Source organism: Nannobrachium achirus (genome assembly GCF_963921795.1).
Source record: "Nannobrachium achirus genome assembly, chromosome: 1".
Lineage (NCBI taxonomy): Eukaryota > Metazoa > Chordata > Actinopteri > Myctophiformes > Myctophidae > Nannobrachium > Nannobrachium achirus.
The window spans coordinates 11,417,553-11,705,910 of NC_137810.1; the positions used below are offsets into that span (position 1 = coordinate 11,417,553).

The following is a 288,358-nucleotide window of genomic DNA, read 5'->3' on the forward strand; positions in this document are numbered from 1 at the left end:
TCTGCCCTTTCATCAGCACTAATCCCTTCTCAATCCCCTGGCAGGCCAGGGCCAGAATAAGCCTGAGACTGGTCCTGCCTCGGAGACTACCTTTACTGCCAAGATCGGGATTGGAGCACCGGGCCACGTCGTGTTTAGCCTCACCTGTGACCTCCGTGCAGCCCTCATGTGGCCAGCCAGTGACTAAAGCGTGGCAGTAATCTTGAGCACTACTGATACTTACCTGTAGCTGGCTCACTAACAATGCTAATTTAGAGCGCTTTGAAAGAAGAAACTGTTTTGGTGGGAAGAGAGCTGACTGGGGAGCTACTGTGCGACTCCCCCCGCATCCATCCCACCTCAGGAATCCAGACAGCTGCCGGCTCTCTGCTGTTACTGACCAAACGCTCACATTGGTGTGACATTTTCTAATATCCCATGGACGTGCCTGCAAGAGCTGCCTTGTCTCCTTGGCCAACTAGCTTTGCGCAAGCTGTCACATGACAGGCGATACTGACAAATTGTATGTACTGTAGCCGTCTCGCAGTAAAGAGAATGGATTATTTTCTAAAATGTTGCGCCGTTTATTATGTGCCACCGGTCACGGTAGTGTTGGAGGGTAAAGATTTTATCGGCATTTAGATGTTTGGTGTTCATTTCTGGACATCTAAAAAGAAGCCTTTGTCCTGACAAGGCAAGGAAGGACAACTTTAAATGAACTTCAATAAAGTTAAATTAGTAAATACTGTGGAGTATGGATTATGTCTGTTATGTCTAAAATGATTTAAACTGGTCTATGATGACATCTCTGGCAAAAAAAAAAGGAAAGACATCTTGGATGGCTCTTCATTTGAAACATTTTTAATTAACACGTTCACATGCAAAATATTGCAGGTAAAGGTCGGCAGCTGGTTGTTGCAACTAGAAACAACAGGTGTACATTATTATTTACAATTGGCTACATCTCATATTTCTCAAGTACAGACGGCATAGAAGGACAGACAGCCATCAGCAAGACCTACAGACCAAGAGAGAGCGCAAGTCTGGAGAGAGAGTGCACTTGAAGGTTATGTAGTATGCTTCATTTATAACTCCACTGCACAAGGAATTATAAGCTCAAGCTTAAAGGAACACTTCACCACGTCTTTCAACCGGTTCTTCATATAATTGGTCCCCATTAATGCTCATAAAATGGCACAATTTCTTATTTGCTCTGTGTCTCAGGCTGTCTGTGGACTATTCCAAAACATCCTCGCCTTGAGGAGATTCCAATCTAATGGAAACTACATCCTTTCTTTTCCTGGAAAGTTATCACGCTGAAATGGAAGCCATTGTTCTTGTATCAGCGAATAATAAAACTGTCGGTAGGCACATTTTCAAACAATCCACAGTCGACCTCAGAGCCGCAAAATGATACCGTCTCACTGTGAGCATTAGTGAGAACCCATATATGGAGATGATGTTTAAAAACAGCAACATGTTCCTTTAAGCCCCGGGGGCCCCCAGGCTCCTTGCATGAGCCTCCTCAACTTGAATCTAAAGTGCTAAATACTGCTCCCTTGCCCACAACGTTGCTGTCATCATAAATGTCTCCCATGTCTTTAATAGTAACACTTTAGTTTTTCTCATCATGGACATAAACAGATGCAAGCCCTGCCAGTCTTTTTTTCTTAGGTTCGTTAATAAAACAGGCAAATGGCGGGCAAATTTCTCATCAACAGACATATTGTCCCATGGACATTTTCACAGTTTCCAATGTGTACAGTATTTCACAGCCAGGAGGTAACTGCAAAAAATCTGCTGTCAGTTATATGGGGAATTCTATTTTCAAGCTACACCAAAATGAGCCATATAGCACAGAATAGCTGGTATGAGCATCACAGAGGGAGACATGATAGTATTAGCATGACTGGGCAGTGATCTTGGCACATGTCCAAATACGGGGTTCTCTGGACACACAACAATGGCTCTTTGAGGCAAATTTGTAAATGAGTAGGTTCCAGACACAGGCTTTCGTCTACATCAGATTGTGGAAACAGATTTTGTGACAGAGTGCAACGCAGAATGTTGTGTCCCCCCTTTTCTTACTAGAGTATATGACCCAGTGTCCATACAACTGGCTGGGGCTTGCATAACTAGATGGATTTCACTACAGACAATTGGGCCTTTCACCCAACCCGGCAACGCCGCAATTCACACTTGATCTTAACGTACAGACATATACGTAGGCTTCCTTCCTTGGGAGCCTTTAGTACTGTACAGAATGTTCCAAGGAGAAAATCCGACAGACAGAACACATTACATCCTCCGGTTCAGTGGTTCTCAAAGGTTTTCATGTCATGGACCTCCAAATATATATACAGTATATATCTTTTGGGCCTCGGACACCCAATTGAGAACATTTTGTTCCAGGGACACCCCATACAAGATTTGTGTTAATGTTTCTAAATCTAAATGTAAAAGAAAATAGCGTATCTTTTAGCTCACAATGTGTCACATCGCAATGTTTTCTGAGCTTGTATATCGGCTCATTTCAAATAGCCAATGTATATATGGTTAAAATGATTAAACATATTTTGTGTTAAACTCATTTAGCTGGGACCCCCTCAAGGAGCCCCCCCCCCCGACTTGAGAACCACTGCTCCAGTTCAATAGGAACAAGTGGTTCATTTTATTTTTAAATCAGAAATCTTTTTTTCCCTTAAATCCACAGACCGCTCAGCTGAGCTAAAGTGCTTGCATTCCTCTCCTATAGTGCACAGCTGGAACAGATATTATACAGGTCCCAGGAAAGGCCAGCGTGAGCGTCAAATCGCCTGCTACAATTTACAGTTGAATGGGAGCTCAAGGGAACAAGAGAGGAAAAAGTAAGAAAGATACCAGCTCTGGAAAAAGTTAAAGAGACCAACATGTTCTTAAATCGGCATCTCCATGTTTGACACACATTCCATTCCTGTGCCTGTTGAATTCCAACACAAGCACACATCGTTCTATTCAAACAGCCACGTCACCTTATTTCAACCTGTCTTCATATCATTAGTCTCACTAATGCTCATTATATGATGGTACTGTACCATTTCTGTCTACTCACCCCATGTCTCAGAGGAGGGCTGTGGACCGTCTAGAAACCTGCCTTTCCAGTAAGAGAAAAGTGTTTCTATTAGCTTGGAATCCCTATAGATCAGTGGTTCCCAAACCTTGTGACCCAAAAGAGAAAATATGACATTTGCCCAGGACCCAAACTATAGCAGATCTACAAGCTCACGAGTTGCTTCTCGCCGCGATGAGCTTCTATAGATCGGCTATTTTCACTACTTCTTAACGTATTTGTTTTCTAATTCATGGAATTTCTTAGATTTCTTTTCATTCATTCATGAAATGACTTGGTAAAATCATTGAATTTCGTTTTATAATTCATGAAAATGTTTGCATGTTTGCACAAAAAATTAAGGGACCCATAAAAATGCCTCCGTGACCCACAAATGGGTCCCGGCCCAGTGTTTGGGAAACTATAGATGTCATTGGTAGGGGGGTTTCTGAACTGTCTACCGCCCACCAATGAGACAGAGTGAAGAGATGGAAATTGTGTCATTTTATAATGAGAATTAGTGACTATTGTGAGGACTAATTATATGGAGATAAGGTTGAAAATGGATCCTTTAATGAGGTACTGATTGGTTGACCAGTATAAAAACCAATGCTGTGGTTATCACCATCCTATTGCAAGAACCAGATGGATGAAAAAAAAAAAAAAAGAAAAAAACCCCCACTAGTATTAGACACTAGTAGTAAACATTAAGTATTGTGTCATCTTAAATGTATATGCAGAGGTCTGAATTAAAACACTTATTTTGAGCTGTTGTCATGTTTTGCCAATAGATAGAATTTGGGAGAAATGTCAGTATACTTTATAGATAATCAAAAAACATTTTTTTTGACTCAAACACATACATACCAAACCAGATAAATTGATAATTTTGCAGTAGACAATTGTTGTTTTGGCCAGGGCTGTATATTGTTGCTATCAGGCAGAAACCTTGTATCTCCATATCGAAACGTTTTTTCTTTTTTTCTTTTTTTACACTTTTCCTAAATGAAAGCCCTACTTCATCATACTAGTGTCACATGTTTAATGTGAAACTTTTCAGTTCAAGACCCAAAAGAGAGATATTGGACGTTTGCCCGGGACCCAAACTAGTGAAAATAGCAGATCTACAAGTGCATAAAAATCAGTTTGACCCGCCATTTGTGGGTCACGGACTGATTTGTTTTGCGCTTGTAGATCCAGTTTGGGAAACAGTGCTATAATGCACCCTGTGAGGATTGTCTAAGGATGTGCCACACAGAGTGAGTAAACTGCTGCGAGGTCAGCTCAAATTCAATAACTGCTGCTTTCTATAATAGCTCTCAGCAACCTGTGGAGCGCTGCAAATCAATGGGTTGGAAAATGACTGACCTCAGCACACTGTTGTGGAAAGTGTTGGGATGGAAACTAGTGCAGTGACTGGCACCTCGCTGCTGTCGGGTGGAAGGAACCCTTGCACGTCCAAAACCGGTCCTTTTTTTATTATCATTTTAACTCCTCAGTTACTGCCAATTAAATATGCCCTCGAGTGGCATTATTGCCAGAAAATCTCCATAGACTCCCATGTAATTTATAGTGCACAGATCATGCACCATGTTTGTGCAGGCTGTTCACAGCTTTCAAACAAAAAAATCAGATTGGAAATCCGTTCAGGCATTCTTGAGAAAATAGCCATTATGTTTTCTTCAGATGTAAACAAACATGGCTGCCATGTTTGAAAGATGGGGTTGCATGGGGGGTGGAACATGCAAAATCGCGATTGAAATCATGTTTACTAGATTTAATGGGGTCCAAAAAATTTTTTTTTTTAAAAAAATATATATATATTAAAAAAAAAAAGTTTTTTTTTTTGGTTTTTTTTCTAAGTAAAAGTCGCTTGGCAGGGAAGTCCATAGTGAGAAAGTTGATCTAAAAGTTGTTTGGCACTGTATGAGTTAAAATAGCTAAATTAGCCGATCCATGCACAAGCTTGTGGATCTGCCATTTTCACTACTTTTGTGAGCAACTCTTGTATGATCAATTAGGGCATTAATTTAGTGAAGATTTAGTGAACAACAAAACATACGTTGAAAGGTTTGTGCCTGACCGCAACGATTTGTAATCTTTAATTCATTATCTTTTTTTTTACATAAAGCATGGGCGAACAACTTTGGTTTTGGTAGTCCCTCTATACATGCCATCTTTGATTATATAAGCAGGAGCTATGTAACATTTAGACCTGTGGTTCTCAACCTTTTTACACCAAGTACCACCCCAGAAATATCTGTCTCTCCATGTAGCACCATAATAACTGATGTTAAAATACAGGTGCGTAGTAGACCTATCCCATCCTATTCAGCTATGCACAAGCCAATCATTTGGACCAACTCCGCCGGTCATCATATTATTGGCTATTGGAATGCAACAAAAACAACTACTCCTTTAACTCCTGTAGTTGTCACACAATGCCGCAGACACTGAGACATACATTGAGACATACTGTACATTGAGACAGACATTGAGAACCTTTTTCAGCCAAGTGCTTGGTCAGATATTTCACTCCGCTTTTGTCTTTTTTCTTCTTTTTTGGGAGACTCCTCTGTGTACCACCAGAGGGGGGGGGGGTCCTCTGTGTACCACCAGAGGGGGGGTCAAGTACCACCAATGGTACATGTACCACAGGTTGAGAATCACTGATTTAGACAATAATGCCCGATTTACAGTTGCGTTCCATGTCACCTGAAAACAGCTAATCTACAAGCTCACAACATGCAACGTGTTGTGAGCTTGTTAGACTGGCCATTTTCAGTGCGCAACCAACCATAAATCAACTTAAATACATATAGAAAAAAGGCTACATCTTGGGAGTTGCATTCCGTTTTGTTTTTAGAAGCAGTATGTCAATTGCCATTTGTGCCATTAGGAAGATCACATGTTCCCCTTATTAATTACCGAAGAGCAATTTTAGAGGAAGTGTTTGGGTTACTTGTATCAAGGCTATGGGGAAGTTGCTTCAGTCGTAAAAAGTGTATACAGACAGAGAATGTGCATGTTAAGAGATACATTTCAAGGACACTTTCATTTCCCCATGTTTGCTTAGATACAGAACATAAAAACTTAAACAAAATAATTCACATTTTCCTCTAACCTTTAAAAGACAGATGTACTAAAAACAAAAACATTGTGACATGTATCGATTCCTTAAAAGTGGAAATGAAAAATTAGGCTACACAATTGGCCATAATTGTATAAAACCACTGACATGGTTCCATTTTACACTTGCTTTTAACTAATAAGTTGTGAAAGTTGGGAGAAGTGGGATTTCCTTTTTTTTTTTTAGGTATCACTGTACACCCAAGAGATAGCGTAGTTGAATATATGTGCCAACACCTTTCCAAACCAAAAAACATACCTAAGTGCAAATGTAAAATACTCCCCAAGTCACAGTTATATTTTAAAGACTAGCACATACAGTACACAGGATATAGACATTGATTTGGTAATTTGCCAATTGCTTATAACTGAGACAGACTCAACAAGCCCTGTACTGTCAGGCAGGGAAGCACGTCCGAATTCCCATAAATGATGTTAGAAGTCTGTTTTTATTTACTGTGGAGTTTTAATCATGAGCTTGTCAGGTGAAAACGTATTCACTGTTGGGTTTGGTCTGGTGATTGGGTTTGTGTGCATCTCTACACTGTGCCGTTTGCACGCAAGGCCCTTTTGAAAGCAATCCAACTGGTGAAAGCATGTGGTTTATGCCAACTGCTTGATTTAGGCTCAATGAATGCATTCATCTGTTAAATATACTTTCAGAGTGGGATATTGCACTGGGTTTGGTCTAGTGGCCTTTAATTTGAAATGTATCTATGCACCTCTCATGAATAAGGATACATTTAGCAGTTTATAAGAAATTTGGATTGCCGTTAAATGGTCACAGAACTGGAGATAACTGGCTGAGCGTTATGCCGATGTTGTCATCAGCACAGGTGGCCATGTCACATTTATTGCGCGATAAGGTTAGTTCCATAGCATAAATCAAAGACATGCAACAAAGGCTAGAGACGGGTTCCCTGTAACATGAACACTATTTGTAATTGTTGAGATGAACGCAGGCGATTCTAAATCTTACTAAAACAAAAGTGTGCATTGTATTTACATGCTTGCATTCTTAACCCACATTCATTCATTCATTCCAGATTGTGATGGTAATTAAGAGGGGCCAAACATTCACAATCCACCCCCTTCCCTCTGCAGCCTACAGATTCTCCACTACACACATGCTTTTGTTTGAGTGCAACAGAGTCTTCAGCACAAACATCCACCCAGCCTTGGTCAGCCTGCTTCCTCAAGGCGTGTGGTACAAGGTGACGAATTCATGTTCTTCACACAGACGTGTATGGACTAGAGCCCGACCCACACATGGGCCATTATTTGACGTTTTTGATGACATCCGTATCAGCAATCATGCAGATAATGTGTCCAGATTTGTATCCACTTTCAACCTGGTGTCACCGTTTTGGGAATGACAACTTTGTGTTTGCTTTAATTTATTTGCTTACATACACCATATAAGTTCAATGTTCTCAAATAGAAACTTTGATCAAATCTTAAGTTTTAGTCCAAAAATATTAGTCAAAAAATATCTGTGGTGGTCTAGGACTCGAGATCGGATCCCAAAATCTGGCCTCAGTCGGGCTCTAGTAGGAAGAGATTGCAAGGTTCTTAATACTGGGGTATGGTTTGCGAGGGATTTCTAATGAGCTTGAGCATCTCAGCAGTCACCCATTATGCTGTGATGACAGAATCATCACACACTGTGACAAGCACACTGAACCGCGCGCACGGTCTCACATTGCACTTCTTTCGAACAACTTGAGCACACAAAATATGGCATATTCAAAAGTGCAGCGATTGCATGTCCTGTGAAAGGTAGATTGTCCCTAAATCCTGCATAACGACTCGCCCTCCCGTTTATATAAGGGAGGGGGAGGAGAAAAAAGTAAACAAACATCGGTAAAATCACAGTATAACAGCATGGAGTCTTACGCCTGATTTGTACTTGTCTGCGCGCCGTGTCGCGCACCCAAATTAATAGGCGATCTACAAGCTCACGCGATCTTGCGGACCGGCTATTTTGAGAGAGCGACACCGGTGCACAGCATAAGTTTAAATCACCCTTTCCCCCTTTTTGGAGGGGGCTATAGGCGACGCATGTCTCCTGGATCCTCGGCTCCAGCTCTAAGGGTGATGGTCATGAAATGCTCCTTCCTTCCGCTTCTCGGGGCCCCTAAAAGCGCGGAGTCGACCCGAACCCTCCAGCACTCGTCCCGTCCCGTCCCCTCCCGTCTCGTTCCCGTCTCCGCTCTCCACGAAAGGACCGTACTCTCTGCCCGCAGGAGTGAGGTGTGCGCAGGGTCCAAGGCGAGGAGGCGGGTTGTTTCGGTTTCTCGGATCTGGGGGGGGGGGGGGGTTTAGTGAAGGCAATGGCACATGAGTGAGAGGGGAGGGAGGGGGGTGGAGCGGGTGTCGTACGGTCAGATGTGGTCCTCGATGGGGAAGACGAGGCGCGTGCCGCGGCTCAGCAGCTCCTGCTCGCGGGAGTCGAGCTCGCGCTCCAGCGCCTCCTCCGAGGTGCTGGCGCTCCTCTTCCCGTTGGTGCTCCAGGCCGAGCCGCCCCCGGCCGCGTCCGCCCCGTTGGCCGTGATGGCCGTGTCGCCGTACGTCAGCGTCAGGTCGCCATCGCTGAGGATCAGGTCAGAGTCGTCGTGGTCCGGCAGCTGCTCGTGGCTCTGAAAAGACACCACACGTGGCAGGAGAACATGAAAGGGAAGCTCTACGCCGGTGATCTACAGGGAAGATCTACGGTGAGCTAGCCGGTTAAAAAATATGTTCAGGCGATTCAGATAGAATAATGGAGTGAAACGAAATGAACATTCAGGCTGAGTGTCAGGCTAACGTTGAGCTTACATATCAGCCATTTTCAAATTGCTGATGAAAAAGTGGTTAAGAGTTAACTCATTCGGCTGGGGACCTCCAGGAACTGCCTCGAGGACCCCTAGGGGTCCCTGGACCCCACTTTGAGAACTACTGCCTTAGGGTTCACCCACTATTGATTTACAGAAACAAGAGGGACGAAGGGAGACCTCTGTTTAAGTGTTCTGTGTAGCAGAGATGTGAGTGAAACATACAGTATCTGACGATGCTCTATTAAGACTGTAGGATTAGCACTGCAGTGCAAAGCTGCAGTCAACAACTCAACGTACATTCAAACATATAAATGACCCACGCACAGCAGAAGCATGACTATGTTCCTCTCCCAAGACTGGCTATGAATGGGATTTACACACAGTCACCCCGAGAATGAAAAGATACTCAATTTGAGTATTTGGACATGGTCAGGGACGTGCTGGGCCCCTGATTCAGCCCGAGAAAAAGAGTTGTAGAGGCCCTCATTGCGTGCTATAGAGAGAGATCTCTCTCTATAGTGCTGCTGCTACTCAAAGATTTGCCATTTCAGATCACGACAAGTGACAAGCCAGTGGGCCAATTACTGTACATGAGTTATATTTCGTCGTTGTCGGGTGGGAACCTTGTATGTCCAAAACCGTTTGTTTTGTATTTATCATTTTAAAAATGATTTAAACTAGTGAAAACAGCCGATCTACAAGGACACAACGCCTCGCACCGCGAGGCGTTGTGTGCTTGTAGATCTGCTGTTTTCACTACTTTTGTGCAACAGCCTTGTATGATGAAGCAGGGCTTTGCTTTGCGAAAAAATGTATACATTTGTTGGCCGCCCAGTCCCCCAAAACGGAACGGAGGTCGACATTTTATTTTTATTTTTTTCCTAATGGCCGGCCTGGATCGGCCAGGAATGAACCGGCCGTTCAGGAGTTGTCCCGCTTTTCCCAATGGCCAGCACGTCCCTGGACATGGTATAAACAGTTTAAATGGCCGAACAGGCTGTCACAGCTCTAATTAAGTTTGAACAGCGGGGAATCGATCCTATAGGCAGCTTGTGTCCTCAGGGAAGGAGATGAGTTGACTGGATGAGTTTGTGCTGGGTCACCAGCAGGATTATTACTCTGACAAACGGATCAAACGGAATAATCCTGATTACATAACCCGAGCCACCCCAACATTTATCCCAGAGGAAAAAAACTGTAAATTCTACCTAAATCCATCAGGCCTTGTAATGAGATGAAAAGGCAATGTTTTTTTTTTTTGCTTGTTTGTTTTTTTATACGATAATGGATGCAGAGACTGAACCGTTTAAAGGTGTTACGCAACCAAGCATGGGAATTATTCATGATGTTGCCTTTATTAAGCATCTCTCTGAACTAATTCTGTCCGAGACAAATGTTGAGACTAAAAAAAACTTGAATCACCGTCCACACATTTCAATCTGTCGCATTCTCTCAATTCTCTCCAATTGGTGACACGGAACATTGGATTGTCCCCATTACATGAACAATCGACTACATTTGTGGCTTTCCGGATAACAGTCCTATGTTGACAGTCAAATATTGGCCCACACATTATTGTAGTGACAGATGAGCACAAAATGAGAGTAGGAAACATTTGGAGAGACAGAGAGGTCTAATTGCACAGAGAAGACTTGCCAAATGTATGAAAATAGATTTATTTGCATTATAAATGTCAACATAAAATCTCTTCGCCGAAAACAGGCGATCTACAAGCTCACAATACGTTGTGTTACGATGCGTTGACAGCTTGTAGATTGGCTAGATTTGCTGAACGTTCTGACATGCCCAATGCCCATTGCCCAGGACAGGGATGCTCGGGTTCATGTGGTTAAGGAATGCCATGCGCTCATCGTCGCTTTGTGAAAGGCCAGCACGCCGGCTAAAAGTGAGACGATGAACTTGGGACAACTCAGTGTTTCCGAGTTTCAAACTGAATAGGAAAATCTGCCAGCGAGAATCCATGTGTGACCTTCCAGTCAATGGGGTGTTTTCTGCGTCGAAGACTTTAGGACACGAGAGTTTTCTTTTTCTTTTCAAGCGGTCAGCGTTGCGGCGAGGTTGAATGAGTCTTTTGTACAGTCTAGATGGGGGGGAAAAACTGCTGTTTTCCCTTTGTACATTCATTCATCAGCAGACTTGGAAATACTTATGTTACAACTCTACTGAATGAAATGGTGATGTTAACCCATTTAGGCCTAGAATTATTGAATGCTTTAACCAGTGAAAAATAGCAGATATACAAGCTCACGCTTGTAGATCTGCTATTTTTTTTAAAGTCATGAAAATGTGTGCAAATCTTGGAATATATGTATTTTGAAAGCGAACGTTTGTAACTCAAATTTTGCTTCTGGGGGGTCCCTGGAACTAAATATTTTGAGATGCGGGTCCGTGGCCAAATAAATATAATTTTGGGGCTCCTTCACATGAAAAGGTTTTGAGAACCACTGACATAGTAGTCTCTCAAGAACAGACTGAGCTCCAGTTAAGTGAAAAGTACCTTTTCTTTGACGATGGCTGGCCAGATTGCTGACATAGAAACATAGGTTTTTCAAAAAAAACCTTAGAAGAAGGATTCAAAAGACACTTATAGAATCGGGTAAAAATTCTAATTTTCACGATTTTTCAAAAATAGCAGATCTACAAGCTCGCAGCGCGCTGTGAGCTTGTATATCTGCTGTTTTTCAATAGTTAAAGCATAAAATAATGATACACAAAATGTGTACCCGTTCTAAATGGGTTTTAAAGAGCATTTTGTTGCCATTGGACAGAAACCTTGCATCTCCATTTTTCAACTTTTCAGACATTTCTTCTGTAAATGAATGCCCTACTTTGCTGTATAACAGTGTCATACAAAAGTATGACAAACTGTGAGCTTGTTAAATCTGTCCGTGGGTTTCATAAATATTTAACCAATGAAAAGTCTCAACAAGAGCTTGTGGCTAAATAATAACTACGTCGCATCCATTGGAACACAGGTTCTTTTTTTCCCCCCATTTCTTTAAAACAAACAGTTTTGTACATACAAGGTTTCTACCAGACAGACAGTGACCATTTGCAATTATGTAAAAGTGGGCTTGAGGCTGAAACCACTTCCAAGGGGAAACACAGCTTAATTATGCATCAGACAGTACAATGTACTGTTATGGTAAAAAGAAAAAGAAAATAGGCAATTTTCTAGTAATTTCCCCACTATCTTGATCTAACCTCAGCTGCACTGTAGCTTGGAAAAACATACAATGTGACCAATCATTCATTACTTGTGATCCCAAATTCATCTCCTCTTCTAGCTGAGGCAAAACATTTTTCTCCACGGTTGGTTGAGTCGCTAAACTAGGGCAACGCCATTCTACTTTTCTCTACTTTTGTCCCATTTCTGCTAGTGGCTTCCGCTGTACGAAGACTTCAGACACACAACTTCTTGGCAGGCAGGTCGGTCAAAGGCCATTCTCTAAATGAAATGGTGTGTAGCTGCAGAGGGGGAACCCAAAACCTAATCAGCTCAGGAGGACAAGGTGCAAGCAGGCTTCGTGCAGGAAGAGCTTCATGTGCATAATCAAATATGCAACTTCCTTTAACCCTTCTTTCACATATTCGAGTGTCTGTGTGTGTGTGTGTGTGTGTGTGTGTGTGTGTGTGTGTGTAGATCCATCTAAAAACATAGAATATTGTGTAAAAGTGAAAGTGCATTTCTTAACATTCATATATTTCTTTATTTCTTGAAATTCTAGATACACTACAACTACACATTCAGTGAATTATTCCAATGTCCCTGCAAATATGGCAGAATTTGAGAAGCAGACATTGTTAGGACAATTTCTTGGTCCTTACAAGAGAAATGGTTATTTTATATGTAAAAGGAAAAAAAAGGATTCTGGGATTTTAGGCTTACAATTTGGAAGAATTCCTGTTAGGATTATGATGAGGCATTTAAAGGTTAGCGTTATGGTTGATTTATCATTGGCTGAGTGCCAGTGTCATGCACTGAAAAGAGCATATCTACACACTACAGGCTCACAATGCATCACAGTGCTGGGAGCCTGCTGTTATTTGTGGCTAAAGGGCCATGTATAAAAATTGGCAAGAATTTGTCAAAATGGCATTCATGAAATCGGCGTCCTATTCGTTCGCAAGTACAGCAACACTAGCAATGGTGTGTGTGCTAACAGTACTGACCTCATAGGCCTGGGGGCTGGTCAGACAGTGTGTGTGCTAACAGTACTGACCTCATAGGCCTGGGGGCTGGTCAGACAGTGTGTGTGTGCTAACAGTACTGACCTCATAGGCCTGGGGGCTGGTCAGACAGCGGGCCAGAGGTCCACAGCAGGCGGGCAGGGTGGTGGTGAGGGGTGGTCCACTGTGCGTCAGGATGGGCATCAGGTAGCTTGGTGTGTGTGTTAAGGAGACCACTCCCCAGTGGTGGAAAAAAGGTACTCAAACGTTATATATATATATATATATTTCTTTTTTATCCCAGGGTTCTTTTTGTAACCCATTTTTCACCCAGTGCCTTATTGCCTAAGCTGTAATCCTGGGCTCTGCTCTCCTTCTGCCAACCTGGGGAGGGCCCCGAACTGAGCTCATGCGGCGTGATCTAGCCGTTTCTTATCACCTGACAGGGGGGAGCTTCCCCGGTTGGACATGGCGCGCGGAAGGAACACATTATTCCAACCAGTTCCATTCCCTTCCATCAGGCGCCCCGGCTGGCCAGGGGGAGGCATTATAGAGACCAGGATTACTGCATGTTTTTGTGAGGGTATCTACCCTAGGAGACACGGAGGAGAGAACACGCTCCCAACACCCACAGCGTCCCCCGGCGGGAATCGAACCCAGGACGTTCTAGCTGTGAGGCTCTACCTACTGCGCCACCGTGCCCCTCTAGTACTCAAATGTTTTACTTAAGTAAAAGTATCAATACTGCAATGCTGAAATGTTACAAGTAAAAGTCTGGAATTCAAAATGTACTTGAGTAAAAGTACAAAAGTATTGGTATCAAAATATTAAAAGTACCTAAAGTAAAAGTATTCTATTATACAGAATGTCCCATTCCAAGTTTTCAAGTTTATATATAAAGGGCTGAAGTGGTTAATGTATGTTCTGTAATAATAATCAACATCTACAAAGTAACTAGCAACTAAAGTGTTCAAATAAATGTAGTGGTGTAGAAGTAAAAGTATTGGAAATTGGAAATACTCAAGTAAAGTAGTATAATACTTAATAAATGTACTTAGTTACTTTACACCACTGCTACTCCCCAATTAATGTACAGCGTACTCCAACAACCAGGATTTGGGAAAGACATCTAGGTAAGAAATAGCTACATTTTGTGCATTTAATTGACCAATGTTGTTCATAAAATAGAGGGATGTGAGAGAGTCAACCCATAACATGACCTGACTAGCTGTAAAGTCATATTTCTATCTTAGTTGAAATTACATCATTTTGTACTTTTTTCAGTTGAAAATACATCATGTTCGTCATTCAACGAAGCATAAATTTGTCTCAAGTCCCCTAAAGCAGAGGGCTGGAAGGCTTGCTTGAGGAAACACTATAAATAGTGCAGCATCATCACCATTTGCTGGGAACTCACAAAAGCAAAAATGGGAACTTAGCTAAGCATGATTTTGGCCTCAATAGTACATTACAGTCAGTCAGCCATTCTATTAGGGGGGGAAGCCTAATACAAATGACCAGGTTAATGGGACCATTACGTAGGAAGGCAGTCTGCACTGTGTCAGAATGTACATTACATAATGTCCAAACTAAAACCAAAACAGCAGCAGCAGCAGCCAAACTCACAACACACAAGGTATAAAAAGCAACTGTTATCCCTTCACTCTTTTCTGCGGCTGCCCGGGACAAAGTAAACCCAACCCACACTTCAACCCACTCCTCACCATGGAGAAGAGTCCCCGTGGGGAACGAAGCACAGCTGTCTCCTTAAATCAGCCAGAAAAACCAGCACCTGGGGAGGCAATGCTGTAGTTGTGTGCAGGGGCGTCACAAGGGGTAGGAAAGTGGGACTGAGTTACTAGGGCCCAATGTGGTGGAGGGGCCTTAATTATTTCATACTTTTTAGCTATTGAAAATAGCAGGTATACAAGCTCGCAGCGCGGCACCGAGTGCCGCGCTGCGAGCTTGTAGATCTGCTATTTTTGAAAAGTCATGAAAATGTGTGCAATTCTTTGATTATATGTATTTTTTAAGCGAACATTTGTAACTCAAATTTTGCTTCTGGGTGGTCCCTGGAACTAAATATTTTGAGATGGGGGTCCGTGGCCAAATACATACCATTTTGGGGGTCCTTCACATGAAAAGGTTTGAGCTCCACTGACATAGAAACATAGGTTTTTCAAAAAAAAACTCGAAATATTCAAAGATTTTCATGATTTTTCAAAAATAGCAGATCTACAAGCTCGCAGCGCGTATATCTGCTATTTTTCAATAGTTAAAGCACAGGGGCCCCGCAGTGAATCCTTGTACCCAGGGCCCAGAATTTGGTGCGACGCCCCTGGTTGTGTGCTGAAAGCAGTACAGGGGAAGTGGGCGGACGGACCGCAGGTTACAGTACATGTGACTTGCCCTTTGTGTCAACCAAAACACAGCTGCTTTTAACATCTGCCATAAAGTCCAGGGGTTCCCAAACTACTCCATGTCAAGGACCCCCAAAATTAATGTATGCTGCACCAGGAGGGACCCCCCCTGTACAAGATTTGTGTAGTTGGAATGTTTCGGAAAACATTCCAAATTGTTCACATTTCATTCAAGATTTGTTTTGAAAATAGCAGATCTACAAGCACAGAATATGACGTTTGAGAATGGCTGCTATCGAGTACGTTGTGCACCTTGGACTGTATATTCAACATGAACAGACCCCCCCCCCCCCCCCCCCCAATATACTAGACTGGAAATAAACGATGAACATAAAACCAAGAAATGTTCTGCCCTGATCCTCAGAAAATCCTCCCTTGTTGACAATGGGAAACTGAGATCGTTACACAGATGCATGGAGGTTTCTTGATACAGGAACTGGTTGCATTGGACCCATAAACCAGTGGTTCTCAAAATAGAGTCCAGTGACCCCCATGGCCAGTGGCGTGTTCTAGATTTCTTTTCAGGGCATACTATAATCTACGATCCGCGGCCATTCCTGTGGCCAGCGCATACGCCAGTGCATAATGCCTATCAGATACGCTACTTTGAAAGGTTCACGAGGGCAGACGCTATTCTTTTTTTTTCTCACAACATATGGCGTAGACCCCCGTATCAGGTAGAACACAGCACTGCCCATGGCCCTATATCAGTTATTTTCAGAACATCTTGACATTCTTTGAAAATGTTAACACCACAGTGGCACAGTCTTTTCAGATGGGGATCCGCGGCCAAATTAAAACATTCATTTAGGGGTCCTTGCCATGAAAGAGTTTGAGAACCACTAGCTTAATTAAAGTGAAATGTGAAAAGCGCTGCCCTAAACGAGGCAGAACTTAAGAAGGATACTTGTGATCGAAGGTGTACCACAACCTGAACAGCCAGGCACTCTCCTGCTTGGTTTTACTTTGGCCTTCGGCCTGCGGTCCATCCTAAACAAACAAACACACACAGAGAGACGTATTAAGTCATTATATCAGTGTCAATTCAAACAGTGGTGTCTACATCAAAACAGTATTCCACCCAGATGGAAGCCAGAGGAAGCAAGCAGTGTTTTGCAGTACAATGACCCCTGTTGAGCTAACGGACCACCCAGTGTCGCAGGCGTCACGGTTAACGACTTTTCCGGCGGTGTAAATATAACAGGGCAGGGAGGAATGATAAGACAAGGTGCTGGCAAGAGTAAAGCCCTCAACAAAGCCCTAAACAACAGTTATTAAGGCCTCTACAGTAGCTTATACCCCCCACTCCCTTCCTCCCAGCAGCAGTGACGTCTGAACCCTGCTTTAATTCGTAGTGGCTTTCAGTACAGCAGCCAGCTACACTGGGCCATGGCAGTGGTTCCCAACCTTTCCTGAATCGGGGCCTCGTTTGAAAATCTCAAAAGCATTCTCAAAGTTTTCTGCGCTAGGGCATTCACCAAATATTAGAATATTCGAATATCAAAGTCACTATTCGACGTTGTTCACCGAAGTCGAATATTCGCTTAAAAAAAAAAAAGAAATTGTCAATGCCCCTGGTGGATGAATTTGTTAATGCTCTATACCAGGGGTTCTCAAACCATTTTAGGCTGTGACCCCCAAAATAAACATATTTGAACTGGGGACCCCCACCCTGACAAGCACTCAGAATTGTAGGTATTACATTTAATGTGACTCGGTTCCGCAGATAAATATTGTGAAAATAGCAGATCTACATGCTGATGTAGATGGGCTTCTTTCACTATGTTCGTCTCTTGCTTACTTAATATTTGACAGTTTGGACAGTCCTGTCGAATATTCGACTATTCAAATACTTTGAGGTCGAATAATTCGAATATACTAAAAATCACTATTCGTGAATGCCCTATTCTGCGCATGTTTTATTTTAACGATCAAATCGATTGTGATCCGCCTTGGAACAATGGAACCAACGTAGCACAATGAAAGCTCTTTTTTTTTTCAGGTCAAAGATTCTTTACATTCGTTTTTAAATATTAATGCTATCATTAAAATCGTAAGTGTTTTTTTGCCAGGTACTTGGGGGTGCACTTGCAATATCCTCACGGCCCACAGGTGGTGAATCAGTGCACTGGGTCAGGGGTCACCAGGGGGGAGAGAGTGTCACGCAGAACTCAGCAGGGTCAACTGTACTCGACATGCAAATATCTTGGGATCCACATGGGGACTGTGTGGCTCCAATGTGGAACTCAAGACTTCTGTGATGCATCTATGATGTATGACAGTGGTTCTCAACCTTTTCAGGCCGCGACCCCCCAAATAATCATATTTTAACCGGGGACCCCAGCACATTGAAGAGCACTACATCTTGTATAACACGGTTCTATTGTGAAAATAGCAGATCTACATTCACATGTGAGCAAGTGGCTATTTTCCCAATATTTGAGAATTTGGCCAATGTTTCATTTGTAATTTTAGATATTAAAAGTGGACCCCCCCAAAATCATTTGGGGAACCACAGGTTGAGAAACACTGCTGTATGACTCCATATCTGGACAAGGTTTCAGCCCAATCAGAGCTGCGACCGCGGTTTTCCCAGGGACCCCGAGCGCAACGGTGGGGGCCGATGGGCAAGGAGGGTAGCGAGCTTGACGTATTTATTAGAAGTATTCCATAGGAAAAGGTACCGTTTCATGACAGTAAACTAATATTATTGATTCACTTGATTAATGTGTAATATGTACACGTTAGGAAGCATATTTGGAAAAGTAAACATATATCATGTATTTTAGGAATAGCTTTGTATGCTACTCGGCTTTCCATTTTGAAAAATGCCTAGATGGGGAACCCGCCCCGGATATAAAATGATGAGAGGCACTCTTCCCGATTCGTAAGAGACTCGTCGCCAATTGCAAGATATGTAAAAGTTATTTGGGGACATGATGATAATAACCCCTTCTTCCCACTACTAGACTAGGATTTATATTGTCTGTGTTATTGTTTACAACCACAATTATTCACGTGTGGCAAGATCGCGGTTCCACTTGTTTTACTGGTAGGCTAGTGTAGGCCTAGAAGCCTTTTCAGAAGTAAATTTAATGTTTTCCTTTATCGGATGTGATGTAGGGAGCTCCCCACCTTCCTTGCCCATCGGCCCCCACCGTTGCGCTCAGGGTCCCTGGGAAAGAAGAAAAGCCTGGGAAAAGCCCCCAGTAACTGTGGTCCAGCCAATCACAAGCCCCCAGTAACTGTGGTCCAGCCAATCACAAGCCACGGTCGTCAAGGCATCGTTGTGAGCTTGTAGATCAGCTATTTTCTATGTGCGTGTTTTTTTCCTAGGATGACAAAGGGAAAACCACCCTGTTTCATCCTAGGAAAATATCGCGCCATCGTACAACATCTAATTGTAATTTTGCGCATATAAAATGTAGCCTTTCAGATATGTTATTTTACATCAATATTGTTTATGTGAGCCCCTTTGACTTCCACTGATAAGATTTAATATTTCAAAAAGTATAATACATACAGTAGGTGAGACAAAGTGGAGTAGAGGTACTGGCAGAAATTTGGTGCTGAATGACACACACACAGATCCTCTTCTATATCAGGGGTTTTCAAAGTGGGTGACGGGGCACCCTGGGGTGCCGCGACGGCAGTCCAGGGGTGCCGCGAGATCATTTGATAATATTTGGAATTTATTTGGACACTTGAAAAAATATTTAGTATCATTTTAAACTTGAAGTACAAAGTTATTTTCAGTCAGTTCTAACCAAAATGGCTATTATCTCAACGTTTTCCTCGCAACATTATCACAAAAATGTCGTCACTGTCGGGCAGAAACCTCGTATCTCCAAGTTTCAAATGTGTATGTCTTTTGGTAAAGCAAAGCCCAGCTTCATCATACAAGACTGTCGCACAAAACTAGTGAAAACAGCCGATCTACAAGCACACAACGCCTCAGAGATGCATCCTCTTATCAGGCTCCCAGATTATTGTTTAAACATCGTTTGACCTAGGCCTGAGTACAGTATGTGTACTCAGTGTTTGCACAGGCATCCACACTGCCTGACAGGAACTCTTGGCATCTGACTCCTAACATTCATACACTCTCAGTTAAATTAACGATGCGATGCGTTGTGTGCTTGTAGATCTGCTGTTTTCACTAGTTTAGTACATTTTATAGATGATAAATACAAAACGAACGGTTTTGGACATACAAGGTTTCCACCCGACAACAACGATATGCTATAAATATAAGGTGCTGGGAGTGAAAATTATAATGTAGGGGTGCCTCGGATTAAAAACATATTTATGGGGTGCCCCGAGACAAAAAAGTTTGTGAACCCCTGACATAGGTGAGACAAAGTGGAGTAGAGGTACTGGCAGACATGTGGTGCTGAATGATACACACACACAGATCCTCGTCTATACGACTCGTCTCAGAGGAGCCACGCCGTATAAAAGAATTCCGGTTTTTCGGGGGAAGTATTATATCCCATTAGATGACTGTAATTGAAAGAATTGCTAGGCAGGCGGATAATTATAGTTTATAGAAGAGTAGGGTTTGAAGCTGTTCTGCTTCCAGCAGTCTGACTCAGCTCATTCACTTCCACTTTTTCACAGCGCACTGAGCTACCATGTTATGTACGTCAGTCTGGCCTCGTTAGCTGTGTCCCACTGACCAGGATCACAGTGGCTTGGATTAACCACTATAACCATAGCATCTAGGCTTGGATTAACCACTATAACCATAGCATCTAGGCTTGGATTAACCACTATAACCATAGCATCTAGGCTTGGATTAACCACTATAACCGTAGCATCTAGGCTTGGATTAACCCCTATAACCATAGCATCCAGGCTTTGATTAACCACTATAACCATAGCATCTAGGCTTGGATTAACCACTATAACCACTATAACCATAGCATCTAGGCTTGGATTAACCACAATAACCGTAGCATCTAGGCTTGGATTAACCACTATAACCGTAGCATCTAGGCTTGGATTAACCACTATAACCATAGCATCTAGGCTTGGATTAACCACTATAACCATAGCATCTAGGCTTGGATTAACCACTATAACCGTAGCATCTAGGCTTGGATAAACCACTATAACCGTAGCATCTAGGCTTGGATTAACCCATATAACCATAGCATCCAGGCTTGGATTAACCACTATAACCATAGCATCTAGGCTTGGATTAACCACTATAACCACTATAACCATAGCATCTAGGCTTGGATTAACCACAATAACCGTAGCATCTAGGCTTGGATTAACCACTATAACCGTAGCATCTAGGCTTGGATTAACCACTATAACCGTAGCATCTAGGCTTGGATTAACCACTATAACCGTAGCATCTAGGCTTGGATTAACCACTATAACCGTAGCATCTAGGCTTGGATTAACCACTATAACCATAGCATCTAGGCTTGGATTAACCACTATAACCATAGCATCTAGGCTTGGATTAACCACTATAACCATAGCATCTAGGCTTGGATTAATCACTATAACCATAGCATCTAGGCTTGGATTAACCACTATAACCATAGCATCTAGGCTTGGATTAACCACTATAACCGTAGGATCTAGGCTTGGATTAACCACTATAACCATAGCATCTAGGCTTGGATTAACCACTATAACCATAGCATCTAGGCTTGGATTAACCACTATAACCATAGCATCTAGGCTTGGATTAACCACTATAACCGTAGGATCTAGGCTTGGATTAACCACTATAACCATAGCATCTAGGCTTGGATTAACCACTATAACCGTAGGATCTAGGCTTGGATTAACCACTATAACCGTAGGATCTAGGCTTGGATTAACCACTATAACCATAGCATCTAGGCTTGGATTAACCACTATAACCATAGCATCTAGGCTTGGATTAACCACTATAACCATAGCATCTAGGCTTGGATTAACCACTATAACCATAGCATCTAGGCTTGGATTAACCACTATAACCATAGCATCTAGGCTTGGATTAACCACTATAACCGTAGCATCTAGGCTTGCATTAACCACTATAACCGTAGCATCTAGAGCAGGGGAGGGCAACTTTGATGATGGAGAGGGCCACTATATTTTCACACCCACTCCAGAGGGCCACAATGCATATTATAGTCAAAAATAGCAAAAATAGCCAATCTACGACCTCAAAACGCGTTGCATTGCGACACATTTTGAGCTTGTAGATCTGCTATTTTTGCTATTAAATATTTGAATTGGAATCCTAAATAGTTTTTCGCTATTCTTGAATTGGAATCCTGAAAAGTATTGCTTTTTTTATTGGAATCCTAAATTATGTTTTGCTATTCTTGAATTGGAATCCTGAAAAGTGATTTTTTTTATTTAATTTCAAAGACATGTATGTGTGCTATGTTAACTTTATGAACTTATAAATACAAATACATAGGACATGAAAAAGACTAGTACTAGTCATTAAGCTACTGAAGACTGAAGTAATGAAAGGGGGTCATGTTTGCAATCGTAACAGCTGAAATCAATAATATATTATTATAGTATTCCGATATTAACCTGAGGGCCGCATTAAGTGAAGGTGGGGGCCGCATGTGGCCGCCAGTTGCCCATGTATGATCTAGGGCTAACATTCAGCAAAAAAATAGAAGATCTACAATATGCTCACGGCTAAGATATTTATTGTAGGTCCGAAAAAAGGAGGGGGGCCTAGTATAGATCCCTTGGGAATGTGTTTGTTCATCTAAAGTATTAGGTTCAAGTGGCTGGGGTACAGTATGTACTCTAAGGGGAAGTCCTCACCGATTGCAGGACCTGGAAGTTGTCTCCAGACTGATGCAGGTCTTGATCTGGGTCGACTCCAACCCTGTGACAGAGAGAAGAGTGATAAGTGGCTCAGAGCGTGAGTGGAAAGAGGGAGAGTTGTGCTTCCCGTTTTGCATTTGTGAATCAGAGGGCAAAGATAGTAGACAGAGCAAAAGCAGGATGTTCAAAAATACACATACAGTATGTCCGTAAAGACACCGCATGTCATCACATTAATCAAAGCCACGCATTACACGAAGACAATTGAACATGGAAATGTTTCAAGTGTTTGTCACTGATTCACTCGTGAGATTTCACTTTGGAACAAAGTGGGCTTAAAATGTACTTACAGAGACAACCATTTCCATGACTGACTCCTGACTTCCCTCTTGGTATCTTTTCCCTTACAGATGGATTAACATGAACATAATCTGCTTTAAATGGTCACACCACACTTTCTGTCGTTTCTGTCGGGTTTAAACCTCTTTAACTTTTCAGGATTTAAATAAAAGAAATGGCCAAAGTTAAAGATAAACAAGCTCTAAACGCATCGCTGCGGGGGTCTACAGATTTTCATCGATTTCATAAACCTGTTTGACAGCACTGTCATCAGTCTGTCAGATTTGTGTTGATGTGTTTTTCTTTCAGACTTTTAACCACTTAAATCGTCGTTACTTACTAAACTTGACCTTTCACTCTGTACTTGGTCTGCTCTTTTTTTTACCCCTACACCAAACCTATTTGACAAAAATAGCCGATCTACAAGCTCTCAACGCCTCGCTGAGAGCTTGTAGATCGGCTATTTTTGGCTAAAGTTCTCCTCAGAATTGGGATGCGAGGGTTCAAGTTGTTAATTTCAAAAGAATGATCCTATCACACAAAGATGTCACGGCCCCCTGTAGTAACTCTGAGGACCCCCTGTTGAAGACCCCTGACGTAGGGCATTCATTTAGGAAAAAAGAGAATAGAATATGGGGATGGGAGGTTTCTGCCCGACAGCAACGAGAAGTTCTTGAAAGGTTCATTCTGAGCGATGGTAAGTGGAGTCTAATGTTGAAACTAGGGGTGTAACGATATAGTAACTGTATCGAAATATCGTTTTTAACTAAAAAGATCGAAGTATATCGAAATGAAAACAGCTAAAATCAAATCGAATCGTTTTATTTTGTATCGTATCGAATCGGCAGTGCAAAGAATCGATTGTATCGATACTACCTACTTGTGCATTGTATTTAGTATTTTTAAGAAGAAAAAATGAAGAGGAGGGGTTTCATTACTTTTCCTTTCCATTTAGCTACACTGGTCTATCGATAAATGTGTGTAATCTCTGGGTTCATGTCAAGGTGCAGGTTTGTCAATATACAATGTCCATGTATTTGGCAGATAATCACTGTGTTTACTTATTTATATCCATAATAATACATGTTTCCCTTAAAAACCTGCACTATCCACACCTTTCATACAGATTTAATTTATTTTCTAAATAGTTACTATATCGATGTTAAATCATTAAATCGAATCGTATCTATCGCCATGCATGAACCAATATCGTCCATGTATCGTATCGTCAACCATGTATCGTGATATGTATCGAATCGCTATTAAAATGTATCGTTACACCCCTAGTTGAAACAAGTCTGCCTGGACACAAGCCAAAGTTAATGTGTTATCTACCTTGGTTATATTTGAAACCTGAAGGCAAAATTGGCACTATGGATGATTTAGAATCATGGGTTCCCAAACCTTTCTGCTCGAGACACAAACGTTTAATTTGGTAATTCCCCCCGGACCCCCTGGGACCTAAACGTAGAAAATGCATTATAAACGTACCACTAAAGCCATCTACAAACTCATGTGTTGCGATGCAAGTTGCAACGCATTTTGAGCTTGTAGATCTAATTTCACTACTCCTTAAAAGTTCTTTTTTTTTACTTTTTAATTTTACATTTCTGATGTTCTTTTGAAAGATATTTGACTTGGGGTTAGGGTTAAGGTATTTACTCGATAACAAATGTATTGAGTACCCGGTATCAATAAGCTTTGGGCTTATCAAGCTTGTTATCGAGCATTGTGGCCCATGACATCATGTTTAAACAATCAAGACAAGAGGCGATCAAGAAATGATCTACTATTCATAATATAAAGCCATTTAACACGTATGCACACTAATGAATGATTGTTTTAATGATAATATTTGTTACTTTTGTCAATTGTCATCAATTGTCACGTCCAGGGCAGGAATTTCATGGAGGCCTTGAAGGCCATGGTCGTCGTTGCCCCTCAGTTTGGCCTTGTGCCCCTCAAACCAATGGCATGACCTGAGGCCACAGTGGCCTTAATGCCCCAGCTGACTGTAGCCCTTTCTCCTCTGTCTCCGTCTTGTCAATATCTTGTCTTTCCCCAGAGTCCCCATCTTTAATCCAATCCAGTGACTTTGATTGGTGCAGGGCTGAGCTTCAATCAGATTGTAAATACCATAATTTATCTATTTCACTGCAAATTAGGTTATCATCCCTAACCCTTAAATTCAACAAATTCTTTCAATGGACTAAAATCATGTTTTATTTGATGGCCTTCCTGCCCTCAAAAAAAGTACAACACCAAAGGCCAAGTGGCCTTGCCCCTAAAATGACAACATTCCAGGCCTGCTCATGTCTTTCCACAAGGTATTAGAAAACGCTCAATAGTGGGCTCGATAAAAGCCCGGCTCAATAAGCAGGATCGATAAGGTGCTCATTATCAATAGAAATTAACAAGCTCCATCCCTATTGCCGAACCTGTGTTAACTGGTACAACATGCATGTTGTTTACAGTTATCTCTAGTCTGTGTGCTCATACAGTTAAACTATCACTTCTGAATGGATAAGCCACAAAAAAAAACTGAAAGAGCCTCTTTGTAAAGATGAATGACACACACACACACACACACACACACACACACGCACGCGCCCACACCCACACACACACACACACACACACACACACACACACACACACACACACACACACACACACACACACACACACACACACACACACACACACACACACACCTTAAGCATCAAAATATACATCATATATATACAGCATAATAGTAAAACTAAATTGTATGAAATGGGGCTTAAGAGATCATGTACGTTAATAATAGAAATTACTAATGGTAATCTAAACCTGCAAAGTAACTAGTAACTTAAGTTTTCAATTATTTTTACCCCCAAATAGTGGGATGCCTCTGAGAAGGAGAAGCGTATAAAAGTCCTGAACATTTTTAAACAGTCAAATAAAGGTTGCACTTTAGGCACAGTATTTGAGTAAAGGTACTTTCCACCACTGCTTATTAGAGACACTGAGGAGCTGTAAGAAGGCCTCCACCAAAAGATTCCTCTGCATGCCTTGCAGAGGTTACAGAAGAGGGGGAGAGAAAGGGAAGTGTGGGGCCCCCTTCACAGAACCTCAGGGGGGGGGGTGTAGCTCGGGAGGTCAGCGACCTGGGAAAACAAAGACGTTGCAAAGCATGCTGGGGCCTGGGGGGGGATGTGTGCTCAGGAAGGATTTGGAAGGAACGAGCCAAGATTTAAGGCTCAAGGCACGACAGACTGCAGGGAGAGAGACACATCACTGATTGGGAGCCTGGGGTGGAACTTAAGCTTAAGTTTACTCACAAATAAAAGACTGTAGTATTAACCACGTTCAAACCACTGGTCCGTATTTGGGGGCATGTCATTATTAGGGCATTCACCAAATATTCAAATATCAATGTCACTATTCGACGTTGTTCACCGAAGTCGAATATTCACTTTTATTTTATTTGTATTGTTTTCTCTTAAAAAAAAAGACATAGTTTATAAAGCGTGGCTAGATAGGAAGTCATAAGAATGAGTTGTCAATGGCTCTGGTGGATGAATTTGTAAATGCTCTATACCAGGGGTTCTCAAACCTTTTTAGGCTGTGACCCCCAAAATAAACATATTTGAACTTGGGACCCCCACCCTGACAAGCACTTTGAATTGTAGGTATTACATTTAATGTGACTCGGTTCCACAGATAAATATTGTGAAAATAGCAGATCTACATGCTCGCAACGCGAGGCGTTGTGAGCATGTAGATCAGCGATTTTCACAATGTTCGCCTCTTGCTTACTTAATATTTGACAGTTTGGCCAGTCCTGTCGAATATTCGACTATTCGAATACTTTGAGGCCGGATAATTAGAATACTAAAAATCACTATTCGTGAATGCCCTAGTCATTATAGGCCAGAAAACTTTCAAATCACCTAAAAGATTTTTTAAATATCTTCAAAAATAGCAGATCTACAAGCAGTCAACACGCTAATTTCATATACATTAGGCCACGGACCCCATAACTCTGACAGTGTACAAATGGAACCAAATGGACACGTAAGGATCCATTTGGTTCCATTTGTACGGTTACAAATCTGTAAGTTTCCATTTGAATCTGAACTACCATTAATTTGGCCAGGGACCCCCTGGAACCCCTTCAAGCCCCCACTGAAAAAAACAGGGAAATCCTGCTAAGGCAAACGCCGATAAGGCAAACAAACGCTGATAAGGCAAACTAATCACATTGCAAGCGGCGCCTGGGTCTCCTACCGTAGTGATGAATAAAGAATTTTGAGCAATACAATAGTTATATGTCACAGTTATTATATGTCACAGTTATTGTCCACGACATTGCAAGCGGCGCGAAGGCCAGCGGACCTTGGTCCTGCTCTTCGCGCCCGAGCACCGCAGGCGCGAGTGCCCGCGAAGAGCCGGCCAGGGCTGCGCGGCCGGCGGAGCGCCGTGCGAGTTACGAAGCCGTGGTGAATGCAATCGTGGATTCCAAAAAAATACTGGGTTAATAGATCCCACAAGAGAGCCTAAGCGCATGTTGTGCACAGAAACATCCTGAGTGTTATTAGCTCAACTCAAAGAGTGCAAAAATGGATTGTTATGGTAAATATTTAGCCTTAAAGGTTTAAAGCTTTTTATGAACACCCTGAACAGTTTTGAATTTGCTTCATTCAATATTTAGATATTTGATGTAAATGTTACCAGGCTCTCCTCCTCCAGGGCCTCTCTCATACACACCCATTTTAACTTCAATCTCCATTTTAACCTTGATAAATTAATCAAAAACACCCATTATTTTTCTGGTGACTCATACTACCCTCCTAATATGTGAGCAGGCCGTGCTTTTTTTTTTATAACTTTTTTCATTTATTCTTAACTCATTGAGTGCCTATCCCGAATATGTTCGGGATATATTATCGCATACCAGAGTGCCTATCCCGAACATGTTCGGGATATTAAATTCTTTTTTTTTTTTTTTTTTTTTCTTTTTTTTTTGGACCCCATCAAATCTAGTGAACATGATTTCAATCGCGATTTTGCATGTTCCACCCCCATACAACCCCATCTAACATACAGGGCAGCCATGTTTGTTTACATAACATGTAAAACATAATGGCGATTATCTCAAGAATGCCTGAACGGATTTCCAATCGGATTTTTTTGTTTGAAAGCTGTGAACAAACTGCACAAATCCACTTCAATGCAATCCAGGATTGCATTGGATTTTTTAGAGCTCATTCTTCTCTGTTTTTTTCCCATGCATGAGGTGTGCAAGGTTTAATCATGGCTAAGTTGACGAAAATAAGGCTTCTAAAATGCTTGGTAACCAATAGCTAACTTCAAGCTAACTTCATCCTCTTCCTGTACATGCACAAAGGAAAGTGTTCAGGCAAGTCATGGCTGCAGGGCTTCTGCATATACCAGCATATCTCTATGGGATTTTCTATGGCCACTGGGCGCCCTCTAGTGGTGAACGGGGTGGCACTCAAAGAGTTAATAATTATTTGGAAAATTGAAAAAAATTAAATACAATACAAAATATTAAAAATAAATGAAAAACGTTATAAAAAAGCACCACCTGCTCACGTATTAGGAGGACAGTATGAGTCACCAGAAAAAATAATGGTTGTTTTTAAGGAATCTATCATGGTTAAAATGGAGTTTGAAGTTACAATGGGTGTGTATGGGGCCCTCCTAAATATTGAATCAAGCTAATTAAAAACTGTTCAGGGTGTTCATAAAAGCCTGATTAAACGATTAAAATGACCAAAGGTTTTTTTGAAAGTGAAATATCCCTTTAAGATAATCTCTCTATCTCTACGAAAGTATCATGAATGAGCTCACAGATTTTTTTCTTGTTTTCTTCTTTTCCTTGCATGCTTAATATCACCTCAGGGACGTGCTGGGCCCCTGATTCAGCCCGGGAAAAAGAGTTGGAGAGGCAGAGATCACAGAGAGAGATCTCGTTCTATAGCACTGCTGCTACTCAAAGATTTGCCATTTCAGATCATGACAAGTGACATTAGACATGACAAGTGACGAGTTATATTTCTTCGTTGTCGGGTGGAAACCTTGTATGTCCAAAACCGTTTGTTTTGTATTTATAATTTTAAAATTGATTCAAGCACACAACACCTCGCACCGCGAGGCGTTGTGTGCTTGTAGATCTGCTGTTTTCACTACTTTTGTGCAACGGCCTTGTATGATGAAGCAGGGCTTTGCTTTGCGAAAAGATTTATACATTTGAAACTTGGAGATACAAGGTTTCTGCCCGACAGTGACGATTTACTTTGTTGGCCGCCCAGCCCTCAAAATAGAACGAAGGCCGACATTTTATTTTAAATTTTTTCCTAATAGCCGGCCGTTCCCAATGGCCAGCACGTCCCTGTATCACCTCACCGCTCCTGCCTCCTGCCTGTGCCTTTCAACTGCGTTGGTTCACACTGCGGTGTTGAGCACGCCTTCCCAGCACACAGTGTGAGATTTGTTCCTCGCACCACTGTGTGAAAACCAGAGCGACAGCACAGTCCCCCAAACAAACACAAAAGGAGTGACAGCCTGGGCTGTCACACCAATCCTCCACACCGGCCCCCACTCGGCCACCAGGCGGCTTGAAGGAGGACTCCAATGTGTTATGCTAACTAGTCCACACACTTCCACACAGTCTACCAGGGACGTGCTGGGCCCCTGATTCAGCCCGGGAAAAAGAGTTGGAGAGGCCCTGGAAACCTTGTATGTCCAAAACCGTTTGTTTTGTATTTATCATTTTAAAAGTGATTTAAACTAGTGAAAACAGCCGATCTACAAGCACACAACGCTTGTAGATCTGCTGTTTTCACTACTTTTGTGCAACGGCCTTGTATGATGAAGCAGTGACAATTTACTTTGTTGGCCGCCCAGCCCCCAAAATGGAACGAAGGCCGACATTTTATTTTTAATATTTTTTCCTAATGGCCAGCCTGGACCGGGCAGGAATGAACCGGCCGTTCGGGAGTTTTCCCGCTTTTCCCAATGGCCAGCACGTCCCTGCTACTACTGTACCTGGACAGAACCAGAGCTATGGAGAGAGAGTGTTACAACTTTGAGTTATATGTCTGTTGTAAACAAAGAATATTCATGCAGTGATGTCATTACGTGCGCATCCCGCATCAAAAACTCATTCAAGTCGCCCAGGGACTCATTCATGTCATGGTTCTGGGGTCCCGGGGATGCGCCTCCATTGGAGTCCATGTTAAAATAATTTACCGGGTCGCGGTAAAAGAAAAACATTTTAAAATTCCACAGACACCACCATTGTTCATGGGTGAAAGCATCCTACTTTACCCTACGTTAATACAAATAAAATCCACGTAGAAAGTCTTAAACAGGCGATAGAAACGTCAATGTTTTGATTCCACCGACGTCAGACGCCATTTTGCGTGCCCAAATTCATTAGGGGCACATCAAACATATAATTTTCCAAATGTCTGTCTGTCTGAGTGTCTGTCTGAGTGAGTGTCTGAGTGAGTGTCTGTCACAGCGTTTCTCCTCAGTGGCTGGAGCAATTGATCTGAAATCGCATCACCATTAGCATATGAACACACCTAACATAACTGTGAAGCCCGTTTGTCACTTTCACAAATCATATGCTGTATATTAGCATTTTTATGGTGTATCTATATCTATTCTGCATCTAGCTTGAGGCATATCTATTCTGCATCTAGCATGAGGCAACATGTTTAACCAGCTCTGTGTGTGTGTGTGTGTGTGTGTGTGTGTGTGTGTGTGTGTGTGTGTGTGTGTGTGTGTGTGTGTGTGTGTGTGTGTGGTTCTGCATCTAGCTTGAGGCATATCTATTCTGCATCTAGCATGAGGCAACATGTTTAACCAGCTGTGTGTGTGTGTGTGTGTGTGTGTGTGTGTGTGTGTGTGTGTGTGTGTGTGTGTGTGTGTGTGTGTGTGTCTAGCATGAGGCAACATGTTTAACCAGCTCTGTGTGTGTGTGTGTGTGTGTGTGTGTGTGTGTGTGTGTGTGTGTGTGTGTGTGTGCGTGCGTGCGTGCGGGTGGGCAGGGGGGGGGGGGGGGGTCTGTTGTCTGGCCCTGTAACAGATTTTGTCCAAAAATCATGCAGATCGGTACACAGTGTCTCTGTAGCCATTAAACGAAACGGGTATTTCTTACATTGATGCTCCTACATATTATCATGCAAGCACCAGTTAAAGTTACTTTCCATCCCTCATATACTGTATGCACAGTGCACATCCCATAATCCACACACTGCACATCATTTCAGAGCTCATATCTTTGAACGGGTAAGGACTAGTGTTTTAGTAGTTTTAGTAGTTCTAAGATCAAACATTAGCCAAATTGTAAAATAAATATAAGAAATAGGCAAACATTTTGAAAATAGCCGATCTACAAGCTCACAGCTCTCGAAAACATTGTATTGAGGACTCATAAAACTTTTCTGGGACCCATTTGAATGACCACCTGTGGGTCCCGGGACCCATTACATTGAAAACCTAGTAACATCACTGTTCATGTGATATCGTCTATGTGAGACGTAAACCTTGGCACGTCCAAACCCGTTACTTCTCGGGAAATGGAGAATTTTCAGTGGATTCCTATATAGTTAGTTATCCATCCATCCATCCATCTTCAACCGCTTATCTGGAATCGGGTCGTGGGGGTAACAGTATTTCCAGTCTTCCCTTTCCAGAGCAACGCTAAAAACTAAAAACCAGTCCAGGGGTGCCGCGAGATCATTTGATAATATTTGGAATTTATTTGGACACTTGAAAAAATATTTAGTATCATTTTAAACTTGAAGTACAAACGTATTTTCAGTTCTAACCAAAATGGCTATTATCTCAACGTTTTCCTCGTAACATAATCACTAAAATATCGTCACTGTCCGGCAGAAACCTCGTATCTCCAAGTTTCAAATGTGTACGTCTTTTGGTAAAGCATGGCCCTGCTTCAGCATACAAGACTGTCGCGCAAAACTAGTGAAAACAGCAGATCTACAAGCACTCGCGATGCGAGGCGTTGTGTGCTTGCAGATCTGCTGTTTTCACTAGTTTAGTACATTTTATAGATGATAAATACAAAACAAACGGTTTTGGACATACAAGGTTTCCACCCGACAACGACGGTATGCTATAAATATAAGGTGCTGGGACTGAAAATTAAAATGTAGGGGTGCCTAGGATTAAAAAAAATGTATGGGGTGCCCTGAGACAAAAAAGTTTGGGAACCCCTGTCCAAGGGGATCTGAAGCGTACCCAGGCCAGTGTGTGGAGATAATCCCTCCATCTGGTCCTTGGTCTGCCAGCTCCAGTGGGACGTGCAGCGAGGACCTCCCCAGGGAGACGCTCGAAGAGGCATCCATACTTGCAAATAATGTAAATAACTATATTGTACATCTAGTAGTACAATGTAGTTATTATTTATTCTTGTTAATACTTTCCGTGAGTTGAATGTGGAGGTGGGGACCGGAATAGGCATGGGTATAATATTGTTAATACTTTTCGTTGGCTCAATATTTATAAAACCCATTAGACACACTTTCAGACTTTACTCAAAAAAGAATAACTATTTGTCTTTGCAAAGGAAATATTAGCACATCCACATTGCTCAGATGCCAGTGCGTTGGACAGTATGATGAGAAATCCTGCACACAGAGTGTCATTAGGGCTGTCACGATGTGACATTTTATATGACGATTAATTGTCACTCAAATAATTGGCGATTAACGATTTAATTGTGTTTTTGACGTTGATAATTACATTTCTGTTTGGCTTTTAGGCTTTGAAGTTACACATGGTAGATATGACACATAAGCTAAATATACAAAGAAATTACGGACATATTTGACAACTTACTATTTAAAAAAGAACATCGCGACGCGTTGTGAGCTTGTAGATCTGCTATTTCCACTATTTTTGACATTATTATGTCGATTGTGACGATTATGAAAAATAATCACGATTATGTAAAATAATCACGATTAGACAATTATGTAATAATTGTGACAGCCCTAAGCGTCATAAACCTTTGATGAAGGTCCAGCATTCGATGCTGCTGAGCAAAGAGCAGTGTTTCGCAGAGATTCCGTAGACAAGACAGTTTGGGAAATACGGCATTTCATTTTGAAACATGAAATACACATCTTTGCCGAGACCACCGGAAACCATTTCCCCATTATGAGCACAAGCTGCCCCGTTTATCCAACACCAGAGACGCAGCCATGCAGGCCAGCTGAGAAGCAGTGAGAGCGACACCACACAGCAACCACAGTCTTCCCCCCGCCGCCACCACACACAGCACACAAAGAGTTGAGCCCACAACGTTCACACATACAGCACCTGATGTACCGCCTCTGGCCGTCCTGCCGTGTCGTCCCCAACGCTGTCATGTGAGAAAGAAGTACTCTCAGTGGATACAGGCAGCACAAAGTGGACGAACCGATGAATTGAGTACCACGGACCACAATGGAAACGAGCCCCAAAGTCATCCTTTTAGCATAGCTAAACAATCTTGTCAATCAATCAAACCAGTCGACTCGAGCAGAGTCATTATAGGTAGAATGACAGAGAAGTACTCTCGGTCTTAAAGGTATAACTCACAGGTTACAACAGGTCCACATGGGTTAAAGGACAACTCCACCCTAAATCACTTCTAGGCTCATTTTCCTACTTATATTGATCCAAAAATACTGTCCATGGGGTCTATTACTATTAGGCACAAATGCCTCTGTTGTCCAGTTTCCCCAGCAGAACCCAGCAGCTCTTATAGCATAGAGTGGAGCCTTCTATCGCTTTTACACTATTTGTTACGGTAAAAAGTGATTTCTTTTTTTCATGAACGTGTTACTATGAGGTTGTCCCACACAAGCCACCAAAATCTCATAAATCATGTTTTGGGGTGAGCATTCGGCACAACTGCCAATCAAAGTGACTGTACTGGCCAATCACTGGGCACCTTTCTTTTCTGGGACTTAACACAAAAACACATAAAAGCATAACATCTGTTTGGCAGAGTGTGATGGCTTTTGTGGGACAACCAAGGCATGGATATGTTTGTAATGACAACTAGTAACACATTCATGAAAAATAAAAACACTTTTGACCTCAACAAATTGTGTAAAAGCGATAGGCTTATAGCTTCCACTCTATGCTATGAGAGGTGCTGGGTTCTGCTGTGGAAACTGGACAACAGGGGCATTTCTGCCTAATAGACCTAGAAGTGATTTAGGGCGGAGTTGTCCTTTAAGGTCTACTCTAGCTTACACAGTGGCAGAGGACTACAAAAACCACAGTGGATTTCATCCTCACTAGAAGTAGCTTCTCATACAGACAGCGGTTGTTACAATAAGATTGCGTGCGTCGCCATGCAAAACAGAGCTTTGGCTGTGCAGGCTCAACTGTCATCCACGACAGGCTGCAGATGGAGATTACACGACTTAGTGTACACTAGTAGGCAGCCCTAAGTGCAAAATTCATTTCTTTTTTTCTTTTACCAAATAACAAAGCCAAACAGCTCTCCTTTTAACCCAACTCATGTGAGACACATTTCGAACGAACAACCAGACAGAATTATCCAACAGAAATGGTTATGGACCAAAGCAAAGCCTTTGTAGGCCGCTCACACAAAGCACTACAACTATTAAATATATAGTTCTTGAAATTGCATGAAAGTGAAAGTGGATGGCAGAGTCCACACCAAACCTATAACGTCTGTTGAGGTTATAGTGGCGCCCAAAGGGTGCATACCTCATTGTAGGGAGGGGGTAAAGGGTAGATTTAATGGTGGAGTGAAGAGTGTTAGCAGATTAATCGGTTCAGGAAGGCCACTCCACAGTTACAAACAGTAATCGGTACAGGCCTCGACGCTCTGTTTAGGGGACGTGCACTGAGCCTTGGCTCTAGCAGGGACACACTCTGCAGATGTTCTGGGATGAGTTGGAACAGCTGGAGGACTGTGGCACTCTCACAACGCCAATGGAAATACAGAAGTCATATTTACACAGACACACAAACTATCGTGGCCGTAAAAATGAGGACACAAAGCTTGGAATGTAATCTTTTTATGGCTTTGTCCCCCCCCTTTTTCCCCCTGCAGAATTCCCCTCCCCATCACAAATTTGGGAGGATTTGGGTCTTATGGGGATTAACAAGCTCTTCCCTGCAGCAGTGTGATAGCCTGCTGTAGTGCAGCACGAAGCCGGCGGGCGGAGCCCACTGTTTACCTGCGCTGGCAGACAGCGCAGGGCTGACAATACGTGGGGACAGGCTTGCTCCCGACAAGAGACGTATCAAAAAGAAAACACTGAACAGCAGCGCCTGCAAATCAGGCACGTACACACATAGACATGAAAGGGGGCTTGAGCCCCTGCCCTTTTATCCGTCTGTTAAAAAGTGCCCTCTCGCTCTATTTGGCAAGAAAGGCTATTCTCAAACTTTGGATACATGAAGACACTCGTACACTGGACGATTGGTATAGAGAGGTGTTGGGTGTGATACCGTTGGAAAAACGGACTTATACTCTTCGTGATAACTTGGAAGTGTTTATAAGGGTATGGCAGCCAGTCTTACAAGCAGTGGACCCCTTAGGGCTGAGCTTCGGTGTACCCTAAAAATGACTCTGGTTACCTACAATATCCATCATGTCAAACCGGTGGCGTGTTTATTGTTTTTTGTCTGTCCTTTATTGTATTTTAATTGTAATGTCTTTTTCAGTACTTGCTATTGTCTTGTTGTGTGGTTTACAATGTTATATTAAAAAAGGGGGTTCCACATATAGTGTACTAATGTATCTACCGTAAGCTACTGTAACAGAACCTCAATAAACAAATATATATAAAAAGTGCCTTCTCCATGCTAGTGATCTTGAGTGTGGATCACTAGCATCCTTTAAGATCGCCCTGAAAAACCACTTGCAGGCAGCAGCCGTTCGCAACTGGTAAAAACAAACATAGCCCAGCCCTACCCTCCCCTTTCTTTGTATTTACCTACTTACTGTATGTTTTTGAGCGGTGGTTACACCGTCTCCTATACGTGGCCGTGTGTGTATGCGTGTGTGTGTGCGTGTGTGTCTGTATGTAGCCTGCAGGCCTGCAGTACCTTTTATGACCACACATGTTAAGGGAGGGGCGCTGTTGTTCAGGCAAAACAAAATGTGTGTCACCTCATGTCCATATATGGTCATTTCAGTCCAGAATGAACAGGTTTTATCTGTCCCGTACGTCCAGAATATGTGTGTAGTGTCCGTCCCGGTCTGATGATTGGATACTTTGAGGATTGGTCAAGCTTCACATGACAATTCGGCCCTCCAGATAAAAACATTCATTCATTCATTCAGAATAAAGAATGTATCTATGTGTTCCAGAGTTCATAACTCTAAAAGTTCACCGCTTCACTTCGAACCGAGGTTTGATTTTTACTATGGCGAAAGAAATGCAAATGCTCTCTTTCCATGCCATACCTGAAGGCAGCATTCAAGAGAATTGCCTTGTCCAAACTCTCCTAAACTTGAACGCATCATCTTATGTTGAAAGAATTGTCCTCTCTGTGTAGAAATCCATGCCGTACACCACATCTCTAGTATTGCCCTTTTTATGCTTAGTTTAGTGTGGCATCAAGTACCGAAAATAGCCGACCTCCAAGCTCACACATGAACATAAAATGTCAGAAATTATGATATTGCAATTCACACCAAGGATTTCATCAGCATTACTGATGAACACGACTTGACATCCGAGTGCCACGCCCCACACAGTCTCGTTGCCATGACGACAGGCTCACAGGGAGATTGGCAACCCTCTCAAAGGGCAGACACTAGACAGACTGCTGTTCACGCTGAGATAGCGTTACTCGTATCGGTGTTGTCAGGCAAAAACCTCGCCAAATTGTTCAGCTTCTTTATGGTTTTTTCGTAATTTAATGCCCTGCTTCAGAGGTCTTCCAAAGTTTTTCAGGCCAAGGATCCCTTAGATCAGTGGTTCTGTTGTGAAAATATCCGTTCTACATCCTCACAACGCCTCACAACGCGAGGCATTGTGAGCATGTAGATTGGCTATTTTCACAATTTCTGCGTCTAATATTTGACAATTTGGCCAACGTTATTTTTTTGTCATTGCGACCGTCAGATCGCAGTTACTCTCAAAACCTCCATCGGCTGTCTGTCAGTCAGTCAGTCAGTCAGTCAGTCAGTCAGTCAGTCAGTCAGTCAGTCAGTCAGTCCGTCAGTCCATCACGTCACACTTTTCCCCCACTCATATCTCCGCCACCGTTGCTCCTATCCATGCCAAACTTTGCACACACACTCCTTGGCTGCAAAACCACAACCTCCACCCCTCATTTCTCACATGCCCCTCTTCTAGCGCCACCTGTCTACTGCGGAGTGAGAAAACAATGTTGCACATTAAGTTAATCATCCCCCCCTGGGGTCCTGACCCACAGGTTGAGAACCACTGCCTTAGCTGAGAGAGAGAGCCAATGACCCTGGACCCGACCCGGACCCCTACATACTATGCATACTGCATACAATTGAGCTGCATTGTGTTTCTTTGTCTTTTGAGAAAGCCTTTCATGCAACTTGATAAGGTTTTCAAAGCTAACTTGCCATATTTAGCCGATTGTCTCATCAGTGTCTGTTGGCAGATTTGAGACCATTTGAGACTAAAAATAAAATAAAAATGTTCCCATCACACAAATATTTGGCAGCTCCCCTGTAGTATCTGAGGACCCCCTAGGGGTGCCTCACTCCCTGTTGAAGACAGGGAGTCAGACACAAAAGTAGCTAAAATAACCGATCAACAAGCTCACAACCTGCTGAGAAGTGACATGTCGTGGGCTGTAGATCTGCTATCTTTTTATGTGAAAGTTAAAGTGGCTATGTCTGTTTTGGACGTACAAGCTTTCCACCCGACATGGAGGATATTAAACTGAGCTCTTTGTCATGGCCAGCTGGCTGTCATACACATTATGAGCCCCTAATCCGCTTTATGTTAAGGCTACTCTGCATGCAGGTACATACCATTTTAATGACTTCTATTAATAGTGATAGTGAATACACATGGTCATTATAATCAGATTCAGAATGGCTTTTGTTTTCCACCCAAAAAGGACATGATCTTGTTAAACAGCTACTACTGCAGCAGCAGTGTTGACTGACTCGTCTATGAACTGGTGTATCACCTCTGGCTTAATGATCTCGCTTTCAAGTGCTGCCATGCATGCAACGCTGACTGGAGAAGGCAAAGCAGTTCCCATAGTGACAGATGGAGGGAGACAATTAGCAAATATAATTGGATACTGTGGGAAACAGCAGAGGAGATCTCTTGCCCCATCTCCTGGATGCCAGACACCAGAAATCTAATTCATTCTAATGAGAACATAAGTACTGTAGGTGAATTGCCACCCATCATCCATGCAGGCTATAGGGCCGCGACTACAGAGCCCATGGTGAAAATGTTAATAAACAGTGTTAACTTTAAGAATAGTGAAACATATTAGGGCATTCACGAATAGTGATTTTTAGTATTCGAATTATTCGACCTCAAAGTATTCGATTAGTCGAATATTCGACAGGACTGGCCAAACTGTCAAATATTTAGTAAGCAAGAGACGAACATAGTGAAAATAGTAGATCGGCTGTGTAGATCGGCATGTAGATCTGCTATGTTCACAATATTTATCTGCGGAACCGAGTCACATTAAATGTAATACCTGCAATTCCAAGTGCTTGTCAGGGTGGCGGTCCCCAGTTAAAATATGTTTATTTTGGGGGTCACGGGCCTAAAAAAGGTTTAGTTGAGAACCGTTGACAACTCATTCTTATGATTTCCTATCTAGCCAAGCTTTATAAATTATATATTTTTAAAAGAGGGAAAAAAAAAGAAAAAAGCGAATATTCGAATTTCGAATATTTGGTGAATGCCCTAAAACATGGCACTGGTCTATGCCAAGCCCCCAGAACCCAGGGCTAGATTTGAAGCAGCCCTGATGGTGGCCAAAGTTGGAACTGTAGCCTAAAAGCGCATTTTGGCCCCGCCCCCTCCACTCCAGACAGGAGAGGAGAGCAGCGTGACGTCATTTTGGAACCACGCTGGTTCCAATTTCCCCCAGAATGCACCTGGATTAGCTACATGCTAGCACGTAGCCGTTGCTTCAAAACGCCACTGAGCACTTGCATTGAAATGATAGTGGGGGCGGGGCTCGTCCGCTCTCTATTTTATATATACTCTACTATGGTCTATGCCCACTTGTAAGTTCAGATTGATTGGTCAATCCACAGAGGAGAAAATGGATGAGGATTGGACAGACAGACAAACACACTTCTGTTCATTTTATAGAAGGATAGTAAGACAGGATGTCCTGGTGTGTTTAGTGCCATCCTCTTCCTGTCCTATCTCAGCTCTGCTGTCAAAGATAAAACGCTCCTAAAATAATAATACAAATGTTCTTTCAGTCATACATTTTAGACAGTAAGACTCCCTAATTGGGAGATAAGCGACCGCCACGTCGCATACACAGACTTTAGAAGGCAGTCATAGCCAATCAGGAGGGAATATGGGAAATGGGACAGACCCATGTCGATGACATGACTTCAGAGATACTGTGCACCGCTTTGTGTGATTTTAGGCCAAAATCTGTATGAGCAGTGTCCAAAAATGTGAAGAGTGACCCACAGGTTGAGAACCACTGCCTTAGCTGAGAGAGAGAGCCAATGACCCTGGACCCCTACATACTACATACAATTGAGCTGCATTGTGTTTCTTTGTCTTTTGAGAAGAGTGAGAAATCAGGGGCGGAGGTTGTGATTTGCCATCCAAGGAGTGTGTGTGCAAAGTTTAGCATTAATAGGGCCAATGGTTGCAGAGATAAGAGTAGGGGCAAAAGTGTGACGTGACGTGACATTATGTGACTTGACGGACGGACAGACAGACAGACTGACTGACTGACAGACAGACACACAGCCGGTGGAGCTTTTCATAGTAACTTGCGACCTGACTGTCGCAAACAAAATGTTTTCTTTTCAAAGGTCCACACCGTCACCTCAAAATGTTTTCTTTTCAAAGGTCCACACCGTGTGTCTCTCTCTCTCTCTCTCTCTCTCTCTCTCTATGACGTAAGTTGCATCAACAAGTCTGGTGAACCGTACCGAACGTGCCATTAGCAAAGTAGGAGGACAGGTCACCTGATGTGGAGCCATGACAGCATGGGCGTGGTTCCTCCCCCAAACACCCAGACGGTGGAGAAGACGATGAGCAGTGTGGTGGTGAACATCATCTGACGGGCGTAGGTCGCTGTGTCCCGGATAGACAGGGCGAACGCCATCGCCCCGCGAAGCCCTAAACAATGTCAAATACACACACAGGTTTGATATAACACATGTGCAATACAATAGCACTCAAGTCAAGTAAAAAAGAAAAGAGTAATTATCGTCTCAAGCCTCATTATGTCCAAAACTGTTACTTTTCAGGATTCAAATTCAAAAACAGCAAAAGCAGGTCTACAAGCTTTCCAGCCTGTGGATCTGCTACTGCTAAGGCTGTCACGATTATGACATTTTACATGACGATTAATTGTCACTCAAATAATTGCGATTAACGATTTAAGCTTTTAGGCTTTGAAGTTGCACGTGGCAGATATGAAACATAACCAAAATACACAAAGAAATTGACAACTTTATAATTAAAAAAAGAACATTGATAGTGGAAATAGCCGATCTACAAGCTCACAACGCGTCGCGATGCGACGCGTTGTGAGCTTGTAGATCTGCTATTTCCACAATTTTTTACTAAAAAAAAATATCTGAAAAATTTTCAACATGGAAACGATTATGACAATTATGAAAAATAATCCCGATTATGTCAAATAATCGCGATTAGACGATGATGTAATAATTGTGACAGCCCTAGCTACTGCTGATACTTTTGTGTGATGCTGTACGCTGTAGTATGATCAAAGAGGGCATTCATTTGCGAGAAAATTTAAATATGGAGATAAGCGCTTTCTGCCCGGCAGCAACAATATATTGTCAGGTATGTACAAGGCTGTGTTCACACAGGCAGATATAAAAGATACAAAGCGACACAGCATCTGTTGCCGAAGTGTTGATCAACACTCTCATTGACGTCAAGAGTCTGATGAGCGAGAAGCAAGAGAAATATCCAGGAAGATATAAAGCACAGAACTAGCTGATGGAAATAATCAGTCCCCCTCCCTCCTCCCCAATTACAAGCAGGACTTGTGTGGAGAGAAGGTGAGTGGAAACAGTTAAACAACATTTGGTCGTTTTGTAGCTTTGCTGCTGCAGTTGAAGACAGCTCAGCTTGGACTCTAGCCTAGTAGATTTTGTAGCAACAACAAACGGTGGGTGTTGCTTTTTAGGAGGCAGCATCAGAGTTAAAAAGCCCAGCTAGCAACCCTTCTGTGCTGCTACTTACACCAAACTGGACATTGGGCTCAGTTAGGTTTCATGGACCATTAAATTAGAATGTTGGCCTAATGGTGGCGCTAATCTTGGAAAGAAGTGTGCGGATGAACCTGTGTCGTTTGAGACATTATCACTTTTGCAAATGAGAAATGCTTTTAAGAGCAGTTATTTGTGGTGCAGATTTTTTGTTACTATGTTTGCTAGAAGAAAGACCATCCTCCGAGGTTCATGAAGATACAAAGACAATTCTTGCGACAAGTTTTTGTTAGTTTGAAGATATTTGGGGCGTGGTGGATGGATGTCGATCAGCCAAATGACAGCTATTAATTAAGAAGGGTTATTTAAAGTAAACATATTTATTTGAACGTTTTGTCATGCCACGAAAATAGCTCTCAGCGGGAGGTGCTGGGAGCTTGTAGAACAGCTATTTTCGGTGCTACAAACTGTACAAAATATAAATCGGGGGTTAGAATGCCATTGCTAGCAAGGATAAAGGACAAGAACATTATACACAGCAGATGAGAGGAACCTTTCATAGATACAGTACATAAATACAACAGACTGTGAATGGATACTTCTGTCCTCGTACCTGCAAACATCATCATGTGTTGGAAGTTGCCTTTGATCTTGTTCCTGCGGCCCAGGTTGAGGAGGAAGGACAGGGGGTAGATGTTGCACGCTCTCCCAATAAAGATGGCAATCTGTCAGGCGGTGCCGAGTCAAGGAGAGGAACTCATCGTCATGGAGCGTTCTGGGGTTTATGTGCGCAAGAGCCCTTTTTGGTTTATTGGTTCTAAATCAGGGGTCTTCAACGTTTTCAGGCCAAGGACCACTTAGTTGAGAGAGAGATGAAGCAGGGACCCCCACAACCCGTTCATAGATTCCATATAGTTTCATTGTTTGACAGCACAATCATCAGTGTTATTTTGGATTCATGTAAATTTATGTTTTCAGATATTTAACCACTTGAGCCGTCAATACTTAATAAAGTTGACCTTTCACTCTGTACTTAGTCTGTTCTTTTTCCCCTCTACACCAAACCTCTTTGCCAAAATTAGCTGATCTACAAGTAGATTGGCTATTTTTGGCTAAAGTTCTTAGAATAAGGACACTAGGGTACAAGCAAAGAAGGAAAAAGTTTCTATCACACAAAGATTTGGAGGACCCCCTAGGACCCCCTATGGGTGCCGGACCCCCTATTGAAGACTCTTGTTCTAAATATCTGTGTTGATGCAATTTCTGTACATTTCCCAGCCTGACTATTAGTCACAGAGAGCAAGGATTCATGTAGGGGAATAAAGAGTTAAGAGGACCTTGCAGTCCAGGAGGTCAACACGATGTAAACTGATATATCAACGATATGACTACTAAAGGGGAATAAACTACCAGTACAGTACAAGTTTTTACATTGGTTGAATATGGTTCAAATCAAAAACAGAATGTGTTCTAGTGCATTAGAAGGATACAAAAGCCCCCAAGATGAAGATCGGGCTGAAAATGTGATTCTGAAAGGTAAACAGCGCCAAGCCCATGTAGGAGAAGATGAAATTCTCAGCTAGGAAGTGCAGGACCTCAAACAGCTGCAGATGAAAAAGAAGTAAAGATTAAACAGACAATACAGCATGATGTCTCGGATCATTTCAAGTGTGTTGTGAAATGTGTGGCGCACAATCAGACAAATAAAGTAAACCCTCCGGAGAGACGAGTGTTCCAAGTATATTTCTGTTCTGTACTGTCTAGACTCTGGAGGGCCAACGTTTGAAAATTAATTGATGCAAGTTCAACCAGAGACTTGTTTGCTCCCTTCTCTTTCAAGTGTGGGGATTGCAGAGTTACTAATTCATATTGCATCTCTAAATAAAACCACTGCCTGAGACTCCTCGTCATCTATTCTCTCAGAAGCTTTAAAAAGAAACAAGGCTTCAGTGTTCTTTCCCCCGGCTGTTGGTCTCCCTGGGTCCTCAAATCATTACTGAGCTCACAGATAGGAACAGAAACAAAGTCAACAAAGTCTCGCTTCTTCTTTTGTTTAAGCACAGAGGTCAACTCATGTAAAAGTAACCATGTACATTTAGTAACTTAGTACTTGAAGGTACTTTGACTTTACTTGATACTTCTACTCCACTAAATCTCAGAGGCAATTTTTCTTTTTACTCTACTACAGTTATTTGAAAGCTTTAGTTACCAACTAGTTACTTGGCAGACCGATTTTTATAAGAAATTATCCATAACCCCTTAAATCTTATTTTGTACTTTGTACTGTCTGTTCAAAATTAGCTCACAATGTGTCGCACTGCGATGCGTTGTGATCAGATATTCTCCAATACTTTAACAAATTTGGAAACATGTTAGTAAACACTTTTACTTTGTACTGCAAGTATATCCTGATGCCAATACTTTTTGTACTTCTACTTAAGTCAACTTTTGAATACAGGCCTTTTACGTGCAACAGAGTATTTTCATATTGTGGTATTGATTTTTTTTACTTAAGTAAAGACAATCTGAGTACTTCTTCCACCACCACTGACAGACGACGAGTGCCTTCCAGGATACACCAGCCACTACACTTCTATTTGAAGTTGAACTTGTGAAACCAGTGTCTGTTAAACGTGTGCCTCTGTATTGGGTACCACCCATATCTCGCACAGAAGTCTGTGGGTTATCCGAGCTGTTTAAAAAAACACCCCCCAACTGTATGGATGTTGTCCACATACATACAGCCCTGATTGAGGTCACACCAAACTGATTATTGAACCATCTGACTATTCTGGCAGATTCTGGCTACTGGCTCATTTCAGATTTAACACATTTTACCACTGAATGGTTTGGCGCCTCAGTACTTCTCTGACCTTTTACATGTTTGTACTCCTTCGAGAGCATTGTGATCCACAGACCAGTTGAAACTTGTCGTTCCAAAGATGACAAAATGTCGCAAATGTCCCAATGTCGTCCCAAAAACCAGCGGTGACCGAGCCTTTTCAGTGGCAGCCAACCCAACCCTAACCCTATATATCTTAGCTTATATAGTGTGTTTATTATTAGATTCATTGTGCAGCACTTTGTTAACCATGTGTGTGAAACATGTACAGTAAATAAAGTGGGTTGGATCGGACTGCCTATTGGCACCAGAGCCACAAAAACGGTCCAAGGCTTGAGCTAAGAGGAGCAGTGGAGAAAACAGCTGAACGCACCTGCTTGGTGCGTTTGGTGGACTCCTCAGAGAGATTGTTGTAGGTGTAGTGAGCCTGTGTGATCCCACAGAACAGAACCGCCACCACACCTGCAAAAGAAACACAAAGGTTGCAACAGATGGAGAACAATGTCAACTATTATCATGATCAAAACACCGACAACAACGTTCATGACCTGCTGATGTGACACAGCGCAACTGAAGATTAAACTAAAACGCTGAACCAATTTGTGACTTTGCTGCGAGGTAAGGGTTAATAAATAATCTAAAAGTCTAGGCTGGCCTTGGTACACCATGATATAAACAGCTGCAGATAATCACATTAATAATGGCTGTGTTAGAGTTAAACGTTATTAGCAGCTGTGGGAAAGAACAGTTCCTGAGCCATGTTGCTAACCTGCTGGTGAATGCTAACCTGGTGAATGTTAACCTGATCGGACCAACGGGAGGTCGAACCAATGCTCAGTCCACCCAAACTGTAGGTCAGATGCCCATCTCCTGTTTCCATAACGTGATAATATACAAATACATCTCCTGATAATGATGCTAGAATGTCCAGGGGACTTACCCCCAATCCAACTATTGATGCTGAGTGCCATGCAGGGAAGCATTTAGTCAGAGAATATTAATAAAATCTGGGAATAAATTCCTTACCAAGAAATGTCTTCACCAATGTGTTTGTAAAGGTGTCTAGTAACAAAGTTTGAAATTCAAAATCCCTAGGGGATTGTTTTGACAGCTGCTGAAAGCTTGGGTCCCATTCACTTACTATACAGAATACTACAGGAAAAGAATACCCTCCAAAAATCTGCTTTAAGTAGCTTGTGAGGGGTCAAGCTCTCCTTTAACTTGTTAATCCTCACATTATGTTGCTGCACATCTGGAACACTTTGCATCCAAATCCCTGTCATGAGCATACTGGGGTTCCTTTGACCCTGGCGTCATTATTTCGGGCATGTCGATATGGACATAGATTCTCAAAAAGTAAGAGGGTAAGAGGGTGCTGTTGAGACTAGCCTGGGGGGGGGGGGCGACAGAATTCATAGATCTAGAACACATAGAATTCATAGATATAGAACACAGAATATGTACAGTACAGTACAGTTAGGTACAGTAGAGTACAGTAAACCACCGCTCAGTTCACACGGGTGTGATTTTTAACACATAGGGTGCCCAGGATTATTTAACATTTCATCGGCAGGTGCCCATGGCAACTGGCCATTTTAGCTTCTTTTGAAGGCCTGGCAAAAAACTAATCACAGTGAATGTAATCCGAGTGTGTCCTGTTTATTTTCACGATAGTATTTTTCTTTCAGTCAGGACAGTTTTCTAACAATCACGGGCATCAGTGCTTTTGTAACGGCCGGTAGAGAAGGCCGCGTTTTAAACATGAAGGTGATTTAAAAGTTAGATTAGAAGAAAAATGCACATTTGTGCAGCAGCGTTACACTGATGTGAATGAGGGAGACAGACTTCCCGGTTATGTGATCTCGCGCTGCATTTCGGGAAATGGAGTGTTTTTCGTCACCGCGGTAGCTTTGTACAGTAGCTACAGATGAATATAGTTTACTGTATGACGCGTCAATGGGCACAGGAAGACTTTTTCCATTATTTTATACATTAAAAAAAAGCAAATCTAAGAAAAAAAGATATGCCATTTTCTGCCCACACCCGGGCGAACGTCTAATTTCTCTTTTGGGTCTTGAGCTAAAACGTTTGGGAACCCCTGCTTTAATACTCACTCTTTGGAAACCCCTGCTTTAATTCTCTCTCTCTTTGGGAACCCCTGCTTTAATCTCTCTCTCTCTCTCTCTCTCTCTCTCTCTCTCTCTCTCTCTCTCTCTCTCTCTCTCTCTCTCTCCTCTCTCTCTCTCTCTCTCTCTCTCTCTCTCTCTCTCTCCTCTCTCTCTCTCTCTCTCTCTCTCTCTCTCTCTCTCTCTCTCTCTCTCTCTCTCTCTCTCTCTCTCTCTCTCTCTCTCTCTGGTCTGGTCTAGCTGCTGTCTCTCTCTCTCTCTCTCTCTCTCTCTGGTCTAGCTGCTGAACTGACCTGTGAACCCACAGGCCTCGGCCAGCAGGAAGGTGCTCCAGGACATGAGGAAGAAGAGAGCCGTCTCCAGCAGGGGGAAGCAGTGCAACTTGGTGAACTTGGTCACGTGGGAGAAGAGTTAAAGAGCAAAGAAGTCTTCTGATGGTTAAGCCTGTCACAATTACTACATAGTCGTCTAATCGCAATAATTTGACATATTCGCAATTGTTTTGTCATAATCGTCATAATCGTTTCCATGTTGAAAAATATATTTCATTATACTTTCAAAAATAGTGGAATCGCGACGTGTTGTGAGCTACAATTTCTTTGTATATTTAGGTTATGTGTCATATCTGCCATGTGCAACTTCAAATCCTAAAAGCCAAACAAATGTAATTGTCAATGACAAAAACACAATTAAATTGCTAATCGCAATTAAACATACAGTATCTGAGGGGTCAGCAGTTGCTCTTGATCTTGGAACCATCTGCTATTATGTGGCTGTGATCCAGCATGACAAAGATATCTCAGTTGTTCTCAAAACGTTTAATTTCAAGGACCCCCAGTTTGGTATGTGTTAGTAGGAATGGAACCAGATTTGGTTCAATTTTTACGTGCTCAGAGTTACAGATCTGTAAGGGTCCAAGTTGGTTCGCAGCTATCCATCATTTACCTGGGGACCCCACACTTTGAGAACCACTAGCATAGATTAAATCATTGCCAATGCCAATACATAAACTGACAGAACAATTAAATGAAATAAAGCCTACCCCCTAGCTTACATCTAAATAGGTATATAGGTCAATAACAATAATGTTTACTTGAACACTATAAGTCTATAATTTTAAATGTCTTGGCTAAAGGTACACAAGGTACAGAACAGTACAGTTACAGTTACATTGAACTATAAAAATAAATGCTTCATTCGTATCAACTATTTAAAATAATTGACGTCACAGGTCAATGTCATTGACATACTGTAGCAGGGTGACTAGATATTACACGCAAAATTGTACGTTTTCAGCCCTACAACATCGTCTCAATCTTTGCTAATAACTATTATTGCGTTACTCCTGTTCCTAAATACAGGGGGAAGAAAACATGACAAAAACACAAGTTCACATTCAATTTCACAGCTAATCTAGGAACCAGTGATTTCATGTCAAAGCACGGTTCACAGAAGGATATGAGTGCGGTGACAACGCCGGTGACGGCACCCATGGCGAAGGAGCCGCTGAAAATGCCCAGGAAAATACCCACGGATTTGAAAAAAGCCGCGGCGTCAAACATGTGCGTGTTGGTGCCACTGGGCTGGTACGCCATGATAGACCTGTAGAGCACAAACAAACAAAAAGCATACTCAATACCCAGTAGAACAGTGGTTCTCAACCTTTTCAGGCCGCGAACCCCAAAATAATCATATTTTAACTGGGGATCCTGATGAGCATTAAGAGTTGATTACATTTTGTATAACATGGTTCCATTGTGAAAATAGCAGATCTACATGCTCACATTTCCACCTCTAATATTTGACTATTTGGCCAACGTTTAATTTGTCATTTTAGAGATATTAAAAAGTCCTTAAATTGTCACTTTAGAAATGTGAGCATGTAGATCGGCTATTTTCACAATTTCCGCCTCTAATATTTGACAAGTTGGCCAACGTTTAATTTGTCATTTTAGAGATATTAAAAAGTCATTAAATTGTTACTTTAGAAATGTGCAGTTGCCCTCTATACTTTTGTTTGTTTACTGTTGAGTGAGAAAACTACGTTGCACATAAGTTAATCATCTGGCGACCCCCCCTGGGGGTCCCGACCCACAGATTGAGAACCACTGCAGTAGGGGACAGTAAGAAAATACATTTGCTGTACTTAATTAAAAGAAAATAATACTTAGCTTTCACTCCACTACATAATATTTCAAAGACAAGACAGTCCTTTTACTACATTCTTACACAACATTCCTGGGTAGGGGGAAAAAAGTATATTATGAATGAACCACTTAAGCCCCATTTTTACTTTGACTGAAGTACTGGGGTTGAATACTTTGTCCACCACTATCAATACCACAAGTGTCAGCAAAATATGAATTAATCTCCTACTTGATTTATGAACTAACAAATGTCCAGTAGGGGGTGCCAGAATACTACTTTTCACAAGACCCAGATGGGAAACCTTTGTGACAGCATGCTGCTGTGTAACTGCCAGTGAGGGAACTCAGATTATACAAACTAGCCTTTACCCGTTCAAAGATATGAGCTCCAAAATGATGTGCAGGGTGTGGGTTATGGGATGTGCACTGCATACAGTATATGAGGGATGGAAAGTAACTTTAACTGGTGCTTGCATGATAATATGTAGGAGCATCAATGTAAGAAATACCCGTTTCGTTTAATGGCTTTAAAAGTACCTCACAGTCGTACTTAACTACACTTGTCTTTGTTTTTTTGTTTTTTTCCCTCTTATCTATCTTTTCTTACGTCTCTGTAACTTTGTAAATAACTGTATACTGCTGTGCTTCTACTGGACAACTGAATTTCCCCCTTGGGATAATAAAGGTATCTATCTATCTATCTAACGTATGAGTAGAGGCATTTTGTAACTTTGTAACTCACTGCTCTGCTCCGTCTCACACCTGGGTGCAGAATTTGAGCATCACAGGGGAAAAGACGTGAGAGATACATGGAAATACTCCCAAAGACACAGAGGTTTCTCTTTATGAATGTAGAGACTTCATGGCGGAGTGTATGACAATAGTACAAGTTCAAGTCTATTACCATTTGTCACATGTACAATTACACAACACACAACGTTAAATGCATGGCAGCATGCAACCTGTGACCTGTGTACTGTCATTATTGGTGGGCAGGTACTCTTCTCCTGCACCACCCGAGCGTAGGCCTGTCACAATTATTACATAATCGTCTAATAGCAATTGTTTGAGATAACCGCAATTATTTTGGCATAATAGTCTCCATTTTGGAAAATGTTCATACATTTTCAAATATAAAGAAAAGGCTGAAATAGCTGATCTACAAGCTTACAATGCGTTTGTAGCTCAGCTATTTTTGCTCTTCTATTTAAAAACATTTGGGTACGTTCTGAAATGTTCAATGACAGAAACAACAGTGATGGTGCAATATAGAAATACTCTGTTACAAGTAAAAGTCTGGAATTCAAAATGTACTTGAATAAAAGTACAAATGTTTGAAAATAGCTACAAATCTAAAGCTCACAACGTGTCGCATTAATGTGAGCTTGTAGATCGGCTATTTTCAAATAGCCTTAGGAATAAAATAGGGCTAACGTGGTTAATGTATGTTTTAAAATATTATAATTTATATCTGAAAAGTAACTAAAGCTTTCAAATAAATTGCAGTGGAGTAAAATACAATATTTGGATCCGAGATGTAGTGGATTAAAAGTATTGGTAATTGGAAATACTTAAGTACAAATACCTCAACATTTTACTTAAGTACAGTACTTGAGTAATATCCTTAGTTGCTTTTCACCACTGAGAAACACAATTGGTCAAATGTCCTAATCGTGACAGCCCTACCCGAGCGCAGACACAAGGTTTCTGCCCGACGGCGAAGATAAACTAGTGTGTGTATGACTGAAATGGTAACACACATACACCGATGGCGGAGGAAACCATGCAAGGCACCAATCTGCTCACTGGGAGCAACTAGGGGTTCAGAGTCTTGCCCAAGGACTCTTCGACACTAACTCTGTTGGAGCCCGGGATCGAGCTGGGAACCCTTCGGGAACCCTGTGTTCTTTTTTTTTTTTATATATAATTTTTATCCCACAATTTTGCAACCCATTTTTTCACCCAGTGCCAATTGCCTATGCAATCCTGGGCTCTGCTCTCCCTCTGCACCTAGGGAGACAACAGACTGACCTCATGCTTCCTTCTATGCATGAGGAGTCCAAGTTGTTTCTTTTCAGAGACTTCCCTGGTTTGGACGTAGCGCGTGGAAGGAACACGTTATTCCAACCAGTTCCTTTCCTCTCCATCAGGCACCCCGGCTGGCCAGGGGGAGGCATTATTGAGACCAGGATTACGAGCATGTTTTTGTGAGGGTATCAACCCTAGGAGACTCTGGGAGAACATGCAAACTCCACACAGAAAGGCCCTATCGCCAACCCCACCTAGGGTGTGGGCGGCGGCGCTGATGCCGCGGAGGGTGGAACACGCCGCCAGTGCCCACAGCGTCCCCCGGCGGGAATCAAACCCTCTGTGTTCTAATGACGGTGTCTCTACCCCTGAGCCACTGCCTCCCCGACCGAATGATGCAGCAGAGCTGGGACTTACGAGGAGAGCACAATGGCGACGGCGTCGTTCAGGACGCTCTCTCCAAACAGCAGAGCGTACAGGTCCACGTCAGCATGGAGCTCATGGAAGATGGCCAGCACCGTCACTACAATGACACACGTACAGGACATTTACAGTAGCTGCTGGACTCACACCTATCATTCATGTAAGCAAAGATGCGTTTTCTAGCTCGACTTTGAGCAGGAGGAAGCCGTTTATGTTCAAAACGGTTTGCCTTTCAGGAAAATGTAAAGAATAACCTACAGCTCCATTCTCTGATATAGTTGTTTAGTCACAGGCATGTGTTAATACTTTTCGTTGGTTAAATATTCATAACATCCACAGACACACTTAACCACTTTCAACCTGCTTTCCCGACATGTCACGGTCAAGATATTCCAAAAACAACAAAAATAGCTGATCTACAACCTCATGTGTGGCATGCGTTGTGAGCATTTCATTACTTTTGCATGACACATACAACAAAGTATAGAACTATTATAGTATATAGTATTAGATTTTTATTTTATTTATTCATGTTATTACTTGCATGCATCCGCGACCCACACATGAGTCCCGACCCAGTGTTTGGGAACCAGTGGACTAGTGTACCATACCTGGGTCTGTGGCAGAGATGAACCAGTGGACTATAGTGTACCATACCTGGGTCTGTGGCAGAGATATAATATAGTGTACCATACCTGGGTCTGTGGCAGAGTGGACTAGTGGACTATAGTGTACCATACCTGGGTCTGTGGCAGAGATATAATATAGTGTACCATACCTGGGTCTGTGGCAGAGATATAATATAGTGTACCATACCTGGGTCTGTGGCAGAGATATAATATAGTGTACCATACCTGGGTCTGTGGCAGAGATATAATATAGTGTACCATACCTGGGTCTGTGGCAGAGATATAATATAGTGTACCATACCTGGGTCTGTGGCAGATATATAATATAGTGTACCATACCTGGGTCTGTGGCAGAGATATAATATAGTGTACCATACCTGGGTCTGTGGCAGAGATGACTGCACCAAAGAAGAGGCAATCTGTGTAGTAGAACTTGTCATTCAGCTGCCCTACCAGCTGCATGAGCTTCACCACGCCATACATCAGGTTTCTGAGAACAGAGTTCAGAATAAACTAGATTATAATCCGATCATGACATTTTACTTAATGATTAATTGTCCTACACATAATTGTGATTAGCCTTGTGTTTTAGGCTTTTTAAACATACGTGGCAGATATAACAAATAACTTAAATATACAAATAAATGACTGACCAATGGAGAAAACAAGCATCATATTTAATAATGTTATACTTTCAAAAATGATTAGATCTTTTCAGACGGACAGATAATATTTTAGTTTTGATTTATTTTTTCAAAATGATTCCACATTTTCACAGTTTTTCTCAAGATTTGACAAAATATTTAAAAAGTAGCTGAAATATAAAATAGGATTAACAAAGTTAAAACAGTTCCCCCCCTGGAACCCCCCCAAGGACCACTGGGGGTCCCCGGACCCCATTTTGAGAACAAGTATCATAGACACAGCACTGACTCACCCAATAACAAAACATGAGATGGCAGTCCCAAGGAAAGCATATGTTATGATGGAGCCCAGATTCCTGAAGAAGTGTCTCTGGAATAAGAAGCAAAGAGCGGGTTTTGTGAGACCACTGTACTACAGAACCCCTAGACTCCACTGTGGTGGGCAAGTATTTGAAGAATCACACCCAATGTGAAGTGAGCGGTGGTCGTGCTTGCATAACGTCTTCGGACAAGGATTTGAGTCTAGGATGTACAGGCTGTGCTACACACACACGTTTTGCTATGGCAAAACGCTGAGGAAAAAGGCTACAGACACACGATGATGACATCACTAGACAAACATGATGCTACGTACACACATTTTGCTATGGCAAAACGCTGAGGAAAAAGGCTACAGACACACGCACAGCCACTCTATGGAGCGGTTTACCACCGCTCAAAAATCATCATTGTCAGCTCCCTAGTCTGTAGTTTGAACAGCTTAGTCAGTAAAGTGTCTGCCTGTTAGTCTGAAGGCCACCAGTTCAAGCCTTCTCTCCTACAGCAGTGTTTCTCAACCTTTTTTCTGCATGGGCACACCTTTCATGTCCCAAGAATCCATGGGCACACCAACTGTTTTCACTAGTTTAAATCATTTTTTAAATGATAAATACAATACTGGCTTTTCAAGCTGTTTCAAGGGGCACACTTGACCCTTCTCAGGGGCACACCAAAGGTCCCCAGGCCCAGGCACAGTGGTTGAGAAACACTGTCCTACAGGCTTCATTTAGATTCCATCGCACTATACGTTGTTTATCTACTAGCTTAGCTCGGCTGTGTTTAGCCATTAGCTTACTATGCCTAACTCTAACCCTAACCCTAACCTTAACCTCTGTAAAGCTATGCCTAACCCTAACCCTAAACCTAACCCTAACCTCCGTGGAGTGAGGCGCTATCATTCCTGCCGACGCTACGTTGTCGTTGTCTTTGTTGTGGATCAAAGCGACCGCTTGTTCTGCCCCGCGCCGCACGACGAGCGTTCCTGTTCTCGATTTCACTGAAACTAAAAAAAAAACGTGACATATATTTTTTTTTTGTTAGCCAATATTTTGAGGAGACTTCGTTGTCCCATCGATTTCCGATGGAGACCCAAATGACTCAAGGCTCCATGGGGTGAGTAATCGATAGGGAAAAAAACATTGTGGTTCCTTTAAAGGGGAATACCACTCATTTTCCCAAAAACCCAAAATGGAACCAGTTCATTTGAAAGCTTGTCTAAAGCTGCTTCACTCCTCTTGCATTATTTATGATTCACAAATGATGTAAGCTAACGGATGTAAATTGTCATGAAGACTTAATAGCAACTTATTGTCGAGCAGAGTGACTGTCTCTCAAAGCATGCTTTAAAACTCAAACATATGAATCCTCAGGCAGCTTGATGCTAGTTGTAAAACAAACAAGGATTCATGAATGGCAACGCCCAAACACTCTTCTGATCAGCTCAGTAGCTGAAGTCCTCCTCCTCCTCTCTAGATGTTGGATTCTCCCAAACAGACAGAAACTCTTATCTTGTTTTTAGAGATGGGATTTATGGTTCTTTGAAGTGAGCCGGATCTGTGGGATCCGTTCCTTTCAAAGAGCCGTTCAAAAGACTGGCTCATTTGAGTTACTAGTTACTTTGTAGATTTTGATTATAATTACAAATAACTTCAACCCTATATACATGTATTTCGGACATATATAGGTACAAACCGCAACGCGACGCATTGTGAACTTGTAGATCAGCTATTTTCAAATGATTTTTTTTTTTACATTTTATTCATTGGAAAACCTGTGAAACAGGACATTCTGCATAATGAATACTTTCTACTATTGGTACTTTGTACTTTAAGTACATTTTGTTAAGTACATTTTGATACCAATACTTTTGTACTTTTACTCAAGTATATAAATATTCCAAACTTCTACTTGTGGCAGAGTATTTCTACATTGATTGCAGTATTGATATTTTTTTTTTACTTAAGTAAATCATTTGAGTACTTTTCCCCACCACTGTTCATTTACAAAAGGAACGGCTCCCTACTGTGAACCGAATCATATCGTTCATTTCAAAGAGCCGTTCAAAAGACTCGATTCGTTCGCAAACGTCACTCCTCTACTTGTTTTCCATGGGAAATGTGCCTCTTACAGAGCAAACAATTAACTTCCTGACAAAAACTACTGTAATGTCCTCACAACTCACTCTTGAGTAAAGCTGGTCGCACACTGCTGCGTTTTTTCGCTGCGAAATGCGTTTTCCTGGGCAAGGAGAGAGAGAGAGAGAGAGATAGAGAGAGCAAGGGACCCATACAGTGGTCCGAAAATAAATACGAAACGGGCGGCAGTGTGCAAACGTGATTGGCATAACGTGAGGTTGATTTTTTTATTTACATGCTCAGAGATTCGCTCCTATATTCAGCCAAAAATACGCAGCAGTGTGCAACGACCTTTAGGCACTATGTTTTTGGGTACATTGGGGAAACACCAAGACAAAAACAGCAGTTAAAACTGCTTCGTATGGGGTCACAATTATTACATAAACGTCTAATCGCAATTATTTGATATAATCGCAATATTTTGTCATAATCGTCATAATCGTGAATGTTGAAAAATGTTCATACATTTACAAACATTTTAAGAATCGGCTATTTCCACTACCAATGTTATATTTTAAGTAGAAAGTTGTCAAATATGTCAGTAATTTCTTTGCATATTTAGGTTATGCATATTGCATATTTATGCAACTTCAAAGCCTAAAAGCCGAACAGAAATGTAATTATCAACGACAAAAACACAATTAAATCGTTAATCGCAATTATTTGACTGACAATTAATCGTCATGTAAAATGTCATATCGTGACAGCCCTATATGGGGTGTGGGCGGGGGGGGGGGGTTGGCTCGCGGGGCCAGATCGACTCCTCCACCCCCTCTGCCGGTGGAGGAGTCTGAGCAACGCCAGACTAGGCACATACCACATTATGGGCTCTAATGGCTGTCGCGGGTTAGAATCCCGATCCCGACGACCTTTGCTGCGTGTCATTCCCTGTCCCTCTCTCCTCTACCTGTTTTCTGTCTCGTTCTACTCAATATAAACGGTCATAAAGAATAAAATTCACGGCCGCGTGAAGTGGTGAGCGGTGTTCACATCACACTTGAAAATACTGTTCCCGAAGAATACCTACCGGTATTTATATTATATATTGTGATGTCAGGTGAAGCTTGACCAATCCTCAAATCCACAGAATATTGTATTATATTGTTCAATCAGAAAAAGGAACTGAAATTTTATGGAGAAATCAAATACTTATTTTCTCCACATGGACATACTGTACGCACAAAGTCACATATTGGAGTGGCTACAGTACAGCTCAAAAAATAAATGCTTACACTCTTCAAACCACTTCAACCCTATACGTAGCTGACGAGGGTCCCCCAGGGGCCTAGACTTGGCTCCTTCCTTTTTTATCCTCTACACCAAATCTCTTCAACGAAAACAGACAAATACAAGCTCAGGTCGGTTTCTCCAAAATAGGGACGCTCGTATGGTGGTTTATTTCTTTGGCAGCTGCATCTTCCAAAACGGATACCAGCTTTTCACATATCATTAACCTCCGTCGCTTCTTTGCTGGCGTAATGGTCACTTGAAGTTCATATAGCCCAAACAAAGTTTGGAGCCATGGACAGGACAGCTGCATTTAATCAAGGTTAGTATATGCTGACTCTCTCTCTCTCTCTAAAAAAAACAAAACAATGACAAGGTTTTGAAACAATTCCCAGAGCAGCAGACCATTTCCTGATTCTCGTTTCCTGAGACCTTGTGTTTGACTCAGCAAATTACAAGGAAAGCACCTAACAAGTTGTTTTTTGGGGGAAACTCATCAGTATTATACAATGCAGGGATGTATCAGAGGATATTTTACTAGTTGACCAGGGGTCTACTCAGGGACGTGCTGGTCCCCTGATTCAGCCCGGGAAAAAGAGTTGGAGAGGCCCTCATTGCGTGCTATAGAGAGAGAATCTCTCTCTATAGCACTGCTTCTACTCAAAGATTTGCCATTTCAGATCATGACAAGTGACAAGCCAGTGGGCCAATTACTGTACATGAGTTATATTTGTTGTCGGGTGGAAACCTTGTATGTCCAAAACCGTTTGTTTTGTATTTATCATTTAAAAAATGATTAGCTGATCTACAAGCACACAACGCTTCGCGGTGCGAGGCGTTGTGTGCTTGTAGATCTGCTGTTTTCACTACTTTTGTGCGACAGCCTTGTATGATGAAGCAGGGCTTTGCTTTGCGCAAAAAATCTACAAATTTGAAACTTACAAGGTTTCTGCCCGACAGTAATCTCTCGAGACAGCCTCAGAGAACGCTACGACAGACCGATAGGTGTCGCCCTTTCTTCTTTGACGATGGGTTCCCAGATTGGCCCGACAGTGACGATTTACTTTGTTGGCCGCCCAGCCCCCAAAATGGAACGATGGCCGACATTTTATTCTTATTTTTTTCCTAATGGCCAGCCTGGACAGGCTGGGAATGAACCGGCTGTTCGGGAGTTCTCCCGCTTTTCCCAATGGCCAGCACGTCCCTGGGTCTACTCTACACTTTTATCAGACCTGGTGAAGATGGTCAACTCAACACTTGTTTTCCACTGGGAGATAAGACACAGTGTGCAGACTTCCATTCCTCTTCTAATATAATGTTTCCCAATATTTTTCATGATGTTTGTTGGGAATGATCAGCAGGCTGTCCTGTAGATATAATTCACTTTTAAGGTCTTAAAAAGCCAAAGGTCAAGGTCACAAACAAGTAGATTAAGTAGATAAACTATCGATTATATTCTTAGCAATAATATCGATGACTTTTTCTATTGATCAAAAATAATCGAGTAGGTCGTTTCTTAAACATTTGTTTTATTTACAAACTATCAACGACATCGGAACTTTTTTTTTTTTGCCCCATTTTATAACTTGATGCGATGCGACGTGTTTTGACCTTCTAGATCTGCTACTTTTTCCCCTCATAGTGTGGTATGCTATGTCCAAAATACAGCTCCTGTAGGATTTTTGTGCCAAAATTGATTTTTCTGCAGATTTTGGTTCTATAGGGTCCAAACTATCAGAAAATGACGGGGGTCAAATTTTCCGACCCCTCCCTCATTTCCTGGGGGCGGGTCACTTCAGTTTTGGCCCTATTTGGCTATGTATTCCCAATTTCCCATAGTATTTTTTGCTAAAATTGATTTGTTTGCTGTTTTGGCTTCTATAGGGACCCAACTATCAGAAAATTACGGGGGTCACATTTTCAGACCCCTCCCTCATTTCCTGGGGGCGGGTCACTTCAGTTTTGGCCCTATTCGGCTATGTATTCCCAATTTCCCATAGTATTTTTTGCTAAAATTGATTTGTTTGCTGTTTTGGCTTCTATAGAGACCAAACTATCAGAAAATTACGGGGGTCACATTTTCAGACCCCTCCCTCATTTCCTGGGGCCGGGTCACTTCAGTTTTGGCCCTATTCAGCTATGCATTCCCAATTTCCCATAGGATTTTTTTGCAAAAATTGTTTTGTTTGCTGTTTTGGCTTCCATAGGGAACAAACTATCAGAAAATAACGGGGTTGAAATTTTCAGACCCCGCCCTCATTTCCTGGGGGCGGGTCACAGTTTTGTCCCTATTCAGCTATGCATTCCAATTTCCCATAGGATTTTTCTTTTGCTAAAATTGTTTTGTTTGCTTTTTAGGCTTCTATGGGGACCAAACTATCAGAAAATGACAGGGTTCAAATTTTCATACCCATCCCCCATTTCCTGAGGCGGAGGCGGGGTTTCAGTTTTGGCCCTATTCGGCTCTATATTCCCATAGATTTTTTTTCTTCTTTTCTGTTTTGGCTTCTTTAGGGACCAAACTGTCAGAAAATGAGGGGGTTCACATGTTGCATGCAATTGAAGATGCCAGGGCAGAGCCCCTGTAGGAAGATCTTCCATGTGTCCCATAGCATGATCTGACGGAGGACGATTATTCTATCAAAGTTCTTATTGTTGATGCCATGGGTTTGCTTCAGAACATGAAAAAGACAAAAAAGCGGTCAGATCTTCAGGATGCATTCAACAAACGCATCATAACGATGATGGCTGGCTATGTTGAGGGTCAAGTTGTCTTTGATAGGTAATATTAGGTATATGGATCAGTCGAAAAACACAAAGTCTTCATCCAGAGATGAAGCTCACTATGTCCATCAAGGAACTCCTGACTGTGTGATCAACCAAGGAGAAGTTGACATGTGTTAGGCCAGGGACTGCTTGAGTATTTCTCAAGGGACAGTTCTTTCAAGCTCGTTGTCATATAATGATACCTTCATCAAGGGACATGATTTTGAGGAGGTGCACACATTGAAGAGGCTGCTGACACCAATCTCCAATTGCCCTGAGCCCTGAGCTTCCACCAATTGAAGAGAATTGGTGGAATTCAGAGAGTTTAGGGTATGTTCCAGTCAGGTGTCTTGCCCTCCCTGCTCCAAAGGCAATACTTGAGCTCATCACATGTGGGTGCAAAGCAGGTTGCAAGGGACAGTCAGTCTCTGCAAGTGCTATGGCACTGGACTGGAGACTTTGCCAACAGTATAAAGGCCCATTCTCACTGGGCCAGATTAACAGATAAATAAATATCTTTCTCCATTCAAGTGGATGGTAAGACACAGATAAAAAAATATCTGTGACAGATATTTTCTTTTATCTGTATCTTACCATCCACTTGAATGGAGAAAGATATTTTTGTATCTGTTTATCTGGCCCAGTGGGAATGAGCCTTAAGGGAGGACATAGATAACAGTGATCATGAATAGATCCTGTATTTGACTAGAATAATAACAGGTCAGAAGTATACATGCTACCCCATCCTCCTCACTTGAACTGTTCCTACCTAAACTATTGAATATCCTCAGAATATACTGTGAAGTTGTGTATAAAGTACTGTAAAGTACTCCCCCCAGGATATGAGGGAGGGGTCTGAAAATTGGAACCCTGTCATTTTGTGATAGTTTGGTCCCTATAGAAGCCAAAACAACAAAAGATAAAATATATTTTAGCAAAACAATCCTATTGGAGATTGGGAAAACATAGCCGAATAGGGCCAAAACTGAAGTGACCCGCCCCCAGGAAATGAGGGAGGGGTCTGAAAATTTGACCCCCATTATTTTCTGATAGTTTGGTCCCTATAGAAGCCAAAACAGCAAACAAATCATTTTTTTTGCAGAAAACTCCTCTGGGAAACTGGGAAAACATAGCTGAATAGGGCCAAAACTGAAGTGACCCTCCTCCAGGAAATGAGGGAGGGGTCTGAAAATTTAACCCCCATCATTTTCTGATAGTTTTGTCCCTATAGAAGCCAAAACAGCAAAAAAAATCTATTTGGCAAAAGAATCCTTTGGGAAATTGGGAAAACAAGGCCGAATAGGGCCAAAACTGAAGTGACCCGCCCCCAAGGAAATGAGGGAGGGGTCTGAAAATTTTACCCCCGTCATTTTCTGATAGTTTGGTCCCTATAGAAGCCAAAACAGCAAAAAAAGCCATTTGGGCAAAAAAATCCTATGGGAAATTGGGAAAACAAGGCCGAAAAGGGCCAAAACTGAAGTGACCCGCCCCCAGGAAATGAGGGAGGGGTCTGAAAATTTGACCCCCGTCATTTTCTGATAGTTTGGTCCCTATAGAAGCCAAAACAGCAAAAAAATCAATTTTGGCAAAAAAATCCTACAGGAATACATAGCATACCGCACTATCACTTTAATTTAAAGATCAGTGGGCTGCCACGAAGTAGGGATGCACCGAAAGGAAATTTCTTGGCCGAAAACCGAATACCGAATTCTTAATTATATATACTTTTTTATTTTTTTCTAACCATTGCTGTCATGGCTGTGTTGTAGAGCTACATGATTATGGCAAAAAGTAGAAGGGTCCATATTGAGTTATTTAAAACATATATTTATTTATAGTTTAGAATTATTTATTTACTATTGTGTAGTAAATTTGTAATAAAAGACATATTATGTCTCAAAATATTAACATGCCATATAGTTGAATTATTGCATAATAAAGAAATATCGATGTAATTATTGTTATTAAAATGTATATATTTGAATATCCTATACATTATTCGGTTGTATTCGGTAATATTCGGTATTTGGTATTCGGTACTATTCGGTAATAATTATTCGGCTGTAAAATCAAACCGAACCGAAACCGAATATGCGTTTTTTGGCACTATTCGGCCGAATATTTTCGGTGGCCGAATATTCGGTGCATCCCTGCCACGAAGAGATACAATTTCTGTGGACAGGGTAAAAGGCGAAGGTCACAGACAGTCAAGATAAGTAGTAGAAGAAATGTTGTGGATAGAGTTCTCAGTTGGAGGTCAGACAGAGCTTAAAAGGGCTTAGAAATGCCTGTTGGGTTGACCAGGCTAGGGTTGAGCATTTATACTAACTGGCCAGGTTGGGCAGGGACCTGCAGAGAATGTTAGAGAGGCAGGGGCTGGCATTTCCAAAAGAGTCTTTTGGTGGAAGAGCCTAAAATAGCAGACCTCCAAGCTCACAACACGTCACAGGCTATTTTCGGTGTGTGAAACCACACTGAACTAAGCATAACAATACTGGAGATGTGGTGTAATGGCATGGATTTCTACACAGGAGAGGGCAATTCTTTCAACATAAGGTGCTGCATTCAATTTCAGGAGAGTTTTGACAAGGCAATTCTATTGAATGCTGCCTTCAGGTATGGCATGGAAAGAGGGCATTTGAATTTCTTTCAGCTTAATGAAAACTGCATTCATGGTCTGGGGAGGGCTCTTTTTATAGACGGGTAAAGGGCCATTTATAGTTACGTATGCTTGATTTTGTGTACGTTTTTGGGTGAGAGAGTACGTACGGTAAATCCGTCTACATGCAAAGTTCCTCTACGTTATTTACGTGCCGACCCGCTCTCCGCTCCAATTCTGCTCCCGTTGGGGCCGCGCGCCACATGGAGGTGGTTCTGCACAGCACACACGCGTAAAAAGTAAAACCGAAGCATTTAGCCAAAATATGTATAACCACAGATTTTTTTTTACCCGCCGTGATGTTTGGTATAGGTGGCAACAGTCAGGACCACTGGTTCTGATGTCTGTCGCAACGTTATCGGTAAATGCAACTCCGCGAGGGTACAATTTTAACCACATGGATGCGGACCCGGTTAACAAAACACCCGTACACACCCGCTCTATATTGAACATAATTCCCAAGTAAAATGAGCCGCTGTCATTTGTCCGGCCGTATGGCATGGAACTCTGGGTGTCACTGTGAATGTTATGTGCTCTTTGTATTACAATTATTTAATATTTTTGTGTTGTGTCAATGTCAGGTATTTTGTTTGTTTTCTGTACGGTGTTGTATTCTTTTCTTTTTATTTTCATGTCTTGTCTGTAAGTAGTCTTTTTATTGCCAAGTGAATGTTGTTCTGTTTTTTTTCGTCAAAAAAAATAAATAAATAAACATAATGTTTAAAAAAAAAAAAAAAAATGAGCCGCTGAGCTAAATCGTGTGAGGAGTCGAGGCGTCCTCTTCAAGTGGTTGTGTAACAACATTCCTTTTTTCCAGTTTCTTGATAAAATATATTTATATTGGGACACACAGAGCTGTCATAGAGCAGAGTTAAAGTCATTTTCATCACTACTGCGCCTATGTTTGACAACGGTGGTCGTGGGTACTTCTTGCTACGGATACATCTTGTACGTTCAGTCCGCCCAGTTGGGTGCTGTCCGTAAGGGTCCGTATACAGAGCTAAATCATCGTACTGGGAGTCAGACCGGCTCAAACGGAGGAGAGTTCTCTCCCCCTCCGTTGCTTGTGTATTCCTGCGGTCATTATGTACTACTATGCATGGTACTTAAAAGGGCAGGGGCTCAAGCCCCCATTCATGTCTATGTGTGCACGTGCCTGCTAACTGGCCAGGTTGGGTAGAGGTTGGGCTGTGCAAAAAACTAAAAACCAACAACAAGCGCAGAGTTAATAGTTTGAGTAGACAGACAAGTTCTAAAACTCACAACAACTCTATGTAAATGTAAGCTACCTGAGGGTTTGCCATTTATCAACTGCTAAAAGAACAGGTGTCTTGCATGAAAAGTTAATTATATATTCAATTCAAACTTTATTCAAGACACTCACAGGTGTAAAAATAACATTTAACTTTGAACAAACAAAAGATAGAAAATAACTGCAGGATAGTGGCATTCTATTCCATATACAAATGGACTGCATTTATATAGCGCATTCCTCCTAAGTGCCTTACAATGGATTTCACATTCACACACACATTCACACACCGACGATGGAGGACACTATGCACCAACCTGCTCATTGGAGCAGTTTGTGGTTTAGTGTCTTGCTCAAGAACACTTCAAAACACAGCCAGGAGGAGCTGGGGATTTAACCGGGAACCTTCCTATTCCATTACGGCCGCTATACCTCATGACTGAGTCACTGTTGCCTTGTGATGTCCGAGCCTAAAAAAGGATATGACTAACTATTCTCTATGTTGCTCTCTCTCTCTCACCCTGTTTTCGATGTTATTTGAGCTGCCTCCTACATAAAATGTTCTGACAACAACTGAGTTTCGGGCTCAGTATTGTATGTGATTATGATCAGGCTTGGTTCGGGCACGGGCACTCGGTTTGGTACAGGTTTTAATTTCCAGGGGCATTGATAAGTCTACTCACTGGCACTGTTGTTTAATACTGTTCCATAGTAGTCTACTCCCATTTGACACTTTCTTTTGTAAGATTCTGTGTATAGCAGTAGCTGTAAACATCCCTTGCATAAGTTATCTTTATTTGAATTATAAATGTATGTAAACACAGTAGACTGCAGCAATATTACTAAACACTGAGATGAGTTCCAGCAGGTGTCATGGAATGATGGTGACAGAAATGACACCTGACACCACATGACACGATTGTGATCAAATAGCCTACAACCAGTGTAAACCACTTGACTATTGGAATTATAAACAACCTTTAATAAGCTTGTGCTGCAGCAAAGCGCTGTACCTTTTCCCACCCACTGCACTGTGACTCCATCTATTACTGCATAATGAAGAAGCTTGAGAATTGCTTACTCACCAAACCATGACATTAGATGTCACATGGGGGCTGTGATGCATCTCATTTTTTTCCCATTATTTCAGAAACAAGAAGCTCAAGACCGTAAAGCGTACAGTATGAGGGTTCACAATCCAAAATTCTGGAGCAGTCACACAATAAAATACATATATTTTTAGAGTAGCCAATAATGTAGTATAATAATGTAATGTGTACGTAGTGTAGTGCTCAACATCAGCAAGAGTACACATGTCACCAAAAAGAATCTGTGTGCTTGAATATTAAGGGTGAGCGATAAAATAAAAGCCAGGAGAATTAGACTTGCAGGACACTGCCAAAGACACCAGGAGCTGCCAGCCAGTAAACTGGTGCTGTGGGAACCAACACATGGGCACCGGTCACGAGGACGTCCCACACTAACATATGTGGATGTACTCAAGAAAGACGCATGAGGGGCGCCTGGTGGCCTACTGGTCTAAAACGCATACCATATAGGCATTGATGCCTGGCGGCGTCGCCGGTTCGATTCCCGATCCGGACGACCTTTGCCGCATGTCTCTCCCCATCTCTCCCACCGTTTCCTGTCAGTCTACTGTACTATCCAATAAAGGCATAAAAAAGCCCAAAAACAAATCTTTAAAAAAAAAAGAAAGACGCATGAGCACAAAGCACCAACGAGCTGGCCAGATGTATGGAGAACCGGGATGACTGGAAGCGACGATGGAAGGCTGGTCTGAGGACGACCTAGAGAGAATACGTTTTACCACTTTATCTCCCAAATATAGTCGTTATGCCAATGAAATCCTCCCACTGTCACTGCTGCTGTATCCTACTGGCTAACCTACTACGGAGCCAGTGAGGAGCCCCCACTGGAAGGACATGCTGACATAGCACCTCGTCCGACTCCTTTCACCCAACACTCTGTGCTGACAAGTTCCACCCTCGCTTACTAAACAAGAGTGACCTGGAGGTGTGCATGGTTGAGCAGCACTGCTCATTGACCAACTTCATCTTTGACTGCTGAATTGCAACATACCGTATATCAGATACTTATTGACGTTTTCGGGCCGAGTAGGGCGTAAAATGTATGCCAATTAGTAAGGCCAGACGGGGCCTTGGGCTGGCCCAGTTAGGGCACAGTTAGGGCCCAGTTACTGGGCCCAGTTACTGGGCCCAGTTAGGGCCAGGCCTTAATTTCTGGGCCCGTTGAAAACGCAGAGCTGGTTGAGTCTTCATTGTGTCAGAGGAGCATGAGGTGTGACAGACAGACGGACAGACATGAGCTGGAGGTTTTCATACTAAATAGCGACTTATGGTTTCAACAATTACATACTGTACACAGAGCCATGTGTATTACATATTACATAGGCTACTGTACATTACAATCATTCATTAATTGCTTCACATGGCTCAATTAAGGAACCATGCAGAAGAAACTGGACATGTCAGCGCCAGACGTTTTAATATGTGCCAACCTCCTCACGAGAGGAAGCAAAGCCATCTGGTCTAGACTTCACCTCAAAGGGGCTATTTAGTTTCAGTAAACACTGGATGTCCCCACAGCCTGGCCAATGAGAGCTCTCCTAAGCGGACCATCTGTCCAATGAAACAGCAGTTTGTGGCAGCAGCTACAGTATGTCCTCCTGGACCCCTCTATGCACTGCCACGATCAAATTACCATGCATTCTATTAACCCCTTGTTATCAAATAAAATGTACTCAGTAGAATGGCTTACTCTTTCCATTGTCCAAATGTCCCAGCAGCAACAGACACATGGTACTTGAACTACCATGTGAACTAAACTCATTTAATGGATAATAAAAAATAAGTGATAATCTATTTTAACATATAGCGGATTTATTTTTTCTTCTTCAAAAACCTTTTTATAGCAGATCTACAAGGACACAATGAATTGCAACACATTGTGAGCTAGTAGGTCTGCTATTCTCACTATTTTTGTGCGACACCGTTGCATGACAACATAAAACAAATAGGGCTTACCGTACTTTATTATAGAAAAATATATTTAAAACCATTTTGGTCAATTCGTTAATATATAAAAGATGCAACAAATGATCTGAAAAACGTAGTTCCCGAATATCCGATGAATCAAAGAAGTTAGCGATAGAACAATCACTCAAATAATAATCGATAGTTGCCCTATAACATTTCATGTTATGGTTCACCTTTTTCAGACTGTATCCAGCATGGAAGATGATGGGAGGCAGCAATATGTTGAAGAAGACCTCTGGGTCAAATGTAACCTGTGGGGAAGAGAAGGAAAGATAAAGCATATCGTTGCTGTCGGGTGGAAACCTCATATTTAGGCTGTAGCTGAAAAGGTTATGATTATGAAAAACTGACAATAATAATACATCAGACTCATGGTACCCAAAGTCGGCATTCTAAAACCTGACTGCGTGTCGTGAACTTGTAGATCAGTTATGTTCAAATGGCCAAAGTATAAAATACGGCTTAAAGCTGCAATCTGCGACTTTCATGTCCTACCAGGATTTCAAACCCAGTATAAAAGCTGACATTTTCGAGGCACAGCTTGTTTGGCAAAGCAAGATATTTCCCTTTCATGCAATGATAACTATCAACCAGTAGTGGTCCTAGTCCCCAACCATTAACCAAAGAACCACCTCCACCCACCGCAGTTGTTTTAGTTACATTTCATTTATAAACATACTCCTTACGTTAAAATATTTTACTCACTGAGAAGCTATGGATTGCAGCGGTTAAAAGAAAAGCTCAATCGAGGCGTAAACCTGTCCACCACCACAGAAACGTAACATGCCGCCCTTTATAATATAATTAAATATTCAAACATCTTTTTTCACAGTATCAAAGATTGTATGGTCATGATTCATCAGGATATAGGATAATAGTTTTCTATCTTTCTATGGGAAAAATGTATGGCATATGTTTTTGTGGCACCAGTAAACCATGCCCACTGCTGCTATGCCCTATAATCCATCCACCTCAGGTATACAAAACAATATTGTCGTTGTTGGGTGGAAACCTTGTATGTCCAAAACTGTTCGTTTTGTATTGATCGTTTTAGAAATGATCTAAACCAGTGAAAATAGCCGATCTACAAGCACTTGTGTGCTTGTAGATCTGCTATTTTCACTAGTTTTGTACGACAATCTTGTATGGTGAAGAAGGGCTTTACTTTGCGGGGGGGAAAAAACGTACAAATTTGAAACTAATAGGAGATACGAGGTTTCTGCCCGACAGAGATATATAAAAAACTAGAAAATATTGTTCCTTCGAAACAATTGTAGGCTCGCTTCAAGCCAGAAAACAATGGCTATAAAAGTACAAAATGTTCAGGCGAGCCCACAATAAATCCCTGTTTACCTTTCGCAGCATGTCATTCTGTTCCACATTGTGGATCTCGCGAGAGTTGATCTCTCCTTTGAGTGTGTACTCAAAGAACTTGCCGCTGACGTTGAGCAGCAGGGTGCTGGTGGGGCCTCCCTTCAGAGCGCAGCTCGGGGGGGTCTTGTGGTGGTAGCTGGTGGCTGGGATGCCGTAGCGCAGGATCACTCCTACTAACAAACCTGAGGAGGGGAGAGGAGGGAAGACAGGGGTCAACAAGGCCCACATGCATTACTTATGCACTTATGCCCAGGGACGTGCTGGCCATTGGGAAAAGCGGGACAACTCCCGAACGGCCGGTTCATCCGGGCCTGTCCAGGCCGGCCATTAGGAAAAAAATAAAAAATAAAATGTCGGCCGTTGTTCCATTTTGGGGGCTGGGCGGCCAACAAAGTAAATCGCTTCATCATACAAGGCCATTGCACAAAAGTAGTGAAAACAGCAGATCTACAAGCACACAACGCCTCGCGGTGCGAGGCGTTGTGTGCTTGTAGATCGGCTGTTTTCACTAGTTTAAATCATTTTTAAAATGATAAATACAAAACAAACGGTTTTGGACATACAAGGTTTAGACCCGACAACGATGAAATATAACTCATGTACAATAATTGGCCCACTGGCTTGTCACTTGTCATGATCTGAAATGGCAAATCTTTGAGCAGCAGCAGCGCTATAGAGAGATCGCGCAATGAGGGCCTCTCCAACACTTTTTCCCGGGCTGAATCAGGGGCCCAGCACGTCCCTGCTTATGCCCTAATATACCAGGGGTCTTCAACAGGCCAAGGACCCCTTAGTTGAGAGATGAAGCAGGGACCCCCCACAACCTTTTCATAGATTCCATATCGTTTCATTGTTTGACAGCACAATCATCTGTGTATTTTGGATTCATGTCAATTTGTGTTTTCAGATATTTAACCACTTGAACTGTCAATACTTAACTTGACATTTCACTCTGTACTTAGTCTGTTCTTTTTTCCCCTCTACACCAAACACCTTTGCCGAAAATAGCCGATCTACAAGCTCAATGCGAGGCGTTTGTGAGCTTGTAGATCTGCTATTTTTGGCTAAAGTTCTCAGAATATAGACACTAGGATTCACCTGGTTAATATAAAAAAGGAGAAAAAGGTTTCTATCACACAAAGATTTGGAGGACCCCCTGTATTAGTAACTCTGAGGACCCCCTAGGGGTCCCGGACCACCTGTTGAAGACCCCTGCTATATACACTTTCTTGTATGACGAACAGGGAAGAAACGATGTTCTATAAATTCACAACACGCTGCATTGCAACATGTTGTGAGCTTTTAGATCAGTAAATAAGGCTGAGAGTGGCTTATGCTCAAAGAGCATTGAAATGGCATCATTTGCACATTCTTGGAATTCTGCATTTTGTCAATTTCTCAGTCCTAGTTCAGTTCCAGATATCTAAAAACCCATACACACTCTGTTGCTCTTGGAGAATGTTCCTTCATCTTATTTGACTACTAATCTACTTTATTTCACTACTCTCCCGCACATGGCATACTTGTTCTCTGAACTGTAATACATCAAATTGAAAGGGAGAATGTCACAAATTACACTAAATTCAACTGAGTGTGGCAGTGTTTTCCACATGGGTTTGCCGTCCAAAACAAGAGATTCCAGTAGGGATGCAACCAATATCGATGGTTAAAATATACATTTGGCCAATAGCTGCTTCTAAAAGGTTTTTTGTCCATTGTTTTTTTATGTTATTCATTCCCCCCTTGTGCCAGGGAAACAAACAAAAAAGTAATTATAAAAAAATACCGCTTTCCTTCATCATACTATCTATTAATAAGCACAAACTCAATCATATAGGTCAGGGGTCTTCAACGTTTTCGAGAGAGAGATGAATCAGGGACCCCCACAACCCATAGATTCCATATAGTTTCATTGTTTGACGGCACAATCATCAGTGCATTTTGGTTTCATGTCAATTTGTGTTTTCAGATATTTTACCACTTGAACCGTCCATACATAATACATTTGGCCTTTCACTTTGTACTTAGTCTGCTCTTTTTCTCCTCTACACCAAAGCTCTTTGCCAAAAATAGCCGATCTACAAGCACACAACGCCTCGCAGCGCGAGGCGTTGTGAGCTTGTAGATCTGCTATTTTTGGCTAAAGTTCTCAGAATATGGACGCTAGGGTTCAAGTGGTTAATATCCACGAGTTTCCTACGCCCCATAGTGCATTGCGCAAACGTCTGCATCGATCTTCCGCCGCCGATTTACAAGCTCACAACGGGTTGCATCTGCGACGCGACGTGAGCTTGTATGTCTGCTGTTAAACCCGGAAGTTTGGTCCTGATAGTCTCCAGTAAACTCCCGCGGAAACTTGTGGATAAAAAAGGAGAAAAAAAAGCTTCTATCACACAAAGATTTGGAGGACCCCCTGTAGTAACTGTGAGGACCCCCTAGGGGTCCCGGACCCCCTGTTGAAGACCCTTGATATAGGTTAATAAACAACAGATTAACATCGGCCACTGGCATCATGGCATGGGTGAAAGTCGTCTTATCATTCTGCACACACACTGTTGGAAGTCAACAAGGTTCAAGCAGGCACTCCAGCACAGAGAATGTTAGGGGAAGGTAGAGAGAATTTGGGAAATGAAGAAGCAGCTTGAACAGGAGCCGTAGCCAACAGGGAGAGAGATGATGCAGGGCCGTTCCAGCACATAAATCCTCTGCTAAGGCAGTTGTCATCAGCATGAGAGATGGGGTAAAGCTGCCAGCAATGCATTCGCTGTTAGTGTTAGTACCACTAGGTTAACTGCAGAGCGCACACGCACACACACACACACACACACACACACACACACACACACACACACACACACACACACACACACACACACACACACACACACACAGGGGTGTCACAAGGGGGGGGGGGGGGGGGGACTGTGTTACTAGGGCCCCAATCTGGCTAGCCATCGTCAAGGAAAAGTTCTGTCGCTCTTTTCACTTTTGCAGCAATGCAGAAGTCTGTAACCGAGAGACTACTATAGGGCCCAAGGTGGTGGGACCTTAATTATTGTATACTGCTATTGAAAAATAGCAGATATGCAAGCTCACAGCATGGCACCGAGTGCCACGCTGCAAGCTTGTAGATCTGCTATTTTATTAAAGTCGTGAAAACGCTGTGTGCAAATCTTTGAATATATGAATAGGGGGGTCCCTGGAACTAAATATTTTTAGATGGGGGTCCGTGGCCAAATACATATAAAAACATAAACACAGGTTTTTCAAAAAAAACCTTAGAAGGATTTGAAATATTTAAAAATAGCAGATCTACAAGCTCCGAGCTTGTAGATCTGCTATTCTTCAATAGTTAAAGCACAAAATAATGCGTAATAATGCTTTCCCAGTTCCCCCTATATGAAGAACATTCATGGGGGGCCCGCAGTGAATCCTTGTACCCAGGGCCCAGAATGTGGTGCGACACCCCTGCACACACACACACACTGGGGATGAGTGTCTGCAGTGTGTGTGTTACGCACACCAAATTAATCCTGTGGCAAGGTGGTTTCCACTTTGCCAGGCAGAACCGTCGCACCAGGCAGGCAGTGACGCAGCTCCACAAAACCAAGGCAAACAGTGGGACTGACCCCAACACAGGTTCAAAGTTCTTTCACCTCAAACTCAGTACTGTTGACAAATATCTCTGAAAAGGTTTCGACCATCAAATACATTTGGAGATTTCAAATGTAACATAGATGTCAGTGTGTATGATGTGAGAATATAGTCTACAAAAAAGATATGATCACAAGATCAGCCAACATTAAGGCAGCAAAAGAAAACGTGTTCATAATTACGGACTACATTATAATAAGTGTAATAATAATAATAATAAAGTAAGTGAATGATATAAAAGCTGAAACATTTCATGCACTAAGGAGCATGGCATGAGCCTCTGTGGATACCAAAAACAACTTTTGCCTGAAACCTGTCCCGTTTTACCCTGTATAGGGACATTCCAGGAAGGAAAAGGAAAGCAAGCCTGCCATCAGAATTCCCAGGTCACTAAGTGTGACAGCGATGGGGAGGAATGGGATGATACTGATAAAATGTGAAAATATGTAATAGAGAAATCAGATGTAGCGTTGGTGAATCTGTTTGGCTATAGCGTAACTCTTAGCGCCTTATATACACGATTGTTTAAGCGAGAAGCAAAAGATAAGTTGGGTTCTTCTGTGCTCACTGGTGAGTGGATATGAGATGACAGATCATAGCAATGGCCCCCAGTGTGTTGTTATGTTTTATGGTGTTGGCAGGGCACAGCTTGGGTCTGGTCTGGTGCATTTTTATTCTTTAGACCTGACACTGCTAGAGAGAATTATGCCTCCAACCAAAGAATAAGACTATAAGACAAGAGATAATGTACTATTTGCTGTTCTTTGTGTGGGTGGACTCAGGCACTCAGTCTTATAGCAAACAATCATGCATAGATAGATAGATAGATAGATAGATAGATAGATAGAACACTTAATTTGTATTTGCTAGATAGATAGATAGATAGCTAGATAGATAGATATAACACTTAATTTGTATTTGCTAGATAGATAGATAGATAGATAGATAGATAGATATAACACTTAATTTGTATTTGCTAGATAGATAGATAGATAGATAGATAGAACACTTAATTTGTATTTGCTAGATAGATAGATAGATAGATAGATATAACACTTAATTTGTATTTGCTAGATAGATAGATAGATAGATAGATAGATAGATAGATAGATAGATAAACTTAATTTGTATTTTCTAAGTCTGAATTCAATTTGGCCACATAACTGTCTGTCATAGGCAACAGTGCATTCCCAAATCGCACGTTTGACATTGTCAGTGTGCCAGCCATTTAAATGGATTTATATTGTGATTAAATGAAACACTACTGGCATGTCAAAGCATCTTTACTAACAAACAAATGGCAGTGCAATTGTTAGGTTTAGGTTCCCGTCGCCTCTGTGCAGACTCAGAGCCACTTGAAAGAATGAATCACGCATGCATAATAATACCGTGCTGCTACATAGTGTGCTATACTGATAGTGGGGGATGTGATGATAAGCCTCGATCGTCTCACTACAGTCTTTCTCACCATAGATCATCGCCAGTCCCGTCTCGTGTAGGAAACGGACCCGTCTGTGCTTGAAGAGCCATATCGTGAGAATCGTGAGGGTCAGCAGTAAAATGAATGTCAGTAAATTAACGCTGTCCTGGCGGTGACTTTCCTCCGCTTCTTTCTCGGTCGCCAGTTCCCCCATTCCGTCGTCCTGCGCGTCCATGGTGGACACCATCGCGTTCAGCAGGAGAACCAGAAAGGGCAACATCTTGTTCGTGTCCACCACGGCCGCACGGAGTCCGCGGACCCCCCGCCGATGCAAAGAAGCGTCCATGGTGGTGCAGGATGGATGCTGACAGACACAGTGGTCCTCCTCTCTCCCTCTATGCCATGTCACTGCAGCGCCAAGGTAGACAGATGACTGCAAAACTATTCGCCAACAAAAATCCTAGACCAGTGTGTAGTTCAACCTTTTAAAGGTACAGCGCGTACCAAATGCATGAGGACGCGCGTCACTGCGAGCTTGCACTGCCCCCCTGGAACAAGTAGTAACCGCAGACACCATGAGAGCAGTGGCGTCAGTTCAGAAAAAAAGCTAAGGTATGGCAACATGACTGGTGTCATGTTGCCATACAGGCATGATACATTTATTTTAAGAAGTACATTTAATTTTTAATCCCCCGTTTCTACGGTTTCTTGGGCTGGATATGGCAGCCTGGAACAGTTGTTCAAGTGCAGCTAAACTTGGCATGTGTTAGTAAATGTGCCACAATTAACAGTAATGAATTGCACCTGTGCAGCTGACCTGCGGAACCTGGGAATATACCATTTTGTCAAGATGGGGAGAATACTTGTGGAGAATATTATTATAATACCTTGTTCAAGTGACCATTTTGTAAAATTTGGCATTTCTAGTTATTTTACTGTAATTTAACAACATAATAACCAGCACAGATAGACAAAGAGACATTCATGGATTTATATTTAAAAGTAACTTTTATTTTCCCCCCTGGACCCAGAGTATGGCAGCTGCATACCCCTGCCATACCCAATAGACGCCCCTGCATCAGAGGTGGACAGAGTAGCAGTAAGGCCTGAAAGTCATAGCAGTGGCCAGTGGGCATGGTTTAACTGGTGCCACGAAAAAATCAGCAATTCATTTTTCACCATAGACAAAAATAATTATATCAATTATTTTAAGCCTAGAATCACCATCCAGGATCCTGGTGAATTATGACCAGACAATGAAACCTTTGTTTCTGATGTGAAAAGTATCATATAATAAAATATTCAAATATTTGTTTTCACAGAATTAAAGGTTTTATGGTCATCATGATTCACCGGGATCATGGATGGCTTGATTCTAGGCTTTAAATAATTGATATAAACATTTTTGTAAATCTCTATGGGAAAAATGAATGGCAGATTGTTTTAGTGGCACCAGTAAACCATGCCCACTGCTATGCCCTGGCCTATAGGTCAAATATTACTCAATTATACAACAAGTGAAAGTTCCATGCTTTTAAAAAACACCCAAATATTCAAATTATAAAGTAGACTATAGGCCTATACGTTTTCTTTCTTTCTTTAATGCTGTATTTCTGTAGGCTATAAACAATACTATTTAAAAAAGACTATATTTCACCCCCAAATTCAATGATTTTCCAGAAGTTATCCAATAATATAGTAGCCAAGTGAAACTAGCACTAGCAGATCTACAAGCCCACAATGTATTGCATTCTTAGCGTGAAGTACATGGTTATACATTAATAATGTAGCCTATATAATTGTTCCCATGTAGAAAGCCTGGTGGGCGAGGTTAGTTCCCATGTAGCAGAGTCAAAAGTCCAATAATGGCCTTTGAAATGTAGTGGAGTGAACTGTGAAAGTCATGAGAATCAAAACATTTATAGGTTTCAGATACTCAAATTGTTTACTTAAGTAGCCTATATACTTTACTCAAGTAGGCCTATTAGGCTACAGTTATACTGTCCACCACTGGACAGTGACACCATAATGTCTCTGATGTGTTGGAGCCTTTGGTTGAATTCTCCAACATTCAAAAGACTGCTCCGGTCAAAACAAAGCTCCCTTGATGCAAAGTCATCATTTTTGCAGGAAAGCCGTCAGGAATAAAATAAAGTTGAACTCAGGTTTCTTTGCTGAGATGCAAATAAGATCCTGCCTGCTTGCTCTGGGGAGACATTAATTTTGACCTTCAGGTCAACATTTGTGTCAAACCAGAAACAGGATTGTGTCAGAGGTTGTGTGTGTCCAACCAAGACACAGGATCTAATGTCTCAGTAGAAGAGCAGGGAGACCAAATACAACCACCCCAGACTATAGCGAATATCATGGCACGAAACCACCCCAATTGTATAAGTTATATTGTATTAACATGCTCTACCATGCAGATTGGAGATAACTGAGCCCATTCCAAGCAGTTACAGTAGCCTACTCTGTCCATTTCTTGGATTGATGTGATTGCGACCGTCAGGTCGCATTTACTACCAAAACCTCCACCGGCTGTCCGTCTGTGAGTGAGTGAGTGAGTGAGTGAGTGAGTCAGTCACACTTTTGGCCTGCTCATATCTCCACAACCGTTGCCCCCATCCATGCCAAATTTTGCACACACACTCCTTACCTGCCAAACTACAACCTCCAAGGACCCCCGCAGCCCCAGGGACCCCCAGGTCCCTGGGGGACCCCCAGGTGTCACACGTCACACGTCACACTTTTGCCCTGCTCATATCTCCACAACCGTTGCCCCCATCCATGCCACATTTTGCACACACACTCCTTACCTGCCAAACTACAACCTCCAAGGACCCCCGGAGCTCCAGGGACCCCCAGCTCCCTGGGGGACCCCCAAGTGTAAAAAATGACCAAATGTGCAAAAATGACCAAATTACCACCCCAACGGGGCTGCTCACGGGGAATTCCCGGGGACCACCCACTCCTGGTGCTCCAGAACGGATGCAAAAGTGGTGACGCCCCCAGTGGAGGACCCCCTCCACTGCAGCTCACATAAAATGCCGTAACTCGGGCTAGGAGCATCCGGGAGACCCGGGGCCGGTACCTATTTGTCCGCCAAGGCAACGCGGACACCCCACCCCTCATTTGTCACATGGCCCTCTTCTAGCACCACCATGACGCCGATTCTTGCAAAACACATTTGTGGACACTGCTCCTACACGTTTTCTGCCCACATAAACGCAACCATGTCACAGCTAACCCCACACTTTCTCTGCCAACCTAAACTATACCTTGCCCACACAACTAGGAAGCAATGGCAGTTACAGCCCTCTTTGTGTATACATGTGACCTGACGGTCGCTTATCTCCCGATTAGGGAGTCTTACTGGTATTTAGTCAGTTTTATCTGGAGGTGTTTATTCAAACCCTGCAGGATTCACCTGGGTGTGAGAACAGAGAGGTGAGGGATAATCTCTCAATTCAGTTTCCCATTGCTTATCGCCACAATACATGGTTTCTTTTGGCTTATTATTATTATCATTATTAGTCTACCATTATTATAGACCTAGTAATGATAATAATAATTGTACACATTACAATTGGTCAACTTCAGGTTTATTATCTCAAGTTTACTGGTGTAAAAGAGTTGGTGAAATAAATGTTAGTACATTATGCTCCCAACATTTTTTGCAGTTTAAAAACAATATTCATAAGAATAGAAGACCGAGAAGCACAGTCAGTCAGACACAGGACACTATGTCGAAGGAGCATGCGGTAAAAATAGAAATAAAAAATAATATGAACGTCACTTGTGCAAGTAGAGACAACATTTAGCAGCATATATGTAAGTGAATCCATAGTGATGGTGCCAGCCTTGCAGCAAGTTATTATGAGTAGGCTATAGGTTGAGTAAGTGTTTCCTTTTTGATGGAAAATCCCAGCTTTTGAAGTATCAGATTGTTAGGTGCTTTTCAATGGTGTATTTAATATGTGATGGTGAGGCCACACAATTCTCACAGGGCATACATTGACAACTGAGGATTAGCCTACCTAATTTTAGCATGGCTTAGTAGTGTGTAAAGTTGTTAGCTAATCTCTTGTTTGCCATGGTTATAGTATTACTGGTTTGACGTGCATAATATTAAAATAATTCCAACTGTATCTAGACAGGGATGTGCCTTACAAGTTGAATTGGAAGCATAGGCAATAATATTGTAAAACATTTCGGTATTAAGTGAGAAATGTAATACCAAATGCACTAGAAATGCTATTTTATTTGTGTCTACTTCTGCAATGAAAGTAACAACCACAGTTTTTACAGGAAACCCCCCACAGAAAATGCAAGTGAAAGTAAATTTGCAATTGTGTCCTTAATGTAAAACTTTAGTGTGACTTAGCTGCCCACCGCCTTCTTTATTCTGTTGTACAAGATTCCAACAGTAGATTAGATTTCCAACAGTAGATTAGATTCCAACAGTAGATTAGATTTCCAACAGTAGATTAGATTCCAACAGTAGATTGTGTGTTTGTTTTAATAACATGGAAAGCAGAAGAGGCCTAACATTAAGGAATGAAACTTCATACTTTAATGATACATAGTCATAGTTACAATTATACTTAAGGATACTTAAATAATTAAATATAATACTTGAGACTACAAAGCCTACTGCATATTGAACTGCCTGTTTAAGGCAAGATCCTAAACCTAATTACATAACATCCATTGTTTTATTATTATTGTATTTTTCATTGTATATATTTATTATATTATTATTTCAGTTTTTGCACTAATATAGCCTATTTTGCGTTACAATGTTAGCACAATTGTGCTCCATCAGTGAAAGTCCCACTCCCATATCGGATACAAGAAGAGTAGGCTCCAAGAAAGAGTGTGGCACCTCAATGTAAAAGTTGCTATTTTGTCCAAAATGTTAAAAAATTTAATATTTGAAAGATGGTCTACTCTAAGACATGTAAAGTAGCCCATATATGATGTGAAGATGCACGGTACATCATTATCAGACCTACATTTACCCTTCAACTTCTTATGCCCAAAATGATTGGATGTAGCCAATATACAGTATGGGTTTAGCTTTTTGTTGCAATTGAAGAAATAATATTAGACCTTCAAGATAGGGTAAGTGATTTTACTTATGTTTTGGTTTTCATGTAGGTGACAGGCAGGGGCCTTCCTCCAATCATGATCAATTGTGGCAGGCCGCGTTATTTGGAATTGCACATGAGTTCTGGGCAACCCCGCCCATGGAAGCTTTTGATTGGCTGAACTGGCGCTAGGGAGCGCTCCTTTTTGTCCGCTTGGACCGCACGGAGGTGCGAGGTGAATAGAATGCGTTTATCGTGGGCTTGCCCAGGCCGTAAGGCCTGGGCATAAATATAGCGATTGCATTCACCACGGCTTCGTAACTCGCGCGGCCGGCGGAGCGCCGCGCGGGCACTCGCGCCTGCGGTGCTCGGGCGCGAAGAGCAGGACCAAGGTCCGCTGGCCTTCGCGCCGCTTGCAATGTCGTGGACAATAATCAAACGGCTCCGCCCAGAACTCATGTGCAATTCCAAATTAAGCGTAAGGCCCGCCCCCCACTTGACCATGATTGGAGGAAGGCCCCACTCTATCCTGATTGGAGGAAAACTTGTCACCCAACAATTCTTGAAGCTGATTTTTCCTCCTCACAGGGGATAAGGCTGATTCTGAAGACCAAATATGGACCAAACACTCTAGTAACTAAAATACTATCAGAACATAGACCCTTTTTGTTATTATTTGAATTAAATGAAATCACCTAGGCTACCTTTAAGTCGCCCGGAGCTCTTCTATGCATGTCCCACTGGGGGCAGCAGACCCCCTGCCAGACCAACGATCAGATGGAGTGATTACATCTCTGTTAAATAAATTATTAACTAAGTTAAATAAATATGGATATGGATAAATCCATAACCAAAATAAGACAGAGACGAGCCAAAGGACTATATCTTAGATTGTTGTATTTTGGAGAGAGCAGACAAGGAAGACAAACAGTGAGCATACCATCCTAGTGGCAGCTTAATTCTCTCTTCCAAAGATGGAAGTTAACATACAGTATAAGGAATACAGTATATGACAGTAAGATCGTGGGACTCGTTCCCATATCATAACAAGAAGACAGAGACACAGTATAACCAAAACATGATCTTGTAGTCAGGGTAACCACAGTCACCATGACCTGTAATCCACTAGCCTGAACTTACAGTACAACCAAAACATGGTCTCCTATACTGTACGTTCAGACAGTAGTTCATAATAATAACCTTATAGTCATATGAGCCTCACACAAATCATACAATTATGTATCATAATTCATATCTATCAATCTCCACACTAGCCTGGGAAAGCCTGGGATCCAGGGGCCCTCCCTATGTTCCCCAGGTTCTATGTTCCCCAGGTTCTATGTTCCCCAGGTTCTATGTTCCACAGGTTCTATGTTACCTATCCACCCTCCCCACAAAAAAGATCTATGTCTCCTGCTCAACCAAAAAAAGGATCTACTGTATGTTCCCCACAAAAAAAAGAAAAAAAGGGGGGAAAAAAGTATGTTCCCAACTCAAATGCAGGAAATGGTGGGACATCTGGGCACTAAGAACATGCAGGCAATCCTAATTTAGGTGCCCAGTTGCCCATGCAGGTGCCCAGATGTCTCCACCCCTATAAGTGCCCACTCATCTAGGTGCCCACTCGTCCAAATGCCAGATGTTCAGGTGCCCACTCGTCCAGATGCCCAGTCATAACTTCTCCCCAAACATAATTTCTCCCCATTATTGTGTGTTTTGAGTTATTAATAATTAGAAATTCATTTTTCCTGCCTTTTTGGATGAGTGGGGAACATATAGAACCTTTTTTAAGTTGAGCGGAGAACATAGAACCTTTTTTTGTAGGGGTAAGTGGGGAACATAGAACTTGGGGGATGTAGGACCTTTTTTGCGTAAGTGGGGAACATAGAATCTGGGGGACATAGGACCTTTTTTGGGTAAGTGGGGTGGGGAACATATAGAACCTGGGGGACATAGAACCTGGGGAACATAGAACCTTGGGAACATAGAACCTGGGGGACATAGAACCTGGGGAACATATAACCTGGGGAACATAGGTACGGTCCCGAGATCCCAGTGAATAATGTTGCTCAGGATAGGGAACACTGGAAATCTCTGTTGGAACTGATACCCCTGCAGTGCGACCCGATTCCTGATAAGCGGTTGAAGATGGATGGATGGATGGAATTGTCTAATCATGAATACTTTACTTTATTAACATGTTAGATTGCCAATTTTATATCGAGGTGCCCACTCTTCCTTATAGTTCCCACTCTAATAGCCGGGGAGCCACTGGGCCAAAATGAGAGAGGACCTGTGATGTCATGACATACTCCAAATTGTTGTTTGTCCTATCAATTTGGTCAATAAGGTACACAGAATGAGAGGCCTGCTCTGCCGGAAATCCTGCGAAAAAAAGTTTCCCATTGACTTCACTATACTGGAAAAAAACACACCCCAGTAAACACTAGCCGTCATTTAGCCCAATGGTTATGTTTAGCCCTCATTTGAACCGTCTATCGTCAGTCTGTCTATAGACCGATTGTAGCTGATTACATTTAATCCATTATTCCATACTTGTTGATTAAAAAAACAGCTTTAATATCCACACCTGGTTTTCAAATATTGGACTAAAGTAATTTTAAGAGCCAATTTCACTATATAGTCTAGTTGAGTTGTAGCCGTCATCTGAACGCTTCCATGTAACGATAGATCACCGTTTAGGACAAACGTGTGTTAGACCATCTTTTTTTTTAAATACATTTTTATCAAGTTGTTCATTATCAGATATGCTAACAGTATCTCATCCCGGTTCTACCTTAATAGTTGTAGTTTAATTGCATCCACTGAGCATTGCACATCTTTTAGGCGTCTCGACGTGCTGGGCAATACCTAAAAGTGTAATAAATAATGGCATAATGCCGTGGTACTGCTCATGACAGCATACTATTCTCTGAGTTACATAATTAATTCTGACACCAACAGACAAACACACAAGACTGCAGCCACATCCCCACCCCCAGCATACGATAATGATTAAATAAAATCGTTTTATAGCTATCCATCAATATAAAGTTAGTTTGTGTTGTCAAACAAAATGCACCGACGTAAAACGAACAGCGGGAGGCGATAACTACTAATAGCTGCTGGACACATGTAAGTTACACGTGTTGCCGTGGTGTAGCGGTAGCGCGCAGGTCTCATCGTCAGAAGGTCCCGAGTTCGAACCCCGTCGACTCCCTGTGTCAAATAATAACAGTGCAAGAATCCATTACAAATACGATCAGCTGCGATGGTTCAGGTAGCATACGGCTCTCAGAACCAAGGAATAGTGATTTTAAACCCTGCTGGCTGCCATCATTTTCACTACATTTTCACTACTTTCGGCGGCCGCTAGGGGCCGCTAAAGGCGTTTAAATGACGGTGATGTATAGCCGGTGAAAAAACTTTAAAATTTAAACTCGTCACAGACCGGATCTAGCTAGACGCCCGGTTACGGCGAAGACGTCATTTGAACGTGTTTTAACCCCCAAATTGCTTAGTGGGACCAAAAAAAGTAGCATGTGAGGGGTCAAACTAAGGGTTCTTCATGATTCTGAATCCATTGCAAGCATTTGTTTTGCATGAAAAACATTCCTTGGGCTAGATTTCAGCCTCTCAAACCTGTGAAAAGTGATGAGTCATCACTTTTCACCGTTATTTTGGTCCGTTTTCTAGCCCAAGGAAGGTTTTTCATGCAAAACAAATGCTTGCAATGGATTCAGAATCATCAAGAATCCCTAGTTTGACCCCTCACATGCTACTTAAAGCATATTTTTTTTGGTGTGTTTCTTTCCTTTATATTGAAGTCGATGGAGTGAATATACAAATGGCCATAACTTTTTTTCGCAGGATTTCCGGCAGAGCAGGCCTCTCATTCTGTGGACCTTGATGACCAAATTAATAGAAAAAACTAAAATTAAAAGTATGTCATGACATCACAGGTAACATCCTATTCTTTGAGCTTTTGGGCCTGTGGCTCCCCGGCTATAATCATCCCATCAATATTTAAACGGGTCTTGCAAATATCCGAGGGTCACCCTGAATGCACCACATGCCCACGCCTCTTGATCAGCGTCGCGCTGTTCTGATTGGCCAGCCACACAGCGCTACAAAGTATCGATTGGCCAGGAGGAAACGGGAAGCTCCGCTCCGCATGCACGCGTGCTGTACGTGCGCGTATCGACGTCTCGACGACAGCTTGAGGGGCAGGGCAGAGACCGATCCGATCCGAGAGAGGAACCATCCAGCCTCGTAAATTAAAAGAGCAAACACCGAAATCGTACGAGGAAGACTCTCGATTGATCTCCACATTTAAATCTGGCATAAGTCGTTTTTTTCCCCCACCACACCTGAGGTGACAATGGGTTGCTTCTTCTCAAAGAAATCCAGGAGGAAACTGGACGAAAAGGAGGATCCCATCACTAGCACTACTCCCACAACAACGACTGTTGCTGGTGACACTCCAAACACTGTTCCCCTGGGCAATAACACCTCGGAGGAGCCACCCAAACAGTACAGCTGGGACAAGCGAGAGAAGGTAAATAAACGCCTAATTTAGTACTCTGAACGGTGGCGCTTGAGGCGATTGAGGGAGGAGGGGTAGGTAAACTAAAGGTGATCAAACATCGACATGAAAGGGATCACATCACTGCCATTGTTAACCACTTGAACCACAGCATCCATGTTCTGAGGGGAGCATTCCCAAGAAATATTATATAGCAGAACTACTGCTGTGAGAGCTTGATATTTTGGTGTAGCGTAGAAGGAAACAAGAGCAGACCAAGTGTCAACTAAAGGTCAGTTTCATTAAGTCTAAAAGGTTTAACGTTACATGACCATTCTAATAACATCCAGTGCTTCCGCTTTGAGGTTTTACTGTGCTCTGGTTCATATCTATACTGTAGGTGTGGAAGTAATAAATACATAACCCTCGGCTACACCTATTTATTTTAAAGGACTCTTTTGGACACCAATCTAGTTCATTTGGACACCAATCTAGTCTGAGAGGATGTAGTGTAGTGTACATATTAAATGTGTAGGCCTACACCAAAATTTCGTTCCATTTGAACACTTTAAGGTCTACAGATCTGTAGGTTCCCTTTAGTTTAGAACTATCAATAATTAGCTCAAACCTGCCCAAAGATATGTGGATATTAACATCAGCGTCATTTGAATATTGACTGGAAAAAGGCCAGCTAATGTGTAGCAGAGTGCATAGTGGTGCTCTGTTCAGGAGGTGGTTCTCAAACCGAGATTTTAAGCTGCAAGAATAATGTGAGCTAACTTGTTATGAACAATCAGGGTCAGGCATGGTGTTCGAATGGAAGGACCACCAACTCATGCATGTACACTTCAGGTTCACTTCCCCCTTTGTCCATGGATAGAGCTCATTATAGGATTAACGCCCCTACACGACAACCCTGTATTGCATGCTCTTCTTGGCTCCTTCAAGTGCTGCACGCATTCTATGAATTCCTAATTCGTCATTGCAAAGTTACAACCAGAAAGGCAGACAGACCTGAATCAAGCTCACATAAACACCCTATATTCAGTAAAGCCAGACCGGAGACTCTTGTTCCTTCGAATACCAAATCTCTTCGCCAGAAATAGCAGATCTACAAGGCTCACAATGTGACACGTGGTAGTGAGCTTGCAGTTCTGTATTTTGGGGCGAATAAGTGAACATCTGGACTTCAGTTGTCTTGACAACCTCCAATCACAAGGCTTTTTTTGCTGATTTGTCTCTAGAGAAGTTATTTAAAAACTTCCGTTTCCTATTTTCATAGGGACATTGCAATGAATAAAACCCAAATAAATGAATACATTTTCTCTGTTCAGGTGGATCCGAAGGACTACATGCTGACGGGTATCAAAGATGCCACTGTGGGTCGCTTGCCCGGCAAACTCAACGGGCAACAGTTTGTCATCCAAGACTGTGAGAACTGTAACATCTTCGTGCTCGACCACGCCGCCACGATCACAATCGACGACTGCGTCAACTGCCGCATCGTTCTGGGCCCCGCGAAGGGCAGCGTGTTTTTCAGGGACTGCAAGGACATCAAGTGCGTGGTGGCCTGTCAGCAGTTCCGCACGCGGGACTGTAAGAAGATGGAGGTGTTCCTGTGCTGTGCCACCCAGCCCATCATCGAGTCGTCTACTGGCATGAAGTTTGGCTGCTTCCAGTACTACTACCCCGAGCTGGCGTTCCACTTCAAGGACGCCGGGCTCAGCATATTCAACAATAACTGGAGCAACATTCACGACTTCACCCCCGTCTCTGGGGAGACTAACTGGAGTCTGCTGCCAGAGTCGGCCGTGGTTCTGGAACACGTGCCGGCCCCGGACCCCGAGTCGGAATTCAAGTCTGTGCGAATCTCGGCTGACGCCGCACGCAGCATTGTGCCTTTGACAAAGGGAGGGAGGCGCAAAGACAGCGACGAGTCCTGTTTGTTTGTGTTCTTTGCTGGGGACTACACGACGGCAAACGCCCGCAAACTGATTGATGAGGTGAGGAGGAGGAGGAGGAGGGGAGACTAGCAGTGAGACGCTGAGACCTTAAAACAGTGTTTCTCAACCACTGTGCCTGGGGACCTTTGGTGTGCCCCTGAGAAGGGTCAAGTGTGCCCCTTGAAACTGCTTGAAAGCCAGTATTGTATTTATCATTTTAAAAATGATTTAAACTAGTGAAAACAGCCGATCTACAAGCACACAACGCCTCGCTGTGCGAGGCGTTGTGTGCGCTTGTAGATCGGCTGTTTTATGATGAAGCAGGGCTTTACTTTGCTAAGAAACGTACAAATTTGAAACTTAAAAATACAAGGTTTCTTCCCGACAGTGACGATATTAACACCCCCGTATTATGTTGCCCATGGATTATTGGGACCTGAAAAGTGTGCCCATGCAGAAAAAAGGTTGAGAAACACTGCCTTAATCGATGCAGGGTTGCTGCTTTTGGCCTTTGGTTGAATTATGGATGAATAGCAGACAGGGATTTATTATTATTCTTTTATTCATTAGTCTTTTAGGAGTGTAAAAAACAGATCAAGTTTAACTCCATAGGTCTGTGGTTCTCAAAGTGAGGGGGAGGGGACCCCCAGGGATCCTTTAAGTAAGGGGTTCCAGGGGGTCCCCAGCGAAGTGACGAGCATCAAAATAACCACTTTAACCCTATTTTATACTTTGGTTATTTTTGAATAGCCAATCTACAAGCTGACAAACACACACAGTTTATTGTCAGCTTGTACAGTACATCTGCTATTTCTGATTTTTAACACAAGTCGTCTCTTATGGAGGTCCTTGGCACAGAATCCTTTTAAGATGGGGGTTCGCGTACAAATACTGTACATATCCATTTGGGGGGTCCTTGCCCTTGACATGAAAATGTTTGAGAGTCACTGAACTACAGTAGGTGACACATTATCATCAGATCAACATGAGCAACACCCTCAGTGTGTTTGGATGAGTAAACACTGCCTACACGACACACGTACCTCCCTTGGGCCTGAGTTGTTGAGTCACCTTCCTGTGTGCTCTGTGACGTCTTTCCTTTGTGGTCAGCATAATACTGTCTGGTTTCTCCTGTCGCGTACCTGGACAGGAGAAACCTGACCGTGAAAAGCAAAAGCAAATTAAAATCAAACGTGAAAACATCAGAGAAGGAGGTGTAATGGAATAACAAGCATGACATAAAAATACAATTTGAAATTGTAGGTCATAGATGGAAACAGAGGTGTCATAACTTATTTATAATGACTTACACTTTAATATAAGTTGGCCAATTATATTTTATTACTGTCCTATGGCTAAAATACAAAACTTTCATTAGTCTAAAATGTTTTCTTGACCATTCAGCAATTTTGAGAACTGTTGTGGAAGTCGAATGCTATATTTCTTTCAGGATTAATTCTAAGAACCGAAGGTCGCACACTGAAAATAGTATTTACAGCTCAGATTTACAGATTTTTCACCACCATGGATGTGATGTTCCTGGTTGGCAGTATTCCTCTGACTATGTGCAAGTTTGATTAATACACTCATGGCAGCCATTCAGCAAACAAATATTATATTATGTTCCTCTTCCCCTTAGTGGTGCCACAGGGTACTCAGGCTGAGCTGGTGAAATAAAAACAATAAAAACCAGTGTTCTAGAACTTCTAGTGGACCCATCTTTTTAGGGTCCATCAATTACTCTGCTGAATACATTGAAGTTTACAGCCCTCAAACTTAAGAGTTTAAAAGCCCCACAAGCCAATTAAGCCCTATACTTCATCATACGACAGACAGAGTGGAAATAACTGATCTACATCTCAGCTATGTAAGCTTGTAAAACAAACAAGTTGGTAGGGTGTACATAGGAGCACGGCTGTTCCATACACCCAACCAGATCAAAGTAGTCTGACTGAAACCCAGCTGCCTGACTGACATTGCCAACCAAAATAGACAAATGAAGCGCCGTCACTGCGCGATGGTCATCTCCTCATTTGCACATCAACATCTACCAGATGAACAGTACGTTTTCTGTGGGGAAAATGCTGCTGCTCCCTGACCCTTCTCCTACTCAACTGTACACAGATTGGCTCAAACCTGACAGATTACAGACAATGTTTTCAGCCAGCCATTGATAGGGTGTATTTTAAGCTTTACAGCCTGCACTTTCGGTGACAGGGTTAAAATGTTATTGATTGATTGATTGATTGAAGACTTTATTAGAAGTTTGCATAGAAAAAGGTACAGTTTCATGACGGTACAGTTCACTGGTAGAAGGTCAACTAAAAGGAGATCCTAGGAAAGCACTTGACTTATTTACACAGGAAACCATTGAAGTATCATCTCATATAGCATTGAATGACAGACGGATAGAACACAGTACTATCCAGTAGATATAGTAAAAAAGGGTTAGGGTTAGAAGAAAAATGAAATAAACAGTGCAAAAAATATATACAGTAGGTCAATACAAAGAAGGGTCAGGGGAGGCTGGGCTAGGTTTGTTACTGCCAGTTGCGAATGGCTGCTGCCTGCTGCGATTTTAAAGGATGCTACTGTAGGTAACCACACTCCTTTAAGGCCTTCGGTAGGGCGTTCCACATTTTGGTTGTATAGCAGAAGAACGAGTTTGACCCTTTGTTTGTTTTATTTGATGAATTGACTGCAATTGATCACTTAATAATCTAACGTTAAAATTGTTAAAACCCCTGCTGCAATATTGGTGCTTTGAAAACTGGCACGTTTGGCTCTAAAGTGAAATGTCAAATAGTAGCCTATGGTTTACCTACTTCTGTGATATGAAATTCACCTTGAGAGATTTCATATTGCAACTGTTTTGTTCAATGTGGATTAACGAGCTCTAGGAAAAAGCACTGTTCACATGTATGGCAGTAGCTAAATAATGCAGTCACTCACAATATTCCGTCAGTAGTCTAGTTCAAGTCAAGGGTGAGATGCCATGGGCTCGCGTGGGCTCGGCGAGCCCACACTTATTTTGCTGCGCGCACGCGCGCCTCATATGCACACACTAAACACACACTTAACAATAAAAACAGCGTGCACGCATGACGTCATGAATTTAGAGGACCCACACTTCTAAAATCCATATCACCACTGGTTCAAGTTAACTTGATCACAATCCTGTCTACCTAAACATACCAGTGAATAGGGAACTAGGGAAATACTTTTGCAGTGAACTGGTATTTGGTTGCACTAGTTTCTGCTGATCATGTGCTACTGCTTTCAAATATCCAAATGTGAGTCAGCCAGGAATTCCTGCAGTTTAATTTTCTTTGGATCACCGTGAAAAGTGGATGCCAAGCAAGCTGGTTTTGGTGTTGCTAAACATTCCACTACTTGGCTGTGCTGTCATGAAAACATTCCAGTTATGTTTCAGTTGACAAGATTTGCATTATTACTCTCATTAGAAGTACTGTTGGAGTCCAGTCGCAAGTCTTGCTACTACTGTATCGGGCCGGTACACAAGTTCTTGCTCAAAAATCTGTGTGTGTGTGTGTGTGTGTGCGTGCGTATGTGTTGATGATTTGCATTGATTCTGGTTTATATGACTTCATTTAATTTTGTTCATTTTACACAGGTAGTCCCAAAGGGGTTTGTGTTGATCCAGACAAAGGAGGTCTCCATGCGACCCGAAGATGTGAAGCGAGTGTTCCAGGGTACTGCTGAAGATCTTGTGGAATGGGCCTCTAAAGGTATTTATTGATTGTTGTTTCTTCTTTCTCTATGTGAGTGTGAATGCAGGATAACGTGTACGTGTAACCTTTTTTGATTGTTAAATAAATGTCTCATTGTCAAAGGCCCAGTCATTGCCCTAGAGCTGAGTGGAGATGGAGTTGTAGATGCCTGTAAGAACCTTGCCACTGAAGTGTTCAGCGGAACCAAGGTAATACACTGTAAAAGTTTTGATATCTCTCGTATAACTTTGCTCTTGATGGTTGCTCTGTTGGACTGAGCAAAATGTTCTGCATTTCTTGGCAGGTGTTTGTTTCCGAGAACAAAAATACATCTTCTCGAGATGTGGACAACTTCTTCAACTTCGCTGACATGCAGATGGGCTTGTAATTCACAAGCCCACGGAGCCAAGAGAATCAAAATGAAATTGCACATCAGATTATGGATCAGATTTTTGAAACCCAGCTGAAAGCCATTTGGTTTGGATTGAATATAAGCTGTGTTTGATTACTTCCCTCCTTTCTTCTCTGTCTTGAAATCTGTTGGAAGGGGAAACAATAATGACCTTCTTAAACAATGCCTTTTTAAAAGGGTTTTGATAACAATTGAAATGCTGAGGTTAGCTGTCCGTTTACAAAGATTAGTGTAGAAATAAGTTCCTCTTTCCTCCTTAAAGGGCCTTAGTGGTGTCATTATGTATCATTGTCCATTTACAACATCTAGATTCATGTAAATCTAAATATTACAATCAATTGCTGTCTTTTTTTCTTTTTTAAACCGTGTACATTTTCTCCTCACAAAATGCCATTCACTGCCATTCATGTTGAAAATGTTGGAAAAATTGATTATTTCAAGTGCTGCATTTCTAACAAAACCTTTGTCTTCTTGAAGAGGACTCTCAATCTTAAGCGTGGATTTCAGCCAACATCCACTCCACAATTTTGAGCAAGCTTAAACATGCTAGAGATATAAAAAATAGATTTGGGGAAAGGTATAGATTTATGTAAAATATGGGTCCGGAATTGTATATATACTGTAGACAATGACACATAGTGACACAAGTACAGACCCTTAGCACAAAGAATTACATATGTTGCTGTAAACCACTGTACACATGATAGTTATGATCAGTGCTGTGAAGTGTGAATATTTATATATTTGCTATGAATGGATTTGATCATTCTATTGCTTTTATCATATGAATGTAGACTTTTGCTGTAAAAGTAGTTGCTGATAACTCTGAAGCTTTGTTTTTCTTTCTTTGCTTTCTTTTGTCCTGTATTGCGAGCACAAGAATATTTAATATACACATCTTTATTTCTTCTTCCAAGGATTTATTGTATGTCTGGTTTAGATCATTGTAATTCTGTGAATTTATGTCCGTTCTCAATTATTCTGCAGTGGATCGTTACATGTTCGTTAATGCAGTAGCTGTTTGAACAATTGGACAAACATTTGATTGTAAAAAGTTGCTTCACGGTACCTTGTTTGTTCACGTTTACATAGTATTGTACTTATTAAATATGAATATGGCTGGGATTATAATTTAGGGTAATTAATGTAACCAGAGTTTTATTTTGTAATATATGCTTTGTTTTATACTCTCAACTGAACTGGTTTTGTATAGGAAACGATCAAGTGTTCTAAAAAATAATTTGTAGTAAAAGTGTACATTGTGACTTCATTGTTTCTGTTCTTGTTCTTCCAACACTCCATTTATTGCCAATGTGTATTCTCCAAGCTTCTGCATATTTAACAATCCCAGTTATTAATAATTAACATGAGCGAGAGCCGAGAGGGATTTTTAAATGTAAGTTTATTTGAGGTTCCTCTATATGATTATGGTGTTTATTATGTGTGAGATGCCTGTAGTAGTACTAGTGCATCAGCAAGCCATTAACACTGAAACATCTGAAATACCATGGCAAGTTCACTGTAGCATGCACAACACATACAATACAAGTTTGTCAAGAAGCTCTTGTTACTAGATAACTAGATGGGCTATACTGGTAAATCAATGTCATTCATGTAGGCTGATTGCCTCCTGGCGCAGAATCTATCTACTTTAGATTGTTGTACATACATTCCTTTCTTGAAGCATCCTCATATAACCAATTACTGGTGTTAGCATCACACTGTTCGATGAGGGTGTGCTGTGTATGCATGCATTGTTGATTCTCAAACCTTTTCATTTCAAGTACCAACAGTTTAATAGTATATGTATTAGGCTACGGGCCCCCGTAACTCTGTAACTATACATTTGGTTCCATTTGTACACTACATTCTCAGAGTTAACAGGCATTTAGTGATGGACCCCGGCTGGCCTGGAAGTTTGAACCCCCATATGGACCCCACTTTTTGAGCGGTGGTCACAACGCTCCTATACGTGGCCGTGTGTGTGGGTATGTATGTCTGTCTGTCTCCGTGTCCGTAGCCTGCAGTAACCTTTTCTGACCACACATGTTAAGGGAGGGGCGCTGTTGCACACACACACACACACCACCGCTCAGTTCACACGAGTGTGATTTTTACTAAAGCACAAGCAGACTGCCAATCTGTGATGACACCATATAGAGCCATAGACTGTAAAATATAGGCTGACACCCAGTCAGAATTCTGTGAATAAATTGTATTTGTATTTATTAATATGAATTGTTTATACAAAGTTATTTTTGCAATAATGTATAGTTTATTACAAAGTACTAAATTCCAGGTGATTGATTGAATACTTTATTAGCAGTTTGCATAGGAAACGGTACAGGCCAGTACAGTTCACTGATAACAAGGTCAAAATGATGCTGTTTGGATCTAGAGTTAAATCATTTTTAATGATCATTTATTCCAAGTCGCCGCCGATCAACGTGCAACGAAATCGAACCCACCTAAACTCCCAACAACAAACAACAACACGATGGAACGAGGTGGAGTTTAGGACCCGGCGGGACGCGCGGTACAATAGAGCTGTTGTGCCGTGGTGGTGGTGGTGGAAGAGAGAGAGATTGCACTGAAATTCCTGCCCGTGGTGGAAATATTTTAACAAAAACAACCGTTTCACAGAACACGGATCACCCGTGGATCTCCCGTTCTCACATGTTAACATAGTGGAGACAGGCCCGCGACGGACCCGCACGATAACGGACGCGAATTCAAGGTAAGGAAAAGGTCCGAAGAACGTGAACAATATGTATGTGTGTGTGTTTCAGTGGCAATCGGTGTGCAAAGAGGCCACACAGCAGGGCCTATGTTTCCTTTCTTAACGCTAATATTTACTATCACATCGTAACGGTTGATAACGGTGGCGGAACGACACGCGCGTCTAGTTCAGCCACCGTTATCAACCGTTACGATGTGAACGTACGCTGAACGGGAACGTGCGTTGGGTTTATGAAAGGAGAAGGCCCCGATCCGATCGAGGAAGTGACATCTTTGTATGATGTCGGAGGCGCCCATGTTTGATTCTTCCCCCGCACACACACACACACACACACACACACAGCCTATGTCCTCCTGCAGCAGCGTAGCGCGTTGCTCTTCTTTCTTCTTTCTTGGCGCCAATGCACCGCGCGAAATGTGTCTTTTTTTTTCATGATCGGGGTTGTTGTTATTGTGTTATAAAGGGCAGTGATCGTCAAACCTATTCATTTCAAGGGACCCCCAGTTTGGTGTGCGTTAGGGATGGGACCCTATGACTTGTAATGGAGTGTACAAGTGGACCAGGGGTCATCGCTACGCTATGCTGGCTTGTGGTGGAAATGTTTTTGCCCAAATTTAATTTTGCCACGGACATACAAAATGAGTGGACAGTAATGTGACCAAAAACACATAGAGATGGGCACACCTTTCCATTCCTAAACCTGCCATTCCTACTGGGTGGCCCTGAATGACCATGACAGGTCTGTAACTCTGAGAGGGTTCACATGGACCCATTTGAACCCTTGAACACTCAGAGTTGAGGGGGTCCTTGCCATTGGCAAGTTGCCAATAAAACATTTCAGAACCTCTTTTACTAGTTGGACTACTAATATGCCACAGTGTCAGACATATTCTGAAGAAAACCTGTGGATTTGACGTTCAGTAATTGGGTCTTATGATCAAAATAAGAACATTATAATGGTGTGTAAATCTATTTTTTTCCACAGACATGATCAAGTCTTGTTTGTGTATGGACATGTTGATGACCCCTGAAATGGACCATTTGCAGACTTTATTATGAGTTTTAGTTATGGACGTAGGGTCCATTTGGTTCCTATTCCTAAACTATCAATAATTTACCTGGGAACCCCCTCAAAGAGCCCTTTGAGAACTACTGATCGAGGGAAGTGATTGTCAAACTCAAAATTTCAAGGAGAGTGTGTGTATTCCATTTGTACACACTATGAGTCCGAGAGATGTAAGGGTCCATTTGGTTCCTAACTATCATCTACCTGGGGGACCCCCTGAAACCCCCTCAAAGACCTCCACTCCCCAGACCCCACTTTGAGAACCACTCATATGTGGACATAAGGGAAGTGGACAGTGGCATTTTATATAGGTCTACACACAGTGCAATAGCATCAAACCCACCCTCAATGACCACCAGACCACATTGATGCATGTGTTCGGTTATGCATATCATTGTGGCGGCGCTTCAAGACTTTAGTTAGGGCTTAGGGGTATTTGGGTTGAAATGATTTCCCCCCTGGCAACCTGGATGCTTTGCATCGAACAGGACGACAGGGGGGAAACGAGGAACCAGTGGGCATGCATTTCTGACGGGGAGAGACCAAAGAACTATGGATCATCAAATCTATAGTTCCTGGGTCTCCCCTAATGAATGTCTATGAATATGAGGAATATAGTGGGATGGAATCTCTGGGTAAACCTCATCATAATGCACAGTGTCTGTTTAATTCAGACTAATAAGTCTCAGGAACGCAGTCAACGCACCGGTTAATGCAATTTTGTGCATTAGATTAGGGAATGCAAACATTGGCATCCATTGCAGATGCAGCCTCCGCGTGTGAATCCTGAACTAACACGCCCTTTTCCTCTCACACATGCTCTGAAGATTGCCCCCATTGTTCAATACTTGTGTGCGTGTCATGTTTTTTTCCTACTTCTTTGGAACTTATTACAGTTGATTTCTAAGGCCACAATATAGTAGTGGCAAAATCAAAGCTCTGCCAAGGGTGTGTTTGTGTATGCATGGCTGGATGCAGTGCTATTCTCTTAAACACTCATTGTTGCCAAATGCAAAGAAACTGACTTGGATGAAGCCAAGGCAGGAACTTAGCTTTTGGGTTTTGTACGCAAGTCCAATTAGATCCGAGCAGCACTGAATGTTTCTGAACATTTTGTATTTTGAGTGTACAGAAGCTGCTCTGTAGAAGGGGAGTGGGAGAGGGGCTTTTCACTGTCTTGACAGCAAGATGCAGTTGTGGACGTTTACAGATTGCAGGGCCAGGACTGTCTGCCTCTGGTGTGTTTTAGTGATTTTACTTACACAGATTTACACATTGTATTACTATACTTTTATGAATAGTTTTTTTTTTAATGTAATCCTAACCCTGAAGCTTAAAACAGCAGATCTACAAGCTCACAACACGTTGCAGCATGACGTGTTGTGATCTTACGGATCTTGTAGATCTGCTATTTCCGGTGCACGCCAGCAGCGTGCAACTCATTATAAATCAGCACAACTCTGACCACACAACCCATAAACCTAACCTCTAAATCCTAACCCCAACCGTTTTAACCATAAAACAAGCATTTATCCTGTGAGGAGGACCAGAAAAACTTTCCTCTCAATGCCGTTTCTCAAAATTCTACCATAGTTTACATTTGGCCCATTTGGACAAGTAAAGTAATGCAGTACGTGCGCACACACCCACTGATTAGTGTGGCTTAAGTGGTGATCTGTGGTCATGGATGAGAATATGTCTGTAAGGCTAATCTGATCAGTGTAGTTAACTAACTTGTTGCTTTGCTTATACAACTTTCTTTAGCCTCTGGGTTCATGTTCGGCTCATATGGGAGCAGGCACATGCAGTAGCATGAAATGGGCTCCATGCTTGCTTTCCCCGCCGACCCCTCCTGCCCTCATGGGGAATGTGTGGCACGTCCTGTCTGTTGAAACAGCGTACTGTATCCGGGGCTTGTGGGGGTCTGACTGAGTCCCTCCGTATGTTAAAGAGAATTACAAGGGGCCTTAAAGTTGATCCCAATCTCTCTTAAGGCCGGGCGGCCGGTGAGTCACCCTCGCCTGTTTGTGTATTGTTAATACTTTAAGCTTGGAGCCCTGAAACGGCATAAAACAAACCAGCTTTCATCAAAGCGAGGCCTGGCCAGCCACCGAGGCATAACAAATCACTGTGACACAAGAGGACACATTCCCAGATATATGGACGGTGTACTCGTGTGCAGCCTTTTAACTGTTATCTTCTGCACCTACCTGTTCTTGTGCATAATAATGTTCTGAGCGTGCTGAGGTCTTTGTCTCTCCCCTAAGGTGGGCCAGGGCAGAGCCAGCCCCTACATCAACATTTCGTACAGACCTTTTGACATGGTATTTGAATTCCTTATTTATTTTAAAGGGGTTACTGTAACTGTTTCTAAGGACATGTTCACGCTGTCCTACAAAAAGTAGGCAGTGCCTTTTCACATTTAAACCTATGATAAATGATGACCAAAAGGTGGTTTTTAATTCGGTGCAGCTTTGTTTTTTGTCAGAGTGGAGTGCTTTCAAAAGTTGAGAATAATAGTTTCTATCAGCTGACTAATCACAATAAATTGTTGTTGGTCTTCAGATTGCCCCTTGCTTAATGCTTAGACCAGGGGGTCCGGGACCCCTAGGGGGTCCTCAGAGTTACTACAGGGGGTCCTCCAAATCATTGTGTGATAGAAACTTTTTTTCTCCTTTTTTATATCAACCACTTCAAAGAGCTTTGGTGTAGAGGGGAAAAAGAACCGACTAATTACAGAGTGAAAGGTCAAGTTTATTAAGTATTGACGGTTCAAGTGGTTAAATATCTGAAAACACAAATTGACATGAATCCAAAATACATTGATGATTGTGCTCTCAAACAATGAAACAATATGGAATCTATGAACAGGCTGTGGGGGTCCCTGCTTCATCTCTCTCTCAGTTAAGGGTCCTTGGCCTGAAAACGTTGAATACCCCTGGCTTAGACTAAAGTAAGCTTTAAAATGAGCTTCATCCAGAAGGACTCTCCTTGACCACGTTGTGATTTGTCCCGTATCGTTGTCGGGAGGTGGATGATCTTCCATTTCAGCAGGAAAAAGTGCTCTAGGCAAGCGCTTTTCCTTAAAACGCAGAGCGTACGAACATACCCTAAGGCTGTATTTTGTTTGTAATCTCATAATGTACACATTTCTCCAACCCCTAATCCCTGTGTTCTCCTGTGCCCGCAGGATGCTACAGGATGAAACGCCATCGCTCTTCCAGCAGCAGTGACAGTTCTGACAATGAGAGTAAGAGCCTTGCCTGGACAAATACAAGTAGGATTTAACCTTGTTGTGTTGTGGGTTTCTCAACTGACAGCCTATCTTTTGTTCAGGTCCCTCAACCTCCTTCTGCTCCAACAAGTATGGAAGTAAACCTGGAACCCCCGCCTCCAACCACAAGAAACCGGCAGAGGTAATCTGGGTCTTCTCAGCCTAGAGTGACCATACAGTATATTCAGCCCCTCAAAATAGGACCCCGAAAACACTGCTCACGTTTGTCGGGCACGCATGCGCCCAATCATGCATGTTCACGCACACGTACAGTATGCGCACCATAGGTAGGGGTGGGCGATATGGAAAAATACATTATCACGATATTTTTTCCAAGCTGTATCACAGATTCACGATAGACTCTCTGGGTTCCTTTTGGGAGGTCTAAATTGAACTTTACAAGTATGTAACTCTGACAGTATACAAATGAAACCAAATGGACCCTTACGGGTCCATTTGGTTTCATTTGTATACTGTCAGAGTTAGGTGGAAACCTTGACATTTTAATGTTTGAGAACTACTGATTTAGACCAAAATGCAGGTTTAAATTGAATTCTGCAATGAATCTCTGTAGTAACGATTAAACAGGGTTTTTTACAAGGCTCCCTCAATTGTATCACGATACGATACCTCTGAAAAGGCATATCGTGGAGACATTGTATCATCTCAACGATATTTATCACCATATCCCCCACCCCTAACCATAGGTGTTCCATACAGGCAACGACTGATTGACAAACATCAGTCTTGTCAGCATTGAATTCAGATACATAATGCATTTGTTCATGTTAGGTGAGCATGTTTACATGAAAAGAACATGATAAAACTATCTATGCAACCACTGAAAACATCTATTTTTCCTGTCGAATACAGGGACAATTTTGTAGTTCATGTTGAAAGATATTTGAGAGATCCAATTATTCCATTATTCTGGGGCAGAACATTTGCCAAAATATCGCGTTGGGAGCTTGTAGATCGGCAAATTCTTTGGCAAAGAGGTTTGGTAGAGAGTGAAATATAGACTGTAATAAGTACATATATTATAAGTACGTTTTACCAATATATGGTTTAACTGGTACCGGATATACAGCTCGGCAAATAAAAGGTGAATTGATCCCAGTGCATGACGGAGGACGATATCACAATAAATTAAATCTCCACAATACGATTATCATGAGTTGTTTTCTCATCACGATAATAGCGCTAATCGTCCCATCTCTAGACGTGGCAGGCTTCTGACCTCTCTCCCTCTCTCTCTCCATCTCTCCCTCTCTGGTAGGTGTTCAGAAAAGACCTGATCAGTGCTATGAAGCTGCCTGACTCGCACCACGTCTCTCCAGAGGACTACTACCTGCTGGGGGACACATGGAGGCAGGAGTGGGAGAAGGGGGTTCAGGTGCCTTCCAGTCCAGACACCATCCCACAGCCCTCCGTCAGGTAAAGCTGCTCCTTTCCCTGCGGACGCTCTCACACACACACACACACACACACACACACACACACACACACACACACACACACACACACACACACACCAGGGGACCCGCCGCTTGTATTTATAGACCCTTTCCTTCACGTGTATTCCTCTAATAATTAAACCCTTAACTCTCAAATACCTGGAACGCGCCCGAGTCGCGTTAGATTTGAACCACTTTAACGATTATTTTATGCTTTAACTTTAGAAAAATAGCAGATATACAAGCTCACAGCGCGGCACCGAGTGCCGCGCTGCGAGCTTGTAGATCTGCTATTTTTGAAAAATCGTGAAAATGAGTGCAAGTCTTTGAATATCTTTGACCCGATCTTTGACCCGACTTCTAAATCCTTCCCCTAAAATCATGCTGTTCTCAAACCTTTTCATGTCAAGGACCCCCAAAATTACAGGTATTTGGCCACGGACCCCCATCTCAAAATATGTTGTTCCAGGGACCACCCAGAAGTAAATATTTGAGTTACAAATGTTCGCTTTTAAGTAGATATATTCAAAGACTAGCAAAAAAAAAAATCATGATTTTCCAAAAATAGCAGATCTGCAAGGTCACAGCGCGGCACTCGGTGCCGCGCTGTGAGCTTGTATATCTGCTATTTTTCAATAGTTAAAGCAGTCAATAACTCTAGGCCTAAATGGGTTAATGCACACGGCCCAGAGAGCCTGTTGTTCAGATGACGGTTGGCCACAGTTTTTAGGCCTGTCAGCATTATTACATAATCACCTAAATATTATTACATAATCACCTAAATCGCAATAGTTTGAGATAATCGCGAATATCGTCAGAACCGTTTCCATTCATTCATATGCATAAATGTATCTGTTGGAAAAATGAAGGTATTTTAATTATGGGTCATTGTCAGGACTAATTATACTTTGTATATCTGCCATGTGCAGTTTTTGTTTACAAAGCCAGTTTTTTTGGAAAAACTATACATTTCAATACAGCAATGGCATTGATGTTAAGCGAGGAAGCTATTCGCAAGCTTGTCTATGAAGGGAGCGCTCGTTTTATGGTTAGATGTCACAGTTATTGTCCACGACGCTCAGTTATTGTCCACGACATTGCAAGCGGCGCGAAGGCCAGCGGGAGCGGGCCAGGGCCGCGCGGCTGGCGGAGCGCCAGCCGCGCGAGTTACGAAGCCGTGGTGAATGCAATCGTTATATTTATGGCCTGGGCAAGCGCACGATAAACGCAATGATAATTGGGTTTTGGTGCACCTCGCGCGGTCCAAGTGACTACAACCGATCGCTCCCTACGTCCGGTTCAGCCAATCACAGGGGGCTTGGGGGAGACCGGAACCAGACCGGAACAGGGACAGCCTTGCGTATACGCCAGACGCTGATGTTAACACTTATGTTGCAATGATTTTTTCTCTTCAATGTCCCGCGATGCCATGGTCTCCATAGACTTCCATGTAATTTATAGTGCACGGATCGTGCACGCCCATACCTAGATGATGCACCACATGTGTGCACACTGTTCACAGCTTTCAAACAAAAAAATCCGCTTGGAAATCCGTTCAGGCATTCATAATTTATTAGCCATTATGTTTTCTTCAGATGTAAACAAACATGGCTGCCATGTTTGAAAGAATGGGTTGGTATGGGGGTTAAACATGCAATTTCGTGATCGCGATCATGCCTAATACATTTCTGGAGGTCCAAAAAACATTTTTGAAAAAAAGAAAAACATTTTTTTTTCTTTTTCTTCAAAAACGGCCCAAACTCGGGAAACTCGGGGTTGGCACAGGGGTGGTACCTTTTCAAACTCGGGAAACTCGGGGTTGGCACCAGATGTGTTAAAAAGGAAAATGTACTTTTTTGAAAACTCGAGTATATTTAATACGTGTTATCGTTATTATCGTTTATTTTAAAACATTACAAAGCAGCATGTTCACATACATTTGTCAATGTTTTATCATAAAACACAACAGTAAAGTAAATGTTTCCATTTTCCATTTTACCCCCTGTAGTACCTCTGCGTACCCCTAGGGGTACACATACCCAGATTTGAGAAACACTGGTTTATCGTGATAAAATCTTTTACATTTATGGTGAAATTGTCCTCCGTCACACACTAGGATGAATTAGCTGCAAATTCAGCACCACCTAAACTCTATACTTGATAAAACGGACCTGTAAAGACCGCATTTGGTACGCTCTTATTTCACTCTACACTCAAATCGATTCACCAGAAATAGCCGATCTGCAAGCTCACACATCACTCCAAACGTTCCCCCCAGAACTCCAGAACGTCTCCCCCCCCCCCCAAAAGTAGCGTTTTAGGTTTCAAGCCAGGGGCATAGTTCCGCCGATTTAAAACAAATCCAATACGGAACTAAAACTTCCTATATTTGGCCGCTAGCTGCGCTGTTTTCCCTCCACAAGGTACCAAAAGCATTTGTCTACATTGGACCTCATTCGTTTTCCCCTTTGATTTTCTAACCTTAATAAACGTTGTCATAAATACTTTATGGTTCCTGTCGCTAGTGAAAAACTCCCTTCAATCACCATGATATGCGTTTTGTGCAAATATGGTCCCATTTATGTTCAAATTGATGATAAAGTTGCAGGGCGAGTGGCCAACTAAACTGATACTAGACTGCTGTGTTCTTCTTCGTGTCCTTTATTTCGGGAGGCTCAACACCACATTCCCCCATGTATCTCTGCGGTTCCACGTGACCGTTGGCAGCCAATAGCATTCCTTATGATTCCTGGGGTACCATTCAAACAATGATGGCGACACCCATACAAGGGACAAAAAAACGTCATTTTCGCAGCATAGAAACCAATGGCTTCGCGTCATCCATATTTTTTTACAGTCTATGTTTCAAGCATAATATTTTGATTATCGCGATAACATCGTTATAATCACGACAAAACGTGACGTGTAATCTTCATTCGGTCCCATCCCTCCTACTCCAGGGTCATGGCAGAGAGGCCCAAGGAGGTTCTGTACAGCAGGCAGAGGAAGTACATCCAGTGCTGGAGCCAGGACACCACGGAGACGGGCTACGTCAACATCAAGGAGCTGGCGGAGGGCATGTGTCGCTACGACCTGGACGACATGGACCTCTACTGGCTGCACGTGCTCAACACAGAGCTGGACCATATGGGTAAGAAAGACATACTGGACCAGAGCTGCTTGAAGCTGTGGCGGTGGCTCTCAAACGCTTTGATTTAAAACCCATTTAGAACAGGTACACAGTATTGTGTATCATTATTTTATGCTTTAACTATTGAAAAATAGCAGATATACAAGCTCACAGCGCGGCACCGAGTGCCGCGCTGCGAGCTTGTAGATCTGCTATTTTTGAAAAGTCGTGAATATTAGAATTTTTTTTGACACGATTTCTATAAGTGTCTTTTGAATCCTTTTAAGGTTTTTTGAAAAACCTGTGTTTCTATGTCAGCAATCTGGCCAGCCGTCGTCCAAGAAAAGGTCCTTTTCACTTAAAGGGGTGGTGACATCCAAAAATAAATGTTGAGTTTTTTATGCTTTTTTTAATGTTTCCTGGCCTCAATTACACCAAAAAAAAACGCAACTTTTGACATGCAGTGGTTTTCCTGCTATCTGTGTGTTTGTGCCGGTTTCTGCATAATGAGTCTCAAACGCGCAGTTCATTGGCTACTGGACTCATACGTCGTCAGTCGATTCACCCCCCCCCCTCTCCCAGTGTCCCTATCTGTATTTCTCCACAGCCCAAGTTTTGAGGAAGTGACCTCTTACATTATATTATCCTTTAATTGTAAATATGGGCATATAAAATATATTTACCCATTCGGATATCTTATTTACATCAATATCCTTCATATCAAGTAGTCAGTTTATGCTTTTGTGAAATAACGAAAATCGCTATATATCGCTATGTATTTTCCGCCCTGGCTGGGTCCGTGGACAGCGCCTCCCTCCTCATCACCGAGTCCCCGAGGACAGCGCACTTCTCCCGGGGGCAGAGCTCCGTGAAGCAGCCGACTATAACTCCACGCTGCCCTGTCCTCCCTCCACACACACGGGCACGGCGACTCGGAGAGCGGACAGTAAAACGCTATGATAACACAAGCAATAGGTGGTTCTCTAAACGGAGGCATTTAGACAAAATATGTTACTATAATAACTACAGAAGGACCGTGAAGTTCTTCTGCAGCGCGGAGCAGAGCTATTGAAACGTTACCGCGTACGGTCTAAATTGAACTCCGCGGGGGTACAGATGTAACCACAGAGATCCGGTAACGTCGGTCCCGGGGAAGAAAAAAACACTCGCGACTCTCGATGCTGTTTGTGTGTGCCTCGTCAGGGCTCAGCTCAGCCTGTGTGTGTGTGTGTGTGTGTGTGTGTGTGTGTGTCACAGTGTGTCTTGTACCAAAGCAAAGCAGCAAAACACATGCATCGCGTCTGCGAGCATGCATCTCTCGGTCATTGTGTTGGAGCTGGGCGGACCTCTGTGTGTGTGTGTGTGTGTGTGTGTGTGTGTGTGTGTGTGTGTGTGTGTGTGTGTGTGTGTGTGTGTGTGTGTGTGTGTGTGTGTGTGTGTGTGTGTGTGTGTGTGTGTGTGTGTGTGTGTGTGTGTGGTGTCGTGTCGTGTCGTGTCGTGTCGTGTCGTGGTGTGTGTGTGTGTGTGTGTGTGTGTGTGTGTGTGTGTGTGAGCGTGCGTGCGTGCGTGTGTGTGGCCAGTGGCCACTTTGGGTACCAGTTTGAGAACTGCTGGCCTATAAGGGCTGAAGTGAGTGATTTGTATTAATAATCAAAATCCAAATGATTGTAGTGGAGAGATAAAGTGCATTTGCCTCTGAGATGTAGTGGAGTAGAAGTATAAGAATTGAAAATTGGAAATACTCAAGTAAAGTACAAATATTCAAAATTGTACTCAAGCTATACTAATATTTGTTAGAATGAGTGGGAGAGAGAGGCTCCCCTGGTGGTGATTATAGAGTATTTCAGGTGACAGACCGTTTTTCATGACACCTAAACAGAGAGAGAGACCATGGCTCCATGGAGTGGATTTTCAAGTTTAAACATTTTAAAACATGTTTTTAGGACCAGGGCAAAGAATTTTATGATAAAAAAACAGAATGTCATTTGACCTTTAACTGGAGCTCAGTTAGTCTGTTCTTGAGAGACTACTATGTCAGTGGTTCTCAAACTTTTTCATGTGAAGGGCCCCCAAGCTGATATATATTTGGCCACGGACCCACATCTCAAAATATTTAGTTCCAGGGACCACCCAGAAGCAAAATTTGAGTTCGCTTTAAAAATACATATATTCAAAGATCTGCACACATTTTCACGACTTTTTTCAAAAATAGCAGATCTACAAGCTCGCAGAGCTGTGAGCTTGTATATCTGCTATTTTTTAATAGTTAAAGCATCCAATAATTTTATGCCTAAATGGGTTCATTTCCAAAGCCCCCATAACACTGACGGTGTACACATCGAGTCTCAAGCTGGGTTCAAACCTGAAGCTGTTTCTTCTATTCTAGTCGATCCTATCGCTTCACTTTGGTCGCGCAGTGCCGCGTTGGTAAAAAATCATGTCCTGTTGGAATCAAGGCGAAACACCCGGAAAAAAAGTCCCAACACCAAACACCGAAAACTATTTCCGTGTCTCCGGACAACATCAACGCTGATTGACCGTCAGGACGCGATGGGTGGAGTGGGGGTGAAGCAAAGTTCGCTTCAGTTGGATTTTTCCAAGTGGGGCGAAGATACCGAAGCAACCGTTCGCACCGGCGCCGTGCCGGTCGCGTGTTGTCTCGTCTTTGCATTGACTTTGTATGTAATCGCGCCGCTCGAACCATCCAGGTTTGAACCCAGCTTTAAGGGTCTATTTGGAACTAAAACCCCCTCGAGGAAGCCAGAGGGTCCTGCCTGGATCCCACTTTGAGAACCACTGTCTTAAAGCTTTATTTTTTATGTTTTACTTTTACACACTTCTGGGAATTCAGTATTTAAAATGTTATATCCATTCGACTATTCATTCAAACCTTTATTTATTCTCGGAAGACTTCGAGGTTGCCCTCATTTGCAGTGACGTCGAGATACATCCCAGTATAATACCAGTCATATTCATTTCACATCAATGATAAAATGCACCAAAACCGAAACTTTCTTTTTTTTTTTTTTTTTAAGCAGTTGCAGACATTTGTGGGTCTGCAATCAAAGATTTAAATTGACTGCATGTTATGGGAGAACAGCTCTTTAATTAAAGCTGTAGGTCATTCCAAGTGGTTGGGGCACTAAAACAAAAAGCTGTTTTTCCCCCCGGTTCAGTCTTTTAGACATTCAACTGCAAACTCCACGTTGGCCCCTAAACTGCTCTAAAAGTAGAAGTCGCCAGCACACAGTTTCTTTTCCACTGGCGCCGTTCTCGACGTGTCTGTCTTGTGGTTTTATCAAATGTTATTTAACCCATTTAGGCCTAGAATTATTGAATGCTTTAACCAGTGAAAAATAGCAGATATACAAGCTCACTGCGAGCTTGTAGATCTGCTATTTTTGAAACGTCATGAAAATGTGTGCAAATCTTTGAATATACTGTATGTATTTTAAAAGCGAATGTTTGTAATTAAGTTTTGCTTCTGGGTGGTCCCTGGAACTAAATATTTTGAGATGCGGGTCCGTGGCCAAATACTTTTTGGGGGTCCTTCACATGAAAAGGTTTGAGAACCACTGACATAGTAGTCTCTCAAGAACAGACTAACTGAGCTCCAGTTAAGTGAAAAGGACCTTTTCTTTGACGATGGCTGGCCAGATTGCTGACATAGAAACATAGGTTTTTTCAAAAAAAAACCTTAGAAGGATTCAAAAGACACTTATAGAACCGGGTCAAAATTCAAATTTTCACGATTTTTCAAAAATAGCAGATCTGCAAGCTCGCAGCGCGGCACTCGGTGCCGCGCTGTGAGCTTGTATATCTGCTATTTTTCAATAGTTAAAGCATGAAATAATGATACACAATAATGTGTACCCGTTCTAAATGGGTTTTAATTGGCCTTTCCTCTCTCAGGGGAGGAGCCGGTGGACGAGCTAACGATGGAGCGTGCCATGGAGGCCCTGGAGAGGCAGTGCCATGACAACATGAACCACGCCATCGAGACGGTGGAGGGCCTGGGCATCGAGTACGACGAGGACGTCATCTGCGACGTGTGCCGCTCCCCAGACAGCGAGGAGGGCAACGACATGGTGTTCTGTGACAAGTGCAACATCTGTGTACACCAGGTAACAAACGCCTTTGACCTTGTCAGTGGTTCTCAAACCAATATGCAGATCCATCTAAAGAAATACATATATTTTGTAAAAGTACATTTTCTTGAAACTTTCATATATTTATTGAAACTTGCATATATTCTAGATACAGTACATGGCACATTCAGTGAATTAAAACACTTTTTTTTGTTAAAATCTTTAATTTTTATGGCATACAGCTCATGAATATCAAAAGTCCATATTTCAAAATATTACAATATTACCCGAGACCACTCAAAACAAGGATTTATAATAGAGAAATGTCAACCTTCTGAAGTCAGAGTTGCTTGAAGTCCAGTGGGAAGTGCTTTTGTACACAGTATTCTAATTATTTTAGATGGATCTGTATATTTGGCTGCTGAAAATGTTTCATGCCAGGGACCCCCAAAACAGAAGCTTTGTTTGTGCAAATAATTCATTTTTGTAATTTTTCAAAAATGTTTAACAAGCTCGTAGATTTGCTATTTTTGAGTAGCCAACGTGTAAATGGATAAAGTGGTTAAAATGATTGTGATGTTATATTAACTGCTTTTGCTGGGGACCTCCTGGAACCCCCCCCCCCCCCCCCCCAACGACCACTGGGGGTTCCGCGATATTACGACGGCCCAACCTCAGTAAAACCATGCCTAAACCTAACCCTAACCCTAACCCTTAGTCGGACAAATGGGACGTAGGAATATCAAGATTCCCCCGTGAGAGTTTTGCCTAAAATGACCGGTCCAAAAATAGGGACACCAGTTTGTAAGTGGTTTTAAATGTAGGTGGCCTGTTGTCCCAGTATATGACCAGAACATGCTGCTCTTCTCCCCCAGGCCTGCTATGGCATCGTCAAAGTGCCTGTTGGGAACTGGCTGTGCAGGACCTGTGTTCTGGGCATCGACCCACAGTGCCTTCTGTGCCCCAAGAAGGGCGGTGCCATGAAAGCCACGCGAGCGGGCACCAAGTGGGCACATGTGAGCTGTGCTCTGTGGATACCTGAGGTAAATCTCTGCATTGTTGTTGATCCCTATAAAGTTACTTATTTAGTTATTTCTTTTTAACTCATTTGCTGCTATGGCCGTGAATCCCGTAAAAATCCCGCTGTACGTCCCTGCCACGCCCGTGAATCCCGCCAATGTGCTTTTAAATTATGTAATGCTAAATTAGACTCTCCCACAGCTCCTCAAAAAGTTTTAGCCTTCTATCTTATAAGGAAACCAAAATATCACACATCAAAGTGAGTGTGTTTGAAAACAAGAGTGTAATAAATGTACAAATCTCAATAAAAGTGCTCCCCATAATCCACACAGTGAAGGAACAGTGCTGGCATTTCGCACACACCGCTGCATTCTGGCTGGCCTGGCACAATGCGTTCTTTTTTTTTCTCTCTTTTTTTTCAGCATCCTCCAACATGCATGCAGCCATTCACACACATCCCCCTTTCCTACACCAATCCTTGACATTACATCTATGGAATTGGAATTGAATCTCTGAATGGCAGCATGTCTGAATGGAGAAGCCCCCCCCCCCAAGCAGAAGCTACAAAAGTGCGGCTCGATCTAGCTATAGAAACCATTATGAATAAATCAAACACAATCCCGTGACATTTTCACTTGAAAAGCCCTGCCATGAGCTCCATAATGCCACAGAAATATTTCAAACTGTCTCCACAACAAAACAAAATAGGAGCGACAAAGTAGTCCTATGTCGCAGCCACAACAACAACATTTGCAGGGATGTCACAAGGGGGGGGAAAGAACGTGGGGCTGAGTTACTAGGGCCCAAGGTGGAAGGGCCTTTGATATTTTATACGTTTGCTATTGAAAAATAGCAGATCTACAAGCTCACAGCGCGGCTGCAAGCTTGTAGATCTGCTATTTTTTAAATCCCCATATGAAGAACATTCATGGGGGGCCCACAGTGAATCCTTGTACCCAGGGCCCAGAACCGCAGCCACAACAGCAGCGACAATTTGCAGGGATGTCACAAGGGGGGAAAAAGACGTGGGGCTGAGTTACTAGGGCCCAAGGTGGAAGGGCCTTTGATATTTTATACGTTTGCTATTGAAAAATAGCAGATCTACAAGCTCACAGCGCGGCACTCGGTGCCGCGCTGTGAGCTTGTAGATCTGCTATTTTTTAAATCCCCATATGAAGAACATTCATGGGGGGCGACAGTGAATCCTTGTACCCAGTGCCCAGAACCGACACCCTTGCAAAACCAACACAGTCACACTCACAACTATACATCTACGTACCGCGGCTTCCTCAGACTTGAAATATCCACCGATTTCGGGGTCCCGGGGGTGGCAAAAGAGGCCAATGGACTAAAAGAGAATTGTTTTCCAACTCCCGGGCCAACCTGTGGAGTGAGTCGCTATCGCTCCGGTCGAGATGATGATGGACGACCAGTCTCCGGACAGCTACATAGTAGACAAAAAGTCAATGGTCGCCTGGACGGGGCTCCCCGGGGGATACCGCTTCTCCTTCGCGTGCCCCGCATATTGTCCCCCCATCTTGCAGCAACGGACAACTGCGAGCAATGCCTGATCATGGTCCCTCACGGAAAACGCGTTGGTAAAAATCCTCGTGTCCATTAGTCCATATAATCCAAACGATATGTCGCCTCCTTTGTATGAGCTGTCTGTAACATACGTGGATCCCAGTAACAGTGAGGCCGAATACGAGGAAGAAGCGCGGCGATCGTTCCATTTGCTGTAAATTTCTTTTTTTACTTTCATCCTAACTTTGTGCTGTGTCGTGTATCGGTAGCAGCCAGGAAACACACCGTTGCCATGTTTTGTTTATGAGAGAGAAACAAGTAATCAGGTCTATTTCCGTTGCCATGTTTTGTTTATGAGAGAGAAACAAGTAATCAGGTCTATGGAAATATATACATATATATCTTTTTTTTATTTTTTGCAGTGGGGGGGAGGGGGGCAAGTGGCCATGACCTGAGGGCAAGTAGAACATGACCTGTACTTGCCCGACGGGCAAGTGCCTCTGAGACCTTAGTGTCAACCCCTGATATATATATAATATATAAATATAAGCATATATATATAATGCCTATATAGCGTTTATGTACGTGTGTGTATAGCCTACAGTATTGTGTGTGTGTGTGTGCGTGTGCGCGTGTGTGCGTGTGCGTGAATATAAGCATATATATATATAATGCCTATATAGCGTTTATGTACGTGTGTGTATAGCCTACAGTATAGTGTGTGTGTGTGTGTGTGTGTGTGTGTGTGTGTGTGTGTGTGTGTGTGTGTGTGTGTGTGTGTGTGTGTGTGTGTGTGTGTGTGTGTGTGTGTGTGTGTGTGTGTGTGTGTGTGTGTGTGTGTGTGTGTGTGTGTGTGTGTGTGTGTGTGTGTGTGTGTGTGTGTGTGTGTGTGCGCGCGCGCGTGTGTGTGCGTGTGTGTGCGTGTGTGTGTGTGTGTGCGTGGGTGCGTGAGGAGGTACTGCAGACCATCGTGGGCCAGTCCAATATAAAAAGCGTATTTCTCTTTGTGAGAAGTAAGACGCCCTAAGGGCAAGAGGTGACCTATTACAGCACTATTACACAATTCCAGTTATACACAATTACACTTATTACACTAGTACACTCATCTGATAAGGCCTGAGGTCATAAAGATAGATATCAAGTGACTTATCTGCTTGAAAAGAGACCCTTCACAAAAACCTAAATAACTCCATTTCATTTGATTTTCAAGCTTGGAAAATCAAAAAACAAGAGTTTTGAAATGGCTATAACTATAGAACGGTACAGCGCAAACACAACATTTTATTTTTGGGTGAAACTAGAGCTTGTCCTCTTTCATCTTCAACCCTGTTTGACATTGTCGTGCAAATACAGAATTTAGGAAAAATGTAAATATAAAAAAAAATATCCATTGTACAAAATGGCAGGAAAGCCATACAGTACAATGTTAAAATGGCAGCAAATGAGTTAATAGCCATCCAATAATATTGAACCAATGGAAAGTAGTAAAAAGTGCTTGGGACAAAACCTCCTAACTCCACACTTTCTGCCAAACCAGCTAACTCCACCCGATTGGCCCTCTCTTTTTTTTCATAAATATGTGCTATTGAACACCCTTTACGTCTGTTAAAATAATATTGAACCAATGAAAAGTAGTAAAAAGCCCTTCGGTCAAAACCTCCTAACTCCACTTGAGCTCATTTTCCCGAAGATTTACGTTTTGGAGTTGGGAGGTTTCGGCCCCGACAGCAGAGATATGTGAGTTGTATGGATGGCGGTTCATAAATGCTGTATGTAGTTTTTCAAACGCTTGCTTTGTGTATACTAGCCCTTACCCGTTCAAAGATATGAGCTCCGAAATGATGTGCAGTGTGTGGGTTATGGGATGTGCACTGTGCACACAGTATATGAGGGATGGAAAGTAACTTTAACTGGTGCTTGCATGCTAATATGTAGGAGCATCAATGTAAGAAATACCCGTTCCATTTAACAGCTACAGAGATACTGTGTACCGATCTGCATGATTTTTGGACAACATCTGTAACAGGGCCAGAACCCCCCCCCCCCGCCCGCCCGCATACTTTGTATCTCTTTCTCTCTGTCTATCTCTTTTTTTTTCTGAAGCACATTGAGTTGACTTTGTGTGAAGTGAATTGTATAACTGAGCTTGTCTTGACGTGCTGTATAGGTGAGCATTGCGTGTCCAGAGAGGATGGAGCCCATCACCAAGGTATCCCACATCCCACCCAGCCGCTGGTCGCTCATCTGCAGTCTGTGCAAACTGAAGACGGGCGCCTGCATCCAGGTGAGCGTGGGTGTGCAGGTGTGTCAGTGTGGGGCAGTGTTTCTCAAACTTTTAAATTTCAAGGTTTCCCCTTAACTCTGACAGTGTACAAATGGAACCAAATGGACCCGTTAGGGTTCATTTGGTTCCATTTGTACACTGTCAGAGTTACAGACCTTCATGGGTCAATTTAGACCCCCCAAAGGAACCCACAGAGTCCCTGGAGTCCACTTTGAGAAACACTGGTGTGGGGAACCAGTGGTCCTCAGACCTTTTGGTCTCAGTCAGGTCACTAGTAGGGATGTGAAAAAAATCGAAAATCGACTCGAAAATCGACTCATGCTCACCGCGACTCAAAAACGTATGAGTCGATTTTTTTTATTATTATTTTTTTTTTCTAAAGTTTTTCCCCCAAAAATGTTTTAATCGCTTCAAAAACGTTATAAGCGTTAATGTTTTCCAAATGTGAGCGGACCGGTGTGTGTGTCTGTGTCGGGGACGAATGAACGTCTGTGTTGTGCATACATGCCTCGCAGATTCGCATGCATACGGCGCTAGTCAGGTCCGCGGACTACAGATTGAGAAACACTGCTGGTCTGTTCGTGTGCACGCGTCATAGCAGTGCGCGCTCACCGCGCTGACTGGATGTGTTTTGTTTACGTGCCTGTGTGCATGCATGCTTGACACGAAAGCTCGCTTGTTAATGGCAGCGTCGCCTCGTGTGCAGTGATTTTGTCAAGATCGACAATAAAACAACACAAAATACATCGTCGTTAATGCGACACCCGTGGATGCGGTCGGGGAGGGAGAGATCGAGGCAGACCAAAGCTCCTCCACATTGATACACTAGCCTGGGGTGCCAGCCAGCCAGAGCGCTACCACTACGTTCCATGGACTTTAAATTGTCACTCCGCTTCTAGTCTCTAGAGAACAGACTCTGTGCTAACGCAAGGAAGAGCAATTATAAGTATTATTAGGGCTTTGATGCCAGTTCTGATGGGTGCAGCTGCATAAGTTGTGTTGCTTAAAGTAATGCCCCGTTGTGTTGTGCTCTCCTGAGTCTCCTCTCAGCTGCTGCTTAGCGAAAACAAAAAAAAAAGTGAAAAAAGTCGATCGACGCGTCGATTTTCGGCCGCGACGCGTCGATTCGTAAATAATGCGTCGATTAACATCCCTAGTCACTACTAATACAGTGGTTCTCAACCTTTTCAGGCCGCGACCCCCAAAAGAATCATAGTTGAACTGGGGACCCCCCGCCCACTTGGAGTTGTAAGAGTTGAGGCATTACATTCTGTTTAAAACAGTTCTATTGTGTAAATAGCAGATCTACTGCGTTGTGAGCATGTAGATCAGCTATATTCACAGTTTCGGCCTCTAATATTTGACAATTTGGCCAATGTTTAATTTGTCATTTTAGAGGTATTAGAAAGTTCTTAAAAGTCCTTGAATTGTCACTTTAGAAATGTGCAGATACCCTGGCCTCTATACACTTAAACTTTATGTTGGTTTGTTTACTATTGTGTGAGGGAAAAAAGGTTGCACATTAAGCCAATCATCTGGGGACCCCCCAACATAATTTCCTGACCCACAGGTTGAGAACCACTGCACTAATACACAATTTTCTGGAATCCGTGGCACCCTTAAATAAATAAGCAAATCAAGTTAACTTCCCCCTCCCCCTCTGGCCCAGTGCTCCGTAAAGAACTGCACCACCCCGTTCCACGTGACCTGCGCCTTCGAGCACACCCTGGAGATGAAGACCATCCTGGACGAGGGCGACGAGGTCAAGTTCAAGTCCTACTGCCTCAAGCACAGCAAGTCCAAGGACGGAGAGCCGGGCCTGAGCCCGGCGCGGCCCAAGCCGCCCCCCACCGACACCGAGAAGGTGGGTAGAGCAACTATCCATCATCTTCTTAGCCATTGTTCGTTCTTTCTTCTTTGAATAGTCAAATAATCTAGAAGCTTTTTTTATTTTCTATCATTTGTTTTATTACTTGCGGCAGCAGAGTGCGCAAGTACTGGGTTTGGTTTGGTGTTTCTGTCGCGTCCTCTGTTTGTGTTTACGCTCGTAGCCAATCAGGGACCAGCATTCCTGGTGACGTCACCATTAACAGCCAATCAGGGACCAGCATTCCTGGTGACGTCACCATCAACAGCCAATGAGGGACCAGCATTCCTGGTGTCTTCACCATCAACAAGTGCGACCTGATATATAAATAACAAGGAGCGCTCTGCTGGCGCACAAGTAGGCCTTACATAGCCACAAGTGCAGTCATGTAGTCACGACATGAAAACGAGCTGATTATTTTATTTTGTCGATTTGTCTGAGTAACTCCTATTTAAACCATTAACACAATTAGTGCTGCAGGGTATGAAGGGTTAACTTTTCTTTGACGCCACGCAGATCTGCCCATTAGCACACGCTCTTATTGTGAAAGGCCTGCCTGGAATGTGTGTACACACACGGACTGTTGAATGACATCAACGATTACGTCATCTAGTCACATGACATGTGTCATGTGACAGTGTGTCATGGCGGCCGCCAGGCTTGTCTTGCTATTGTTGTTTGGAGCTGTGCTTTGGGTTTAAAAGTCTTATTTGGAGTAAATTAAGTCTCTTTATGGGCCTCTCCATTGACTTAACATGGAGGAGCTTCACTTCGCGTGCACGCCCAACGTGCATTTTAAACAAATCGCGGACATTACCGATGCGGCCGCGACCGGAGCTACATACTGTAAGTATTAATACATTTACTGTAAATACAGTAAGATTGACGGTGAGCGCTGTCAATGGCGTCGTGTAGTAACCGGTTTTAATGACGGTGAGGATCGTCAAGGGCAGCAGAACAGTTAAAACCAGGGAAGCATCCATTTCATTTTAGATTTTCGCATTGGCTGTTCAAAACTGACAGATATACAAGCTCACAGTGCGTCATGTTGTGCCACGCTGCGAGCTTGTACATCTGCTATTTTTGAAAATCTTTGAAAGATCTTGAGAGAGAACTACTGATTTTAGAAGGCCTTTGTAGAATCTCCCCAGGCCTAAAACGGGTTAATACTTCAACAACAGTATCACGATTACATGGAGTAACCCATTAAGACCAGGAACGCATCTTTGTTACCTTAAAGCTATACTGTGTAAGTTGCTCAACTAGTGGTCAGTAGCGTCCGCGTCTTTCGGCCGTTTTTCGCCGCGGACCGGGCCTCACACCCCCGCGTCACCCCCGCGTCTGCCTCCACCTCGCCGAGATCTATCTTTAGAGGGGTCCCTGGTTCCTGTGCGTTCAGGCATTCCGGAGAAACGGAGTGTTTCACCCGAGTATAGATAGAGACACACGGGCGCCTACAAATATGGCCGCCCTATTGTGATAGCTAGCGACCCCACTTCAAGATGCGCTGTGATTGGCCGGCAGTGTATAACCCTCGCTGTGATTGGCCGGTAGTGTATGATGACGTAATTTTTCCGCGAAAACCGGACCCCGGTCAGGATCATAGAAAACATATAAAGAGAAGGCTTCAGAAGCTGAAAATAACGGAGTGGGTGTTCTAAAACTTTAGCGATTTAAGAGTTAGGACAATTTTAAGATTTGTTTTATAAAAAAAGTTACATGGTATAACTTTAAAGCCATACTGTGTAAGTTGCCCAACTAGTGGTCATTAGCCCTATAGCAAACCGCGGTCGCGTCCGCGTCTTTCGTCCGTTTTTCGTACCTTCAGACCCCCGCGTCTGCCTCCACCTCGCTGAGATCTATCTTTTAAGGGGTCCCTTGTTCCTGTGCGTTCAGTAATTCCAGAGATACGGACTCCTTCACCCTGCCTGGTAGGCGAAATTACCTAGAGAAGGGATGGTACAAACGGGCGACAACAAATATGGCTGCCATAGCGACCCCACTTCAAGATGCGCTGTGATTGGCCGGCAGTTGTATAACCCTCGCTGTGATTGGCCGGTAGTGTGATGACGCAATTTTGGCGCGAGATCCGGTCCACGGCAAGGATCTCAGTTTACATATAGAGAAGGCTTTACAGGCTGAAATTCACGGCGCGGATCTTCTAAAACTTTTGTGATTTAATAGTTAGGAGAATTTTAAGATTTGTTTTATAAAAAAAGTTACATAGTACAACTTTAAATTTGCACCACTTTAACCATTATTTTATGTTTTATCTATGACAAAATAATTGCAGATATACAAGCTCACAGCACGGCACCGAGTGCAGCGCTGACTGCTGTCAAATACATATAATTCTATGGGTCCTTGACATTAAAAACTTTGAGCACCACAGATAAAGAAAAGTACGTTTTTCAGAATACCATTAGGATTTAGATTGTCTAGTGTGGCCAGACTGTTGTCTCGCACAATTTGCGAATGCTCCCGTCATACAGTCTGGAGCAACGGAAGTCTGATCATGAGTAGGATGTGATGCACCTGCTCCATTGGTAACGAGTCCTACTGGAAGCGTTATGTCTTCTTTCAATATTGTTTGGGGCGTTATTTCGTCTTTCTTGGGTGTTTTTTCAAATGTTTTCTTAAACTATACACGCATAACAAGACTATGCCGCTCCAATGACTGTCTGTGCTAGTGTGCTTCTGTTATGTTTCCAATGGGACTACAGTTCATTATAATGACTCTGTCTGTGCTAGTGTGCTTCTGTTATGTTTCCAATGGGACTACAGTTCATTATAATGACTCTGTCTGTGGTAGTGTGCTTCTGTTATGTTTCCAATTGGACTACAGTTCATTATAATGACTCTGTCTGTGCTAGTGTGCTTCTGTTATGTTTCCAATGGGACTACAGTTCCGTGCAGCAGTGACTACTTCCTTTCGGGAGCTGTAGTTCCAGAATATATAGCATTAGGAGATTGTGGAATAGTTGTCTGGCTACGCGAGACTAGGATTTAGAAGATTTTTTTAGGTCTTAATGGAAGTTTGGTGGTCTGTCGCAGCACCCTCTGCAGGTGGGCCAGCGGGCCCAGCGGCTCAAGGAGCTGGAGGAGGACTTCTACACACTGATCCAGCCTGAGGAGCTGGCCCCCGCCCTGGGCCTGGCCCCCAGCCTGCTGGACTTCATCTACCAGTACTGGAAGCTGAAGCGCCGCAGCAACTTCAACCGGGCCCTGCTGCCCATCAAGGAGGGCGAGGACAACCTGCTGCTGGAGCCCCAGGAGGACAGCATCCACACGCGCATGCGCATGTTCATGCACCTCCGACAGGACTTGGAGAGGGTAAGCTAACCCTAACCCTAACCCATGTTCATGCACCTCCGACAGGACCTGGAGAGGGTGAGGCCCTGCTGCTCTCCTTTTTGCTCTAACCCAGGGTTCCCGAATAGGCGGCCCGCGGGGGGGGCTACTGTCTGGCCCCCACCAACCCCAGTAATAATGGTGGTATAAGAGCAGCAACAACACCAGTATATCGTCGTCGTCGGGTGGAAATCTCGTACCTCCAAATTTGTACGTTCTTTCGCAAATCATACGAGGCCGTCGCACAAAAGTAGTGAAAACAGCAGATCTACAAGCACACAACGCCTCGCACAGTGCGAGGCGTTGTGTGCTTGTAGATCGGCTGTTTTCACCAGTTTAAATCATTTTTAAAATGATAAATTCAAAACGAACGTTTTTTGACATTCAAGATTTTCACCCGACAACGACGAAAACTGTCGCTGGAGTAGCGGGAACGCCGCCGTCGCCCCCTGCAATGCTGTGGCCCTCGGCTTGGTACCCTAGACATAATTCGGCCCTTGGGGAAAACTAATTGGGGAACCCTGTTCTAACCCCTTAAGACGTGGATTTATTTTTACACTTTAGCTATTGAAAAATAGCAGATATACAAGCTCACAGCTCTCGTCTACTGTGAGCTTGTAGATCCGCTATTTTTGAAGAGTCGTGAAAATGTGGCACAATCTTTGAATATATGTGTTTTTAAAGTGAACGTTTGTAAGTAAAATTGTGCTTCTGGGGGGTCCCTCCCTGGAACTAAATATTTTGAGATGGGGTGTCCGTGGCCAAATAGTAAATACATATCATTTTGGGGGTCCTGGACATGAAAAGAAATTGAGCACCGCTGACATAAAAATGTAGGTTTTTCAGAAATATAATTTATAGAATCGGGTCAATATATTCAGAAACTATTCAGAAATCATGACAAATTGTCATGATTGTTATGATAGTTTAAGCATAAAATAACTGTTTTAAGTGATCTTGCTCTAATGTCACTTTTCTCTGTAGAGCACTGGTTCCCAAAGACTGGGTCGGGACCCATTTCTGGGTCTCAGATACATTTTTATGGATCCCTTATTTCCTACATTTTGTTTTTTACTTTACTGGACTGGCTTGCTGTCAGTTACAGCTCACCCCAAAGTAGGGCTGTCACGATATGACATTTTACATGACAATTAATTGTCACTCAAATAATTGGCGATTAACGATTTAATTGTGTATTTGTCGTTGATAATTACATTTCTGTTTGGCTTTTAGGCTTTGAAGTTGTACATGGTAGATATGACACATAACCTAAATATACAAAGAAATTACTGACATATTTGACAACTTACTACTTCAAAAATAACTTTGATAGTGGAAATAGCCGATCTACAAGCTCACAACGCGTCGCATCGCGACGCGTTGTGAGCTTGTAGATCTGCTATTTCCACTATTTTTGACTTTTGTTTTAAATATATGAACATTTTTCAACATGGAAACTATTATGACGATTATGAAAAATAATCACGATTATGTCAAAAAATCACGATTAGACGATTATGTAATAATTGTGACAGCCCTACCCCAAAGCAGGATGGTACATTATTTGGAGCGAAGGTTTTATTATTTTACTGTATGTAGAATTGGGGGATAACCTTGGACCATATTTATTTGACAGGTGAGGAACCTGTGCTACATGGTGAGTCGCAGGGAGAAGTTGAAGCTCTCGCAGAGCAAAGCCCATGAGCAGATGTTCAACCTGCAAGTCAAGCTCCTCAACCAGGAGCTCTCTGCTGGTGAGTAGATGGTGCTCTCTTTCCCATCACATAGTAAGGGGATTTTATTAAGATATTTGACCAATCTGCCAAGTAAATCGTTACCAAGAAATGTCTTCACCAATGTGTTTCTAAAGGTGTGTAATAATAATGTACTAAAAGGTTGAAATTCAACTCCCGGGGGAAACCTCATAAAAAAACTGATTTGTGTCTGTGTCCCATTAATTTACTATACAGGAAAAAATTACAAAAAAAATAAATCTGCTTTAAGTAACATGTGAGGGGTCAAACTAGGGGTTTGAATCCATTGCAAGCATTTGTTTTGCACGAAAAACATTCCTTGGGCTAAAATCGGACCCACAAAACGATGGTTTAGTGATGAATCATCACTTCACCGTTTTGTGGGGGCCATTTGTAGCCCATGGAATGTTTTTCCTGCAAAACAAATGCTTGCAATGGATTCAGCATCACGAAAAACCCCTAGTTTGACCCCTCACATGTTACTTAACGCAGATTTATATTTTGTATTTTCTTCCTGTATAGTAAAGTTAATGGGACACAAACACGGATAATTATTTTATGAGGTTTCCCCCGGGAGTTGAATTTCAACCTTTTAGTACATATTATTACACACCTTTAGAAACACATTGGTGAAGAAATTTCTTGGTAATGATTTACTTTGCAGATGTTCTGATGTTCCCATTACACTGGAACTGTGTGCGCGTTGCATTGTGTTTGTGTCCGTTGAATCAGTTGCATCTATCCAACATTATCTTCTTAGTGATTCATCTATCCGTTACTTCTTTGATTAATCAAATAATTGAGAAGCGCGTTTCATTTTATTGCGCTTATCGGAGCAATCGTCACCGAGTTATGGCCATTCTAAGTATTAACCCATTTAGTGCTCCAGACATGAACAAGTTAAATGTCCAGCGTGCCGCCCGCAGGCTCCCATACGCTTCCATTGTCTTATTTTGAAGGCCAGAAGTCCATTGCGTAAACACTTCCGGTTTGACGTCATGACGTCATTCACCGGAAGCGATCGTCATCAACATGCGGTTGTGTAATGGTGGATCGTTGCTTTTCAACATGTGTTTTATTAGCGAGAATCTAATGCCATCCTTGGCTTTAAAAGTGTTGTTTGGAGAAAATGGACATTAAAGACGCGATTCCCCGTCGGCCTCCATGTTATGGGATTACTATTTTGTGCATGTGGATCCGTGATGATGATGAATCGGCGAGGCCGATCGTGCCAGGACCTTCCGCCCGGCTACAGGGTAGGAGAACCGGCGTTACTCCATATACAGTACTTCCCGATACTCGGGATCGGCACTCTAAATACTCGAGTATTTTTCACGAGTATTCTCGGGATTGGCTACAAATGAGTTAAACACACTGCAGTAACACTGTGCCCCATATGTGTACAACAATTATGAATCGATTCAATTATCCATTATTTTGCTATAATCGATTAAATGGGTAAGTTCAACTAACAGTCGTACCCCTCGTTGAAGTATCCTCCCTGAATCCTGATCCGTGCCGTGTTTCTTCCAGGTCTTCCGGTGTCGTTTCCCGTGGAGAGCATGCTGTTCCGCCCTCCTCCCAGGATAACCCTGAAGCTGAAGATGCCCAAAGTCCTGGGCCTGGGAAACGGGAAGCCCAGCTCCAAGTGTGGGAACGGACCCCTGTGTCCGGACAACAGTGTGAATGTTCACGAGCACGGCGTGGGGGGCCTGGGCCTGGGCAAGCCTCAGCTCCACGCTCCTGGCCGGCGAGACGAGCGCTCCAACGGACTCCTGTCGTCCTCGAGCCACTCCCACAGAGACGGAGGCGTGGCGAGCAGCCCCGCGTTCCCCATCAAGCCCACGGGAAAGCCCTTGGCGCTGCATGCCGCCCTCCACGGTCACTCGTCCAACGGCAACGGCAAAGTGGACCAGGAGCGGCCGCGCTCGGCCAAGTCCAACGGCCTCATGGAGAGCTTTGTGTGTCAGAAGGACAGGTCTTGCCAGACGCCCAGTGAACAGGACTCCACGGGCGAGGGACTGGGAAAGGGAAACGCGGCGAGCGGCTTCCGCAAGTCCACCATGGAGCACTTCAGCAGGTCCTTCAAAGAGGCCACTGTGAGCCTGATACGGACCACGGAGGACATGCGCGTCTCCGACAAGTTGTCCCGCAAAGGCTTGGGCAAAGACCGGCTCTGGCCCAAGCCGGTGTCCGAGCACCAGCAGGCCGGCGCTCAGTCTTACCAGGAGAGCGACGGCTACTGCCCCGACCTGGAACTCAGTGACTCGGAGCCCGAGGCCAAGGGGAGGCCCTATAGACAGGCCAGGGCGTCGCAGTCGGACGGCCCAGTGGGAGGCTACCAGAAGGGGGCGAGTCGCGGGAAGCAGTCCCTGGGTTCCAGGAACCCAGTCAAGAGGTGACGGACGCTTCTGCACTTAAAGCCGCCGCCGTGGCACTACAGCGGTTCTCCTAAAGTGCCAGGCTGTACCTCTCTGAACACAGCTCTCTCTGTCGGGGGGGGGGAGAGGTGGGGGTGGCCCGTCGGTCGTGGGGGCACGATTTCAGGGACCAGAGCCAAGCCCAAAGACTGATGGTCTTCTATCCAGGGGTAAAAGTCGCAGGAGCACAGCAGCAAATATGCGGCGGGGCGCAGTAGACCGGATCGTCACCCAGGGGGGAGACACGGAGACATGCCATTGTCTAAGCTTTGGCTCGGTTCCAGAGCAGCCACCTCTTATACCGGCTTCTGACATTCACAAGTTTGGCTGGTCTTTCCTGGCTGGCAGTTCTTTTGTACTCTGCACATCTTGAATTTGTATCAAACAATCCTCATGTCCTACACATAGGTTAAACTTTACCTTGGATGAGTATAGTTGTTCAAAGTTTATATGATGTACAAATTGGGATGTAAATCATATGTGTAGCTCGGTCGCAGAGGCTAAAATTCTATTGATATTTTGGGGGAAAGGAAATGGCACTCGAAACACTGTCAACCTTGTACAGCTTGACTGGGTAGCGTGAATCAAACTGTGCCACGTCAAATGAGAAACCCTCGTAGGGAAGGTTGTGCCTGATCTATACTTGGTCGCGCACTGAAAACGGCAAGCTCACATTCTTTTGAACTTGTAGATCAGATATTTTCGGTGCCCAACACTGGCCGTGCAGCTAAGCATAAATCGGGCCGTAGCGTCTTCTGAGCCTTTCTCGTCCTCTCTCTCTCTCGCTCCCTTATTTCCGTGTTACGACTAGCATGCGTTCCCTAGTTTTGGACGAGGCTGACATCTTCTCTGTCACGTGCCATTTGTCAAAAGTACAGGATTCATTTTTGTTTTTGTTTTTAACCAAATGTTTTATATGTAAGGGATCCAAGTTTACATTATTCCTACTGTTCTTTCCAGAATTGTTGAATGCATTCAAGGTGTTGCCTCTCAATGGGTGGACATGGCTTGTTCTTAGAACGTGTAAATTACTCACTGCCACTGGTGTGTGATTTTAGCCATTGACTGACTGACTGGATGTGTACAGCTTCAGAAATTAAGTGCTGTCTAGAATATCTGAGCCAGTCCTGACGTTTTTAAACTGTTCTCAAATCAGTCAGGGATAGATCTTCATCATGCACACAGACGTTGTCTCTATATATATGGGCATTTTGTTTTAAATCAAAAGAACACCCATTTTCAACCTGATCTTCATATAATTGTCCCTCACAAATGCTCATTATAAGATGGCACCAGGGACGTGCTGGCCATTGGGAAAAGCGGGACAACTCCCGAACGGCCGGTTAATTCCCGGCTGGTCCAGGCCGGCCATTAGGAAAAAATTAAAAATAAAATGTCGGCCTTCGTTCCATTTTGGGGGCTGGACGGCCAACAAAGTAAATCGTCACTGTCGGGCAGAAACCTTGTATCTCCAAGTTTCAAATTTATAATTTCTTTCGCAAAGCAAAGCCCTGCTTCATCATATAAGGCCGTTGCACAAAAATCGTCTGTTTTCACTAGTTTAAATCATTTTTAAAATGATAAATACAAAACAAACGGTTTTGGACATACAAGGTTTCCACCCGACAACGACGAAATATAACTCATGTACAGTAATGTCATGATCTGAAATGGCAAATCTTTGAGTAGCAGCAGCGCTATAGAGCGAGATCTTTCTCTATAGCACGCAATGAGGGCCTCCCCAACTATTTTTCCCGGGCTGAATCAGGGGCCCAGCACGTCCCTGGATGGCACCATTTCAGTCTACTCGCTCTAAGTCTCAGAGCTAGGCTGTGGACAGTTCAGAAACCTGCCTACCAATGACATTGGTGGGGGATTTCAAGCTAATACAAACTACAGCCTTTCTCTTAAGCTGGTTGCACACTGCTGCGTTTTTCGGGCCGAATATCGGAGTGAATTTCGGAGCGTGAATAAAAAAATCAACCTCACGTTATGTCAGTCACGTTTGCCCACTGCTGCCCGTTTCGCGCACCACTCGGTCCCTTGCTCTCTCTATCTCTCTCTCTCTCCTTGCCCTGAAAAACACATTTCGCAACGAAAAACGCAGCAGTGTGCAACCACCTTTACTGGAACATTAGCACGCTAAATAGAAGCCATTGTTCTTGTATCAGTCAAAAAACAACAACGTTGAAATATTGTTTGAAATGACCACTTATGACGCATTTTAAACCATCACATTCCACATCTTGAGACACACGGCATGTAGACAAAAATGGCACTGTCCCATATTGAAACTAGTGAGGCCCATTTAGGGAGGTGTCCTGTAAACTTCTCCCGTGGGCATATTTAAGCTATATCGTACGCACATTTGCTGTTAGTTGCAGACACTGCTTGACAGTTAAAGAAAATGGTTTTATCTCTGTTCATGACACCTTCGCTCTATCTTGAGTCGGTTCTTGTTGAGGTGCCATGACAGCTGGTGGAGTGTCCACTCTGTCGACCAACGCCGGTGCTTCTATAGCTGAAGTGAGAGGTTTTCAAGTGGCGTTTCACTTTACATTCACTACCGCACACAACGGCAGGCACTTTCACAGAAGGCAGCCTCTGATGCTTGAAGTCTACTGCCACTTCACTTTGGACATTTTTAATCCCTGACCCCAATTACTTTTTTTTTAATCCTGAGCTAATTTACAAATGTAGCCAAATCCATTTTTTTTTTTTTTTTTCAGTTTGCGTTTGATGCAAAACTTTGGCTATCATCTGCTGTAGCGGTCATTGGTTTCAGACTCGGAACACTAAAGCATACATGCTGGAGAAAGGAAGAATCACACTCATGCCAAAGTGAAATGCCACTTTTAAGTGCTGACCCGACTGAGAGCAGTGAAATCATTTTAACAAAAACACGCTACCATAACAGTGGACCAGTGGTTTTCAAAGTGCGGTCCAGGGACCCTCGTGGTTCCTTGAGGGATTCCAAATGAACCCTTGTCTAACACTCCTTGCAATCAACCCATTTAGACCTGAGGCGGATTCTATACGTTTTCTGGAGAAAAATAAAAATAAAATCATAATCGTGTTGCTATAGGCTACATTGTCTCTGACGGGTGGAAAAACCTATTTTTCTATATGTCGGCAGTCTGGCGAGCCATCGTCAAAGAAAAGGTCCTTTTCACTTAACTGGAGCTCAGTTAGTCTGTTCTTGAGAGACTACTATGTCAGTGGTTCTCAATCCTTTTCATGTGAAGGACCCCCAAAATGATATGTATTTGGCCACGGACCCGCATCTCAAAATATCTAGTTCCAGGGACCACCCCCCAGAAGCAGAATTTGAGTTACAAACGTTCGCTTTGAAAATGCATATATTCAAAGATTTGCACACATTTTCACGACTTTTTCAAAAATAGCAGATCTACAAGCTCGCAGCGCGGCACTCGGTGCCGCGCTGTGAGCTTGTATATCTGTTATTTTTCACTGGTTAAAGCATTCAATAATTCTAGGCCTAAATGGGTTAAGAGGAAAAGGTTTTTGCCTGACAACAGATGCAACACCTAAAATGACAGAGGCGTTCCCAGGTTGAAAGGTATGACGATGTATAGGTGTAAACAGGTCTAAATGGGTTAGAAAGTCAGAGAGAACCATGATAGAGGAGTAGATCTTGATTGCCGATTTAGAACTAATTGTTTAACACTATTCCTCCATCTCTCCTGGTTTGTGTATGTTCTGTTCTCCATGGCCTGTTGGTTGCACTGGTTCTCTGTGCAGCATAAAGTTAATGCTGTCCATTTTTTGTACGAAGAATCAACAAAACTGTTTTTATTTGTCTTTGCCCTGTTGTGCGATTCTGCCAGCAGCCAATGACAAACACTGTATGTATGTGGATTATAAATGGCAGAAAGGTGCATACTTTTAGAGCAGCACCTTTTAGGAACTCCATATTTTACAATAAAACAGTTCAAGAACCAATGTTTTTTCATGTTCTTCTTTCTGGAAAGTGCATTTTTAAATGTTGTATTGCTTTTTGTGGAGTTTTTCTTCTTATGATCAGTAAATATTATAGTGTAGTACACTCAACTGACTGTTCAGACATTATTAGCTAAAAATCTAATGCAAAGGTCCAGTAGATGGCAGCATTTCCACACTGACTAAACACACCCAGTTACTTTGAATCCCATTTACACATACTGTAGTTTAGTAGTAGTTTATAGTTTATGTAGTCACAACTTTTTGTTCTGTCTCCGACACAATTATTATGCTATGATAAAGTGAGTTTTAGCATGAAAACGTACCATCAGCTCAAATTAATAAATATCTGTAAATAAATCTGAATAGTACTGATATGTAGCACGATTCAGACATGAATTGAGAATAATCACTAATGTACCTCTTCTTACCTCAGCAATTACATTGACAAGCAGCCCCTAGTCAAAAAATCCTTTAGGATTCCGATAGAAAAATCCTATAGAAAATCCTTTAGGATTCCGATAGAAAAATCCTTTAGAAAATCCTATAGGATATCTTCTTATAGTATTATAAAATCCTTTAGAAAATCCCATTAAGAATCCTTTAAGAATCCTTTACAGTTTTGGAACAGATCCTATTGGATATTTTCTTATAGGATAATAATCCTTTAGAAAATCCCATTAAGAATCCTATAAGAATCCTTTACAGTTTTGGAACAGATCCTATTGGATATTTTCTTATAGGATAGGTGCCTTGCCTGGCTGCCACCTACCAACAGGGGGTGGTGTTGTGCTGACTGATTTATCAGGCTAGCAGTGTTAAGACATACAGTATTAGATTTGACATTATCATTGACATCTTGAGTGAGATTCGAACTTACGACCTCCCGTGCTTGAATCCTGCCCTGATCCTCTGCGCCACAGCTCCTGTTAGTAAGGATTGGTTTTTGGTCCTATTTGACATTTTATAGGATCCAATAGGATTTCCCCTACACAAATCCTATTGGATTTTTTCTTATAGGATTATTATCCTATAAGAAAATATCCAATAGGATCTGTTCCAAAACTGTAAAGGATTCTTATAGGATTCTTAATGGGATTTTCTAAAGGATTTTTCTATCCTATTGGATTTTTTTCTTATAGGATTATTATCCTATAAGAAAATATCCAATAGGATCTGTTCCAAAACTGTAAAGGATTCTTATAGGATTCTTAATGGGATTTTCTAAAGGATTTTTCTATCAGAAATCCTACAGTTCCAAAATCCTATTGGAACTTTGAAAAATCCTATTGGATTTCCAAAGTTAGATATAACCCAATAGGATCCTATTGGAACTTTTTTGCAAAGTTCCAATAGGATCCTATTGGACTTTACAGAGTTAGATATAACCCAATAGGATCCTATTGGAACTTTGCAAAATCCAATAGGATTTTGCAAAGTTCCAATAGGATCCTATTGGACTTTCCAAAGTTAGATATAACCCAATAGGATCCTATTGGAAATTTGCAAAATCCTATTGGATTTTCTAAAGTACCGATAGAATCCTATAGGACTGTATTGGAAATTTGTGAAAAACCAATAAGATCCTATAGGATTTTCAAAATCCTATAGGATCTTATTGGAAATTTCGAAGATCCTATAGGATTTTTTGACTAGGGGCAACCAGATCCTTTTCTGAGTTAAGGCTAGGAATGAGGCAACAGTAGGCCTTGTTAGGTCTCACCACCCACTGAATCAGACACATGCAAACTTGACACAACCCCTCACTGCATTAGACCTTCACGGAATCTCTTGACCACGTCAACAACAGTCCTTTTTAATTTCAACATGGAGCCCCAACAACTGGATACTTTAGCTGGGAGAGGAAAATCACACATTTAAGTGTATGGGAGGGGCTTACAGTACATGTACAGTATGTAGCAACATATTTGTTTTTGTAGGCCAATTTCTGATTTAGGCCTAACGAAAGGGTAGGCCTAAATGGGTTAAGTAAAGCCGTTTGTGTCAAGATGTAGGCCACACTTCAGTTTACTTAAGCTCCGGACATTTTACACAAACTTTGAGCCATTTGTGCAAAGATGTAGGCCATGTTTCAGTTTACTTAAGCTGGACATTTTTCCCGGACAAAGCCAGATGTTGGAGCTATAGCTCCTGTTCCAGGAGCACTGTTAAAAAAATCAAGAATCTGAAGCAGCGCAACAGAAGTTTAAAGCCACAGAAGAAAAGCTGAAAACAGCTGCAAAACAGTTGCGGGTGAAGGATCCAACAAGTAACTCCAAGCGGCGTCGGAATAGTTTGTTGATCCACTGAAAGTGTTGCTAGGTCTACAAGGTCAAGTAGATGGGCCTTATACTAGAATATCTCCCCCAAAAATCAACTGCAAAACATCACATTCAAACAATCATTTTGACACCAACTCACAAGTCAAAGACAGCTGCATTTATTTGAGTTTGCAGACATAGTTGTTAGTTATCCAAAAACATAAAACAGTCAATATACATCGCCTTTACCTACAGCCATTGATGGCTAATCAATGGTACAGCCATCATTTTCCAACTAATTTTAAAGTACACAATATACACATGGGAAAAGCGCATTTGTTTAGCTACAGTTCGGAAGAACACAAGAGGACAGTATTCAACATACCAGTCATTTTTAATAGGAACAATAAAGGTGAATGTATAAACCCTGTCAATCTAACATTTAATTTGCCTGTAAGGTGCACCTCTGCTATCAAGAGGCTAATGATACAGGGAAAAACACTGGTACAGTAGGTTTGTCAATAACATAATCACGATCACCATACACGTGTATGCTGTGGTACACGTACAATACCACACCATACACGATCATCATACATGTAAAAATCATGGGACAGAAACATTGACACAATCAACAATACATTAGGCAACATTTTGCATTTGTTTAAGGCAGTCGATTAAAAAAACAACAAATACACTAAATAGAACTAGGCATCATCTTCATTCCAAGTTAAATACAAGCCTAGCCCTAACACAAAAACAAAAAAAAAGGTTTGTTGTACAAAATAACTACGCCTGACTCTGAAACTAAGCACTCTTCTTTTTGTTTGACTTGTCTTCTGACGGTCTGAGAGAGAGAACAACAGTTCATGTGGACAGCGTTGTGGTGGTTGTGCTCTAGGATTTGTTTGTGTTTAGTTTTTTGGTCTTGTTCACAGTGAGGCTTGTCAGGGCTTATAAAGGCTGGTGCATGAAGAGCGGAGGAGGGTCAACTCTCAGCCTATTGTCTGGCACAGAAACCTAAACAAGTTGGCACAGATTGTGTGCACAGCATGGGGAAGGCAGGGTGGGCCGCTGGGCAAACTAACGGTTGCCCTTCATGGCCTCCTTGGCTGCCAGGATGAGCGGCGTGAGGCTGGAGAGAGGCTTGGCCAGCTTCAGGAAGGGATGCTGGAAGGACGAGAGGAAGGAGGAATCTGCTGTTAGATACTACATCCAAACGGAGGGGATAACCGTGGCCAACGAACAAGAGTCTTCACAATTTAATAGGCCTAGAATTATTGAATGCTTTAACCAGTGAAAAATAGCAGATATACAAGCTCGCATCGCGGCACCGAGTGCCGCGCTGCAAGCTTGTAGATCTGCTATTTTTGAAAAAAATCGTGAAAATCTGTGCAAATCTTTGAATATATGTATTTTTAAAGCGAACGTTTGTAACTCAAATTTAGCTTCTGGGTGGTCCCTGGAACTAAATATTTTGAGATGGGGGTCCGTGGCCAAATACATATAATTTTGGGGGTCCTTCACATGAAAAGGTTTGAGAACCACTGACATAGTAGTCTCTCAAGAACAGACTAACTGAGCTCCAGTTAAGTGAAAAGGACCTTTTCTTTGACGATGGCTGGCCAGATTGCTGACATAGAAACATAGGTTTTTCAAAAAATCTTAGAAGCATTCAAAAGACACTAGAAGACATAGAATCGGGTCAAAATTCTAATTTTCACGACTTTTCAAAAATAGCAGATCTACAAGCTCGCAGTGCCGTGCTGTGAGCTTGTATCTGCTATTTTTCAATAGTTAAAGCATAAGATAACGATACACCATAATGTGTACCTGTTCTAAATGGGTAACCACTTAGCCTGATTTATACTTCATCATAGGTTGGTGTCGCATGCAATATAAATAGCCAATCCATTAGCTGACAATGTTCTGCGGACGCTAAATGTTGTGTGAGCTCAATGATCAGATTCTGTGAGAAATTTTGAAAATGTGAAATGCCAGGTCGAAAGTGGTAAAACAAATCGATAAGAAAGAGCCATTAATAGGAAGTACACTCACCGCCAGCAGCTCCTTGCCTCCGCCTCTCTTCTCCACGTCCATTTCAAGGCAACGGTTCAGGAAGTCTCTGAAAATAGGAGAAAGCTTCTCTGGATTCTGAAGCTCGGGGGTGCCGTTGGTAGCGATCAGGTAGAGAGCCTGGTGAAAGAGGACAGCGGAATCAAAAAGGATGGACAAATCTATGTTCAGGTAACTATGATGGTACCTCACTTTGAACCACTTCAAAGTGAGGTACCAACAAGCACACAAAGCTGAGGAATCAAATAACTTTACCCCTGCACCATCCGAATGCCCATTCTGAAAATACTTTAAAAATTAACCTTCTCAGACTGTACTTGTGGATGCTGATTGTTACTGAGCAGCACTGAGGCCATGGCTACACGGAGCTGGATATTTCTGAAGCTAGACATTTTCTTTTGCTGTTGGGGCTTGCAGCCACATGAAGCTGGATATTTCGGCTGCAAAGCTGGATATTTTTGAAACCGGATAAATAAGTGGAGAGATTGAAAAATATCCGATTCACTGGATCCGTGTAGACAGGGAACCCGGATATCTCTGAAGACTTTACTGTGTGCGTGCTTGTTAGACCTAGATATCTTTGTCGTGTGGACCTAGATATTTTTCTATATGGATATCTGAAAAACCGGGATATATGAAATATCCAGCTCCGTGTGGACCTAGATATTTTTCTATGTGGATATCTGAAAAACCTGGATATATGAAATATCCAGCTCCGTGTAGCCATGGCCTCAGGCTCTTTTCCTAGTAAGCTGTTTCATAAGAACAGGAAAGGATTCGCACACAGGAATAAAGAGATCAGACTTGGTTGGTCTTGGTTGAACTGCTCCTGCTCTTATGTGACTAAGTAACCCCAGTAAGGTGTTTACCACAGTTAAGCTTACCGGCAGTGACATAATTAGCATTCACTTTAATTAGTCATTTAACCAATGTATTTATTTGCCACGTTTCACCACAGCTCTTTGAATACCTTGATGTTATCAAGATGGTAGCCTTGAACCTTTTGGCTAGGATTGATACAAACTCTAATCCAGATCTCCACTGCTCAATTAGGGGTGGGCGATATGGTGATGAATATCGTTGAGACGATACAATGTCTCCACGATATAATGTCTCCACGATATGCCTTTTCAGAGATATCGTGATACAATGAGGGAGCCTTATTAAAAATCCTGTTGAATTGTTAATACCCAAATTCATTGCAGAATTCATTTAAACCAAATCAGTAGTTCTCAAACTTTAAAATGTCACTGTCTCCCCTCAACTCAGATAGTATACAATTGAAACCAAAAGGGTCCATTTGGTTTAATTTGTACACTGTCAGTTACATACTTGTAAGGGTCAATTTAGACCTCCCAAAAGGAACCCCGAGAGTCCCTTGACGGTGCCCCACTTTGAGGACCACTGGTCTAAATGGTCCGTTATTCCTTTTACTTTTTGTTACCTTGTTGGCGGTCGTTGTACTGTTAAGTAACTTGAAAAATAACCATTAAAACCAACATGAAAAATAATCGTGATAAGATTGTGTATCGTGATACAGCTTGGAAAAATATTGTGATATTGTATTTTTTCCATATCGCCAACCCTTATGCTCAATGCACACCGTCTTCTTCACAGGAGAGACGTTGCAACCTTCCCACCGTATGTTATTTAAGCCTCAGCGACAGTGAGTATAGTTTTTTGCAGAACTACTAGCAGTAGCATCTCTGTACTTACTCTTAGAGGGTTCTCATTCAGATACGGAGGCTCTCCTTCGACCATCTCGATGGCCATGATCCCCAGGGACCAGATGTCCACTTTGGGCCCATAGGCCTTCCTGGTCACCACTTCAGGAGCCATCCAGTAAGGAGTGCCCACCATGGTGCTGCGCTTGCTCTGCTCCGGGGTGATCTGGGCGCAGAAGCCAAAGTCCGCTACAGGGCGAAGACATTCGTGTTCAGAGTTAAGCCTGGATTTATAGAACATTGCACGATGATCGACGGACCAGAAATTACACAGTCAGAACAAGGACATGAATATGGTCCACATTGAGGCCAATGACAGTAGTGGTGTTTCCATAAATTTGCGCATTAAGGCTTTTGCGCATAAATTTTTTTATGGAAACACTTCAAAATTCAAATAAACTTTCATTTTTCGCTAAAACATTTATGCGCTTGGAGGAGGAGGATTTTGGGGCTTAATCGGAAAAATGAAATGCGCAAAAGGGAAATGGAAACACTAAGCGAATAGGTTTTCAATTAAAATACATTGAACTTGCATAATATCGATTTGGCTGAAGGAAGCTACTAACTTGTTGGCGCCGTGTTCCCTACTACTGTACTTGCAGTGTAAGCCTCGTCCGTCAAATCACCCAAGTAAATCCTGGCTAACACTTCGTCGACACACTGTGTTGCGTGCCAAAAGTGGCTGATCTACAAGCTCACAGCGCGCATCCGTGACGCGTTGTGAGCTTGCAGATCGTCCACCTTCCAGATGCAGAGGTCTCCCAAGAATCGCATTTCAACAGTGGATGGAAACAGGCTAAATTAGCTTTTTCTTTTTTTTTTCTCGAATTTCTGACAATTCGCTTCCTATTTTCGAAAAAGCTTTATGGAAAACGCAACTATTGACTTACTGAGCTTGACGGAGCCATCCATCCCCAATAAGACGTTGTCACTCTTGATGTCTCTGTGGATGACCTGGTTTGCGTGCAGGAACTCCAGGGCTTGTAAACACTGCAGACACAGGGGTGGGCAGAGAGCACATGAGACACATAGGCTGTAACATTCTAACGAATATTTCTTTGATTAAGAGAACAGCCGAGAAGCATGTTTTAATATATATAACATAACTTTTTGTCAAAATATCAACAAATAGATTAAGCCCGATTTTATACTTTGTTGCACAACTGCAAAAATACTGAAAACACACCACCATGCGACACATTGTGATCTTGTAGATCGGCTATTTTCACCATTTTTGAAAATGTTTCATTACTTTTTTTTTAATCTAAATCAGTGGTCCTCCAAGTGGATTTCAGGGACTCTCTAGGTTCGTTTACGGGGGTCTAAATTGACCCTTACAAGTCTGTAACTTTGACAGTGTACAAATGGAACCAAATGGACCCGTTAGGGTCCATTTGTACACTATCAAAGTTAAGGGGAGACCTTCAAATGTCAAAGTTTGAGAACCACTGATCTAAATTATGATCCGAAATTGGGACCAGTGACTAATGGATACTTTTAGTGTTGCACCCCTATGTCGGTATCGGAAAGGTGGCAAAGGTTATCATGCATTTTTGAAAAGCTCTATATCTGTAGATTATATTTTGGTATGATAACCCTTTCTGAGACGCAGCTAAATTGGTGTTATCAGCCGCCAAATTGGTGTCCCATTAACTTTACATTACAGGGGAAAAAAAGCAAAAGATTAATCTGCTTTAAGTAACATATGAGGGGTTTTTCATGATTCTAAATCCATTGCAAACATCTGTTTTACATAAAAAACATTCCTTGGGCTAAAACGGCCCCCACAAAAGTGTGAAAAGTGATGACTCATCACTTTTCATCACTAAACCATAATCTTGTGAGGCCGTTTTTTAGCCCAAGGTATGTTTTTTATGCAAACCAGATGTTTGCAATGGATTTAGAATCATGAAAAACCCATAGTTTGACCCCTCTTATGCTACTTAAAGCAGATTAATGTTTTGCTTTTTTCCCCCCTGTAATGTAAAGTTAATGGGACACCAACTCTAGCGGCTGATAACACCAATTTAGCTGTGTCTCAGAAAGGGTTATCATACCAAAATATAATCTACAGATATAGAGCTTTTCAAAAATGCATGATAACCTTTGCCACCTTTCGGATAACGACATCTCGTATGGCCCATGGACTATAACAGCGGTGTTACCTCTCTGCAGACTGCAGCGATCTGGGCCTCGTCCATACAGGTCTCCGTCACCACGTCCGTTAGGGAGCCACCAGCCAGGTACTCCATCACCACAAACAGCTCCTCCCCCATCAGGAAGCTGGGGACAAGTAGAAAACAGAGAGTAAGGAAGGAGTGCATCTGTTTTGGCTGTAGAGTCAAAATCTCCCACGCAAGGTGCTCTTTGGTGGAAAGGTGACAAAATAGATGCAAGAAAAGTTAGACCAAGGATCTCTTGGGGGAAAGTTAAAAAGCCTTTATTTCAGGGCTAATTCATAGCAAGAATATTATAAAATATTTAGAAAAATATAATATTCTTGCTTTGCATTAGCCATGAAATAAAGGCTTTTTAACTTTCCCCCCAAGAGTGCCTTGGTCTAACTTTTTTTTAACAAGTGCAAAGTGTTGGTAAGAATCTCCCTTCAAGGCTTTCTGCCAGAAAATGAACCAATCTGACTACATAACACGGCAGCTGTTAATTGGTCAGGCACTGAGTTCAAATATGGCAGTAGAATGAAATGACTGGTGCAAATTAATGCTACCACGCAGCAAAAGAAAGCAGAAAAACTAAAACTAAACACACTGATGACAACTCATTAAATGCTTCACACTACTGCTTACCATTTTCCAAAACATACTGTGGTTTGTTCGATATTTAAGGAAGCCAACAGGTTTTTGGTTAATTTCATTATGGATGGAAATCAACATGCAGACACCCGTCCTTTGAGCTTGTCGATTATTTTTGTCGAAGAGATGTTGTGGTCTAAGAAGTACAATTGCAACTCTGGTCCGTTTCACTGAGAATAGAGGGTTTTAACCCATTTAGAACGAGTACCGTATTTTCCGGACTATAAGGCGCACTTAAAAGCCTTTAATTTTCTCAAAAAACTACAGTGCGCCTTATAGTCCAGTGCGCCTTATATATGGATCATTCATTGACATTGACATTCCCTTTAGCACAGCTCCATCTGTTTGATGCATAACGCAACGGTAGCGTCTATTATGTGCGCCTTATAGTCAGGTGCGCCTTATATATGAAAACAGTTTGAAAATAGACCATTCATTGACAGTGCGCCTTATAGTCAGGTGCGCCTTATAGTCCAGAAAATACTGTACACATTATTGCGTATCATTATTTTATGCTTTAACTATTGGTGCCGCGCTGCGAGTTTGTAGATCTGCTATTTTTGAAAAATCGTGAAAATTAGAATTTCGACCTGATTCTAAGTGTCTTTTGAATCCTTCTAAGGTTTTTGGAAAAACCCCATGTTTCTATGTCAGCAATGTGGCTTAGCCATCGTCAAAGAAAAGGTCCTTTTCACTTAACTGGAGCTCAGTTAGTCTGTTCTTGAGAGACTACTATGTCAGTGGTTCTCAAACCTTTTCATGTGAAGGACCCCCAAACTGATATTTATTTGGCCACGGACCCCCAGCTCAAAATATTTAGTTCTAGGGACCCCCCCCCAGAAGCAGAATTTTAGTTACAAACGTTCGCTTTGAAAATACATATATTCAAAGATTTGCACACATTTTCACGACTTTTTCCAAAAATAGCAGATCTACAAGCTGTGAGCTTGTATATCTGCTATTTTTGAATGGTTAAAGCATTCAATAATTCTAGGCCTAAATGGGTTTTAAGCGGTTGAGATGTGCGTGTGACCACAACAGGGTTATTACTGTTCAGTTACCTGTCTAAAAAGTTGACAATGTTCGGATTCTTCAACTCCTTCATGACTAGAATCTCATTAATGATCAATTCCTTCTTTGGCTGCTTCTGGAGGTTGATCTGTTTAATGGCCACCTGCGATCAGAACAATCATGTCAGTTATTATTACACAGCGAAAACACGAGAGTTAAATGTAAAGATTGTCTGTTAGCTACTGCCTCATTTAGGACATTGTGTTATACTATGTAGGGTTGCATTAGGCAAATATTAATAACAGTAAATGTCCATTATTGTATGACTACAATGAATTACAACGATCATTTTTATACAACTCATTATCTCCATGGTTGGATGGTTGTACACCTCACATTAGGCCCGATATATATTTAATAATAGCTCAGATTTATATAGCGTTTTTTTTTAAAGTACCCAAAGTAGCTTTACGTAAGGGAAAGGAGGAACTAACTTTGATAGGAGGAAGGAAAAAACAAAAACAAAAAAGACAAAAGTGCTTGATTAAAAACGATAAAAGGTTAGGCAAGGGTAGGGGAGACAGCCTAAACTAGACCACAATTGGGAAAGGCTATCCTGAAGAGGTGTGTTTTGAGTGTGGTTTTGAAGGAAGTGAGGAAGTTTAATATGTTTGGGGAGTGCGTTCCAGAGCAGGTTGCAGGACACTGGCCTGCGACTAAATATAAGTTTAGTCAACCTTTACCTCTGATCCTGTGGCAACATCAATGGCTGTAAATACTGTTCCTGAGGCCCTGTGTGAGGAAGTCATGTTATAGGTTAGTAATTACTCTTACATTTACAGAAACAAGCACGTTGCTATGTATGTGCACTCAATCTCTCTCTCTCTCTCTCTCTCTCTCTCTCTCTCTCTCTCTCTCTCTCTCTCTCTCTCTCTCTCTCTCTCTCTCTCTCTCTCTCTCTCTCTCTCTCTCTCTCTCTCTCTCTCTCTCTCTCTCTCTCTCTCTCTCTCTCTCTCTCTCTCTCTCTCTCTCTCTCACACACACACACACACACACACTAAATTCATGGAAAATGCATAATAATAAGGCTGTGGTATTTTGTGTTCACGGCTACCCTGCGTCTGTAAAATTAACAGTTTTCCAATTGTGTCAATTTATTTCATATAATTTATAAGTATGAAATAGTATATAACACTGCTCAATTTGCCAGATTGTGCAAGCAGTTTATATTTAGTTGCAATCTCTTTTCCTAAAAAAGAAAATAACGAAAGGAACTGAAAAACAGCAGAAGCCGTTTTTTTTTCTTCTTTTTTCTTCAGAGAAGCGCTTTGGATTTACAATGATTCACAATCAGGAGGCTCAAATGAGGGGCGCTCCTCTCCAAAAGTTGAAATATTGTCTGGCACTTTGCCAAAAAACACCAGACACCCGAGATCACTGAGGCGTGATCCTCGGGTGCTGGGAAGTGGCGCTCACCAGTGTGTCTTTACCATAGAAATGCATGGCAGCTCACCAGTGTGTCTTTACCATAGAAATGCATGGCAGCCAGGCGCTGTTGGCAGCTAAAAAACAACACTTTCCAAGTCCAACTATTACTATGGGTTACTCTGCACTTACCCCTGGCCAATTTTCTCATATCTTGTGTACTTCTTTTTGGGGTCTCCGATGCTGACTATAGTTCCTGTAGGCCCAAAATGCAATCACACATGTCAGAGAAATGGTGACTCGTGATCTCGAATGCTGACAAGATGATCAAAATTGTCAAATTGGTCCCAACAGATATGGGATGATCTTTACTCAGTTTGTCCATGATCTCTTCATCAGTCATCTTGCCCTTCTTCTTCTGCCGGTCCACGCCTCCCTTGGAGGCAGTCTCTCCGTCTGGAAATGTAGCTGGAGCAGGTATGGGGTCGATGACTGAGCGAGTATATACCTACAGGACGCACAGTCAAAGTAAAGGTCAATTAGGGCTTTCACAGTCATTACATGATGATAAAGAGACCTTTTACTAAGGTCCTCTCTCCCCTGCCCCCCTGACTTCAATGTAAATATCATGGATTTTACACATTAAATATGAATTCTGTTTTGGACCCAAAGCTTCGAAATCTCTTCCAAATTGGTCAACAAGGCCTGGCAAGCATTGGAAAAATATTTGCATGACAATTAAAACACTATAATGTTTTATCATATAGGGAAAACTATATGATCTACCTAATCTACTAATCAGCTGAACTAACTAGGGGTGGATATTGGCAAGAATCTCACGATGCAATAAGTATCATGATACTTGGGTCACGATGCAATAGTATCACGATACAGGTATATTGTGAATCTTTGCGATATGATACTATTGCGATACTATTGCGATATATCAGCTTTAAAAGCTGAAGGCGCTGCTCTATTTTCTTTTCGTCGTTCGCAGCCTTTTTCTCGAAAGACCTCACACACCGAACCGTGGGAAGAGGAAGTAGCTACTATAGTACAGCGACATCTAGAGGCAGAGGAGTGTCAGGACCGGACTGCTACCATTGGTTCCTATGCATGGGAACATATTTTATTTTCCTCAAAGTATCGCGATACTACGGCCTGAAGTATCGATACAGTATTGGCAAATAAACTATCGCGATGTATTGCCATATCGATTATATTGCCCACTTCACCAACTTATGCCGCAGAGTAAGTAGGACTACAACACAGTAGCAGCAGTTAAATATAGCTTAACTACAAACCATAATCCATCTTTTGTTTTAATTCACCGCGATTCATGTGTTGAGCTCGCCTCAAACCTTACCAGACACCAACACTCCTTTAGAAAACCATACTGTCTCCATTAAAGTACAACAGCTAACAAAAATATATACGTATTAAAATGTCTGCGACATGTTTAACATTTAGGCCTAGAATTATTGAATGCTTTAACTACTGAAAAATAGCAGATCTACAAGCGCGGTACCGAGTGCCGCGCTGCGAGCTTGTAGATCTGCTATTTTTGAAAAAGTTGTGAAAATGTGTGCAAATCTTTGAATATATGTATTTTTAAAGCGAACATTTGTAACTCAAATTTTTGCTTCTGGGTGGTCCCTGGAACTATATATTTTGAGATGGGGGTCTGTGGCCAAATAAATATCAGTTTGGGGGTCCTTGACATGAAAAAGTTAGAGAACCACTGACATAGTAGTCTCTCAAGAACAGACTAACTGAGCACCAGTTGAATTGAAAAGGACCTTTTCTTTGACGATGGCTGGCCAGATTGCTGACGTAGAAACATAGGGTTTTTCAAAAAACCTTAGAAGGATTCAAAAGACACTTATAGAAGCGGGTCAAAATTCTAATTTTCACGATTTTTCAAAAATAGCAGATCTACAAGCTCGCAGCGCGGCACTCGGTGCCGCGCTGTGAGCTTGTATATCTGCTATTTTTCAATAGTTAAAGCATAATATAATGATACACAATAATGTGTACCCGTTCTGAATGGGTTAACATGCTGATTGCTCATAAATCAAAACATTTGGTATCTTTGGCTGCTGGTATCATGTCTTTTGGGTCTTGATTATGGTTCACATATGGGACAGTAACTAAATGCCAAAAATAATTATGAATAGTGGACATGACAATGAAAGTTGCATGTAGCAAGCCAACGGGTTACTTACACTTTTTGTGTGTTCCGGTCGTGGTGCCACGATGGGAGGGGGGGCTTCATCTTCATCGTCATCATCAATGTCCTTGATATTGGGTGACGAAGGTTCAGCGCCCTTTTTGACAGGCTGATTCAGAGTAGAAGAGAGAGAGAGAAGAATAAAGAAACTAGGAAGCTGAATAAGGTTGTGCCAATTAACAATAACATTGTGCATTAAAAGGTCTCGGAGACATTTACTGCATGTCTAGTCCAACAGTCGAAAATAGGGGATCACATATTGGCAATCTCAGTTGTCCAACCCTACAGCTGAACTCAAGGCCTGTCCATACTCTCTCCTAAACCAAACTTTTCGTCTGAGATTTCCGACTTTCCGACGTGCAGCTTTCCGAACTCTAATTCGGGGTAATGGTTTTCACAAGTTCTGAATGACGTCATTTTGTAGTTGAACCGGACTTTTCAGACGAAAAGTTCTGTTTCAGAGAGATGTATGGACAGGCCTTCACAGTACACACATTTACATGGCGGTTAAAAGATCTCGTCATACTCACTGACTGAGGTCCTGGAGTGAACGCATCTTTTTCTGTGAATAAATGAAAGGAAGGGCATGGAGGGAGAGACAGAACAAACAATGTTTGAGCAATATGTGAAAACAGGCACATAAATATATACACATAGAGCTACAGTGACCTGTGTGCTCATTATACAGAGTAAGGCTAGTAAATGAAAGAGAACAGGTTTTTCTTTGAAGCAAAACCCAAATCATTCATCATAGATGCTCTTAGCAGCCCCCCCCCCGATGGCTGACAGAGACTTTAACAAACTATTACTCACACATAGGCCTCTAGTTTGAGGGCAATAACGTTGATGTTCATTGGCAGCGCAATTGATGGGTTTGTAAGTTTACTAATGAAAATGAACAAGCCAACACAAGACCACTGGCATCTAACGCATTCTACATTTTATCATTGGCCTGTGTGCCTTGTCCAGTCTGCGTGGTTCTCTAAATAACGAGGAAACGGGACGTCAATATTTATTTGTCAGCTGTCATTATTCAAACTTGGAATTGCTGCTGAAACCACCACCAGGCCACTGAGGCCCTAACAACGTGTTGTAGACATGCAAAAGCGCCTCACCAGAAGATGAGAAGCTGAGGTACTTTTGACGGCCGTTGCCTGTAGAGTCATAGAACTTTAGAACGTCGAGAACAGCCTGTGGGTTTTTCTTCTGCTCCGACTTGGTGATGTTTGAGGTCTGCAGGAGCCGGGCCCACTGTTCTGGCATACCCTGTGTATGAAAGAGGAACGTTTCTAAATGTAACCAAGATTAAACACAGAAGGAGGCATGTTGTGAATGTGTTTACAGCTGTTTTTGGGGTATCTTTAATGTGACGTCCTGTGTGTTTTTGGAGTTTGTGGTATCAGATTTTATATGAAAAAAGGAGTAGGATATAACATCCACACAGTTTCTTCAAGTGAAGAAAAAGTAAATGTCCGCTCATGATAGGTTCATCTCCTGTGTTTTCTTTATCTTAACCAAACAACAACGTTTCGCCCATGCAGGGATTCATCAAGTTCCGTTTTTTCCGATTTTATACCCACAGTGGCTGGGGGAGATAGAAAATTAAGCTGTCTGTTACAGATGTGAGTGACAATGAACAAAATATAAGACTTTTCAGATCTTTTGCAATTGTTTTATCCTGACAGTAACACAAATTTTAAGCATATTTTCATACTCATAATACAGAGTGCAAGGTTTTATATGTATTATAAACTTTAGAACACCACTATCATAAGCAGTTTTTATTCATTTATTATTAAGGCGCATCTGGGTAGACACACTGAAAATGTAGAAAAACTCACAGTAAACTCGCCAGTGACAGCATCGAAACCAACATGGATGGTGTGCTCAAAATCGGAAGGCGGCGAGATCTCTGGCCTTTCTTTATCCCGATCTTTCTTACGACCGCCTGGAAGACGAAAAGCAAAAAGACGATTAAAACATTTAAGATTTTTTTTTTTAGAGTAGCCAATTATTTTTACCCCTTTTTCACCCCAATTTAGTCAATTGATTCCTCCCCACACACATTTCTGTGTTGTCACTGCTTTTGTATCCTACTGACTCACCTGCCAGTGAGGAGCCCCCACCAGGAGGACGTACTGTTGTATCCTACTGACTCACCTGCCAGTGAGGAGCCCCCACCAGGAGGACGTACTGTTGTATCCTACTGACTCACCTGCCAGTGAGGAGCCCCCACCGGGAGGACACACTGTTGTATCCTACTGACTCACCTGCCAGTGAGGAGCCCCCACCAGGAGGACGTACTGTTGTATCCTACTGACTCACCTGCCAGTGAGGAGCCCCCACCAGGAGGACATACTGTTGTATCCTACTGACTCACCTGCCAGTGAGGAGCCCCCACCAGGAGGACGTACTGTTGTATCCTACTGACTCACCTGCCAGTGAGGAGCCCCCACCAGGAGGACGTACTGTTGTATCCTACTGACTCACCTGCCAGTGAGGAGCCCCCACCAGGAGGACGTACTGTTGTATCCTACTGACTCACCTGCCAGTGAGGAGCCCCCACCAGGAGGACGTACTGTTGTATCCTACTGACTCACCTGCCAGTGAGGAGCCCCCACCAGGAGGACGTACTGTTGTATCCTACTGACTCACCTGCCAGTGAGGAGCCCCCACCGGGAGGACACACTGTTGTATCCTACTGACTCACCTGCCAGTGAGGAGCCCCCACCAGGAGGACGTACTGTTGTATCCTACTGACTCACCTGCCAGTGAGGAGCCCCCACCGGGAGGACGTACTGTTGTATCCTACTGACTCATCTGCCAGTGAGGAGCCCCCACCGGGAGGACGTACTGTTGTATCCTACTGACTCACCTGCCAGTGAGGAGCCCCCACCAGGAGGACGTACTGTTGTATCCTACTGACTCACCTGCCAGTGAGGAGCCCCCACCAGGAGGACGTACTGTTGTATCCTACTGACTCACCTGCCAGTGAGGAGCCCCCACCAGGAGGACATACTGTTGTATCCTACTGACTCACCTGCCAGTGAGGAGCCCCCACCAGGAGGACGTAGAGCCTTCGTCCTACTCCTCCCGCCCAACACTCCCTGCTGACAGGTGCCGCCCCAGCCCGTAGGAATACATCATGCAGTGACCAGTATCACCCTCCCCGTCCGGCTACCCTCCCCCAAACACAGGCCAATTGTGACGCCCGACATAGCCGGTTGCACCACGTGGGAATCGAACCTACAACCTCCGTGGTGGTGGGCAGGGACTTTACCACTGCACCACCCGAGCGATTTAAGAAATCAAAAATCCATTTTGGTGTTCGCTTCGAGAAGCTATAAAAGTGTGACGCATCGTTATTGTCAAGTCTTCTCGTGGAACCCTCCCTCCCTCCCTCGCTCGCTCACCTTTCTCGGCCCCGGAAAAGATTGAGATGATCTTGTTGCGCGGTTTCCTCTCCTCGGGGACCGAGGGCAGGGGCTTGGAGCTGTGGTTGGCCGACAAGGAGTCTTTACCGGAGCCCGTGCTGAAAATGGTGCTGCTCATCCGGACCGGAGGAGCGGGGGGTTTGTCCTCGGCATCTCCGTTGTCACACATGGCTCCGGTGATGTCGCGAGGAGGGATGGGCTTGATCGGGGGGAGGGACAGGAGGGGGACGCACAGCGGGCAAGGTTGGGAGAGTTAGCAGGGCGGCAGAGCAGCGGTGGGGTGGTGCTCACACATCGATGAGAGATACGAGTTTACAGGGAGGGGGGAGGGAGGGAGGGGAGGGGCTGTGCAAAGGACGAGGACAGAAAAGGTGATGAGGCAGGAAGCGCCAGTGATATCTGGAAGAGAACCAAATGTCACCGATAGTGGACATCACATTGTTTACACATCAGATGACCACTGCCACTCACTCCACCTAGAGCCCTATATTCTTACATTTTCATCATACCACACATACATGCTCTAAATTCTCACAGTTGTAGTGAGCTTTTAGATCTGCGAATTATTTTAGTTTGATAGTTTTGGCCAATAATGACAGGTTAAAAGTGTCTTTTAAAAATTACGCAGCCAAGAATACCAACACTGAATGCACAAGTTTACAACCATGGCAGTTTGAGGTGAATTGCAAATAAAAGATCACAGGCTTGAGATTAAAATAATAAACAAACTGTCATAAAGAGACAGGGAAATCTAGGGACCAAATGAAGTTTATTTTGATGTGTGCCCTATAATAATCCATCCATGTCCAATATTTCTACTTGACTAGCTAAAGGGAATCTCAGTGGGGTCCTTGAGGGGAACCCCAGCTAATTGAGCAGTAGTTTTATTTCACAGATATTTTATTCACAATAAGTTACCACAATGTTCCACATGAGAATAAATATAGTGGCCATATAATGCTTCACAATATCTATCCACCGTTATCTCACAGTTTATGGAATTCTGCACTCAATCATATTTATTATTACCATAAATAGAGGTCCCCGAGACAAAATAGTTTCAAATGGGGGTGATTATCAAACTGAGGGACCATGACGATGAGACAGACAGACAGAGGTATCTATTCGTTCTCTGGGTGAGCAGGGGGGGACCACATTCACTTTCAGTTAATCAATAACCAAATCCATAATTAGGGGATTTTACAGTTTGAATGTTCCTATTATTACACACCATACAGAAAGCCATTCCAATGCTTATAACGGTGCTGAACAGCAGCAGAAGACCCCATCCATCCACTGGGGCACAGTTTTCTTTAGCCGAGCTGACGTTAGCATTACTTCATTATTAGCCAACAAGTGTGCTAGCTACCATGCTAACATTAGCATGGCAGGCTACAATACCGTTAGCGTGTTAAATCTGTGCGAGATGCGATCAGATCAGATCAGATCATGATCACCGTTGCCGATCACCAGCCGGGTGATCGAAGATCGCCGCTGATAGCAGGTTTACCCCATGGGGGCAGAAGGAGGAGGAGGAGGAGGAGGAGGGATAGGAGGACATTTCTACTCTAACTTGCTAACTAGTTGTATTCACCACGGGAGCAGAGCTTTATTTGTCCAACACAACTCACCGGAGAGACACTCCACCACAGCAGCACAACTTGATCACAACTTTTGACTTCAAACTCCTCCTCGAAAAAAAAAACTGGCGTTTGTCAAACTCCTTCAAGTGTATTAATTCCACGGGGGCCCGGCGGGGAGGATGATCCAGATGATCTGAGTGGGGGGGGGGGGGGGGGAATAACAATAAAATAAAGTGTTCCCAAAACTATTTACACAGTGGAACTTTTCTTCTGTGTTGTCCGTCCGGCCCAGGCTGACTCTCTGGGATAATATTCCGCTATGGCGAAGCAAGGCAGGCAGGGGAAGCGGAACTACCGACCCAGCCCTAGAGGGAGAATACCGACAACTGGATCCAATGGATGGAGGATTGGAGGCTGTCCTGAACCTGAATGGAGCGTGTGTGTGTGTGTGTGTGTGTGTGTGTGTGTGTGTGTGTGTGTGTGTGTGTGTGTGTGTGGAGGGGGCCCCACTGCTCTACTGTGTATGATGATCACACATGTCTTTCACTCGCATTCATACACACAGATGTAGCAAGTAGCATCACATTGGTTGGTGGTTGGGATTGGGAAGGCAACCGTGAGAAGTGAGAACCTATTGGTTTGCTCATAATAGTTTATAATACATGTATTAGATCACTCAGTCAGATGGATTATTACCACAAACTGATACATGATGACTCACATATAAAACAATCACAAACAGTGACAAGTGAGACATCATCGCCTTCTCAATACCCATAGCCATCAAAATAAATAAAACCTTTGTGATAAAACCAGTGCTTTTTTCAAACTATTTCATCTTAATGACCCTCAGATCTATTTGGTCGCAGAAGGATGCTCCCCATGACCCCATCTGAAAATATTTCGTGCCAGGGGCCCCCATACAAGATTTGTATGTAAATATATATATATTTTTAAATAGCAGATCTACAAGCTCAAAACTTACATCACAACAAGTGAGTTGGCTATATTCAAATAGCCAATGTACATTATATAGGGTTAAACATTATACATTAAAGTGGTTAAACCGATTTTGATGCTAGATCAACTAATTTAGCTGGTGACTCCCTGAAAACCTCTCAAGGACCCCTGGGGGTCCCCAAACCACACTATGAGAACCACTGTCATAAATACTGTACCTTGTGAAAGTGAGGAAGGATGAGGTGTGTTGAGTTTATAATGAAATGCGTCACAGTATATGTGGCTTGATAATACAATGATGTCACACAAACAAACAGTAGGCTACAAAGACTGCAGGGTTGTGGATACATCAGATAATATAAAATTATCACACCGGCTACACGTGTTCACAGCTTTAACGAAGTTAGGCTATCTAAACATGACATAACTTACAAAATGTTTTCATTACACAATGTGCTGCTGTTAATGTGGTATACTGTATCATCTGTATGCAGCCAAGAGCAGATTAATATTATAATGCTTTACAGTCTTGAGTCTCATGGTGATTCCAAAATGTTTTCAATAAAAGAAAAAATTGGCCAAAGTATGTTAGCATTTTATCTTCAGTTTGGCAGAATGCATTAATTATATCCATGTAAACAACATACTTGACAACTTAAGGTTACCTCAATGACCCAAGTCAGGAGGCACAGTATAGCCGTTTTCAAATATGTGGTACCAAAAGAAGACAACAGGGGGAGTTCACACACAATCTGATATTATCATTCTAAACATGTATTAGACAGCTTGTGTACCAGTTGGCTTGACAGAACATGCAGACTAGAAAGGTACACCATTGCTCCGATCTGCACCAAACTTGGCACTGGTCCGGAGTCTGACATCAGAATAGTCACGCCATGGGGGGCCCTGGGTACCACAGGTGCATCGTTGCTCTAATCTGCACCGAACTTTGGGACAAACACTATTGCCATGATGACAATAGTCACACCGGAGCACTTGCCTACCCTTGATGACCATGCATGTAATACGACTATCGTACATCGAAGCTATAGTGTGTATAGCTTCGCCTTCGATGTACAGATAAATTGTATTTGAAATGTATTGAATAGGTTCTTGGTCTACTTGCATTTTTTGGATTACTATTCTATGCATTTGATGTATAAATGTTGATGTATTGATGTATTACCATGTGCTGTCCTTGCTTATTGTCTCTCTGGATTAAGAGCGTCTGCTAAATGCCTAAATTGTAAATAACATGGATTGAATATATACTAGAAATAAAAGACAGAGATACATAAATAATGTATAAAAAATATTTCAGTATTTTAATTCATCCACAAAGTCTTCATAACAAAGTGCAGTGAAAATTTTCAAGAATTCTACAGCTTACAAAAATATATAATATATGCATTTACATAACATCTAACATACAGCTGTTAGATGCATACTGTATATTATCCATTTAAATAATGCCATGCTTCCAGATGGATTTGGCGAGTGCCACACAGCACATCAGTGTAACTACAAGGGTTCCAGCGCACACAGATGTCATCAAAGACCCGTCACCAACCGGGATCTGGAAGCTTGTATGGGCCTGCTCCTACACCACAAACAGTTTGGCGTTAAAGCAGACATTAAAACATTTTGAGTACCATGGTTTTCATTGGGAGAAATCACATAATTTGTAAAGATTCATTCAAAGATTCAAACAAACACCTGATGTTGGATCTTAAGCCACTGACATATGCTGCTGGAGTTGTCAGCAGTGCACGGGGCTTCCACAACAGCATGGGGTGATGAGAAGTGGCTAAGCTGTGAACCTGTATGGAGGGGATTTTCCGTTGAGTGAGTGTGAATTTCAAACCACTTAAGGATAAGCAAACGACAAATAGCAATATAGCTGAATTACAAACTCGCAAATTGCATCACAACACTGATATTTTAGAAATAGTACAAAAAAAGGGAAAGAGGATTTGAAAATGAAGGGATTAGAAAGCAGATTTTGTTCCAGGTTATGCAAAAGTGTATCAACATTTCCTTGCTGTTAAATTCATAACATAACACTATCAGTTCCCCAAATCCTTTACTGGACACATCTGAAAGCCAAGATGTAAAAAAAACTTTTTGAAGTGATATAGAGTTCTCTGGAGTGTGACCAAATAAATTCCTGCAACAACTCACATGTGTCCGTACGCAGCAGCAGCTCTGGGAGTTCTAAATGGACCAGAACAAACTGTTCGCCGTCATGAGAGGGTTCATGGTAGCGGCCATGGACTGGAATGACTGCTTCAACGAGTGTGGGATTCTGTTCATCCAGGGAGGGATACACGGATGCTACAAACCCCACAGACTTGTGAGCAGGTGCCTCCAGGTCAATGGGTGAATCCAGGACTACCTTTTAGAGTCGGACAAAGAATTATTATAATTTTGACATTTGGATCCACACAGTGGTGGTGGGAGAAGTATTCACAAGTAAAAGTATCAATACTGCAATGTAGAGTCTCTCTACAGGCTGACATTTATTATACAGCTGAAGTGGTTACTGTATGTTTTGTATTAATCATCAACATCTACAAAGTAACTGATGTAACTATAAAGCAGGGGTCAGCAACCTTTTTGAAATGAAGTGCCATGTTTTTTTAGATGGTCAGTGTGCCATGTCAACATTCATTTTAATGACACCCCATCAAAATTCGGACATATTTTGATTGTCAGGACATTGTTATAACAATCATTAGAGCAATAACCAACCCATCTCCCCGACTCCCTCCCCAGTCAAAGTTCAGAATTTTAATGAATGTAGGATTGTGTGCAGGATGTCTAATTGACCACGTTTAAAACAATATTTGATTTCAAAATATAAATCCTGTCTCTTGTCATTTCTGCCAGTGTGCCAGTGATCACCCACCCTCCCCTGTGCCAATGTTGGCACCCGTGCCTAAGGTTGCCTACCCCTGCTATAAAGTGTTCAAATAAATGTAGTGGAGTAAAAGTACATTGTAATTTGGATCTGAGAAATGATTGGAAATACTCAAGTAAAGTACAAATACCTAAAAAATATCTACCTACTGTAGCCCTACTTTCCACCACTGGATCCACAAATGGAAAATGAATGTGCACAACATTGGGGTCAAATGCAAACATATGCCTACAGTCAATTGCACACTTTTACCTCCAAGTCACTATGATGCTTCAGTGATGCCAGTTCATATGGATCGACATAAATTCCTCTTGGCCATTTATGAACCAGCAGAACTCTGAGGCCATTGGGAACATCAGGACCGAACTTAACAGTGGTTACGAGCTCCCTAGAACACATGACATTAGACATTTATAAACAACAGACTTGGGTTTGTTTTGCGTTTGTTTTTGTTTCTCTCCTTAGAAAATCACTGTCATTACCTGTGAAACCCCTTTTTATTAATCTCCATTGAAATCGATGTTGACAAAAGCCACGGCTTACGAATACCACAAATGTCATCTGAAAAGTGTTATAGAACGGACGTGAATGTAGATTTACATGTAATACTAAGATTTACATAGTTATTTATGATCATATTAACACCTTACCCTTTTCAGCGGAGCACGTCAAAACAGAGGTAAATGTAGTTAAGAGTAAAAAATACATGATCGCTCTAATAGTTATTAAATTATTAAATAAGTTTACAAATGGATAAATGACAGTGGTCTTCCGTCCTTCCATTTGTTTACGGAAGTGAAATTAGAAGGACCATTTTGAGTAAGGCGGAAGCTGTTTACAAGGATGCCTGGTTGAAAATATCAAAAACATGCCAAACAGCCTAACTCTAACTCGTGTGTGGGCCAGTTTAGCAGACAAATATGTATGGGAATGTAAGTGTGTAAGTATGAATACACTCAAATGAGAATGAATACCAGCAGTGGTGGGGATTGTCATATATTATACAATTATTTATATTGAATGATAGGCATTATACACAGTCGCCCTCAGTTTAGTCAGCCCCAAGTTTTGTCATCGCTTCCGGTTTAGGAATACAAACAAACTAGAAACAGATCTGACTAGCCAAGGTTTCGAACATACAGTTTTGAGTTGAAGGCAACGTTTTATGAAAAGCTAGAATTGTTTTCGGTAATGTATTTGTTTGAATCAAAGGTATTCTAGCTGGTGATCGCATTCGCATAGCTGCTGAGAATCTTCCAGACATAAAGATGTCTTTTGAGGCCAAACGGTGTGGGGTGAATTTCAGCCCTCCTTCTATCATTGTAGTTTATGAACACAAAGAAACTCACAAAACACGCAAAAGAATCATACCTGTGAGGAACTTCTCCAAATGTTCAGGTAGGGGCAACACACACACACACACACACACACACACACACACACACACACACACACACACACACACACACACACACACACACACACACACTCTCTCTCTCTCTCTCTCTCTCTCTCTCTCTCTCTCTCTCTCACACACACACACACACACACACACACACACACACACACACACACGATGGTCTGTCTTATTATTACACACCTATAACCGGGTTGTTTCAATATTCAGAATTATTAAGAATATCCGTAAATGCATTAGTATATTTCATATGCATAAACAATATAATCATTAGTCAATAGGCTATATATACTGTACAGTAAATGAGAAGAACAAGGATATGAAATACATTATTCATAAATATACACAAAATACTATTTGTTTGTTATGAAAGTTTCCTTCTATAAATAAAAAAGGGTTGTATTATAATTACCATTCAAAATAAGTAATGATACTTATTCCTTCAATATTAACTAAGCTCATTGAGTGCCAGCCTATCACCACTAGAGGGCGCCCAGTGACCAGAGAATAATAGAGATATGCTGGTAATGCATGCCCAAGCCCTGGAGCCATGACTTTTTTTACAAAGGAAAGGACACTTTCCTTTGTGCATGTACAGGAAGAGGATGAAGTTAGCTTGAAGTTAGCTATTGGCTACCAAGCATTTTAGAAGCCTTATTTTCGTCAACTTAGCCATGATTAAACCTTGCACACCTCATGCATGGGAAAAAAACAGAGAAGAATGAGCTCTAAAAAATCCAATGCAATCCTGGATTGCATTGGAGTGGATTTGTGCAGTTTGTTCACAGCTTTCAAACAAAAAAATCCGATTGGAAATCCGTTCAGGCATTCTTGAGATAATCGCCATTATGTTTTACATGTAATGTAAACAAAAATGGCTGCCCTGTATGTTAGATGGGGTTGTATGGGGGTGGAACATGCAAAATCGCGATTGAAATCATGTTCACCAGATTTGATGGGGTCCCAAAAAAAAAAAAAAAAATTCAAAAAAATTTTTTTCAAATTTTTTTTTTTTTTTTTTTTTTTTTTTTTTTTTTTTAAAGCCGAACTTGTTCGGGATCGGCACACTACGATACGCTAATAAAGCCGAACTAGTTCGGGATTGGCACTCAATGAGTTAACACAATTTGTATTTGCCACTTATTGCAATATTCAATAATATTCAATACGTGGTAGTGTGCAACAAAGTCAGTGGAGGCACTTTCAGTTTTTGAAGTTCCTGCTGACTAGAAGTCATCATGTCACCATGTCCATTCTACCACCCCTTTAGATTGTGGCATGGCTGCTGAAAGACTGAAGAACAACTCTCGGCACAAGGCATTCTTGGAGGGAGTGTCACACAGCCAGTTGGAAAGGCTTCACATACTGCTACGAGATCACATGCACGGCCACAGTCTACAGCAGAGTCTCGACTCTTTCCACGTGGACCCTGATGAAGACCTCAACAAGCTGGACGACGAGGAACTGGCTCGCAAGAAGGGACGAATGGATGAGCTCTTTGAGCGTAATCGCAGGCGCAAGGATGACCCAGACTTTGTTTATGACTTGGAAGTGGAATTTACTCCAGCATCTAAAGAAAGGTGCAGCTGGGATGAAGACTCTGATAATGCGTTTTAAAATATGATGTGAAACGGAAACTTTTGTTAGTCCAGTGGGGGAAAGGGCCAGGCATTGACACTAAGGCTCGCCCACCTGCCCCTGGCAGGTAAATAAAACTTTCGGGCAGGTGGAGTTTGCTTTCAGGTTGCCCGACCTGGCAAGTGCTAGTTTGAAAGGGGACGCAACTGTCTATAAACACAGCATGAGATATCTGTCTAAACACCTGAACGTGGCCAAAGCGCTCTGTCTTCTGGTCTGTGGAATGTAAAATAAAAGCACGGTTTACCTATAATGTGCTGTTTTGACTGTTGCTAGTGCCACACTAAAAAATATAAAATAGGTGTGAACCCATAGGCATATTCAATCATAACTATGTAGGTATTTGGATACAAATTGAGGTATAACATTTTTAATGTGTTATATTGAACGGTAATTCAATTTTAATTCATTTTACTTATCAGTTTCTATTTTATAATTGACTTTTCAGGCAAGTGGGCATGCCCTTTGGGCAAGTAGAAAATTACCTGTACTTGCCCGACAGGCAAGTACCTCTGAGACCTTAGTGTCAACCCTGTTAAGGGGTCAAGTGGGACACTTGACACAACCAGGGCGTGAACCTACGACCTTCCGTTTCCCCAGACAGCCTCTCTGCCGATTCAGCTATATGGCCATCCCCAATGTGAGTTCATTACAAAGAATATGACAAAGAAAGATTTGTCAGGACATTTGTCAGGACATTAGCAAATAGCAAGATGCCGTTTCTGACTAAATTCCTTGTCCCCATGATAAATACTTATAGCTCACAATGTACAATGAATGAACACATGAATAGTTTTGAATATTTATTTAATATAAAATACTGAAATTTACAAAATACAAAGACTTTGGCTCTTTTACACCAAGCTTAGACTAACATTACACATAGACATGATTGATATTCACAGCTGAATAGGCAAATGTATGCTGAGAATCCCATTGAATAAACCATTTAAAATGAAAACTCAATAAGGAGTACAATACAACAAATATATCTTTGGAAAATAAATGTCTCCATAAAATATTGTATCATATAAAATATATATTTTCATATTGTTTAATGTGATGTACTATGGCTAAGTTGTAAATGTTACATAATAACAAGCCTGCAGTATTAAAACCTCTTTAGGGGATATTTTCATTCAAAGTGCTTCAATGCCTCTTTCAACTGACAAAAGACACTGACTGACTGTCTGTCTGTCTGTCTGACTAGTACCACAATACATTCAAAAATGTCATTTTTTTGTTTCGTTTCTGAAAATCAAAACCAGACAATGAGTTTTTTGTTTTGTTTGGTATAAGCTAATCATAACACATTTTACACAGGTATCAATTGCAGTCATTTATGCAGTGCTTGTGCGTTCTAAGGAGGTAGGAAACGGAACTGGATTCACATAGATTCCTTTTATCCACATGGTTTTAGTAAGGATTTAGGGGTCTTAGTTTAAAAAATATCAGCAGGCTATTAATCTAAAATATAGTTCTCCTTTATAAAATTATAATTTCAAGTATGTTTAAGCCACAATCCAGGATCAATAATGAGTATATACACAGACTCCAAAACAAGACTTGCTGATGACAGTGTTCTCTTTTAACTATCTGATCCACCAACCAAGTACAGGCCCATTTCCCCAAATTACATCATCAGCATATGTTTCTTACCTGATTAATATTGGCTGTTGAACTTGAATCAAGAGTTTTCATTTGAGAATTAAAGAAATCCAGAACATAAACAGCGAAGCTAAAAATGGGGAATGGTGTCAGAGCAGCTATACTCCAATTCTGGATTGGGCCTTTAAATAAAAGCATTGTTTCTGACCGTCCATTTATATGTAAAGTTATTATAAAAAAAGGAAATATATATATTACACAATTCAACTACGTCAACAAAATACATAATTAGAAAAGTAATATATGAAATCTCATTTCTTCTTCTTATCTTGGGTGCATCTAGGGCAAAACCTGAAAGGCGATGAGAAGGCAATGAACACAATAAGAAATCCATACAAACTTAAGGATTTCCACTGCATGGGCAGAAAAGCAGCCCACCACAAATGTATGTTAAAAAACGTACCATTTTCCCTTGGGCTTTGTTGCGAGATCAACACAAGCGAAGTGAAACCACTCAATTGGACACTGAAAATGTACATGAAAAACATGATTAACTGTACAATTTGTAATCACGAACAAGAGATTAAAATACAAATTCTCAAATGCTTTGCCATCATCCAGACCAATCTACAAGCTTGTGGATCTACTATTTTTGAAGGTTTGCCCAAAATAGGGACACCAGGGTTAAGGTTGTTAAAACTTACGTCAGGGTTATCACAGCCAATCATCTCTCCATATGACACCTGATGGCACAGGCAGTACGTGGGCTCATTGGGATCCACTGGCATGTCTAAAACATCTGACGGCTGCATTTGCAGGAGAGTGTCACTCAGGTCTGGGCTAGGGTTACAACAGCACAAATGGACAGAATTAAATAAGACAATAGTCACTTCCAGGCAGAAGAATGGGCAAAAGGTGTTGAAATAATAATTCATGTATTGATATTATTAGTATATTTAATGTGCATCTTTACGAAGTCCATTATCTCAATAGAAAAAAGACCAGAAGGTTGAATTTATGTTCTGAAAATGACACAATCGAGACACCCAAGTAACCGTCTCTCATTGTGAATCACATCGTCAGTACAGTAACACGGCACAGTGTAATTAGTCAGATATTCATATTATATTATATTGATTTATTTAGATCTGTTGTGTCACATCCAAGACTTACATGTACACACCAGTAAGACTCCCTAATCGGGAGATAAGCGACCGTCAGGTCGCAGCGTGCTAGCAATCATTACTAGTGTTTGTTCAGTAACAGGGGTCTCCCCATCGCTCCAACACTTTTTAAGGCCAGGATACCAATTTTATCAGGAAAAGAGAACTCAGGGTAAATAAGTGAAATTGTTAGTGATGAAACAAAAACTAATTAGCAGACATATTGGATCTGGAACACAATAATATTGGAAGCTAATTAAATGATCTTTGAGGGATTCTCTCTCCTAATTGGATCAAATTGGTATGCAGAGTCCAAGTCAATATTGACAGTAAGGCATTCACCAAATATTCGACTATTCGAATATCAAAGTCACTATTCGACTTTGTTCACCGAAGTCGAATATTCACTTATTTTTATTTTGTTATAGTTTTGTCTTTAAAAATATATATAATTCTTCATGGTTTATAAAGCTTGGCTTGATAGGAAGTCATAAGAAACCTGACCAGCACTTGGAATTGTAGGTGTTACATTTAATGTGACTCGGTTCAGCAGATAAATATTGTGAAAATAGCAGATCTACATGCTCACAACGCCTCGCAGCGCGAGGCGTTGTGAGCATGTAGATCTGCTATTTTCACAATGTTCGCCTCTTGCTGACTTAATATTTGACAGTTTGGCCAGTCCTGTCGAATATACGACTATTCGAATACTTTGAGGTCGAATAATTCGAATACTAAAAATCACTATTCGTGAATGCCCTAATTGACAGCGGCCTAAAGGCATGTGGAACATTAGCAGATTTATCCTGTAAAGAGAAGCCCACATCGCCACATCTAAATATTAATCTAGCAACAGAGAAAAACAGTGGTCCCTCAGAAAAAGTACCTGTTTTTAAGCTTCTTCTTTCTGGGAGATTCTTCATCAGAGCCTTTCCGTCCTCTTGTCTTAGATCCACGCTTCTCTCTCAGGCTTCTGGATTCAGCCTCTGAGCAAACAACAAGTCATGGATATGCATGAGCACACGTCTGTTAGGATTTGGAGAAAGTGCTCTCTGAATTGGCCTTTAGCCTTTCGGTGACCGGACTTACTTTTCAGCGCTCTTCCGTCTGGGCTTTCGTAGCCGCTCACTTCAAGCTTCTCCTTCAGTTCATTCTCAAACCGCGCTAGGTCAGCATCCAGCCTGCGGATGTGCTTGTCCACCTGCAGCAAACAGATGTGTGTACAAACAAGGTTTTTAATAACAAGCCAAAATCTTAAGCACTTTCAACCAGGCGCCCCTATTTATTTTCACAGTTTCTAGGCATTCTATAAGCTCAAGACACATTGTGAGCATGTAGATTGGCTATTTCTGCCACACAGCAAAGTATGAAATAGGGTGCAAGTGTCTAAAGAAATTCTAATTGAAAAGATAGATGACATGCAAGTCTAGTAATGAAACAACAAAAACAGACAAGGAAAAGCGACCAATTTGTAGTAAATGTATTACAATGGGGTAAATGGCTACTGACCATTTCATAGGTCTGCATGGCAAGCTGCACTTTGTCATCACTGAACTCTTTACATTTGCTGTAAGCATTCTGGATCTTCTGTAGGTGTTCCACCCTCTGTTGTGAGGCCAGGTTTTTCACATTGGCTATGTATTCCTGAGCCAGCTTGTCAATCTCACTTTTTTTCTCTGCAGGAAGTAAAAGAAGGAAAAATGCACAATGTTAGAAACAATAGTTTTTCTTTTTTGGTGATGATTGCTGTAATTTGCATTATCCATAACACATGAGTTTAAATTTGCAGTGCACATAGACAAGTTATAATATCAATATCCCATTGTAGTAAAAGCTCTAAATAGATGTATCACCTTCGGTTCGATTGTCCAGGTCCCGCATTAAAGTGAAGTTCCTCTGCAGCTCACATGGTAGATTCTCAATACCTGAGCAAGAGAATAACTAAGTGTAAATGAAAGCTGAAGTATTCAGTATAACTACAGTATAACTACAGTATATCAGGTAATCAGCTTGACAAGGAGGTAATGGTAAGCAGTGCAACAATCCAAGCAACAGACATCATAAATGACAAATTTTCTTAGAATATTCATAAATGAAGTGCAGGGCATTAATGTGTTTAGTGAATATTATTTTTGTGTTTGGTTGTTTCTAGGGAAAAAGAAAACTGAGGTGAGAGATGTGTATTTGTAGTCTAGTGTATATCCTTGAGCTTGACTATTTGCAAAGGATGCCACAAATTTGGATTTTGTGGACAAATAAAAAATGTTAAAATATTTCAAGTTCAAGTCAATGTTTGGATCCCCAATAGTGAGTTTTGAAACAAACAATATACACACAATAATACAATACTGTAGTGTGTACACATGAAATATACTACGCCAAACGATAGCATCATAATCACACAGTATCACAGTAACAGTTATAGCATCAGTCAGAAATTCTCCGGGCGTCCCCGTCCTTTAAAACCAACGCACATTGGTGTCAGTCCTTATCGTGCTAAAAACATGACGCACTTTGAGCAATCAAACATCCCGCCCAGCGCAGCGAGTGACGGGAAATGACGGCCACTCCAACAAGTTGTAAATGTTGTAATAATGCTGTCAATTCTGACAAAAAACAACACTAGTGCGACGCCACAATCATACAGCCAAAGTCTAGTCACCGCATCGGTAGTAGCCTATAGTTAATCTTTTAAGAGGGTAACGTAAAGTTATAGCAACGTTTGCCGTTATGTTATGTGTGTGTGTGTGTGTGTACTACGTACTACTGTGTACAGTGAATTCGTTACACTCATGCAGAGGGGGAAAAGGTACTTTTTTAATTTATGTAAAAGTATCAATACTATAGAAATATTCTGTTATAAGTAAAAGTCTGGAATTCAAACTTTAATTGAGTAAAAGTACAAAAGTATTGGCAAAAAAATGTAAAAGTAAAAGTAGTAGTACTCATTATGCAGAATGTACCATTTCAAGTCTTCAAATGTATACAAATCATTTGAAAATAGCAGATAAATGTAATTAAATGAAACAATGTAGTGGAGTAAAAGTACAATATTTTTGTAAAAATGAAAATTGGAAATACTCAAGTACAAATACCTGAAAATTGTACTTGAGTAAATGCACTTATTACTTTCTCCACCAGCACCACTGGTAGTGAGTGTACTACTGTAGTGTACTTCAGTGGAGTAACGTTACACTCGTTATGTTTTAATGATGCGTGCCTCTGTTACAAAACTCACTCCATTATGACCTTTATATAAGCGAACGCATCAAGTCCCGTTATAAGCTTTTAAACCCAGCTATAGCGTTACAGTGGCTGTGACACTATATCATTTATTACCACATAAAGTTGTTACTTCACTGTTGGGAGTATCGGCGGCCTCATATAAAGCCATAGTACGTGGATAAGTCACTCAAACAGTTTAATAATACATTTACGGAGCGCAGACTTACTGTCAAGGTAATGTTCCAAGTATATCGCCGTCGCCATTTCAGGTTAGCTGTGTTGCTAATGCGTTATTTTCCACAAGTTGGCTGGCAGGCGATACCAGAGTAGTGGGAGCGCTCGTTTTAAGGCCCGGGGCGTTCCGGTTTGTTTTGTTATCAATTCACACTTCAATTCGCATGAGGAAACACACGTCGTCGTTTACATAGCCAAAGCAAGTGGCAAAATAACACATAAATGTTCATTTGCAGTTAGAATATCAGTAGGCTACATGTATGTAGAATAGATGCTTTTTGAAAACCACAGCAAGATTTTTTTTTATCAGGCTTTTGCAGTAGACATGACAAAAACATTTTGGGACAAAAAAATAGCAACTTTCTTTCTACTGCTGCTATTTCGAAGTTATTTGAAATACTATCCCTGACCCTCAGGCATAATGCTGCAGCTGCTGTGAGAGCTGGAGACTCGTAATGCATAATTGAAATACATATTCTTCATACACTTTTATTTTAATTTATTGTTTTAGACTAAAGCAATAAATGACATACTAAAACTTTTAGTAGGCCTATGTCATTTTCGATGTGAAGTTGATATTTGATAGTCCATTCCCTCGTTGTATTTTTTAGAAAAACTTTGATTAGACACACAGTAGACCACGTGACATCGACCTGACATCTGACAGCACCAAAGATGTTTAATATAGGAAGATACACCATCCCAATTGGAGCCACTATAGAGTCTATAAGTGGGTATCCCGCGAGAGTGTGTAGATTATCTCCTGATTTGTCTTAAAAAAAAAAAAAAAGCCATTTTAATATGAAAATGTTGAGAATATTGTGTGGCTTGTGACGATTGGGTCCGATATTTAATTCAGTGACCATGGGACTAAAGCAGTGTTGTTTCTCAACCACTGTGCCTGGGGACCTTTGGTGTGCCCCTGAGAAGGGTCAAGTGTGCCTCTTGAAACTGCTTGAAAGCCAGTATTATATTTATCATTTAAAAAAATATTTAAACTAGTGAAAACAGTCGATCTACAAGCACACAGCGCCTTGCGGTGCGAGGCGTTGTGTGCTTGTAGATCTGCTGTTTTCACTACTGTTGTGCGACAGCCTTGTATGATGAAGCAGGGCTTTACTTGTATAAATTTGAAACTTGGAGATACGAGGTTTCTGCCCGACATTGACGAAATGTTACTTTACAAATTTGAAACGTGAAGATAGCCTACAAGGTTTATTCCCGACAGTGACGATATTTACACCCCCGTATTATGTTGGTGTGCCCATGGATTCCTGGGACATGAAAAGTGTGCCCATGCAGAAAAAAGGTTGAGAAACACTGGGCTAAAGAATGGTTCAGAAGCTGTGTTCACGTTCACTCTCGTCTCTCCCATTAGACTCCCACCTGCTCCCCGTCTCGTAGAAGGCGTGTCTTTGCTATTTTCGTCTTGGATCTGACAGCGCCTGCTCCACAGTCAGCTGATGCGCCGTGACGTCATTGACAGTCAGTCAGCCGACTCCTCGCTCTCTCGCCAAAGATTATTGAGCTTAGCGAAGATCATCATCCTTGTAAAAAAAGAACACTTCTTTCTTTTTGGGGCCAGTGAGTGAGTGAGTAGTGACATCTTGATCTCGCCTGAGTCGCCTCTCTCTCATCTCATCTCATCTCATATCCCTGTTTGCACTCTCGTCTTGTTTACAGAGAACCTACACCATCATCCCACACCAGCACAGGACCGTTTCTTAATAATAATAAAAACGACTCCATTAACAACCAAGTAAGTAAACGCATTTATGATGGCGTTCATCAATATGTCTACCAACCGAGGTTGTTACGCGGGTACGGTTTGGTATTAAGTTACTTGCTGCAGCTGCTTTTTTGGTCTTTCGAGTTGAACAAGTGTGTGTAAACTAAAGGCCCAGTAGCTATCCGGGTTGACATCATTCACAACCCATGCTGAGACCAACACACACTGTTCAAGTCTTAGTAGGTATCATGATCAAATTCAAAGGTTGTTGATTACATTCAGTTATTTGATCAAATGCAAAGGTTGTTGATTATATTCAGTTATTTTAGCAACAAGTCCAGACAGAATAAGAATATCTGTATGAAAAGATGTCATATGGCCAATAATAACTAAGCCCAAAAAGCCTACACCCTAAACATACAGTTTGACGTGGACATTTGTCTCTCTTTCATAGATCCTTCCTAGAGAGCATAAATTACTCTGTATATTTTGTGGGCTTGACTTGTACTCCATGTTATTATTAGTAACAAAAAAAAACATGAGATAGTAAATATTATCAAGTAAAATATCAGGGATGAAATTCCAGATCTGCACAATCCTGCACAGGGAACATGTTTGCCATCTAGTAGGCTATTTTACTTTTAAATAGGCTTTATCACTCTGTATTCACATGTTCATACTTTTGATTGATTGAATATTGTATTTAGACGCAATTGTAGAATGGCACAAGTACAGTAATGAGAAAAAAGAAAAAGTAGTACAGCGCAGGTATAGTCAGAACACCCTGCCCAAAAGGAACACCACCAAAAATGTGTAAACCTGCTCCCCAATTCTTGGGATGAGCTCGTAGACAATTTTATAACATTTTAAAGACATTTGAGCTTTTAATTACCAAAACAGGGAATTGAAAGTGTTTAACAAGCAAGGCATAACTATGCTGCGTATAAAAAAGGTTTCAACAGACATAACCGTAAACTATTCTCTCATTCTGGCCTTCACACTGTTGATGTTTTAGGCTAGCACAATGTTTGTTGTGTTTTCTTGCAGGTGTTTCCTCCAGGATGTCCATTGTGAAAAGTGGTTGGCTTCACCGACAGAGTGAGTCATTCCAACATTCGGGCAGTTTACATATCTATTTTCTAGAATGTATATTTATATTTCTACATCGTCAGCATGGCATTTTGGAGCCAGACATAGAGCAAAACGTAGAAGAAAAGTTGATCTAGGCCCATGTGTCAAATATCAGTGTTTAATGTACAGTATGATTATCATCTGTATGGCCATACTGTAATATAATGCATTGCATAGTAATGCACAGTATCTGGGGGGCATATACATTTAATTAATTTCTGGTGTAATTCAATTTGGCTGTCCAAGGCACAATATTACGTCGCTGGAAGAAGAACTGGTTTGACCTGTGGGCTGACGGACGGCTGGTCTTCTATGATGACCAGCAGCGGCGAGACATGGAGGACGACATCCACATGAAGGTGGACTGCATTAACATCCGCAGTTCTGCTGCGTGTCAAGGTACAGTAGGTACCTTCTACCGTGTCATGGTGTCCACTACTCCCTGTGTGTTAAGTAACCCACCACAAACTCGGTGTGCCAATTCTGGGCGTGTCGCAATAGGCGAACATTCAGTGAAAATAGCAGATCCACAAGCTCACAACACACAATCTGGCTAGCCATCGTAAAAAAAGTTCCTTTTCCTCTGAGAGTCTGTTCTTGAGAGATTAGTGATCTTGTAGACTATGCTGCTATTTGGGAGCGTGTCGATATTGCGACGTAGCATTTGTTCGACGTCCCATTAGTTCGACGCTGGTGAATGCTAACAGGGTGAATGTTAACCACTATGCCTAAACCTAACCCAAACCCTAACCTCAGTAAAACTATGCCTAAACCTAACCCCTAGTCGAACTAATGACATGTAGAAATATCGAGCCTTCCCCCTGCTATTTTTGGTAAGGAGAGGTGTAGAGGGAAAAAGCAGAGGACCAAGTATAGACCCCATGGGGAACCCCGCTCAACAAAGATTATTCACAATAATCCTTATTGTCCCCGAAGGGATATTTGTCTTCACAAGTCTGTTCGGAAAACAACAAGAGCACATAACCATGTAACACAAAACAACAGATCACAAAGACAAAACATGAGGTCTCCACTGTACACAGAAAACCAACCTATCGACGGGTGCGGGGCAGTTTATTGTTTTTTGCAGCAATGGCTGAGGGGTCGAAACTCATGCCAAAACGAAGCTTGTGCCACTTCAGGGTTCCGTATCTTCGCCCCCGATGGCATGAGGTCGAAGTAGCGATACAGGGGATGATCAGTGTCATCTAGGGCATTCACCAAATATTAGAATATTCAAATATTCAAATATTCGAATATCAAAGTCACTATTCAACGTTGTTCACCGAAGTCGAATATTCGTTTTCTTTTTTTTTTGTTTGTTTTTTGTCAATGCCCCTGGTGGATGAATTTGTTAATGCTCTATACCAGGGGTTCTCAAACCATTTTAGGCTGTGACCCCCAAAATAAACATATTTGAACTGGGGACACCCACCCTGACAAGCACTCAGAATTGTAGGTATTACATCTAATGTGACTCGGTTCCGCAGATAAATATTGTGAAAATAGTAGATCTACATGCTCACAACGCCTCGCGTTGAGAGGCGTTGTGAGCATGTAGATCGGCTATTTTCACTATGTTTGTCTCTTGCTTACTTAATATTTGACAGTTTGGCCAGTCCTGTCGAATATTCGACTATTCGAATACTTTGAGGTCGAATAATTCGAATACTAAAAATCACTATTCGTGAATGCCCTAGTGTCATCTGTTATTGAAAGTGGCCTTATTGATCAAATCAGCAAGTGTGGGCGTGGAAAGTCCGCTTTATCCCCTGTGCTGTCACTGTGCTGTGCTCCTCCCCAGAGCTGAACCCACCAGAGGGAAAGAGTCGTGATGCCTTGCTTCAGATCGTTTGCCGAGACGGACGGGTCATCAGCCTCTGTGCCGACGGTGCAGATGATGCTCTGTAAGAGACCTCTCCGCTTCTCTTTAATGTTCTTATTCACTCCATAGTGTCAGTTAGAGCAAGGATACTGGTACCCTCATTTGTATTCTTTGCTGTCGATGCAATTCATAGTAAAGCTGGCTTCAAACACCAGTTATCTTATTTTGCACGCTTTATTTTTTCAGGGCATGGACTATGGCTCTTGAAGATGCTAGACTTAACACAGTGAGTTCGTTTTCTTGCTTGTGGGGCACCAGAATAAGAGGTCAAAATTCTTAAGTGTTTCTCTTTTTGTATGAGCATGATATAGATTTCTTTTAAACAGACCCAGGACATTTATCATACTATACATTATTGTTTTTGAGATATCTTGTTTGAGAGGAAAGTATTGTATGGACACATACAGAGTGACATAGCCATCCTTTTAGCCCACTCAAATCAGGAAATTGCAAATGTCGATATATGGCTTCAAATGATCCACTCTCAAGGTAGAACTATGAACACCACTGTTCTGACAGCCATTCTCTGTTAACCTCTTTTAATAATCTTTCCAGATGGTCACTCATCAGGTTGGATTTGCACAGGAGGTGATTGCGTCCGCTCCTCCTCCCTACACAGAATATGCCCCCCAACCTCAGGTGAAGCACACATACAACTAACTTGTAAGCAATTCATTATGTTCTGGTGACGTTTTTTTAAAGCGTAGCACTGTAACTTCAGCTACTTGCTGACACACAGAACTGCATGTTTTTACCTGTTAATTTTTATTTTTATTTTGACCTGTTACCTGTTTTTTGATCTTTGATTTATTTTTCATTAGGTTTATGCACAGGACCAATATGGAAACTATGTTGCCTCCCAACCACATGGAACCCAGATTGTGTACGCAGCTGACGGGCAGCCCTATGCCGTAGCTTATCCATATCAGTACCAAGGTATGGACTAGCAAGGATTTTACAACAGACAACCATGAATGTTACAGTACATGGCATGACGCGATGTGTGAGCTTGTTTTATTTAGATAGATAGATAGATAGATAGATAGATACCTTTATTATCCCAAGGGGGAAATTCAGTTTAGTTACGATGAATATTTAGTTATTCACCGTACAACAAAGTATATAGGCAGTATGTAAAACCAGTAAGACTCCCTAAATCGGGAGATAAGCGACCATCAGATCGCATACACAAACTTTAGAAGCCAATCAGGAGGGAATATGGGAAATGGGACAGATCCATGTTGATGACATGACTTTAGAGATACTGTGTACTGCTTTGTGTGATTCTAGGGCAATAATTGAACCACTTGAACCCTATATACTGTATACTTTGTTGATCAGAGTCCCCTAAGGGGAAAAACAAGGGGACCAATTATAGATACGAAACTTGGCCCTTTCTTTTCTTCCTCAACACCAAATCTCTTTGCAGAAATAACAGATCTACAAGCTAACAACGTGCAACAATGTTCACCTATTTTTGCAGAATGTTTGCCTAATATGTCCATAATATGGACTAAAAATGTTTCCAGATAAATGTTTCCGTACTGTAACATTTATAAGAAAGATCTGTCCTCTAAACTATTTTACTTGCTACTGTGGTAATATTTTGAGAGCCAAGGGCCAATTGCAATTTAGGCATTTAGCAGATGTTGGAGTCTTAAGCAGAGCTCATATTTACATTAAGTTGAAGCACAGTAACTCCCATTCAAGTTTAAGTTAAAGCTGTTGTCTCACAGTCTTGGTGACTGTCTTGAGCAAATTTGAATCCGTGTCAGGTTTATCTGTCAATATGACGGACTGGCATTGAACCAGGCTGTGTGATTAGGGCTGTCACAATATGACATTTTACATGACGATTAATTGTCACCCAAATAATTGTGATTAACGATTTAATTGTGTATTTGTCGTTGACAATTTCATTTCTGTTTGGCTTGTAATCTTTGAAGTTGCACATGACAATCATGACACATAAGTTAAATATACAAATACATACTATATATATACATAATATATATAAAATACATAATATAGGCCTACTCATAACGCGTCGCATTGCAACACGTTGTGAGCTTGTAGATCTGCTATTTCCACTACTTTTTGAAAGTGTTTGAAACTATATTAACATTTCTCAACACGATTATGAGGATTATGCAAAATAATTGCGATTACCTCAAATAATTGCGATTAGACGATCATGTAATAATTGTGACAACCCTATGTGTGATTGTGTTTCAGGAGCATACCCTCCTCCGGGCGTGAACCACGTCAGCGTGAACCACGTCATCGTCCGGGAGCGCCATCGCGAGGACGGCGGAGACGTGGCTCTGGGCATGCTGGCCGGCGCTGCCACAGGGTTGGCTCTGGGCTCTCTCTTCTCTGTCTTCTAGTTTCTCCGTAGGAGCCATAATAACTTGCTTTATTGCACATCTAGCGGAAAACCATATTTCACGTTCACAGCATTATAGCTTTATCTCAACAACAGAGATGGGAATGCGAGGTTAGCGCAACACTAGGTCCGGCTATTGTAACCTGTGAAGCACGGTTGTGTTGTACCAGTGAGTTAATCCTTGTGTCTTTACCAAAGGCTTCTATTAACACTGTTAGCACTTTCTAATAGCCCTCCCCCCGGTTGTAGCAGTTCTCCTCTCCCATTGTTGTTTATGAATATGAATGTACTTATGAAGAAACAAAGATATATTATAAGTGGAGGAAAAGCGTTACTTGTTTCAGGTTAAGCACATTTCAGGTCTGTCCCATTGATTATTTATTTATTTACTTTGTAAAGCGTAGGTGATGTGTGTCAGTCAAGACTGAGTATGTTGTTTCCAGCACATTCATCCTCCATTGTTAGTTTGTCTTTAGTGGAATTCATTTGTTTTTGCACAATTCTTTCATTGCTTCCACATGTTCTGCCTTTTTGTTCTTTGTTAACCACTTAAGCCCTATTTTATACTTTGTCACGCAATGAAAACAGCTGATCTACAAGCTTACAATGCACCACAACACATTGTGAGCTTGTAGAAAGGCTATTTTTTGAAAACAATTATGAACTCCACACACGTCCCAAATTGTTGCTTGTGGCTCTACTGTCGACTGTGAAGATCCAGTATAGCGTTTCCCCACGCGGTGGTGATGGGACCAGAGACATGCCGTGTCACGTGCTGTATGGAGGTGTGCACATGGAACACAATTTGCCTTGTGTCATATTGTCACCACAACAGTCTGAATGCGGAAACACTGCTATGTACAGTTCAGAATGTCTGGACGTCTAAAAAGGGACTTGCCTCTACAAACCATGATATTTACATGCCATACTGTATTTATTTTTTTGCTTTTTAATCTTTCCACTGGCAGCTGTTGAATCATTCCTCTTAGTTAAAGGACAACTTTGTTTTTTTACAACAAGGGTTCATATTTTAGATTGTAATTAGAGAAAAGAAAAAGGGAGTGTTAAAATGTTTTCATTTGCTTCGTTCTATTGTTTTATCGCGTTTACCGTGCTAAAATGCGGGGCATGCGTACGCATGGGGGCATGCGTACAAGTGGCTAAATATGTCTTTTTAGACACAATAAGCCAGCAGTTTCTTTATTGCTCTTTACAGTAACACGTCTAGCCCCCACAAGTCACATCCAACCATGAAAGGTTGCGTTGTATCTCGGGAATGGGCTTATTCTGTGTAAAATGACATATTTAGCCACTTGTACGCATGCCCCCAACCACTGAAATAAGAATCTCTAAAACAATAGAAAGAAGTAAATTAAATGATTTTAACACTCATCTTTTATATTCTTTAATTACAATCTAAAATATGAACCCTTGTTGTAAAAAACTAAAGTTGTCCTTTAAATCATTTCACCTACATATGGATTGATAAGGGTTTATCGTTAACAGAAGTGGTATGCACAAACACCAGTGATGACTTCCACTCTCCCAGTAACGTGAATATTTATTTACTAATTATTCTGAAATATATTATTTGATTTATTGTACTTAAATGTTCACCAAATTGGACATGTTCTCCTCTGTAGAAAAGGACAAGGTGTGCTTTTTAAGCTAATTAATTTCCATTCATGACAATTAAGATGTTATGGTTTCAGCTCCACTTCTTACACATGGTTTTCATTTAAACAAAATAGTTCTGCAAAATAAGTTGTATACGTTGTGAAAATATTAATATATTAAGTGAAATTAAAAGCCATTATATTTATCTGCTCATATGTACTAATCAAATTATGAATTGACCCTGTATTTGACATAAAAATGACTGACAATTAGCAAAGACATGTATTTTAAATACTAAATTATGTTCCCAAAGTCACAACTGAGTCCTGTATTTTATGTTTTGAACACATGTATATTATAACAGAAGTACAAAGTCATACTATTTACATATTCTTGTTAATTCCTGTATTTCCAAAGCATTTTTATGTTGCAAATGTTTTGTTCATGTAACCACAATGAAAACATTGGACAACCAAATAGAAACCATTAAGGCAAAAATATATTTGATAAAACCAAAGGCAATAGTTCCGGATTCTATCAACATATTCAATAAATAATTCAGACGCAAACTATATATACAGGCTATTAGAAAATAGATCTACAAGCTCACACTGGGCACATTGGAATAAAGTGTGTGCATATAATAACAAATAATATCTATTGTATTTTAAGAATGTTAAATGACTCACAGAAATATATACAGAGACCGAAAGGAATGAAGATGCAGCAATTTCTTTTCAATACATATAGTTGAGTGTTTTGGGGAAAACAGCCATCTAGCGACCTCTACTGGTCAAAGTTTTACCTATTTTGGAGTAAATCAATTCTCAGGGGTCCTGGAGACAAAAATCTTTACATTTCCACATTAATTAACAAATGTACAGTTTTATTACACTCTTTAAAAAGGCAAATAAAATGTTGCAAACTATTTAGAAATGTTACAACACCTGGGGAAAGTTTTTAAATAAAAATAAATGCATATCAAAGGACAAAGAAAAGTATGCACATGGCAAATTGACACATCTAACAAACAAAATGCCTTTCTCCCGGGTTCACCTCCACCTCTACAGTGCATGTCCAACTGCATCTCAGCTGTAATCAAAAGCAAGCACCACGTTATAGATCTTTGAACAGGTTTGAAATGTTTAGTTGCTGTCTGTTAGTCTTCAGTGTATTTATCTCCACAGTAAAAGCGCAGCCAAACGGCAGAAGTCTGGGGTTGTCATAAACTATTTGCATAACAGATTCTTGGATGTAGAGCCTTTAGGATCCGACCACTCTTTGTAAGATCAGCAGGCAGTTCATTGCTCTGTAAAAAAAAAACACCAGTTAAAGCGTCACATAGCTGAGTGTTGCCAGGGGCGTCACAAGGGCTAGGAAAGTGGGACTGAGTTACTGGGGCCCAAGGTGGTGGAGGGGCCCTAATAACTTTATCTATTGAAAAATAGCAGGTATGCAAGCTCACAGCGAGCTTGTAGATCTGCTATTTTGAAAAGTTGTGAAAATGTGCGAAAATCTTTGAATATATGTATTTTTCAAGCGAACATTTCTAACTCAAATTTTGCTTCTGGGGGTCCCTGGAACTAAATATTTTGAGATCGGGGGTCCGTGGCCAAATACATATCATCTTGGGGCTCCTTGATATAGGTTTCTTGCACACATTTTCACGATTTTTCAAAAATAGCAGATATACAAGCTCGCAGCGCGGCACTCGGTGCCGCGCTGTGAGCTTGTATATCTGCTATTTTTCAATAGTTAACATTCATGGGGGGCCCGCAGTGAATCCTTGTACCCAGGGCCCAGAATTTGGTGTGACGCCCCTGGTTGCAATACATCTGCGCTACAGTTTGTCATGCCGTACTTCAAATCTAAGGCGTTGTTCAAGACTGCAGTCAAATCATCAAATACGATGTTTAGGACTGGCTGTCCACACTGTGTTATTTGCAAGTGATCAGAGCGGATTTATGTATTTAGACACAGCTGAAAATTCCCAATCTCCAAGCTTACAACAAGCGTTTGTAGATTGGCCATTTCCAACGTGCAACACCATTGTACAACAATGTATAAAATGAGGCCTCAGTGTCAGAGTGTCCAGACTGAGACTCATCGTTAGAAATCAGATTTGAATCACTTTTCAAAAGCACCTAGGAAATTAATGTGATGTTTTATCTGCTTATTGTAAATTATTGTAAGTCGCTTTGGATTAAAAGCATCTGCTAAATGCCTAAACTGTAAACTGTAATGTAGGTGCTTTGATAGAACCAATCTTATTACAATCTGTATAGGCCAACAATCAGATGTGTGCTGCCAATCTGAACATAGCCAAAGTGATCTACAGCAGTGGTTTTCAACCTGTGGGTCGGGACCCCCAGGGGTCCCCACATGATTCTTTATTCTTTTATTTTTAGATGACAATTTAAGGACTTTTAAGACCTTTTAATACCTACAACAGGGTTCCCCAATAGGCGGCCCACGGGCCATTTGCGGCCCGCAGGGGGCTACTGTCTGGCCCACACCAACCCCAGTAATAATGGTGGTATAAGAGCAGCAACAACACTAGTATATCGTCGTTGTCGGGTGGAAATCTCCAAATTTGTACGTTCTTTCTCAAATCATACAAGGCCGTCGCACAAAAGTAGTGAAAACAGCAGATATACAAGCACACAACGCCTCGCGGTGCGAGGCGTTGTGTGCTTGTAGATCGGCTGTTTTCATTAGTTTAAATCATTTTTAAAATGATAAATTCAAAACGAACGGTTTTGGACACAAGATTTTCACCCGACAACAACGATATCTGAACTGTTGCTGGAGTAGCGGGAACGCCACCGTCGCCCCCTGCAATGTTGTGGCCCTCGGCTTGGTACCCTAGACATAATTCGGCCGTTGGGGAAAACTAATTGGTGAACCCTGACCTACAACAACAAAAAAAGACTGGATTACTGTATCAAAAGTGCTTGTCATGGTGGGGGGGGGTCCCCATTTCAAATATGATTATTTTGGGGGGTCCTGGCTAGAAGGGGTTGAGAACCACTGATCTCCAGTACCTGGTTGGGAAGCGTCGGGTCTGCATTGGCCCCAAGCAGCAATGAAACACTTTCAAGATTTCCACCCATAACAGCAGCATGCAGCGCAGTAGAGCCATTCTGGAAACAGCAAGAATTACCATAAAAATGAAAATATCATCGCTGTCGGATAGAAACCTTTGGAGTTCCTGTTTTATTATTCTAAAAACAATGTAAAATAGTGAAAACAGCTGACCTACAAGCTTGCGTTGTGTGCTTGTAGATCTGCTATTTTCACTACTTTTGTGTGACACTCTTGTATGATTAGGGCAGGGCAGTGCTTCTCAAAGTTGACTCCAGGGACTCTCTAGGTTCCTTTGTGGGGCTCTAAATTGACCCATACAAGTCTGTAACTCTGACAGTGTACAAATGGAACCAAATGAACGGGTTCATTTGGTTCCATTTGTACACTCTCAGAGTTAAAGGACAACTTTAGTTTTTTACAACAAGGGTTCATATTTTAGATTGTAATTAAAGAATATAAAAGATGATTGTTTTAGAGATTCTTATTTCAGTGGTTGGGGGCATGCGTACAAGTGGCTAAATCTGTCATTTTACACAGAATAAGCCCCTTCCCAAGATACAACGCAACCTTTCATGGTTGGATGTGACTTATGGGGGCTAGAAGCGTTACTGTAAATAGCAATAAAGAAACTGCTGGCTTATTGTGTCTAAAAAATACATATTTAGCCACTTGTACGCATGCCCCATGCGTACGCATGCCCCACATTTTAGCATGGTAAACATGATAAAACAATAGAACTAAGCAAATTAAAACATTTTAACACTCACTTTTTCTTTTCTCTAATTACAATCTAAAATATGAACCCTTGTTGTAAAAAAACAAAGTTGTCCTTTAAATTAAGGGAGGACCTTGAAATTTGAAAGTTTGAGAAACACTGGGGTAGGGCATTCATTTACCAAAAAAACGAAACATTTCTGAAATATGGAGCAACGATATGAACCTTACAGTAGGCAGTATTAAAGGAATTGTATTTGTAAGAAAGCCAACATGTAGGTAGATATGGTAGCATCTTCTACCTTGAGAAGGCCCAGTGTGGGAGAAAACTTGAGGAGTTCCTCAATGACATCATTGTGGCCCTTGAAGGCTGCCTTGAATAATGCCGTTGATCCATCCTGCGACGAGACAGCAGCTTAACACGTAGTTTACAAACCTTTCAAATGATTACATTAGTTCCTGAGCCCTGATAACAAGAGGACTAATAGAGGCAAGAAGCTGCCAGTAATGCTGTTAGTGTGCTTTGCCTGTCGATAGGCTTCCAATCTAACTTGTTCCTCAGAGATGATTACTCTTGGCCAGATAAACAAAGATGGTGGCGCCCTGATTTGATGTCATTACTGCTCTTCACAACTGACTGACTCTGACCCTGCAATGCTTTCAACATAGATATAAATAGTCATTAACCACTTTCAGCCTGGTGTCCCAATTTTGGGAATGTCATTAGAAAAAAAAAAGAAATCTAATCTTTTCTAAAATAAAGCTACATTTAAATAGCAGATCTACAGGACAATCTCACATCATGTCATGCTGTGACACGTTGTGAGCTTGTAGATCAACTATTTTCACTATATTTTCACTATTCGTCGTAAGTATATGGCCCAAAGTGATACAAAATGACATACTTGTCTGTCAGCATCCCGATCTGCACCACGTAAAAGCAGGACCTTGACTACTTCACTGTGGCCCATCTGGGCTGCCATCCACAGGGGGGCAGTGCCATCCTGGACAGTAAAGAGAAGGGGAAGAGACATTTATACAGTATATTGGCCACTAATGTTCATTGGAGCGATGCGCCAACACGGCCACCATATTGGTCAGGGCAAGCTGCGTAATGCATTTCTGTCTATTGAAGCAGAAGGTCTCTCCACAAATATGTGTTTTCAATTTTAATACCAAAACACTTTATCTTCCTTAGATACTGTAAGGGGATTTATATTTGTTAGAGTTTTTTTTGTTGTTGTTGTAATAATGGCAATGTTTTGGGGATTACCTCACTGTAAGTGATAAGGGGGAACAAATATGTCGGTTTGGGGATATAGTCAGACTTTGTAGGAGGTGACACTGGTTCTAACATGTTGTTGACCTGTTGACTGTAATGGAGGGAATGAAGAGAGTTGAATGAAATTCCTGTCTCTGTGTCTCATTTCTACCATCTGAAACTCTAAGTAAAGCAAGTATCCTTCATGATTACAATAGTAATACAGTGTTGCTAAAGACCTCACCTCCCTTTGTTGATTCACTTTGGCACCGGAAGACAACAGCTGACGTATGACATTCACATGGCCCTCCTGGGCTGCAAGAAAGAGAGGGGTGGCGCCATCCTGAAACAGAACAGGAGAATCTCACTTCTGCAAAGCACCGCTGGCCTTCGGCGCAGGTGATGCTGAGCGAAAGGCTCAATACAGCTTCAGATTGTATTTAACTCAATCATAGCCTATGCTTAACAGAAAAGTAAACGCTAAGGGAGCACAATCTTGCAAAGCAAGACTTTTGTCTTTTATTTGAATAATAAACTTCATGTCACTGTCCTGTGTACTAAGTACATGTCTGTGTACTGCTACGGACACTCTGGCATTGCAACATGTCACCGTTGCCTGACTCAGCAGGTGAAAGAAACCTGAGTGGTTGAATTCTAGTCATTGTGGACTGCATGTACAACTGACCGTGAGGCTTGCAGAGACATACGCATAGAGGCAGAGCAAAGACATTGACAATGTGAGTGGAACGCTACGTGTGAAGGGTGTGTAGACGCATAAGGGGCTCACATGCAGCTGGTCATGTACATTGGCCCCGTTCTTCAACAGAGTGTCCACCACTTTGGAGTGGCCGTGCTGGCAAGCAACGGTGAGAGCCGTGCCGCCATCCTGCCAAAAACATGTTAAGGTTTTATGTGACAGTGTATCTAATACTAGCATTACAGGAAAGAGTTTGCTCTTATCTACGTTTTTTGAACACTTCTTATGTAACACATTTATGCAGAGTTGCTCCTAATTTTAGCTTCTGTTCGTTATGCAATTGAGAACTGATCACAAAGACGGCCTGCCACACACAGCATATGACACTGGTTCTCAAAGTGGGGTCCTGGTTCTCAAAATGGGGTCCAGGGGGTCCCCAGCTAAATTATTGATAGTTAGGAACCAAATGGACCGTTGTAGGGTTGTAAACTCTCAGTGTACAAATGGAACCAAACGGGGGTCTGTTTGGTTCCATTTGGACACGCTCAGGGTGGTACGTGGCCTTATACAGTATATTAATGAGTTATTAATATACTATAACTATAATTAAAAGTTTGAGAACCACTGATAGATGATAAGGAATATAATAGGGCAGACATATCAGCAAAAGATACAGACATATTGTTATTCATTTCTGACCCACAGTCTAAATATCAGAGGTCCTTAATTGTTGTTCCCCCTTAGTACCTTTGTGTGGAATTCAGTCGAGGCACCAAATTCAAAAAGGAGCTTCACAATGTCACGGTGGCCCTGCTGGGAGGCGAAGAACAGGGCAGTGGAGCCTGTCTGAGGAAACAGAGTGCAAGTTGCAACACTCATTATCGGGTGTAATAAACCTTGTATGTCCAAAACCGTTCGCTTTGTATTTATCATTTAGAAAATGATTTGAAAAAATGAATTTGAAAATAGACGATCTACAAGCACACATCGCTTCGCACTGTGAGGCGTTGTGTGCTTGTAGAACTGCTATTTTCACTAGTCTTGTGCGACAGTCTTGTATGATGAAGCGGGGCTTTACTTTGCGAACAAACGTGCAAATCTGAAACTTGGAGGTTTCTGCCCGACAGTGACGCTATACTGCATATTATAGTTCATATACTGTGCTCACCCACACACACATTCATGTTTGGAGGCCATTTTCAAGATCTTTGGCAAACGTATTCCTATACCTGGCCAGAAGACCGCCATGCCAATTGTAACTAGAAAAATATTGTTCCTTCGAAACAATTGTGGGCTCGCTTCAAGCCAGAAAACAATGGCTATAAAAGTACAAAATGTCAAGATCGCAGGCAGTGCTCTCTTTGACGTTACTGACGTCAACGATTGGTCCATTTTGTTCCAAAAATGTGTTGTGCAAAAGTTGACCCGCTGGTGGCGCTATAACAGGCCAATGTAAGAAGGGTGGTATCTGTTCCTTGACCTATTGGGAATGTGCTTGCAAGATTTCACGCACATTGCAGGCTGTGTTCATGATTTGAGGGGTTTTTGGCTTTGGCCACTTTATCGCTGCTTGCAGCTATATTCATTATTATAATTTTTTTGTGTGTGTGCACTTCATAGGCATATTAGATAAAGGTCCTTAGATTGTGTGTAGAATGTTTCATGCAAATTGCAAAAAAAAATCCTAACGGGTTTAAGCGTTTCACAAACTGCTCAAAATTATATAGCGCCCCCCTTTGGCCAATTGGGGTAAGATTGGTTTTAGTGATATTTGGACTAACACTCTACATCTTTGCCAAATGCCATGAACATGTTACTTTGCATGTATGATTTAGAGGCAGAAGAATAATTTGCATAAAACTGCAATATTAATTGAATTTATTTAAAAAAGCATGTTTCAATTTTAAAGAAATCCGATCTGACAGATCTTTAGATATCGGTCCAAAGTTCACGTAAAAAAAGTTTTGTGCACGTGACGCGAAAATTTCAGAATAAAAGCGGGTTTACGCGTTTTACAAACTGCTCAAATTGGCGGAAAATCTAAGGGCGGAGCTTACTTAACAACGACACAGATGTCTTCCGCTTGAGTCAAAGCATGTGTGTAACAAGTTGCATGTCTTCAAACGAAACGAGTCAAGACTTATGCCCGTTTGAAGTTTGAATTTTCAAATGCTTCGTATAGCGCCCCCCTTTGGCCAATTGGAATAAGATTGGTTTCAGTGATATTTGGACTAAACCTCTACATGTTTGCCAAATGCCATGAACGTAACACTTTGCATGTTTGATTTAGAGGCAGAATAATACTTTGCATAAAACCGCAATATGAATTGAATTATTAAAAATTAATGGTTTAACGTACAAACTTCTCACCACATAGACTGTATAGGTATTGGTCCAAAGTTCATGTGAAAAAAGTTTTGTGCACTTGACGCGAAAATCCCAGGAGGAGATAGATTTTTACTGTTTTTCATATAATTCCGAATTGTGGGAGACCTAAAGGTCAGAGGTCAAAAGTTAGAGGGTAAAAGTTGTTCGGCATGAGGAGACGCATACGTGTATACAGGTTTCATGGCTGTACCTAAAACACAGCATGAGCTATACCTGTTCAAAGTTCGCACTTTCGAAGGCTTCCTACAGCGCCACCATTTGGCCGATTGCTATAAAAAATAATAGCACACTTCGCCACTGTAAACTGAACACATTGATGTTTTTATTTTCATTTTCTCACTAAGTATGTAGGAGTAGAAAGGAACCGAAGTTTTTTGATACTTGCACTGACTGCCTGCCTAGTTGTGGGCTCGCCTGTAACAGGCGAGCACACTTTAGATGTTGTCATTATTTATTTATTTAGTAAGTAGACGGGATTTTCGGTTCCTTTCTACTCCTACATACTTAGTGAGAAAATGAAAATAAAAACATCAATGTGTTCAGCTTACAGTGGGGAAGTGTGCTATTACTTTTTACAGCAATCGGCCAAATGGTGGCGCTGTAGGAAGCCTTCGAAAGTACGATCTTTGAACAGGTATAGCTCATGCTGTGTTATACATACAGCCATGAAACCTGTATACACGTATGCGTCTCCTCATGCCGAACAACTTTTACCCTCTGACTTTTGACCTCTGACCTTTAGGTCTCCCACAATTTTGAATTATATGAAATACAGTAAAAATCTATCTCCTCCTGGGATTTTTGAGTTAAGCGCACAAAACTTTTTTCACATGGACTTTGGACCAATACCTATACAGTCTATGTGGTGAGAAGTTTGTACGTTAAACCATTAATTTTTAATAATTCAATTCATATTGCGGTTTTATGCAAATTATTATTCTGCCTCTAAATCAAACATGCAAAGTGTTACTTTCATGGCATTTGGCAAACATGTAGAGGGTTAGTCCAAATATCACTGAAACCAATCTTATTCCAATTGGCCAAAGGGGGGCGCTATACGAAGCGTTTGAAAATTCAAACTTCAAACGGGCATAAGTCTTGACTCGTTTCGTTTGAAGACATGCAACTTGTTACACGCGTGCTTTGACTCAAGCGGAAGACATCTGTGTCGTTGTTAAGTAAGCTCCGCCCTTAGATTTTCCGCCAATTTGAGCAGTTTGTAAAACGCGTAAACCCGCTTTTATTCTGAAATCTTCGCGTCACGTGCACAAAACTTTTTTTACGTGAACTTTGGACCGATATCTAAAGATCTGTCAGATCGGATTTCTTTAAAATTGAAACATGCTTTTTTAAATAATTAAATGAATATTGCATTTTTATGCAAATTATTCTTCTGCCTCTAAATCATACATACAACGTAGCATGTTCATGGCATTTGGCAAAGATGTAGAGTGTTATTTCAAATATCACTAAAACCAATCATACCCCAATTGGCCAAAGGGGGGCGCTATATCATTTTGAGCAGTTTGTGAAACGCTTAAATCCGTTTTTATTCTAGGATTTCTTTTTAGCAATTTGCATGAAACATTCTACACGCAATCTAAGGACCTTTATCTAACATGCCTATGAAGTGCATACAATAAAATAATAAAATAATAATAATAAATATAGCTGCAAGCAGCGATAAAGTGGCCAAAGCCAAAAACACCTCAAATCATGAACACAGCCTGGGATGTGCGTGAAATGTGCGAGCAAGCACATTCCCAATAGGTCAAGGAACAGATACCACCCTTCTATCATTGGCCTGTTATAGCGCCACCAGCGGGTCAACTTTTGCATAACATTTTTGGAAAAAATGGACCAATCTTTGACGTCAGTAACGTCAAAGAGAGCACTGCCTGCGATCTTGACATTTTGTACTTTTATAGCCATTGTTTTCCGGCTAGAAGCGAGCCCACAATTGTTTCGAAGGAACAATATTTTTCTAGTATAGAAATAATGACAATATCTAAAGTGTGCTCGCCTTATAGGCGAGCCCACAACAAGAGATTTTGCATGTCAAATATCAACTTAAGAGAAAGATAAAATGGCTCAATATCTCAGAGATACAAATGATGCGGTTGCTTTTTTAAAGACACATTCAGCGTCTGCTGTGTTTGTTGTCCAGAAAAGGACAGAAATATGCAATGTCCTGTATTGCCGCTTTGAATTGTTTGGTAACATTCCTACTAGGGGTGGGCGATATGGAAAATAAAATACAGTATCACGATATTTTTCCAAACTGTATCACGATACAAAATCTTATCACAATTCTTTTTCATGTTGGCTTTATGGTTATTTTTCAAGTTACTTAACAGTACAACCACCTGCAAGGTTACACAAACTAAAAGAAAAGGGAGTAACAGACCATTTAGACCAGTGGTCCTCAAAGTGGGGTCCAGGGACTCTCTGGGTTCCTTTTGGGAGGTCTAAATTGACCCTTTCAAGTATGTACGGTAACTCTGACAGTATCCAAATGAAACCAAATGGACCTGTAAAGCCGGCATCATAGTCGCCTGGGCGGTGGAAGGCTTTACACCGCGGTGTAGTCTTTTTGAGTCATGAAACTACAACGTTACATCATTCCTCACGGTGGAGAGCTTTCCACCGTGAGTCCCAACACATCTCTCTGTTTTTACTATCAGACAGACAGGCTCTACACCCCGTTCACTGATTGGTCGATCTAGACCAGTCAGTCACGGTGTACAGGACTCCACCGTGAGTGACTATGATGGCCTGCACTTATTTTCTGACTTGAGGTGGAAAGCTTTCCACCTCAAATTTGCGGTGGATAGCTCTCCACCGTACACTCTGATACGGGCTTTAGGGTCCATTTCATTTCATTCGTATACTGTCAGAGTTAAGGAGAGACCTTGACATTTTAAAGTTTGAGAACTACTGCTTTAGACCAAAATGCAGGTTTAAAATAAATCTCTGAATTAACAATTCAACAGGACTTTTTATATGGATCCCTCATTTTATCACGATATATATATATATACGGTATCTCTGAAAAGGCATATCGTGGAAACGTTGTATCGTCTCAACCAGGGCAGGAATTTCAGGGAGGCCATGGCCGTCGTTGCCCCTCAGTTTGGCCTTGTGCCCCTCAAACCAATGGCATGACCTGAGGCCACAGTGGCCTTAATGCCCCAGCTGACTGTACCACTTTCACCTCTGTCTCTGTCAATATGTAGACACCAGTGTCTCTTTCTTGTCATGTAGTCAACTTGTCTTTTGTTGAGATTCTGAATTCTTAACTCCCATCTTTAACGCAATCCAAACTTGCGTTAACTTTACTGTAGTTATGGTTAGGGTTAACCCTTAAATTCAATTAATTCTTTCAATGGACTAAAATCCTGTTATTTGATGGCCTTCCTGCCCTGGCATTTGGCCTTTGTGCCCTAAAAAAAGAAACACCACCAAAGGCCAAACTGGCCTTCCCCTAAAATGACGAAATTCCAGGCCTGGTCTCAACGATATTTATCACCATATCGCCCACCCCTAATCCCTACCTCTCGCTGGTAGTTGATGTCTGCTCCTTGCATGATCAGCTCCTTAACACACTCACAGTGGCCGTTGTACGAAGCCACCATCAATGCCGTGGTGCCACACTGAAAACAACAACGATAAAGCATAAACAATAAAGCTTAATTTACACTTGTTGCTCAACAAAAGAAAACAAATATCTTCAAATTAAAAAACGCAATGCACCGAATCACCCTTTTCATTTGAAGGGTGACAACCTATGCTTTGTCCAGCCTGATCATCATTGATAATGACAGTTTTACGGCACATTACCGCGACGATGAGACGCCTCAGCATTTAGCAAAAATCTCCCATGAAATGATGATGACTTCATTTCAACCAACATACTTAAATTACACAGACATTATACTATTCATATGCCCTCACACCTTGTTATGAGTGGAGAGGAAAAAACAAAGCACACCCATTTTGGGATTGTGAGTGCACACACAATGACGAATTTGAAGGCAGATTCTATTGGAAGTTGCAACTGCTTCCATAACATATGGTTTTTAAAGTTCTTTTATGTTATTTACTGTAACTTGTTGCTGCTAATATTCATTTTTATGTTGTTGAAATTTCTCATAGGGCTCCCTTGAGAAATCGATTTTGTGGGATTTCTCTAAAGGTCTAATAATTACACGCGCACACAGACACACATGCGCGCACACACGCACACGCACACACGCACACACACACACACACACACACACACACACACACACACACACACACACACACACACACTGTCCTCCTCTCCTACTACAGGTGTTTAATGGTTAACCACTTGAACCCCAGTAGCATCCATTTTCCGGGGGGAATATTAGCCAAAAAAAAACATCTGATCTACAAGCACACAGCATGTCGCATTGCGATGCATTTTGTGCTTGCAGATCAGCAATTTTTGGGGGAAGAGATTTGGTGTGTAGAGTGGAAAGAAAAGAAGAGCGTACCAAGTCCAGTTGCAACTCTGGTCCGTTTTAACTAAGCATAGAGCAGGGGTGGGCAACTTTGATGATGGAGAGGGCCACTATATTTTCACATTCACTCCAGAGGGCCACAATGCATATACAGTCAAAAATAGCAAAAATAGTAGATCTACAAGCTCGTTTTGAGCTTGTAGATCTGCTATTTTTGCTATTTTTTAATTGGAATCCGAAATAAATTTGAGATATTTTTTAATTGGAATCCTGAAAAGTAACAATTTTATTTCATTTCAAATGCATTTATGTTCTTTTAAAAAATAAATACAAATATATTGGACATAAAAAAAAAAAAAACGAGTGCTACTATGTCTAATATAGACTGAAGTAATTAAAGCGAGTCATGTTTGCTTGGTTGGAAATGGAATTGTAACAGCTTAAATCAATACTATATCAGCATTCCAATATTAACCAAGTGGCCCCCGGGCCGCCAGTTGCCCATGTATGGCATAGAGAGTGTTTTACGTGCTTAAAGCGTGCAGCGCGTAGGAGCCGTGGGGGCATGCAGTGTCCGTACACTGTCTCTGCAGTCGGCGTCCACGCGCCCACTGTTGAGCAGCAGCTGAAGCAGAGCCAGGTTCCCCTTCCCAGCGGCCCAGAACACAGCGTTGGCCAGAGGCGTTTCCTTCTGTTGGGGTAAATAACACAGCAACAACAGCCATGATGGGCCCCGCGCCGCGGCGCCGCCATTAGGAAAGCATTACAGGCAGCATTTACACCCAGTGTGCGCAAACAACAGCAGGGCCCTGACCTCAACGTTCATTTTGGAATTATGGCAATAAGTGGCATCGTCAGCTAATAACTGGAGAGCTGCAGGAAGCATCACCCGCTCTGGTTTGGTCACGTACCGTACGGTAGTCATCGATATGCATCCTCCCAAATGCACGCGTGCAACATGTCTTGTCTTACTATCATTGTGGGGGTGCCAATAAACCCTAGCCTTAAGCTGAACATAACCCATACATACCTAGTCCCTAATCACAACCTGAAGCTTTTACCAATTCTGTGAAAATCTCTCTTTTAACCAGGGAATCAAATCCAATTTCTTGGATTTAGGCCTACATACTTGTTGACTCATAACATGTTGGTCCCCCACAAAGATAAATAGCAGCACCCCTCACTTCACACTAGGTGAGATTTTTTTTGTTAATGAATTGAATAGGACCAATGAATCTCTCTCTCTCTCTCTCTCTCTCTCTCTCTCTCTCTCTCTCTCTCTCTCTCTCACACACACACACACACACACACACACACACACACACACACACAGACACACACACAGGTGTGTGTTTCTCTGTTCCTTCCACATGGCCTACATGTGCTTTGTGCTCATGCATGTAAACACCTGCTCTTTGCCAGAATAATGCATTATAGTTTGACAGTCTAACAATATTTAGTCTGGTTATCTCTGGGTGTTCTGGAATGAAATCTGAGTGGGACCATGGGCCATTTGATATAGGGTGCGTTCCGAACGCACCCATAGATCCAATTAACCTACCCCCTGACACACACACACACACACACACACACACAGGCGCATCACAGCTACTCATAGGACTGGCTAGCCTACTGTATGATGTCAATGAAGGGCATGCAAGATGCAACCATCTAATTCCAGTTTATACTCATATCCTCTCAGAGATTTAAATATAGATCCACCATGTTATGAAAACAACAGACATTATTTTTGGAAAAGTATAGCGTTACAACACTTACAGACAGAGACAGCAGCCAAGTGTCAGGGTGATCTGATTTAGCCCTGCGATGTTGTTTGCAGCAGCCAGGGGAGAAAAAGGCAATAGGGTAATTTACCTTGAAAGACATTGCGCAGACTTCATCCGTGACTCATGTTTCTCCTTGCGCAGTCATTCATTTAGAGACGGAGATGATAGGGGCCACACGCAGCTTGATGAGCCAAACTCACTCGCCTGTTTTGCCGCACTGTGTTTGGGTGTTGGCGGCGTCTGCCCGCCGACATAATGACAACACACGCACGCACACACACACACGGTCAGATGAGTTCGTCCTCTGCTGCAGCAGCGCACACCAGTGACACCACTGACCACTGGACGGCGCTGTTCAGTCTATTTCCTCAGTGACGCCTTCTGGTCTTTCTATGAAACTAAACGCATGCATTTTAATTTTTAAAATACTGGTTCCCAAACTGTGGGTCGGGACCCCATTTGTGGGTCGCGGAGACATTTCGATGGGTCCCTTTTTCCTACATTTAGTTTTTAATAACAATAATAATAATTATTAGCCCATTTCAAAACATTTTCCAAAAATACCCCCAAAACATAATATGATATTAAATAAATATAAATATAATAAATAATACAAATAATAATAAAATAAGATAAAATCATGAACTAAAAACAAAATTCATTTTTTCCAGTAATTTCATAAATAAATCAAAGAAAAATCTAAGAAATTCCATAAAATTAGAACACAAATGTTTAATAAGCAGTGACAATAGCTGATCTACAAGCTCACAACGCGTTGCAAAGCCTACTTTGGATCTTGACCAATACTAGTGAAAAAGGTTTTGGAACCACCGTTTTAAAAGCATCCGCCAAGTGTTGTTTGTTTGTTTGATAGGCAAACTGGAAAAAGACTATAGCAGCATTCAGGGGCGTCACACCAAATTCTGGGCCCTGGGTACAAGGATTCACTGTTGGGCCCCTGTGCTTTAACTATTGAAAAATAGCAGATATAGAGTGCCGCGCTGTGAGCTTGTATATCTGCTATTTTTGAAAAATCGTGAAAATGGGTGCAAGAAACCTATGTCAAGGACCCCCAAGATGATATGTATTTGGCCACGGACCCCGATCTCAAAATATTTTGTTCCAGGGATATTTTGTTCCAGAAGCAAAATTTGAGTTACAAATGTTCGCTTAACAAAATATATTCAAAGATTTGCACACATGTTCACGACTTTTAAAAAATAGCAGATCTACAAGCTCGCAGCGCGGCACTCGGTGCCGCGCTGTGAGCTTGTATATCTGCTATTTTTCAATAGATAAAGTTATTAGGGCCCCTCCACCTTGGGCCCTCAGTCCCACTTTCCTACCCCTTGTGACGCCCCTGGTGGCATGTGGCCTACCAGCTAGGGGTCCCAGACATACCTACAGGTCTGACAGTCATCTGACATCATATGTGTGTCTGGAACCTCTGGAAACTGATGTGGTGTCAGGTATCATTATGCACAGTTATGGTAATTGAGGGATTTGAGACATAGCAGGTCTATGGGCATGCTGTCAATAATCATAGAGGTATTACCTGGGAGGAGCCGAGAGACTGTCTTATTTTTGTTGACTAGTGTTCCTCTCAGGCGTTATGTCATAATTGTTGTGGCGCGGGGATTAGGAAAAGTATAGTGGCGACGTGCCCTTCTAGGGAATCTATATAAGAAAATGTACAGTGGCATGGCTGCATCACAGTACACAGTCACTCAGGACAACATGGGAACCACTCTGCTACACAGTCAGGCGGGTAAGTTAACTGTAACTACACATTTACATTTAAACTAGATTAGTTCATTTTCTACATGGGAAATGTGAAGTGTGATTTCTTTAATTTTCTTATTTGCAGAAATTCTGATCAATCAATCTATCTATCAGCTATTGTTTATGAATGAATGCCTCTTATTGGGAGATTAGCATAGACTGTATAGCTATCAATAGCTGTAAATAATATTTAATTTGTAAGGAGTGCAATCCTGCAACACATTGCTTCTATGTGGGCTACATAACCTTTAATATTCAATAAACAGGGTTTCTATGTGGGCTACATAACCTTTAATATTCAATAAACAGGGTTTCTATGTGGGCTACATAACCTTTAATATTCAATAAACAGGGTTTCTATGTGGGCTACATAACCTTTAATATTCAATAAACAGGGTTTCTATGTGGGCTACATAACCTTTAATATTCAATAAACAGGGTTTCGGCACAACCCAAACCCTTCCTCTCCCACCAACATATTTACCATGCTGTGTCATTTCTAGCATCACACAATGTTTTTCTTCAAATTGAATTACATGCTACCCACCCAGACGAAATCAGACATTGAAGCAACCTACTAGATGCATTGTGTTGCCATGCCATGTTTTCAATTAAAGTTTACATCTTGGATATACAGAATATTGGATATTTATTCCACACTTTAGCATTTACTCCAACCTATATAGCTTAATTTACCTGCACTGTTAAGTATTGAAAGAAACAACTGTCTTGGCACTGTTCTGCAATGTTTATGTCACACATGTATTTGATGTTGTCATTGTATAGAATAGAAAGACTTTATTGCCATTTGCAACAGCTCCCAGGGTCAGCATTTAAAAAGACAGAAAAAATACAGACAAGACAAGACAAGACAAGACAAGACAAGACAAGACAAGACAAGAAAGAGAAAACATACATCCTACATTTATCCTTCAATACTCATTAATAAAAAATATGTATTATTATTATAACATGTAAGAGAACAACTGTTAACTTTATGATGATGGAAAATGAGGACACTATACAATACAGTATCTAGGTGCTGCAAGTTTGAGCCGTAAGAAGCCAGCAAATAACACAACACAATTTCCTTTTCAGAAATTCCGTTTTCATCACATTAAGCAAAAAAGTAGTCTTTCATGCAGAAGTTCAAATGTTCTTTTCTCCACTGTTAGCGATAAACCTATGCTGTAAATCCAGAGTGTAACCAAATGTAACCACATTTTCAGATCCATTTAGTTCCATAGGTACACTCTCTAAGGCCAGATTTACACTGCAGCCAAATCCAGCCTGAATCAGATCTGAGCCACATCCAGATGTGAATCTGATTGGTTTAAATGAGTCCTGTTTAACAAATCAGATTCCAATCTGGATGTGGCTCAGATCTGATTCAGGCTGGATGCTCAAATACCTGGAACGCGCCCGAGTCGTGTTAGATTTTAACCACTTTAACCATTATTTTATGCTTTAACTTTAGAAAAATAGCAGATATACAAGCTCACAGCGCGGCACTGAGTGCCGCGCTGCGAGCTTGTAGATCTGTTATTTTTGAAAAATCGTGAAAATGAGTGTAAGTCTTTGAATATCTTTGACCCGATCTTTGACCCGACTTCTAAATCCTTCCCCTAAATCATGCTGTTCTCAAACCTTTTCATGTCAAGGACCCCCAAAATTACAGGTATTTGGCCACGGACCCCCATCTCAAAATATGTTGTTCCAGGGACCACCCAGAAGTAAATATTTGAGTTACAAATGGGTTGTTAAGATGAACAATGAGGATTTGACAGTGTCCATCATGTGCCTGTGCCTCCAGTCCAGTGGGGCAGCTGCATGGTGCGAGCAGCGCTCCTCTGTGCTCTGCTGTGGGGACCGCTACACGCCACAGAGACTGAGGAGGAAGAGGAGGCGGCCGCCACAGGCCGCGGGGGACCTCTGACAGAGTGGGATATGTGGAAACTCTCTAATGGCGTCAGCTACGATGATACGGTTAGAGTTACATTCTCCTGCATCTATAGGGGTTTATATCCACCACCACAGTGCATCCAGCTTGGCCGAGCGCCTATACGAACACACTTGTATGCCTATATTGACCATATTCACACGGCGGCCATCTTGCCATTAAGTTAATGAAATGCCACCCCAGTCAGGCACGTGCACACATAGTCATCAAAGGGGGCTTGAGCCCCTGCCCTTTTATCCGTCTGTAAAAAGTGCCCTCTCAAGACCACGCATGCTGTTTTTACTACGGTGAAAGAATTGCAAATGCCCCCTCTTTCCATGCCATACCTGAAGGCAGCATTCAAGAAACTTACCGTGTCCAAACTCTCCTGAACTTGATTGCAGCTGAATGCATAATTATTTCATGTTGAAAGAATTATTGAAAATAGACGACCTCCAAGCTCACAACGCGTCGCAGCGAGGTCTGCTATTTTCAATATTTTCACCAAAAGGCTCTTTTAGAAATTTCAGCCCCTGCCTCTAACATTCTCTGCACGTCCCTGAGCCAAGTTGCCACCCGGTTTCAATGCAAATTTCAAACATGGCTGCCAGGTGAATTGCAGAGACTTTTACTGTAGATCGTGTCAAAGGCCATGTCTCACCTATAGACACAGGATCTGACACGGATTTTGACCTGGTGGTCAAGATTCAATTTATCCCCTGAGCCAGCAGGCAGGGGGTTAGCTTAATGGTAAAGCTGTCAGCACTTGCACAGGAAACTAGGCTCAAAGCCAGGGTCAAGTTACATAGTTCCGCTTTAATTAACTCAATAACTACTATTATTAGGCCTAACCTTTTTATTCGTATTTATTAATCATCTACTGTTGTTTTGTTTAAGTTCAATCAATTATATGCCTATATTACGGCACTTAGCATTATTTGGCACCATGTAATGTTATCTTTTACATTAATGAACAAGCAGCCTGTTTGATGTGTTGCCCCCCACAGCGCAGCGAGGTGCACAGGAGGATGGTCTGGCAGCAGAACAAGCGGGAGATTGAAGAGAACAATGCAGGCTTTTACACTGGAATAAAGATGTTCTCCATGGCCATGAATAAATACGGAGACTTGGTAAGAATGATTTGCAACTGTTATTGACTTAACAATGATCTAAATATCCAAATCAGTGGTTGTCAAACCGGGTTGAGAACCACTGCTCTAAGGGTCCATTTGGAACACGCTCAAGGAACACTGAGGCTCCCTGGACTAGGGCTGCACAATTTTGGGAAAATATCTAATTGCGATTTTTCTGACTAATATTGCGATTGTGATTTTATTCGCGATATTTATATATTTATTTTAAGGTAGGATAAGTGATAGTTTTTTTTTGTTTAAAACAAACTTTCTTTTTGTTAAAAGGTTGATATAATCAATTATTTTAACCAAATAAAATCAATTCACTACCCTAAGTCAGGCTTCCGAAGCTTCCGTTGAATATTTATTGTGTAATACATTTAAAAAGAAATTGATTATTAATAACTAGGCAAATTGGCAATCATGCAAATGGTTTGATTCAGTTCAGTTATATTTTCAAAGGATTCCCTTTTATTTTGCTTATTAGCAATATAAAACGTTTTTATATTCAGAAAGATCTCAGTAATGGTATTGTCTGCCTCTCATTATTGTCAAGGAAGAAAATACCGTATGTCGCTGCCTTGCTTTTATCAAGGCAAAAAAATGCACCCTAAGACACAAGTTTCACATGTGTGCAGGGGACAGAGGAGGCGAGCCACCGTCACACAGAAATCACTTTTGCGATTATTAGGCACCTTTGCGATTTGCAAATTGCGTGGTTCCAAATTGCGATTTCGGTTTAAAAGCGATTAATTGTGCAGCCCTACTTTGAGAAGCACTGATCTAAATGATTGTCCTTTACGGTGTAAGTTGCTTAAACTGTGGTTTGTGTGTAAATGTTCAATTAGTTATTCTACAAAATAATAAAAAAATAGTTCTATAGTCACGTGTAAGTAGCGTTTCTAGCAGCTAAATAAGTCGGCTGAAATAAATCGTTTTGATCAACATTGCAGGTTTTTCCAATTCCATCAAAATCATACAGCCAATAACGTACGGATATAAATGTTTGACATGATGATCTCTTTCTTTTCTCAATATCCAGACAAGACAAGAGTACCAGGTTTTACAAGGAGCAGCAATAGATGCTCAGTTTGTAAAGAGAGGGAAGAATGTGTCAGCGCGTAAACTGCGCTACAACGCTGAGAGGCTCGGCATGGGAGGCATGATGGTGGACTACAGGGCTATGGGTTACGTCACCGAGGTCAAAGACCAGGTAAGGACATTCAACCACGTAAACCCTGTTGATCTCTGGCATCATGTTGATGAAGTCATATTGATGTCAGTCTTGGCCCAATATGGAGGAGCGGATGGACGGACACAAAAACACTCTTTTAGACGGTGCCATCCCATAAAATACCCTAATTGCTGGACTATAAGCCACACCTGAATATAAGCCGCACCAGCCAAATTTAGAACAAAAAAACAAATGTTTACATAAGCCGCAGGTGTCCTTCCTGCTTCCTGCTTGAGCGCCCCTGGTGGCCATTAGCTGTAAAAATCTATACATAAATCCTTGTTAAAGACCATTGTAAAACTAACTAATTGGCCGTTAGCTGTAAAAATATGTATATAAGCCGCACCGTTGTATAAGCCGCAGGGTTCAAAACATGGGAAAAAAGCTGCGGCTTATAGTCCGGCAAATACGGTACAGAACATTCCTGTTGCAGTCATTCAAGCATGCATTGTACTTTATTAATTAACTTATTGATTGATTGATTGATTGATTGATTAATTGATTGATTGATTGATTGATTGATTGTCTTTCCACAAAGGGCTATTGTGGCTCGTGCTGGGCCTTCAGCACTACGGGGGCCATCGAGTCCCAGATGTTCAAGATGACGGGAGAGCTGGTGTCTTTGAGCGAGCAGAACCTGGTGGACTGTTCCAGGTCCTACGGTACCTACGGCTGCAGTGGCGCCTGGATGGCCAATGCCTACGACTATGTGATCAGTAACGGCCTGCAGTCCACGCTCACCTACCCCTACACGTCTCTGGTAAGAAAAAAATAATCATTTTGAGAGGTGTGTTCCCCCCCCAGAATGGGTATGCTGCGGTTTGTGTGGTTAACCACTTAAACCCCAGCATCCACATTGTGGGGAAAGACTTTGCAGTGAAATGCTGCGACGCGTTGTAAGCTTGCGATCGGCAGTTTTCTGCAAAAGCCTTCACCACAATGACAGACAGTAGCATATTGTCACTGTCGGGCAAAAACCTTGTATCTCCAAGTTTAAAATTTGTATGTTTTTTTTTGTAAAGTAAAGCCCTGCTTCATCCTACAAGACTGTCGCACAAACTAGTGAAAATAGCAGATCTACAGCACACAACACCTCACATCACGAGGCGTTGTGTGCTTGTAGATCGGCTATTTTCACTAGTTCAAGTAATTTTTTAAATGATAAATACAAAACGAACAGTTTTGGACCTAGAAGGTTTCCATGCGACAACGACTTTATTAGGCAGAAATGCAAACAGTACGGGTACAGTCATACAGTGACTTGGGCTAAAAGGATAAGACAAAAAAATAATCTGACTTGAGGACTTCCATTGTGGTCCCGACTCCACATGGGGTTGAGGTGGTTAAAGGTTCTCTGTGTGTGTCCCTGCAGGACACCACGCCATGCTTCTATGACAACAGGATGTCGGTGGCTCACATCTCAGACTACAGGTTCATCCCCAAAGGAGACGAGCAGGCCCTGGCCGACGCCGTGGCCACCATCGGTCCAATCACAGTGGCCGTGGACGCAGATCATTCAAGCTTCCTGTTCTACAGCTCAGGTTAGCTCATTCCTTCCCCCTACACACACACACTCACACAAAAACAAACATGCACATACAGTTTCGGTCGCAAAACCCTTCAAGAGCCCCTGCCCCCTGCTCTTGGCGGTTTTGCAGAGAATGTTAGAGAGGTAGGGGCTGAAATTTGTAAAGGGGATTTGGTGAAAATATTGAAAATAGTAGACCTCCAAGCTCACAGCACGACGCGTTGTGAGCTTGGAGGTCGGCTATTTTCGGTGCTTGATACCACACTGAACTAATATAAGCATAATCAAGTCAATACTAGACATGTTGCGTAACGAACGGCCGTTTGGACAAGGCAATTCTCATTCATTTGTCACCAAGACGCTTCAAATATACAAATATTCCATCTGTTTTGAACACAGAGAACAGTGAGCTTTTAACATGCTGTACCAACAGGAATATACGAGGAACCCACCTGTAACCCCAACAATCTAAGTCATGCAGTCCTGCTGGTTGGCTACGGTTCTGAGGGAGGCCAGGACTACTGGATCATCAAGAACAGGTAGGAGTCACTCAGGACGACCATGTTTACTTCAAGTAGAGGATACTTTATGGTTGCACAGAATGTATTGAACAAAGTATGAGTGTTTCCCAAACAGTCAGTGGGTCATATGTTTGAATCGTTGACCAATTTGTATGGGTTACAAGTATATATACCTGTTTCCTTCATTAAAAATAATAATATTATTATTATTTCAAAAGATTTAAAGGTAGGGTAAGTGATTTCACTTAAGTTTCAGTTTTCATGACAGGCAGGGGCCTTCATCCAATCATGATCAAGTGGGGAGAGGCCTTGGTGCGTGTAAGGCCCGCCCCCACTCGACCATGATTGGAGGAAAACTTGTCACCCAACAGTTTTGGTGGAGCTGAAACTGCATTTTTCTCCTCACTGAAGTCCAAATATGGACCAAACACTCTAGTAACTATAGTACTATCAGAACATAGACCCATTTTGTTATTATTTGAATTAAATCAAATCTCTTTACCCTACCTTTAAAAAAGTTGTTTAAGTAACTTTTCATCAATAAAAAACTATTCCAACATGTTTCAGAAGTATTTCATAAATCAAATCACATAATTTCCATAAACAAAAATAAATAAAAAATGTTTATACGAGCTTGTGGATCTGCTATTTACACTAGTTTGGGTTCCGGGCAAACTTCTAATAATTTCTCTATTGGGTCTTGAGCTAAAACGTTTGGGAACCACTGTCCAAGAGAACATAACCACGTTTGAAATCATGGAAATGCCTGTATATTTTTATGTTTTTCTCATCATTACCATTTTCCCATGAATTCTTTTTCCCCCTCCATAGTTGGGGTACCGGCTGGGGTGAGGGTGGCTACATGCGAATGATCCGGGATGGAAGCAACCACTGTGGCATCGCAAGCTACGCTTTATACCCTATCCTGTGAGCCTGACCACATTCCTTACAGTCAAGTTGTGCTTTTGGCTAGTCGTGATTATTTTTAACCACTTTTAACCATATTTTTAAGAATATCTAAAAAAAATAGCTGTTTTACAAGCTCCCAATGCATCACATTGTGACGTGTTCTGAGCTTGCAGAATCAAAATAGCTTGGCCAAAATAGGGGAGCATGGTTGAAAGTGGTTAATGGGTCACCAGAAAGGACATCCCTCATACTACGTTCTCTCTCTTTTTATTTTAAATGAAGCTTTGTAAAGAATGTTGAAAAATTGTGTTCTGCAGGAACAAAATCCACACCCCAGGATTTGAAGAATAACAACTATGTTATGCCATTCTTTGCTATAAGAAATGCCCCCCAAAAATGTAAAACTGCAAAGCACTTTCAGAGATTGAATCCACCTTTGACTTATGAGTAAATGCCAAGCAGGCATTCAGTGTTTCCCCTCTGTTCATTTAAACTTTTAACAAATTCATCATTGTCATAATTTCTTATCATTTCTTCATGATACGGTAAGGCTGTGAAAGATAGTGTCTTGTTTTATTACAGTAAGTGATCTGGATTGTATTATTATAGATTATTAGATTATTGTCATAGATTCTGTTGCCTATCATTTTTGAAAATTGTTTAACCAAATCAGTGACAATGCAAATGCCAGGGGTTCCCAAAATCGGTATGTGACTGTTTATGAACGCATATATGGCATGGGTAAAGTCTTAATATTTTATATATTTTTATATTAAAGCATCATCACTATACAGTTGAATAATTATGGAAATATGGAATGTTTGTATATGGAGTGAATGAAAGATTAATATTTGGAAAGTTTCTTTAAAGGTATAGACGGTTATTTCAAGATTTCAGGTGTAATATTCAATATTTTGTACCTAAGAACTGTATTTCTTTACTCTTGAAGAAATGCTCTTTTTACACAAGACACGTCCATATTTTAATATTTTATATATATTTTTTATAATGACTATCTCTATGTAACAAACACTTTATCACAATGCAAATCTTCTTAAAGCATTTAAAACATTTGGGGGGGGAATAAAAATCCTTTTTTCGTCAACTGGAAATACTCTGAAGTGGGACAGGGCTGTGTGTAAAGTCAATGCAATTACATATTACAGTTGTTTTGTCTGGGAGACATTATTGCACAAGGACACATTCCATTAAAAAAAGATACTGCTCAAACTGTATTTGATTCTTTACACTTCTTTATGTGACCATTTACTTCATATATGTCGTATTATGTCATATGTTGCAGAGTGTTGAGTGTTCATGCCATTTACTCTGATATTACACGTTGTAAGTGACTCTGGATAATAGAGACTGCCTTCCCAGACTCTGAAGGAGGAAATAATAAAGGTATTGTTTTTGTCATACACTAGGCCTACATGTGCGTGTCACGTTTTAACAGTCCAGGTTTACAGCCTTTCAATTCATTGTGGTGCCCACACACACACACACACACACACACACACACACACACAGTTCACACTATCATGTACAACCGCGCCTTGATTTATAGCCTACTTCAAGTGTCCAGAAGTAGCCAATCTACAAGCTCACAAAGCATTGCACCGTGCTGTCGTGAGCTTGTAGATCTGCTATTTCCGGCAGTATAAGTTAAGCATTAGTGAACTTTGTGCATTCACTTCTCACCGCCCATGCACTCGGTCACAGTCAGTCTGGATAGGGGTGTCGCACCAAATTCTGGGCCCTGGGTACAAGGATTCAGTGCGGGCCCCCATGAATGTTCTTCATATTTTGTGCTTTAACTATTGAAAAATAGCAGATATACAAGCTCACAGCGCGGCACCGAGTGCCGCGCTGCGAGCTTGTAGATCTGCTATTTTTTAAAAATCGTGAAAAGCCTTTGAATATTTCAAATCCTTTTAAGGTTTTTTGAAAAACCTATGTTTCTATGTCAGTGGTGCTCAAACTCTTTCACGTGAAGGACCCCCAAAATGATCTATTTGGCCACGGACCCCCATCTCAACATATTTAGTTCCAGGGACAGAAGCAAAATTTGAGTTACATATACATATATTCAAAGATGTGCACGTCTTTTCAAAAATAGCTATTTTTAAATAGCTAAAGTATGAAATAATCGAGGCCCCTCCACCTTGGGCCCTAGTAACTCAGTCCCCCCCCCCCCCCCCCTTGTGACGCCCCTGAGTCTGGATGTCTGTCAGTGAATAGGAGAAAGAACACACCCACACTGCCACAAGGCTTATTACACGGAGATAAGAGGTGAATCGAGCTGCCAGCTCATTAAGAGGCTGACGATGCAGAGGAATATTATGAGCTGGTTCTGGTGCTTTCTGCTCTACTGGGCTGTGTTCTGCCATGGCGTTACTGGGCAAGGCTCGCCACAGAAACCCTCCAGATCTGGGCATGGTTATTATCGTCTCCCACGGAACCAGGAGAGAGGCGGCGGTCCCTGGCACCAGAAACCACACATCCATAAAACATACTGCGATCCTTCAGTCAACAATCACACAGCAGGCGACATCACTCAGGTAATGCAGCTCCCCCCCCCCAGGCTTTTCTGCATCTCTTGCTGACTCCTGCTCTGAGAGATGGTAAAATTAGACCTTTAGGGTAGGGTGACCAGACGTCCCGTTTTACCCGGGACAGTCCCGTTTTCAAGCTACGTGTCCCGGTGTCCCGACAAATATCTCTAAAACACTAATATGTCCCGGTTTTCAACATTCACTACAAAATTGTCCCGGTTTTCGCCAGAATTAAAATAATAGTAGCTGTTTTCAGTGGTTGCATAGACATTTATCATGTTCTTTTCATGAAAACATGTTCACCTAACCAATCAGAAAAGGAACAAATTCATTGCGTGTCTGAATTCAACACTAAGCCTGTTTGTCAATCACTTTCTGCCTGTTTGCAACCATGTGGTGCGTGTGTGCGCGTGCACGAACGTTAGAGAATGGGCACGCGCGTGCCGGTAACGTGCGCATTGCTTTTAGGGTCCCAGTTTTAGGCAACAGTGTTTTGCGTCCCGGTTTGAGTGGCTGAAAATATGGTCACCCTACTTTAGGGTAATGTCATATACTATATTACACTATATTACTATACAATTTCATTCAATCGGGAGAGAGAACTCATACAAGATATACAGGATGAACAAGTGAAATTGGCAAGTGATGGAAAGACATGAGCAGACAAAATACAAACTGGAACATGAAATGTTGGCAACCTACCTGAAATTTTTAAAGAGAATAAAGCTATAAGAATAAAGCGCTTTAACGTTAAACCCTTAAATCACTTACTACCTTTAAATAGATATTCGACAATGAGGATCAGAAATTGAAACAAATGTTTGTTTTATTCTGGGCCACTGCCTGCGGAAATGAGTCCCCAAAGTGCTCCCTGCCACTCTCCGTTTGAATGTTGATTTAACAAACGCCACACCCTAATTCACACATCTTATCAATCTCCTGAATTGACACATCTTATGCATTATGTATGCATTGATTTGTACATTTGAATTTTGAAAAGTATTTTCAAAAGCAAGTGCTACAGTAAAAGTACATATTCCGCAACAAGCTTTCACTTTAGCAGAGTAATATTTCACCAGGAGTATCTCTTCTTTGACTCACATATGGGGTTGAGTAGGCCTACTTTGTCCACCACTGAGTCTGATAAGCCTTGCGTCGTGTCGTGTGTCCATAATATGGAGGTGTAGTTCTGGGTTCTACTGTCTGAGAGTGATAAAATGTGCGTGCGTGCGTGCGTGCGTGTGTGTCCATACAGAGGTGTGGTGCTGGGTTCTACAGGGAGTGGAGTGGTCCTCAGAAGGGTCAGTGCGTGCCTTGTAGCTGTAATGGCCTGTCCAAGGAATGTGATGAACATACAGGGAACTGCATGGTGGGTCCTCCTCACACACAAAAAGAGATATGGGAACCCAGAACTCAGAATGTATAGCTTACTCAGTTTCGGTATGTTCATGACATGTCGCACTCGCAACCCGCCACGTTGTGAACTTGTAGATGTGCTATTTTCACTTTTTTTAACAAGCTATTTATTTATTTATGGTGTAGGCCAGTGGTTCTCAAAGTGGACGCCAGGGACTTTGTGGGTTCCTTTAAGGGGGTCTAAATTGACCCATACGAGTCTGTAACTCTGGCAGTGTACAAATGGAACCAAATGAACCCTGACAGGTTCATTTGGTTTCATTTGTATACTGTCAGAGTTAATAGAGAGACCTTGAAACTTGAAAGTTTGAGAAACACTGATGTAGGCTATACCTCCCCCTTCAGGGTTGTCTCTGGTTGTAATGGAAATGTAAAACAACAACCAAAGAAAAAACATCACAGAACAGAACTTCATTCTGAAATGTTTCAAGTTTAATGTACGGTTCTGGGTTACCCCTTGCAGTGGAAAATAGACAAACATGTAATGGCTAAAGTGTGAACGTGAACATTGTGTGTCTGGTCTGGTCATGGTTGGCTTCCAGAAGTGTCAGTTTAATACTGCTGGAGATCGATGTGAGCGATGTAAAGAAGGACACCACGGCAACGCTGCTGGGAGGACCTGTCGGCCCTGTCCCTGCCCCTTTACCTGGAACAAGTCAGTTTATGTTCACCTGTCTAATCTAATTCCATTTGATTCAGGTTCTGCACTACAAGTATCAATACCGCAATGCATAAATACTCTGTTAGTACAATATTTGCAGTAGAAGTCAGTAGAAGTGTAGTAGAAGTCAATTGTACTTAAGTACAGTTACAGTATTTGATTAACGGTACTTACCGGTAGTTACTTGTCTTTACACCACTGTGAGCATGAGTCTGGTTTATTCGCCACGCTCACTCACCAGTCCCCAGTACTGTAGTTGTGAGTGGAACATGTTTGACATGTAGGCAATAGAAGTAAAGACGATACACAAACCTTAAAATAATAGAGTCACTTTATACAATATGTGGGATATTTGTATGAAGTGTTGTAATATAAAATACAAACGGTCAATAGGCTATTGCTGAAGCTTGATGGGTTTGTTTTGTGTCTAATAGTTTTGCGTTGGCCTGTCTGGATGTGGGTTCTGGTGTGGTGGAATGCTTGTGTAAACGAGGTTATCATGGAGCCACATGTGACAGGTGTGTTTGTCTTTTCATAGCAACTCACACAACCAAACAAACAAACACTTCACCATGGTCAGTAATATCTTTAACATTTTTGCAGTCCCTTATAACAGGGGTCTTCAACAGGGGGTCCGGGACCCCTAGGGGGTCCTCAGAGTTACTATAGGGGGTCTTCCAAATCTTTGTGTGATAGAAAACCTTTTTTACATTGACCTAAAGAATTCTTTAGCCAAACATAGCAGATCTACAAGCTCACGATGCCTCGCAGCGCGAGGCGTTGTGAGCTTGTAGAGCGGCTATTTTCGGCAAAGAGCTTTGGTGTAGAGGGGGAAAAGAGCAGATTAACTACAGAGTGAAAGGTCAAGTTTTTTAAGTATTGACGGTTCAAGTGGTTAAATATCTGAAAACAATGTGAATCCAAAATACACTGATGATTGTGCTGTCAAAAGATGGAATCTATGAACTGGTTGTGGTGGTCCCTACGTCATCTCTCGCTCAACAAAGGGGCCCTTGGCCTGAAAACGTTGAAGACCCCTGCCTTATAATGTTGATCGAGCTAATGTTGTCAGAACACACTGTATGTGTCAAGCTTTTCATTTGTTCCATTGTCTGTTAGGTGTGCTTCTGGTTACTATGGTAATCCAAAGGTATATGGAGGCAGCTGCCAGCCTTGCCACTGCAGTGATGGGACATCTAACATCTGTGATACTCTGACGGGCAGTAAGTACATACTTCTCTCACAAGGATAGAAATTATAAGAAGTATCTCGTTTTTATATTCCTTATGTGGTAACTATACTGTGTACCATTATTGACACTAAACCCTGCACAGTGACATCTGTTTGGCATCGTTTGTAAAGTATGAATCAGATGGCAAGATGGTAATGATCCTGTCATCATTACCATCCTAGATACCACACAGTGATGCATTTAATTAGATCACATTTCTTCTAATCATGCTGTCATTGGTTTATGTTTTATGAAATACATTCATACAAACTCATTCTGATCATTCTGTTTCCTCATGTTTTGTTTGTCATTTAGAGTGCATAACTTCTGGTGACAATGGCACTGGTGACAACTGCCTCCACGGTTTGTATGCCTTCTGCATTCTCTCTACACACTATCTGTCACCACCCTGCCTGAGCTTGTAAAAAACAAACCCTGAACCTGGTTTAGACCATTATGTTCTCGATCTCTAATAAGCCTTCTTTTTGTCAGTTGTTCTTCTCTTTGTATATTTGTGGATGGATAGATTGTGATAACTGCAGCCTTGCCTTACTGGATGACCTGGAGGGCATGGATGATGATATGGCTTGGCTGAAGAAACAGCTGCAGAATATCAGCCAAAGCACTGTCTCTCTAATGATGCTTAACAGGCTGCAGGCTAACATCTCTGAGACCAAGGTAAACCATGGACCTGTGTAATGCAGCCAACCTTGACATAAATATACACCCAGTAATAGTGGTCTTTAGTTAGAAAGTGCTTTTTGATTGATTGATTGATTGATTGATTGATTGATACTTTATTAGCAGTTCGCATGAAAAAAAGCACACGAAAGTACAGTACAAGGTCTGCAAAGAGGATTTAAACCCAAGAAAGCATTATGGCTTGTTGCCATTGGGGTCCTTTGTACTCAATTAATTGAAAAATTGGTGAATTGATTTTTATTTTCTATTCCTATGTTAAAAGGTTGAGGGTTTCAATTCCAATTGATCTGCTGATCTGTATTTTCTGTACCAATTTCACTAGCTGTTTCCAAAAGCTCCACACATCCCAGACTCTTCTCTCTTTTGGCTCCCAAACTGTGGAACAAACTCCTCATTGCAGTTATAACTGCAGACTCGCTCCCAATTTTCAGCCGTCTGAAGACTCAACTCTTCTGACTCCACTTTAGCCCATAGTACTTGCTGTGTAGCACTTGCCCACCCCATTACTACAGTACTAACCCCATAACCCTAACCCTAACCCTAAAGGCCTCTCTCTGAAACCAAACCTTTTGTCGGAAAGGTCCGGTTCGACTACAAAATGAAGTCACTTGCTACTTCTGAAAAGCATTACTCCGAATTAGAGTTTGGAAATCTGCATGTCGGAAAGTCAGAACTCTCTGAAGAAAAGTTCAGTTTCGAGAGACTATGGCCTTAACGCATGCGTAGCGGTTAGGGTTGTAGTAGTAATGATATGTTGGACTTATGGGCAGTCCCTGCATTGAAATGACACCTATGCAGTCTTATGCAAAGGTTAAAATGTAATTTAGATAGACAGATGCCAGGTTCATTTGTTGACCAGCCTTCCTCCAATCATGGTCAAGTGGAGGCGGGCCTTATGTGCACCAAGGCCCGCCTCCACTTGAGGAGGAAGCTGTCACCTGGCTACATGAAAACTGAAACTGAAACCTAAGTGAAATCACTTACCCTACCTTTAAGTAACAAACAAAACAAAGTATTTTTCCACCTCTGGTTGTTGTGTGTTGCAGGTAGTGGTTGGGAGGTACAGTGGAGCTGTGAACGCTCTGCTGCCAAAGACTGAACAACTGGGAGCAGACGTGGACCTGGTCAGAGACGACCTGACTCAGATGACTGATAAGGTACTGAACCCGGAGCCATGTTTTCCACAGTCACAAAATGAAGAATAGAGGAGAATTACAAAATACATCAGTCGTTCTCAAACATTTTAATTTTCATGTCAAGAACCAGACAAAATAGTGAGATAGAAAAAAACACCAGTCAAAATGAAGCCAGATGAACAATTAAAGGGAGCCTCGTCACACTCAAAACTGTGCAAATTCAGATTTTATTAAAATTTTTATATACAGTATCAGTATCATTTCTTTCTTTTTTTTTTTTTTAATCACAACTTTTATCACACTTAAAGTTTTGAATACAGCTTTTGCTTCTTCCACCACTGGGTACTTGTTAGTAGGAATGCATCAAGCAACCTTTCAGCCTCTAGATGGCCTCCCTGTCCAATATGCTGTACAGTAGGAGCTCTCAGCACAGACTCTCAGATTATAGTTATAAACTGGTTTACACCCGGCAGCGACAATATAAAGGCTTTCTTTTATCACAGTTCACCTGAAAACATTGTTTTTATTTGTTAATATTGGCATTATTACAGATTCAGAAAACTCTACCGGGATCCGATAAGCTGGTGGAGAAAGTGAACAGGACCATGGTGCAAGCAGGGGATCTCGTCTCCGAAGTTCAATCTCTCTCCATTCCAATACAAAGTATGTACAGCACAATCTCCATACAAAGTACAGTATGTAATACACAATAACAGTGAAATCTAGAAAACAGCAGTGCCTCCACATTGTCAATTACACAGTGGTTATCAGTTAGTGATGAGTGACCTCAGAAAAGCATTTTATTAATAGGTTTAAGCCATTGTGGAATTGAGACCAATGAAGTAGGATAATGTTGTTATAAGACCTTCATGTGACACAAAAAGGTAATCACTTGCTATCCCTTGTAATGTAGTTGCGTTGAAATGTGCCTCGGTGGCAAAGATATTGTCGCAACTGGAATTATGTTTATTCCATTACACATGTGATCCCATAGGTATGGTTCTCCTATACGGCATAGTAGAACCATTTTTGGTTCCAGAAAGAACCTTTCAGAACGATGTTCTTTAGACTTAGAAAATAATTTATTCTCTCATAACCAGCTCTTTATAGAACCCTCAACCACTTAAACCCAATATGCTTCATCGACCGATGTCCCAGGGATCTATACTTGGTTCCTTTTTTCATTCTACAGCAAATGTCTTTGTAAAAATTGTCAGTTCTGCTATTTTCTGTGAATGTTCGCCTATAGATTGCTTTAAGTGGTTAAAGGTGCCTCAAAGAACTATCACAAAATTGTTATTTGACACACACACACACACACACACACACACACACACACACACACACACACACACACACACACACACACACACACACACACACACACACACACACACACACACACACACACAAAAAGAACCATTCACTCAACAAAATGCTTCTTTAGTAGGTGATGGTTCTGGCACCACAGAACCATTTCAGAACCATTATTTATTTTCATTATGTCTACTATGTTTACAGCTCTCCTGAAACAAGTGAGTGAGTTGAAACCGGGGGATTCCAGTGCTGTTGGTGCAGAGGATGCATCCAGAATGCTGACGGAGGTTCAGAGGATGCTGGAAGAAATGAGAGCCAATGACTGCACCACTCACACAGGAACCGCTGCCAACGAGCGAGAGATGGCACACAAACGTAAGCGATATGGCTTTTTAATGGTCTGGCACACTGGCATTCACTTACTGGGTGATATATTATGCATGATGGCAAAATAATCGAAACCGTCTTGCTCATTGCAAAGGACTCCCCCAAATTGAAATGTAATTTGCCGCAGACACCCATCTGAAAATGGTTGTAAAAATATTTGTTTTCAAAAATAGCCATGTTAGATCGGCTGTGTATTGTATAAAATAAAGTGGTTAAAAATTGATTAAACAGTTTTGAACCCATTTTGATGGGGACCCTAGCAAACTTTGAAGTCCGCCAGGTCGTAATCCATACGTTTTATGTCTGCTGTCTCCATCTTGCGATGTAGACAGATGAATGCTATGAAGTCTGAGCTAAAATCAGTGCTTCCAATCCAGTGTACCATCTAAGATGTATACTTATATTTTGTTGCTGTTGTTAGTGTTTATTGCGACCGTCAGGTCGCAGTTACTATCAAAACCTCCACCAGCTGTCAGTCTGTCAGTCACACGTCACACGTCACACTTTTGCCTTCTTATATCTCCGCCACCGTAGCACCGACCCATGCCAACATTTGCACACACACTCCTTGGCTACCAAACCATTAACTCCACCCCCCATTTCTCACATGGCCCTCTTCTAGCGCCACCATGAGGCCGATTTTTGCAAAACACATTTTTGGACACTGCTCCTACCGATTTTTCCCTAAAATCGCGCAAAGCGGTACACAGTTTGTCTACAGTCATGCCATCACCATGGATCTGTCCCATTTAGCGCCACCATCACACAGATTTATTTGAACACTTTTTGGACACTGTTCCCTCTTGCCTGCCACATCACAACCGGGACTGTTTCTCGGCACAGACAAAGGAGCGCAGGAACCAATGCCACTTACAGGCCAATTTGTGTATACATGCGACCTGACGGTCGCTTATCTCCCGATTAGGGAGTCTTACTGGTAACCAGGAGCGTCACAAGGGGTAGGAAAGTGGGACTGAGTTACTTGGGCCCAAGGTGGTGGAGGGGCCTTAATTATTTTATACTTTAGTTTAGTTATTGAAAAATAGCAGATATACAAGCTCACAGCGCAGCACCGAGTGCCGCGCGCTGGGAGCTTGTAGATCTGCTATTTTTGAAAAGTCCATGGCCAAATACATACCATTTTGGGGGTCATTCACATGAAAAGTTTTGAGCTCCACTGACATCGAAACATATAGGTTTTTCAAAAAACCTTAGAAGGATTTGAAATATTCAAAGATTTTCATGATTTTTCAAAAATAGCAGATCTACAAGCTCACAGCGCGGCACTCGGTTCTGCGCTGTGAGCTTGTATATTATCTGCTATTTTTCAACAGTTAAAGCACAGGGGCCCCACAGTGAATCCTTGCACCCAGGGCCCAGAATGTGGTGCGACACCCCTGCTGGTAACTGTCAATAAAGGTGTTATATGTTATGTTATGTTATGTTATGTTATGTTATGTTATGTTATGTTATGTTATGTTATGTTATGTTATGTTATGTTATGTTATGTTATTCCCTTCAGTGTTGCAACAAGTCAGGAACATGACTCTTGCGGACATGAACCAGTCTTCAGCCAATAGGACCACAGCCTCTCTGATGTCTGCTGGCTCTTCTCTGAGGGAGCTGACAGACATGCTGTCAGATGCACAGATCACAGTGGACAGGAGCCTGGGCCTCAACTTGAACAGCGACACTATCCTACATGACCTGCTGGTAAACAGTTAATCAAACTAACCCAATTATTTAATCTATGATGAGAAAGTATTGAATGTGAATGTTAAAATACTAGTGATTAAGTGATTAATCAATAATACATTTAGTAAATTATAACGAAAAGATTGACCATGTTTAATCACTAAGAGATTGTTGCTGCCCTAAAATGGACTAAACAGTGACACAGGTACTATGCACATCCACTGGGATCCGCCCCCCTAATCTAGACAGGAGTGGCAACTGGCAAAACATTGAGCAGCATGGAGCATTGGAGTTTGGAAGTGCTAGTTGCAAATCACTCAACGGCCCGGCATACCACCTGTTTCTAATTTGCATATAACCGCAGGAGGCAGCAGGATGTTGTGTTGTTGAAAACGAGTGCTTCCAAACTCTGACACTTGGAAAAATAAAAACCTGCACAGAATGTCTTGACAGAAAGTAGCTCATGACATGCCTATGGTGGATTTTTATGAAACAAAAACTTTGCAGATAGAAAGAGGATAATTCAAGCTTTCAGTACAGCCACAATGTTGGTGAGTTAACTTTGTTTAATACAATCAGATAGGACTTTTCTGTTTGGATGTATGGGCTGTCAATGGCAGAAATGAGTGTTTTGCCACTCAGTAGGCGTGTTCCCACATAACTTCCAGCAACAGTGATGTCACGTGCATACCCTCTATTAGTGCAGAGCAATAATCTTGCTAAGTACAATACAATATAGTGACACATTCTTTTTGCGTTGTCATCTGATAGAAACGCCGGGCTCAGCTGAGGAAGGAACAAGATAAGATCCTTCCAATGGTTGGATTGACTAAAGATATGTTAAGGAACGCTACAGAGCTCTATGGAATGCTTAAACAAAGCAAAAAGGTAAACCCCTCCTGTGTATCTATGGACCATTACTGGGTGAACACATGCAAAGCTATTGCAATGTCTGTTTAGTTTTTTTGCGTTGGTGTAAATAGACGTGTATAGAGTACCGGTATGTCACTCTGAGGGGGATGAAGAGGTGGCTCAACTATGCACACCTACTTGTTTAACAATCAATGAGTTGGGACCCGTTTTTTGGGGCCAGGGACCCATTTCTATGGGTCACGAATAAATATCCCCGAAGACATTCCAGAAATATATTTTTCCATTAATGAAGAGAAAATAATTTCAGCAATTAAAAAGCCATGAATTAAAAAATATATATATATAATTAAGAAATAGCAAAAATAGCAGATCTAGAAGCACACAACTCGTTGCGTTGTGAGCTTGTCGATCAGCTATTGCGGCTATTAATATAGGTCTTAAGACTTAAGTGGTTTATTCATGATGTCTTTTTCTAAGCGTGGGTCCTGGGGAGACACCAAATGTCTCCTTTGGTTCTAAAGCTGAAAGTTTTGGTTCTAAACACTGGTTTTAGGAGGCATTTGGCTTAATGAGCTAAACTGAGTTTATTTATATCTGTCAGGAAGCGGAGCATCTTGCCGCTCAGCAGGATGGTGCTGAGGTGAACCTCACTAAGGAGTTGAACAGAATCTTCCAAGTTCTGGCCAAAGCCGATGTGATCATCAAGGCAGAAGACCATGCAGAGGAACTGGACAGACTGGCAAGAGAATTTCAACTGTGCGTATATAGTCACTTTTCGGGGTTGTAACCGGTCTGGAGCGGAAACCACAACACGTCATGTTGTAGTACTCAAAGGACTACAATTTGCCGGAAAGATCAAACCGGATTCAGTTTTAACCCAAAATATTCCCCTGCGCTCAAGGACATACTTTTAGGGCCTACCTAATAAACTCCTTGATGCGGAGTAGTTTTGCTTTTAAAAAATGTGTTTGGTATACATCTTTTAGTCCAACTGTTAGCGACTGGCAAGACTACACTAGGCTACTCCAGCATTTTAATGGGATTGGGGAAACAAACGGAGGGAACCAAATCAAAGCGACGCCGCTTCTTCTAGTGGTTTCCGCGCTTTAGGCGGAAACCAGACGGCCTCTGTAGTGAACGAACACCAGGCTTTCCCCCAGAAAGCCTGGTGGGCGAGGTTAGTGCGTATAGAACAGTTGTGGTCCTCAAACGTTTTCATGTCAAGGACCTCCAAAATCTATTTGGCCACTATCTAAAAAGATGTTGAAGTAGGGACACCTCCGTACAAGATTTGTGTTGTTAAAATGTTTAAAAAAAATATTCAAAATGCCAAGCTCACAGCGCGATGCTACTCGTTGTGAGCCTGTAGATCGGCTATTGTCGCTATTTGTTTCTGCCATGTTTATTTTTTTTTAATAATAATAAAAAAGGAACGGTTTTGGACAGGTTTCTACCAGATAGAGACGATATCAAACTGGGGGTATTTGAAATTAAATCAAAAACATTTCAGCCCTTTTTTGTGTTCACTCGACTGTCTTGTCCTGTTATCTACAGAGGGCTCCAGGCTGTGACCAACAGTTCCTCTGACCTGCTTAATGCTGTAGTGGGCAAGGGAGCTCACAGCAGCATTATAAGTGCCATAGAGGAGGCGGGCCTGGCAGCAAATCAATCCAGAGTGGCTGCTGAGGAGGCTCTTAAGGTGATTGTATTCCCTCGGGGGACGTGAGATCCGCCTTTCCTTTCCATCAATCACCAAAACGGACTCTGTTAACTCGTATGCACTAGAGCGCTGTTATCCCAAACCATGGGACTGTTAACTCGTATGCACTAGAGCGCTGTTATCCCAAACCATGGGCTCTGTTAACTCGTATGCACTAGAGCGCTGTTATCCCAAACCATGGGCTCTCTGTTAACTCGTATGCACTAGAGCGCTGTTATCCCAAACCATGGGCTCTGTTAACTCGTATGCACTAGAGCGCTGTTATCCCAAACCATGGGCTCTGTTAACTCGTATGCACTAGAGCGCTGTTATCCCAAACCATGGGACCTGGATGTTAACTCGTATGCACTAGAGCGCTGTTATCCCAAACCATGGGACGTGGATGTTAACTCGTATGCACTAGAGCGCTGTTATCCCAAACCATGGGACGGACTCTGTTAACTCGTATGCACTAGAGCGCTGTTATCCCAAACCATGGGACGGACTCTGTTAACTCGTATGCACTAGAGCGCTGTTATCCCAAACCATGGGACGGACTCTGTTAACTCGTATGCACTAGAGCGCTGTTATCCCAAACCATGGGACGGACTCTGTTAACTCGTATGCACTAGAGCGCTGTTATCCCAAACCATGGACTCTGTTAACTCGTATGCACTAGAGCGCTGTTATCCTAGCCCCATATAGAACCTCACCCGTCGCTGCATACTGTTGTGCTCCGAGATGAGGTCCTAAAAAGATGGCGTAGCGATCGCTGGGACTGCCGCAACAACGAGTTGGAAAACACTCAAAACTACATTTTATCCAAAAAGTAAAGGTAGTTCCGAGCTCCCAGACTGTGGTTTACCTAACCTCTGTAAATAAAACATCAACCACAGCGTTGGGGAAACTGTATCTGCTACAATGGGAAAGATGCAGTACTTGCACCTGCCGCCGGGGGCTTTTCTGAATTTAATGAGACTAAATAAGCCATTTAAACCGTTTTCCCAACGCCGTGGTTGATGTTTTATTTACCGAGGTTAGGTAAACCACAGTCTGTGAGCTCGGAACTACCTTTACTTTTTGGATAAAATGTCGTTTTGAGTGTTTTCCAACTCGTTGTTGCGGCAGTCCCAGCGATCGCTACGCCATCTTTTTAGGACCTCATCTCGGAGCACAACAGTATGCAGCGATGGGTGAGGTTCTATATGGGGCTAGTGTTATCCCAAACCATGGGACGTGGACACATTTTTGTGTCGCTGACCTTTTTCTATAGGTTGTGATTTTGTAAAAAATGGCTCCTGTCTCCCTTTCCTCCAGAGTTTCTCATTTCTGATTTTGTTTGGCCAACACCAGATCCTGAAAATGTGCTTCAGACAGCTGTTGGATAGTCTACAGTCACAATTTTTTTTTAAATTCTGCCTATGCAGACCTGGGCCACAAGGTAGTGGTCCAGTCACCTAGACTCGTAATCCAGCCTTTGCAGCGTCGCAGGTTCGAGTCCCGATCCTGACAACCTTTGCTGGGTGTCACCCCCCCATCTCTCTCCCTGTTTCCTGTCAGCCTACTGTGCGCCTATCAATAATAGCATATATATATATAAATAATAATAATAATCTGCCTATGCAGCGGATTAGGCCAATGGGAACGGAGTGTTTCCCCCCCCCCCCCCGGAAATCCGTAAATGGCAACAAACCGCTAAATTCCCATTGAAAAGCATTAGCAGAATACGCTGCAAAGGCAGAATCAAAGTTGGGTGTGACTGCACCCTTAGTGATTCATTCATAACGTAGGCTATTTTTGTTCCAAGCGGGGAGACACCAGATTGTCTTTTGAGTCTGGAGCTGAAAAGGTTTTGGGAACAGTGCACTAAGGCAGTGGTTCTCAACCCGTTTATTTTGGGGGGTCATCATGGCCTGAAAAAGGTCCTCCGCACTAGAGCAGCATATCGTCACTGTCGGGCAGAAAACCTCATATCTCCAAGTTTAAAATGTGTACGTTCTTTCCCGAAGTAAAGCCCTGCGTCATCATACAAATGCCGTCGCACACAAAAGTAGTGCGAGGCGTTGTGTGCTTGTAGATCGGCTGTTTTCACTAGTCTAAAAAATCATTTTCAAAATGGTAAATACAAAACGAACGGTATTTGGACATGGGAGAGTGTTTTCTGCTGGTGTTTCAGTCAGAGTGTATCAAAGGGTGCGTTCGGAAATGCGCACCGGGTGTGTGCTCAGTGTAGTGGGTGCCTAAACCTAATCCTAACCCAAACCTCAGTAAAACTATACCTAACCCTAACCCTAACCCTAACCTTAACCTCAGTAAAACTATGCCTAAACCTAACCCTAACCCTAACCCTAACCAGAACCGGTGCGCATTTCCGAAGCAGAAAACACTCTCCCATTTGGACATACAAGGTTTATAATGATATACCCGACAACGACGATATCATTTGTTTCATGTCTGTGTCGTTGCTACGCATCAGGATGCGGTGCAGGGAGGTGTGGTCAAGCGGGCAGAGGAACTGAAAGACGACGCACACCGCATGCTCACAGAAGTCCAGAACACACCGGCTCACCTTCAAAGTAAAATGTTCTATAATCACATAAAGCCGGGGGTCCATTTGCCGGGGTAGGGGGCTTTATCCCTGATTCTGCTCTGAATTAATTAAATAAACACATTTCCTTAGTGAGATGGTTGATCTTTGCTGACGAAGTATACAGTATAGTGGTTCAAAGGGGCGTCAATTGGGTATGGCAGGGGTATGCAGCTGCCATACCCTGGGTCCAGGGGGGAAGATAAAAGTTAGTTCTAAATATGAATCCATGAATGTCTCTTTGTCTATCTGTGCTGGTTATTATGTTGGTAAATTACAGTAAAATAACTACAAATGCAAAATTTTACAAAATGGTCACTTTAACAAGGTATTATAATTATATTCTCCACACTTGTATTCTCCCAAACTTGACAGAATGGTATATTCCCAGGTTCCGCGAGTCAGCTGCACAGGTGCAATGCATTATTGTTAATTAACAACTGTTCCAGGCTGCGATATCCAGCCCAAGAAACCATAGAAACAGGGAAAAAATAAAATATACCTCTTAAAATAAATGTCTGTTGCTAAGGTATGGCAACATGACTGGTGTCTTGCACGCACGCGAAGCCAGTCATGTTGCCATACCTCACCTTTTTCTGAACTGACGCCACTGGTGGTTCATAAAACGTTTTTTTTTTTCTTTTTTTTTTTTTTTTTTACAAATCGAATCCTGCCTAAGTGTGCGGTCACACTGAAGTTTAATCCCACCTATATACTGTATGAGGGCGGATTGACCAATGCTTTTCAATGGAACAGAAATCCGCAAATGGCAACAAACCGCTCCGTTCCCATTGAAAAGCATTGTCAGAATACACCCGTATACAGAGGGTCAATTCCAGTTTGGTGTGACCTCACCTCACCCTAAAGCATACGTACTGTAATTGCAGTGGTTCTCAAAGTGGGGTCCAGGGACCCTCTGGGTTCCTTGAGGGTATTCCAAATGGATCTTTAAGATCTGTAACTCTGAGAGTGTACAAACTTGTTGAGTGTACAAAGTGTACATTTGTACACTTGAAATTCAATTGTTTGAGAACCACTGGTCTATTGACATTCAAAATGTCTTGCATGTTGACTGAAATCACAAAGAAAATGAAGAATTACATTGATTTCACATGTTTTTTACTACACATAGTGATAACAGATCAAGTTGCCTCCCACACAAAGAACATTGATCAGAGACAGGAGAAAGGACGACTGCTGAGAAACAACATCCAACATGTCAGTGATGATCTAAATAAGATCAAAAGAGGTTAGTCAATTTGACTTGTGGTAGCTGAAGGTAATAACTTTAATGTGCAGTTAATTGTTAATTGTAAAATATCAACCTAAAAGCAGTGGTGCAATTACTGTAAGTAACTACTGTAACTAGATTTACTCAATTAGATTTACTATACAGGTACAATTTTGAGGAACTTGACTTGAGTAGCCTACAGGTCAGGTATGTCCATTTTTCAGTAGGCCTACTTACTTGTATACTTCTCCACTACATCTCAGAGGCAAACAAAGTGGTTAATGATCAATAAATAGTCCAATAACATAACAATAGAAATATTTTGAATGAAGGACTTTAACTTTAACAAGGAATATTTTACACAGTGCTATAGGATAAGTGATATCGTTTTCTTATTTTAACAAAAAACAAATATCCCTTACCATAGCCTACCCTTGTCCAAAATCTGAATACTTTTTCCACCACTGCCACAAGAAGCCCTAAAAGGCATGAACAGTTAAACAAGGCCATTCAGAAACACCTCAATGGAACGATTACTGTACCAATGTCAGAACTAATGTTTTTACCTTCAGCTGTGTTTATGTCTGCTGTGAAAAGGCTTCGTTGAATGTTAAAATGGAAATTGTACAGTGTTCCCATTAAAAACCCATTTAGAACGGGTACGCATTATTGTGTATCATTATTTTATGCTTTAACTATTGAAAAACAGCAGATATACAAGCTCACAGCGCGGCACCGAGTGCCGCGCTGCGAGCTTGTAGAGCTTGTAGATTTGCTATTTTTGAAAAAATGTAAGTCTTTTGAATCCTTCTAAGATTTTTTGAAAAACCTATGTTTCTATGTCAGCAATCTGGCCAGCCATCGTCAAAGAAAAGGACCTTTTCACTTAACTGGAGCTCAGTTAGTCTGTTCTTGAGAGACTACTATGTCAGTGGTTCTCAAACCTTTTCAAGTGAAGGACCCCCAAACTGATATTTATTTGGCCACGGACCCCCATCTCAAAATATCTAGTTCCAGGGACCACCCAGAAGCAAAATTTGAGTTACAAACGTTCGCTTTGAAAATACATACATTCAAAGATTTGCACACATTTTCACGACTTTTTCAAAAAATAGCAGATCTACAAGCTCGCAGCGAGGCACTCGGTGCCAGGCTGTGAGTTTGTATATCTGCTATTTTTCACTGGTTAAAGCATTCAATAATTCTAGGCCTAAATGTGGTTTCCCATCCCCTGGGTTGGCTCATGTCTATAACATGTCAGATCTTTTGATTGCAGGTGATACTGGGAGCGTCCTAGACGCTGCCAAGGCAGCGGTCTCTGCTTCTAACGCCACTATCAGTTCAGTGACAGTCAGACTGAGGGCGATCGATCAAGAAGTGGGTAAAATAAGTCTTCCTGGTGCCAGTCCAAATGGCTTTCTGAGTGATGCAGGTCTTGCATGTGAGTATTCACGTCTGGAAATACAAAGCTGTCCTGTTTTAATCATCTCACATGCATGTCATCGTCTTACATTTTGTCTTCTCTTTTTAAACTTTTCAGTGAAGACCTTGAGTGAAACGCTCCCTACCTTGAACAAGACCATTGCACAGACTCAGAATCTTAGCAAGCAGGCGCCCCCTGCTGCCAATCTGACAGAAAGCATCAGAAGAATCAAAGACATCATACAAGAGACAAGAACCTTTGTCAACAGGGTGATATATCCATGTCCAACTTTGTTTAGCCACGTGTCTTTGATATTTCATATTTGTACGCATCAGTGTTGTTTTTGACAGGACATTTTGATTTAGTTTTAGTCATAGTCTTTTGAATAAAATGTCATTTAGTTTTAGTCATAATTTAGTCACCATGTTTAGTTTTAGTTTTAGTCTAATTTTAGTCGACTAAATATCATAAGATTTTCGGCGACCAAATCTACAGTTGTATATTTCGGCAGGCCTTGATGGCATCGTAATGTCTGATTTTACACTTGGTTGCGTGCTGAAAATAGCTGATCAGCACGCAACATCTGAGAACAACCAAACATAAAATGACTCTCTTCTCCACTAGTCCCTCCCTAACGTTTTAGTCTAGTTTTTATTTTGTTGACGAAATTGTCAATATATTTAGTCTTAGTTTTAGTCATCACAGCTTAGTTTTTATTTCGTTTTTATTTCGTTTTCGTCAGTGAAAAACACGCAGTCGACTAACATTTTTCGACGAAATCAACACTGGTACACATTTTGACCTATCACTTCACCGCCTTCCCGCAGCTTTCCCTTGCCACCACGTTCAATGGGAAGGGCCACGTTGAACTCCGTCCTCCGAGCGACATGGAGAACCTGAAGGCGTTCACATCGGTCGACTTACTTCTCAATCGCCACCCGAAAGACCCCTCCAAGGCGGAGGGCAGGCGGAGGCGACGCCAAGACAAGCGTGCCGATTCCAACGCCTTTGTTTTCTACCTGGGCGACAAGAATGTGAGTGGCTGACATCAGAATCTCTTATCTTAGAAAAGATGAAAATATGAATAAAGACAGGTGTGGTGTCCATGAGTGGAGATACAGGCGGCATGCCATGTTGTTAAGACCAGCGATTCTCAACAAATGGACCCTCACAGGTCCACTTGGTTCCATTCGTACGATCTCAGTGTTGCAGAACTGTAAGGGTCCATTTGGTTACTAACTATCAATTATTTCAATGTGGACCCCCTGGAAACCCCTCAATTGTCTTTCAGTCTTCTGGAGACTACATTGGAATGGCGATCAGAAACAACTTACTGCTGTGTGTCTACAAACTGGGAGGAATTGTCCACAAGGTGGAAGCCAGCAAAATCATCACGACCACCAGCCTGAACTCAACAGATTTTGACAGAGTTGTCTTTAGAAGGTGAGCTGCATGTGTTAATGTCTGTCATGGTGAAGTTGGTCTGAATGCTGCACGCACGCACGCACATGCACGCACGCACGCACGCACGCACGCACGCACATGCACGCACGCACGCACGCACGCACGCACGCACGCACGCACGCACGCACACACACACACACACACACACACACACACACACACACACACACACACACACACACACACACACACACACACACACACACACACATCAAGTGTGCATGCACCCTCTCTCTCTGTCTCCTTTCCTTTATCTCATCTACCGGTATCTATCTATTCTTTTTTGTGGACAGTTCAAAAACCTTCAGTCCTATGACATCATCGCTGGGCTTTCCGAGCGAATAGAAACTACAGCTTTTCTTTCTCTTCCGTGAAAGTCATTACACTGAAATAGAAGCCACTGTAAAAAAAAAGAATGTTTTGCTCGAAATGAACACGGATGATGCCATTGGAGGAAACTGATGATATCATTAGAGTAAGGTTCCTGAACTGTAAATGGTGCATTTATATAGTGCCTTTATCCAAGGTGCTTTACAGAGATTGTGCATTACATTCACACACCGATGGCGGAGGAAACCATGCAAGGCACCAACCTGCTCACCGGGAGCAAGTAGGGGTTCAGAGTCTTGCTCAAGGACTCTTTGACGCTAACTCTGGGGGAGCCCGGGATGGAACTGGGAACCCTTCGGGAACCCTCTGTGTTCTAATGGGAGTTCTACCACTTTTTGTGGTCACATGTTCAGATACTGGATTCTGATTGGCTTAAAACAGTGGTAAATCAGTCAACAACCTTGAGTTGGCTCATGGACCACGCCCACTGTTGTGCTGCAGTTGTATAACTAAATAACCTTGCAAGTTGCAACTGTGTTTTCTTTCATTTATATGGTAGAAGTGGTAGAAAAGCAATTTACCATTCGAGGGTCGTGGGTTGTTGGCTGATCTGCCACTGTTTCAGGGTTGTGGCACTTTCGCCTCATGCCACAACCTTGAAACAGTGGTAAATCAGCCAACAACCCACTCCCTCTCATGGTAAATGGCTTACTTTCTCTACCCCTGAGCCACTGCCGCCCCTACAGTACAGCCCACCTCTGCGACACACAGAGCAAGTAGACAGAAATGGTGCTTATCTTATTAATGAACAATTGTGAGGACCAATGATGTGCTCCTTGATGTATGATTAGAACGTTTTCCCTTCTGTGTGGTGACATTCCCTCAGGGTTTACCAAAACGCACAAGTTAACATGACTCAGAACTTCACGTCACCAAAGCCCATCCTTCTGCCTCTGAAGAAGAACCTTCCAAACACGGCCGTGGCTGTTCTGGATCTGAACCCGGACAATGTGGTCTTCTATGTGGGCGGTCATCCAGACAACTTCACTGTAATCACTCATCATCACTATTACCACGTTTCAACTGCTTTCTGACCATGCCTGCCATGACATGTCTCTGCACTCTGCCACCGTGTTTTCTATATGAGCTCAAATGAAGATGTCAGGGCCGGATCTACAATATGGGCACTTTGGGCACGTGCCCAGGGGCCCTTGGCATCAGGGGGCCCTCCAGAAAAAAAGGGGGAAAAAAAGTTGAAAAAAAAAGAAAAGAAAGAAACCCCCAGCCATTTAGTTATCTAATCCAAATGAAATGAATTAAATTATGCCCCCAAGACCCCCAATTTGGTGGTCACAAATGGTATTTTGTAATTTTTTGGGGGAAGGATATGGCTTGTTTTGACCATATATTAGTACTATAATTGTACATTGTTATTTATTTTGATTGTCAGTGGCCACACTGCCACTGTTTCTTACCTCAGACTGTTATTGTCTTAGGTGTGTTCACTGGCTGCTGATCTCGTTAAGCTACTTTTTAAAATATTGAAAACGGTTAGTCTGGAGCCCTGTAGCGCGTACGCAGAGGGGGGCCCTTGGAGCTTCAGTGCCCAGGGGCCCTCAGAGGTGGTAATCCTGGCCTGGAAGATGTAGTTTGTCTAGATGTCTTCTAAATCCTAACAGTTTTCTGATAAAACGTTCTATATCATTGGTGTTAAAGAATTTTTCATGTCAAGGACCCCCAAAATTATATGTATTTGGCTGCGGACCCCCATCTCAAAATAGTTGGCTCCAGGGACATCCCAGAAGCACAGATTTTAGTTAAATATTTCACTTTAAAAATATATATTTATTCAAAGATTTTCCCCCCAAAAAATCAAAAATACCAGATCTACAAGCTCGTATCGCGGCTCAAATTGACACACTATGAGCTTGTATTATGTGTTATTTTTAAATAGACAAAATCTAAAAATCTCAAATTAAACAGATGCTTTCCCGGTTTTGACGGGTTCAGTTGAATGATCAACAGTCTGACCACAGTTTAATCATTGTACGATAAATAGTGAAAGTAGGCCATCTACCTTTATGAGCTGACAACGATCTGCTTCATCTGCTATACTTTTATCTTTTGAAAATGTAGGCGGTAAATCAAATGGAAAGATTTGGAAAATGTTTCTTCTTAGTTAAAATGTTGGAAAATCTGCACCTATAATGACATGCCTAAAATGTTGACGCCAGGTTGTAAGTATGGTTTTAACATACCGTTTTAACAAAACAAAACCTTGTATGTCCAAAACCGTTCGTTTTACATTTTTCATTTTAAAAATGATTTAAACTAGTGAAAACAGCCGATCTACAAGCACACAACGCCTCGCACCGCGAGGCGTTGTGTGCTTGTAGATCTGCTGTTTTCACTACTTTTGTGCGACGGCCTTGTACGATCAAGCAGGGCTTTACTTTGCGAAAGAACATACAAATTTGAAACTTGGAGATACGAGGTTTCCACCCGACAACGACAATACTTTACATACTTTGCCGTGTCTTGTCTCCAGCCTCCGGTGGAGCTGCGTTACCCCAAATACCGTGGAGCCATGAAACTGTCCTCTGTGAACGAGCATCGCCTCTGCCTGTTCAACTATAAGAGTGTGGTCAACCTCACTGACCACCAGCCTCATGTCAAGTAAGTTAACTCTGAATAATATTGAGTGTATAATGCTAATTGTGGTGGAATGCGACACATACTGTATACTGTGTATAGTGTGACACGCTTTTATGTTGAGTTGAATGACTGACATTCAGTGGTGGTGGTAAGTACATTTTTGAGAGACACTTAAGTATTTCTATTTATTTTTACTTCTTCTACACTACAAATATTGTACTTTTTACTCCACTACATTTATTTGAAAACTATAGTGACTAGCGGTAGTTGTTTTGTAGATTTAGATTATTAATTAATACAAAACATTGCAACACTTTGTGAGCTTCAGCTTGATCAGCTATATGTGAAAGAGTTTGACAATTCTTTGAAAACATTTAAACCTGAAGAGACATTGTGCTTAAAGGAGCTATAGTCAACTTTTTCTTGAAAAACGGATGCTAAAATAAAAATGTTTTGAAAATATTTTATAAAAAAATAAGCTTCATATATGTGTTTCTATTCAGAAATGACCGCAAAAAGCGTAAAATAATGATAAAATAATCATTTTGGCCATTGTCAGACCGACACTTTGTTTACATTCTAGTCTATTCTTTGATAGTGTTAGACTAGGATGTAAACAAAGTGTCGGCCCGACAATGGCCAAAATGATTATTTTATCATTATTTTACGCTGTTTGTGGTCATTTTTTAATTGAAACACATATGAAGCTTATTTTTTATAAAACATATTTTCGAAACATTATTTTTATTTTAGCATCCGTTTTTCAAGAAAAAGTTGACTATAGCTCCTTTAAGGACTTTAACTTTTTATACTTTCAGTATGTTTTGATTCCAATGCATTTGTACTTTTAATGAAGTGCAATGTTGGAGTTTTACTTGTATTTCTACATTCATTGTGCTATCACTATTTACTTCAATCCAACATCTGAGTACTTCTTCCACCACTGCTGACGTTTCCATCCTCTGCGCAGGCTTTCCCAGTCAGAGGTGTCAGATTACTATGAAGGGACTGGCTACCGCATGGCCCTCACCAGTAACCCAGACAAGATCAAGAGAAGACTGTTCAAGTTCACCATAAAGAGCCGGGAGTCAAATGCCTTGTTATTCTACATTGGAAACGATGTATGATGTGTCTCCTTAAACTGTGTCTATTTCTTCTTGTCTAGACTTCAGCAATATAGCCTATAGATGCAGTCGTCACTGTCTGGCCAAAACCTCTTAACTCCATTTTTTAGGTTTTTGATTTTTTTGGCATAAATCAGGGCTATTGAACGAACACACTTTACATCTGAGTGTTGGTTAAAATAATATTGAACTAATGGAAAGTAGTAAAAAGTGCTTTGGACAAAACCTCCTAACTCCACACTTTCTGCTAAATAACTCCACCCGATTGGCCCCCTTTGCTATTGAACACCCTTTACGTCTGTGTGTTGGTTAAAATAATATTGAACAAATGAGAAGTAGTAAAAAGCCCTTCGGTCAAAACCTCCTAACTCCACTTGAGCTAATTTTCCCGAAAATGAACATTTTGGAGTTAGGAGGTTTCGGCCCGACAGCAGAGATATAAAAAGATGAGTTTGAAACATAAAAAGATAATAATAATAATAAGTATATAAAACAAAACTATAAAGACTTCTGTTTATACATTAGAAATCCTTAAACCATATGATGTTTCTAACTGAGCTGAATGGATCATCTGACCAAACACTCAACGAAGCAACAGTCAAAGGCTATTTTACTTTATGACAATATATAGATTTTTTACCAAATGGTGACCGACCACCGTGGCCTATTATAGTCAACAATAATTGATCAATACTTTTATGGTCATGGATATCCAGTTACACCATTAATATCTAATTCATTACGTTTCCGTCTTTCACAGGATTCATACTTCTGCGTCTTAGTGGAGAAAGGCCACCTGGTCCTGCAAGGAAGACAAGCAGGCAGAGCACTCAAGGCTCAGAGCGGTGGAAATGTGTCACTTTATGTAAGACCATAGAACAGTTTGAAGCTAATTATTTCATGTCGAATCAACCCACACATTTTCAAGTGAAAACTATTTACATTTAAATATCGTCACTGTCGGGCAGAAACCTCGTATCTCCAAGTTTCAAATATGTACGTTTTTTCTCAAAGTAAAGCCCTGCTTCATCATACAAGGCCGTCGCACAAAGGTAGTGAAAACAGCAGATCTACAAGCACACAACGCCTCGCGGTGCGAGGCGTTGTGTGCTTGTAGATCAGCTGTTTTCACTAGTTTAAATCATTTTTAAAATGATAAATGCAAGACGAAGAGTTTTGGACATACAAGGTTTCCACCCAACAACGACGATGTGCTATAAATATAAGGTGCTGGGAGTGAAAATTATAATGTAGGGGTGCCTCGGATTAAAACAATATTTATGGGATGCCCTGATACAAAAAAGTTTGGGAACCCCTGTTCTAGGGAAGGGTCAACTCTCCCTCACGTTCACTCACTTCTACGTGTTATGCCTTCTAACCGTAAATTATCCTCATTGTGTTAGAAATGTATATCAAACTTTACTGGATCATGTTTTCTGAATCTCCTTTCACAGGGCAGTACTTTTACAATTGAGATGCATAAAAGGTTTTCTATATATTATGGAGAATCAGGGCGTGAGAAAAACATATCCACAGACTACGTTGCATCCCGCTACAGAAATTACTACGTCGGTGGCCTGCCAACACAACTCAGGGAGAGGTAATTCAACATGAACTCATGCAGATTCTGATTCTGATTACAGTAATACAAGATTTCCTATTTGATCTATATATGTATTGATTAGGGGTGTAACGATACATTTTAATAGCGATTCGATACATATCACGATACATGGTTGACAATACGATACATGGACGATATTGGTTCATTCATGGCGATACGATACGATTTGATTCAATGATTTAAAATCGATATAGTAACTATTTAGCAAAGAAATTAAATCTGTGTGAAAGGTGTGGATAGTGCAGGTCTTTAAGGGAAACATGTATTACCGGTATTATGGATATAAATAAGTGCAGTGATTATCTGCCAAATACATGGACATTGTATATTGACCAACCTGCACCTTGACATGAACCCAGAGATCACACACATTTATCGATAGACCAGTGTAACTATATGGAAAGGAAATTTAATTAAACCCCTCCTTTTCATTTTTTCTTCTTAAAAATGCTAAATACAATGCACAAGTAGGTAGTATCGATACAGTCGATTCTTTGCACTGCCGATTCGATACGATACAAAATAAAACGATACGATTCGATTTTAGCTGTTTTCATTTCGATATACTTCGATTTTTTAAGTTAAAAACGATATTTCGATACAGTTACTATATCGTTACACCCCTAGTATTGATCTGTGTAATTCTGGAAGGGATAACATCACTGCTCCAGCCCTGAGAGGATGTGGTCGGTGGAGGGTAGACGGTCTCTACGTGGAGTATAACAGAACCATTGGAGTCAGCGTCGGATGTCCAGTTGATATGCTGGTAAACAACATAATGTTTTTTTTTTTACCAATTTACCATGATTCATGATTATAGTCTTATTATTTTAGACTGAACGTTTGTATAAAATCTCTCTTGACCACAGAAACTCTATAATATCCGCTGACCAGGGTCTCCTAGGCGTCTGTACTTGGTCGCTACACCAAAGTCTCTTCACCAAAAAATAGCTTAGATCTGTTGTCGATCTGTCTATGTTCGTCTATGAAGATATATACCCAGAATAGGGGCATGTGGTTAATGGTTTTCAGACCAATTCAAAATCCTCGCGCTAGTGATGCTTGTATGTGTTTGGATTATCTAGTCCCAGTCGTCATCATAGTCCCTGTTACCATCATATCGTATCGAGTAGCATACAATAGAATATAGCCTATATACTATTATTTGTCAAATACAAAGCCCTCAGGTATGGGGTGCCTTGTACTTCCTGTCCTGAAAGCGAAATGAAACCAAATTTCTATTGGTTGGGACAGAGTGGGGGTTTGGGTTAATAAATGGTATTGGTTGGGAAGTATTGGGTAGATCATGGAAATTATCGCAGAGATTTCTCGGGCTTCCATGGATTTCTTGCCCGTCTTGAATAGAGCAGAGAATAGAGCATTATTCTTTCTGACACCAGCAGGGGGTGGAAACAGCGAAACTATAGCGACCATTCGTAGGAACTTGTACTTCCTATATGGAGTCATCTTTAATGAACTTCCTTGGCCCTTGTACCCTACACCAGTGTTTCTCAACCTTTTTTCTGCATGGGCACACCTTTCATAATACGGGGGTGTAAATAACGTCACTGTCGAGAAGAAACCTTTTATTTCCAAGTTTCAAATTTGTACGTTTCTTCACAAAGTAAAGCCCTGCTTCATCATACAAGGCTGTCGCACAACAGTAGTGAAAACAGCAGATCTACAAGCACACAACGCCTCGCACCGCGAGGCGTTGTGTGCTTGTAGATTGGCTGTTTTCACTAGTTTAAATCATTTTTAAAATGATAAATACAATACTGGTTTTCAAGCAGTTTCAAGGGGCACACTTGACCCTTCTCGGGGGCACACCAAAGGTCCCCAGGCACAGTGGTTGAGAAACACTGGCCTACACATCAATTTGCCTCAAAGTAGGCATGGCCTGTTTGTCATAGATATAGACCTATATACCGTACATTATAGATTGGATTGGATGTCCGGTGTGTTGAGTGTGTAATGTACATTGCAGGGTGTTCATGAAGCCGCCTTTAAATCTGGAGGCTCCCTCTCTCTGGATTCCACGGGCCTCTCAAGCCAACGTCCAGCCATGGTCTCCCTGGGGTTCAGGAGCACAGAGAAACATGGGGCTCTTCTCAGGACCACGCATCAGGTGAAAGCTGCCGAATCCATCCTCAGGACCCTTAGTTACGGGTTTGGTTCCATTTTGTACACTGTCAGAGTGTTCCCCAGGAACCCTGACCCCACTTTGAGAGCCACTGAACTATAACATTGTAGTGTCTGTCATATGCAGGCCTGGAATTTGGTCATTTTAGGGGCAAGACCACTACTTGGCCTTTTGTGTTGTCCATTTTCTGGGGGGCACAAAGGCCAAATGCCAGGGCAGGAAGGCCATCAAATAAAACAAGATCTTAGTCCATTGAAAGAATGAATGGAATTTAAGGGTTAATGATGATTTAATACATGAAATAAATAATAATATTTACAATCTGATCCATGATGAGCCCTGCACCATCCCAAGGATATGATAACGGATGTATCAGGTGGTTTAAAGATGGGCGGGACTCAGGGGTGTTTTGAATTCAGAATCTCAACAAAAGACACTGGGGTCTACACATACAGAAAAAGACAGAGGAGAAAGTGGTACAGTCAGCTGGGGCAATTGTTTTAGGGGTTACAAGGCCAAACTGTAGGGCAACAACGGCCATGACCTTCATGGCCTCCCTGAGATTCCTGCCCTGGTCATACCGTATATGACATAATTTCATTTATCATTATTACTTTTCTTGTTTTTATCCTTTCCTATAGGATTCTGCTACTGTCTTCCATGACTTTCAGCTGTCATTGACCGATGGCTACGTAGTATTTAACTATGACAGCCAGGCCCTGAAATCACGCAAAATGTACAATGATGGAAGGTGGCACTTCTTGTCTGCGGGGCAGAATGACACAGGGTAAGTGAAGCGTCTCTTCCCAAATGTTGTCAACATTTGAACCTTTTTAAAAGAGTTGGTGCCATAGTTTTGTACTTTTTCTGTTTTTCATGTGTCTAGGAGGTTGAAAGTACTTCATTAGACCCCCTGGTGTGGTTTTTATGAGCATCTATGTATTCTCTTGGTATTTGTTTGTTTTCTCTTGGAGGCTGCCACCTTGTGGTCAAAAGTGTCAGTTAAAAAACACACATACTTATTACATCCATAGACTGTAGAAAAATATGGACGAAGCAAAGCCATTGGTTTCTATGCAGCGCAAATGGCCCTTTCTACCCCTTGGAATGGGTGTCGCCATCATAGAATTGTAAAAGCATCAGAGATGCTATTGGCTGCCAACGGTCACGTGCAACGCAGGGATACATGGGAGAATGTGGTCGGAGCCTCCCGAAATACAGCACACGAAGAAGAACACAGCCGGCTGGTATCAGTTTAGTTGGCCGCGCCCCCCCGCAACTTTATCATTTATTTTAAAATACATTGGACCACATTTCGACAAAACGAATATGATGGTGATTGAAAGGCATTTTTTAACTAGCGATAGGAACTAGGGCTGTAATCTAGCCCTGTTTTAGGGATTCGAACTTCGGGGGGATTTTCGGAACGAACCATCGAACCTTCGATGGTTCGTTCAATTGAATAAAAACCGAACGTTCGGACGTTCGAACCATCGAACGTACTGTACCTTTAAACAGTGTAGGAAACTAGGAAATGTTTTAAATGCGCTGTTTTATCCATTGAAAACGCGTGGATGCGTGGCCGCATTAACACCTAGGCTAACACTTGGAAAATCCAACCCAATCGGAGAAAATGTCGCACAGTTTGTTGACGAACAGGCTCAATGTATAGCGGAGTTGCACGGATGATGATGATTAGACTTGGTGACTGCATCGGAGCTCGTCGCGTTCGGGCTAAACTGGTCTCGATGTAACAACCCCATACATCGCATTGATTATAGATCCTTTAGGGGGTTGCAATGAAATCCATCTTTGCTCATGCTTAGGAGAAAGGGATGTTTAATCTTTGGGTGCGTGGATGGCTTGGCTGGGTGTTCGCTGTTCAAAGCACACACGTCTCTCTCTGCCCAGGACATGGACAGCTGCTCTCACTCACTGTCAACAAGCGTGTGTCAGCGAGGCTGATTCGCCACCCGGTTCGCGGCCCCAAATAGGAGCGCAATTGGAGCGGAGGACGGTCCTTGATCGCTCCAAGCTGTTCTGGTGCATTTTATAACTACTATAAAGGTCACCATTAACTGTTAGTGTTTACCGGTAGGCCTAACTTATTTCGTATCTGGCTATCTCTACTACTGTGGTATTCTGAATAGGCCAATCACATTCTGATAATTATTTTTCGTGTAAAAAAAGAAAGAAAAAAAAGAAAAAAACCTGAACCCATTAATTTCGAACTTCGATTGCCAACGTAACGAACGAACGTTCGAACCTCCGAAGGTTCGCTTGCAGCCCTACCATACAGTATTCATGAAAATGTTAATTAAGGTTAGAAAACGAAAGGGGAAAATGAATGGGATCCAATGGTGGGAAATTCTTTTTGCGACCGGCCGGGGGGGAAAACAGCGCAACTAGCGGCCAATCATAGGAAGTTTTAGTTCCGTATTGGCGTCATTTTAAATGGGCAGAACTATGCCCCTGATTACATCACAGAATCAACTCCTCCCCTAATTACCATTCACCCAACACTGTGGGGTGTGGCTAACTTCAGCTGGGTCACCACCCACCATGACATCCATGCATACTTAATGAACTGGGGGTGTGGCCAAAAAATCTTCCTCCTAGTATAATCATAATACCTGATAATCATGTTTTAGAGGGAAAAATCATGGCACCACCTCTTTAGATGAAACAAAACCCATTGCTGTTATATAATGAATGAATCCCACTGCTCTTTTGACACACAACACACGCAGTACTTGACCAAATGTTGCTGTGATTTTTTCTCAGGTTGGAGTTGAGAGTGGATAATGTAGACGTGGGTCAGCAGCAAGCGCACAAAGTCAAGCCCAGGACCCATGAGCTGACTTTGGCAGGAGAGGCCTTCAAGGGCTGCATTGCTGACCTTTACACAAGGTTCGGTTAAAGTAAAGTTACTGTACTTTTCCTTGTTTCTGAATGGCATAGATGTACATTACGGTAATTCCTAACCCATTTAGAACGGGTACACATTATTGTGTATCATTATTTTATGCTTTAGCTATTGAAAAATAGCAGATATACAAGCTCACAGCGGCACCGAGTGCCGCGCTGCGAGCTTGTAGATCTGCTATTTTTGAAAAATTGTGAAAATTAGAATTTTTACCTGATTCTATAAGTATATTTTGAATCCTAAGGTTTTTTTTTAAAAACCCTATGTTTCTATGTCAGCAATCTGGCCAGCCATCATCAAAGAAAAGGTCCTTTATTTTCACTTAACTGGAGCTCAGTTAGTCTGTTCTTGAGAGACTACTATGTCAGTGGTTCTCAAACGTTTTCATGTGAAGGACCCCCAAACTGATATTCATTTGGCCACGGAACCCCATCTCAAAATATCTAGTTCCAGGGACCACCCAGAGGCAAAATTTGAGTTACAAACGTTCGCTTTAAAAATACATATATTCAAAGATTTGCACACATTTTCACAACTTTTTCAAAAATAGCAGATCTACAAGCTCGCTGTGAGCTTGTATATCTGCTATTTTTCACTAGTTAAAGCATTTAATAATTCTAGGCCTAAATGGGGTTACGCTCTTGAGTCTGTCATGCAATTTTGCAGCATATTTTCATGTTCACGATGCATTGCGGATACGTGTGAAGCTTGTACAGTTAAGTGAGCTATTCCTGCCACGCGACACGGTTGTACGACCAACTATCAGGCGTGATGGTGTGTTTTGTCTGAAAATAGCTGATGGTCTAAAAATAGCCCCTTTTCTTTTCTTACACATGAATACATTTGTTATGTAACTGAAGTGTTGACTCTAACACAGGAATCCCATGAGTTTTATGCCTGCTGATTTGAGCTCGTCTTCAGCAAAGGGGGACGTAGTGCTGGGTACATGCAGCCTCTCGTCGCCACACGCCACGGTTTTACCAGCCGCCCTCCTGCAAAAACCCCACAGATACAAGATGGTGCGTACAGGACTGTCACTACGTACTACATGTGTCTCTGAACTTTACCACGGGTACACATTATTGTGTATCATTATTGTATGCAACTATTGAAAAATAGCAGATATACAAGCTCACAGCGCGGCACCGAGTGCCGCGCTGCGAGCTTGTATATCTGCTATTTTTGAAAAATCGTGAAAATTTGAATTTTGACCCGATTCTATAAGTGTCTTTTGAATCCTTCGAAGATTTTTTGAAAAACCTATGTTTCTGTGTCAGCAATCTGGCCAGCCATCGTCAAAGAAAAGGTCCTTCTCACTTGAACTGGAGCTCAGTTAGTCTGTTCTTGAGAGACTACTGTGTCAGTGGTTCTCAAACCTTTTCAAGGTCAGGACCCCCAAAATGACATGTATGTGGCCACGGTAAAAACATAAAAAAATACTTCTGATATTAACCCATTAAAACCATGGGACATTTTAGATTTTCGCGCTGGCTGTTAAAAAATAGCAGACATACAAGCTCGCAGCGTGTCACTTTGTGTTGCACTGCGAGCTTGTAGATCTGCTATTTTTGAACACGCTTGAATAATCTTGAACGTGAAGAGAACTACTGATTTCTGGTTATTATGTTGGTAAATTACAGTAAAATAACTACAAATGCAAAATGTTACAAAATGGTCACTTTAACAAGGTATTATAATTATATTTTAGGTATATATAATTATATGGTATGGTTAAAATAAATATATCATGCCTGTTGCTAAGGTATGGCAACATGACTGGTGTCTTGCATGCGCACCTTCACACCAGTCATGTTGCCATACCTTAGCTTTTTCTGAACTGACGCCACTGAAGTTGTAACAGTGTCATTCTGTGTCAGATGCCTTCCCAGACAGACACCAGTGCCGTCCAGTGCAGACGACCCTCCTCACATTACGGAGGGTACAAGCTCTCAGAGCGCCACAGCTGGCTGAGTTACAACATCGCCCCTGAGGAGCTCAATTACAGGTCATTGCTTCTGTCACATAAAACAGTGGTTCTCAAAGCCGGGGGTCCTTGGGGGGGGGGGGGGGGGGGGGGGTTCAGGGGGGGTCCCGGCTGAATTGTTGATCGTTAGGAACCAAATGGACCCTTACAGGTCTGTAAGTTAACTCTGAGAGTGAGACCACCTCAGGGCGACAAGCGGCCTTGCCCAGTGATGTATATCAGACCAGTTAGCCATATATGTAGATCCATGTACTGTATATGGAGATATGCTGTGAGAGCCCAAACATGCTTACTCAGTTATTCGTTATGTGAAAGTCCTATGATGTCTATGACATCTGACATCATACCCTTTTATGCCCAACCATGCATGGAGATCCCTGTCTTGGCCATATATGGATTATATTAGTGTGGTATGTGGCCGATGTGGCGTCCATATATGGGCATTCCCATATGAAGTCCTGTTAGATATGAGCTTAATATTGATGACATCAGGGAACTCCATATATGGGCATAAAAGGGATTCTGTTAGTGTGACATCACAGTGAAGCCAGAGCGTGATGTCAGAGCGGCAAACCCAATCTGTTAGAGTGGTTCCCCTGATATCACAGTGATGTTTAGTATGTGCCGTTTCACATACTAAACTGCTACCTTCGGTCACAATTACGGGTCCATTTGGTTCCATCTGTACACACTCATAGTTATGGGGGAGTTTGTGGCCTTAAAGGACAACTTTAGTTTTTTACAACAAGGGTTCATATTTTAGATTGTAATTAAAGAATATAAAAGATAAGTGTTAAAATTATTTAATTTACTTCTGTCTATTGTTTTAGAGATTCTTATTTCAGTTGTTGGGGGCATGCGTACAAGTGGCTAAATATGTCATTTTACACAGAATAAGCCCATTCCCAAGATACAACGCAACCTTTCATGGTTGGATGTGACTTATGGGGGCTAGAAGTGTTACTGTAAATAGCAATAAAGACACTGCTGGCTTATTGTGTCTAAAAAGACATATTTAGCCACTTGTACGCATGCCCCCATGCGTACGTATGCCCCACATTTTAGCACGCGATAAAACAATAGAATGAAGCAAATGAAAACATTTTAACACTCACTTTTTCTTTTCTCTAATTACAGTCTAAAATATGAAACAAAGTTGTCCTTTAATGGATACCAAACTTGGGGGTCCTTATAATTCAAAAGTGTGAAAATCACTGTTTTAAAAGATAAATATATATTATCATATTTGTATTTTCCTCATTAAAATCCACCTAGAGATCTGTTCTGTGCCCTTTCGCTTCTTGTCCCCTTCAGGCCTCACTTCTCACTTGAAGTGAGAACCAGCTCATCCAAAGGACTGCTGCTCTACGTAGCAGGGAAAGGAGACGTTCCCCTGGTGGCTCTGTTCATAGCCAATGGCAAGATCAAGCTCTCCCTTGGTCCAAACAGAATCATCCAGTCTAACAAGAAGAGCAACGATGGACACTGGCATAGAGTAATTATAACTGTGTTCTATAGTTCTTCTCAGGGGCGTCACACCAAATTCTGGGCCCTGGGTACAAGGATTCACTGTGGGCCCCCCATGAATGTTAACTATTGAAAAATAGCAGATATACAAGCTCACAGCGCGGCACCGAGTGCCGCGCTGCAAGCTTGTATATCTGCTATTTTTGAAAAATGGTGAAAATGTGTGCAAGAAACCTATTTCCATGTCAGTGGTGCTCAAGCTTTTTCATGTCAAGGACCCCCAAGATGATCTGTATTTGGCCACGGACCCCCATCTCAAAATATTTAGTTCCAGGGACCCCCCAGAAGCTAAATTTGAATTACAAATGTTTGCTTAAAAAATACATATATTCAAAGATTTTCACACATTTTCACGACTTTTCAAAAATAGCAGATCTACAAGCTTACAGCGCGGCACTCGGTGCTGCGCTGTGAGCTTGTATATCTGCTATTCTTCAATAGCTAAAGTTACTAGGGCCCCTCCACCTTAGGCCCTGGTAACTCAGTCCCACTTTCCCCCACCTTGTGACGCCCCTGGTTCTTCTTCAGGTATTTGCGTAATATTTTGGAAACTTTTTAACAAGATAAATCTTGTATCCCTGGCACAAAATCACTCTGCGGCCAAATATTTATCAATCTGGGGTCGTTGACATGAAAAGGTTTGAGAACCAATGCTCAGAGGCCAGAAATAATTCAATTAAACATGTTGATTCGTGTCTCCTGACCCTAACCATATAGCCTACTGTAGGAACGCAGACAAAAGATTAGATATTATTAATCTCTCAAGAACAGATCTCTGAAGGAAAAGGAACGATGGCTAGACAGATTGGATACTATAGATCGGGGTCTTCAATGTTTTCAGGCCAAGGACCCCCTTAGTTGAGAGAGAGATGAAGCAGGGACCCCCCACAACCTTCTCATATAGATTCCATATAGTTTCATTCTTTGACGGCACAAGCAGTGTATTTTGGATTCATGTCAATTTGTGCTTTCAGATATTTAACCACTTGAACCGTCAGTACTTAATAAACTTGAGCTTTCACTCTGTTCTTTTTCCCCTTTACACCAAACCTCTTTGCCGAAAATAGACAATCTACAAGCTCACAACGCCTCGCGCTGTGAGGCGTTGTAGATTTCAGTATTTTTGGCTTAAGTTCTCAGAATATGGACACTATAGGGTTCAAGTGGTTAATATAAAAAAGGAGAAAAAAGGTTTCTATCATTCAAAGATTTGGAGGACCCCCTGTAGTAACTCTGAGGACCCCCTAGGGTTTCCTGGACCCCCTGTTGAAGTCCCTTGCTATAGATAAAGGCTTCCAGGGGAGAATGCAGCTAATAAACACGTTACTTGTCCTGACATACACATGTATATTTTGTATTTTGTCTGATCTACAAGCACACAACGCCTCGCACCGCGAGGCGCTGTGTGCTTGTAGATCGGCTGTTTTCACTAGTTTAAATCATTTTTAAAATGATAAATGCTAAACAAACAGTTTTGGACATACAAGGTTTTCACCCGACAACGACCATATTTGAATTGTGCAGGTTGTCTTCAGTGTGGAGAAGAACACCTACCATCTACTGGTGGATGGTGTCCGTGCGACCGATGGTCTCCTGTCCAATGACGAGGGCTCTTCCTTAAACCTGAAGAACCCTGTGTATTTAGGAGGTTATCCAAGACACAAAACCTCAAAGGTATTGAACAAAAGGACACCTTTAGATAACATATTTCCTGCCATGTTTAACCCATTTAGACCTAAGTCCGCCTGGAAAAAAGCCTTAAAAACCTATGGCCGATTGGAAAAATACCCCTAAAACCTGAGATTTTATGGAAAACTTCACAGAGGTGTCAACGTCTACTAAAACATTTATTTCTCAGCCTCTGTAGCAGCTAGAAACAAAATTTCAAAACTGTTTGATAGCTTACACCTTTGGCTTTCATGGGAAATTATTTGTCATGGTCCAGACCTTTATCATTTTTTAAAAAGAAATCTGCAAACTCAAAAATTGTAATAAATCTTATAAAACGTCTAATAAATAATATATTTCTCAGCCTATGTAGCTCATAGAAACATAATTAGCAAATATTTGAGACCTTACACCATAGGCCTTATACCATAGGCCACCACTTTGACAAGAAACAACAAGCACCAAAACATTCTTATTGAATATATTCAATTCTAGTTGTTAGCTCCATATAACGGTAAATCTGGCGAGCGACATTTGTCATTATTATTATATGTGCGTGCGTGTGTGTGTGTGTGCGCCTGTGTATGTGAATGAATGAACCATATCATCATAATCATTTTATAAGTGTTATTACCTCCAGATAGCTGCAAATCTGTTGTTCTGGAGTTTGGGGTTGACTAGCTGTTCGGCTAACGTGTTGGTCTCGTCTCAAAGTGCATCCGTGAAAAGTAATCCAGTCCTCATGAAATCCATGAAACACTTCTTCATCATCGTCGTCGTTTTCAAACATATCACGTAACAATAACAATGCCAATTCCAGCGGGTCCGGTTTGCCTTTGCTCAACGCGTCTTTCATTTCGCCGCTATGAGAAGCTGTTCTTGTGCACACTGGGATTCTCCGACAAATAAAGTTATGCAAAGCCAAAAGAAATCCCAGAATGCTTTGCTTTGCTTTGGGAAGCATACGTCATCGCCTCCTGATGCATTTCATTGGCCACGAGACCAGAAGAGGGTAAAAACTACAGGAAACGCAGGAAACGCATTTTGCGTTCCGGTCTGAAAGGATAAACAGCATTTTGCGTTCCCGGCCTGAAAGGTAAAAACGCATTTTGCGTTCCCGGTCTAAATGGGTTAACTCACCTGTTTCTGTTTTGTTCCATATTATTATATTGCATTGATCTAAATCAATTTGTGTCAAACTCTTACGCTTATTTCCTTCTGGAATGCATTTCTCAGGGACACCTCGTTCCCAAAGACAGTGTTATCGGCTGTATACGGGATTTCAGACTGAATGAGATGTTAGTCGGGGAACCCGTGTCCAGCCATGGATCGCTCCCCTGCTCCGATATGCTCTCTGCAGAATCGGGCGCGTACTTTGAGGGCAACGGTGGTCACGTTGTTTTAGGTTCGGATGATGACATGAATTACATTTCTGTGCATCACATTCCTTCATTTTAGCCATTGTGCAAACTGACTGGATATTAAAGGTTGTACCTTTCATCCTGTTTGTCTTTCAGACAAGTCCTTCAACGTGGGCTCGCATTTTGAGCTGACCTTTGAGCTGCGTCCCCGACATCTGACGGGCCTTCTCTTCCACGTCGGAGGCCGCAAGACCAGCCTTGACGTTTTCTTGAGGGACAATAAGGTGAGACGCCGGGTCTCGTGTTGTTGCGACCGTTAGGTCGCAGTTACTATCAAAACCTCGACCAGCTGTCCGTCAATTCTCACATGCCCCTCTTCTAGCGCCACCATGAATGAGGCCGATTCTTGCAAAACACATTTTTGGACACTGCTCCTACAATTTTTGCCCTAAAATCACGCAAATCGCTACACAGTATGTCACACTCATCTCTTCAACATGGATCTGTCCCATTTAGCGCCACCTTCAGGCAGATTTTTTAAAACACATTTTTGGACACTACTCCTACAGATTTTGCCCTAAAATCACGCACATCGGTACACAGAATGTCTACACTCATCTCATCAACATGGATCTGTCCCATATAGCGCCACCATCAGGCAGATTTTTTCTAACACATTTTTGACACTGCTCCTACAAATTTTGCCCAAAAAACACGCAAATCGGTACACACTTGCTCTACGCTCATGTCATCAACATGGATCTATCTCATTTAGCGCCACCTTCAGGCCGATTTTTTTAAACACATTTTTGGACACTGCTCCTACACATTTTGGCCTAAAATGACGCTGCGACCTGACGGTCGCTTATCTCCCGATTAGGGAGTCTTACTGGTTTAAAAGCTGTTCCTTTTGTTGAAGCAATAGACCATATTCACACCGTGGCCATCTTGGATCACATGACTTCCTGGGATAGCAGCCTGCATTACAAACCATTGTGAACAATGGAGCGATGGTCCCAAAATATGAGTTCTATTCAACCAATTTCTTTTTACCAAATTGACAAATGGGCAGATGACAACATCAACATCCCCCAAATTATTGCGACCGTCAGGTCGCATTTACTACCAAAACCTCCACCGGCTGTCCGTCCGTCAGTCAGTCAGTCAGTCAGTCCGTCCGTCACACGTCACACTTTTGCCCTGCTCATATCTCCGCAACCGTTGCCCTGATCCATGCCAAATTTTGCACACATACTCCTTGCCTGCCAAATCACAACCTCCACCCATCAATTCACACATGACCCTCTTCTAGCGCCACCCTGAGGCCGATTCTTGCAAAACACATTTTTGGACACAGCTCCTACAATTTTTGCCCTAAAATCACGCAAATCGGTACACAGTATGTCTACACTCATGTCATCAACATGGATCTGTCCCATATAGCGCCACCTTCAGGCCGATATTTTAAAACACATTTTTGGACACTGCTCCTACAGATTTTGCCCTAAAATCACGCAAATCGGTACACAGTATGTCTACACTGAGTACACTCGTCTCATTAATATGGATCTGTCCCATATAGCGCCACCAATAGGCCAATTTCTTCAAACACATTTTTGGACACTACTCCTACACAATTTGCCCTAAAATCACGCTGCGACCTGACGGTCGCTTATCTCCCTATTAGGGAGTCTTACTGGTACTTACTTACTTACTTAGGCCTTTAAATTCCCTAAGGAACATAGGCCATCGATGAGGCTCCTCCATCCCCTTCGGTCTTGTGCCCTCCGCTCCAGCTGTTGCCATGACAGTCCTTGCACCTTCATCTCCTGCTCTGTTGTTCTTCTCCAGGTGGCTCTGGGTCTTCCTCTCTTCCTCTTGCCTTGCGGGTTCCATGTTAGAGCATGTTTGGTGATTGATCTATTGTCTCTGCGAAGTGTGTGCCCTATCCAGTTCCATTTCCTCCTCCTGATTTGTTTTTCTATTGTGTCTTGTCCAGTGAGGTCCCACAGGTTGATGTTGGTGATGGTGTTAGGCCAGTAGATACCTAGGAGGCGTCGGAGGCAACGGTTGAAGAATGTCTGTACTTTGTGGAGTATGTTAGTAGTGATCTTCCAGGTTTCTGAACTGTAGAGTAGGGTGGATTTGACATTTGAATTGAATATTTGCAGTTTGGTCTTGCGTGATATGTTTTTTGCTTTCCAGATTTTATTTAACATGTTGAAAGTGGTCCTTGCTTTTCCAATTCTGGCACTGACATCCTCATCCGTTCCTCCGTCCACAGCAATTATGCTACCTAGGTAAGTAAAACGGTCTACCTCCTCTAGCTGATTTTGGTCCATGGTTATTGGAGAGTTGTTCTTGTTGTTTATACGCATCACCTTGGTTTTTCCTGCGTTGATTTTGAGCCCAAGCGAAGCAGCTGCTTTCTCTAGTTTGCATGATTTCTCCTGCATCTGTTGGTGTGTGTGTGCTAGGAGTGCTAAATCGTCAGCAAAATCCAGGTCTTCCAGCTGTTCGGTCAGGCTCCACTGGATGCCGGTACGGCTATTGCTCGTTGCTTGCATCATGGTCCAGTCTATACAAAGGATGAACAGGAAGGGAGAGAGCATACATCCCTGCCGCACCCCAGTCAGGACCTCAAAGGGTTCTGATAGGCACCCTTCATGAAGGACACGACACTGCATCCCTCGGTAGGTGTTCTTGATGATGTTTATCAACTTTGAGGGAATGCCATAGTGCGCCATCAGTCTCCACAGCATCTCTCGATCCACACTGTCAAAGGCCTTTTCAAAATCAATGAAATTGACATAGACAGGAGAGTTCCATTCAATTGACTGCTCAATGATAATTCTGAGTGTGGCTATTTGGTCTGCACAGGATCTGTTATTCCTGAAGCCAGCCTGGTTTTCCCTCAGTTTCTCGTCGACTGCCTTTTGAAGCCTCTCGAGTAAGATACGGTTGAGCACCTTCCCCGGTGTTGAAAGCAGCATTATCCCTCTGTAGTTTTTACACTCCCTGAGGTCTCCTTTCTTGGGAATTTTGACTATGATGCCATCTCTCCAATCTGATGGGACATTTTCTTCCTCCCAGATGGTTTGCATGAGCTGGTGTAACATGTTGGTGGAGGTTTTGATGTCTGCCTTGAGGGCTTCGGCTGGGATCTCGTCTGGCCCTTCTGCTTTGCCTCCTTTGAGGGCCTTGATGGCTTTCTTGATTTCTGTCTTGGTGGGGGCGTTACAGTTTATCTCCAAAAGATTTGTGACTGGTGGGATATCTGCTGTCTGTTGGGGGGGCTGTCTGTTGAGCAGTGTTCTAAAGTATTCTGTCCACCTCTTTAGTTGGTCTTCCTTGGTTGTGAGTAGTGTACCCTGTGTATTTTTAATGTGTGCTTGTGACTGTTGAAACTTGCCTATCAGTTTTTTTGTAGTTATATAAAGTTCTTTGAGATTGTTCTTTCCTGCTGCCTCCTCTGCCTGTTGTGCCAGATCCTCAATGTAGTTCTTTTTATCCCTTCTGACACTTTTCTTCACTTCTTTGTTTACTGCTTCATATTCTTTCTGTGCTTTGGCCTTTGTTGCTCTGGTTTTACTTCTGTTCAGCACCTCCTTTTTTTCCCTTCTCTCACCAACTTTCTTGAATGTTTCCATGGAAAGCCACGGTTTGTTATTTACCTTCCTTCTCCCTACCACTTCTTCACATGTCTCTTTCCACATTGTTTTCAGACTAGCCCATTTATCCTCCACTGATCTAGGGGTTTCTTGGTTTTGCAGACCTTGTAGTGCTTGGAACCGGTTGTGTAATGTGACCTTGTAGAGCTCTGATGTGCCTATATCCTGGAATTGCTGTATGTTGAATTTGACCCTTCCTTCACTATGTGTTGTGCGTTTTAATTTCAGCTGGATTTTTGCTGTGACTAGGTGGTGGTCAGATCCAGCATCAGCACCCCTTTTCACTCTAACATCAAGCAATGAGCGCCTAAACCTTTGGCTAATGCAGATGTGGTCAATCTGGTTTTCAGTTACATGGTCAGCAGACACCCAGGTTGCTTTATGGACATCCTTGTGTTGGAAGATTGACCCACCAATGACCAAGCTGTTGTCTGCACAAGCCGCTGCAAATCTTTCTCCATTTGCATTCATTGTTCCTAGTCCTTGTCTTCCCATGTTTAATTCAAAGCCAGTGTTGTTTCCTCCTATCTTTGCGTTCATGTCTCCCATCAGAATCAAGATGTCTTTTCCTTTTTTGGTTTCAAGTATGTGATATAGTTGGTTGTAAAAGTGGTCCTTGGTTTCATCGTCTGCGTCGTTTGTGGGAGCGTAGCATTGTACTACCTGTAGGTTTATTTTCTTATGTGTAGTTTGGAATTTAGCTGTTATTATCCGTGAGTTGACGGGTTCCCAACTGATGAGGGCCCTCTGTGCTTCTGTGGAAAGCATGAACGCAACTCCCTCTGTATGTGGTGCAGAGTCTTCCGGGTGACCAGAGTACAATATGGATTCTCCACTCGCCAACTTGACCTGCCCTGACTGGAGCCATCTGGTTTCACACAGACCAAGGAGAGATAGTCTGTACCTCTTCATCTCCTCCGCTATTATTGCCGTCTTGCCGGCTGCATACATAGTTCTCACGTTCCATGTAGCAATGTTGGTGGGTCGTCTAGGGGTCAGAAGCTTCGGGCGCACTGTCTCCTTGCGGTTTTCCAAGTGCGTCGTCATTTTCTCTGTAGTGTGGGGCACTGAAGAGGCTTCCTTTCCAAGACGTTGGGGTTTGAAGTTTTTCATCAATGTTTCTGTAGCATAAGAGTTTTTTACAAGTTCGGGTTGCTAGCCCAAAGCTCAACCTTCTACCAGTTCTGGCTTCCGGAGTCTTCGAGTCGGTTTGTTAGTCCCCTTCCCTAACCTATTGTCCTCCAGGCAATGGATTACAGTCTCATACCACGTGAGACCAGACAGGTTTTGGGTCGTGTACAAGCTGTCCCGGCACGTCAAGCCCAACCAACTCTTGCTACTGTGTAGAGGAAAGCTGCAGCAATGCAAGCATTTCATACCAGCAGCGCGAGACAGTCTTACTGGTGATTGTTGCATATTATTCAGAAACAATCTAACAACAAATAGTTAATATGATAGTGGAGCAAGCACTGCACAGATAGCAAGTCTTTGTACAGAGTAACACTGCAACCTAACTACCATGAATATTGTGGATATACCCTTCTATTTAAGCATTTAGGGGATGTTGATGTTGTCATCTGCCCAATTGTCAATTTGGTAAAAAGAAATTGGTTGAATAGAACTCATATTTTGGGACCATCGCTCCATTGTTCACAATGGCTTGTAATACAGGCTGCTATCCCAGGAAGTCATGTGATCCAAGATGGCCACGGTGTGAATATGGTCTATAAGCCACAAGGCGGGCGAGTGGTTACCTGGTATTTTACACCGGCTGAGAGGCGTAGGGAGACATATAGATTGAAAGATTTGTGGAAATGTTCAAGATTTTTGTGTGCTTGTAGATCGGCTGTTTTCACTAGTTTAAATCATTTTAAAAATGATAAATACAAAACAAATGGTTTTGGACATACAAGGTTTCCACCCGACAACGACGATATACTGTAGAGCTACAATCTAAAATGACACATTACCGGTTTTAATGTCAAGACAAAGATTCATCATGCATCATGCTACTCTTGGCGGCAGGTCGGTGTGGAAGTGAACGATGGCAACGATGTCCTCAGCCTGTCGTTGACTCCGCAGCAGAACCTGTGTGATGGGAGATTTCATCTGGTTGCTGGTAAAAAAGTCTCACACTATAATAGCTCTCTCACACTTTATATACTCAGGTGCTTATGATTTCAAAACATATCCTAATTACGTCTGGTCTTCTTTATTGTTAAGTGTCCAAACAGAACGAGGTTCTTAAGCTGGAGGTGGATTCTGTGATGGAGAAGATGGAAGGGTCCTCTCGCTCTCCCTCGTATTCAGCGGCACTGGATTCCCTTTACATCGGAGGCATATCTGGTAAATCTGTCAAACTTCCAAGTAAACGCTTTCACTTGTTTGGTGGTGGAACTGTGGTGGAAAGTAACATTTACTCCAGTACTCTACTAAGAACAGTACTTAAAGGAGGACTTCACCTCTTCATATAATAGGTCCTCATTAATGTTCATGATAAAATAGCACAATTCTTTTCTACTCAGTCTGGGTCTCATAGGAGAGCTGTGGGCGGGTCAAATCCATCCACCAGTGACATCAAAGGGGAATCCAAGCTAATAGAAACTTCAGGCTTTCTATTCCTGAAAAGTTCTCAGCTCTCCTATGAGACCCAGACTGAGTAGAAAAAATTGTGCTATTTTATGAGGACCTATTATATGAAGACAGGTTGAAAAGTGGTGAAGTCATCCTTTACTAGGCAAACATTATACTTTTTACTCCACCTCAATTAATAATTATCACATTATTGTTACTACTTTGTAGATCTAGATTATTATTACAAAATCTTATTTAAGGCTATTTCAAAATAGATGTAAATAGCTGTTCTACAAGCTCACAACGTGTTACGGTGCAACATGTGAGCTTATGTACATGTACCGGTAGGTCGGCTATTTTGATGCACTTTTGTGCTTTTTGTAGTTTTCAAGTAAAATTCTGAATGCAGAACTTTTAGCTATACTTGTAACAGCTTATTTTTATTTTGTGGCTTTGCTACTTAACCACTTAAGCCCCATAACCAGTTACACAACTGTTCATTGCTGTTCATTGGTCAATAAATCAATTATTGATTCTGCCACATATTATATATAATTTTTACTAGTTTTTATCATTTTTCACGCTATACTTTTACATTACTATTATTACAGCACTACTCTCACTAAAACATCTGTAGAGTTTACATAGTTTGAAATATATTCATAAGATTTTGCCTATCAATTGATGACACCTTGATGGACAATTTCTCTATTCACTATATATTTCTCCAATGATGTCTTGAGTCTTTTTCACTATTCAGAATGCAATTTTCCATAGGCTGAGGTCTTTTTCAATCCTCCTTTCCCTAGTAAGTGATCACAGCATTACAATTTGGTTAGAGAAATGTGATGTTTTACACTGCATTTGTGAATTTTCAGTGGTTAGCTTACATTTGGTGGGTCAAGAGTAGCCACAATCATTGTAGTTTTGTGTCCACAACTGTTCCAATTTGGGCATGCATTTTAGGCGGATTTTTCCCCTGGACCCCCCTGGGGTTCAAGTGGTTAAGTAAACAACCACTGGTTTAATCACATCTTGATACTTATTCCTCCACTTTCTTCCCCTGCAGGCAAAGGGCAGAGAAACAGGGCTCCGGTGTCCACTTCATTTGTTGGCTGCTTGCGCAACGTGAAGCTGAATGGGAAGCCAGTTGCATTTGAAACAGCATCCAGGGTGACAGGGCCTGTCCACATCAACAAATGCCCTGCAGACTAAAAACTATGACATGCTCCTCCCGAACTATAGCTCGGACATGTCGGGAGTCAAGAAATTTGGGGGAACACAAGTTCTGATAAAAAGGTTCTGAGGCCGACCTTTACCTGGTTCACCTCCCTTTCCGAAAACTTTTGAATTGGAGTGTGTTTTACGCTAGGGGGTGTAATCAATGAGTGGCACTCTATATGATCTCCTTCTCTGAACGTACTTTAACAGCCTGACTGCCTCACTGTACCTGAATCCTGAGTTATTGTAATATTTTAGGATTTGTTTGCATTACCTATAAGCTATAAAGTCATTCTGGGAATTCTCTGGTATGTAGGCCTGGAAAATGAATTCACATGTGGAGACTCAATGACTTCTATACAGTGACATTTCATAAATATGTGTTATGCAAACAGTGGTCAAAAATATCTGCCAGTATTTTCAGCTGACAGTTATTTCAAATAGAAGAACTAAAATGATTGTGGTTGATTGTATCAGGTCAGGTCTAATAGCCTCAAAATGTCATCACAAAAAGCACCTTTCTGTACACTAAACTGACTCACGTGATCATCCTACCCGTGGCAACCCCTTCAGCAGATTAAAACACATTACTTCCACGTTATATGGGTCTAGTTTTTATTTATTTATTTACTTTGTTTATTGTGATGTTTAAGTGGTACAATACTGTATGATACATTCAGTAACATACATACAACAAAAGATATACAGTAGGCCTATATCAGGGGTAAAAGAGAAACAACGCAAACAAAAAGCAAAATGTGAGCAATTCTAACAGTGTGTAGACTCGAATGGTTCTCCACATCAACTCCAGGGACCACCAGGGTAAGGGTCCATTTTTTTCCCATCATTTTGTATACTCTCAGAGTCAAATTAACACTTTTTTACAGCCCAGATGGGGGTTGCAGATATAAAACATTGTATCAAATCTGTTTGTGGGCCTCTTACATAATCAAACTGGGGTCCTTGAAATGACAAATGTTGAGAATCCCTGAACTAATCTATACTGTAACTCAAATCTACACTAGAGCTTATATTTAACTATAGAGAAGCATAATTCACTGTGTTGGCTATATTCTATTCTCATGGCTCACTGGCTATGCTGCCTCCCTCGTGTGCCATTATATGAGTCTCACACAAAGGCAGGATCAACCGATCTATCATTTATTCATAGTAGTGTGTGCATCATGCCATCCACTAGTAATGTGTGGCTAATGCATATCTGGCCTTATTTCTCTTCTAGGCCTACACTGTGCAAGGTGGAATGCAGCAGAGTGTGTCTACCTCATTTATCTCATTTAGGCTACAGCAGCATGGATTCCCAACCTGTTGGTCGGGGCCAGACTCCAGGAGTTCAAACTATGGGAATGTGGCTCAAATCAAAAAGCAAAAATCAGCTTCCATGTGTTTCTTTTTGTTAGTTTTTTTCTCTTCACACCAATCTGATTCCAATCTGGATCTAGGCCAGAAATCGACTTTCGGAAGTGTTTCCCATTTTGCTGGGGACTGCCTGGGCTGGGCACCCCTCAATGACTGCTGGTATAGACCCCGAACCCCACTTTGAGAGATGTCCAAGTAGACAACTATTTATGTTGCATGGCATGAAACCAATTAATGTGACTGAGGAGAGTGCAGTGTCTAGCAGGCTTAATAGGATGCGTCATGATCCAATTTAAGTTTGTGCACTGATTAATACATCTGGATGGGATATTATAACCTGATGATGGCATGGGAATTGGCTATATGGAGGTTTGTACTGGTCTAGTGGCTATATCAAAATTGAATCTCAAATAGGCCTATTTTTTTTTAAATGTGACATTCATCTTAAATCTCATGATGCTTGACACATTTCATTATAGCCTAGTCCAACATATTTGTTTTTCTACTAGATTTTGTCATTTTATAACATAAAAATAAGAAATAATTGTTTATCATTACAATCAATTAGGTGTAGCCTACTTTGTATTTTATATGAACAGCTGTTTTTTTTATGCATACAGACCTATTTATTTCATTTGAATAGTCTAAATGGGCTTATAGCCTATCTTTTGTTATGTAAACCATTTTTTCCACATTTTTCACAAGCAGGCTCATTATTAGAATGCGTCATGAGCCAATTAGGAGCGGGCTTGAATACATGCATGGGGTTGGGGTGATCATGGAAGGATTGAGAAATTGGTAGAGGGTAGCATCAACTGCTGCAGAATATAGCCTGCTACTATACTGTCCGCTCCATCAGAGGCGTCAATTGGGTATGGCAAGCTATGGCAGCTGCCATACCTTGGCTACAGTGGGAAAAAATAAAATGTACTGTAATCGTGCGTGCCTGTTGCGTGCCATACCTTAGCTTTTTCTCAACTGACGCCGCTGCGCTCCATGATAGGACGCTGATGCTCAGGACGGACGGAGCCCTGCTTGGATCTTACACGAGCAGCAACGCTGTGCGTAATGACGACAAGGCAGCCGCCAGGGCAAAGCACTGTGTGCGCGGGGATTGGAGCAGCCGCTCTTCTGGTTATGTAATCCATCGAACGGACGCAGAACAGATACAGTATCGCACGCAGCCAGAGCAGCAGCAGCAGCAGCAGCAGCACCAGCAGCAGCAGCTGGGGCAGAAAGAAACCCCCCATCCAAAACGAATGGATCCATCATATGACCCTCCACAGAGAGGACGGGATTATTAACATACTGAACGCATAGACGTCTGCATTCGGCAGGGGGCTGAAATCAAACGATGCGGTGTTGTGATGTAGCCTAAATGTGTCCGGGTGCAGCAGTAGCAGCCTGAAGCTCTCCTCCTCCCCCCGGCCCACCGGGGGCCTGTCCTGTCCTGTCCTGTCCTGTCCTGTCCTGGTACTGAGACCGTCTGGAAGCCTGCGGGGAGTCTACTCTGCACTGACAGCCATTCATTCTGCCGATCCGGGGCGCGTCACTACTGTCTCTCTGCTGCTATCTGCCGGCATAATAATAACAACCCAATGCGGGTTTTTTGCCTCGGAATCTCGGTGTTATTATTTCGCTGTTCTGTTGCTGTGCTTGGTGTCGTCTGATCAAACAAACGTACAGCCTCCTATCAGCTGTATAAACAATGGCGGGGCCGGAGCAGTCCCAGCAGCAGAAGCAGGTGGAGGAGAAGGCAGAGCACATTGATGATGCCGAGCTGGCCCTGCAGGGCATCAACATGCTGCTCAACAACGGCTTTAAGGAGAGCGACGAGCTCTTCAGAAGATACAGGTTGGTACACACTGGTCCTTTCCTCTTTCTTCATTAGAATCTGACATGGATTGCTATAGAGAACATAATGGCTTTATGGTGATGAATAACAATATATGATGCTGTTTGTTTCAGACAAGACATTTTTGTTGTTGAATAGGATTGTTACAACTTACAAATAATAAAAATAGCATATTTAGTAGACATGTTCACATGATTATGGCCATCATTGGACAGCTTTGGGAGGATTAGGTTTACAGAAATACGCTAAAGAAAAGATGATCTAATAGCCATAGACTAGAGCCTACCTGTAGTTTCCCCACTATTAGGCTACACTTTGGCCTATAATACCTTATCTACTACACACCATATGGTACCCATATAATAATAAAACATAGAAAAGTACAACTGGATTGTTTCCATTGCTATTGTTCAATTAAAGTGTCTCCTGTGTAGGCTACATGATTAGGCTATACTGCACAAATCTGTTCAAGACACTTATATGTCCGGATATACTATAGCTATAATATAGTCCATTACAGCTCTACTTCCGGCATGGCGAGGCTGTTGTCCTGACCTACAGTATAGATGTCAGCCCTCAGCGTAGCTTTTCCTGGCTCTCCTCCATGAGAACAGCACAAATATCAGTTTACAGCACAGAGGTGAGAGTTTGCTCCGTGAGGACACTGGCCCCATGCATCCATCCATCCATCAACCCTGGTCACGTGTGTCTGTGAGGAGGCTGAGGACTCCTCAGGGGTCCCCTGCAATATGTCCACTTGTTGTGAGGAGACTGAGGACTCCTCAGGGGTCCCCTGCAATATGTCCACTTGGCAAGCTGGCATTATTGCATGATGGGACCCCTGATGGGGCTGGCCTGCATGGGCGAGATGGCTCCAAATCAATGTCAAGATCATTTATGCCCTGTTTACCAGTAATGAGCGATTATTTGAAAAGTAAAAATGCTTGCGACGCGTAAAACTTTCTGTATCTTTTAGCTGGAGGACCCCCTGAACCCCCAATATAGGAACCCCATGGGGCTCCTCCGGATCCTTGCGTTTAGAACCAGTGTTCTATTTTGGATGACGTTGCTTTGATTGTGTGAAGACTTGGCCAACCTAGCCTGGGGCCAGCCTAGATACTAATGCATCTAGCTAACTAACTGCAGTATCTATTCCCTCCTTGTTTTAACATGGCTGGGATGTCTAGCTCAGCTAAGGCTATATGGCCAACCTAGCTGCAGCCTTGTCAACTCTACACAGGGGCGTCACAAGGGGAAGGAATGTGGGACTGAGTTACCAGGGCCCAAGGTGGAGGGGCCCTAGTAACTTTAGCTATTGAAAAATAGCAGATATACAAGCTCACAGCGCGGCACCGAGTGCCGCGCTGCGAGCTTGTAGATCTGCTATTTTTGAAAAGTCGTGAAAATGTGCGCATATCTTTGAATATATGTATTTTTTAAGTGAACATTTGTAACTCAAATTTTGCTTCTGGGGGTTCCAGCTGGAACTAAATATTTTGAGATGGGGGGGGGGGGGGTCCTTCACATGAAAGAGTTTGCGCATCACCGACATGGAAACATAGGTTTCTTGGCACACATTTTCACGATTTTCGTGCTCGCAGCGCGGCACTCGGTGCCGCGCTGTGAGCTTGTATATCTGCTATTTTTCAATAGTTAACATTCATGGGGGGCCCGCAGTGAATCCTTGTACCCGGGGCCCAGAGTTTGGTGTGACGCCCCTGACTCTACAGATCAAGGTCATTGTACTGCAGTGATGTTAATAGGTTTTTAATGTAATGAGTCCCGGGACCCCAGAAGAGTTTTTCGGATGAGTCCCAGGGATATTTTATGGGTCCCAAAAAAATTCAACGCCGCGGAGATGGGTATCGTTCACCTCTGAATCGATACGATACCTTTTTCGATACCTGGGAATCGATACGATACCTTTTTCGATACCGTTTTCGATACTTTTTTATGTATTATTATTATTATTACTACCCTTATTATTACCATTATTATTATTATTATTAACTTTTTTCTATAGGCTATTTTACACACCACAATAGGTTATTAAGGCCGTCTAAAGACTGAGCTTGTAGATCGGCTATTTTCAAAATGTTTGCCTATTTCTTATATTTATTTTACAATTTGGCTAATGTTTGAACTTAGAACTAGGATTTCTAAATACACTAGGCTACAGACACGCATTTAATTATATTTATATCACTGGGACCCCAATTTATATTACATTTTAAAAAACTAGAGTAGGCCTACAAATGGAACAGGTCCATTTGGTTCCATTTGTTCACCGAGTAACAGACCCATTAAGTTTCCAAAAGATTCCCTTTTACTTTGCTATTAGCAATATAAAACGTTTTTATATTCAGCAAAATGTCAGTAATGGTATTGTCTGCCTCTCATTATTGTCAAGGAAGAAAGTACCGCATGTCGCTGCCTTGCTTAAGTTTCATCAAGGCAAAAAAAAGCACCCTAAGACACACACCAAAAGTTGTGTGTGCGGGGGAAAGAGGAGGGGCAGCCACCGTTGCACAGAAATCACTTTCACTTTCAGCTTATGACAAACGGCAGCTTTTAATCAATGCACAAGGATTTAAGGACATTATATTTATAATGATTACAAGAACATTCACTACCTGTAGCTATGGAGTAGGCCTACTCCGTTGGAACCTACTCTGTTGGAACGGAAATAAACTTGTACGTGCTGTTAGACAGACAGTTGGCTCCTCTCCTCTCCGCAGGTTTAATAGGAAGCAAAGACAGACACCACGGTTTGATTTGATCATTGCGTAGTCAATTATGAAGGGATTTCAAAAATTTAAACGTCTCCATATTGCTTGGGAAGTCTACTTAGCAGAACATCGCGGCCTTTGCGATTCGCTAATCGCTAATGTTTTTCTTTTACCGCGATGCGGTAAATTATGGATTAATAATGGAGGCGCGTCCCCGGGACCCCAGAAACAAGACGTGAATGCGTCTCTGGGCGACATGAACGCGTATTTGACGCGGGACGCGCACGTAATGACATCACTGGTACTGCACTCTCAACCATTCCTCATAACAGCTGGTAGGGTCTGCCTGGGAATGGACATTCTCTAAACACTCCCTCCCAGGCATCAAGGTCTATATGTGTGCCTTTGGGAGAAAATGCCACTCTAGAGAGAGAGAGAGAGAGATAGAGAGCTAATTTTAGCTCTGCTGTTAATCAAGCCATTATTGTCCTTCTCAATGCTGAGACTGACCACTGGACAGATGGTACACGGTGGCTCTGTCCAGGACAGATGCTTTGTGGTGACATCATGATGTCACAGCTCTGTTTCTGCATGTGTGCAGTCGACCCGGATGCAACATATTTATTATCATTAGCCTGTAGCACTGTACACAGGGCTGGACAATTACCCGAAAATACATCGAAACTGATATTTAGAACTATTAACCGATTTTATAACCTTTATAACCTTAACTCTCTATAGTTAAATATAAGCACACTTAAAACGTGTGAGAAGAAGCAGGGTTTTACCCCATTATAAATCAATGAATTGACATAAAATTGAATATTAAAATGAAGAAATAATATTTTTTTATTTTTTTATCATGGTGTAAATTTGGGGAAAAAGTTTGTAGATCTACTGCTTTCATTATATGGTAGATATATTTTTTCATTAATCGTAATCAGGACAAACGTCTTAAATAATCATGATATTAATTTGAAGTCATAATATCGCCCAGCCCCTGAACTGACCATAACCTTTTTTTTAATTTTTTTTATCCTCCTAATGTTCTCTGTTTAGGACTCACAGTCCTCTGATGAGCTTCGGGGCCAGTTTTGTGAGTTTCCTGGTGAGTTTCATCTAAGATTTACAGCATCTAATCTTAACCTGGTACACATTGCTGCAAGGGAAAAAAGATTCCATTTCAACATGAATTTAGCCATTAAAACCTGGAACGCATTATTACGCATTATTAATTTAACCATTATTTTATGCTTTAACTATAAAAGAATAGCAGATATACAAGCTGAACTTGTAGATCTGCTATTTTTGAAAAATCTTGAAATATTTTGCTAATATTTGTATTTTTTAAACCTAACAAAATATTTTGAGATGGGGATCCGCGGTCGAATACATATAATTCCAGGGGGTCCTTGACATGAAAAGGTTGAGCACCACTGATATAGAAACATACGTTTTTCATAAAACCATTAGGATTTAGAAGAAATTTGTAGCTATTTTCAGTGGCGTCAGTTCAGAAAAGGCTAAGGTATGGCAACATGACTGGTGTCTTGCACGCGCGCACCAGTCATGTTGCCATACCTTAGCGACAGGCATGATACATTTATTTTAAGAAGTACATTTTATTTTTTCCTCTGTCCACAGTTTCTTGGGCTGGATATGGCAGCCTGGAAGTTGTTCAAGTTCAGCTAAACTTGGCATGTTAGTAAACATGCCACAATTAACAATAATGCATTGCACCTGTGCAGCTGACCTGCAGAACCTGGGAATATACCATTCTTTCCATTCCAGTCAAGATGGGGAGAATACAATTGTAATACCTTTTTAAAGTAACCATTTTGTAAAATTTTGCATTTGTAGTTATTTTACTGTAATTTAACAAAATATTAACCAGCACAGATAGACAAAGAGACATTCATGGATTTATATTTAAAAGTAACTTGTATTTTCCGCCCTGGACCCAGGGTATGGCAGCTGCATATCCCTGCCATACCCAATTGACGCCCCTGGCTATTTTCAGGACTTAATGGGTTAAATCATTAAAATCAACCTAGGTCTGTTCTGTGTCTGCCTAACAGTGGGCCCCAGTCCACAGGTTGGGAATGCCTGCTGTAGTGTAAACAATGCTTGTAATTCCACCAGACACGCTTCAGACACGTACCGGATGCGGTGAGCTCTGTGCCTGGTCTATTCTAATCATATTCTCATATTGACAACATCCACTAGTCATTATAATATTGAAGCCTAAAAAACAACTCAGATTTGTGCAGGCCCAGTCATTAGACACTTTCTGTATCCGCCATAGGGGTGGGCGATATGGTGATAATTATCGCTGAGACAATACAATGTCTCCACGATATGCCTTTTCAGAGGTATCGTATACTGTATATCGTGATGCAACTGAGGGAGCCTTGTAAAAATCCTCTTTAATCGTTAAATCAGTTCTCAAACTTTAAAATGTCAAGGTCTCCACTTAACTCTGTCAGTATACAAATGAAACCAAATGGACCTGTAAGGGTCCATTTGGTTTCTTTTGTATACTGTCAGAGTTACATACTTGTAAAGTTCAATGTAGACCTCCCAAAAGGAACCCTGAGAGTCTAGTTCTTGTCAAGTAACTTGAAAAATAACCACAAAAACCAACATGAAAAGAATCGTGAATAAAATCGTGTATCGTGATACAGCTTGGGAAAATATTGTGATATTGTATTTTTCCATATCGCCCACCCCTAACCCGCCACTGATCAAAACAACTCTAACCTGTCTATTTAGTTGAGTGGCTCAGATTAATTCATTTTTGAGTTTGAGTTTTTTAAAAACTTTTTGAATTTGAGTTATTAATGAGTTTTCCAGTTTGTTTTGAATGAGTTTTTTGAGTTTGAGATTTAATGAGTTGTTTTTTCTCTCACTGGGTTTTCTGATCCACCATTCATGTTACAGATGAAGAAAACTAGACCAGGTCACCTGGTTCTGCCAGACCCGCAATGAAAATCAGAATGCAAGGAAGGGGGGGGGGTGGATCAATCTTAGTCTGGCCTCTCTCCTTTGACCTGTCCGGCAAGCGTGACGCTGGCAGGAGTGCAAGACTCCAGCTGGTTGCGCTCATCAGGAGAGCCTGTATTGTTAACAAATTTAAGGGGAACTCTGACAGAGTTGGGGCGGAACATTTTCAACACTTAATAGCAAGAGCTTGTAGATCGGCTGTTTTCACTAGTATGGCACTGAACTAACACATGAACACACAGGATTGTATAGGCTGAGCAGCTGGAAATGTTTCTGAGCTTGTAGATGGGCTGAGGAATTTATAGTGTCAGCAGCTCGTCAGCCAACTCAACTCAGCTGGTCCTGTACAGGTGACGGCACTCAAGGCAATCAGCCGAGCAAGGGAAGGGAGGGGCAGATGAGCAGTCAGAGGCAAACACAGGCACACTGAGGAAAAGAGGGACCGACCGACCGACCGACAGACCGACAGACCGACAAAGCCTTTTGTAGGCCGACCCCCTGGGTCTGGCAAAAATGCAGGGCAAAGGTTTTTCCTTGGCCTCTAGGGAGTGCCATACAAGGTTTTCCACTGATCGGTGGAGTTAAAGGTAAAAGCACAAATTGGCCTGTTATGGCGCCACCATGAGGCTGATTTGAGAAATTTGAAGTGGCATTTCTTCCTCTGCCTAGTAGTGGGAATGTGCGCGCCCAATTTCACTAAGATTACACGCTGTGTTCATGATTTGAGGCATTTTGTTCAAAACAGAGCAAAACCTGCACATTTTGGAAGCCAATCAGGATGGAATATGGAAAATCAAACAGATCCATATTGATCACATGACCGTAGAACAAAATCTGTAAGAGTGTCCAAAGATGTGTTTTGCAAACATCGGCCTCATGGTAGAACAAGGCCATGTGAAAAATGTGGGGCAGAGGTTCTGAATTGGCTTGCAGGCATGTGTGTGCACCCGGTGTGCACTCGGGCCAACAGCGCCAGAGATTAGCTGTTAACAAACTAATGGGATGGACACACACACACACGGACGGATGGACACACGGACACACACATGGACGTACGGACAGGGGCGAAAACATACTCTCCTGGCGGAGACAACGAACCATAAACCCTCTGCCTTAAAGGAGTATTTCACCCCCAAAATGACTTATTTTCTATTGATTACTCACGCCACGGAGACAATAATATTTTTTACATGGCGTGAGTAATCAATAGAAAAAAAGTCATTTTGGGGATGAACTACGTACTCCTTTAAAAGTAAACATGATTATTTTTTTCGTATAAGGAGATGGGATTACATCATCGTGGACAACTTGCCTTGAGTGGGTTTATCGCGGTGCCATGAGCTGTCATAATCTGATTCGTCAAATCCATCATTACATCATTCTCGCCGTTGTTGTCCTTGTTAATTTAGCGTCTGGGGGTTGGGGGTGGGTGTGACTTGGGGGGGAGTGGGGTGGTCATCCACACAACATGTTGACAGAGCAGCAGGCCCTTGTCACTGTCCCTCATGTCAGGGTACTGCAGGGGCGTCAATTGGGTATGGCAGGGGTATGCAGCTGCCTAGCTCTGGTCCATAGCGTTAGTGGAGTTCTCCCTAACGCTATGTTCCTCTACCTCCGTATTCCTTGGCAAAACAGGAAAACCCCGCCGTCTGGTCCGAAAATAACAAAAACTGTTTCGCCCCTCATCAAACCAAAGGTATCAGTGGACAGTTGAAAGCTTACTCTACTTAGTGGACGCGGGCTGAGCCCCCCACCACACGATTAAAATACATTTCTAGGGCAAAATGAAAAATATTCTACCGGATGGAGACTCCATTTCTTCTCGTTTTTCACTATTTTTCGTCGCCATCAAGGTGCCAACTCACTACTGCCGCGCTGGTCAGAGGACCGAATTACACTGAGCATTAGTCTCACTGGGTGTTATTCAACTCTGCGACGTTGGAAGCGCTGTTTCGTAAAAACCTGGAAGAGCGTCTCCATCCGGTGGAATATTTTTCATTTTGCCCTAGACATGTATTTTAATCGTGTGGTGGGGGGCTCAGACCTCGTCCACTAAGTAGAGTAAGCTTTCAACTGTCCACTGATACCTTTGGTTTGATGAGGGGCGAAACAGTTTTTGTTATTTTTGGACCAGACGGCGGGGTTTTCCGGTTTTGCCAAGGAATACGGAGGTAGAGGAACATAGCGTTAGGGAGAACTCCACTAACGCTATGGACCAGAGCTAGCAGCTGCCATACCCTGGGTCCAGGGGGGAGAATACAAGTTACTTTAAAATATAAGTACATGAATGTCTCTTTGTCTGTCTGTGCTGGTTATGTTAAATTAAATTACATTAGAATAACTACAAATGCTAAATTTAACAAGGTATTATAATAATATTCTCCACACTTTTATTCTCCCCATCTTGATAGAATGGTATATTCCCAGGTTCGCAGGTCAGCTGCACAGGTGCAATTCATTATTGTTAATTGTGGCACATGTACTATATTATGCCAAGTTTAGCTGCACTTGAACAACTGTTCCATACACTGCCATATCCAGCCCAAGAAACCATTTTGGGGGGGAAAAATAGAATGTACTTCTTAAAATAAATATATCATGCCTGTTGCTAAGGTATGGCAACATGTTGCCATACCTTACCTTTTTCTGAACTGACGCCACTGGGGTACTGGTGTGTTGTGGAGCGAGAGTTGACGTCACCCCCTGTCCTTAGATGCAAGTTTGCCTCGGAGGGGGTTGTGGGGTGGGTGCAGGGAGGTGCAGAGAATGTTAGAGAGGCAGGGGCTGACATTTCTAAAAGAGCCTTTCGGTGGAAATATCGAAAATAGCAGACCTCACAACGTGTCATTGTGAGCTTGGAGGTCGGCTATTTTCGGTGCTTGATCCCACACTGAACTAAGCAGAATCAAGTCCTTACTGGAGATGTGGCGTACGGCATGGATGTCTACAGAGACTGAGAGGGCAATTCTTTCAACATAAGATGCTGCATTCGAGTTCAGGAGAGTTTAGACAAGGCAATTCTCTTGAATGCTGCCTTCAGGTATGGCATGGAAAGAGGGGCATTTACGGTACATTTCTTTCACCATAGTAAAAACTGCATTCATGGTCTGGAGAGGGCACTTTTTACAGACTGATAAAAGGGCAGGGGCTCCTTTGATGTCTACAGTATGTGTGCTTTTAGCAAGTTTGAAATTAACTGCAAGCGTTAAATAACCATTGAACCATTGTGACTTTGTTGTTTAAACAGTGCTGTTGCACAAACATAGTTCATTTGAAAGCAATTTAAACCAAGGACCCAAAGAATACGGGAGAAAATGACCTTATGCTGTCACTGTCACCTGGCTACTGCAGCAAGGGTATTGCAAGATTTTAATGATAATTAATAGCGATGTCAGGCACTTATGTGCCTTGTTACCTGGACCGCGGAGCCACAGCCCAGGACATAATATACCATTAATATTAAAAAGTGCTTCCATTAAAATAAGAACTTAAAGTATACTACGTTAGTTCCATTGATCCCTTGGTGGAACATCATCGATTGATAGATCGTTAAAATAAACATGCTCTGAACATGCACGCGTGCAGGCCCTCCCATCCGACCACTTTTATTCATGAAAAGATGTCCCAGATTGTAGCTTTGACACATTTCCATATTGACACAGACAAGAGTCACAGATGTCTCTGGGTTCCGGAACTTCCGCCATTCATTCTTACAGAGAATGGACCGTTTGTCCTGGCCTTGATCGTTGTTACGTAACGCTGCATCTCTTCTATCACAGCGCAGTGCATATTTAATGCCTAATTTATGCTCCGTCGTGTGACAGTGTCATCATGTGCTGAAAAATGTCAGTTCAAGCTCACAACACGTTGTGGATGCGACATGTTGTGAGCTTGTAAATAAGCTATCTTTGACACAACACCGCCATGCGATCAAGTATGTGCAGGATTAAAATAGCTGATCTTCTAGTTCCAAAATATTTGAAAACTTGTGTAAAGGGACATTCTGCATAATAAGTACTTTATTTTGATACCAATACAATACTTCATACTTTTACTTAAATAAAACATTTGAGTACTTCTTCCATCACTGCTCAGAATTAGGGATGAGACGATATGAAAATGTATGAAAATATCGCGATAATCTAAATCCATTATGCTGGGGCAGAACATTTGCCAAAAAATAGCAGATCTACAAGCTCACAACGCGTCGCGGCTATTTTTGGCAAAGACATTTGATAGAGAGTGAAAAAAGACTGTATCAAGTACGTATATTATAAGTACCTCTTACCAATTATAGAGGATTTAAGTGGTACCGGATATGCAGCTCTGCAAATAAAAGGTGAATTCATCCCAGTGCATGACAGAGGACGATGTCACGATAAAGTATATCTCCACGATACGATTATCGTGAGTGTTTTTTCATCGCGATAATATGGCATATCGTTCCGTCCCTGCTCAGAACGCCATGATGACCTTCGAGGAGGAGAAGATGCAGATGGCGTGCGACGACCTGAGGACAACGGAGAAGCTGTGTGAGAACGACAGCACCGGCGTCATCGAGACAATCAGGAACAAGATCAAGAAGAGCGTAAGTGCAAAAAAACAACCAAAGTGAACCCAGGAAACGTTTACATTTTCTGAAAAGTTCAAAAGGATAATAGGCTAGATGCCCAGATGTGTGTGATCCTCCAACTCTGTTTTCAAAAAGCAGGGTTTACACATGTCAATGTACAAATAAAACAAAAGAAAACAATTCATACTTTTAATACAGATCGGCTCACTCGATAGAGAATATTCTTAAACCACTTTGAACGTGGCATCCCTATTTTGGGATCTTTTCAAAATGTTCAACATTTCCAAAGATCTTTTCCAAAGATTTCTCACAATTTGGTACAATTTCTCAAAAAAAATCTAAATGAGCAGATCTTCTAGCTCTGGCAGTCCACAACTGTAAGCTTGTAGGAACGGTTATTTTACAACACCAGTGTACAACATTGTAAGTATAAATGAGGGATTACGGCCGGAATGAGGATCAGCATCTCTAAGTCTGAGGCCATGGTTCTCAGCAGGGAACCGATGGATTGTGCAGTCCAAGTAGGGAATCAGACTTTACCCCAGGTGAAGGAGTTTAAGTATCTCGGGGTCTTGTTCACAAGTGAGAGAAAGGGGAAGACGGAGAAGGAGATCAGCCGGAGAATCGGAGCAGCAGGAGCGGTTTTGCAGTCGCTAAATCGCACTGTTGTGAAGAAAAAAGAGTTGAGCCGTAAGGCAAAGCTCTCTGTCTTTCGAGCAATCTTCGTTCCCACTCTCACCTATGGTCATGAAGTGTTGGTCACTCATGACCGAAAGTATAAGGTCTCGGGTACAAGCGGCCGAAATGAGTTTTCTCATAAGGGTGGCTGGTATCTCCCTTAGAGATAGGGTGAGAAGTTCAATCACCGAGAGAGACTTGGAGTAGAACCGCTGCTTCTTCACTTGGAAAGGAGTCAGCTTAGGTGGTTCGGGCATCTAGTACGGATGCCCCCCGAGCGCCTTCCTAGGAAGGTCCTCGATGCACGTCCCACTGGGAGGAGACCCCGTGGCAGACCTAAGACCAGATGGAAGGATTATATCTCCCAACTGGCCTGGGAACGCCTCGGTATACTCCCAGAGAGAGTGGAGGAAGTTGCTCAGGATAAGGAAATCTGTAAGTCTCAGTTGGAACTGTTACCCCCGCGACCCAATTCCGGATAAGCGGTTGAAGATGGATGGATGGATGGACTGTATCTTTCTCTATTCTATTGCTGCTGGATAGTGTCCATGGCCTCATCGCTGGCTGTTGGGTCCATAATTCACAGCTGTAACACAATTCAGATAACATTGTTTACGGCCCTCATCCCCCGGGCCTAACGATGCTGACAGCACTGACATCACCCTAAAATTGAATTAAGAGACCCTTGGAAATGTAATCAAGAGATAGGATGAGACGAGAGGAGACTAGTTACTGGTACAGGATGAGACGAGAGGAGACTAGTTACTGGTACAGGATGAGACGAGAGGAGACTAGTTACTGGTACAGGATGAGACGGGAGACTAGTTACTGGTACAGGATGAGACGAGAGGAGACTAGTTACTGGTACAGGCGCGCCTTTCAGGGACTTGAATGTTTGGCCCCAGGGGAAAAGCTGTGTGTGTGTGTGTGTGTGTGTGTGTGTGTGTGTGTGTTGCGTGCGTGCGTGCGTGCGTGCGTGCGTGCGTGCGTGCGTGCGTGCGTGCGTGCGTGCGTGCGTGCGTGCGTGCGTGCGTGCGTGCGTGCGTGTGCCTGTGTGTGTAATCGAGTGTTGGGACTAACGCATTAAAGGACAACTTTAGTTTTTTACAACAAGGGTTCATATTTTAGATTGTAATTAAAGATAAAAGATGTGTGTTAACATTTTTTCATTTACTTCTTTCTATTGTTTTAGAGATTCTTATTTCAGTGGTTAGGGGCATGCGTACAAGTGGCTAAATCTGTCATTTTACACAGAATAAGCCCATTCCCAAGATACAACGCAACCTTTCATGGTTGGATGTGACTTATGGGGGCTAGAAGTGTTAATGTAAATAACAATAAAGAAACTGCTCGCTTATTGTGTCTAAAAAGACATGTTTAGCCACTTGTACGCATGCCCCCATGCATACGCATGCCCCACATTTTAGCACGGTAAACGCGATAAAACAATAGAACGAAGCAAATGAAAACATTTTAACACAGATTTTTTCTTTTCTCTAATTACAATATAAAATATGAACCCTTGTTGTAAAAAAACAAAGTTGTCCTTTAAGTATCTGTAACGCCACTACATTACGGGGTTACTAGTTACTCTTTCCAATTCAGTAACGACATCACAGTTACTGAAATCTAAATGGAGTCATTACTTTGTACTTCACGTTAAGAGGATTAAAGGTTTATTATGATCCGACTTAGCTCGAGCTCGTAGATTCACTATTAGGGCTTAAGTTATGGTTAGTCACATACCGGTACTAGCCTCAGAAACCCTGGCTTATTGGCGATTGGAAGACAAATAAGCCTGGGCAAGCCCCCCTATAACTGTGCTGGTTCATGACATTTTAATTGTATATAAAATAAATTTAGCCGTTCAGATATCTTATTTTACATCAGTATTGTTCATGTAAACTGTTTTGTTTAGGCTTATCCATTATGATGATAAAATCGCTATGATTTATCATTCGTTTTTTCCACCGTGGATCACTTCCTCATTTACTCAAAGCGGACAGCAGCAGGAGTCATGTCCCCCTCCGCGTCGTTTCGAGACGTCGGAGGACCCGGAGAGATCCACCGGCATACAAATAATGTCCGCGTTAGCTCAGAGTGGTCACATACTGGCGATGAGTATATTTTTGGTGTGTCTGTCATGAATGAACTCTCAGAGATCTATGTGTCAAACAGATGGAGACTCAGAGGTCAGGCGTGGTGGTGGTGGACCGCCTCCAGAGACAGATCATCGTCGCTGACTGTCAGGTCTATCTGGCTGTGCTCTCCTTCGTCAAGCAGGAGCTCTCAGGTACAGTAAACCTGGGATGGGACCATATGAACATTTCATATCATGATTACTGTGACCGAAGAAATCGCGATTTACGATATTAACGCGATAATCAAAAGCCGGGCGGAACATTTGCCAAAAAATGGCAGATCTACTCACAACACGTCACGTCACATTGCGACGCGTTTTGAGCTTGTAGGTTGGCTATTTTTTTTAGAGAGTGAAGAAAAGTACATATATTATAAGTACCTTTCACCAATTATAGAGGGTTTAAGCAGTCCCATCCTATTTTACAGTACACTTTAAGACAGAATAAGACATAATAAAGCCATAATAAGAAATAATGTGTTGGTAATTAGAACTAATATGTTTTATTAGACAGAAACAAAGACAGAATAGCAGAAAAAGCGGATACTTTCTCTGGCAATGGCACCTGCCGCGGCAGGTACCCCCGCACGACCAGCATTTTGAACGGCAGTCGCACTGCATCGCCGGCGGTAGGACTGGCAGTTTGACCGGCAGTCCCGTCGCAGTAAACTGCCAGTCCATGCGGTGGTGGCTGCCGCGGCAGTTACCAGCGATGCCGGTCCTACCTACAGTTCTGTGCGGCGGCCGCCGGTCCTATCGCCGGCGATGCAGCACAACTGATGGTCGAACTGCCGGTCGGCAGGTGCCGGTGCCAGAGAACGTATCCGCTCTTTCTGCTATTCTGTCTTTGTTTCTGTCTAATAAAACATATTAGTTTTAATTACCAACACATTATTTCTTATTATGGCTTTATTACGTCTTATTCTGTCTTAAAGTGTACTGTAAATTAGGATGGGCCTGTTTAAGCCAAGGGTTTCCGGATATGCAGCTCGGCAAATAAAAGGTGAATTGATCCCAGTGCATGTAGAGGACGATATCAAGATAAATTAAATCTCCACAATACGATTATCGTGAGTGTTCTTTATCACGATAAACGATAATATGGCTTATCGTCCCATCCCTACAGTAAACATATCTGGGCACAAGTGCTGAAACTCTAATTAGAGATTCAAGCTTTGTATTTGTTACTTCCCATATAGCTCATAATAGCCACTACACGTTAACTCATTCTGAGCCCAGGACATTAACGGATTAGGGGGTCCAGAGTGCCCCCTCCCGGCCCCATTAACGGCCGCTGTCTTATTTTGAAGGCCAGAAGTCTAGACCGGAAGTACTTCCGGTCTGACGTCATCGGATCGTGCGCCGGAACCGATGCGTGTCCACGTGGAGTTGTGTAATGGCCGACCGGGAGCTTTTATAACTGTGTAAAATAAGCGAGCATCTGCCTCCATCCTAGCTTCTAAAGTGTAGTTTTGAGATAATGGACATTAAAGATGAGATCGGCCGTCCACCTCAATGTTATGGGATGACTATTGTGTGCTCGTGGAGCCGTGATGATGACAAATCAGCGCGGATTTCGTCTCCGGAGCGTCGGCCATTGTACTAGGTATTTTTACTCGCCGTTACAGTAATATATTACTTTTCCCGCGACATCGCGTGGATGGCACTATAGATACTCTATTACTTTTCCCGCGACATCGCGGGGTTGGCTTTTAATGAGTTAAGAGTGTGTGTAAGTGTGTGTGTGTGTGTGTGTGTGTGTGTGTGTGTGTGTGTGTGTGTGTGTGTGTGTGTGTGTGTGTGTACATGGACCAAGTATCCCAAGATAAGTTTGTGAAATACCAACCACTACTTGAGACCATCACCAGTCTAGGATACACATATAGTGTACTGATATTTGGAAGTCTTGGACATGTACATAAATGCACCATGAGAGGCCTGCAGATTGCTGGCTTGGCGAAGACAAGAGCAAAACAAGTAGCAAAGTATTGCTCTGTCTCAGCTATTATTGGCAGCTTAGCAGTGTGGAGAAGGAGGTGCTATGTGTACCCATAGTGCTCAGTATTGATTAACCCTAATATATTTGTTTCCCTGTTTATGAAATGTAATTTGTGGAACCAAATAAAGTATTTAAAATGTGTGTGCGGAGTGTGCGCGTGTGCATGCATGTGTGCGTGCATGCATGTGTGTGCGTGCGGCAGACTGGCAACAGACCATAATAAGCCTGATTGTCTGTTGGAAAAAGCTGTCCCGGATGCTGTCCATCTGGCAGCAGTACCACTTGCCAGACCATAGCAGCCAAGACGGTCCATGGTTGGGGTGGCCGGGGTCCTACATAATCCTACAGGCTTTATTGACGTATCATCCATTTCAGTCGGGGGGCCGCAACTGATATTCAGACATATGCGGCTATCTCGGGGTAGAAGTTGCCAACCTATTCAGAACTAATCTTTAACCCCTTGTGATGTGATCTAGCCTGGTTGGCATCTCTGAAAATGATTTTTAGGTCATTTTATCACTGTATACTTAAAAGTGGTAAAATCGGATTTTGCTCCTATAATGTTGAGCAGATTTGCAAATGTAATTGTATGGTGTAATGTATAAAATACAGGTAGAAGTTGCCAACCTATTCAGAACTAATCTTTAACCCCTTGTGATGTGATCTAGCGTGGTTGGCATCTCTGAAAATGATTTTTAGGTCATTTTATCACTGTATACTTAAAAGTGGTAAAATCGGATTTTGCTCCTATAATGTTGAGCAGATTTGCAAATGTAATTGTACTGCTAATGGTGTAATGTATAAAATACAGGTAGAAGTTGCCAACCTATTCAGAACTAATCTTTAACCCCTTGTGATGTGATCTAGCGTGGTTGGCATCTCTGAAAATGATTTTTAGGTCATTTTATCACTGTATACTTAAAAGTGGTAAAATCGGATTTTGCTCCTATAATGTTGAGCTGATTTGCTAATGTACCTGTAATTGTACTGCTAATGTGGTAATGTAGGTAGCAAAGCTAATATTAGTTGATGGTGGCTAAAGTGATGATGAATATTTTTTGGAGGGGTGGGATGGAGGATATGGCTGATTCTGTGTGTGCAGTCACACCTGGTTGTCAAGGAGCCAAATCTGATATTGACTTGACCTAAGATAACACCTCTTCGTAAAAGCACACAACCTATTAAGTATTAATGTTTAAACCCTTGTCATGTATTCTAGCTTGGTTGTAATCTCACAAATCAGTAATGACAAGTTATTTTAAATTTGCTGCAATAATGTTGAGTAAGTTGCATTATGTAAATGTACTACTAATGTGGTAATGCAATGAAAATGCAGGTAGCAAAGCTCATATTAGTTGATGCTGGCAAGAGTAAAGATTAATACTAGTAAGATGCCTCAGCGCGACATGCGAGGTCGCACCAATTCTTGGCCATCTGGCCAGTGACCATCTGGCCAGTGATCTGGCCAGGACCATTTACCCATATTTGGAGACCCCTGCACGATAGTCAACAATGTTATGTCAAAACATGCCCATATATGGGCATTATCAAATATGGGCATTCCCAGATGTCCTTAATATTGATGACATTGGGACAGGGATCTCCATATATGGGCATAAAATGTATGTTAATTAGTAAAGCCAAGCAGGGCCTTGGCAAGTTAGGGCCTGGGTTTGATGACTGGGGATCATAAGGCATGAGGGGGTATCCTAACAGGACATCATCTGGGAATGCCCATAGTGTATTATGGACATTTTATCCTTTATTAATATATATATCCATATATGGACTTAATATTAACGTTCTCGGGGAAGATAGGGTGTAAATCAAAGTAAAGCAGGCTCTTGGCTAGTTAGGGCCTGGGATTGATGACATCAGAAATCTCCATATATGGGCATACAAGGGATTTTGTTTCTGGGAATGAACATAATAATTTATTTTAGTATATCCTTTATTAATAATACTATGTATCCATATACGTACATACAATATATTTTATGCCCATACATGGAGATCCCTATCTGAACCAGCCACACAGATATGGGCCATGCCTTTGCCATCTGGCCAGTGATATATATCGATGACATCAGGGATCTTCATATATGGGCATAAGAGTGATAACTGTTACTCGCTATCAGAGGTGCATCATTCTCTGCAGAGACACAGATGTGCTGGTGTTAATGTTTGCATACCAACTGAAACAAGAAATGTGGATACATGAAAAAGTTCAAGATATCAAAATGTCAAGTGAGATATTATAAGCCAAGGTCTGTTAGCATTTAATGTTCTCACTGCCAGTTCACTATAGGAAAAAAGAGAGCCTGGAAATTGTTCCAGCCCTCAACTTTTACCAAGTACAGCTACTATCTCATTGGCAGTGTGTATGCACACTCAAAATCAACCAGCAAATCAATTCATGCCGTTTTCTGTGGCCTGTTTTGAAAACTGAAAGCCAATATTGATACATTGCTGCCAACAAGTGATGCCTTGACTCTGAACATCACGAGGACCCACTATCAACGAGGGTATCCAAAGCTACCCTCAACAATCAATTGTGTCTGGCACATGGTAGAAGGCAGGTTGGTCCCCCAGCTTTAAACTTAAAAACCTCTTTAGGCCAGATGCTTGGAACTTACAGTTTGTGGATGCAAGGCAAGTGGAAACCAGTACAGTCAGTGCATCGTGTTTGTCGTAAAAGAGGGATTTACTGTAGTGGAGCATATGGATGTGCCCGTGCAGCTTGGTACAAAAACTAATTTGACAAATTAAGAAATAGACCTTGAGTAGTGCCTCAAAAGTTCACCAAAATCGTATGTTATTACAAGCATTTTACTGTTATTACATGATTGTATTATTATTATTATTTTCAAATTATTTGACCATACCAGAGTGCTTCTTGTTTACTGATTACACATATTTCCATTATTAGATAATACCCAGGACGGTACAGTTTGCCATAAGCATTGAGTGATGTCAATGACAACTTGTCATGTTATATTCAATTGCATTGTCATATTGTCTATTTAGCATGACACATTTTCAATGTTATAAATGTTCTTATTCTTAGTCTTGCTGTTATTCTTTGACCTGCTATTTATCCATTTTGGTGTGATGTGTGTTTTGAATTGTGTAATTTCTTGTATACTCAAAATGGACAAAAACGCCTTTAAAGAAGTTGCCTTTTACCATAATATTTACAAATCTATTGCAATACCATTCAAAATAACTTTCCATATTGTTCTTTTATCTATGTCCTTCAATATAACATGGAAAGAAATACATTTAAAGGTAAACAATTAATCAAATGCATATGATGTTTAATCGGATTATTTGACTATAGCATGAATTGGGCATTCAAATATTGAAGGGCTTATAAAAGTTACCAGAAAATGAATTCAAAATGCCAACCACCTTAAAACATCTTCTATGGGTACCTTCTAACACAAAAAAAAGGTTGTCAGCTTCTACCCAAACATAGCCGCAAAACTCATTTCTGAAGCACTTTTCAGTTTTGGCCCCTTGACTATATGGAGAGAAGCTCACATCCACTGATGCTCTGGGCCAACCGTGCCACCCTCTGCAGGGCTTTGCTGTTTGTTTTAAATATAGGGTATGCTGCGTTGTGAGCTTGTAGATCGGCTATTTTCGGCAAAGAGGTTTGGTGTAGAGGGGAAAAAGAGCAGACTTTATTAAGTACGACGATTCGAGTGGTTAAATATCTGAAAACACAAATTGACATGAATCCAAAATACACAATGATTGTGCTGTCAAACAATCTTGAATCTATGAAAAGGTTGAGGGGGGTCCTTGCGTCATCTCTCTCAACTAAGGGGTCCTTGGCCTGAAAACATTGAAGACCCCTGTCATAAGGAGTGAGGAGGAGCGCTTCCAAACTCCAGTGCTTCATGCTGCTTTATGTTTTGCCACTCAGTTACCACTCAGTTTTGTCACTGAGTGGCATACAGTATGATACCCTCTATCTCGGTCCCACTAACAGTGGCTTTTTCCATCGACAGCATACATTAAAGGAGGCTGGATCCTCCGTAAGGCCTGGAAGATGTACAACAAGTGCCACAGTGACATCAGCCAGTTGCAGGAGGCCTGTCAGAGGAGATCCTCCGTGGATCAGGTAGGGGTGGGCGATATGGAAAAATACAATATACCATATTTTCCCAAGCTGTATCACGATACACAACTTTATCACGATTCTTTCTTCACGTTGGTTTTTATAGTTATTTTTCAAGTTACTTGACAAAAACTAGACTCTCTGGGTTCCTTTTTGGGAGGTCTAAATTGAACTTTACAAGTATGTAACTCTTTTTTTTCTTTTTCTTTTAAGATTTGTTTTTGGGGCTTTTTGCCTTTATTGGATAGGACAGTAGACTGACAGGAAATGGGGGAGAGACAGGGAGTGACACACGGCAAAGGTCGCCCGGATCGGGAATCGAACCGGCGACGCCGACAGGCATTGATGCCGAAATGGCAATGCCTATATGGTATGCGCCTGGTCCACTAGGCCACCAGGCGCCCCGCAAGTATGTAACTCTAACAGTATACAAATGAAACCAAATCCATTTGGTTTCATTTGTTTACTGTTAGAGTTAAGTGGAGACCTTGACATTTTAAAGTTTGAGAACTATTTAGAAAATGCAGGTTTAAATTGAATTCTGCAATGAATCTCTGTATTAACGATTAAACTGGATTTTTTTACAAGGCTCGCTCAATTGTATCACGATATATACGATACCTCTGAAAAGGAATATCGTGGAGACATTGTACCGTGGAGACATTGTACCGTGGAGACATTGTATCGTGGAGACATTGTATCGTCTCAACCATAATTATCACCATATCGCCCACCCCTAGGACCAGGAGGCCGTCTCGCCGGACAACGCCAACTACAACGGCCCGGTGGAGAACGGCGTGACGCTGGAGGCCCTGGACCGACTCAAAGGCTCCGTCAGCTTCGGCTATGGCCTCTTCCACCTGTGCATCTCCATGGTGCCCCCGCACCTGCTCAAGATCATCAATCTGCTGGGCTTCCCCGGGGACCGTCACCAGGGCCTGTCCTCTCTCATGTACGCCAGCGAGAGCAAGGACATGAAGGCACCCTTGGCCACGTGAGTAGACCGATAGAACACTAGAAGCAAGAGGAAGCATGAGGAAATTAGAGAGAAGACAGGAGAGTGATACGTTTGACTGGGATCTGTGTAACTAGGGGAGTGATAGATACAGCGCGGCACTCGTGCGAGCTTGTAGATCTGCAATTTTTGAAAAATCAAGAAAATTAGAATTTTGACCCGATTCTATAAGTGTCTTTTGAATCCTTCTTAAGGTTTTTTTGAAAAACCTATGTTTCTATGTCAGCAATCTGGCTAGCCATCGTCAAAGAAAAGGGCCTTTTAACTCAAATGGAGCTCAGTTAGTCTATTCTTGAGAGACTACTATGTCAGTGGTTCTCAAGCCTTTTCATGTGAAGGACCCCCAAAATGATATTTATTTGGCCATGGACCCCCATCTCAAAATATTTAGTTCCGGGGACCACCCAGAAGCAAAATTTGAGTTACAAACGTTTGCTTTGAAAATACATATATTCAAAGATTTGCACACATTTTCTTGATTTTTCAAAAATAGCAGATCTACAAGCTCGCAGCGCGGCACGAGTGCCGCGCTGTGAGCTTGTATATCTGCTATTTTTCACTGGTTAAAACATTAAATTTTAGGCCTAAATGGGATAGATGTACGGTAATAATGTTACATGGGAATATAGCTATACAGTAGAAATATCAGCAAGAGGAGGAACTTGCAACATCTGAAGTAGCTCTCACAGATGCTGCTTTTAGCAAAGCATCTTTGTTTATTTCAGGTGCAAGATATACTGGTAGCAAAAGAACACTGCATGTTTAAGCCTGTGACGCATGGTGAGCTTGTAGATTTGCTATTTTGGGTGTGTGGTGGAATTCAGATCAATCAATAATCATGAGAAATGAGGAGACAAGACAATGTATATTAGGTGGTGGTGTGGTCAAGTTTATATATAACATGATATCATGGACAGAAGTACAATTAACACTCTGGGCAGTGGTAAAAGAGTTCTGCCCAGAAGAATGGTCAAACACTAGAGTTATACTGTGGCTTCAAGGCCTCTGGAACGAGCTGTACCATAACAAGATAGGCTTTAGCAAAACAATAGTTACTGAGGCCTACTGAAGGCCTCTCGACTCCTAACTATCAAGTATTAGTATCATCATACAGACGTCACCTAGATATTAATATAATCAATGAATACATGATCTACTCTATAACGTCACAAATAATCAATCATGATAAACTCTAATCTACTGCAGGTGCTTGACACTGTCGTGCAACTAAGTATAAATCGGGTTTTACCTGTCCAGAAGACTGAAGGCAAACTGAGCATCTGTCTTCGGATGTTTAATCCCTCGGCTCTCAGCATGTTTTATAGGCCATGCCAGTGTTTACCTACCGTATGTTCTACTTCTTGATGGATTGTGCTCCTTCGTACTCTTCTTGAATACACTGTCCTTGACGAAATAGGACATTTTCAGGATGCCGGATTTTTGGAATTGTAAACATAGTTAATAGTTAATGGCACAGACTATATAGCACAGTGGCCAAAACCACTACAGGCTGTCAATATGCGCACTAGACTGACAGGTGGTATTGGGGATGTCCTCTCAAATATAGCTCGCCTGAATTGTTCATTCACAGTGTTAGAATTACTGATAGCAGACAGTGATATGAAATGTACTCCAGGAAAAAAGGCCCTGAAAGTCTACTTCCAAATGACAATGAAATAAATATGTACTGTACATACAGTAGACCCCAGTGCTTAATTTGTAAATGATTAGGTGTCGGAGCTCATGAATCAGACTAAAACTCTCTCCCTCCCTCCCTCCCTCCCTCTCCTCTCATCATGGTCTCTCTCTCTCTCTCTCTCTCTCTCTCTCTCTCTCTCTCTCTCTCTCTCTCCCTTTCCTCTCATCATGGTCTCTCTCTCTCTCTCCCTCCCCCTCTCTCTCTCTCGGGGTCCATAAGGATATTTCCTCTCATCACTTTGACATTAGGGGACCTTTGCGTTATGCCGCTCCAGTCCTCTGCAACTAACAAAGTGAGCGTAGGAGTCAGATCACCGGACCGGCTCACATTAACAACGAATAATAAAGTGTTTAAATTGTGGCAGTTTACAAACGTAACTCGGTTTAATTTCATCCACGGTCATTTTCCAATGCAGGAAGGTCGACATTGATGGGGAAAATGTGGAAGTTGAATCAACTCAGGTTAAAGACCTGAGGCCCATTCTATACATTCCTTCTAAATCAGTAGTTCTCTTCTCAGACTTTCAACATTTTTCAAACATGTCCAAAAATAGCAGCTCAGTAAAGATTTGTGGGATTCCTTGGGACCTTGCACAAAAAAATTAAACAATTGTCTATCTATTAAGCAAAATATTAGGCAATATGTAGTATGATGATGAATACTGTACTTGAATTCACAGTTTAAGTGAGAGCTAACATGCTTTAGAGGCTGTCACAGTGTTTAACAACTTTCAACATGGAGTCCCTATTTTAGACGAAATCAATGAAATAACTTCTAAAAAGTAGCAAAAATTGCCGATCCACAAGGTCACAACGCGTCACATATGGATGGGCTATTTTTCCCTTTTTGAAATAGAGCTTCCTCCCATTCAGGCCGGGTACACATTTTAGTGTATGGGAGGGGCTTACAGTACATGTACAGTATGTATCAACATATTTGTTTTTGTAGGCATATGATGCATTTTGCATCATATGACCAGTTGTAGCATGCTGAAATGAAATGAAATACTAGAATATCTAAAAACACAGATTGAACACAAAAAAATAACTCAGGTTGTTGATCGTGTCCCAAACAACAATAAAATAAGATCTGGTTGTCCCAGAGGTGAAGTGGTCCTTTAATGAAATTAACTCTTATTATATCAGGCTTATAATAAGCATCGTTTCCTCTGTGTGTTTCCTCAGGTTGGCTCTCCTGTGGTACCACACCGTAGTGCTGCCATTCTTTGCTCTGGACGGGGATGACACTCACGCAGGCCTGTTGGAGGCCAAAGCCATTCTGCAGAGAAAGTCAGTGGTGTACCCCAACTCATCCCTCTTCATGTTCTTCAGAGGACGGGTTCAAAGGCTAGAGGTACGTACCGGTATACACACGAGGTTGTATGATATGTACATATAATACATGTTAATCATCCAAATGATAAGATCAAACAAGGCTTGTCTCAAGCTATATCACATCCCTGCATTGAGTTTCAGAGATGACATACTTTAAGATAAAGATAACAATTTTATATTGAAGTTTGGCCTTTCGTGGCTTTATCAGCCATGATGGTCTTTTTTTGTTTGGTCTTTTGCCTTGGCTAAGTGTGCATGGAGGTAGAGGACTGATTACATACTGTATCTTGACATTGTTTTTGTGTCTGTCCTCTGTCTTCTTTGTCCTCAGTGCCATATTAACAGTGCTCTGGCTTCCTTCCACGATGCATTAGAACTTGCGTCCGACCAAAGAGAGATTCAGCATGTGTGTCTGTATGAGATAGGTACATTCTTTCCCTTTCAATGTTCTTTTTATTGTGTTCTTTTTGACTGGAAAGTCATTGCAATGGTCAGATCAAATAGTTCACAAATATGTCAAGGCTGTTTAAACAGTGTCTACATTTGTCTAAGGCAGTGTTTCTCAAACTTTCAAATGTCAAGGTCTCCCCTGAACTCTGACAGCGTACAAATGGAACCAAATGAACCCGAACGGGTTCATTTGGTTCCACCCATTTCTACGCTGAGTTACAGTCTTGTATGGGTCAATTTAGGCGTCCTTAAAGGAACCCTACAGAGTCCCTGGAATCCATTTTGAGAACCACTGGCCTTAAGCTGGTTGCACACTGCTGCGTTTTTCGGGCCGAATATCGGACTGAATTTCGGAGCACGCAAATAAAAAAATCAACCTCACGTTATGTCTGTCACGTTTGCACACTGCCGCCCGTTTCGCGCACCACTCGGTCCCTTGCTCTCTCTATCTCTCTCTCTCTCCTTGCCCTGAAAAACGCATTTCGCAACGAAAAACGCAGCAGTGTGCAACCACCTTAAGGCTCCCAACTTAAAGCTAGCATCCAAACTTTAAATACAAACGTGCACACATCCACAGATTCCACACCCACAGCAATTATAACAAGCCTAGGAAAGGCTAGTTAAGCCTGACCCAGTTACATGCCACTGCTGTGTATAAGTGTTCTTATGAAATGCTAGATTGATTTGAATTAGAAACAACTTCTTACAGGACGTGGTGACAGTTGAATGTCATTGGGGGACAACCACTAACAGTAGCAACTGTTTTCTCCATGGAGAATGTTGTTAACAAACTAGTCATTGTTGATGTGAAATGTATGGAGATCGAGCCACAGCATGGCGTTTGTTTTACTGTATAGGGGAAATAGGGTCTTTCTGGACACGTCACAATAGTCTGGAGGGATGATTGCGCTGCGATTGGCTAGTTTGTTGTTAGGCCAACCAGCAGTCTATTAGTCTATAGCAGGGCTACTCAACTTAACACATCAGATGCCCACGTGGTGTCTACAAGTCAATTTCTTTGATGTCGCTGGAGGCCCACGACACGTTTGACGCGTTGTACAGTAAACTATACTGTACTGTAGCTACTGCACTTGGCTACCGCGGTGATGAAACAAACTCCATTTCCCAACATGCAGCGCGCAATTACGTCACCCGGACGTGCTGTGTGTCTCGTCGACTTCCTGTTTAGCGGCTGCACAAAAATGCTGTTTTCTCCGGATTCTCTTCCTTTTTTCACTTTTTTCTCAAAACGGCAGCCTCTTCTACATGCCGTAACACAAACACTGTGGCTTAGAAATGATAAAAAACGGTCCTGACTGAAAGAAAAGATTTTCGCGAAATAAACAGGACATACTCGGATTACATTTACTCGGATTACTTTTCTCGCCAGTACTCTCGCCGGTAGGTAAAATGACGCGTTGCCATGGGCACCAGCAAATTAAGACATCAAAACCACGTGGGCGTCCGATGTGTTAAGATGGCTCAGGGGACACTCAAAATACAAAAAGTCCAAGGGACACACGAGTCTAAAAAAGTAAGGTAACACAGAAAACAGACACATTTCCATCTATAAAGCCAAACCTCATTGAATAAAAAGATTGTCATGGAACGATTAATGATGAAATTATGAAGTCTCTTCTTTTGGAACAAACTAAATAGTAAAAAGGGCAGAAAATTACATCAAAAATGATTTGTCCACACTGAAATATAAAGTAGAAAGATGAATTTGGAAATTTGAAATAACAAGTGTGGTTGCTGACGTGACTATATTCTACAGTAAGCTAACTGTCATGTGAAGCTCGACCAATTGATTCCCTATTGATTCCCACTCCCATTGATTCCTTATTGATTCCACTTCCATTGATTCCATATCCCGGACAGAAGTCTGTCTGTCTGTCAATTTCCAATGGCAGTGGAAAGGTTACCCTAGTAATAAATAAAGTTTCAACAGGACTATAATGTGTTGCCCTGTTGGGCAACCACACTAATAATATATTTTGATTTGTATGACCATGATGGGTGCAGGTTGAATAGCACTGGTCTAAGTATAGACTAACTGTAACTGATGTATAGACTACACATCTTTGGTATACGGAGCTAGCCTGGAAAACATCAGTGCAAAACATATATATATTTTTCCCTCTGCATATAGAGCATCGCAGTGAGGTGTCGGAAGTAAACAGCCCATTCATTTTCACCATAGCGTTTTTCATTATCAGCCACAAAGTCGTAGCAATTCAATGTATACTTACCACTAGGCTGGTGGTTGTAAAATGGTTCTATATGCTCCTGTAGAACCCCCGAGTATGCAATCACTCTAGTTTTAGTAAAAACACGTTTTAATCAAGATCGCACGGAGAAGAACTGCATTAAGCATACTGCTAAAAATGTACATCCGGTGAAATCGACGTCTGTGATTGGTCTAGCTTCTTCTTCTTTCATGTATCTTGCGGTTACCACGGAAGTAGCTTACTGCCCCCTGTCTTCCCGGCGGATTGTTGCACTTCAGCAGAAATCCGTGAGCGAGTGTCTTTCTTTTACAAATATGATGCACTATGTTAAAGATGACGATAAGAGCGTCAACAGAGATGAAAATCACATGTCAGGCCATATGCTGGCCTGGATAACCAAACTGAGCGTGATTTAAAGTTGTACCATGTAACTTTTTTTATAAAACAAATCTTAAAATTGTCCTAACTGTTAAATCACTAAAGTTTTAGAACACCCACTCCGTTATTTTCAGCTTCTGAAGCCTTCTCTTTATATGTTTTCTATGATCCTGGCCGTGGACCGGATTTCGCGCCAAAATGACGTAATCTGCATCATCTGTATACGTTGTGTATACGTTGCCCAATCACATCGCTGATCATGCACACATGGTACACTACCGGCCAATCACAGCGCATCTTGAAGTGGGGTCGCCATATTTGTAGTCGCCCGTGTGTCTCTTTACTCAAAAGGTAATCTCGCCTACCAGGCAGGGTGAAGTAGTCCGTTTCTCCGGAATGCCTGAACGCACAGGAACCAGGGACCCCTCTAAAGATAGCTCTCGGCGTTGTGGAGGCAGACGCGGGGGTGTGAAGGTACGAAAAACGGGCGAAAGACGCGAACGCGACCGCGGTTTGCTATAGGGCTACTGACCACTAGTTGAGCATCTTACACAGTATAGCTTTAAGGGATATATTTCAGGAAACAAGTGTCATTCGCAATGCATTCTGGGAGTGTAGTTTCCGCAATTTTTAAAATAATGATGTACACAGTCTTGTACCCTGCCCTTTTTTCAGCTTTCTAATTAATCGTTGCATTAATTTTTTTTTTAATATTGTCATGATTCCTCACCAGCCGAGGTGGCTTTGTCCGAGGCTTAAAAACGTTTAAATAAATACTTTATGAAATGTCTATGGAAGAATTGAATGAGGAAAACGCTTCCGACCCCAGAGTGAAGACGGGGTGGGGCTTCAACTGCGATGCTCTATTAGTCTGGCCCGCTTGGTTGTGATTGGATTTCGCTGCCCCCGAAGTTGTGGACACCAATCAGGGACCAGTATGCAAATATGTGGCGGGTTTATCACCCGCATTATTTTTTTCAAACGCCCATTGGAAATGCAGGTTCCACACAGAGATTCCAGAATATTATCTACGCTGTGACATTAGCCTGGCCATGCCAGGCTTGCTCGGTGCATGTGCAGGGAACAGATCATTCAGCCATGCATGTGTGTTTCAACAATGGGGGGGGCAGCCCCTGTGTTTGGCACAAAAAAAAGGAAACAAATGTTAAACTTCGTCAAGGACAAATGAGAAAGTACCGCTACGTAAAATAAAAACTAAAACTAAAGAAGGATATTGGAAAAGAACTCTGATGTTATCTGTTATCTGGTGTTAGCCTCAGAGCCACAAATAGAACTTTGAATCTTTTTAGAGGTTTGTGTTTAAAATCATATTTCTGATGATCCAGTATGAGGATGTGAGCGGATCAGCTTCCTTCCATCTCAAAATTACCGCATTGCGTGCTAAAAGAGAGGCAACAGCAATGATGTCCCGCTACGGGTAACTGTATACCTGCAGAACAGTCCCAATGTTGCAAACAAGACCTTGCAGTTCAATGGTAATCGCCAGTACTATTGAGAGGGCTATAAAATATGCCTTTCCAGCATCCTTCTAATCTGGGGCAGTGGTTCTCAACCTTTTCAGGCCGTGACCCCTAAAATAATCATATTTGAACTGGGGACCCCCCCCCCCCCCCCCACCCTGACGAGCACTTGGAATTGTAGGAGTTGGCATTACATTTAGTTTGACCCCATCTATTCCATTGTGAAACTAGCCGATCTACATGCTCACAAAGCCTCACGTTGCGAGGCGTTGTGAGCACGTAGATCTGCTATTTTCACAATTTCTCCCTCCAATATTTGACAATTTTGACCAATGTTCGACCAGAGGTACTAAAAAGGTCTTTAAAGTCCTTAAATTGTCACTCTAGAAATGTGCAGATACCCTGTATACACGTATACTGTATGTTGGTCTGTTTACTGTTGAGTGAGGGTAGCTCAGTCGGTAGAGCTCTCGCCTTTGTACCTCAAGGTCATGGGTTCGATTCCGGGCACCGTCAACTCAGCGTATGAGTAGCACGGCTTGGCAAGTCGTGCGGCAAGTACTGGGAGCTGATGGTAGGTGTGGCGCTCCACCTCAGCAGTCCATCTCCCAGGGGTCTAGCGCATTGTAACGGGGACAGACTCCCGCGTGTTACCGGCTGATACCGACAATAAGCCACTCCCGACCTACTTGAGAAAACAATGTTAACATTTAGCTAAACTTCTGGGGACCCCCCAAAATAATTTGGGGACCGACCCACAGGTTGAGAACCACTGATCTAGGGCACAGACAAAACAGAAAATACAGTGTACAGTATGAATTGGGCATAAACCTTAGTGGCTGACTGCATGCTGTGATTAAACAAGTACATTTTTCTTCATTTTGTCCTGGTCTTTGTTTCAGGGTGGTGTAGTATGATAGAGATGAGCTTTGAAGATGGCTACAGGGCATTTGAGAGGCTGAAGAATGAGTCGCGCTGGTCACAGTGCTACTATGCCTACCTTACAGGAGGTAACAACTATGTGACAGTCCATTGTCAGTTAATTAACTATTTGTTTTGATTACTGCTGTATTATATGTCATTTGACATTATGTTTTGGTTTCAGTGTGCCAGGGTGCCGCAGGTGATCTGGACGGCGCGAGCGGCGTTTTCAAAGATGTACAGAAACTGTTCAAGAGGAAGAACAACCAGATTGAGCAGTTTGCCATGAAGAGGGTGAGCTGAGCCATGCTTTAATCTACATGTTGGGTGTTACTTTGAGATCTAAATGAGAAACCTTTATTGGCAGGTGTATTTAGTAATGAATGTCTTTTCACATTTGAACCTAATCGGCTTTCCTCAGCTATAACACATCCACTGCCAGGTTTATAATTCATTCATTCAGTAGCTTCTCAGTGTTTTTACCTTCTTGAGGTGCCATTATGTAAACAGTAGGTCCCAGTCGAGGCCGGCTGCCATCACCCAGAAAAGAAAGATTATAACCGCGATCATCTGTGCTGTGGTTATGGACAGTAGAAGATCATCTGTGCTGTGGTTATGGACAGTAGAAAAGGGCTCGTTTTGACGAAGAACACAATCTGGAGATGATTCCGAGATAACATCCATTTTTGTGAAATTCATTACAATGCTGAGAATGGTGAGTTTCAATTACTGATGACGTCATCTACCGATGGATTATGGGAATTTTGCATCAGTCTCCGCCGTGCTATTTATTCAAAAATTACAAAAACATTATGCTGCTATACTGTACAGTACATAGCTACAAGAACCGGGTTCCCGTCCTGAAGGGTAAAAACGGTTCCTGCCCAGAATGGGTTAATAGCGCTGAGGAAGACTGATTGGGTTGAAACGTTCTGCCTGGGTAAATCTATGTGAAAAAGAGAATCATTGAGTGCTGGCTGTTTTCTTGTTCTCGTGATATTGTTGGGCTTGAGACTTCTGTTTAATTTGGAGTGTTGCGGGCATTCTGCTTTGCAGTGCTTTCTCTCAGGTGTGTAGAGTCAAACGTATTCAAACGTATTATGAAAAATGTTAAACTGCATTGTCTAGAACGGTTCTTTACAGCCAGCAGGTTGGTAGGCAGGTTTATTCATGAACTGTCCATAGTCCACCGATATGAAGTTGAACGGGCTTATTTAGGAGGGCGGCATGCTTGATGAATAATACGACGTTCGCGAACGAATCGAATCTTTTGAACGGCTCTTTGAAGTGAACGATGGGATCCGGTTCGCAGAGTAGGGAGCCGTTCATTTGGGGGGGGGGGGGGGGGGGGTTAACACAGGGGGGGTTAACACAAAAGTTCCTCCTTGCTAATCCAATGAGCACTGACTACAGTGAGTGAGTGAGAGAGAGAGAGAACAAGCGGAGGAGCGAGTTCATTGTTGCCTGCTTGTTTTTTTTAGGTGTTGCATGAATAACATAAGTCAAGGTAGCTTAATTTACACACACATGTTTTATAAAAAGGGTAAATACAAAATTGTGATCTCAACTGTCAGCAGAGGAATGTGGTGCCACCTTGTGGATTCATGTTTCAACAAATGCTTCTTAAAAATATGTAAATATAAAATGAGCCAAATGAGCCAGTCTTTTGAACTGCTCTTTTAAGTGAGCCAGATCCATGGCTCTGGCTCACTTCAAAGAGCCATACATTTCATCTCTAATCTAAATGTTGATTCAAGCAACTTAAAAAATGTCTGGTGCGTGCAAACAAAAGTCTGAGTAGACATAAAAATGATTGTGTCAGGGTGAGTAACGGGCAGAACCCAAAAGCAGACGAGCAAGGCGAGAACTGAAAATGTTCAACTCAAAGGGTTTGTTTTAACAAATGGACTGAAAACAAAACTCATAGGCAACAAGCATTAAGCAAACTCACGCGACATACTATAGGTCTACGGACCAACAAAGATACAATACAAACACAGGACTTGAATAGACAGGGGATAAACACACAGGTGAACTCAAAGACAAATCAACACAGGGATTGGCTGAGGGATTAAGAGCACACAGGTGGAAACACTGACAACTAGGTTTGACAATCAGGTAAACAGTAACTAAGGTAGAACAATACTACAAACAGCAGTTACAGAAAGCCCAAACCACACAGATCAGGAATACAAATACAGAAAATACTGAACGGCAGAAACATGTCAGACATTTACAGAATATAACAGAAGAAACCTCTTAAAGGGATATTCCACTTTCAAAAAAACATTTGGTAATTTTATTGTCTAATCAGGCTTTTGGGAACACCCAGGACAGTTTTTGAATTTCTTCATTCAGTATTTAGATATTTGATATTAATTTTCCCCATTTTGCCACCTTCCAGGACCTTCCTCTACAAACCCATTATAACTTCAAGCTCCATTTTAACCATGATAGATTCAATGAAAACAACTGTCCTTTTTTTCTGGTGACTCCTGACACCCTCTGAATACGTGAGCAGGCCGTGTTTTTTCGATAACCTTTTTCATTTATTTTGTATAATCTTTTATTGTATTTAATAATTTTCATTTCCCCCAAAAATGTATAGAAATCAATGAAAAATGTTATCGAAAAAACACAGCCTGCTCACGTATTCGGAGGGTGTCAGGAGTCACCAGAAAAAAGGACAGGTGTTTTAATTGAATCTATCATGGTTAAAATGGAGTTTGAAGTTATAATGGGTTTGTATAGGAAGGTCCTGGAAGGGGGCAAAATGGGGAAAATGAATATCAAATATCTATCTATATATCGAAAGTTTTTTTGAAAGTGGAATATCCCTTTAAGGCTTTATCATAGTCCGCGGTGAAGAGCTATGAAGTGCCATCATAGTCACAGACTCACGGTGAAGTCCTATCACCGCGCCTCTGTGCCTCTGTTTCAAATATTTTTGTATTGTCAAGCACCTTCAAAATTGCCAAGCATCTTCCAAACAGAGAAAACAGTGCTTCTTTTTTCTTCTTCTTCTTTTTGAAACCAGGGCGCACACTGATTGGTCAAGATAGACCAATCAATTAACGGGGTGATGTCTGAAGGTAAAAACAGAGGAGAGATGTCGGGGTTCACGTTGATAGCCCTTCACCGTGGCGAATGACACAGTGTAGTCTTTTAAAGTCCGAAAACTACAACATTACGTCATTAGCTGCGGTGAAGAGCCATCACCGCGGACCTAGACATCTCTCCTCTGTTTTTACCTTCAGACATCACCCCGTTCACTGATTGGTCGATCTAGACCAATCGGTGTGCCTCATGGTTTTTAGAGGCACAGAGTTGCGGTGATAGGACTTCACCGTGAGTCCGTGACTCTGATGGCCATCACATTTTTAGGTGATAGCTTATCACCTAAAAGTTGAGATGATAGCTCTTCACCTTGGACTATGATAAAGGCTTTATCATAGTCCGAGGTGAAGAGTGATCACCTCAACTTTTAGGTGATAAGTTATCACCTCAACTTTTAGGTGATAAGTTATCACCTAAAAATTAGATTAACAAGTGGAGGCCATCTTAGTCACGGTGAAGTCCTATCAGGCTATCACCGTGACAATGATGCCTCTATGTCCAAAGCCTGAGGAGCGGACCATGAAGCCCTTTAAGCCCGTTTTACCGGTATACTTCATTGTACGATGGTGTCCCATGCCAAAAATAGACGATATACAAGCTCACAACATGTGAGACGAACAATGAATTAGGCATTATGTTGAGATGTGTCACCACAAGTGATAGTTACAAAAAAACAAACAAATGAAAGGCGTTTCTTTCGCTGACTTGCACCAGGCTGAGAGGCTGAGGAAGGCGGTCCTGTCCAGAGAGCTGTGCATCCTGGGTGTCATCGAGGTGCTCTACCTGTGGAAGGCTCTGCAGAACTGCTCCTCCTCTAAACTGCAGATGATGAACCAGGGTAAGTGTCATCGTAAAAGATACAGCACTGAGGTGGTTCTCCAAGTCTCCTGCAAAATTAGTTAATAAATATATCATTGAATACAAAAAAAATGCTTTTTCAACAACTTGAAAAAGCCCTGCTGGCCTGGGCAAAACGTTGTTTGGTCGAGAAATAATAAAATAAATGACGGGAGAGCGTTATATCGTGGGCGTACATTGCCTTTTTTATTCACTGATTTGCAGCACCATATAAAAAGTTGTGGGGATGTGCATATCCTATGCCTTTTGCTTGATATATACCATTACACTCAGTTTAACAACTTTTTATATTTATTTTATACTACAGCTATTCAAAAATAGACGATTTAGAACCAGTAAGACTCCCTAATAGGGAGATAAGCGACCGTCAGGTCGCAGCGTGATTTTAGGGCAAAATTTGTAGGAGTAGTGTCCAAAAATGTGTTTGAAGAAATTGGCCTTATGGTGGCGCTATATGGGACAGATCCATATTGATGAGATGAGTGTAGACATACTGTGTACCGATTTGCGTGATTTTAGGGCAAAATCTGTAGGAGCAGTGTCCAAAAATGTGTTTTAAAAAATCGGCCTGAAGGTGGCGCTACAGTATATGGGACAGATCCATGTTGATGACATGAGTGTAGACATACTGTGTACCGATTTGCGTGATTTTAGGGCAAAATCTGTAGGAGCAGTGTCCAAAAATGTGTTAGAGAACACAATTATTTTCAGATTCTGCGGCCAAATATATATCAATTCAGGGGTCCTGAATGCTCGAGAGCCACTGCTGTACTGAACCAGGGCATTGGAAAGGCAAATTTATACTTGAACATGCTGTATGACCAAAAATGATGTATATTCATTTGAAAATGTATTTTATTGTTTGGTCGCTTCGACATAGTATTGGAGCAGTTTTTGAACTCTGAGCAGCTGTGATTTGCTGTTGTGTTGCTCTGAACAGTGTGGTTATTGTCCTCTGACTGTCTGTTCCAGTGTTACAGAGTTTAGACGAGGCGTCATGCAGGGGTCTGAAACATCTCCTCCTCGGCGCAATTCACAAATGTCACGGAAACATCAAAGATGCTGTCCAGGTACGAGTTCACACGTTGGAACAAACATATTTTTAAAATTATGAAATATTAACTATGTATCGACATTCACTTTCCCGCTCGCTCTTCCAGTCATTTCAGCTGGCGGCTAGAGACGAGTACGGACGACAGATCAACTCCTACGTACAGCCATATTCTGTTTATGAGCTGGGATGTGTGCTCCTCGCCAAACCTGAGGTAAGCCTCCTCCAAGTACTTGAGACCCTGACCTTTTATCTGTCTGTAAAAGGTGCCCTCTCCAGACCATGGATGCAGTTTTTAGCAAATGCCCCCCCCCCCTTCCATGCCATACCTGAAGGCAGCATTCAAGAGAATTGCCTCGTCCAAACTCTCCTGAACTTGAATGCAGAATCTTGTGTAGAAATCCATGCCGTACACCACATCTTCTTTATTCACTCGATTATGCTTAGTTTAGTGTGGTATCTAGTCGCGCTGCGACGCGCTGTGAGCTTGGAGGTCTGCTATTTTCAATATTTCCACCAAAGGCCGTTTTAGAAATTTCAGCTCCTGCCTCTTTAACATTCTCTGCACGTCCCTGACGCCTGATTATGGATCCCACTGGGAAAGATGGATGGAAACGGCATAGAGCACTCGTTTTCACAGTTATTGTCCACGACATTGCAAGCGGCGCGAAGGTCAGCGGACCTTGGCCAGGGCCGCGCGAGTTACGAAGCCGTGGTGAATGCAATCGTTCTATTAAGCGCACGATAAACGCCATAATTGGGTTTTGGTGCACCTCGCGCGGTCCAAGTGACTACAACGGAGCGCTCCCTACGTCCGGTTCAGCCAATCACAAGCTTCAAAAATGAGTCCGGGGCGTGGTTATCCAAACTTTCCCAGTGGGATCCATAATCACGCGTCCCTGACGGTGTGTAATTTCGTACTTTACAGTTTACAGTTTAGGCATTTAGCAGACGCTTTTAATCCAAAGCGACTTACAATAAGCAGATAGCATCACAATAATAAACAAGATAATATGTCAGTACATCATCAACAATATAACAAATGCAAATGGATATCTATCTAGAAAAAACACAATATAATCAAAGTTCTGAAAAAACCTAAAAAACAAAAACAAATGCTAACTAGCTTCATGTATTCATTGATTCTTTTTCTGTACTTTCTGATTACTGAGTTATAGTACAACTTGAGAAAGTTCTGCTTGCCAAATAGGATAGAACTTAACACTGGAGTATTCCAGCAAAGGCCTTCCTGACTGAGATAGCCTCGATTTGAGTATATTTCTTCAAGCTTGCTGGGTATTTCTTTTTATTTTACAGCTGTTTGGATATGCATTTAGTTTTTCATGATATTTTTTTCATTATTGACTTGGGCCTACAATACTGTGAAGATTTAAATGTTATCTTTGAATAGTAATGATGTCAATGCATACCTGATACCTAATTCAGTGCTTCTCTTGTAATCCAGACTGTGGGGAAGGGGAGATCACTGCTTCTTCAAGCAAAGGTAACATTAAAAATGGCATTCACACAGACATAACACAATTTAGCATAATTGTCGTTGTCATAGGACAAAGTACTGTATAAAATGGGGCATTCATTTATGAACCAAAAATAATAGAAATATGAAATCTGGAGATACACAGGGTTTCTGCGTGACAGCAATGACTTGTATATATCGTCGCTGTCGCCTTATTTGAAATGACGCCGCAGCTCCAGGCGGAGCCGCTCGATTGTCCACGACATTGCAAGCGGCGCGAAGGCCAGCGGACCTTGGTCCTGCTCTTCGCCCCCGAGCGCCGCAGGCGCGAGTGGCTGCGAAGAGCGGGCCAGGGCCGGCCGCGCGAGTTACGAAGCTGTGGTGAATGCAATCGTTATATTTATGCCCAGGCCGTAAGGCCTGGGCAAGCCCACGATAAACGCCCTGTCCAAGTGACTACAATGGAGCGCTCCCTAGCTCCGGTTCAGCCAATCAAAAGCTTCCGTGGGCGGGGTTTCCCTGGAGCTGCGGTGTCATTTCCAATAACGTGTTGCTGTCGGGTAGAAACATGTCCAAAAACAATACTTTACAGGAAATGAATCCAACGTAGTTATTATTTAATCACAAGCTCATGTTAATACTTTCCATTGGTTCAATATTGATAAAACACATACACAGTAACATAGAGTTTTTATATTATGAATATTAACCCATTTAGACCTGGAATTATTATATACTTTTACAGATATACAAGCTCACAGCACTGCGAGCTTGTAGATCTGCTATTTTTGAAACTCAAATCTCTGCTTCTGGGGGTCCCCGGAAAAAACGTATTTTGAGATGGGGGGTCCGTGGCCAATTACATGTAATTTTGGGGGTCCTCGACATTAAAAAGTTTGAGAACCACTGATTTATGTAGAAGAAGGATTAAAGGTCCGTACACACCGGCGAATTAGCAAAGCAAATTAGCGAATACGCGAATAAGCGAACCAAAAAGGCGAAGTATTCGCGATTTGCCTTTTTCCATACACACCAAAAAGCGAATATGGGTATAATATTTGCATAATTCGCCTAAAAACGAAGGGGTGATATCTGCCTGTGGCACCACAGGAGAAAGGAGAAGAAAGGAGAGAGAGGAGAACGGAGACGGGGAAACAAATAAAACAATGGAAACTACATCCTCAAGTGATGATGACCTGGCCGTGGTTGTTATCCTATTAAATGAGAAAAAGATGAAAAAAGTGTATAGGTCTTCACCGACGCACACTACCCATCACATCATCCTGGATCCTATTGTATTTAATACCCAGCGATTTATTTTAAAACATTTGTCTTTTTGCAGATATAAATTAGCCTCCAATAAAACATACATAAACCATGCTTTTACCAGTAAGACATTCGAGTACTTTTTCCAAGCAGCCACACAGACGAGAGACACGGAAAAGGAGAAAGAAACACCGTTCCCCTCGGCCTCAATGCAAAGGGAAGGTCCCTCGACCATGCTCTCTCTCTCTCTCTCTTTAAGTAGGATAGAGTGAGCTTGCTTTGATACAGAGAGAGAGAGGAGTTCACCAGAGAATGTTCGCTAAATTCGACACAAGGGCGAATAAAAAACAGACTCCTTTTCGCTTTTTCGAAATTCGCGTTTGGTGTAGAACAGACCTGGGCATTGTGCGGCCCGGGGGCCGTATGCGGCCCTTTGGTTCACTCTGACCGGCCCTTGTAGGGTTAATGGCAAATTACAAAATAAACACATTTTCTAATTCTACCTCATGCATGGACTAAAGCTGCATTCCTTTTATTTTGAAGTTTTTTATTCATGTACATATTGACCCAATGCGTACAACGTACATCAGCACATGTGTGTGATCATTGGATGTTGTCTCAATAACAAGCAGGTGGTCGGACTGGTCACACGTCAAGACAACCTGCCTTACCTTATCCATCAAAAATGACTAAAAAAAGAAAAGTCGATGCCGAATGCCGGGTTTTCCAAAAAAAATTATGGACTGCTAAGTATTTATTTACTGAAGTCCGAGGTAAAGTGTGTTTAGTTTGTGGGGAGCACATCTTGCGGGTAGCACTGCCCTTTGGCCCGGCCCTCCACAATATTTTCTGTTGTTCATGTGGCCCCATGGAAAAAATAATTGCCCACCCCTGGTGTAGAAGCTTCCATCGACTTCATAAGGTAAAAAAAAAACGCTAATTCGCTATTCGCTAATTTGCCCCCGGTGTGTACGGACCTTTAGAAGACACTTATAGAATCTGGTCAAAAATATTCAAAGTCAAAAATGATTTATTCAAAAATAGCAGATCTACAAGCTTGCAGCGCGGCACTCGGTGCCGTGCTGTGAGTTTGAATATCTGCGATTTTTTTTTTTATTGCGACCGTAGGTCGCATTTACTACCAAAACCTCCACCGGCTGTCTGTGAGTGAGTGAGTGAGTCCGTCACACTTTTGCCCTGCTCATATCTCCACAACCGTTGCCCCCATCCATGCCAAATTTTGCACACACACTCCTTGACTGCCAAACTACAACCTCCAAGGACCCCCGGAGCCCCAGGGACCCCCAGGTCCCTGGGGGACCCCCAGATGTAAAAAATGACCAAATGTGCTCACACGTCACACTTTTTCCCTGCTTATATCTGCGCACCCGTTGACCCGATCCATGCCAGATTTTACACACACACTCCTTGCCTGCCAAACTACAACCTCCAAGGACCCCCGGAGCCCCCAGATGTAAAAAATGACCAAATGTGCAAAAATGACCAAATGACCACCCCAACGGGGCTGCTCACAGGGAATTCCCGGGGACCACCGACTCCTGGTGCTCCAGAACGGATGCAAAAGTGGTGGCGCCCCCAGTGGAGGACCCCCTGCCACTGCAGCGCACATAAAATGCCGTAACTCGGGCTAGGAGCGTCCGGGAGAGCCGGGGCCGGTACCTATTCGTCCGCCAAGGCAACGCGGAGACCCCACCCCTCATTTCTCACATGGCCCTATTCTAGCGCCACCTTCAGGCCGATTTTTAAAACACATTTTTGGACACTGCTCCTACAGTTTTTGCCCTAAAATCACGAATATCACTACACAGCATGTCTACACTCATGTCATCAACATGGATCAGGAAGATTTTGGAAAAACAAATTTTAGCCCTATTTGTGGAGATAAGCCACCTACGGTCGCTTATCTCCCGATTAGGGAGTCTTACTGGTAGTTAAAGCATAAAATAATGGTTAAAGTAATAATGCTTTCCTTGTAAATACTTTCATTTCGTTCAATATTTATAAAACCACAGACACACTAATCTGCTCTCACATTCACTTAAAAAAAACATCTCTCAAAAATACTTCTGACTGGAGTCTATATTAATACAGTATTTTATTCTTTGGCTCTTAGGACGATTTCACCGGCTACGACTTTGAGAACAGGCTCCACGTGCGCATCCACTCAGCCCTGGCCTCATTGAAGGAGGTGGTGCCACAGTGACCCCAGGAAAAGGAAGCTGCCATATGACCCAAGCTATGCTTTCAATGGACGGGCTTTCCATTTTAAAGTGTTTTACACATCCAAATGTTGTAGTTAACAGTTTCACATAATGGTTAACAGTTCTTCTCATTGACGTGTGCATTTTTGGGGGGGATTTTAGTCATAGCCCCGCTTCCCTTCTGTAAACCATTCAGTACAGAAGAAAATAAGCCTTGAACTGAAATCATCTCACTCTCAAATTGGTTCCTCTACTGTATATTGAATTGTGGACAACTGGTGGTTGTGTTTTTCCACATAGAAAACTAAAAGAATGAACAAGCTGAACTGTAATCCTATTAACCCAATAATAATGAAATATAATTAATTGCCAGTAATTCACCAGGGTCATAAACAATACGTGTTTTTAACAATCCACATTGGAATCATTGAAGTGCACTTTCCCTACGCACTAGGGAAATATTTTTAAATTTTAATACCTGACTACTACTCGATATTCCTTACGGTATGTTACAGTATCCTACTGTCTGACCAGTTTAATGGCAGTCTCTTAGAAATACTATCTTACTTGCAATTCCCAAGTCTTTGTTTTGTTTCAGTCCATTGAATTAACCCACGGCATGAGGAGGCTCTGTTATTAGACACCGGCCACTCATATTTTATGCCTGTGGAGCATATCAAAACTTTGCTCTTAATAAATGACCATGTAATTATAGCACAATTGATTAGATTCCATTGGTTTGGGCAAATAGCAGTGCATAAAGTTGATTATGCTCGTGGTATATTTTAACACACCACAGACATGAATACATTGCTATGTAGTATTACTCGCTTTCATGTAGTGTCTTGTATAAAGTACCTGTGCCCTTCAACAGACTTCAACATGGTCACGTAGTTTTTGTTCATTTGAAAATGAATGGGCATTGATCCGTGCACTGCGCATGGTGTGACTAAAGCCCCTATCAGAGTCCAGGGTGAAGAGATATTCACTGCAAATTTTAGGTGTAAAGCTATCCACCTAAAGTGAGAAAACAAGTGGAGGCCATCATAGTCAGTCATGGTGAAGTCCTATTCACCGTGACTGACTGGTCTAGATCGACCAATCAGTGAACGGGGTGAAGAGCCTATCTGTCTGAAAGTAAAAACAGAGAGATGTGTCGGGACTCGCGGTGGAAAGCTCTTCACCGCGAGGAATGACGTAACGTTGTAGTTTTATGATCCAAAAAGACTACACCGCGGTGGATACCTTATCACCGCGGTGCCTACTATGATAGGGGCTTTAGACAATACTTTATGAAATGTACCTATCCCCAGATTAACATTGAGTTAAATTAACACTCCAAACTTAGCTTGGAAAGTGTAAAACTAGATCAGCGAGGGTAAATATTTACACTTAGAGAGTACAGTTAACACGCTGGATTTTACTGTGTACATTTGGTATCAACATGGATGATGTGCTGTAACTATTACTATGAAAGGGTGCTGCTTAATGTCAGCATTACCAATACATAATACTAGTAACTAAGGATGGGACGATATGAACATTTCAAAGCACGATTATTGTGACAAAGTAAATCGCGATTTACGATATTATCGCAATATTCAAAATCCATTATCCTGGGGTGGAACATTTGCCAAAAAATAGCCGATCTACAAGCTCATGTCGCGTTGCGACACGTTGTGAGTTTGTAGATCGGCTATTATTTGATAGAGTGAAAAAAAGACTGTATCAAGTACGTAGTCTATTATTATAAGTACCTTTTACAAATTATAGGGTTTAAGTGGTACCGGATATGCAGCTCTGCAAATAAAAGGTGAATTGATCCCAGTGGATGACGCGATATCACGATAAATTAAATCTCCACGATACGATTATCGGGAGTGTTTTTTATCACGATAAACGATAATATCGCTTATCGTTCCATCCCTACTAGTAACCTATTTGATAGTATTGTTGTGGCCAGGCTTTTCTCTCCGGCCATGCCAGTGACGAGTTAATTGATATAACGCAATTTACATTCTATTTTACAGGCACCGTTAATGTGATGGCTATACAACTTTCTTTTGGGAGGGGGGGTTGATGACAACTATAGGTCTCGAACCTGCGAGCCCCAGCCTTCATGGCCTGCATGCAAGTGGTCATGCTCATTGGAGAGGCTGTTTATCGGTTAAATAGTTCTACCAGAGGAGTGGGTTAAGAAGACAACCTCTTGAACTTGAAGTAGGCTTTTAGACACGTTTTAACCAAAATGAACCCTAGCATCCCTATAAGAACTCCAACATCCCTATACGCAAACATTCACCAGAAATAGCTGATCTGCAAGCTTACACCACGTTGCAACGTGGCGCGTTGTGAGCTTGTAGATCGGCTGGCTATTTGACATACACATATATTCTATAGAATTTTAGTGGGTTAGCTTCACCTTCTGCCTTTTAGTAAGAAGTACTCTGAGGTATGGTCACCTAGCAATAATTAGCAAACAAGGGGAGGGCATCTTAATTTTGAGTGAAATTTGAAAATGACTATCACAGCATTCCCCCCCACATAGGTTGAAACTTGTGTTTTGTTGGACCCAGCTACTGTGATTGTGATGGATGTAAATGTTGTAAACGTTGAGTTGGCTGATGGAGGATCTGGTGGTGGTGGTCAGTGCAGTGCTAGTGATGTGAGTGACGTTGAAATAATCAGTATAGGATTGTCACTTGTTTACCAAAATACTGAGCCACTTTTGCCATTGAAATAACATGTTATATTTTCACCTTGTTCATATTGCCTTTGGACCCCGTTGAGAGCGACACCTGATTCATACTTTGTTTTATGGTGGTGTGTGACGGCAGTGTCAGACCCACATAGGGTAGCACACAGCGCATCATACAACAGAGTATAATTAAGCATATTACTGTACATGTACTGTATAAGGATGATGATGGCTTTCCAGTGTGCTACTGAACTCTACAATAAAGTGTTATCAATGAATCCAGATTTCCCTTTTCTTTAAGTTTATGCCTTTTCCCTTTTCTTTAAGTTTATGCCTTTTCCCTTTTCTTCAAGTTTATGCCTTTTGCTTGAAGTGGGTATCCTGGGACCCCAGGGGTGCTTGCGGAGGTTCGAGGGGGTCTTCAGAAAAAATTGTTAAAGGAGTAGTTCACCCAAAAAAAGTACTTATTTCTTTTTAACAATTACACACCACATGGCGCCTTGAATTCATGGATATTTTTTGTCACATTCCTAAACCAATACTTTTATGACCGGCGGAGGAGACTCGAAGAGTCTCAAAGTGTCTCCTACATTTTATGACCGACATCGTCTCCGCCTCTCCGGTAGCCGAGTCTCCTACATACAGCAGTCTGCAGCAATACCCGTCTCACATACAGATGATCGTTTTAGGAATGCAATGGGTTAGCAGACTGAGCACCTATGGTTAGCTCACAAGAACAGAGCTCTGAGGTCCTGACGTCACTGCCGCTAGATGGCGCTATTACCCAGGTTCACGTTGCTATTTTTGCATTGATATCCCCATAGGGGAATCTTAGATCATGTCATAAAGAACTGTTCCAAAAATAAACAAATCATCTGGGCAGTTCTGTCAGGGGGGTGGCTCTGTGTTGTTTATGATATGCATTCATAGTTGATATGGAGAAAATGTAGTTAAAGGGATATTCCACTTTCAACAGGGAGCAGTGGAAGGGCCGCTCTCCACATACACACCCATTGTAACTTCAAACACCATTTTAACCATGATAGATTCATTAAAAACACCCATTATTATTTCTGGTGACTCATACTACCCTCCTAATATGTGAGCAGGCTGTGTTTTTTCGATATCTTTTTTCATTTATTTTTAATAATTATTTGGGAAAATGGAAAAAATGAAATACAAAAAGAATATTACTAAAGATAAATGAAAAAAGTTATCGAAAAAACACGGCCTGCTCACATATTAGGAGGGTAGTATGAGTCACCAGAAAAAATAATGGGTGTTTTTAATGAATCTATCATGGTTGAAATAAGTTTGAAGTTACAATGGGTGTGTGGGGGGAGAGGCCCTGGGCCTGGAGGACCTGGTAACATTTACATCAAATATCTTCTAAATATTCAATCAAGCTAATTAAAAACTGTTCAGGGTATTCATAAAAGCCTGATTAGATGATAAAATTACCAAAAGTTTTTTTTTTTAAAGTGAAATATCCCTTTAATTCTTCCGGAAAATCCAGGTAACATATACTATGTCATTCTCATGTGGTATATGATGTTAGACATGATGATGTCAGACATCAAATCCATATCTGTGAAAAGTTTATTTTTATTAAAGTCAATGGAGAAAATGTATTCACAAATAGATGTACCGGTATATAAATTAAACTATATAACGTATCTCTTAGAAAAATAGCACGCATGCATGTCCCGATGAAGCCAGTCGATTTGACATACTGTATGTCCCAAGTGCGTGCCACCAAAACTGGGAGGAATTCCGGCAAAGAAAGGTTTAATTGGAAGAACATGAAACATTGACTCATTATAATGAGGTTAACCAAGAATAAGAACAAGGAAAACATTTAAAAGAAGGAAATTAACACAGGAATATCTTTTCTGGGAGCCATTTTGCCTCATCAGATAAGAACCGCGTGATTCAAAACAGACGGCCCTCTTAACAACACACACGCATATAACTGTTAAAGCCTGCACTTGACACTTTTGTGCTGTGCTCAAAATAAACTTGACACTTAAGAACCTGTAAAGAGGCAATCTAGGCGAAGTTGCTCTGGATAGAAGAGCCTGCTAAATGTGTCATTGTTAACATTAGGAAGGGAAATCTGCATTATAAACAAGCCATGTCGAACATTTTTCTTCCTCCAACCCCCAAAAAACAAACAAAAGAAACATCAGAAAACAATTCTAGAGCTAAATCCACAAGCTCTACAGCTTATGTTTGTATCAATCTTTTTTTGGAGGATGAAAAGTAGTACCGGTAGTTTGAAGTACCCAAGAAAAAGATTTATGTTGAAGCAGACCAACAACACCCAGTCACCCTGCCTTGCTGTGGCTATTGGTAATAGCTAGATGCCTCTGGTCCAGTAGAGTAAAGCCGCCTGCTGCTTGAGGGTTTTAGGTTTTCTCCCAGGTGTCGGAGAGAACCGGGGGAGTTCACATCGCATCGGTGTCTGGAGCGTTTGTTGGAGCGGGGGCTTTCAGAGTCCAGTTCTCTGTGGCGCTTCCTGAGATGGGATCGGTGAGGGGACAAGCCAAGAGCTGACAGAGCTCGGTTGGCCTCCATGTGCCTTGCGCACACACTGCAAGGACGAACAGCAAAGGGACCAGGTGCTGCCAGGCAGACTAATTTGTGGTAGACTCTCTGAAACTCCAAGTCAATCTTCTTGGGAGAGTGTGGGATGCTGCTGTAGTGGCAGGTGGAGACGTCAAAGGAACGGCCTGTCCCTGTGGTTGACTGACGTGAGTAGATTTTTGATTGTGAGGGACTGTCACTGCAGTGGTGATGCTTCCTTGGTGACATGGTCAACTTCTGTAGGGAAGAGTGTGGAGATTCAGACCTTGATCTGGTAAATGCTGGGTGTCTGCAATGGCTTTGTGCAGTGTCTGACTTGTGGATTCTGGACGGTGACTGGCGTGTCTTGACCTTTGGTTGTGACGGACTGTAGTGGTGATGCTTCCTTGGTGACACGATCGACTTCTGTGGGGAGGAGAGTGGAGATGCAGACCTAGATGTGGATTCCCCCAGGTGTGTGGAATACTTCTGTGGGGAAGAGAAAGGAGATGCAGACCTAGATTCCCTCAGGTGTCTGGAATACTTCTGTGGGGATGGGGCAGTGTGTGTAGATGCAGACCTAGACTCCCCCAGGTGTCTGGAATATTTCTGAGGGGAAGAGTGTGTAGATGCAGACCTTGACTCCCCCAGGTGTCTGGAATATTTCTGAGGGGAAGAGTGTGTAGATGCAGACCTAGACTCCCCCAGGTGTCTGGAATATTTCTGAGGGGAAGAGTGTGTAGATGCAGACCTTGACTCCCCCAGGTGTGTGGAATACTTCTGAGGGGAAGAGTGTGTAGATGCAGACCTTGACTCCCCCAGGTGTGTGGAATACTTCTGAGGGGAAGAGTGTGTAGATGCAGACCTTGACTCCCCCAGGTGTGTGGGATAGTTCTGAGGGAAAGAGCGTGGAGATGCAGACCTAGATGTGGATTCCCCCAGGTGTCTGGAATGCCTTGCTGCTGTGTCTGACTTGGGGCTTTGGGAGAGGGCATGGGACTCTCCACTTTGCCTTTCCAAATTCCTCAGCCAAGTTTTGAAAGGAAGCTGTCGGACTGGGGAGGAGCAAACAGCAGAGCCATCTGCAACTGTGAGCGATTCCTTTTCATGTGCAGTATTGCTCGTCAGCAGAGGACGGAGGGCTTCTCGCCCTGATCTTGGGGACTGGTTCTCGAATCCATCAATGGTGAGAAGGCCAGACCTGATGGGACTGCTGGTCTGGCCAGTGGGCTGATCCCTCTTATGTGGGCTCTCCGTTGGTTCAGGACGTTGTTCCTTCTGTAAAACCTTATTGACAACCTTATTGACAAAAGAAAGTTCCAGGAGAACTGCAGGCCTGTACTTATGCGACTTTTTTGTACTACACCCCATTTCTGTTTGTTGATACTGCTGGTTGGTAACGTCGTGCAAATAAGATTGGTTGACTGCTTCAGTTGTTTTCTCTGTTGTTAAGTTCACGAGCAATGAGCGGTCAGGGGATCTCTTACGAACGACTTTTCCTTTGTTCTTCTTTGGGTTCCTGAGGCCAGGTGCTCGCACAGAGACATCGAGGGTGTGGTTGAGGTGGCCTCTGTTAGGAGGACATCTCTGTCTCCGATACTTCCTCAGCACAGAGTCTGCTGCCTCAAAGACCGTTTGACTATGCCAGGCCTTGGACAGCTGGTCGATCATCCCAGGATAAAGTTCCACTAAAGAGGTGCCGTGACTACTCAGGGTATTCTCAAGGTCCTCATCCTGGTCCTCAGGCTGGCTTTCCTGAGGCTCATCCAAGAAGCTCTGACTGGTCTGGGAATCGTTTATTCCAGATAAGCCTGTGAGAGACACAAAGAACAAATAAGTACAACTAACTCAGGGTAGGCCATTTTCACATAAACTCGCAATTATTTGAGATAATTGTTTACATGTTGAAATTTGTATTTTCAAAAGAATAGAGGAAATATTAGATCTACAAGCTCTCAACGTGTCAAGACGGGCTATTTCCACTACTCATGTTTTTCTTTAACTATAAAGTAAATGTCAGCCAATTTATTCTTTGTACCGGTATATTTGTTATTTTGTTATATCTGCCCTGTGCAAACTTCAAAGCCTAAAGGCCAAACAGAAATGCATGTTTTATTCATACAGTATGTGCCAGTGTTCAATGACAAAAAAACACAATTAAATTGTCAATCGTAATTATTCGTGTGACAATTAATAGTCAAGTACATTTTCAGAATCGTGACAGCCCTAACTCAAGGAACAAATAATCACTATTTTCACTTCAATTGTGACATCCCTAAATGAATTGCATTAGCAATATGTATTGCCATTGAGGGTGAGCAAAATTAAATTTAGGCCTAGAATTAATGAATGCTTTAACTATTGAAAAATAGCAGATATACAAGCTCACAGCTGCAAGCTTGTAGATCTGCTATTTTTGAAAAAGTCGTGAAAATGTGTGCAAATCTTTGAATATATGTATTTTTAAAGCGAACGTTTGTACCGCACATTTTGTTTCTGGGGGGTCCCTGGAACTACATATTTTGAGATGGGGGGTCCGTGGCCAAATAAATATCAGTTTGGGGGTCCTTCAGATGAAAAGGTTTCAGAACCACTGACATAGTAGTCTCTCAAGAACAGACTAACTGAGCTCCAGTTAAGTGAAAAGGACCTTTTCTTTGACGATGGCTATAGCCAGATTGCTGATATAGAAACTAGAGCCCTGCACGGGCCTGAAAAGTGGGGCCCGGCTCGGCCCGGGCCCGTGGAATTAAGGCCCGGCCCGGCCCCAAGCCCGTTGGTGAGTTTCAGAAACGAGCCCGGCCCGGCCCGTAAGCCCGTCACCTTATTTAATTAATTATTTCCATGCGTGGCTTTCACTGCTGCGCGCAGCTCTCAGAGGGAGTCAAGGGGAGTCCATACTGTCACAGACCACCGAAATGTGCGTCGGAAAGGTCCGGTTCAACTACAAAATGACATCTCTTGCAACTTCTGAAAAGGATTACTCCTAATTTGAGTTTGGAAAGCTGCACGCACGTCAGAAAGTCGAAACTTTCCGACGAAAACTATGGTCGGAGAGGACGGAGACTGGGAGACGTATGTACAGCCCTCAATAGCTGTGCTCGTCTTGCGCTCTGATTAAAAGAAATAAGTCAGTCTACATCACAACACAAGTAAGAAATCTTCCTCCACCCACCGTTTGTTATGTATATCCTCACAGCAGAAAATTAGACATTGATTGATATTATTGTCGGCTTGCCGTGGTTACAAAGCCATCTCGTAAAATACAGAGTATCGTCCAGTTAGCCTACTAAAGAAAGACGCATTCCGTAATGAACGGATACGGGAGGTCGGGGAATCATTACATGACTGTAAAATGGGTGAATCTACAGTATAGTGCTCCTAATTTTCTAGTCTTGCTGTGTGAGTCGCAGACACAGTTTGTGTGAGTGTGTGACAGAAGAAAAGCCGTAAAGTCCTCGGCTGAGTCGGCTCGTCGCGCCCATTGGCTAATGAGAGCCGTGTTGCTATAGATACGGATAAAACCCATAGCCTAGAAGACTATAGGCTATGCGAGGCAGCTGCTGTCTCACTCACACTCTCCATTCTAGCTATGGGCACAGCCGCACACAGAGACGTCATGTGTGAAATTCACAGCGCGAAATGTTCCGAGCATGGTTCTGAGCCCGGGGCCGTTGGTGAGTTTCAGAAACGAGCCCGTCCGGCCCGTTTTTGGCCCTGGTCGGGTCCCGGCGGGCTTGCAGGGCTCTAATAGAAACATGTTTTTTTCAAAAAACCTTAGAAGGATTCAAAAGACACTTATAGAATCGGGTAAAAATTCTAATTTTCACGATTTTTCAAAAATAGCAGATCTACAAGCTGGCAGCTGCCGCGCTGTGAGCTTGTATATCTGCTATTTTTCAATAGTTAAAAAATAAAAAATAAAATAAAATAATGATACACAATAATGTGTACCCGTTCTGAATGGGTTAAATGAAAGGTTGGTAAATGTCTTGCTTACCCTCATGCTGCGCAGAATGATTACTGCCAGTCTCATCAGCTTCTCTCTCCTGCAAAGTGTTGTCCCACTGCCGAAAGGAAAAAAAGAGAGAATACACTTTCAGGAGTGATGATAAAATCTGGTTTCTGGTACATTCAGGAAGTTAAAAGGAGGCTAAACTCATCATGTGATGCTGCCTGATGATGAAGAGTGACTAGTTTGAAAAGCAAAGCAAAGTAACTTCATTCCAAGCCATACAGTATTTGGTGTTCCCTGCATTTTATGCACTTTGTTTAGTACTATACAGTAGCTAGCAAATAAGCATCACAATTTACAGTATATCACTTTATTTTCTCCATACCATTTATTTTGGAAAATCAAAGAAGTTACCTGATTGTCACTTGTGTCCTGTGCTGAAATGAGAAGAAACACATGCATGTAAACGCAAACGACAACATAAACGTAAACATTGGCGTAATTAGCTGAAAGTTGACATCTACCTTCCATTGACTGTTCTCCAAAATCTACAGAGTTCTGAGGAAGAGACAAAGAAAGTTGAAATCAGTATAAACCAGTATCACATTGTATACGTCAGTCTCTATTCTCTATTTTGTGCATGTCATGCAAAACTTGAGGAAATTGGCAATATACAAGTTCACCATGTCGCATAACAATGCGTTGTGAGAGTGTAGATCTATTTTCGCTATTCCTTTTTTGAAAATCTTTTTTTATTTAAATCAATTCTTAATTTTGTATAATTGATTACATGTATTAGTTCAATTAGCTGTTGCACAACTAAAGAGCCAGTGATGGCAGCTCTAATGATAAAATACATACATCTGTGAGGCAGGCAGTGTCACATAAAGTGAATAATATGTGCCAAGGCAGCAGTCATGAAAATGACAAGCAAGAAGGGGTGGTCACTCAACTCATATACACTACACACTGTCATAACGAAATGTGGGCAGTTACATCTAGGGCTGTCACAATTATTACATAATCGTCTAATCGCAATTATTTGACATAATCGCGATTATTTTTCATAATCGTGTCCATGTTTTTTAAGTAAAAAATAGTGGAAATAGCCGATCTACAAGCTCACAACGCGTCGCGATGCGACGCGTTGTGAGCTTGTAGATCAGCTATTTCCACTATCAATGTTTTTTTTAAGTATAAGTCGTCGAATATGTCAACAACTTCTTTGTATATTTAGGTTATGTGTCATATCTACCATGTGCAACTTCAAAGCCTAAAAGCCAAACAGAAATGTAATTTTCAATGACAAAAACACAATTAAATCGTTAATCTCAAATTTATTTGAGTGACAATTAATCGTCATGTAAAATGTCATAACCGTGACAGCCCTAGTTACATCACCCACACAATATGACTACTGCTACTGCCAGAAACTTACATTTGGTTCCATGTTCAAGTTCAACTGGCCCCGGCGCAATTGGCGACAGAGCACTTCATCATCCAAGGAAAGGGCAGAACATGAAATACAAAACACAGAATAACGCCAACCACAAATTAATAGTAGGAACAGACAGAGTAAACATGTGAACAACCACTGAGTAATGTACACTTGTCTGTATAAATCAATCCCAACCTACAGTGTTCTGACAGCAATTATATTCTCTCTCTCCTGATTTGTGTGTGTGTGTGTGTGTGTGTGTGTGTGTGTGTGTGTGTGTGTGTGTGTGTGTGTGTGTGTGTGTGTGTGTGTGTGTGTGTGTGTGAATGAATACTTTTCAATTACCCGAAAATTGAAATTTAAGACTTAACATTCTCAAAGTAACATAAGGACTACACAACCCATGCGGTTTATGCACATTAAATCATATGATGTGGTTAGCCCCTTCAACCCTGTATACCTTTTATTGTATTTGGGATATGACCATCCCCAATACAACAAAAGTATACAGGGGTCAAAGAGGGGCTAATGATGTGGTAGATTAGAAGAAGGAACAGGGTTATTGGAGAGACTTTTGGTCACCTTTATAGGAAGTATTGTTCAAGTCCAGCTCCACCTCAGCTTCATGGCTCAGTCCTGTATACTGTGAATAGTCAAATAGACAAGTTCTCAATGTGACTAAAGTTCCATGCATACTGATCGAAATCAAATGAAAAGTTCTCAATATCACTAAAGTGGCATAAATAACTTTTTTACATACATACAATTCAGCATTCATTGATAAAACTGCATATTTCGACATGCATTTCTGTTTTGTTGTTGTACCATTGTTTACAGCTTGACTAGAGGAGTTGAGTGTTACATGAATATTGGGATTATGCAGGCTCTTTTTTTACGTACTGCTGAACTTGAAATGTTAATGAAATATCATATCCCAGTGGTTTTCAACCAGTGGTCCGGGGACCACCAGTGGTCCGTGAGGGGATTCCAGGTGGTCGTGGTCCCTAGCTAAATGGAGTGTCCAAATGGACTGTTATCGATCTTAAGGTGTAAGAGAGTGTAACATGAAACCAAATGGACCTGTCCATTTGGTTTAATTTTACACACTCAATAGTTAAATTATTGTTAAACAGTAAACACCTGCATTACTTAATTTACAAGAAGTCTACACAATTAGAGAATGTAGATAAATTGTTATTTTATCCACTGTAAATATCTACTATTTCTTTCATTTTTTTCTTCTTTACGACTTTCTTCCCCCTTTTGTTATTGATGATATCCTATGCAAAGAGCAAAGTACTGTGTTCTATCAGTCTGTCATTCAATCTGTAGTGGCGTTTCCATAAAGCCTCTCAATGCGCATTAAGCCTTTTGCGCTTAAATCATTTTATGGAAACATGGCTAATGTTATATGAGATACAAGATACATAAGCCCTAAAGCTTACTAGGATCTCCTTTTAGTTGACCTTGTACCAGTGAACTGTACGGTCATTAAACTGTATTTCCTATTCAACCTTCTAATACATTCTTCAATCAATCAATCAATATATAAAGATTGATAATCTGAGAGTATAGCTCATCAAATGGTGATCCGTGGCTCAAATGCAGAATAAATAATGGACCTTGATATGAAAAAGGTTGATATGATAAAGTACTAATGTTCTATCCGTCTGTCTTTCAATGTTATATGAGATACTTAAAGTGTGGTTCCTGTGGAAATAAGCCTCGGCTTTTCTATAGGATCTCCTTTTAGTTGCCCGTGTACCAGTGATTTGTACCGTCATGAAACTGTACCTTTTTCTATTGCAAACTTCGAATACATTCTTCAATCAATCAAAAAAGGTTGAAAGGTTGTCACATATCCAATGAATCAATCAATCTGTGCACAGGCTAAATGACATGTTATAACGTATGCTAACGTTAGCATTTAGCTCACAATACACACACATACCTTCTTCGTTATTCTATCGAGAGCTCGCTTGTAGTTTCGCATATTTAAGCTCAGGCCACTTTCCATCATCGTTTCCGCGTCGTTGGCCATGTTTAAACAACAGCTTAAAGTAATTAATAAGACTATTACAAACAATAATAAAATGGTTATATTATAATGGCTGAACAACAACTGGCGCCGCTGCAGATTTGAAAAAAGTGATTGGACCAGGGCGAGGTGACGTCAGGCTTTCGTCGTGGGATGCGACTGCTGCGTCATCATCCTCCGACAAAAAGGCGTATCAAAAATAAACAGGAAGGAAATATCAAGCTTCCTAGGGAAATATTGATAGGAATCTGACTTTTTGTCTTCACTGTCAGAATGTACTGTGTAATTATGAATACTTAGTTTGATTATGATTATTATTATTATTATTATTATTACCCCTATTGTTTTTGGTGTCTCTGAAGTCAATCAGCTATTGCCGGTGTACACAGCCAAATTTACGGGCCCCACTGTGCGGACTGTGGGGGCGTGAAAATTCACCGGGTGGACTCAAAATGTCCTCCGGGGCCCCCTCTGCGTGTGGACACCACTTGCTCGCCCATCAGTCCCACGGATGATTTTTGTTTCTTTTTTTTTAATTTAGGGTCCTTTTCTGCAGTTCAAGCATAATTCCACAGGGCGGCAGGCTATTTTCCAAAACTATTGGAAGTGGACATGTGTACACAGCCAGCATTACTGAATGGAAAAAAATACTGTCTAATTTGATAGACTATCCCATCTCCGTGATTTGTAGATCTAACTTTACAGACCGTTCATTTCTATGATTTGTATATCTAATTCCAAAACCAGTCCCATCCCCATGATTTGTAGATCTAATTCTATCAGCAGTTCCATACCATGATTTGTAGCTCTAAATCCATCACCTGTCACATCCACATGATTTGTAGATCTAATTCTAAAACCAGTCACATCCACATGATTTGTAGATCTAATTCTAAAACCATTCACATCCACATGATTTGTAGATCTAATCCATACCATAATTTGTAGCTCTAAATCTATCACCTGTCACATCCACATGATTTGTAGATCTAATTCTAAAACTAGTCGCATCCCCATGATTTGTAGACCTAATTCCATCGGCAGTTCCATACCATAATTTGTAGCTCTAAATCCATCACCTGTCACATCCACATGATTTGTAGATCTAATTCTAAAACCAGTCACATCCACATGATTTGTAGATCTAATTCTAAAACCATTCACATCCCCATGATTTGTAGATCTAATTCCATCGGCAGTTCCATACCATAATTTGTAGCTCTAAATCCATCATCTGTCACATCCACATGATTTGTAGATCTAATTCTAAAACCAATCACATCCACATGATTTGTAGATCTAATTCTAAAACCATTCACATCCACATGATTTGTAGATCTAATCCATACCATAATTTGAAGCTCTAAATCTATCACCTGTCACATCCACATGATTTGTAGATCTAATTCTAAAACTAGTCGCATCCCCATGATTTGTAGATCTAATTCCATCGGCAGTTCCATACCATAATTGGTAGCCCTAAATCCATCACTTGTCACATCCACATGATTTCTAGATCTAATTCTAAAACCAGTCACATCCACATGATTTGTAGATCTAATTCTAAAACCATTCCAATCCCCATGATTTGTAGATCTAATCCATACCATAATTTGTAGCTCTAAATCTATCACCTGTCACATCCACATGATTTGTAGATCTAATTCTAAAACTAGTCGCATCCCCATGATTTGTAGATCTAATTCCATCGGCAGTTCCATAGCATAATTTGTAGCTCTAAATCTATCACCTGTCACAAAGGCTCTGGTGGGCTGTTTTGGGCTCTGGTGCGCTGTGCTGGGCTCTGGTAGGCTATACAGGGCAGTACTGTACTAGCCTAGACATGTTCTTGTAAAACTATTGGCCGTGTACACTAAGGCATGTAGAAACTATTGCCTGTGTACACAGTGGATAATCCCATCAACGAGGAGCTACAGGACTGGCGGGAGCCTTGAGCAGACTGCTGGAGTCTGGTGCAGTCCTGTGCACCCTGGTCTGGCCTATTCCAGCCGGATCCAGCCTAGTGTAGCCTAGTGAAGCCATCTAACCTCTCCACTTCCCTAATCTATTCTCCCACTGTGCTGGACTTGGATGTGCTGGGCTGTGCTGGACTCTATCAGGCTCTGGTGGGCTGTTTTGGGCTCTGGTGGGCTGTGCTGGGCTCTGGTAGGCAATACAGGGCAGTACTGTACTATAGCCTAGACATGTTCATGTAAAACTATTGGCCGTGTACACTAAGGCATGTAGAAACTATTGCCCGTGTACACAGTGGATAATCCCATCAACGAGGAGCTACAGGACTGGAGGGAGCCTTGAGCAGCCCGGTGGAGACTGCTGGAGTCTGGTGCAGTCCTGTGCACCCTGGTCTGGCCTATTCCAGCCGTATCCAGCCTACTGTAGCCTAGTAAAGCCATCTAACTTCTCCACTTCCCTAATCTATTCTCCCACTGTGCTGGACTTGGATGTGCTGGGCTGTGCTGGACTCTATCAGGCTCTGGTGGGCTGTTTTGGGCTCTGGTAGGCTATACAGGGCAGTAATCTACTATAGCCTAGGCATGTTCATGTAAAACTATTGGCCGTGTACACAAAGGCATGTAGAAACTATTGCCCGTGTACACAGTGGATAATCCCATCAACAAGGAGCTACAGGACTGGCGGGAGCCTTGAGCAGACTGCTGGAGTCTGGTGCACCCTGGTCTGGCCTATTCCAGCCGGATCCAGTCTAGTGTAGCCTAGTGAAGCCATCTAACCTCTCCACTTCCCTAATCTATTCTCCCACTGTGCTGGACTTGGATAAGCTGGGCTGTGCTGGACTCTATCAGGCTCTGGTGGGCTGTTTTGGGATCTGGTGGGCTGTGCTGGGCTCTGGTAGGCTATACAGGGCAGTACTGTACTATAGCCTAGGCATGTTCATATAAAACTATTGGCCGTGTACACAAAGGCATGTAGAAACTATTGCCCGTGTACACAGTGGATAATCCCATCAACGAGGAGCTACAGGACTGGTGGGAGCCTTGAGCAGACTGC

At 42.0% G+C, this 288,358-nt stretch overlaps 12 protein-coding genes across 14 annotated transcripts; 7 read left to right on the top strand and 5 right to left on the bottom strand.

The window, feature by feature from the left end:
• Positions 1-842: 842 nt before the first annotated feature.
• On the bottom strand, positions 843-72,317 carry slc9a7 (solute carrier family 9 member 7). Its single transcript, XM_080733812.1, has 16 exons — positions 71,951-72,317; positions 66,808-67,010; positions 65,628-65,705; positions 52,314-52,390; positions 51,754-51,866; positions 50,742-50,847; positions 47,610-47,751; positions 46,443-46,548; positions 44,397-44,485; positions 42,672-42,785; positions 41,795-41,906; positions 39,964-40,117; positions 22,425-22,488; positions 16,531-16,613; positions 13,309-13,414; positions 843-8,835 (listed from the first exon to the last, which is right to left on the bottom strand). Exons 1-16 carry the CDS (start codon positions 72,246-72,248, stop codon positions 8,581-8,583), a joined length of 2,100 nt encoding a protein of 699 aa, XP_080589938.1. The 5' UTR covers positions 72,249-72,317; the 3' UTR covers positions 843-8,580.
• Positions 72,318-81,239: 8,922 nt separating this feature from the next.
• rp2 (RP2 activator of ARL3 GTPase) lies at positions 81,240-88,697 on the top strand. Its single transcript, XM_080733340.1, has 5 exons — positions 81,240-81,550; positions 82,852-83,520; positions 87,095-87,209; positions 87,315-87,400; positions 87,496-88,697. The coding sequence occupies exons 1-5, from the start codon at positions 81,374-81,376 to the stop codon at positions 87,577-87,579; spliced, it is 1,131 nt and encodes a 376-aa protein (XP_080589466.1). The 5' UTR covers positions 81,240-81,373; the 3' UTR covers positions 87,580-88,697.
• A 1,491-nt stretch (positions 88,698-90,188) lies between these two features.
• Positions 90,189-117,637, top strand: jade3 (jade family PHD finger 3). Of its 2 annotated transcripts, XM_080722862.1 has the most exons (13): positions 90,189-90,340; positions 93,677-93,733; positions 94,600-94,659; positions 94,746-94,825; positions 95,963-96,120; positions 99,101-99,291; positions 103,183-103,394; positions 104,234-104,401; positions 108,070-108,186; positions 109,856-110,050; positions 113,108-113,386; positions 115,041-115,158; positions 116,692-117,637. In XM_080722862.1, exons 3-13 carry the CDS (start codon positions 94,611-94,613, stop codon positions 117,558-117,560), a joined length of 2,436 nt encoding a protein of 811 aa, XP_080578988.1. In that variant the 5' UTR covers positions 90,189-90,340; positions 93,677-93,733; positions 94,600-94,610; the 3' UTR covers positions 117,561-117,637. The 2 variants fall into 2 exon arrangements, with proteins under 2 accessions (XP_080578988.1, XP_080578989.1); XM_080722863.1 differs by lacking the exon at positions 93,677-93,733.
• Positions 117,638-124,015: 6,378 nt separating this feature from the next.
• Positions 124,016-140,443, bottom strand: pak2b (p21 protein (Cdc42/Rac)-activated kinase 2b). The gene is made up of 15 exons (XM_080725034.1): positions 140,141-140,443; positions 138,489-138,908; positions 136,917-137,023; positions 136,191-136,341; positions 135,606-135,637; positions 135,071-135,184; positions 133,218-133,353; positions 133,038-133,101; positions 132,164-132,212; positions 131,471-131,583; positions 129,765-129,882; positions 128,490-128,589; positions 127,592-127,788; positions 125,858-125,995; positions 124,016-124,969 (listed from the first exon to the last, which is right to left on the bottom strand). Exons 2-15 carry the CDS (start codon positions 138,676-138,678, stop codon positions 124,883-124,885), a joined length of 1,596 nt encoding a protein of 531 aa, XP_080581160.1. The 5' UTR covers positions 138,679-138,908; positions 140,141-140,443; the 3' UTR covers positions 124,016-124,882.
• A 1,908-nt stretch (positions 140,444-142,351) lies between these two features.
• pigx (phosphatidylinositol glycan anchor biosynthesis, class X) lies at positions 142,352-144,751 on the bottom strand. 2 transcript variants are annotated; one of them, XM_080724428.1, is made up of 6 exons: positions 144,623-144,751; positions 144,455-144,533; positions 144,225-144,360; positions 143,234-143,447; positions 142,769-142,872; positions 142,352-142,652 (listed from the first exon to the last, which is right to left on the bottom strand). In XM_080724428.1, exons 1-6 carry the CDS (start codon positions 144,678-144,680, stop codon positions 142,515-142,517), a joined length of 729 nt encoding a protein of 242 aa, XP_080580554.1. In that variant the 5' UTR covers positions 144,681-144,751; the 3' UTR covers positions 142,352-142,514. The 2 variants fall into 2 exon arrangements, with proteins under 2 accessions (XP_080580554.1, XP_080580555.1); XM_080724429.1 differs by having other exon boundaries at positions 144,455-144,649.
• A 343-nt stretch (positions 144,752-145,094) lies between these two features.
• On the top strand, positions 145,095-147,521 carry cep19 (centrosomal protein 19). Its single transcript, XM_080722589.1, has 2 exons — positions 145,095-145,370; positions 146,660-147,521. Exons 1-2 carry the CDS (start codon positions 145,241-145,243, stop codon positions 147,004-147,006), a joined length of 477 nt encoding a protein of 158 aa, XP_080578715.1. The 5' UTR covers positions 145,095-145,240; the 3' UTR covers positions 147,007-147,521.
• Positions 147,522-147,823: 302 nt separating this feature from the next.
• ing5a (inhibitor of growth family, member 5a) lies at positions 147,824-153,332 on the bottom strand. Its single transcript, XM_080735428.1, has 8 exons — positions 153,251-153,332; positions 151,652-151,723; positions 151,308-151,474; positions 150,888-150,999; positions 150,685-150,784; positions 149,340-149,475; positions 149,099-149,160; positions 147,824-148,986 (listed from the first exon to the last, which is right to left on the bottom strand). Exons 1-8 carry the CDS (start codon positions 153,285-153,287, stop codon positions 148,947-148,949), a joined length of 726 nt encoding a protein of 241 aa, XP_080591554.1. The 5' UTR covers positions 153,288-153,332; the 3' UTR covers positions 147,824-148,946.
• Positions 153,333-154,882: 1,550 nt separating this feature from the next.
• Positions 154,883-162,273, top strand: plekhb2 (pleckstrin homology domain containing, family B (evectins) member 2). The gene is made up of 8 exons (XM_080722003.1): positions 154,883-155,016; positions 156,034-156,084; positions 156,364-156,516; positions 157,922-158,024; positions 158,189-158,228; positions 158,558-158,641; positions 158,824-158,938; positions 160,238-162,273. The coding sequence occupies exons 2-8, from the start codon at positions 156,048-156,050 to the stop codon at positions 160,387-160,389; spliced, it is 684 nt and encodes a 227-aa protein (XP_080578129.1). The 5' UTR covers positions 154,883-155,016; positions 156,034-156,047; the 3' UTR covers positions 160,390-162,273.
• A 954-nt stretch (positions 162,274-163,227) lies between these two features.
• Positions 163,228-176,526, bottom strand: ankrd29 (ankyrin repeat domain 29; the record flags this gene model as incomplete). The annotated part of the gene is made up of 10 exons (XM_080727108.1): positions 163,228-163,314; positions 165,050-165,148; positions 166,109-166,204; positions 166,712-166,810; positions 167,312-167,410; positions 167,855-167,953; positions 168,512-168,610; positions 173,707-173,805; positions 175,220-175,330; positions 176,515-176,526. 10 exons carry the CDS (start codon positions 176,524-176,526, stop codon positions 163,228-163,230), a joined length of 900 nt encoding a protein of 299 aa, XP_080583234.1.
• A 4,724-nt stretch (positions 176,527-181,250) lies between these two features.
• On the top strand, positions 181,251-185,494 carry cts12 (cathepsin 12; the record flags this gene model as incomplete). Its single annotated transcript, XM_080731913.1, has 6 exons — positions 181,251-181,277; positions 182,323-182,493; positions 183,053-183,274; positions 183,887-184,055; positions 184,476-184,581; positions 185,395-185,494. 6 exons carry the CDS (start codon positions 181,251-181,253, stop codon positions 185,492-185,494), a joined length of 795 nt encoding a protein of 264 aa, XP_080588039.1.
• A 2,366-nt stretch (positions 185,495-187,860) lies between these two features.
• On the top strand, positions 187,861-224,999 carry lama3 (laminin, alpha 3; the record flags this gene model as incomplete). Its single annotated transcript, XM_080727119.1, has 29 exons — positions 187,861-188,033; positions 189,986-190,098; positions 191,862-192,013; positions 193,084-193,194; positions 193,725-193,836; positions 194,695-194,865; positions 196,400-196,590; positions 197,344-197,460; positions 198,047-198,201; positions 199,000-199,144; positions 201,621-201,720; positions 204,239-204,343; positions 204,503-204,654; positions 205,213-205,419; positions 205,677-205,828; positions 207,066-207,228; positions 208,728-208,855; positions 209,805-209,955; positions 210,719-210,823; positions 213,570-213,710; positions 214,367-214,512; positions 216,510-216,635; positions 217,529-217,670; positions 218,541-218,656; positions 219,950-220,130; positions 221,687-221,836; positions 223,067-223,220; positions 223,348-223,475; positions 224,988-224,999. The coding sequence occupies 29 exons, from the start codon at positions 187,861-187,863 to the stop codon at positions 224,997-224,999; spliced, it is 3,999 nt and encodes a 1,332-aa protein (XP_080583245.1).
• An 8,403-nt stretch (positions 225,000-233,402) lies between these two features.
• Positions 233,403-274,194, top strand: ttc39c (tetratricopeptide repeat domain 39C). The gene is made up of 15 exons (XM_080720420.1): positions 233,403-233,888; positions 237,678-237,726; positions 244,081-244,209; positions 247,051-247,165; positions 253,028-253,140; positions 253,878-254,131; positions 257,036-257,204; positions 257,517-257,610; positions 262,628-262,735; positions 262,831-262,940; positions 266,478-266,601; positions 267,594-267,691; positions 267,782-267,886; positions 269,138-269,176; positions 272,550-274,194. Exons 1-15 carry the CDS (start codon positions 233,743-233,745, stop codon positions 272,637-272,639), a joined length of 1,743 nt encoding a protein of 580 aa, XP_080576546.1. The 5' UTR covers positions 233,403-233,742; the 3' UTR covers positions 272,640-274,194.
• The last annotated feature ends 14,164 nt before the right edge of the window (positions 274,195-288,358 follow it).

Excerpts from the sequence above, each read along its gene's own strand:
- slc9a7 (XM_080733812.1), bottom strand. The coding sequence starts at position 72,248 with ATGGACGCTTCTTTGCATCGGCGGGGGGTCCGCGGACTCCGTGCGGCC. Across the intron at positions 67,011-71,950 it reads GGGACTGGCGATGATCTATG|GTTTGTTAGTAGGAGTGATC; the intron begins GTGAGAAAGACT and ends TCCCCTCCTCAG. Across the intron at positions 8,836-13,308 it reads CCAGCCCCCAGGCCTATGAG|AGCCACGAGCAGCTGCCGGA; the intron begins GTCAGTACTGTT and ends GTGTCTTTTCAG.
- rp2 (XM_080733340.1), top strand. The coding sequence starts at position 81,374 with ATGGGTTGCTTCTTCTCAAAGAAATCCAGGAGGAAACTGGACGAAAAG. Across the intron at positions 81,551-82,851 it reads GCTGGGACAAGCGAGAGAAG|GTGGATCCGAAGGACTACAT; the intron begins GTAAATAAACGC and ends TTCTCTGTTCAG. Across the intron at positions 87,401-87,495 it reads AAGTGTTCAGCGGAACCAAG|GTGTTTGTTTCCGAGAACAA; the intron begins GTAATACACTGT and ends ATTTCTTGGCAG.
- jade3 (XM_080722862.1), top strand. The coding sequence starts at position 94,611 with ATGAAACGCCATCGCTCTTCCAGCAGCAGTGACAGTTCTGACAATGAG. Across the intron at positions 99,292-103,182 it reads CACAGAGCTGGACCATATGG|GGGAGGAGCCGGTGGACGAG; the intron begins GTAAGAAAGACA and ends TTCCTCTCTCAG. Across the intron at positions 110,051-113,107 it reads CCCCCACCGACACCGAGAAG|CACCCTCTGCAGGTGGGCCA; the intron begins GTGGGTAGAGCA and ends GGTCTGTCGCAG.
- pak2b (XM_080725034.1), bottom strand. The coding sequence starts at position 138,678 with ATGTGTGACAACGGAGATGCCGAGGACAAACCCCCCGCTCCTCCGGTC. Across the intron at positions 136,342-136,916 it reads CTGTCACTGGCGAGTTTACT|GGTATGCCAGAACAGTGGGC; the intron begins GTGAGTTTTTCT and ends TTTCATACACAG. Across the intron at positions 127,789-128,489 it reads GGATGGCTCCGTCAAGCTCA|CGGACTTTGGCTTCTGCGCC; the intron begins GTAAGTCAATAG and ends TTCGCCCTGTAG.
- pigx (XM_080724428.1), bottom strand. The coding sequence starts at position 144,680 with ATGTATTTTTTACTCTTAACTACATTTACCTCTGTTTTGACGTGCTCC. Across the intron at positions 142,873-143,233 it reads GCTGCTGCGTACGGACACAT|GTTCACAGCTTAGCCACTTC; the intron begins GTGAGTTGTTGC and ends CCCTCCATACAG. Across the intron at positions 142,653-142,768 it reads GGCTTAAGATCCAACATCAG|GAGCAGGCCCATACAAGCTT; the intron begins GTGTTTGTTTGA and ends TTTGTGGTGTAG.
- cep19 (XM_080722589.1), top strand. The coding sequence starts at position 145,241 with ATGTCTTTTGAGGCCAAACGGTGTGGGGTGAATTTCAGCCCTCCTTCT. Across the intron at positions 145,371-146,659 it reads GAACTTCTCCAAATGTTCAG|ATTGTGGCATGGCTGCTGAA; the intron begins GTAGGGGCAACA and ends CCACCCCTTTAG.
- ing5a (XM_080735428.1), bottom strand. The coding sequence starts at position 153,287 with ATGGCGACGGCGATATACTTGGAACATTACCTTGACA. Across the intron at positions 151,475-151,651 it reads CCTGGACAATCGAACCGAAG|AGAAAAAAAGTGAGATTGAC; the intron begins GTGATACATCTA and ends TACTTCCTGCAG. Across the intron at positions 150,785-150,887 it reads AGACGGAAGAGCGCTGAAAA|AGGCTGAATCCAGAAGCCTG; the intron begins GTAAGTCCGGTC and ends TTGTTTGCTCAG.
- plekhb2 (XM_080722003.1), top strand. The coding sequence starts at position 156,048 with ATGTCCATTGTGAAAAGTGGTTGGCTTCACCGACAGA. Across the intron at positions 156,085-156,363 it reads TGGTTGGCTTCACCGACAGA|GCACAATATTACGTCGCTGG; the intron begins GTGAGTCATTCC and ends TGGCTGTCCAAG. Across the intron at positions 158,939-160,237 it reads TTATCCATATCAGTACCAAG|GAGCATACCCTCCTCCGGGC; the intron begins GTATGGACTAGC and ends ATTGTGTTTCAG.
- ttc39c (XM_080720420.1), top strand. The coding sequence starts at position 233,743 with ATGGCGGGGCCGGAGCAGTCCCAGCAGCAGAAGCAGGTGGAGGAGAAG. Across the intron at positions 266,602-267,593 it reads ACTGCAGATGATGAACCAGG|TGTTACAGAGTTTAGACGAG; the intron begins GTAAGTGTCATC and ends TGTCTGTTCCAG. Across the intron at positions 269,177-272,549 it reads CACTGCTTCTTCAAGCAAAG|GACGATTTCACCGGCTACGA; the intron begins GTAACATTAAAA and ends TTTGGCTCTTAG.